Source organism: Andrena cerasifolii, chromosome 12 (assembly GCF_050908995.1).
Source record: "Andrena cerasifolii isolate SP2316 chromosome 12, iyAndCera1_principal, whole genome shotgun sequence".
Lineage (NCBI taxonomy): Eukaryota > Metazoa > Arthropoda > Insecta > Hymenoptera > Andrenidae > Andrena > Andrena cerasifolii.
This window is the reverse complement of record NC_135129.1, coordinates 10333576-10616275: the sequence shown is the minus strand read 5'-3', so window position 1 is coordinate 10616275 and position 282700 is coordinate 10333576. Positions and strand designations below refer to the sequence as shown.

The 282700-nt window shown below is 48.2% G+C and overlaps 18 protein-coding genes and 2 long non-coding RNA genes across 35 annotated transcripts in view; 9 read left to right on the top strand and 11 right to left on the bottom strand.

The window, feature by feature from the left end:
• Positions 1 to 3620, bottom strand: part of LOC143375586 (segmentation protein paired) — a 12119-nt gene extending 8499 nt beyond the window's left edge. The window contains exon 1 of the mRNA XM_076824862.1: positions 2930 to 3620. Coding sequence (XP_076680977.1) covers positions 2930 to 2990 — 61 coding nt within the window. The 5' untranslated portion in view covers positions 2991 to 3620. The remainder of the gene's footprint in view (positions 1 to 2929) is intronic.
• A 39762-nt stretch (positions 3621 to 43382) lies between these two features.
• On the bottom strand, positions 43383 to 44410 carry LOC143375010 (uncharacterized). 2 transcript variants are annotated; one of them, XM_076823694.1, is made up of 4 exons: positions 44301 to 44410; positions 44154 to 44236; positions 43932 to 44079; positions 43383 to 43728 (listed from the first exon to the last, which is right to left on the bottom strand). In XM_076823694.1, the coding sequence occupies exons 1-4, from the start codon at positions 44408 to 44410 to the stop codon at positions 43419 to 43421; spliced, it is 651 nt and encodes a 216-aa protein (XP_076679809.1). In that variant the 3' UTR covers positions 43383 to 43418. The 2 variants fall into 2 exon arrangements, 1 of the variants encoding a protein (XP_076679809.1); XR_013086782.1 differs by lacking the exons at positions 43383 to 43728; positions 44301 to 44410 and adding an exon at positions 43761 to 43851 and having other exon boundaries at positions 43932 to 44212.
• Positions 44411 to 44458: 48 nt separating this feature from the next.
• LOC143375380 (uncharacterized) lies at positions 44459 to 45533 on the bottom strand. The gene is made up of 2 exons (XM_076824387.1): positions 45037 to 45533; positions 44459 to 44750 (listed from the first exon to the last, which is right to left on the bottom strand). Exons 1-2 carry the CDS (start codon positions 45264 to 45266, stop codon positions 44459 to 44461), a joined length of 522 nt encoding a protein of 173 aa, XP_076680502.1. The 5' UTR covers positions 45267 to 45533.
• A 4909-nt stretch (positions 45534 to 50442) lies between these two features.
• Positions 50443 to 104336, bottom strand: LOC143374998 (pyroglutamylated RF-amide peptide receptor). Of its 7 annotated transcripts, none has more exons than XM_076823670.1 (12): positions 104206 to 104336; positions 103481 to 103820; positions 89347 to 89735; positions 88113 to 88243; positions 66881 to 67002; positions 61147 to 61270; positions 58484 to 58689; positions 55755 to 55878; positions 54888 to 55048; positions 54199 to 54360; positions 52084 to 52386; positions 50443 to 51975 (listed from the first exon to the last, which is right to left on the bottom strand). In XM_076823670.1, the coding sequence occupies exons 3-11, from the start codon at positions 89477 to 89479 to the stop codon at positions 52182 to 52184; spliced, it is 1368 nt and encodes a 455-aa protein (XP_076679785.1). In that variant the 5' UTR covers positions 89480 to 89735; positions 103481 to 103820; positions 104206 to 104336; the 3' UTR covers positions 50443 to 51975; positions 52084 to 52181. The 7 variants fall into 7 exon arrangements, with proteins under 7 accessions (XP_076679785.1, XP_076679787.1, XP_076679786.1 ...); XM_076823672.1 differs by lacking the exon at positions 52084 to 52386 and adding an exon at positions 52989 to 53193 and having other exon boundaries at positions 104206 to 104328; XM_076823671.1 differs by having other exon boundaries at positions 50443 to 52386.
• Positions 104337 to 104396: 60 nt separating this feature from the next.
• On the top strand, positions 104397 to 105751 carry LOC143375002 (protein LSM12). The gene is made up of 3 exons (XM_076823677.1): positions 104397 to 104558; positions 105106 to 105482; positions 105549 to 105751. Exons 1-3 carry the CDS (start codon positions 104438 to 104440, stop codon positions 105648 to 105650), a joined length of 600 nt encoding a protein of 199 aa, XP_076679792.1. The 5' UTR covers positions 104397 to 104437; the 3' UTR covers positions 105651 to 105751.
• Positions 105752 to 105954: 203 nt separating this feature from the next.
• Positions 105955 to 115585, bottom strand: LOC143374986 (NACHT and WD repeat domain-containing protein 2). The gene is made up of 26 exons (XM_076823629.1): positions 115389 to 115585; positions 115233 to 115321; positions 114776 to 114892; positions 114491 to 114694; positions 114276 to 114420; positions 113989 to 114214; positions 113717 to 113915; positions 113394 to 113636; positions 113128 to 113325; positions 112924 to 113063; positions 112260 to 112862; positions 112084 to 112189; positions 111850 to 112022; positions 111560 to 111779; positions 111166 to 111378; positions 110888 to 111089; positions 110677 to 110800; positions 110249 to 110602; positions 109573 to 109791; positions 109349 to 109495; positions 109072 to 109277; positions 108803 to 109002; positions 108556 to 108725; positions 108337 to 108495; positions 108083 to 108272; positions 105955 to 106970 (listed from the first exon to the last, which is right to left on the bottom strand). Exons 1-26 carry the CDS (start codon positions 115489 to 115491, stop codon positions 106824 to 106826), a joined length of 5097 nt encoding a protein of 1698 aa, XP_076679744.1. The 5' UTR covers positions 115492 to 115585; the 3' UTR covers positions 105955 to 106823.
• On the top strand, positions 107469 to 128918 carry Nipped-a (Transcription-associated protein Nipped-A). 2 transcript variants are annotated; one of them, XM_076823628.1, is made up of 11 exons: positions 107469 to 107902; positions 115951 to 116213; positions 116289 to 116588; positions 116676 to 116870; positions 116963 to 124732; positions 124808 to 126166; positions 126235 to 126409; positions 126539 to 126716; positions 126797 to 127439; positions 127527 to 127740; positions 128029 to 128918. In XM_076823628.1, the coding sequence occupies exons 2-11, from the start codon at positions 116088 to 116090 to the stop codon at positions 128370 to 128372; spliced, it is 11304 nt and encodes a 3767-aa protein (XP_076679743.1). In that variant the 5' UTR covers positions 107469 to 107902; positions 115951 to 116087; the 3' UTR covers positions 128373 to 128918. The 2 variants fall into 2 exon arrangements, with proteins under 2 accessions (XP_076679743.1, XP_076679742.1); XM_076823627.1 differs by having other exon boundaries at positions 126485 to 126716.
• Positions 128919 to 128995: 77 nt separating this feature from the next.
• Med24 (mediator complex subunit 24) lies at positions 128996 to 133243 on the bottom strand. Of its 3 annotated transcripts, none has more exons than XM_076823652.1 (12): positions 133051 to 133243; positions 132747 to 132929; positions 132538 to 132663; positions 132134 to 132470; positions 131637 to 132059; positions 131377 to 131560; positions 130930 to 131302; positions 130402 to 130850; positions 130248 to 130340; positions 129885 to 130175; positions 129352 to 129799; positions 128996 to 129270 (listed from the first exon to the last, which is right to left on the bottom strand). In XM_076823652.1, exons 2-12 carry the CDS (start codon positions 132921 to 132923, stop codon positions 129124 to 129126), a joined length of 3048 nt encoding a protein of 1015 aa, XP_076679767.1. In that variant the 5' UTR covers positions 132924 to 132929; positions 133051 to 133243; the 3' UTR covers positions 128996 to 129123. The 3 variants fall into 3 exon arrangements, with proteins under 3 accessions (XP_076679767.1, XP_076679768.1, XP_076679769.1); XM_076823653.1 differs by having other exon boundaries at positions 132747 to 132898; XM_076823654.1 differs by lacking the exons at positions 132747 to 132929; positions 133051 to 133243 and having other exon boundaries at positions 132134 to 132364; positions 132433 to 132470; positions 132538 to 132636.
• Positions 133244 to 134946: 1703 nt separating this feature from the next.
• Positions 134947 to 143817, top strand: LOC143374997 (uncharacterized). The gene is made up of 5 exons (XM_076823669.1): positions 134947 to 135560; positions 138371 to 138818; positions 139255 to 139520; positions 139658 to 140195; positions 142588 to 143817. The coding sequence occupies exons 1-5, from the start codon at positions 135441 to 135443 to the stop codon at positions 143001 to 143003; spliced, it is 1788 nt and encodes a 595-aa protein (XP_076679784.1). The 5' UTR covers positions 134947 to 135440; the 3' UTR covers positions 143004 to 143817.
• LOC143375004 (uncharacterized) lies at positions 135930 to 136373 on the bottom strand. Its single transcript, XR_013086781.1, has 3 exons — positions 136319 to 136373; positions 136109 to 136165; positions 135930 to 136011 (listed from the first exon to the last, which is right to left on the bottom strand). It is a non-coding gene; the product is annotated as an uncharacterized LOC143375004 (long non-coding RNA).
• A 1346-nt stretch (positions 143818 to 145163) lies between the features above and the next one.
• Dnapol-alpha50 (DNA primase small subunit) lies at positions 145164 to 147192 on the top strand. 2 transcript variants are annotated; one of them, XM_076824089.1, is made up of 7 exons: positions 145164 to 145245; positions 145319 to 145425; positions 145537 to 145687; positions 145757 to 145932; positions 145999 to 146197; positions 146275 to 146960; positions 147041 to 147192. In XM_076824089.1, the coding sequence occupies exons 2-7, from the start codon at positions 145329 to 145331 to the stop codon at positions 147058 to 147060; spliced, it is 1329 nt and encodes a 442-aa protein (XP_076680204.1). In that variant the 5' UTR covers positions 145164 to 145245; positions 145319 to 145328; the 3' UTR covers positions 147061 to 147192. The 2 variants fall into 2 exon arrangements, with proteins under 2 accessions (XP_076680204.1, XP_076680205.1); XM_076824090.1 differs by lacking the exons at positions 145164 to 145245; positions 145537 to 145687 and having other exon boundaries at positions 145329 to 145425; positions 145734 to 145932.
• A 10857-nt stretch (positions 147193 to 158049) lies between these two features.
• On the top strand, positions 158050 to 174226 carry LOC143375009 (uncharacterized). The gene is made up of 2 exons (XM_076823693.1): positions 158050 to 158441; positions 172262 to 174226. The coding sequence occupies exon 2, from the start codon at positions 172267 to 172269 to the stop codon at positions 173185 to 173187; it is 921 nt and encodes a 306-aa protein (XP_076679808.1). The 5' UTR covers positions 158050 to 158441; positions 172262 to 172266; the 3' UTR covers positions 173188 to 174226.
• Positions 174227 to 175643: 1417 nt separating this feature from the next.
• On the bottom strand, positions 175644 to 201166 carry LOC143375241 (uncharacterized). Its single transcript, XM_076824167.1, has 2 exons — positions 200971 to 201166; positions 175644 to 177572 (listed from the first exon to the last, which is right to left on the bottom strand). Exons 1-2 carry the CDS (start codon positions 200985 to 200987, stop codon positions 176585 to 176587), a joined length of 1005 nt encoding a protein of 334 aa, XP_076680282.1. The 5' UTR covers positions 200988 to 201166; the 3' UTR covers positions 175644 to 176584.
• A 1886-nt stretch (positions 201167 to 203052) lies between these two features.
• On the top strand, positions 203053 to 207122 carry LOC143375106 (uncharacterized). The gene is made up of 4 exons (XM_076823882.1): positions 203053 to 204173; positions 205487 to 205759; positions 205827 to 206003; positions 206233 to 207122. Exons 1-4 carry the CDS (start codon positions 204058 to 204060, stop codon positions 206552 to 206554), a joined length of 888 nt encoding a protein of 295 aa, XP_076679997.1. The 5' UTR covers positions 203053 to 204057; the 3' UTR covers positions 206555 to 207122.
• Positions 207123 to 207671: 549 nt separating this feature from the next.
• Sce (E3 ubiquitin-protein ligase Sce) lies at positions 207672 to 210546 on the bottom strand. Its single transcript, XM_076823831.1, is given in 4 exon segments — positions 207672 to 208493; positions 208570 to 208936; positions 208939 to 209385; positions 209963 to 210546. Coding segments are annotated over 4 exon segments (1275 nt in total). The 5' UTR covers positions 210206 to 210546; the 3' UTR covers positions 207672 to 208275.
• Positions 210547 to 211246: 700 nt separating this feature from the next.
• LOC143375082 (uncharacterized) lies at positions 211247 to 213319 on the top strand. The gene is made up of 3 exons (XR_013086803.1): positions 211247 to 211515; positions 211586 to 211664; positions 211797 to 213319. It is a non-coding gene; the product is annotated as an uncharacterized LOC143375082 (long non-coding RNA).
• Positions 213320 to 215708: 2389 nt separating this feature from the next.
• Mwh (multiple wing hairs) lies at positions 215709 to 262329 on the top strand. 2 transcript variants are annotated; one of them, XM_076823650.1, is made up of 6 exons: positions 215709 to 218326; positions 243518 to 243590; positions 247176 to 247405; positions 257628 to 257919; positions 258991 to 259209; positions 259305 to 262329. In XM_076823650.1, exons 1-6 carry the CDS (start codon positions 218124 to 218126, stop codon positions 261687 to 261689), a joined length of 3402 nt encoding a protein of 1133 aa, XP_076679765.1. In that variant the 5' UTR covers positions 215709 to 218123; the 3' UTR covers positions 261690 to 262329. The 2 variants fall into 2 exon arrangements, with proteins under 2 accessions (XP_076679765.1, XP_076679766.1); XM_076823651.1 differs by lacking the exon at positions 215709 to 218326 and adding an exon at positions 222854 to 223048.
• Positions 262330 to 262395: 66 nt separating this feature from the next.
• Positions 262396 to 266742, bottom strand: LOC143374995 (sodium-independent sulfate anion transporter). Of its 3 annotated transcripts, none has more exons than XM_076823665.1 (9): positions 266473 to 266742; positions 265507 to 265595; positions 265115 to 265338; positions 264765 to 264960; positions 264456 to 264676; positions 263807 to 264371; positions 263497 to 263723; positions 263250 to 263423; positions 262396 to 263165 (listed from the first exon to the last, which is right to left on the bottom strand). In XM_076823665.1, the coding sequence occupies exons 3-9, from the start codon at positions 265322 to 265324 to the stop codon at positions 262782 to 262784; spliced, it is 1977 nt and encodes a 658-aa protein (XP_076679780.1). In that variant the 5' UTR covers positions 265325 to 265338; positions 265507 to 265595; positions 266473 to 266742; the 3' UTR covers positions 262396 to 262781. The 3 variants fall into 3 exon arrangements, with proteins under 3 accessions (XP_076679780.1, XP_076679781.1, XP_076679779.1); XM_076823666.1 differs by lacking the exon at positions 265507 to 265595 and having other exon boundaries at positions 262396 to 262933; positions 263003 to 263165; XM_076823664.1 differs by lacking the exon at positions 265507 to 265595.
• Positions 266743 to 267075: 333 nt separating this feature from the next.
• On the top strand, positions 267076 to 274036 carry LOC143374990 (uncharacterized). Of its 2 annotated transcripts, none has more exons than XM_076823649.1 (5): positions 267076 to 267218; positions 267720 to 267834; positions 268161 to 268601; positions 268688 to 268824; positions 268976 to 274036. In XM_076823649.1, exons 2-5 carry the CDS (start codon positions 267725 to 267727, stop codon positions 271852 to 271854), a joined length of 3567 nt encoding a protein of 1188 aa, XP_076679764.1. In that variant the 5' UTR covers positions 267076 to 267218; positions 267720 to 267724; the 3' UTR covers positions 271855 to 274036. The 2 variants fall into 2 exon arrangements, with proteins under 2 accessions (XP_076679764.1, XP_076679763.1); XM_076823648.1 differs by having other exon boundaries at positions 268688 to 268893.
• Positions 272712 to 278074, bottom strand: LOC143374996 (sodium-independent sulfate anion transporter). The gene is made up of 9 exons (XM_076823668.1): positions 276932 to 278074; positions 276687 to 276841; positions 275175 to 275472; positions 274758 to 275070; positions 274533 to 274694; positions 274311 to 274451; positions 274101 to 274246; positions 273833 to 274024; positions 272712 to 273556 (listed from the first exon to the last, which is right to left on the bottom strand). Exons 1-9 carry the CDS (start codon positions 277064 to 277066, stop codon positions 273293 to 273295), a joined length of 1806 nt encoding a protein of 601 aa, XP_076679783.1. The 5' UTR covers positions 277067 to 278074; the 3' UTR covers positions 272712 to 273292.
• Between the last annotated feature and the right edge of the window lie 4626 nt (positions 278075 to 282700).

Sequence of the window (282700 nt, the reverse complement as noted above, 5' to 3'; positions counted from 1 at the left end):
AACGATCGATCGGAATGAAAAAATATCCGGCCAGCGACTAGCGGGGACTGGGTCGCGAGCAGTCGTAGTCGTTGGCGAGGAACGGAACGCCCCGATTTTCCTCGCTTTCGATTTTTTCCACCGCGCCGCGCGCTAGAAATCTCGCGGGGTTTTTCGGGGTGGGTGGGTCCCGGTGCTCCCAAGCGGAAAAGCCGCGGAGCCTCCGGGCCTCCGCGCGGCCCGTTCGACGATCGATGCTTTCCCACGCCGTGGATCTCGCGAGATCGCGTCACCTTGGCGCGCGGGAGGAACAAACGAACCGGCGAATCGACGATCACGTAACGATTAACGAAGCGAGGACGAAAAAAGCCGGCGAGAGGGACGGATGGAAAAAGCGAAAACGCCGGTTCCACGGATTGCGCAGAATCGGCCGCGGCCTGGCGTTGCGTAAGCGGAGTTATGCACCGGCTTGGGTGCAGCCGACGGCCGAAAAACGGCGAGCCGAGCGCGGCCGCGCCAGCGGATCCTTCTCGCTCCTTTCTTACGAATCCCCGTCCACTCGAGGGCGGCTGAAAAAGCGGCCGATATTGCTAATTGTTTCGCTAATTGGCGCGATCTTTCCGACGCCGCGAGTTTCTCGCGCGGGTTATCCGTGACCCGATTTTGTGTTTTCTTAGGGGGGGGTTGAACGACGACGGAGTTTCACAAGCTAGGAAGCTTAGATTATCAGCTACACTGAATGGGACGAGCGGTTCTTAAAGAAGAGCGGAGACCAGCCTCCTTGCCAAATATAGATACAGAAATTAAAGGTTCCCTAATTGCTTGCTAGCTTCCCGTGTTTCCGTGATCGATGTGTCTGGAGCACAGGGGTTATTACGGTAATGCCAGATAATCCTGAACTGAGAAGTGGAATGGAGGCTCTTTTTTTTTTTTATTAACAGTGAATCGCAGAGCCACGTAATCGCGACATCTGCGAGGAAGGATTAAACCGAAGCCTCGGATGCGTGCGCGGCTGCAATTAATGTGCAACAAAGGAAGCGACCACTCGAGAAATTAATCTTTTGCCCCCGCTTCTCACGCGGCCGCGCCGCGTCGCGTCAGCCCGCTGTAAAATAATTAAACATCGATGGAGCGCGCGTCCCGGCCGCGTAATCACTGAAAACGCGCCCGCCGCATTATTAATCTTGCGGGAATATTTAATTACACGTGCCCCGGCGATCGTTAAACGCTTACATTTTGCATACAACTCGGAGAAACCATTCGCGCCGACTAATTGCCGGGTGCAATTAAATTCTCGCGCCGCCGGTGCGTAATGTCGGACAGTGACAAATGATGATCCGCAGCGCGCGTAAACAACGAATGGAAATGCAGAGTTCGGGGACGAGCTAGCAGCTTGCGTTGCAATTCCATTTAATTCCATTCCCCGATCCGGCCGATTGTTACTGCCTACCGCGAGAGCTGCATCCTACGCTTCAACGTCATTTTTAACGTCAACGTCAAAGTTCTTAGTATTTGTTGCTTCGTTTACCAGCAGGTACAATTCGTGGAAGTCTTTAGAATCTCACTGGGATTCATTGAAATCTCTAGCTTGCAATGACATCGAACGATACCTGTTAACGATTCGAAACAGCCCATCGAATGGAAGCTTCCTGTTAAATAATTATCAAACAGAGGGATGCAAGTAGAAGGCAAAAGATCAGTTGCACGAATATGCCGGGGAAATGGTCCTATTCAAATCGAATCCTAATCAGAGCTTCTCCAAAATAATTCTCAACGATCCTCTTAATTCCCCCTGGAGATTCATCTTGGGAATTGAACAGAAAAGTCGCCGGCACCGGGGAGGACTGAGATTTACGAGACAATAAACGAGGGTCGTCCGGGAGTCCAGTTTGGGGATTTTTCGAGGAGAGCCGCTCATGAAGCCCTGTGACGAGAATTTCCCGGCCTCGGACGTCAACAATGCCGAACAAGCTTGACCGATTACACGGTAGATTTTCGATTTCTCCAGAGCCAACCGAGAGAAAGAAGAATCCTGCGATCATCGCGTTGCCATTGCTTCGCACGCGAATTCGCTCTCGTCGAATTGCATTTGCTTTGATTTTAATCTGGCTGAAAGAGAGTGGGTACCTATTGAAATAACAGGCACCGATGTATCGAGCAATCGGAGCGCTGCTTTTATTGACTATCGCTACTGATACCATCGGCTCCTCGATGCTGACTAATGATTCCAGCAATTTCTTCTACCGTCGACGAGCAAAGCGAAGGATCGAATGCAGGAGTATTGCGCAGGGGATCGTAGGCAATCCCTGTCGTTTTTTTTTTTAGGCAAAGGAAAGAAAAGGAAAATAGTGGTTCGGGGCTTGCAAAGTCGAGCGGCAAGGAGCACGAGGAGAGTACCTACTACAGAGCGACGGCACAGTCCCTCGAAAAATGTATTTCGTTATTTATGACGGTCATTAATGGTAATGTTCCGGTCTTCTCGGGCCAGGTAAGGTTATATATCAACGCCCCGTTTAAAATCCCGCAGGATATCCTGTCGGTGGAAATCTGCAAGATTTCCCTGCCACCGGGCTAGTTGTAAAATCGGAATTCTCCGAACGGTTCCCGACGGAGTATTACGCAATACCACTACGATCTACCATTCTTACAACATTTTCAACCACCCAAGGAACCCTCCCTTTGGAGTACACTTCTTTTCGATGCTCAGAAATATTTCTCAAGCTCGATCAACTGAAACTGCCTCTCCTGGTAATTTAATAGGTATCAAGAATTCTAACATAAGCGTAGCACTATTTTTCCCTCTCCCACCCCCAAATACATCCCTAGCTATTCCTTACCCTGCGCGCTCAGATAAATCTGTGTCTATAAGAAGCTATAAAATATACGTGAACCTGCCAGCCGAAGCGCGCGAGGACTTGCCAGCCAGTTGAAATCACCCAGGTTCTCTTACCTTGGAAAGGGTATCCAGTGAAGCAGGGTCGCATCATCGAGAAGTTCGTGGTCACCGTCATCTCAGCGCGTCCGCGCCACCGGTGTTGCTCTCACAAACCCCGGCCACAAAAGCTGTCACAGCACTGTTCCTCCCTCTCGAGAAGCTTCACCGAACGAGCATCACCAGCCCCCCGACGACACCACTCGGAGCGTGGACCCGCGGCTCGAGATCGAGCGACAGGGCGAACAGAGGATAGAAACACGCGCAGGGGTATCTCACTGATCTCCGTTTACAGGGACCACGCGGCCGAGGAACTGTCAACACTTCCAACCCCCTGTCCAGGATCACTCTCTGCTAGTTCGGCTGCTCCTCCGGTTGGATCGCGGCCAGAACACCTGTATCCCCGTAACCGTGGTAGTCCTTGGACGACTGTGCTGGACCTGGACAGATCGGCTCGCTGATCCTGACTAGCCTCCTCGACCATTCGCCGCCAGGGTAACTAACGTTTGGCCACTCCCATCGCGTGCCCGCCGCGATCCGAGGATGGTGGGGAAGCTGGACTCGGTGCCAGGGAAGCCTGGTCTTCGGTTAGGTAGCGAGGACAACGTGGTCGGGCCGCTTTCGTACCTGTTTCCCTCGGAGTCGCCGACCAATCCATGATGAGAAAGGCTCCCCTTGTCGCGCCCCTACAGGCACGCCCAGCCGCGCATGAGTGGAAGCCTGCGGGGGAGGACTGTGCGGAGACCATGCTGTCTTTCGGCGAGTGCTCCTTTTTCCGGACGCCCAGGGTGGGGGTACCTTCGACACCCAGGTGGATGCGACATTTTTGGGTCCCTTGGCTGGGTTACGTGATTGGGGGTGGTTTTCGGGTTAATTGAATTGGATTTATTGGTAGCTGTTTGGGATTGTTTGGGTGTGGAGGGCTGCTCGTGAGTGGGGGTGATTTGTTGTGGTACTTGGTTACCTGGTAATTGGAGATTCTTTGGGATTGGTGATTGGGTGTGATTTGGGAGTTGGTGATTGACAGGGTTGTGGAGGTACGTGGAGTTCTTTGGTATCGGTTCTTTTCATGTATCTCTTCGTGTATCGTGTCATCTTTGGGCTGAGAAGTTTTGGAGCAGACTTTATAGAGATGCTGGACGTGGTGATTGGGTGTGATTTTGGAGTTAGTGATTGACAGGGTTGTGGAGGTACGTGGAGTTCTTTGGTATCGGTTCTTTTCATGTATCTCTTCGTGTATCGTGTCATCTTTGGGCTGAGAAGTTTTGGAGCAGACTTTATAGAGATGCTGGACGTGGTGATTGGGTGTGATTTGGGAGTTGGTGATTGACAGGGTTGTAGAGGTACGTGGAGTTCTTTGGTATCGGTTCTTTTCATGTATCTCTTCGTGTATCGTGTCATCTTTGGGCTGAGACGTTTTGGAGCAGACTTTATAAAGATGCTGGACGTGGTGATTGGGTGTGATTTGGGAGTTAGTGATTGAAAGGGTTGTAGAGGTACGTGGAGTTCTTTGGTATCGGTTCTTTTCATGCATCTCTTCGTGTATCGTGTCATCTTTGGGCTGAGTTTTGGAGCAGACTTTATAGAGATGCTGGACGTCTATGAAGATGACTTTGAACTATTCACAGGTTGTTCAACGATGCTACAGATGTCGAAATTCTCGTTCGAGAAGTATGAGGTGGGTTCTGGAGCGTCTACTTTCGGGTAGGCTGTATGTTAAAATACTTTTACGAAGCTGGTGTTGTATCTATGGTTTTTGCTACCCTTTCCTGTATTTGTTGCAAGAGGGGAGTAAGAAACTTTCTGGTACCTACGCTGGAAACGCATAATGATTGAACTCCAATTTTTCATCAGCAAGAATTCCCACAGGCCAGCAAAGAAATCTCTGTCAATTCTTATTAATTACGAATTCACAGCTGACGGGATCAGAAGAACATTTTCAGCCCGTCGCGAGAGTTGAACAACGCAGTGGAGCGGCAACGAGTTAAGCAAGAGACGAGCAGAAATAACACGACTCGCTTCAAATCGATTCCCCTAACTGTGGGTGCCGGTTACAAACGCATGATCACAGACCACTGACTCCCAACTTTCGCTTTTTAGGCCCACCATGCTCCTTTTTTTCTACCCTCGCCAAGGAAATGACGATGCTCCGTTGCAAACAGGACGTGACACCCGACGTCCGCATAAAAAGGCTAATTGAGTCAGAAAACCCGATCGGCTCACATTTTCTTCCTTCCATTTCTTATCCCTGGAAAGGTGCGATGAATTGGAAAAAACTTCCTAAATATAATTAATCTCGACGCGACCGGACACAGAGGCGATCCGCAGAAAATACTTTGCTGGAAGAAGCAGTGAAGAATCCCTTATCCCACAGCTGCGCATCGAACGCAACTCACCTCCGTGTTAACTAAAAATACAAATCCGCAGAAACTAGCCCACAACACTCTGCCACCCCCGAACAAAGATATCTTCCCCACAGCAAATCACCCTAGTAGCATTTCTGGTTGGCCCACAGTATCCCCAAGTTGGGAACTAGTTGGCCACCAAAATGCCAACAATAAATGCTGCTAGGGCAGTCTCAGAAAAGAATCAACCCAAACCACTAATCAAAAAAAAATCAATCCACCAAAGCTCCCCAGAAAAACCAGCAACGAGCAATCCAACTGCATTCAATTGCTGTTTAGCCTTCTTAGAAACCCATCCATCCCCGAACGTTCCTCTCTAATCGTGGTTCCGGGGGCGCGTTGCATTTGCAGGAGCGTAGCTCGTCCTGCTCGTCGAGTCGTCGATTCGTTCCGTGAAAGATCGCCGTCGGAGGGGAAAGCCCGGTAGGAAAAAAGCCGAAGCTCGCAGAGACATTGTTGGAGGGGTGTAGGAGCTGCGTGGGTCGCTGATGCCCCATCAATGTTTATTATCGGCCTGTTTGTGCCCGCCGTGCGTTCCGCAGCGCGAGAATGGCCAAACAGAAGGCAAGCCGTGGACGGCGACACGCATTGAGCCGCGGAGGGGGTGCGGAAAAGCGGAAGGAAACTGGCGAAGGACCACCCGCGGGGTTCGCCCTGACGGAGCAATACGGCGTTACTTTTAACGGAGGTGCCCGTTGGACGGTGCCCCGCGGCGCGGACAAAACAAACTTCCTAATGTCTTCATGCTACTCATCCGTGGACCATCTTCGGGCGAGGGAGAGGGAGCGTTCACAGCAGCCCCTGCCCCTCTCGCAGCCAGTTGGTAGCTCCTTCGAGGATTACCGCACCGAGGCTCATCTTCCCCAAGGTCGCGACGAGATCGTCACGGTATCGTCACAATATCTCGCTGATTGTCGAGCGTGGAGGATGGATGAAGACGTAATTGATTTACGGCGACGCCTTTCTGTGGATCCGGAAAAGGGACCACCGTTTCTGCGTTTGTTTTCGGCGTGACGCTGGTGGACGAGGGTGGTAGCCTCAACTAAACAGTTGATGGCCTCCTTCGGGGGGTGAGCTTCGAGGGGGATCAGACCTGAGATGCTCTGCGAGGGTGTGAAAGAGGCCTTTCAGTGGGAATTACCTTTTCGTACTCTGTATTTATTATGTATTAGTAGATCTACCCTGGTAAGTATGTAATGGGGTGAAAATCCGTGGGAGTTGGTACAGTTGCTATAATTCAGAGTCCACAGGTACGCGAACATACGTTAAAGTGCAGACCAATTGCTTCTTTAGGAGCCAAACAGTTGAATGAATGAGCTTATTCTGATGAAATAAATATAATGACAACACACTCCTACGTTTGGAGTAAAGACGAAATTGCGTTTTTCTGCAAAGACGAAAAAGCAACATTTAAAGCCTTTAATTCAGGGGCTACAAATTCTTTACAGGCAGTTATTTCACAGTTCTCTGCCTTGATCGTTTTAACTACCCCTATCCTCTTCTTCTCTCCCGTCCGATAAAGACAGTCATGACACCTATTGAATTCCGTCGACAACGCGGTAAATTCAAAATATGTCACTAAGAAAACGACACACTACTGTACGAGCGTGGTTGCTTACTTTACATAAATAATATCCGTGTTAGTTTCAATAGGCATTTTATGTTAAGCGTACCGACAGACCCGGATTAACCCTAATTGCTTCGCTCGCGAACGCTTCGCTGAACTTTTCCCTCCGATCTCTCGAACCTCTCCGTTCTCCACTGCTATTGACCACGAGCAGCCTCGCATTCGGCGAGACCAGCGCTCGATTGTCCACGGAAGAATCGCCGGCAGAGACGGTGGAACAATGAGCGGCTCGACCGCAAGCACTGAGCGTCCAGAAACCGCAATTTCTCCGATCGTCGCCGGTAGCCGATTCCTGAAAAGCACGGCTACCCACCCGGTGATTTACGGTGCCTGGCATCGAGTCTCCATGTGGATTCATTATACGGCCGCCGCCGGGATATTTACGGCCCTTATTTACACATCGAGGAGGCCCCGCGATGAATGGAAAAACGAGGAGGAACGCGGCCGCGCGAGAGGCGAGGAGAAGGTGGCTGGATGCTCGAAGGGGGTGGATTATTTACGGCGTAACGGTGTTCCGTGGCTGTTGTCTTCGTTGTCAGGTAGGCGGATCGGGAGGGGACCGAGGCAATTTGCATTTATTTGCGGGTTCCCGACGACGCCCCCTTTTCATGGCTCCTCGTGAGACGAGATACGTATCGCCTCCGACGTTTCACACTTTACGTCAGCCGAGGGCTGTTGTTTTTTGCGCTCGATATTATATCGGGATCGGTTACCACGTGTCAGAGTCGGTCATCCCTTTTATCCGGTCGAAATGGCAGTGGTAAACGATGGGGATTGATCGAGTTCGAGCGACTGGTCAAGAGACTCCGACTTTGTTAAACATTAGACACCATTATTTCAGCAAGCTTCGGTGAGAGATAATTAAAGGAACGACAGAGTTGGCGGTGGCTGCGCAAAGAGTAGCGTTCGAAGGATGAAGATAGAAGTCCGAGAAATGTTGCCTCGTCCCTTTGGCCATTGGCTCTGCGCTATCGAGATTTTTCACGGAGGCACAATGAGATCGATCTCGACACGGAGGGCCTTCGAAAGAGTTGATTTTTTGCCAGCAAACAACCCGGCTGCGGGGGATTCTTTGTCGGTCCACAAGGAGGGATTTCAATGCGACTTTGACGAGGATGTTGACAGATTCGCAGCAGCAAGACCGTAGGGGTTCTTGACTGTAGCGTCACGATGTTGTCGGTAGTCGATCTGTGTTAGCTTCCGAGAGAAAAAGGGAACCTCGACGCCAGGCATCCCTTTTGCGAGCAAATTATTTCCTTAAAAGGAGGAAGTAACGAGGAAAAGCACCGCTGGGCAAATCTGTGAATGCGATCTAGTTACTTCGATAGTTAAATTACGAATTTTTGGACAGTGGAGGTTTGATGCGACTGACGTTAATGGAAACTCTAGATCCGTGTTGTTTATATTGTCACTCGCGGTGGACCATTTGATAAAGCTACTACACGTTGCTATTCACTTAGGTACATCGTTTCTACCACTGTTACTTAGGTGGAACACTAATTTCCAGATCAGTGGTTGCCCATTTACCGTAATAACGATATCAACGCGAACAAAGCAGCATCACCCATGTCCAGAGGGGACAGGATCAAGAAGCCGTCTCTTTGCTCGCGACAGCGACAGACAAGAGTCGTGCCAACATCACAGCAGCAGCCCTTCACTTTTTTCCACCTTCCAGCCCTCGCCGGGCAGGCTGAAAGCAACCCCGTCAAGGATGTTGACGGCCTATCAGCGGGATGTCCTGTAAACCAGAAAACTTCCACCGTCCGAGCTGGAGACGCTCCTGGAAGTTCTGCATCCGAGCCAGAAGGTAGTCCCAACCGCGTTAAAGCCTAACTTTTGGCCACTTCTCGTCACGGACCGTCTCAGTTATCGCTGCGAAAATTATTCAGGCCTCCTTTCATCTCGCAGTGGCGTAACCGAATCGCTTTGAAAGCATTGCAGAACGGGAGGAAATAAATCTTGCGGAAGAATAAAAGGTGCTGGAACTGTGGAGCCTCTTCCCCGCGTTTCATTGATACCCTGTCAGAGTTAGAAAGACACTTGCTGCCGTCGTATCCTATTAAACTGATCCCTATTTCCTCCCGCCATCACCCACGCAGCCGTTAAACATAGACGACCAAAAGTAAAGACAATTCTACCAAACGGAGGGCAGTTCTCACCCCTTGCACTTAATTTACGTCCCACCTCACCCTGCAGCTTTCGAATCCACCCCTCCCCGCAACCCAGCGAGATCTCTACACCAGTGGACCCACAGAGGTTGTCCGACCCGTGATCGTGGATGCAGCGAGGAAAAGAGGAAGGAAGGAACTGCTTGGCACTTCATAAACGACCCGTAGGCCGGCTCCAGGCCCGATCGTAAATCTGACGCAGCTCGAATCGGCCATTGTGCGACAATATTTCGCGCGAGGAAGGACGAAGGAAGGCATGATGGCTATACGAGGATGGCCGTAAACTCATCATTCCTGATATACGACTACAGGATCGGCCGATCATGCCAGCTAGAGATCCACGCCAGCTTTTAACGCGTTATTACCGCGCTATTACGAGCAGCTCGCCCTCGCTCAGAATCCAGAGCGCCCGACGATTTATGAAGTTTCTCGTGCCCCGGCCCAGGGAGGCTCTTGCGAAACGTCACTGAGGAGTGGCGAGCTGGAGGAGTCACAACCAACCTGGCAATTTTCCACAAAATCACTCCGAGTGACAATTTTCCATGGCAGCTAGGTATATAAGAAACAACGCGTGACATTGAATTTTTACAGGATTTATGTGGATATTACTGGGCTTAAAGAGGTGTCTTAAATTTTCTTCGATTAGATTTGATTCGTAAAACACTGCGAAAGGGTGGTTGCAGTGGCGCGCTCTCAAAGGGGCCCCCGCATCCCCAAAGAAGAGGCTTCGCGAGAAGAAACGAATACCGAAGTTTATTCGTTAAATAAATTTGTATAATCACCTAACGAACTTTCGGCAATTTGCATTAAAAATATTGTTATCCGCTCAACTCGGCTCCCGTCGAGATTAAACCCTGAGTGCGCCGCTCGGTGGTTGTAACTTTGGAAAATTTGAATAAACACTGGTACCGAAAGCTAAATGTGTGCAATTTCGATGAGCAGGGATCGTGCATTAGGTACCTTCCTCGGTATATATAATTTCGCGGAATCGAGGAGCCGGCAGGACCTGAAGCGAAATCGAGTGCCTAAGCAGGTGCAGAACTTTCGAAATGCATCGATTTAGCGGATTCGATTCGCGCCGGCGATTCGGTGAAATCTTCTCACCGTGGCTGCTACTTGGCCCGAAAAATCGGCACGTTCTTCCGGTTTCTGCAGAGCCGCGGTGTCGCGGAGCTCGTTAATTGCGATTTCCACGACGGGTTTCTTGCCGGTTCGCTGCGCGTTTCCTTTCGCGGGTGCCCGACAACTAGGCTTGCAAATCAAACGATAGTACAGCTCGTCGATTGTTCGTCGATCAACGGGACGTTTTCTTCGTCGCGAAAAACGACTCGGGGACCAGAGAAGGAAAGAAGGGACGCTGGCAGCGCTAGCTGCGATTTCGGAGGGGCGAGCTCTCGGCCGGAGGCAAGGGCATGCTCCGGACGCGACCACGTGACGGTCGTCCCACCAGGACTCTGTTCCCTTAAAATGGGATAACGTCCTTCGCGTGTAGGCGGTAAAATTCCGGGTCGTAAAGTCATCAGATCGTAAACTCATAAATATTCGTCATCATCGCTCATAATCCGCATTGTTAGCGCGAACTGGGCCCGGCAAAAGGGGACCGGCGAAAAAAAAGGGGCAGCCCTTTTCGGGCAGAGCAGAAAAATCGGCCGGAGTCGGTCCCAAGTGCGACTCGAGCGCAAGGAAAAAATCCACGTTACCTGATCTCTGTCTCCCTCTCTTCCCCTCCTCTCCTCTCCCGTCCATACCCCTTTCCAAAATTTACGATTCTGATTTTTTGCTCGTGCGCTTGACTCCCGCCAGCGACGTCGAAGCTGCTCGGTAGCCAGTTCTCGCGATTATCCTCGACTGCTTTTGTACTTTTCACTCAGCAAACCCTTTCAGGACCCACGCGGAGGGGAAGAACGTCCGCGTTGAAATCGTCGCAAGAAATTGACTGTCGACTTAGGCGTCCTTACCGTAGCACGTTATCGCTTGAAAATTTATTCGGCACCCCCCGTTCGATGCCTCTTCAAATCGCTATCGTCGTTCGTTAATCAGCAATCATCCCGTCGCTCGCCGCGAGGATAATCGCGACCGAGAATAGGACGGTCACCGTGAAAGGAAAAAGCAATTTCCGCGGAAGGGCCGCTGGATTACCCCGCGGTGCTGAGGGGATAAAGTTCCGGCTCTCGGCGAGGAAATCTGCTCGCGATCGAGGGGCTTTTTGTCTTCGTTAATATCGCCTGCCGATCGTTAAGTGGAATATCAGGGCTGGATGAATCGGCTGCTTCGCCGGGATAGATTGTAGGCGTTTCCTCGGGAGCGATCTATCGATCTCTGCTTTCCGTGAAATCCACCATCAAGGATCCTCGCGCTGTCGTCGTCCGCCGGTTAATCGGCCGGCAAAACACCGTGAGAACGACCGCGCAGATAACGAATCTGGCCAACTGGCCGCTTTCAATCACGACTTTTTGCAAAGAGGTGTGATAAACAAATAATCACCGCGGCAGTTCTAATGAGCGATCTATTCCCATCTTATTAATTGGCGATTAATAGAGATTCTGGTATCTACAAGAACCCGAGTGCAACAGATTTCCCGTACAGTTTAACGCCGATAGGTAGCCTGCTTTATAATCCCGAGAGGAGGACTCGGATTTAATCCGTAACGTATTACTTTGATCGGCAAAACTTAGCGCAGACCCTCCATTGAATTATTGACTGGCATAATGCCTGGCGAGGAAAATCCTTTTCGCGACGCGCAGAGTGATCTCCGCGGACCATTAATATCCCGACGCCTCCAATTCCTCGGCACTTACATCATCAAACAATCAAGATCAAGGAATCACGCGTCTCCCGCGAGCAGCCATCAGAGAGGAGGCTAATCGAAAATTAATATCACCGCGAGAGGCTCGCGCGACAAAACTAACGTCCACCACGGCCGTCCCTTCCGACGATTAAACATTATTAAAGCGAATAACGTAGCAATTATCGTTTTTGCACCGCTCCCGGACGCTCTGCGACGTATCGCCTGGTCGCGTATCCACGTTTCACGCAATCAAAGGGTTTCTTGCGCCTGCGAAAACAACGAGCGCGTCAAACCGCGCTCGTTTAATCGGGAACCGCTCGGCCCGAGCGATGCACGCTAATTGATTAGCCACCGCGCTCCGCGCAGCTGAAAATCCCCCCTGGATTTCGTTAATTAACTGCGACGAGCAGTTACGTAAATCGGCTAGAATTTCGGAGCGCGGTTGCGTAAACGTTCGTTGAATGCGATTGTTGATGCTCTACGGGTTTTCTGCGGCTTTCTTCCCTGGGAACTGCGGCCGCGGGAAATCGATTGTGGGAATCTTCGTCATTGAGGAATCGGAGAGTGTCCTAATTGCGAAGCGTGTGAAATAGGAGGCTCGAATTTCGTGCCAATCAAAGTGGCAGAATCCAGTCAGAGTTTGGGCAGGTAATTATTTATTTATTCCCGTTTACCACCTGGCCCAGAACTCCAGGCAGTTCAGACCCCTAAACACAATTGACGTTCCGTGCAAAAAGTATCTAATCCGTCGTTGTAATTACTCGGCGAAGTACAAATTCGGAAAATGATCACCGAAAGCGAAGGAACAACGCTTGGCTACCTGAATAATCGAACGCCGATCGAGGCAGACAATGAAACACGCTCCTTCGAGGTTTCTCACGGAGGAGACTGTATGTCTTTTGCTTTCGTTCTAATCTTGACCTCGTTTAGTCACGCGTCTCTTTTTTCCCCGCTCAAGATCGTCGCGTTTCCATCCGGCACTCTGTCGACGTTGTCGACGCTGTCAACACAGCCTCTCAATTTTCTTTTTCTCCAAGCGAATTCCTTGGTACCTCGAACGCGGAGGCAGGAGTGGAGGAAGTTCATGGGCCCTCCGCTAGCGCGGATGACTTTGATCCACATTCTCTGCCGGGAAAACTCGCCGTTGAGCAACTCCCGTTGCGTCACTGCTGCGAAATTACGGATGCGATCGATCTTGCTAATCCCCGATGGCACCTCGATCGTCGCGCGGCTGTATACGAAGTCATTAGTCATTAGCCGCCGAGTACGCGTGATGAAACAGCGAGTCCTTTCGTTTGTGACGTAAGAACTGGCGATCGAAGGAAACGTCCTCGCCATGGAGGAAACGATTCACGAGTCTATCTAACGCACTCAACTTCTAAGAAGGGCTGATTTTAACGGAGGAACTTTGCGATTCTTTAAGTTTCTTCAAATCTTAGAATCCAGGACCAGGGTTAGGCTTTAAATGAATAAAAAGTTATTTAAATTAAGGGTCAAATGAAAGTTGCTTTAACTTTAGATTATTTGACGAATAAGAAGTTAATCTTTTTATTTCCCTAACCCGGGTCAACTTTATTCGATACGTGACGAATAACTTTTTGAACTTTCACTCGTTACTCGAAATTCTTTAATTTGAATAAAAATTTTCGCCGCCTCTGTCTACGACTTGCGGACCTGCCAATGTGGATCAAGGGAACGTCGGGAGGACAAAACTTCCTTCAAAACTTTACTATAGACGACGAGGCAGAAAGAAGACTGCGACTCGAATGCAAAGGCTCGAGCGCAAAGAAGAAAGGGAAATAAAGTAGATTTCGACTGCAGATATTAGTTGTTGGCTCGGGGTGCCACTTGCGCCGTCCCCAATCACTCGAATTACAGGAACACCACGCTCCCGCAGAAACACCTGCCATTTAGAGGGGGCAAGGCCCTCCGATTTCATTTCTTTTTCCCAGTTATATGCTTGCCAGTACCACGGTTTCCTCGTTTTCCCTAGCCGCGGGGGAAAAAACGCAGCCGCGGAGTGGACTGTGTTTGCCTTTTGAGGAGGCCGAGTAGTCGATGACACGATTCATCGGCTATTTCTGAATACCAGCGACGAAGCCGGGGGAAAAAAGTGTTTTGCATATTTTTTCACTTAGGCGACTTCATCAACGACGGTCATTAAGCGATGCAATTTTACCGCCTGCACGAAGACGCGTGGCAACGCGACACACGGGAAATCGCTACGTCTGAATTAATCGACAGTTCGCGCGGTAATGTACCGCCCTGTTTCCCCAATGAGGCGAATCAATGCACTCTCCGAGAATAATTTCCACAGAAATGTGACGAGGGCGGAAGAAAAAAAGCGCACAGGTGAGCGCTTCGCGAGAAACTGTTTCTCAGTCGTTTTACCTTCGATCTTTCGCAGCGAAGAGGCACCCAACTTTCCTTTTCAGAGTTTTAGGTTTCAGGCCTTAAGGGGTTACGCCACCCTGAGGCGCTCGAAACAGCAGTAAGTCTAGTTGACGAATTTTTTTACCGATACTATGAAGTTGAAAATTATTTATTTTCTTCTTATGGGTAGAGCACGTATTAGTGCATATATTGTATAAATACTGTACCGAAATATTAAAAAATCACCGAGTTATTTGTTCTCCCGCGAAGCTCGTCCGCCGTTACACGCGTGACTAACCTAACAAATTATAACGAACATGTTCGTCTGAAATCAAAAACCCGATGATTTTCGCGTTCCTTAATAAAATGCCTACGATGTAGCATAGGGATTTGAGAAAAAAAAAATTATTGCACGAATGAGAGCAAAGTGAAAAAAATTATACGTTTTTCACATGAAAAGACGAATTTAAACCATTAATTATATACGAATGGGGTATAGGATGGAAAAACTGATATGCTACATCGTAGATAATACCATTAAGAATATGCGTGCCAAGTTTGAACTCAATCGGACAAATAGTTTCGGAGATATTTGATAAGTCGAAAAACGCAAAAGAAGAAAAGTAGAATTTCTCGTTGAAAGCCTATAACTCGGCTATTTTGGGTGATTTTTGCGTCTGCAATGACTTAAATTATTCTTAAAACTTTACGTAATAAGAAAGTGCAAAGAAACACAAATCGTGTTTTCAAAACTTTCAGGGTGGCGCAACCCCTTAAGGAGGATACTTTTGTTTCGCGAGTCGGGGATTCTGACGTCGACGAAGGACTTCCTTCGGCTCTCCGCGGCCAGAGGTGCCCACTAATTTGCAAGGAGCTGGAATCCTTGGACGTTCAAGCATTACCGGGACGGTAACATATGACATCCGGATCACAATGACGCCTCCCATCGCGGAATGCCGTTCATCATGTCGGCTCTCACCGCGGGTTATCACGGCAGCCACGACTTCATTCAAGAACGAGATCGAGGAATTCTTCTTAGAATTCGTCGTCGGCCTTAATAAGACCGAGGAACCCTAGAGAACGGAGCGGACTCGAGATGTAATTTTGTACGCGCATTGTCGAGGCACGCCGAAGCCCTTCGTCCCCCATTCGTTCACCCCGTCGACTAAACTAGCTGGATTCTGTTTTCTGGAATCACTCCTGCCGACACCACCGGAGCCCCACAGCTTCCCTATTTCTTCCTGTCCCATTGCAATCGAGCACCCATGCCGAGAACTTACCAAATACCTGAACAGAAAATTTCAATCACATCCGGAGAGTTGAATAGACACCACCCAAGCTCTACCCTACTCCAAAGAACCCACCCTCGACCAGGAACAATTATTATTCCTCCTGAAACCTGTACCCAACCTGCCGCACCCAGTTCGCTCCGTCGAGATTCACGCAAGACTCTCCACGAGTGAGGAGCAAATGCGACAAATCCCCGGATCGATTCTTGGGGTCCAGAGTTGTCGCGGTAAGAGTCGCAAGACGGTAGCAGCGGCGCGATTCAGCGTGACGGACGCCATTGTCCAGGGCGAGTTCCACACGTGAAACCGGCTCGTGTTTTCCTCGCGCGAGCGCACCGTCCCGTCGGCCAGGTGAACGCGAGCGGCGTTTCTCGCCCCCGGGATGGCAGAGGAGGAACACGGTGTGTGCATCGAGGCAGGCGGCCGCATGATAAATGCATCCGAGGCGGCCAACGCCGACGTGCAGCAAATGAGGGGCATATTCGTTGCCGCGCGTGCAACGTTCGTGAGCGCGTTAAAGGACCCGCCGACGGGCACCGGGAATTATAACGCTGCCTGCCTCTCGGCCAGGGATCGATCTTTCTTCCATCGACTGTCATCGGGCTCCTCCATCGACCGGTGCGCGTCTCCTGAGAGGGGCCCGTTGCGCCGACGGAATTACCGGGTGTTGCGCGTTAAACGGCTTGTTCTCCGTCCGCCGTTCAATTCGGGACTGCGCTGCGCTAAAGTCCCTCGAAAGGGAGGTCCTTTCGCTTTAAAAGGGGCCCTTTTTCCTAGTAGAGTGGACGCTCCTTGGGCAATTGCAGTTGCGAGTTACCGTACGGGTGCCGACAGTGTCCACGGAGGTTCGTAGTTCCGAGACTGTAATCTCTGAAGATTACAGTCAAAAGGTACCTGCGTATTATGCAATCTGCCATTCGCAAAGTAGTATAGACGTTGCTGAAAGTGCTGCGAAGGGTTTAGATAGAAGATCCTCGAATTCTTGGAGATGATCGCAAGAAACACCGCGATAGGGAAGAAAGGTGGAGGGGAGCGGAGTGCACAGAGTAGGGGTTGATTTTTTTCATCGGCCGGGGGCGTGGGACGCAGCAGAGTGAGCAGAGCCATGTACGAGCCAAGAGCGAGCCGGCTTCTTCAAGGTTTTACCGACGACCAGAGTGACTCAGCGGCTATTTCTCATTACCAGACCGATATTTTTGTAAAATTGGATTTTCGTGTGAGAAAGCCCGCGACCCTGGCTACCCCCACTCCCCTTCGTCGACCATCTTCGAACGTCGAGCTTCCAAGCAATATTCATTTAACTTCCACTCAGCAATCCTTCGGCTATCCTATTCGCTTCGTTGCTCCGCGTAGCTTCCAACACCGTGGCAATTCCTGCGCAACGGTTGCGGCCCACGAAACAGTGGGGGCTGGTTAAGAATTTGCCTCCAATCATCCCCATGTTTTTACTCAAATCTCATGCCTGTTGCCACTATTGTTTCAGAGCCTGAATTTAGAAACTCCGTGACCTGCCTTAACGAACGAGCTCCCAGGCCCGACTTCTTCGCGCGAAATTTCGTCACTAAACTTCGGCGTTTTTAGCGAAAGAGAAAACGCGTCGTTAGCCGATAAAAAACGATTCACTTCACCGCAACTAAAGAATTGAAACAGCCTGTCCCGTAATCTTAAATGCAACGGAATTAAGCCAAAAGAACGCTCGCAGAGAAACCTGCGGAACTTTCCAACTACTACTAACAATCGTATCGTAATCCTACAGCCGAATTTTCATTCTCCCTTGAAAATCCGTCATTTGCGAAACGAGTTGTCCCAGGTACTCCAGCTTCTGTCATTTTTAATACGATACAATTTTCGAGACCTCTGAATCCAATTTGGGAACTCGGTGTCCAGTTACGACGCGACGAAGTATCCTAATTGAAATTGATAGAGATTTCTCCCCTCGTCCCTTATTATTGGCCATAACTTCGGTGGATCGCGAGCGTGCCGCGAAATGTCGCGATGCAAATGGCTTGTAACTGACCCACCGCAGTGTTGGACCAATTTAAGGGATCATTTCCCGGCTGGGCCATACTTCACATCAGAGCGTTGCGACGAGGAGCCAGCCTCGTGATGAATTGGGGGACCACACACGCTACACGCGCTGCACGCGCATCCTCCGGCTGCAATTTCGTATCCATCGCTTGATTCACTTTCGCGCGGAGCTTCGATCCGCCGCGATGCTCTCTGATCCCCCGTCCACCGGTCGCGCGATCTCCGAATTAATCAAGCTCCCGCACCCGAAAAACAACGATTCCAACATTCCGGGCAGCGCTCTGCCTCGAAAATGCGAGCATCGCTCCCCAGCGAGGCAGCCAGATTTTCTAATGAAAATATACGCTAGCAAGCAACGGAAATCAAGCCTGCCTCCCGGGAGCTTAATCATGCGCGCCAATTAACGTTGGGCACGAGTAATTTTTACGGCAGCGCTGGCTCGTTCGACACCCCGATGGGGCTGGCCCTTGCACGCTCGATTTATGGGATTAGCCGCGGTTCGTACAACCGGGCGTATCCTGCAATTGAAAATTCCACTTTGTCACGAATATGACGAAGCCACGTGGGCGCCTGCCTCCTTAAGCCTGATCAGCGTTAATTCGGGAAACATGTCCCTCGAATGCTGACTGCGGGCAACCGACCGCTCCTTCCTCCATCGTCTGTCAGTAAATTAGCGGTCGCTCCAGCTGGAGATGGCGAACAAATAGAAGGAACAGCGAAGGAAAAATCAAAGCTCCTTTAATTCCTAAAGGCCCGCGAATCGATCCCCGACGACACTTAACTCTGTCCCCGTTGCTATTCCTTTCCAAACGAACCGGAGAGAATCAAATTCCCCCTTCCCGGAACATTCAAATGCGAAAGAAACTGTTGAATCGCGCCAGGACAAAAGTGGGTGCAGCGAGCGGCTGCTCGTTACCAGCTTCTCATCAGAGTGCCCGCGAAGCGGGATCACTGGGAGTTAAACAGAGGATCGCGGTCCACGGTTGGTCTACGACGGTGACCGTGACGAAAAAGCAACGAGAAATTCCGACGATCCAGCATGGTAACCATCCTCCGGTTGATTGTCCGTGCCAGACGATCGTTCCAGCAAGTAGAAACTGTAAATCCACGGCCGCGTACCCCGCCAGTTTCGTAAGAATCGAGCCGGGGGAATTGTCCTCGAGAGGACTTCTTTTTACCAAGCTGCAGAACTCGTGGGAATCGTGTCGATATCCGTTACTAGTTCCACTTTGTCCACTTTCCGCGAGCGGCTGCCGCCGACGACACACCGGCCGAGCCTCTGCCTTTTTCCATTCGCAACAAAAAACACTGTTCAACCCTGCACGGCGTTCGATTGCATAAATTCTGATTGCTGAATTACAGGCTTTAACGCTTGGACACCCTCTCGAAAAGAAGCAGGGAAACGTTTGGAAAATAAATCGGCTGCAAGAACCCACTGCAAAGGAGACCGTTCAATGCTGCGCCGGTGTCCGTTCAAGTTCGCCGGGTAATTGCTCGTCACGTTTCCCTCGTTGCTGCGTGCGATTTCGCTGCGTGACGCACGCCGGTGCTTTCGACAAAGAACGGAGAAGGCACGCGCGAGCATTCCATCGCACCGCAGCAGCGTCTTCGTCTTCGTGATGCAAACCGACACGGGCCATTGAGCTCGCAGCGAGTGCACGCATACGATGCACTCTCGCAGGTGCGCGCACACTGCGCCCAGAAATCGTTAGATTTCTCGCGGGGGAAAAAAAAATGGGAGGAACGCAATATTGTGCGCGTCACGGGTTGCGTTCGGCGATCCATCAAGGTGACGGTGCTTCCGTCTTCTCGAAAGCAGCCTTACGTAATCCCCGAGCATTAGAATTAATCTTATTATCATGCCGCAGCATCCCCCCCCCCCCGCGCCCGCGACCCTCGATATCGTTGCCCGGGGATCGATTTACTCGAGAGACCCGCGAGGATACGTCTCCCGCGCGAGCTATTCAGAATTTTTGCACGGTCCTCTGATGAAAACCCGCAAAAACGCCTGGGAGTGACTCCAGCTGGGTCGGAACGAGTCCCGCTGATTAACTTCGCCGAGGACTATTATCCGAGAACGGTGTTGGCGCGCAGCGTGACTGGAAATCACCGAGATCATGATCTGAAACCTTCGGATACGCGGCCCGAGCATTTCCACGTCGTCATTTTCACCTGTTCCGCGCGCGATGGTCGCTCAACAACCGCTTGCAACTACCCTACAATTTCTTTCGACGGCTTATGTCTCATTCAAGCGACGGCCTGCACGCCCCTGGAGATTGGAGGAGGAATTAAAGATTCGCTTTCGCAGAAGCGGGCGCTTCGATTGTCTGAATTCGGGAATCGAAGCGAGGGACTAAATTCGCAAATTGGTTGCAAGCACGCGTCAGATTTTATTACATAATGATGCCTCCGCAATTAAGACACCGTAATCCACCCCCGTCTGACTCCTTCGCTCACCTCCAAGTCCCGCTCGCAACAAGATCCCCGCGTTCGAGGCTTGTGTAAACAACGAAATCCCATTACACTGCGATCTCGATTTCATACTGGACACGGGACTTTTCGAGTCGCCCCGGACTGCGAGGGTGGAGACCGAGAAGGCGAGAGGGAGGGAAGGTGGCTGTCGCAGGTCTCGCGTTACAAACGAAGCCGACACCCACCTGTGCCCACCACTCTCTCCCCAGTTCCCCTCTCATTTTTTCATACCTGTCCTACGTCTCCTAAAGTTTCTTTTTTTTTTGCCATTCCGTTCCCCCGTGACGCGTTGGACGAAACTGCAGTAAGGTAAATGGCCCAGTGCTTATACGAGGCCCAATAATTAAAAACTGCGAAGAAATTTTGTTAATAATGACAGTTTTACTAATTTGCAACGTTTAAATTGATTGAAATATTAGATGCAATTATAAGCTTACATAACTGAATAGTTATATCATGAGAAATTATTATTGTACAGAACAGCTTCAACATTTTCAATCTCGCTTCTTACCTAATGGGCTCAAGCAAGCGAGAGAGTATTTTTGTTAAGGTTGTAATTACTTATTTTATCATTTTTGAAATAGTACTGTTGTTTGGATTTATTAAATGTTGAAGAACTGCAAATTAATTGGATGTCTTATTAATTTTTTGTTTTTCAATATTGAAATTATTGCGTTTATCTACTAGTACACAAAAACATGACACGGACCAGTTATTAAACGCGTGTTTAATGGTGTTTAAGCACTGGTAGAGACGCCAGTACTCAGTGAAGTTTTGAGATTATTAACATTTATTGTTCTGAAGTATTTTTTGTATCCTATATATTTACGTTAATAATAGCTATACAAAAAATATAATACTGTTTAAGAATTATTAGGATAATTAATCTCAAACACGTCATAATATTAGCATCACCTACAATTTTATAAACGACTAAGGAAACCCAAATTAATTAATTCGGGTAAATAATAAAGAACTTAACACAAATTTATTATAAATAAAATTACCCCAAAATATTACCATATTGATTTCTTATCATTAACTGATAGAAACAGTTAAATTAAATATATATTCAATAACTGGGACACTGATAATTAATGACTGGGGCACGCTATAAATTTCATTTAATTACTGGGCCATATGAGCAGTTTCATGTTTTAGTTAATTTAAAACTTTTCCTTTAGCAAATGTAGATTCTTGTTAATTTATCTGAAACTAGAAATTTTACGCTTTCGAATAATCATATTTAGTTACAATTGCATACCGTTTACATATAAAACAAATTGCAATTATCACAACTGCTTCCTTAACTGTTCCACCACTGGGCCATTTCCCTTAGTTCTCGATTTTATAGTCGAAGTGAGACGTACAGTTTTTACAGTTCCGCGCTTGGAATTCCCAGAAATCTGGAAACGTAGCCAAGGTAAAGAAGACTCGGTGCAGGCTGCGGCGCAGTTGCATCGAGAGCATTAAGGCGAGCACACCGAACGCGCGAGATTACTGATTCTGTACGCCCCGGGGCATTCATTCCTCTCTAATGTCTCGCTTCCTCGTCTGTTTACACTGGGCTTCTGTTGCACCATCGCGGATGAAAGTGGAATAACGGAAGGAAAAAAGGAAACGCAGTATTACACAGGCGTTTGCTCGCCGGCAGAAGAAAACCATCCCATTTCCTCGCCCCTTATTTCCCAGGGAATGCATGACGATTCCCCTCCGTTCTCCGGTCCGCGGTGAAAATCCGGCATCGAGTGTCCTCTGTCGAGCAGCGAAATTAATCGTTATTTATCCCTCGCGTGCCCCGGCCCACCGTACTGCGCGCGTCAATCAAGCTCGCCCCTCGCCTCGCGGCATTATGCACGAAAATGAGAGCGGCTTTCGGCGCGCCGCAGGCGCGAAGCCTCGTTGTACGGTAAAACTAATCAAGCTCCTGGAATTAGCCGGTGGACGGAGGTGCCGGCGGAGGGACGCGTACCGGGGCGGAGGGAAAAAAAATCGGAAGAATATGAAATTTTCCCCGGGGGCGCAGCGGGTCGCCCGAAAAAAAACCGGAGGCCCACAATGCGCCCCAATTTTTATTCGGGACCTCGAGTTGCTCGTTTCGTCGGCCCCCGAGACTCTCTTCGTTTTTGGCCGGGCGCTCGGAATTCTTCAGGGCATGAATGAACCAGGACTCCAACATCATTAATTAAAGTTTCAGGCTACCGGGCTAGCGGTACTCAACTGGTTTTTTCCGCCCGACTCGCTCCACCTACTCGCGCAGGCGACTGTACGTTTCGTCGAGGAACTAAGGAGTCTCTGGAGCCTGCACGCGTAAGTGTGTTACACTCGCGAGGCACTGAACGCGGCGAGTTTCGGGGGATTGCGCGAGGGACGAGCGCGGAATCAACGGGTTGGTCACCCTCGATGCAGATTTCGACACCTGAAACTCGACAGGCAGATGCGTTTCGCGCAGTTTCCTGAGCACCTTCGGCGAGTTTGTACGAATGAAAGTGAAGGAACGGACGGGAGATCGTCGACACTTCAAAGTGGAGGCCCGCCATGAAGATTACCTCGTTCCCTATCGAAACCTGTTGCATCGCTCCGCTGAAAAACCAGCCCATTCCCGCCTCTGGATAGAGATCGTTACCGTTAGAAAGGACACCGTCGACGGTCCAGGAAAAAGGAGCGGCAGGAGAGAGGCCGGCGGAGAAAACGAAGAGCAGGAGCAAGTGGCTGACGAAAGAAGAAGAAGAAGAAGAAGACGAAGGGAAGGAGAGGGTATCCGCGTCGGCTCGATCAAGCGTCGATGACTGGACATGTTTCCGCGGATGGGTATCCTGGCAGGGCCGAGAAATGGCGGCTGAGGCGACAGCCTCACCCGCCCACCCTCTTCGCCACACCGCTGCAAACCATCGGGCAAATTAGGTAAAAACAAAAACACCTCACCCTCCACGAAACAGCGCGGCGCGGCAGCGGCGGATCGAACGAGGCGAGAAGAGAGGTGTTGCAGGGCCCCGAGGCCGCATTGTGCCCGATAATGGGGACCCCAAGTAATTAACCGCGCTCCTCTCTAAGCAATTCGACGTTCCCGGGGCCGATCTAGGCGCGAAAAATTCGTCTGCCCCGCCGATACGCCCCGGCTCGCGCAGAATCATCCAAGGGCGTGAGGCTTCATTTCACGCGCCTCTGAACGGACGATCTTGCTCTTCCTCCCCTGATTCCCGCTTTCCACTCCCTTTTTTGCCCTTTCGACGACTTCTTGCTTCCCCCCGCTCGCGAGCTGTCCCAGCGTTTACGGAGCCTGATGGCTTTCTCGCGGAGCTTTTCGCTTTTTCCGCTTTTTCCGCGTGGAAGCTGCTGCTCCGCAGCATCTCGAGCACTGACGACTCTATTTGGGAATATTATCCGTGGCCACGCTGCTCGACGAATCTCGAGGATTGCTATTAAATTTGTGCGTCGGGAGGGGCGTGGATTTAGGGAGAAATTGCTTCCGCGTTCGACTCGATTTCATTGCAATTCGACGCTCTCGATCCTCGTTAAACGATCGTGTAGACCGTTCACGAATTCGCCCTCCCTTTCCTCCCCTTGACCGTTGGAGATTTCTTCGTATGTTAAATCCGGTAGCTGATTGCGATCCGACACGGCACGATCGTAACGGCCAGATAACCGCTCCGTGCACGATCGCTAAACAAATGATCCCGATCTCTCCGAGCGATCGTTTTAATTAACCACAGACACGATGACGTGGGCCCATTACCGGTCAGCACGGGGACGTCATCGCGTTCGCTGTTAAATCGCCCTTCCTTTCCCTCCTTTTTTTCATCTGGAACAGATTCATCCACGGAGTACAGACTTCTCTCTTCTTCCACCGCTTCGCGTACTCGCTATTAATAACAAAGAGGGAGAAGCACCGATCACCGGTACGTAGCACCAGTAGCGTAAAAATCGAACCTGAACGCGCAAACACCAGAAGATAGAAAAGTGCAGGCTACATCGCAGAGGCCAGCGCCAGGCATCGCGAGTCCAGACAAAGAAAGCACGAGGGATGAAAATGAAACTGGCCGTCGGTCCAAAGCGAAACGATGGAGCCAGTGGAATACATCGAGGACCGAGTCAGACAGCGCTGAACAAACAGCAAACAATACACGGCGATAGTTGGAATTAAGACGAGGCAGCGATCGCTATCTACATAGTTAGATTGTCACGCGCGGGGATACTCCCCCGGTGATGCCCGGGCGCTGATGGACCGTCGAGAAAACAATGAACGCCGGGGCAGCTCGTTCCCGAGTGTCTTGATTAGTCATTATCTGGATAGAGGTGGTGCATCATCATCTGATCCTCGGCTGCCCGTGTTAGAAGCGACGCGGCGGGATCGCGCCGGGACGGCCATTGTTGTGCCAGGAAAAACTCGAATCTACCGAGCAGGAATGAGAGAAAAAAAAGGAAGAAGAAGAAGAAGAAGAGGGAACAGGAGCAGAGGAGGAGGCAGACGGGGAGAGAAAAAGAGGTGGGAAGGAGGGAAGAGAAAAAGGAGAGGCCGGAGAGCTGCTCGTTTGAGGTAGCCGCCGGCTCATTCACGTTTCGAAATGAGATCGTCGTCCTTCCTTCTTTTCTCATCCCTCTTCTCTCTCTCCACCTCGCTCTAGCCCTCTCCTTTTTTTCTCTCTCGCCTTCCATCGCGGGCCCGTGCTTCTCCCGTATCACTATTTCGCCCGTCTCTTTCCGCACTAGAACGTATTCTTCGCCTGTGCTCCGAAAGTCTAAACTAAATTATTGAAAACTGGCCCAGCACCCGGAGCAATCGAAAGCTTCACGGACACCATTCTCTGTCGGAAGAATTTCCACCCTCCATCGAAAATGGACCGTCAACGTGGTGTGTGGATTATATCGAACTAGAGGTACCGTCATCGATAGCCGTCGTTTGCTGGAATTGCCAAAAAATGCCGCGGCTCGAGACTGGCCCCTGCGAAGGGAACAAAAGCGACGGCTAATGCCGGAGGAACAAAGGACGAGGAACCCCGTCGGCTCGCCCGGTAGCATGTAATGGCGTCATTTCCTTGTCAGCCGTTTCCGGTGCAAATTAATTTATCAACGGCGAACCACTCCCGACCGGTACCATTTCGTCGTCGCTGCCACGTCGCCGGTCGTCGCTGCTCGTCGCTGCTCTCTCCCTGGACCAGCCACGAAATTACTACGCTTTTTTGTTCGACGCCATCCTTAAATTAGGAGCCAATTGGTCCGCGCGATCGGTGCCCCCGCTGATCTCGCTGCACCACCGCCCAAGAAAATTGGATTTCGTGGCTGGATGTCCGACTCGGGGACGAAATCGCGGCAAGATTGATGACCGTCGCCGTACGAAACACCCCGAGGAAATCTTCTTCTTCCGAGTAGTTTCACACGGGGTTAACGCGACGCTCCTCCACAGTTTCGCGCGGAGGCTGGCGAGCTTTGTTCTGCTTGCTGATGAACGATGAAAACGGCAGCTTCGCTCCTTTGCGCTGCGCTCCCTCCAGTGGCTGGTTCCTTGGAAGCACGCGGGGCTTTTGGCAGGGACGAAATAAATTCTCCGACTTGATTCTTGAAAAGCGGCGCGCTTTCCTCGGAACGTAAAACCTCGGAGACCCCCAAGAAGCGATCCCGGAGCGCACTTGCACGCATCCGTTTGAAGAAAGCGCGCAAAGAGAAGAGTTCGGGCGGAACGAAGCGTATGCATCAGTCAAGGCTAGATCCAGCAGAAATGTCTCAATCGGCGGTGTTTTCGGCGACTGGACGGATGTTCCGCCGTTTTCACGGATGCCATCAGGTGTGAAGACCGATCCGGCGACTAGGAATAAACAGAGGCACGTGTTGGCGACGCGACGCCGCGGGGTGCGCACCTATTATTAGCGGCAATTAATGAGACACGGTTTCCGCGGCTAGTGTGCCCGTGGTAACGCGCGTTCGCCTCGCCTATCTGGCCGTGGAAACTTCCTACCAGCCTAATTGCGACCGCTTATGCTCGTCAAAGTATTCTCGACTTCGGCGTGGACGTTTCTCGCCTCGGCGGCCGAACACGTCCCCTTCCCACCCTTTGCCAGCTTCCCCCGAACAGCTAGGTGTCCAAGTACATTTGTTTCCTTCCCAGATCTGCCTCGGCCTGCTAGGTTTCCTAGAACCGTCACACGCGGATGGAAATATTAACCGACCATCCTCTAGACCCTGGCCTAAGCAGTCTAGACGCCAAAAAGCACCAGGCAACGTGCACCGGCGATCCATGTCACCGAGCAATCCAGCAGGGGAGACACACCCTCGGCCTCGCCAAAAGAGATGCGACGCGTCGCCCACCCTAATCCTGTTGTTACCACAACATTTGCGCAGGCCGTCCACTGGATCTTTGTGGGCAACGACACCATTAACCAGATTACCTCGAAAGTTTAGCCAATTCGCAGTGCGAACCGAGTGCCAACAGTCCGCCTAATCCTCCGTTAATATGGCCCCGGCTTTTCAGCCAGAGGGTGCCCCGTCCTCGCGGTTAATCCGGTAATCCCCCTTGTCTGTCATGTGACCGCTTGTGGTGGCTGTCCATTAACTGGTCCCACGGGGCCAATACAGGGAGAGAATGGTGTACTATGGGACGAGTGGGCGGCGGTTAGGAGGCAAACCCCCTTTGTTTAGCATCGAACTGTGCGGAGGAGCATCGAGGAGCTGCGGTGGTCATCGACGATACACGCAACGAGCCGCTAATTTACAACGAGCAAGTTCGTTCGAGACACGCTTAGCTGTAAATTCGTCAAAATGTCCCCTTCGCCGAAACGGCCACCACGCCCATCGGACGCTGTTAATCCTCCTTGCCGATTTCCTGGCCCCTGCGAACGGTACGCGGATAATTGTGCGCTGTTTTGTGGTTGCCTCTGCTGCTCGATGATTCCCGTGGCTTTCGCCTCGGCGCTTTATTCTTCGGGAACTGGCCCCTCCTCTTCTCCAGACAACTGATAGGTGCACGGAGAATTTGTAGATTTTTCGTATCCCCTCGTTGCTCCGTGCAGAGTGTCGACTCCCATTTAGGGGTTGCAAATCGGTAAATCGGTTTGAAGTTTTTCTTTCACTGATAACTTAGTAGATGTCGACGGAATTATGCGCTGTATATATGCGCTACATTGCTAGGCATCCAATTTTTACCGGTAAATCGCGAAATTTTCACCGGTAATTTGATAAATTACGTATTTCTCGATATTTACTAGAGACCATGGTATGGTACGTGTAGTAAAAAGACACGTGTACACGGGTACACGTGTATTACATATATCCGTACCTCGATCCGTATAGCTTTTAGTACACGGGTACCCGTGCACTATTTCACGTGTATTTAAATACACGTGTATCAACGTATTCGTGTATTTTCATCAGAATTGGGCATTAACTACGGGAGAATGGGCATTGGCGGTCACTTAAGCAATAAGTGTAATAAAACCGAGTGATGTTTTTCAATTTTAAGGATTATCGTTGCGTCTAAAAAGAAGCTCGCTTGTTACCAGTAATGCCTTAATTTTTTGTATCGAAATAGGTAATCGATTAAATAAATCTTGTTAATTTTATAATTGTGTTATTAGTTACGATCTGAAAATTTGTAAAACCATACTTTCCGCATATTATTCTAGTAAATATATTTAAATACATTAATTCTTTTATGAATTTCGCAATCCCCCAGAGTTCTGGGATATCTATAGATATTAAAAATCAGACGAATCAAAATACGGATACGTTAATATACGTGTATTTATAAATGCACGAGTATCTAAATTCACGTGTATTTAAATACACGAGTATCTAAATTCACGTGTATTTAAATACACGAGTATCTAAATTCACGTGTATTTAAATACACGAGTATCTAAATTCACGTGTATTTAAATACACGAGTATCTAAATTCACGTGTATTTAAATACACGAGTATCTAAATTCACGTGTATTTAAATACACGTGAAATAGTGCACGGGTACCCGTGTACTAAAAGATACGCGGATTCAGGGACAGATACGTTTAATACACGTGTATTTAAATACACGTGAAATAGGGATCTCTAATATTTACCGGTAAATCGATGTTAGAGTCTTTGAATAGCGAGCCACCTACCGCATACTCCCACTAAACTCCCATCGATGCTACTCGAAACCTCCCAGTACCTTCTCAAGTTCGATCCTCGAATTTCTACTCCGAGCCCAGCTCGATGGCTCCAATAACTTCCAAAAGGGCCCTCCAGATTCACTGGTTCCCAGTCACAGAGAGGAGCCGCCGTTCGAAAGGGTTGCGCGAACAGTGAACAGGCATTAAAGGAGGAACCGATACGCACTGTTTCCAACAATTAGTCGTAATTCACGGTGAAATCTCGGGGCCTGGATGCTAATAATCAGCTCCAGTTTCTGGCTCCCTTCGAGTTCCACGGTCGTATAACCATTAAACGGTTTTACGGTGCCCGTCTTTCAATTTTCCAGCGCGAGAGCGGCGCGCACCCTCTCCTCTCAAGGCCTGAGGCGCAGCGCGCGGGGCGCAGAGCTATCGTAAATTTCCGGCCACTTGATTTCCGCTCACCCTTGGAACGGCCGACGCTCACTCATTTACGACGCCAGTTTATGCATTTATTGGGATATTCCCGAGCAGTTGTCCCTGCTTTCACGAATTTACGGTCATCCCGTTAGCGTGCGCACAGTTTCCACGTTTTTACGACGGCACGCGTGCTGGCCCGTCCTAAAGGACGGAAGTGGGGGCGAAGCACGCGGTGGCGCCGGGTCTTTTCCGCGGAAAATGGTCCCTGTGTAATGCAGGGACTTAAAACCGTATTATTTGGATACCGGCATTACGCCAGGGACTTCGTACCGAAATAAATACCGGTATTTTTCGGTTTTCCTCTTGTAAAAATGAATTTAAACTATCGCTGTCATCTTCACCATTGTCGGATTCGAAATCCGTCTGATCAGTTCCTACTGGTTTCACAAGTTTAATCATATTGGAACCATTATCAGTCGTGATCGAATAAATTTCGTTTACAGATATTCCGTAAGTCAGCAGTACGTTCTTTAATATTTCTTTCATATTTTCAGCAGTATGTCTGTTGCATACTTCTTTTACTGCTAATGCATTTAAAACAACTTCTGTACCATCTACATATTGTACATTGATCCCGAGAAATAAGCGGTCCATGCAGGTCGCAGCATCGATTTTTAAAGACAGTAATTTTCCGTTTAACTGTTTATTCAGATTGTCTCTGAACAAATTTGCCTTCATTTTTACTGCATTTCGTACTTCTTGTGGCGAAGTAGATAAAACTGATGGCGACTGTATCATGCAAATAAAGATTTCAGTTCTATATCGGTTTGGATATAATTTTGGTAACGTAATAGCAGTAATAAAATAACACCGGTCTTAAATCTCTGCTTACAAATATCTTGAAAATTGTAATAGAATAAGAAAATCGAAAAAATTACCGCTCAATATAGGTAAATATACCGGTATTTTTGTATTTCGGTTTCTATAAGGGTTGCGATGGTACAACCAAAAAATACCGGTATTTTTCGTACCGGTAGGAGTCCCTGGTATAACGAACCCTCGGAACCTGCCCGCTATTAACACCTGTTGCGGCTCTGCGTACGGAAAACCATCCCTCCTAATAAGAGAGCGAGATCGACAAGATCGGTTCGAGCTGGCACGCCTGGCTTGAAACGGCAGGAAGAAAGGTGGCATCGGGCTCGAAAGCCGAGCAAACAGCGGGCAGATGGAACCGATCGCGAACAATTACAACAACGACGGACAAATCGGCGACGCGTCCGTGGCGGAGCTCCGCTCAAGCGAATCGCGGGGAACTTCGCGCTGGATGCGGACACCTCGGCAGTTTCGTGATTAAGGAGATCACCAACGAACCGTGGCCGAGTTAATTAATTTCAAAACTCATCGCGGCCGGGGCCTGATCGGTTTTATCGCGGCGCGTCACACTTGGTAGCCGCCGCTCCGTTTCGAAACGTCGATAAAACCGCCGAAGGGGGTGGAAACGCGGAGGCGAAGCAGCGCGGCGTTTTTGCATCGAGGGGGAGGGGGAGGATCGATCCCGCGGTTTCTTGCGATCGGAGTAAAGCACGGCTCGGACTCCGGATTAACCCCGGTGCGACTCGAGTCGCTGACATTTATCCCCCACTTTCTGCTTGTAATAAAACCGGAGCCCCACTACACAGAGGCCGCCGCTCGATCGCAACGAGGCGTGGGCGTTACGGAGGCCGGCCGTTCGATCCCACCAACCGACCAGCCCTCGACGTGGGTGTTTCGGTTCCTTGGAAATTCGCCTTTTGTACCGACCTGGAGGTTCCTTGGGGCCCTTTGAAAATTTGCCGCGAAAATGCCCCCGAGTAGCCGGCGCGCGGGTTCGATGATTCGAGCATAGTGATTAAGGGAATTCGATAATTGATTTGGTAACAAGTTTCTCCTCGAAGGACCTTTCGATGGTAATTGATGCTTCTGGAGCTCGACGGTTTAAACTTCGCTCCCTTTTTTCCCTCCGGAGGGACAGAGTTGAACGTCGAAACGATGGACAGAAACAGGGGGCTTGTTTTAGGTGTCGTTTGATTGATCGATTCGATAAACCTGTCGCGCGTAATGCACGGGAAATCTTGAGGTTTATTGCCGCCTCTGTGCACGCGCGATTAGGGACTTTACCGTAGAAGGTTCGCCACGTCGCTGCTTTCTTTCTTCTTGCCCCGGTTCGCCGGTTCGTGAAACCCAGGCAAATAAGACGAAGAAACGAGGAAGTCGTATTTCGTCCCTTTGAGGGTGCCGCGCGATCGCGCGTCGCCGTTTGATCTCTGCTACAGCCACGTCCGCGTCACGCATACCCCCGCGTCTCACCCTCCCGCCCTCGCCGTGGAAAACGAGCGCGTCGGAAAACTGTGACCATTTTTTCGAATTTTCCGCCACGCTAAAGCTCGGAGGGATGCCTGAGGAGTTAACGCGGAGTGATGAAAACATAGTTAATTTAGGGATCTAGGGACCATTGCTTCCGAGTAGAATGGCATTGAATCGCGACGGGGAAAGGGGAGCTGCTTTCGAGTAAAAAGGGACGTGGAGTTCCATTGCAAAAATAATTTCCATCCGGATGGATATCGGCAGATGGCTGGGGAAGAGGAAGAAAGGACGCCGCCTGTTAAAAGTCTGCAGGTTAAGGAGAAGAAAAAACTAGGAAAAACTTGAAGGAAAATTCCGTTAGGAGAGGGGCGAGGGCGTGAGGCCAGGTTAAGGAAAGTCGTGGCCCTCGTGCCCTCGACCCTCCGTCTCTTCGCGTGTATATTATTATGTATTATAATTTACGAGGTCGCCGGCACGGGAATACGAGCGAAAATCAACTTTTACGAGTTGATGAGTTTATGGGGGTGCCCAGTGCCCAATGGTGGCCGGCGTGTGGCCGTCGTCCGACCAGAGGAAATCGTCGTGGATTCCACGATTTCGCTGCCCCGCGTCAAAGGGCTTCAACCTCCAGTTCCTGCTCGAGGCTACGACCTTAAATTTTTTGATTTACTGTCGAGGCTCGAGCTTCCCTGGGGGGAAAAAAATTCTCGATGGACCTCCACGCTTCCCTCCAACGCTACGTAGATTTTTAAGGCACGATGCACCTTGCCCGAATCAAATAAATAGAGGAAATAATTCGGGAAGTTTTGGCGGAGAAATATTTTAGAAAAGCATCCGCAGTCTCGGTGCTCGAATTCTTTTTGGTTGACTTCGGAGGATTAAGGAGCGCTAAGGGGTTTGCTTAGTCGGGCGGTCGAAAAGAGGCGAATATTTGTGAATTTTTTTTGAAGAAGCGGAAGCGTATAATTTTACAAAACTTTTTGCGATTAAAAGAGCAACATTTAAGGAACATTTGGTAATTTTTTCGTGGAAAAATATTTAAGTTTATAATAAAATAACAAGCGACATCCAAGAAACATTTTTAAAAATTTGCTTTCGCGGTGAGCACAGCCATTCGTAACCAGATTATCTAAAATAAAAAAATAAGAAAGATTTCGTTAGTATGTTAATGTATCCTCAGGTTGGCGGAGAGAATTTTCCGAAATATTAAGTTAAAACAACATGACAGCTATTTAAAGTTGAAATCCTGATTTTTTCCTGCAAAAATTACGCGAAAAAATCAGGATTTCAACTTTAAATAGCTGCCATGTTGTTTTAACTTAATATTTCGGAAAATTCTCTCCGTCAACCTGAGGATACATTAATATACTAACGAAATCTTTTTTGTTTGTTCATTTTAGATAATCTGGTTACGAATAGCTGTGCTCACCGCGAAAGCAAATTTTTAAAAACGCTTCTTGGATGTCGCTTGTTATTTTATTATAAACGTAAATATTTTTCTACGAAAAAATTACCAAATGTTCTTTAAATGTTGCTCTTTAAAACGCAAAAAGTTTTGTAAAATTATACGCTTCCGCTGCTTCAAAAAAAATTCACAAATATTCGCCTCTTTTCGACCGCCTGACTAGGCATAACCCCTTACGAAGTGCATTCGATCTGGAATCGATTCGTGTATGAAAGTCTGAAAACTGTTTGCGAGGAAGAGGAGCAGAGCGAGTGGAAGAGACGGAAGGTAGAGAAGTGCAATAGAGAAGTTAAGAGGGCCGAGAACAAGGGTCAGAGGCCCGAGCCGTGTCCCGAAGGACGTGCACTGGGGACTTTACGATCGTATTTATGGCCAATTTTATAGCTAAGTCCCGTGAAATGTCCTTTGTCCATTCTCGTCTTTTCGCCTTCGAGGACAACGGTCCCGAACGCGAGCTTTCGAAAATTCTCTGGCAAATGGACTAGCTGCGACGTTACTTGCCAGGCAACTTGTCGCGCAGTTCCTACTCGAAGCACGCGAAGCGCTCCACACGCTCGACTAATTTGAATCCCACCTGGGCGCTATAAACGTGTGAAGATGAGTCCGAATGGAATGGAAAACGAACGATACGCAAACCCGTGTTCCGCAGGGGATTAAAAAGTTAATGGCACAGATTTACGGCTGTTCGTTGCTCGTCTGGTCGCTTTTAAATTGGCAGTGGCTACTGAGCGAGGAATATGGATACAGGCTGCGCGAAAATAGCTTGGTTCTGTTGAAATTAAGAAATAAATCGCCTTAACGTTCGTTTCAATCTGGAAGCCTGTTATATGCCACGGGGCACCGTAATCAGAGCATCCGTAAATACCGATCACGTCTCGAGCGAAGAAATGGACCGCAATATCACGGCCCTCTCGATGATACTAATTACAGAAAAAAAAGCCTAATAGTCGCTACCGGTGTTTCGGCATCCTTTAAACTCGCATCGGTCGTTTTTTAAACCGTGATACAGCAGGTTTCTCAACACCCATTTCTAACTAGATAGGCGAATAGATCGGTGTCGAACCGATCCAACCATTCAGCATCCACACGGTTGCTCCGACTTTAATATTCGGACGCCATACTGTTTCCAAAATTGGGCGCCACGCGATTTAGGTACTGCAGCAAATTATTCCTTCCAGCGAATAATATAGGGGTCTAATAATTCTATTACTGCCTGAATACGAAAGTGAACAAGAATAGGCAATTCGAAAATGTTTATAGATACCCTCTGGCTACTTGTTAACTGGAAAAGTTACCGTTCCTAGTAAATGGTAAAACGATTTCTAAGAAGGTAGTACATACCTCGTGGAAGACACTCGACGCTTGATTTATGCGGGGGCAATCGAGCTGGTCGAATCTCGATTCTCCGTCCACCTCAGGCGGCAATAAAACGTGAGCATCCGTGTTCTAGGCTGGCCACGAGATGCAGCTACCGTGGGGCCGTTTTCACGAAAAACAGACGGCCACCGTGCGCTAATAAAATTTACGAGACCTTGCGGTGCCGCTGTTCGCCTTTGGCCCTTTGGCCCTTTAGCGTCAAGACGAGCTAGCCTCTGCTGACCTACTGCCGCCCTCATTGTCCCGAACACTCGCAAGGGCTACTCCTACTCCGCCAAGGCGGCTTTTGGAAATTTCTCCGGGGCAATGTGGGTTACCGGGACATCATAATCCCGATGGCCAAGGTCGTCCTTCCTTTCAACGGCTTCGTTTAAAAAAATCCTCCGGGCTACTGGGTCTCGTGCTGGTCCAAAGGAGAGTGCGCAGGGATGCGAATCGATCAACTGCAACGGAAATCGCAGAAACACACTTTATTCTACTTTAAACATTGGGATGAGATTCTGAAGAAGTTGGATTGGGTTTAAGATATTGTCGCACTTGCTGTTCATTTTCTCTAAGTTTCAGAAGGGAGAAGGAGATGGATTCGCGCCCTATTTATCAATTACTCGCGAGATAACGATGTAACGAGCGGCCAGGACTCGCGAGGGAGGCGAGACGCCTCGCTTTCACCGAAAAATAAACAGCCGCGAAGGGGAGAAAAAAAGTGGAGGCGGGAGGGCCGCTTCGATTTCGTACGCGGTTTTCTTGGGGGCTCGTATTGAAATTTGTCGCGGCGTTCACGGCTATCTTTCTCCCGTACAGCTGTTTAACCAGCTGTAACGCATCACACCTCCCCTCGCGCCAGCGTGCCACGCCGCTGTCCACCGTCTACGCGGCGGAATTTTTTCACAAAAGGCACGTGTGCATCGATAATACGCTGGGTGTTGCGTGACCGCCGCTTCCGTCCGCTAACAGACTGGATATTTGCTCGAAACGCCGGAGAAAGTTCGACGCGGGGCTGCGAGGTCCAATCGATCTATGCTTTTCAAAAATTCTCACACTCCCGCCACGCGCCATTCAACTCACTCGAACGTAGCAGCGACAATCCTTCGCACCGTTCTTTTTCGATTCCAACTGCCCAAAGATCCCTGGCAGCCCCAACGAAAAAGCGAAGGCACCCCCAAAACCGAGCGACGAGCCTGCCTCCCTTCCAACTTGCGTCCTTGAAATATTCGGGTCACGAGTTCGATTGTCAGCCCTCCAGCACGTTGGCCGAGCATTCGGGTAGAATTTATGCTTTTATAACCCGTACGAACACCGGTAGCGATCTCAGCTACGTGAATCATTCCAGGCGGCTCCCGTGGCGGAGGCCCCCATTGTATCTACGGTAGCCAGCCGTAAAAGTGAGAAAGTCTCGGAAGAAAGGCTCTCGCGGCTGGCACAGTTTTCGAAAATTTAGGGCCACTGGGTCTTTGGGCCAGATCGAGGGAACCCCCGCGTTCGGGAAGGAGCGAGAGGCGTCGGCCCTACCAGCGAGCAAGGGAATCGTTTCGGGAGACGTGCCAGGGGGAGGATTTTCCACCGAGATCCACGCTTCTCCTGCAGACGCAAGTGGGGAAGGTGAACGCGTTCACCCCCATTGTGGGGCTGATTTACGACCAACCATCGGAGAAAACAGGCGACCGACTTCTGTTTGGCCACGCGACCCTCTGTCCAAGATCGAGAGGGACAGGGAGAGTATCTCTGGCCTACCCACCCCCTTAAGATGCTTGACAAATGGCCCTCGGAGAGAGAGCGACTCGCCCACCCGTGGTCCAGCTCGCGACAAGATTGAGATGTTTTCAAAATGTTTGGAGCTGTTTGACAGGGGGCGCGTGCCGTATCGCGAGCCACCCTCCTTTCGAAAGTCCTGCGACACCTCCGTGGGGCACCTTCCCCAGGTGAAATCTCTCCGGCGAGTATTTTAGTGGCACTTGGGTGTCGCCTGGGAGTGAAACAATGCGACGGCTTCTGCCACTCCCACGAATTCTCGGAACCGCATTGCCGGAGGTATATACTTGGAGGAGTCTCATTGAATTCGGAGGGCAGGCTGGCTGCTCGGAGCCTGACGGGACACCAGGAGCGAGGTGTCGAGAGCGAAGCGCCCGCTGCTCGTAAATTAGAAAGTTATTAGTAGCCAATTGGGCCTCGATTAATTCACCCCGGCCAGCGACGTAGCCTCCGCCTACGGGGATATCTATACGGGTGTCAGTTGCTCCGTGAAATTCTCCATCAATCTACAAAATTATCCGACATATGGCTGCTGGAGAAAGTCCGTTTTTTGTCTATCCCGCGTAGGATGCGTTGCTTCCCGCCTGGCATTTGAATATTCATAGGAAACGATCTGTAATACTTATTCAAAGATCCTGCTGCGAGGCTTCCGAGTCTGGAGTAGCTCCTGGAGCTCGATGTCGATTTCAAATCAATAAAGGCTACTCGCTCTTCTCCAAACAACTGGGGACGAATTTAAAAGCGCTCGGGCGCAGATTCTACTTGTACAGCTACAGCAATGGTTACCTTTCTTGGCAGCAATTGCCAGCGGCGCTTCGAGACGCAGAAAGCAGCTAGGGACGGAAATACCCCACCGGCAGGCTTGTGTGACGTGTGTGGCGGGTGCATGGGATGAAAGGGGCACGCCACGGTGCGGGGAGCATTTAAAAAGCACGCGATTACGAGTCCCCCAACTCGATGGAACCGGGCGGGCCCCGGTTCAGAGTTCGCGGGCATACGTATGAATTATGAATTCGGTGCAGCCGGTGTAATCGGCCGGTGCATCATTATCCCGAGCGTTTCTGTTACGATTCCATCTGGCGCGAGATATCTCGCGGCTTTCGCCGCGTTCACGGAACCGTCCGCCGGAGGGGAAAAAGGATAATGAGTCTGCTGGCGGCGCGAGCTAACTCGCAGGATGAATCATTATGATCCTGGGGGTCCTGGATCGCCTTGATCGCCGGGTGCGCGCGGATTTTTAAGCGGGCATCGTTTCGAAGGAATCATCTCTGTTTGTCGAGGAATTACTTGGAGGTGGGCGACTCGAAACGGGAGGCAATGGGACCAAGAGGAGGGAGGGATGGTAAACTGTAACGCTAGACGAGAAGTTTCGTCGTTAGAATCTGTTAAAGGGTTTTTTCCAGGGGTGGTGAGATTTCGACGCATTTTTGGAATGGCGCTTTAGAACTTGCAACGGAGAACTTCGATTTATCTCCGCTCTTTTTTTTTCTCCGTTCTGACAGTTTCGACGAGAATCTGGGAACGTCGGGAAACTTCAAACACGCGAGAAAAGGCGACCCATTTCTGTTAAATTTTGTCCCTTCGCGGGTGCTCAGAAGTATGTTCGACCAAAAAACCGCGGAGAGGCTCGAAAGAGAAAGGCAACAGACTGTAAGAGGTAAGGTTTCCACTCGCTAAGGACAGCAGGAGGAAGTACTGATTCTCGGTGTTATATCAGGACTACAGGCTTCGAAAGTTTGTGGAAAAGTTCTCGATGAATCCTTAGAGTGCCAGCAGGGAAAGCAATGTGAAGATGGAAAGGTTAGATTGCTAGATGTTGCATTAATAAATAGAATCTCGAACTAATGCACTGGCTTATGCATAGTGGGAAGTTCACGGAAGGGGCAAAGATTCGGCGGAGAAAGCGAAGCGCGTTCAAGTTACAAAGGAAACTGATAAATGTGCAAGTAAAGTCCCCTGTATTATTTAATTCTTGCTTAATGATTAGCAAATTACAGCAAGGTCGCGTTGGAAAGCAGGTTACAGATTAACAAAACTGTCGAAGTTGAAATTTCGTCGCTTAAAGAAAGAGGATGAAAGGAGGGATGCATACTTGAACAAATACAAAAGATGCAAGTTCTTTAGCGCTGTGTTTAAACTAAAGGTAAAACTGTTGGACAGAATACCGATTCTAGGCAATTAATTCGAAGGTGTTTTAGACCAGTTTGTCAAACCAAGAATGGGATCGAACCTGCCACTTAAAGGAGAGGGAAATTATGAAGGAGAACATTCATTTGGAGAATATTATGAGGTTTCTAGTAGACACTTGACAAGCACAAGTGAAGAAACGATAAAAATGCTCCTCTTCTTGCAGAATTCGATGGAAATACAAGATCGACGAAACTCTACCTTCTGATTCCGTTGTTTTCGATAAAGTTAGTTTTCCATCGCATGCCAAAGATCCTCGCAGTTTTTCGAACACAATGATCACGACTCGCCTAAATATTGAAATGAAATGCAGCTCCTAAAGTACAAACGCGACAGGAGAAAGCAGGCACAGCTTCGGAAGGAAAGAATGGTGAAAATCATCCGAAAGATTACTCGAGAGATGACGAACGGTATTCGTTTGCTGGGGAAACCAGAAAGCGTCGGTGCGGAAAAAGAAAAGGGGAAACGCCTAATGAAAACTATACTCGAAGAGATCGGTGAAGAAAGTTCCGTGGAAATGTCCACAGAGGAAACTCGAACCGAAGGACAGGAGTTGCAGACTCAATCAAAGATCGTCGAGGCAGATCTTGCGATCGTTGTAAAGAATGTTTCCACGAAATATCAGTAGTGTACTATATTATGGTTTCAAGTAAATGTAGATCATTTCTAGGAGACTAAAGAAGCGATAAAAATTGAGGAGCACGTCGTACAATCTAGCAAGATGAAAGATAAAATCAAAGACTCTCAACGTAAATCCAAAGAAGCAGCGAAGATTGAAATCAACGATGAACCGAAGGAAGAAGTTCCCTCGGACGATCAAAACGATTTCGATAAATCCCTAATGATTAGAGAATCCATGTCATCGACAGCAGAAGCCTTTCCAAAAGACACTTGTTTCTACGCCAACCCAAGTGTCGTGGTGTTCGATGTAAGGCATTTCATTTCAACTTTCTTCAAGGTCGACGAACCTTCCCATTCTATAATAAAAGGACAAAAAGTGGTCCACTGTAATTCACGTAATCTTATATCAGGACTTTAAACTGGATAAAAAGTATGCACGAAGAGTGGCAATCACAAACAAGACTGCAAAATGGGCGTACCTGCGATTCAACAAAGTGCACACTGAGACCTGGGAACCAGGAGTTGTCGAGGTACATCAATCACTCCCTGCTACGTGTCAGTTGCTGAAGGAAAATTCCCGATGGATGGTTCTCTTAAAATCAGATCGACATTATGGACGCCGTGAGAGTCAAACCTGGGCTGCAGACGACAGTCAACGTGAAATTTTCACCCATCAACGACGAGAAAGTTGCAGCAGAGATTTCTTTTCTCACGTTGAATCCCGATGACCCAAAAACTTTCCACGAATTTCGTGTTCCTGTGCTTTGCACACCCGAGTGTCCTGTACCTGTCCTGGAGCCCAAAGAAATCAGGTGGCAAACAAGTTGCATGTTTGGCTTTCAGGGCTGCAAATTCAACGCCCCACACCTCTGCCCATATCCAATTCGTTAAAAGACAGTATAATAAAAAATTGCTTAAAAATAACAACAAAAATGACAGAAAATTTCCATCAGGTTTCCCACAGCCCCCATCTGGAAATTCGAGGAAGAAAAGTTCAATGAAAGAACTCTTACCATCTCTAACCAAGGTGGAAAGCCATTTTCCATTCTCATCGGGGAAAGAGATCACCGGAAGGACTTCTTTGTGTGGCACTTCGACGAGGCGGAAGCGCAGAGTGCACAATCACTCGCTTCGTGCATCAGTCAGTTCGAGTGTCTTGCATAATTAGAAGAAATTGCTAGAAGATCTGATGAACGTTCTGAGCGATTCGATTTACATTTCAGACGAAGGTGAAAGTGGAGGATACGAGACAGAGAACACTGCCGAGAACAGCTTGGACACAGCAAGGAAAATGTTTCAGATAGAAGTTCCTCCGAGATTCAAGTGTGTCCTCAGGATCACTTTTCGCCCACGATACGTGGGCCTGCACCACGAAGTCGTGGAAATCTGCTTTTGCAGCGGCGAGAGGATGTTTGGCAAACAGGTTCCCAGTGGCTCGCGTTTCATATAAATTAATTATGAGAACGCACCGTACAAAAGGGTTTAATTGATTGCTAAATAGGACTTGCCAATTTGGGCGCAAGCGACGGGCTCCCAGATCTACTTGGATCCAGCCTGCGTTGATCTTGGCGTCGCGATGATCGACTCCGACGTCTGCCAGCAAACTTTTAACATTATTAACAGTGGTGCGATTAAAAACGTACTCGACGGTGATTAGAAGTGCCACAATTGTATCCGACGTCTACTTTAGGGCGTACCAGTGTCAAAGTTCTGATGAAGACGCCGAGACGTCTTGGGGATCGAGTAACAGTTCATCCGAGATCGACGACTGTGCAACCCCAATCACGCTGCGCAGTTAGCGTGCGGCTGACACCTGAATCCGACTTTCTGAAATTATCCGAACGGTAGCAATTCACAGGATTTTTCATAAAATTATTCAGTAACATATATGTCGCACACTTTGTCACTCCATAGAGTTTTCTTCCTACCTAAACTCATTTCCTCGTAATTACACAAGTGCTCAGATACTCCTTCCATGCCAGAAACGCGAAATACTCTGTCACCGAAGCCTAGAAGCCCCTTACAAGTTCTTTCCCCGTTTCTCCCTCCGCTGAAACGTTTCATACAATTATCCCCGGGATGGTTGAAAACACCAAAGTAAAATCCGCGGCTGGAGAATAATTCTTCGCACGCTTCCTGCTTCTTCCATTTCCTCTCGCAGCGGTTCTGTTAGTTTTTCGTAGCCACAGAACCAGGAGCATTGCTCGTAGTTAATAGAAGGCTCTAGTAAAAAGCTAGCAAGAAATTGGCGTAAGAAAGCGATGTGCTTTCAGCTTCTACGACAAAACGTCGAGCACGCTGGAGTTCCCAGTTCACGTGCAAGTGGTGTCCAAGGATGCGGAGAAGCCACCGCCGTTGATTTTGAAAGTCCTCGCGAATTTGACCACGTGCCGCGGTTTGATCCTAGGTACACCGCGGTCATTTACAAGCGAGTGTGTACGTACACTAAAAATGGCCCTCGAGCGGTCACTGTTCGTCTCCTTCCTTTCACAGAACCAGCGTACGTGGATCTTGGCCTGGCTCGCACGCACGAATCGGTGTACACCGAATTAACGCTCGCGAACCACTCCCTGTCGACCCAGGAGTACGCTTTTCTGAATCTGCCGCTATTCATGGAGATACAACCGAATCACGGTTTCGGCACGATTCTGGCTGGAGAAGCTATCAGGCTCCGCCTGATTTACTCCGCGTGCATAACTGATATCCCTGGAAACGAGATCGGGGTGAGCGGTCTGGCAGGTGAACGAAGGTTATTAAATTTCAATTAACAGCGCACTCGTAACTTCTCCCCCTCTGAATATTCTTATTCCACATGGACAAACAGGGCCGCGAAGAAATTGGTGCCCAGACTTTCCCGTGCCTGACGGACATGTGAATATGCGTTTCCCTTTATGCAAGCAGCGCAATTGTTTCGCATTTAATTTGCCTGCTAATCTTTCCCAAGGGTTCACAGGGAGTCTTGCCAGGTTTCAGATAGAAGTAACGAGTTTGGCCGAGCTCGCTGGGAACAAGAAGCAGAGAAGAATCGACGAATTGAGGAGGCTTTGTGATAGACGATCGATGATGGTAGTAAATCGTGGTGTTCCTCCAGCAGTCTCTTTGGACTCGAAGATAACTGAAAGGATACCTGAGGAGATTTACCAAAGCGAGGCGGATCCCAATAATGCCAGCGGTTCGACGAATATTGATGCTTTCATAGAGGAGACAGACGACCCAAGTACGTAATCAGATCTTCTCCAGGGACTCGCATACCCAAGTTCTCTATACTCCGCGTTAGGTGCTGCAGGAATTGCAGATGATTCAGTGAAAAGGCCTCAGCGGCCTGACAGAAGGGAGCAGAAAAACGCGATCGATGTTTTCGTGCACATCGTGGACACGCTTTGCGAAATGAGCGAGCAAATTCTCGAGTTCCCTGCAACGCCTTGCGGTTCCTTCTCCACGGTAAACGAACTAGATTCTAAACGTTTTGTCGCTCAACGGGAAGAGATAAATAGGAATTAAATGTTTGATGGAATGGATCGATGTAGGCCTCCGTGCATCTGAGAGGCTTCAACATGGCGTCTTATCTTCACTGCACTTGCGGAATCGTGAAGAATCAAGAGAAAGACTTCACGGCTCGTTATGAATTCAAGTCCTCGTCTGATGCAGTCAAGGTTGTCCCGCAGTGTGGTGATCTACACAGCAAAGAGTTCGTCAAGATTAGCTTCATCTTTGAGCCAGAGTTGCCGAAACCCGTGCCTGTCGAAGAACCCCGGGAACCAGTGCTGGATACTAAGCAACGAGAGAGGAAGAAGCGGGACAAATCTGAAAGGGATGAAAAATCGCCGAGAAAAGGTGGGGGAGATAGTTTTATGCTTGTGCTTGAATTTGGGGGTAGGTAATGTACAGCGGCCCCATAAAAAGGAAAACTGAAGAAAAGAGCAAATAAAAAAGAAAAAAATGAGAACGAAATTTGTTACTCGATTAAAATTGAGGAAAAGAGAAATTGCAATATAATTTCTAATATAATAATCTAATATTATTACTGATATGGCAATAAAAAAGCCACATATTTAAATATGTTAATGTTTGCTTGTTTATTTCTGTTATTTTTTATCTTATTTGTTTATTTCTGTTATTTTTTTATCTTATTTTCTTTATTACTGGTATTTTTACCCTTTTCTCGTGATTTCGTTCTGCGAAAAGTTGGTATGCATTTTGCGATTGAGAAATTGTTCGGGTCCCCAGAATATATCCTGCACCCGACGATTTCTAGCAATTCAAATTCCAAAAGAATGTAGACTTCATCCGTGAAAATGATTACACTTTTGCAAACAGGAAAGGCACGAAAACTGAAAACGGCGAGAAAGGACAAGGCAGATGATGACGACGAGGCTACCCATCTCAGAAAATTATTGGAAGAAGTCGAGCTGGAGACTTTCGAGCCATATATTTCCACGATCTTCGTCACGTGCACGATTGATCTGGAGACGAAGAACGACTCGAAGCGAAGCGAGCTTCTATTCCTGAAGTTAATCTGTCCTGTGACAAAGCCAGAAATTTTAATCCTCAACCAGAACTGTGAAATAGTTTTCGGACCAACCGCGATTGGTAGCTCTTCCAGGAAGCTGCTGTTCGTCAAGAATATATCCAACAAGTAATTCGAGTCTATATAAAAATCGCTGAAGCGATAATGCTGCTACTCCGAACGGTGATGTTATTAGAAATATTTTAATTAGGAACGTGAAGGTGGACGCGACTGTATTGGATCCTTTTGGGCCATTTTTCGTGCCTCCTGGGAAGACCATAGAAACGGGCTCCCTTTTGAAGCTCCCAGTTACTTATCGGCCGACCGAAGATCGCGAGGAAGAAGTAAGTCCACATTTCGTCATTTTCAATATTCAATTGCAATAATGAAGTTGGAATTTCGACCGTAAAATTTTTTTAAAAAATTAAAACATGATTTCGGCGCACAGTTTCGGTCAATTAAAAGAATAACTGGCAGTCATACTTCTTATATTTGCAAATTATCTTTTATTCTTTTAATTCACCGAAACTGCGCGCCGAAATCATGTTTTAAATTTTTAATTCAATTGCAATTATTACTAATATTTGCCACAAAGCGGAGAGAAGCTAAAAAGCGTTGTGCGTAGGTACGAAGATAAAATTTGTCCGCGGTGTTTTGCTTTTGAAAACGAAGGTCCATCCATTCCCCTTTATACGATCCCACTCCCGAATCTTGTATCTCCCTGGTCCAGGACCAATGTCCGACGAAGGATAAGGTCTCACGTCCTCGACGTTACTGTCGAATGGATAATTCTTCGCGTTCCTCGACTTTCTGGGCTCTCTCGGGTTATAGCGACCTGGCCCTGGATGGCTGGGATCTTTGTAACTCAGCGCGAGATCTTGCAGCATCATCCTATTGCCCGATATCTTTGGGAATCTACCAGAACGCAATAATTCCCGATAGCTACTGGCCTTTACTCGGAACAGTGATATAATTGTCTCGAAATGCGAGGCAGATGTGCTCAGATTGATGCTCTAATTCGAATCCAAGAGGCACATTCTGGATACAATTGTCGAGTGACTTCAACATTGTGCAACACCTTTTGATAACTCCTACGGCCATAAATTTAATGAGAATACCTCGGACAGGTGGTCCAACGTCCTTTAAAATAGTTCGACTTGTGCAACAGCCTGCCGAGCTCGCTTGGCAGCGATTTGGGCCAGTCCCCGCTATCCTCCAATTTCGCAGATGCCTGGTAGCCCGTGAGAGTGCTGTCGTCCCTCGGTCCTGAAAAGAAAATCGGTCGATCAGCGAACAGAAAAATCGCCTCGGATCTTAATTATGTTTCGATGCAGCCACACCTGTGAACAGGTCGTAGGGACCCCTTTTCCCTGTGACTTTCCTCAGGGAAGCTTCGAGAGAGTCGGGATGCTTCGCGTCGTACCTGAAACATTTATTCGTCAACAGCTTCGTATACTCTCAACGGCGAGTCAATTAAAAGCACGTACAAATTACAAGGCAGGGACCAGCTTCTGAAAATCGTTCGAAATCTGGGCTGCAGGCCATCGTACTCAAAAGTGGGCAGGCAAGAGGAGCCCTCGCGTCTCCTCTTGTCCATGTAGTGATAAGGGCCCTTCCGTGTGTGCCCTGAAACAGATTACAGGTGTCAGTGGAAGGTATCGAAGCTTCTACAATAAATACAGTACATTAAAATCCACTCGCCTGGTCCAGGAGTGGTGGACTCAAAAGCAGGCTTGAAAAGCGGGCAGGTTCCAAAGCCAATGTCCCTTCGAATACTTTTGCAAGGTTTGTCTAGGACGTTTTCGGGCCACTGCAGGATCTCGTGCGTCCCCGGCCCTCGTCCAGTTTTTAACAGGTTCATCTGGTACCCGTACGTCCCCGCGAGTCGTCCACCCATCGTTGCTGAGAACTCCGCGGTCTCTAGTTCCCTGTCCCAGCTGAGCTTTCAATAGCAACTATCAATTAGAAATCAGAGGGCCATTGGTTCGTGAAACAGTTTTGCCAGATGAGAAGAAGCCAGACTACCGGCAAGCTAAAATGTCACAGGGGCAAGGGGAATCGCCCGCTCGCTCCACCCAATTCCTTGCAACAAAGTCCGCCGCAGAAGAACCAAAAAGTAAGACTTCTTGGATGGGATAGGGTGGAGCGAGAGGGCGACTACCCTGGCTCCTGTGACAATTCAGCTTGTGGGTAGTCGGTCTTCTTCTCATCTCGCAATAGTACCTCGTGGCAAGGGGCTTGCATTTGGCAGGCGCGGGATCGTACGTCCCCAGAACTGGTGAATCTGGGCTGCCGATGTAAAATTTTGGATGCATCCCAATGATTGTGTCACGCTCTCTTCCGGTATCGAAGGGTGGTGGAGGCTTCTTCTCGCGTGGGATCAGGCACCGGCATCGCCACTTGTACGCGCATTGACAGAGCTTGAAAGACTGCGTTTTGGATTCGCAGGGCATCGTGACTTCTGGGATCTATGCTTCTAGAGGATCGGGAGTTTTAATAGTTAGGACATCGAGTTTAATGGTATTGATACGGTTGTTTCTCTATCATCTACTTACTCTTCTGAAGATGAATGAAAGATCGGTTTAAAGGATGGCCTGAATTTGAAGAGTTGATGGGAGAAAGGTTAGCGAAGGAGCGAAGATTTTTGATATTTCGATGCAAATGTGGCTAGATTCGTTCGATACGAATCGATCAGCGGAGTGCATACAAGTTTCTTTTTGCATCAGTGCCCTGAAGTTATTATTATTTGTTCCACGGTTAAAGACTCTTTAGTTTACAATAAACAATTCATACAGTTAACAAAGAAACAATGTTAAAGAATTAGAATTAACGGACGCGTACAGAGGCGTCACTGCGAGCCAAAAGCCGCGAACAATATTTACCCAAAGGTGGCCAATGTACCAAAAAAAATAAATAAATCTTATAATTCGTTTGAATGACAATTAGAAGAATCGTTAAAAGTTTCTCTCTGTTGATCGAGTGGAATTAATGGGATTTATTTATTCTTCTATGGATACAGGAGACTTTCGAAGTATCTGAATTCAAAACGAAGACAAGGTGGCGCGTGAAAGTCTCAGGGCGCGGAGTGGTGCCATCTTATGTCCTGCAGCCTCGAGTCGGAGTCGCTCGCTTCGAAGTTACCGACGGCAAGCCGGTGGAACTGAAAATGTCTGTAAGTGTACCGTTTATACGAAGATTTCTCGATATTATAGACAGATTATCAGCCGTCCAGCAGGAAATATTCTCATCGATATACTTGCCAAGCCTTCTGGCAAAATATCAACCGCTGGCATTGCTCTGCTGTAGGGAACTGCACCAGAAAATACACCAATTACCTTCTCACACGATAGAACGAACCCTTGCTAACCATACATCGATAATTTTTATTTTACAATTTCAAAAAGTCAGATATGAAGTTACCAAATTTCCAATTCATCTTAATATAAGGTAAACGCAAATAAATCACGAGAGTATTAGTTGAGAATTTTGCGAATGAACGAATCAATTCTCAATTTAGTATTGTCCCCTCTAATTGAACGCAAATATGCATTATTAATAACCCAGCATACCTACAAACTTGTGCTATTCAAGTCCTCGGCACATCCACTGCGCCGCACGTTGGAATCTCGCAAATGAGAGGTGATTAATTACCAGGAAAATTATATCTGTTACACGTTGCAACGACGCCGAATACAGCATCGAACTACGTGTAGCTAATTTAATCGCGGAGGTACAATCGCGATGTAATTAACTGTAATTAGATCATGAAAATCCAGAGAGCCGTTGTAGGAAGATCAATTTCAGAAGCGACGCTAATTGATCGCAGTAATGTCAAATCACTCTCAATTAATTACGCCCCACTACCCTCGATCTTATCAATTACTAATCGCGCGTTTCGCTTACAACCGAAGAGCCGCCAAAGTTCCATTCGAAATCCTTAAAATATTTCCGAGTAAGGTATCTACCCCCAGGGCAGACAGTAATGTACCACCTAACACGGTCCCTTTCGAGGGTGGTGTTCCTGAACGTCTCAATCTCTCCGTGAGAATGGACCCTGCCCCGGGAAAAAAGTGTACGAAGAATGCGAGGCAACAGCTCGAGGGGCCAAGCAGCCAAGCGCGGTATCAAGACCGCAGGAACTGCCGCGAAGAACGGCCGGCGTTCCATCAATGGCAACCTCCGCCCAGCTAGAAAAACATTATTCCAGATCGAGGAGTTGGCTGCGCCGGGATCCATGCATCGAGCGAAAATGGGGCGCTAAGGGACGACAAATGCCGATAACTTTATCTGTGTCCCCCGCGGCAGGGCGCGGAGTTGTCGTACCGCAACGGCAACGTGTCCTGGCTGATGGATGCCGGAGGATCATCGTGTATTCCGGCACGCGGGGCAAACGCGACGCGATACGGGCTTTCATCTTCGTCAACGATATCGGGAGATTACGCTCGCCGAGCCATCAAAGGGGTCCGCCAAGACGCCGCTGGAATCTCGAGAACAGGAACGTCGTTTTCTTTGTCGTTCGACCGAACTCCCTCGCTCAACTCCACGCCCTCGTTCCGTCAGAAAATCCTCCCCCCTCGTTCGAGCGTTCACACCTCCTGCATTTTCGATACACCCTTTTTCTACCACCTTTTTTCTCCACCCTCGATTGGCAGCTGATTCTTCTGGAAGGCGGGGTAGGAAGGAGACGAATCTGTTGGGGGGTCGATATCGGGATCCGTTCTGGTTTCATTTCTCATTAAGGCCGCGTTCTCGCGTGACCTACGCGGAGGGGTTTAACCAGAACCGTGGAAGTAAATGATGTTAATGAAAGTTAAACATCAAAGCATTCCACGAAGCCCATCGATCTCCTGCAGCTCTTCAATTTCCGGAGGCAACCGAGCTCGTCCTCTCTCATTCCAGCCTGCTTATTAAGTAGCACGGCAAGCCTGTCCCCGGAGATACAACTTCGCCGGAATGGAACTGATAACTTCTCCGATGTCTTGAATAAAATAAGGAGGGATGCTCCGGGCCGGACGTTAATTAGAAGTAACTCCGCTCGGCTGGCAAGGCGATTTGAAGATGCTCTTTCGCGGTAACAATTTTGCCATAGTGTCGAGCTAACTCTTAGTATCTGTCCTTGGGCTTTTGTTCCATGGTATGTTGAATATACTACGCAAAAAACATTGCAATAAGATTGATTATTTATCATTCCAAACACGATCTTTAGAAGCTCTGTAATAGGACTTACAGTAGGATTTGTTGGAGGACTCCTAACGTTCGTGCTAAATTAAATAGAGCAGCCATAAAAGGCGAAGGACAATTCCGGCGTCTGCTGAGGCACGTACAGTAAACTTCCCAATTAGAATCTAAAACTTGTACGAAATCTCCATCAGCGTCTCTAAACTGCTACACCAACAAACTTTCGAAACTTGGAATAAATCTTACTCGTGGACCCCTATAAATCCTCCCCCAGCGTGATCCAGCGGCAAAAATCTCGAGCCCCTAACCGGCACCGATTAATAAGTCACCCCCGCGTGGCGTCGTCTCATTGCACCCTGTTTACCCTCCCGATTCGCACCGGCAGCTAATTGAGTAAGGTCGAGCTTAATCGTCCTTAAGCGTTCATCCCTAAACTCCTCGCAAGTACATTTCCTGGCGGCGTCAATCCTCGGGAAATCCCTACTCGATTTGCCTGAGCGACGTCGACTTCCCGCCACTTTGCAACCTCAAAGCGACCAGCTTCCCTGCCATGATCGCGGTCTAGAGATTTAGAAGGCGGAGCGTCCCGGATGTGGCGGCAATTTAATCAATCCACGCTCTGATTCTCCGTGAACAATGAGTAATTGCGAATTGAACGCGGACGCTCTCTTTCAGGGGGTAACAGAATTTTCCGCGGATCATGGCAGAAGGATCGAGCGCGATCAGTGAAGGGATATTCAAGCGGGGCCAGGGAAAATCTCGAGCAGTGCCGCGACGGATAAAAGGGTATTATCTTTCAGGGGGTGACGGCGCTCGACTAAACTCTGATACTTTGAAAAATTAATCGGCAGGCGAAGATGCCTCGAGTGTTCTCCCTTTGTCCCTTATCGCTTTCCCTCTGCCTCTTTGCCCTGTCGGGCAATTTCCCTGCCCCCCCCGTAAGCTGACACGACTTCTGCATCAGTCTTCCGGGACTCGGCTGCTCGGTAATTTAATACTATGCAGCGGATCCGCTGTAACGAGAGTCCTGAGAATTCGAGGAATGCTCATCGCTGCGCCACCCTGACGAATTTCGCGAAAAATATTCGCTCCTCGCGTGCAGCGGGAAATTCTTGCTGCGTCCGGAGGAGCGAACATCCTCCCTTGATTCGAATAAATCATTCGTCGCCGATGGGGTCCGAGAATTTTCCACGCGCAGCTCCGTCGCCCGTGCGTCGACCTAGCAAATTACCATCCGCGGCTGTTGCCAGCGTTCTTCACCCCCCGCGGGGGGGAAACTGTTTCAGGTGCAGAACACTGGAAGCTGCCCGCTGACGTTCCAGCTTCGCGTGATCGACGCGCTCGAGGGTAATATTCCGCGAGACGAGGAGCAATCTCAAGGGAAGTCCGGCAAAAGGGGGAAGAAAGGGAAAACTGATGGCGAGAGTGAGGGGAGGGGGTCGAGGAGACCGGAATTCAGCGACACTCTTCGACGCCACGAGGAGTTAGCGATATTCAGCGGGGAGCTGAAGCAGCTCGTGGATCCCGGCTGTTTCTCGTTCCCGAGGTTCGACGGCAATATGAAGCTATCGGTCCGCGAGAAGGAAAAGGTATTTTCGTCCGTAGAAATCTCACGGGCTCGCGAAAACGGGGGAAGGCGCCTGTAAGAAATGAAATTCCTTTAAAACTCCCCACGCAATGTTTCAACGGTCTGATGTCGTCCTCTGGATGACAAACGAGCTGCGTGATGTTATTCGCGTGGGTAACTGCATTCTTCGGATATGCGCTTGGCGTTTCATATCTGCCTGACGCAATTCTTTCCAGTGGGAGAGGCGGGAGGATCGCAGGGAGTGCGAGTGTCTGATTTTGTGACTCGCAGGGTGGTGTTGGATAGTTTTCTTTCTTCTGTCCTTCGGGGATAGATTCCTTGCTTGTCCACATTCCACAGATTTTTCTTCCTTCTGCAGGTGGAGTTCGGTGTACGCTTTCAACTACCGGGCACGGAAGGAGCATCCCCGCGGAAGGAAACGGGGGAGAAATCTCCGAAAGGAAAAAGGAAGAAGAGAAAGGAGCCGTCGAAAAGGGGCGAGGTCGGTAAATCGAGTTACGTGGCAGTATTGAAATTATTGTTGGGAAGCTCGACGCTGGTTCAGGACATCGTAATGATATGCTCGATAAAGTAGAGCGTTGTTGGAATCCAGCGGACTTAATTGAACTCGCCGCGTAATTTGAAATTTCCCTAAGCGACTGATCCTCGCGAATTTATTCCACGAGCTTTTTTTGTTTCTTTCTTCGAAGCTTCCTTTTCCCTATGGAGCATAAAGGCCCGCGCGCATTTTGGCCAAGCGAAGCGCGACGAATTAATAATAATTTGTCGGCTGCGCTTCGGTCATCAATTCATAAACTTTCCTCTTCGTATCGCTTCGCCGGGCTGGGAAATCATCCCGCTACAATTCACAGGTGCAAAAGGTGTCCAAGTTGCTCGCAATTTATTCAAATATTTACACATGTGAATGTCGACGTAAAAAATTGATACGCTCCGCTGAATCGTCTGTGTCTGGTGTAAAAAATAAATACAAAGAAACGCAGTGGACAATCAATCGTTGTGTTTGCGTCTATTCGCGATGCTGGACAAACAAATGCAGAAACGTAGGAAAGGTAGAACCAATTTGCGATGCCTGTGACATCGTCGCGAATTGGGCGGGAACGCGCAACAGTTGTATCCAGCACGCACGATATAAAGGGCTTACAAAGCAACGCCTCGGTCTCGGCGCCACACTCCTTCACACGCACACATTCGCAATCGCGCGCAAAACGGTAATTAACGCGAACGGGAGCTCGTCGATCGACCAGCGCATCATTAAGCTTCTCCAACGTTCGTCCCCTTAATTAGATAATTGTGTCGCTGCGTTGGGAACAGCTCTATACAAAAATGTTACTCTACGAATGTTTCGCGATAATGAGACTTCCTCTTACAGGCAACGCCCGGAGGAGAGCTATAAACTATTAGTTGAAAAGTTTCTTATGCCTCGATACTATCAGGCGTATCTTACGATCTCCCTCGACCAAGCTAGCACGATTCTGTAAAACAGGCTTACGCTCGGCGGAGTCCTGAAAGTTGACGAGATCTCGACGCACAGGTGGTGTACACGCTCGCGCAGGCATACACGCGATAAAAGCTACGGTACGATTTCTTAAGTAGCCTAGCTTGAATGAAACAGCACGATTAACGAGGTACACAAAGACCCTACGTAGGTATATTTCTCCTGTCAGTCGATTAGCGATTCGTTTCCCCAAGTTTTTTCCTCGAAAGTCAAAGACGACTTATCATCGACAACTATTACACTTAATTACGCTTAACTCGTTTACCAATTACAGACCTAATTAGACGGCTGCGCGTGCCTCGAGCAGGAGCGACCGCTCCGAGTGATATGAAAGAAACGCGACACGTTTCTTCGTTCTTACAAGAACTCTCAAACCGCTGCGTACTTCAATGTTCGCAGAAACGTTTCAAGAAACCTACCCTAAACGGTGAGTGGAAATTTCAAGCGTGGTGTCTCCGCTGCACCGAGATTCTTACGCGTGCAAGTAAACGAATATCGAATATTAAGATCGAGTTACAGCGAGAGGGATGCCAGGGGTACTTAACGCACCTACCTACTCATCCATTCTCTTTCGTTGGAAGGAAATCAGCCTCCTCGAGTATGCTCGGTTTAAATTTAAATCTGGGCTCAGGTGTGGCGCTTAATTAAACCTTCGACTAGATGAATTACGCCGCGTACTCGTTTTAATATCCCAGCATCGGGGTGCTCGTTCGGGAGACGTCCTGAAGGCAATCGACCCAGGGTGCAGTCATCTTCCTCGAGGGACCTCGGGGAACAGTTTCTCCCGTGCTCCGTTCGCTCGCGCCACGCTCCTCCCGCTTTCGTTCGTCTCTCCGTGGTTGTTTACCTGCGAAAAAGCTGCCTCGACGTAGGCCGGGCACCACGAAAGAATCAAGTCCATCTGAAAGCAGACGCAGCGGAAAGGGGCGAATATAGAACGAATACGTTTCAGTCGCGGAATTTGAAATTTCCACCGACCGACGGACGTAAAGCCAGCTCCCAGACTCACCGTTCGTCGAGCTGAAACTCCCCCACGATCCACCGCGAAACTATCGGAATATTGGCATCGCGCGATCGTCGATCAAAAATCGCCCGACTCCCCGTTTATCATGCAAATGCAACTTTTTTCGTGGAATATCGAGGACATCCGTTATAAAGCGACCGACGCAACGAATGTCCCACTTGGAAAGCACTGGGCGAGAAGCTGTCGAATCGAACTGGATTGCATCCGATAGCGTGGCAAGGGAAGGTTAATTTCGCAACGAAAAAAAAAAAGAAGGGGGTGGAAGTGTCCAAGCTCCGTGGCGGTCGCCTGAAAGCAAACGCGAGCTGCAACAGAAATCTGAACGGAATATTAAATGAGAAAGGGGGAAAGGAGGAGGCAGCAAGAAGCATCGCCACTCACAAACTGTGCGATTAATTCAACGAGAACGTGGATGAATTCACTGGCCCGTTAAAGAGTCACGAACTCTGTGTACGCATTCCGAGCTTCTACTCTTCTGGACCCTCGACGGGCTCGTTTGCCAAAAATTCCCGATGTTTCTTTCTCAAACTTGGCTGGTTCGCACGTATCGGGCGATTTCTACTTTCGACTACCCCTGTGCCACGACGGCAAACCATTCCTTCCACTGGCACCTGGAGGATCATAAGAAATATAAAAAGAATTGGCCCATCGAAAGGGTAGTTTCACCCTGGAGGATCTAAAGAGGGTCGAAAGTTGGCCGAATTTTGCCCAACCACCTAAGTTTCAAAAAGCATCAAGGGTCGCCTGGCGAACGAAGCGCCCTTTTGCCACCATTGACACTTTCCGCACCCTTCTCGAAACCCTTCGCGCCTCAATCGTCTTCTTGGAGCCTGAGCAAGCGTGAATTCATGGGAACGTTGTCGATTGAACTGTTGCTTTGTTTTCTTTACCTAAAGAAAAGGAGATCGTGCTCCGTTCCCTAGGCCAAAGTTTCGTGGTATTTATACGGGGTTTCGGGTGCTCGTGGACAACGCTGTTTGCCAGGGTGAGTTTCACGGGCCGCCGACAACCTGCACGAACGCGTCACGGCTAGGCTACGGGGTGGATGTCGCTCGAGGGTCGAGCTTCGACTCCCGGATGGAGTTTCGTATCCACCTGAATCACGGATTCAACAGATTGGTACTTAGCCTTCCACGTAGATCAGAAGTGGCGGGAGAGTCTGGTGATGATTCGCGGAAGGGGGGGGGGGGATGAAAGCGTCGATGAACCCGACAGTTTCAATGAATCTCCCTCGATAAACGATCAGGCCGTCGGTAATTGATACTCCGCGAGATTTTAATCTCGATTACATCTGGAATTTATTTCGACAGAGGCTCGTTGGCTCTTGGATGGTAAACTAATTCATATATTCGCTAAAGCGCGCGAAAATGAGTAGAGAATGGGATTTTCCAAGCTCTCGGGAAGGACCTTCGCCTGTCCAGCACGCGCAATCAATTTCCTTGAAACCGAGCCGCTTAAGACTCCGTCCTCATTTCCCGAATTCGTAAAACACACCCGTAAAAGTCAGCAGCGCGCGAGACGAGCGTAAAATCGTTTTACGGTTCGCGCACACCTCGCCGCTGCCGCGGAATTTACGGTCCGGCTGACTTATCCCCTTCTTCAGCGGATTTTCGAAACCCGTAGCTCGAAACGTATATCGCGCAACCATCGAAGACTCGCGGCCCGTTCCCGTGAACGCGTTGACAATCCTACTTAGGAATAGCATTTCCCATCGAATCGAATCTCGTTCAATTCTGACCGTCGTCGAGAAGTCCACGCGACAGGTGGACTGACAAAAATGCCCGGAATATGAGAAGGGGATTAGAGGCTATGTACGTAAATCGAAAGCTTGTCAAGCGGGGGATCAAACGAGCATCCCCTTTTTATTACAAAGTAAAATAATTTGAAGGAGTAGATGTATATTACTTGAAAGGGTGGAGGATTATAGCGCGCCGAGGCTACCACACGGCTAAATCGCGCATATTTATCCAAACGGATCTGAAATTCAAAAGAGTGACGTGTTGACTGCGCCTGCCGCGCCTCGTTTACGTGAAAGGAGGCAGAAGAAAGGAAAGAAAAAGCGTAAAGGTATCCGTGCAACGCGCGACTTTATCCGCGTACCTGACGCTGGTGGTCCTGGTCTGGCTGAGGCTGGGGTGCCTCTTCACCGGTGTCCTGTAGCCTCTTCTCGGGCAGCAGATCCACCAGCCACCGCAGGCTGCGGACAGGAAGCTCTCCCTGAAGTGCTTCGACATGAATCCGTAAACGATCGGATTTATGCAGCTGGAATGCAACGTGTTCGAGGGGATTGTCATCACTGTGGCCGTGTTATAAGTTACTGAGCGATTATTCCGCGATTCTCGGCTCGACAATCGACGTACATTGCATGCGGGAAATTCGGGAATAAGTGAAGCGAGGGGATCGATAGAGAGCGTCTCGAGGAAGCGTTTGAAGGTGGAAAATGCGTCGATTCGAAGGGAATTAATTAAACACCGTCGCATCTGCGGCACTGTTTGCCTGGGAAGGATCTCGATTCGGTGGAAAATATCTTGTCGAGGGTATCTACTTTGTCATTGCACTCGGCAGTAACTTTGCGATTAAATCTACTGGACACTTACAGGATGAAAATTTACAATCAATACTCGAACCTTCAAGTATTCGACGAAGCGAGATTAAACGATACTCGTATTACAGAGTGCCTACGGTTTGCTAGATGGAACATAAATAAAATCGCGAGTCTGATGATACTCTAGAATTACGTTGTCCACCGTCCAGAGAATCGGCTTAAAGTGGCGCTTTGTTCGACCTACCTGTTAAAATAAGCCATCAGCTGAAAAGCGGTGTTAAGGTGCTTGTACGTTCCCGTTTTGATGCGTGGCAAGAACCCGTACGCGGTGAGCATGTTGTCGACGAGAATTGGACCCCAGCAAATGGCGAACAGCACCACCACAGCCACCAGCATCTTCACCACCTGCCACGCAACACAATTCCCCGTGAAACTGCAGCCTCCGATCGACCTGCTACAGGACTTCTTTAACGCGACCCTCTTGCCCTACGTTGCGCTTGGCTATTGAAATTGAATCTTCTCGACAAATAAACTTGATCCCACGCCGACTGGCTGATTTAATTTCATTCGACGACTACTTGAATCGGGGAACGATCACCGTTACATTGTAAATTGTAAAGGAGGGATAACGTTTCAGTGGAAGAGTAATTCTTTTTCGTTCATTTGATCGATCCTTTCTTCCCCGGTTGTATTAGCTTTGTAACGAAGTCTTACGCAGCCGAGAGGGCTGCTTGAAATGCACAATAATTATCATCCGAATGAGAAACTCGGCGGTTTGTTTAGGCAAATTTGGAAACGGTGCCAGTCGCTCGGAAATTTCAACGATACCTCAAAACTTTGCGAATTAAATCAAGTGGCTTTAATTCGACGACGTCCGTGGAATTCCAATTAAGCCTGGAGAAACTTTTCGCCATTCTTGTACCCTCTTTACTCGAAGACAGACGAGCATTGTAACCTACTCTCGACGAATCGAACCTTCCTTTCACCTACGGCGACGTGAAACTGGGTCTTCGGATCGCTCGGCTAATAATGCAACGATATAGGCATCTGATGCGAAGACAGATCAGCTTAAAAGCTCATCAAACTCCGGAAAATTCAACGTCCAACGAACCTGTTTCATAGTTCGAGATTCTTCCTCCGTTTGCCTGTCTTCTCGATAAGAGCGACGTCCATTTCGCTCGCCAGATCTTTCTGCCATGGGTATCGACTCTGTGTCGAGGTTATTTGGAGACAACCTGCAACAAACGCAAGCTACCGATTAGTAGAAGGAAATCCCTCAAAGCACTTCGACTGTATAATGTAAAATTCAGAAATCCTTTCTCAGGAAAGGCAGATCACCTTCTCGACGATTATAAATAACACTCTTAAAAGCAGCGGCCGAATGAAACTGTTACTTTTTATAAATAATAGTTACTTATCGAACTTTTAACTTTTAAATCATTTCCTTTCAGTTTCAAGTGAACTTAAGTTAAAAATATTAACACTTTAACTCTGTTGTGAGAGTTCAGTTTTAACAGTTATAGTATCATATACTTTTGAACAGATATTTAAGGGTAAAATATAAAAGTTAGGAATATTTTTTTAATTAGTAAATTTAAGGAATTAGAAGCAGTGATTTTGTGATTCTTATATAACTATTTTCTCCGAACGGTTTATGGTTTCAACTTCGAATCTATCTACCCCATTTTCAGGAAATCTGCTTCACACAACTTTAAGTTTTTTCGAGCAGAATAAATCTTCCTGTTTAATTAGAACTTGTTTTCTATTTTCAAGGAAATTAAAGTTTCTTATTTACACAGAAATGCGTGGAATGGAAAACTGTCTGTCATAAAATTAGAGTTATTTCATAATTGATTGAAAATTTTTACAGTTTCATTCGACACCTGCTTAAAAGAGATTCGACAAGGTCTCTATCAAAGTCAACATCGCGATCCTAACTACCTACAGAAATGGAAGCATCGTGAGCTCTGATCGTTCAGGATCTGAAAATTACTAGAGCATTCGCAGGGTGCGCGAACAGCTTTAAACCGTGAATTACGCAGCCAATAAAGCGACGTAAATAAACATCAAATCACCGTCGACGGAACGGTACCAGCGGATTGCGTGCAGCTGCACTTTCCCGGCGATGGTTCAGCTGAAAATCGGCCGACGGTGAAGGGATATCGCTGTTGAAGTCAGCTGCAGATCTCGTTCCCCTACAAGTTTTTAACTAGCATGATGAACGACGATGGATCTCCAAGAGGCGATGTTACTCGCGTCGGGGATCGAAAACGAGGCAGCGTGCATCCGAGCAGGGATCGAGAAGTTTTCACCTCGCCGGAGAAACTTTTCGGTACATCGATAAGTTCGGCGAGCTTGCGGCTCCGAAGAACGCTGAAACAATTACTCCGCTTCGTGGGTAGACTGCGCGATACTTGGAACAGAACGGGTCCTCGATAGTCGCCGTGATATCGACATCGGTAGCATAAACCGGGCTCAGCTGTGTCAAGTTCGCTTCAAGTTCAACGATACTTCTATCAACTTTTGCAAGCCGCGCAATTTCTTTAAATTCTGTGAGAAATGAAGTTGGAACTGTGGTCGGGAAATTGTCAAACGACTGGGAGAAAAAGATCGGGCAAAAATGGAGAGCGCAGCGGAAGTTTTATCATATTCGAAGCTCGCGCGAAACGCTCTGAACCGAGTAAACAAAATTAATAGCGTTAGGGGAGGAATTCTTTTCACTTGCGTAGTGGGATGGGGCGCTTGACGGTCGCGACAATTAAAATGCAAATGGACGGGGGAAGTCTCTGCGAACCTTGTACTCTTATAATAACTTTCATTAATTACCGCGCCGCGACCGCCCCGTTACATACCGAATGCATAATGCATGGGCCAGTGAAAAAATTTGTTTCGGCGACATGGAATGCCAGGGCACCAAGAACTTAAACGTTTCTGCGGACAGAATATCGTTACGGCGTAAAAAGTGCTGGAAAGTAGGAAGGTTAAATGCGAGAGGGTTTGAGGGTCACTTCGGACCCGTTTAAATGATCAAGGGATGACAAAGCGGATGGGTTCCCTTCGGTGGAACGTTTAAACTTATAACGAAAGCACTGCTCTTAGTTATTAAACTGACAGGTGCCAAATACTTTGAAACTTCCAAACTTTCGTAAATGCCTGACTAATATTTAGGTTCGATACCTGCAACTGGAAAACCTCGAGATTTACGCAGAGCCACACTGCAGACGACGTCACATCTCCCATCATGCTTTCTCGTTCACCTCTGTCGAGGGAAGCAAAGCTCGCACAACTGTGAATGAAGCACGGGTTTTCAGCCGCGTTCACTCGATGTGGGAACCCCTCGGGATACGATCTCTGGCAGTGGTAGTGAATGGATAAGTGGAGCGCTCGGTAAGAATTGCAAGAGAAGCGCAGAATGTAAGCTCAGGGTTGAATAATGGGGCAGAAGCACGGTCGATTGATTTCTGCGTGTTTTCGACGGCCCTGTATGTCAGTGGGCTCCCCCTGTTCTTTGTCCAGCTCGATGAGTTCCCATCGACCCGAGGAATGCGATTTTTGCAAGTTAAGATACGAAACTGTCATCCAAGGTGCGTGCGCCTCGAACGTCAAATTAATTTACGAAGTTGAGCTTCGATTACCAAAGCGCGAAGTAGTTTCTAGCCTGGTTATCGGATCAGGCTCGTTGGGGCGCGTTGGGTGCCAAAGTTTGTCGTCCAAGGGCTAGGGACACTAACGTCGATCTAGATTATCGATAGCGTCACTGGCGAGGTATAATTAATCCTTGCTTGAATCAGGAGGAAAGTGGAAAGTACACGGCTCCTAGGACAAAAGATTCGGACTTACGCGTGCCGAGACGTCATGTGGTAGCGGCGCTTCATGACTCGCCAGATTTCCCAGCAAATGGCCGTGTAACAGAACGTCATAACGGTCAGGGGCACCACGAGGACCAGCATCAGCATGTAAACCTCGTGTGCACGCCACAGGAGTCCAGTGTCCGAATCGCGTACGCACCAGTAAGCGATCACCTTCTGCCCGACCACTTTGTGTGTCTGAAACAAACATGATCGTCGGTGTTCGCGGATCTCTCCTCAAATAATTCCGACCACCACATTTTCCAGCGAACTCTCTCGGCCATTCCCAAGTTCCCAATCACGCAGCTCCGCTTCAAGCCACGCGAGAAGAGAACCCCCCGGTCGGCGTGTATTTGATTTATTATTATTATTATTATTATTATTATTATTATTATTAATGGAAAACCCTTTAGTATACAGAGATACAAAATTATTACCATTACTACATAGAAAGATAAAAATAAGAGAGAGAAAGAAAAAATATATATATAAAATAATAATATAAAATAAAATAAAATAAAATAATATAATATAAAATAAAATAAAGATAAATTAAGATGAGATAATAATAGATAACAAAAACATAACATAAACTTTTTAAATACTACTAATAATACATATAAAAGTCCGCCTGTTTATGCCTAATCACGGAGCAACAGAAAATTTTGTTGTTACGATAGAAGATGCCTAAATAAATGCGCAGGGAACCGGTCAAGCGAACCTGTAAACAGATCAATGGCATCACAGCACCGATTCCACTCTTCCATCGCACGGTTTATGGGGTCCACGGTGTAGCGTAAATAGGCAAAGAGAGGTCTCGGACGCAAAGACCTTTGAGGGGCATGATAACAAATCAATGCAACAAGCTCAGGACAATTAACATGACCGTGAATTACCTTATAGAGGAAGAGCAGATCAGAGCAAACTCGACGGTACGTTAGAGAGGTAAGCCTTATCGTCCGTAAGGCAGGACTATAATCATTTAAATTCACAAAGGAAAAAGTTGCTCGTAAATTTTCTTCCGACGCACGTGCGATAGATTTAAGTCGAAGCCTGGCTTGATACCGTTGCAACCGTTGCCAGTAATTGAAAAGGAAACTCGATCTAGTTTCGCAGACCCGTCTACTTAATTGCAATCGTATATAATCCCAATGTTTCGTACGGCATTCGTCCCGCTCCATTCCGCAAAATCACTTCAACGCGGAGCGACGCACGGCACAGTTGTATCATTTCCGCTGACACGGGATCAGGCGCCCGCAGGAGAGAACGTTAACGCGATATTCTGGAACTGAGCTGCGAATGCAACAGCCTAGCGTTCTAGTAAAGCAGGTTTTACGGTTCCATAGAAGGGACGTTTATTAAAATGCTCGGAACACATGCACGTACAGAGATACGATTCCTCCCCTCTCGTATGAGGACGTTTTATCATCATATTCACGCCATTTACTTTACGAGACTCGTGAAAGCCAGGTACCCCGCCGCATGTTTCATTAATTCTTTCGTCCCACTGCCTCCTGCGAACGCTTTCCTATCTATGGGAGAAAGAAAACTTCCATGCTTTCCATTACACTTATCGGACCTCCCCACTTTAATTTGCAACCCACGTACGCGTGGGAGTAATTAAAACAGGGGAACTAGAGGAACGAGGTTGGCTGAGCCGTTGCACCTAGCCGGGGACAGCAAACAATCAGTTCTCGTTGAGCAAGGACACTGAAACGTTCAGAAGCTCGATGGTATCCTACATCACCGAGCTACGACAAACTACCTGGACGCATAAGTGCTTGAAAACGCCCCAGAAAACACGTGGAGCGGGACGGGGCCCGTTTCGACAGAAAGTACTCCGCGATTTCGTTCGATTTTCCGCCTCCTGGCTGCCGCATCTTGCCCGCTGGCAAAGTATCTTCTTAACGCTCCGATAAATAGACGTTCTTTGCCGTGAAACGAACGGCAGACATTCGCGTCGATTCTGCACGTATTACGTATTACTTTGTGTACACAGGCCAGCGATCGCCCTAAAAGGAGTATCGGAAATCGAAATGGCAACAAGGAGAGTGTGTTCCCGATGTCTTCTTCTGCGAAACGCACGCGAGAGAAACGAGCGACATCCAGTCGCAGCGAATGCTTCGACTGGTAATTAGATCGGGCTTCAGCTTCGGGACGTTGAAAAGGGGTGGCTAGTTTCACGGTACAGACCCTTCGGATTCCTCGCGAGATAATATTGCATGGCTGACCCTGATTAATGGTAAATGATAGCAGGGTCAGCTGGTAAAACGTGGGTGTTGTCGCGTAATTGCGATCTCTATTAAAATCTAGATCTTTGTAGGCTATCAAGTATGACGCCTGACTACCAGCTATCGATAGCCATCGATCCTAGCAAATGGAAGGGTTTACAGTTTGTCGAGACTTGGATCTCATCTCCTGTAATACCGCGAGATCCTGCGGATCGCTGAAGCAGCAAAAGCCGACGTGCTATTTTATGAAACGCTCCTCTCTCTCGAGAGAAAAGTTTCAAGGACTCCTGGGTTAAAAGAACGTAATCCGTAAATGGAGTTTCCTAGTCCAGAATTAAAGTGCACCGCGGTGCGGCACCTTGCGCTCGGGCCTACAAGGGCTTGTAAATTGATTTATATGGTTCCGTCCCCGGCGTCGTTTTACCTGCGTGAAAATCATTGGAATACCAAGCAGGAACGACGTCACCCAAGTCGCGATCACGATCCTGCGAGCCTGGCTGATCGTGCACGTGTACTGCGCCCTCATAGGATGAACAATCGCGTAATACCTGCAACACAAGTGGAATTTTCAATTAGTCCGATGTGGATACCAGCTTCGGATTCCTGTCTTGCAAAATCCATCGCCGCTCGACACTCCTTAGTGTTCTCTTAAACGAATACGATGCTGCGTTCAATTTGCCAATTCTCCTCCGCGAATGAAGCGCGACGTTCCAGGGGGATGAAACACGCCGTCGCGGGAGAACTTGCGCGATTCCCGACAGCACGACGTTCGAAAGCTGTGAGATAACGGGGGCATTCGTGTGCCAAACTGAAAGAGGCGATGAAAAGGGAAAAGTGTATTAAAACGAGACGATGAAACAGGGTAATGGCGCGAAAAATCTCCGCGAAGCTTCGTTTTACGGCCACGGTTATTTCCGCAGCTTTTCTCTGTCCAGCCTCCTTTCTTTCTTTTTCGCAATTAAGCGAAAACCGACCGACCGCGATTATCCGCTTCCCTTCCGGTTGAACGCGTCCATGAATATAAAGTGTCACCGGGATCTCTATAATCCCTGTCAATTAGGCCGTGCTACTCGCGAAACGCGAATCAATTAAACGGGTCTGGCTTGTAAAATTACGCCCCGGTTAGCGTCGCGTGAAGACCACCCTCTCCCACCGTCCCAGAAACTGTACAGAATCGATCCTGTTCGGTAATCGAGCTATCACATCGCTGGCCATAAAATTCGGGGTCACGATTCTCGCAGCCACACGAAATGTGATTCGGCTGACTCGGTGGCTGCGAGTTACGATTTCGGGGACAGATGGAGGAGAAACTTTTATTAGGCTGTTTCGCGCGCAACATTCACTTAATTTTGTGGTATCACCGGCGGTATATTACGGTGATAAATTTTCCAGCTTGGAGAGGGAAATAGGGACTGCGGGAAATCGATTACCCCTATTATAGTGGAAGTTCGAACCACCAAAATTGTTGGGGAATAATTGGAATACGTATTGTAGGCGTGCGTAGCAGCGAATTTTCCAGCGGAGTAGAAGGCGACCAGGTAAGGTCATAAAGTTCAAGCGAAGGTTTCGCGACTGTTGGATTTGCCTGGCGACGAAACCTCCCTTGTTCTCAGGGCCTGGGTTTTTTCCAAAAGTTGTGCACGTGGAACGCGACCGTTGGGCATTCGGCTAGAAAGACTGGAGTAGAGCGGTTGTTTTTCGTCCGCTCGATATCTTCTTTAAAGTAGTTTTTTTTTTGGTCTTAAAATAAACCATATTATTTGTTGAGTTTATTAAGTAGTGTACCTTATTACCACCCTCGCGTCCCTCACCTCAGTATTTACATTATTACTGATCGAGGCTCGGTAGATAACAATCGACGTTAGAGCAGGCATATTTTCGTTTCTCTGCGAACGTGGAGCACGGAGTCGACTTTTACCATTGATTAATAATTCCCCCATTTTTTTCGCTTGCCTATCAGTCGCTGCCAACACGGTTGATTATTTAAAAATCGGACGCGAAGCTTATTCCTCGCTGCACGGTTGTATCGCGGAAAGAAATTCCATGGAAAAAACGAAAGCTCTCCCGTAAATCCGCTTTAACAGGTGCCAGGAGATGATTAATAAAAAGCAACAAAATCGTTGCCTGAAATCCTCGCTCGAACAGTTCGGTAGGTATGTAGGTCTCGTTATACTTACAGGAGCATTTCAGAATCCCTGCTCGTCGTCGTCTATGAAATAAAGCTAGCATACCTCGGCATACCTCTTTTTCCTCCGCGGTGATATATTTAGCACGTGCCGGTTAATTTGTCACAGTTATTTATAAAGCCGAACAATAGCCTTGATCCACGAACATTATGCATAGCGCGTGTCACAGAAATAAGCCTGGCGGAACGACACCAGTTTCTCTCCTCGGTTTTACTGCTCCTTTAGCTCCCGCTATCTCCCTTAACATTCTCACCGCATCTGATACGCGGGAGCAACGAGAAACACGGGCAGTTTTGTGAGGATTTATCCGTTTCATTCGGGTTGCGTGCATTGGGCAGCAACAGGGTTAGCGATAAACAATAAAAAAAAAAGGCTGAGCCGAGGGAGCGATGATAAGGCGGTTCAATTTCCCCTTGGAATCAAATAAATTTTAAGCATGGCCGCGCATCGGGCAGGGCAAGGTCGTCGGATCACGCGTCCGAGGCGTCTTGGGGGCCTATTTTATCGGTTCTCTATTAAAGCGAAACGTGAGCGGCAAACACGAGCAACGGCCTCGCGGGAGGAATCATAAATCGGTCGATATTGGCACGCGACTTCCGCTTCGACCGAAATTTTTTTAATTATCCGACGACGGGCGCCTTCGTCGAAGGCGGATTAATGAGACGCAGGGCTAATTTCATCGTGGGAAAGGTGGGGGAAAGGGGGATCGCGAGAAAGGAGAGAAGACTGAGCCAATCTGGAACCCGTTGGAAATTCGAGCCGAAAGACAATTCGCAGTCGTGCTCGCGCTAACGGCCTCAGAAAGGCGACAAAAGAAAGAGGCGAGCGAAATTCGCTGGAGCTGCGCCAAAAAACGCAACCTTTATCTAGGGACGCGATTATCCTTCCGGGAAATTGCGTGGGCGTGCTTGAACGTTGGCCGGATTTTAAAACGATTTCTTTCCTGCCTGCCTTTCGCTGACACTCGCGAACTGACATACAAGGGGAGGACAGGGTGTGGTAAACATCGATTTTATTGCCCACCCTTCAAAAAAAAATTGTGGCAATAAAAAAAAATTTCATCAGCACCCCTATGAAAACATTTTAATGATTTGACGGTGGGAAATGATTGTCCATCGTTTGCCCACGTTTGCCCATAAAAAAAATTTTGTTTGCCCACCCTCCAAAAAAAAGTTATGAACAAAATAAAAAATTTGTCTTCATCACCCACCATGAATGCATTTCAATTTTTTAAAAGAAGGATACGAATGTACCAGACCTGGCCACGTTTGCCCACTCTCAGATTTCATTTGCCCACCCTCCAGAATTTAAATAAAAAATAAAAACCTCGAAAAGAAGGGTACAGGTGAAGCGATCGCGTTAAAGTTCGATTATTCTCAAAAATATTATGAAAATCGTTCTTTCAACGGTGCAGTTCGTTAGTTTAGATGTAGAAGAGATTTGCCCATGCATTAATTTCGTATGCCCACCCTCCAGAATCGAATTATTAATAAAGATAGCCAAGAAGTGCGGTACCCGTTGAAGCGATCGCGTTAAAGTTCGATTTTTCTGGAAAATATTATCAAAATCGTTCTTTCAACGGTGCAGTTCGTTAGTTTAGATGTAGAAGAGATTTGCCCATACATTAATTTCGCATGCCCACCCTCCAGAATCGAATTATTAATAAAGATAGCCAAGAAGTGCGGTACCCGTTGAAGCGAATACTTTCCCGTTTGTTTTTTTTTCGAATGAATTATCAAAATCGATTGTTCTTACCGTAAGGGTTAAAGGTGGTTGGTGACGTGTTATCCAAGAAATGTTGCACACACTTCTTTCTCACTTTATTCGAACGACACTTGAATTTGTATCGCTCATCGAATACTTCACACTTTTCACACACCTGCAGCATGTGCAGAATAACACCAGAGTGGTTTTCTAGTCATTTTTCACTAATTACCGCAATGATATCGCACAACGGAAAATAATATAATCTCACAGTTACTTCACAAACCGTAAATGAATGCACGATCTTGCAAGAGTTGCGTCCGAACTCTGTAGACCGACTGACTTTCGTGCGTCGTTGGAAACAATTCGAGAGTGTCGCAGACATATGTTTACGTTTCGGCACGTTCGATGACGACACGCAGCGCTGACACCCTAAAGGGTGGCAGCGCCGAGTGCCACTGCCGAAACGTAAACAGATGTCTGCGATACTCTCGAATTCTTTCCAACGACGCACTTCTTGGCTATCTTTATTAATAATTCGATTCTGGAGGGTGGGCATACCAAATTAATGCATGAGCAAATCTCTTCTACGTCTAAACTAACGGACTGCATCGTTGAAAGAACGATTTTGATAATATTTTCTAGAAAAATCGAACTTTAACGCGATCGCTCCACCTGTACCCTTCTTTTCGAGGTTTTTATTTTTTATTTAAATTCTGGAGGGTGGGCAAATGAAATCTGAGAGTGGGCAAACGTGGCTAGGTCTGGTACATTCGTATCCTTCTTTTAAAAAATTGAAATGCATTCATGGTGGGTGATGAAGACAATTTTTTTATTTTGTTCATAATATCGTGCCCCAAGTCACGGTAACAACTAGCCCCTACCGACACATGTAGCAATTTCAAAGACTATTCTGCTTATACATGTATTCAAACGATAAACACTATTACACCATGTTCTTAAATGTCAATTGATCCATCAGAACGATTCAATCTATAATATCGACGTTAAATAATCGAAATAGACCAAAAAGTAATGATAGAAAAATTTTTACTTATCTGGTACGCGACTAATAGGTCCTTGCTTACAAATTCGCTGTCGCAGACGCTATTAAAGTGGGCGACAGAGTGGCGTGATCAACTAACACGGAAGAAATAATTTAAAGTACAACGCTCTTTTTATTTTGAAGATAGAGCCGTCGGAGCAACTTACCCCCGGAACTTTTAGCCCCGGTCTCCCCTACAACTTCCTCTCGTTACTGTTTTTCATAATTCCCCATTCCATCGCCTCGTCACCATGTGCTTTAATTAAATCGCGGCAGACTTTTCTATCAAACGATCCTTTGGTATCAGAGACACGCGAGGTGAAGTGCACACAGACACGGTACTAAAAAACAGGGGGACAATAAATTAATTTATCCTGTGCCAATGAATTCCGCTTGTTATTCGGAGCTCCCCTTTCCGCGCGTCCGACGTCGAGGTTAATCGTGAGCAAAAAAGCCCAGAGACATGACGTTTCGTTGGCCATGTAATACTGAATGTTTTACTACACGCGGATCGATGAACCTCGTTCATCAAACCTTGTCATATTGTTGTTGAATGTTCTCGAAGCGGAGATGCTTGGAGCACCGTCTGCGCGGAGCATCGCGCTCGCCGCGAGTTATTGGAAAAGTCACGTAACGCAGCCGCCAAATTTATAATCCCACTGGTCCATTAATCACAAACGAAACGGAGAACGACGAGAATATTACGCCGAGGACTTCGAGGCATTCGTGGGCGATAAAATTGCACCGGGATCTACGAATTAATGGGCGTGAGATCTCTTGATAAAGCGAGCCGTTTCAAGCCGGCTCGTCGAGGAAGCTCTATCGACTACTGGCGCGGTTATAAATAAGCTGAATTTCAGGCAACTCGCTTGAGTGAATCAATTAAATGTAATTACACGTTCCAAATGCACATTGTCGAGTGAATTCTCAATTTCATTAAAGTGATAAAAAAAAACATCCTCTTCAAAAGCACCACCTAGCTCGAAAGCCTTCTATAAAAGGAAGATAGAAGCAGAAGGGAATAACCGATACTAATTTATTCCAGAGATCTAGGGCTTCCGTAACGTTGCTTCTCATCAATGAAATTGGAAATCGATGAATAGGAATCGAGTGGAGTACTCTTTTTAGGAATGTGTTCTGTGTAAATGATCGAGTAACATCTGCGGCATGGATACAGTTGAAAAAATGACCAAGGGTGAAATGGGTAACGAATTCGGGCTTACCTTTCAATCGACATTGCGGTGAGCGTGACGACCGAGCATATGGCAGATACGCTCTGCATGTAATGCACCGACTTGCACAGGAACAGACCCATCGTCCACGTGTAAGAGAACAGCTTGGCAACCTGCGAACAAACACGATTGACATCTCGTTAGACGGACTGATTTCGTTCAATGGACAAAGAGCATCACCGTCTCGCTAGCGAGGTTTAATTCCCATCGTTTGGCGGACCAGTTTCTCGCCATCTCCCCCTTTGACCGCCAGGAATCTCGCCAGGAATAATAATCCTTGGAGAGCGGAATTAAATAGCCAAGACAATAAAATTGTTGAGCCAAGTCCATTTGACCCCAGCGACTCGGAGGGAAGTCTGGAGACAATGCCGGGAAGAACAAAAATCGGACGGCACAATGCGTTTCGAAATGGAAGAAAGAGGGGTCGAGATAAAGGAAGCGCGGGAAAACGTTCCTCGAGCATCCCACGCGTTTCATCAAGCCCATTTGACTAGAGAAAAATAAGGACACGTTATTCCAGCATGCTCTTTGAAGCTGTTAATGAGCAGAAAACGAGGCTCGGCGAAAAGCGTCTCAGGCTGCGATACGTGTGTGCGGAGTGACCACTGGGACCATCGCACGAACAAAGGCCAACATTTAAACTCAAACACTCGAATAATTGGACGTCATGTCCCCAGTCCCGTTTCACACGGCAATTGCTATGTGATGCTGTTAGAACCTCTTTTCTTTAACTTACGACGACGCACTTTGCTGGAGTAATAAAATGTTTCTACCATTCTATTTACCCCGGTCAGCCGAAAGATCAGGGGTAACAGCAGGACGAGTACAAAGCAGTGCAAAGAGTTCTCCTCTTTAAACGGGAAAGCTCCCTCTGTTTGCCCTGATCGAAGATGAGGGCGCAAGCAAAGCAGAAGGAACAGGCAAGAATGTGTCAGGACTGCAAGCTCTATTTTGCACCGTGGAGGATCAAGCAGCAAAGCTGGGGAATTAAGGGCGCGATCCTCGTTTCCAATTCAGTCCAGGGAAAGTCCACGGGATGCTGCAAGCGCGTTAAAGAAATGGAGACGCAACGACAGGCTGATCTGTATTGCTACTGCCAAGGTCGTTCTTAAATAGACACAGTGTAACGCGATGCCCGGCGATCAGCTTAATTAACGTATTTAAAACCGTGAATTTCTTCGGACGCCTGAAAGAGACCCGAGTGTGCTGTGAAGCGAGAAAAAATTGGCATGTTCAGGGGAGATGGAAGAGTAAACGTCGCATCGCTCCGACGTCGGGATCATCCGCCGATGAAGAGTTATCGGAAAAGTCGTTCTATCGCGATGGAATCCCGGCGTGGAAGGGAATACTTTAAGTCTCTGGTGAAAAGAGTCGATGGAGGTGCGAGGATTCAATGAAAGCAATCAACTCGAGCAAATACTAAAGTATTTTCGGTATCAAGTACTGCCCCGATGGAGCCGGAATTCGTCGCTCCAGCTAAATTGCCGTACTATAATATTTAATGTCACTTTACTATCGATCAGAGATGGAGTACTGCAGTTGAATACGTTACTGTGACACTGACAAGGAGAGTATTTTAGGTGCCCGCCTCCGATCATTTTGATTTTTGGATATGTTATAGAGGACCGAAAAATAAGAAACACGTGTTTTTTATTTTTCCCCGTTTTCATATTTTTGGGGGGTGAAAACTGAGTTCAAAGTTAGGGTTGAAAATTCATTTCTGTGGAATATCTCGAGAACTATTAGAGATAGGGGAATAGCGTCAATGGACGAATTTTGTGTCTTTGAATGCGAAATATGACTGACTCGCCAGATTTTCAAAAATCTACAAAAATGATTTTTCAACCCTAACTTTGAACGCAGCTTTCACCCCCCAAATATGTAAACAGGGGAGAATAAAAAAATACGTATTTCTTATTTTTCGGTCCTCTATAACATATCCAAAAATCAAAATCATCGGAGGCGGACACCTAAAATACTCTCCTTGTGAGTGAAAATCCGGAAAAATATTAATAAAAACTGCTGAGTTACCTGACGATAATCACTCTAATGCTTCCTAACTGCGAACGCTAAAATAGCGTCGAGATCTTTCACCTAATACTTCTGCAAAGCTACGAGCAATCGAGATCAGTAGTGCGAGTCGACGATAAGTCAGCCCACCTGCTTCAAGAAACTCGAAGTATCTACAGCAGCAACTAAGACGAGGAACGTTAAATAACAGCTTTGGGGTATTATGCATCACCTGCATTACCCACTCGATAATGTTGTGAACAATTTTATGGAAAAGTGAGTGCATATGCCTCGTGGCAAGGCGAGGATTTCCTCGTCTATAATTTCACAGGTGTATTCAAACATATTTGCCACTTCCATCGTGCCACACGGTTTGCCAAGGTCTCGAGTGTCAATTTATCGAATCGACGCGCTTGCATTTCACCGAGCGCTGCCGCGGGGTTTAATCATATTCGAGGGGTCTCGAACGTTTTAATCAGACGCGAGTCTACAGGTGCATTCAAGTGGAACGCTGCTATTTAAGTGCCATGTAAATGCCGTCGCACTTGTCCGAATAGCTTCGTCGCTGGATGCAGAAGGCAGTTCGCGACGTGTTGTGCACTCCGTGCAGCCAGTTTCCCGCGCAAACTCGATGAAATTTCATTGGGCACGCGGTTGCTCCGCGGGCGCGGTGCAAGGGGGAGAATAAAATCTTCGCGGCTCTGTTATCCGCGCCAGGGATTTCGAGCTACTCGCAAGAACGGAAGCTGCAAGATCGAGGGACGAAAGAAACGGGCCGAGCGGTTGTTAAGCTGATAACATCAGAGGCGTTGGCTACCTCGTGCAAGAGCACTAATTGATATTAACGCGATTAGCGTAAAGTTCAATTTAAGGGAATTGAATACAGGCGAGCTGCGATGTAATACGATTAGCCAGCAGGCTAGAAAATTACAGCTTGATGATCACGAGCTGCAGAGATTGGACTCGAACTCTCATAATAAAAAATAGTCATTAATAGACGCGCTTTAATCGGATACTCCAATCTGGTAGAGAACTTTGTGGATAATAATGGATGCGAGGGGTCGGGGGCGCTTCGACTTCGGGGAAAGTCGATGTTACGCCTTAATTCAGTTTTTACGAAGAAGTTGATGGACGCTGCAATATTTTGCAAAGATTAAAAGTGCAGCAGCAGAGGTGACAATTAATACGGGAAGTCAGTAAAGGAATTGCATATTTAGTATGAGAGAAGCGAGCTGGGTTCACTGCAACGGAATAATTGCATGTTCCGTTACACGGTACACCGTTTCTTTCCAACGTTCGAGCATTGACCCGGTTTCCTGTCAATTCCACGTGCAGCTCGATCTGACGGGGCGACTTGACAGGAAAATCCCTTGTCCAACAGTGACAGCGGAACGCAGTGGTCATGCCGAGGATCGTTGCAAAGGCTTGACGTTCAATTTAAGTCGTTACTCCAGTAATGCCATTAATAATCCAGCGATTAACAAGAAATCGTAACTACAACTATACGGGGAATGGTATTCGACAAAGAATACACAAACGGTCAGCTCTGCAATCTGAGATGCTCGGGTAGTTTTCTGATCGACTTTCCTAATACGAAATTCTGTGTTTGCAGTAAAATATTTGGCTCCCCCTTTTACAAGTCCGTCTGGAAATTTGATGCAAAAGAATAAAAAGAGGGAGGATCAGACGAAGCGAACAAGTGAAAAGGGGGCAAAATAAATATCAAGGCTAACAAGTTAAAACGAAAAGTCAGGAAGGGAACACACCAATCACTATCGACAGATAGGAAAAAAGGGACCAAGAAGCCAGAGAGAAAAGAAGCAGAGGAAGGTGGAAAGGTAGGGTAATCACTTTAGGTCAGCGTTTATTATAATTAAATTAATCGGCCCATTTGCCACCGCGCGTTGTCGCCACCCCTAGTTACCCCAGTGCCGTCGTATTAAAAGACAACAGCTTTCCTCGATACGTCGAGAGATCGATATTTTCTCGCTCGCAAGCACAGCGGCAGTCATTGGTATGCAATTCCCTACTCTGCTTGTGTAATCGGGTTCCACTGTCGAATCAACGGACAATGCGGGTGCGCGAGAAATAAATGTAGCACGAGACCCGGTAATGTTAAGAATACGGATTCTGGTCACGGAACGGAGATACCTTTCCGTTATTATTGCCTAGTCAATTGTGAAAAACTTGTTGATTTGAAATCCCTTGGATTCGCAGACAACCTGCACCAGGAGCAGTTGGTTAATGAAAATGATAAAAGTTCTTGGCGATGCTTCATCTATACGAGCACTGAAATGTGCTCACCTCAAGTAGGGGCAAACAAATGTAAATGAACGTGAAATATGCTAATTCCTTTCTAATGCAACCCTCCACCAAGTCTCATCAATACACTCCCACTTCTATTGTAACGAATTGCATTTGATTATGTGCCACCTGCATTGCAATTCCAATTGTGCCCATCGCCTGCACACATTCCCGACTAATGTTTCTCTGACCTGTTGCATCGATCAACAGAGTGCACCCACTACGCATCAATTAAATGGATGGGAATAATTCCTACCAGTCAATGGTGTTTTGTCAAGACTCTTTCCTGCATAATCGATATTCCATTCCAGCCGTGCATCGAGTACCTTTTCAAGGGAACCACTCTCAACCTATGCTGGCGGATTATCCCCGAAGTGGCTGGTGAAATAGATGGAAATTTCCGTAGCGATTCGCAGAATCTACGATCTACGTCATTGTAATGTTGCAGCACGCTAATTACCATAGCACTTCCGATCCATTCGGTAGATTCAGCGCCACATTCCGGATTAGAAGCGTTTAATTAAGCCCACCTTCACCGAATCTTAAGGATTAACGAGCTATTCGAACTTTCGTTACTTCGTGCCAAGGCACTGCCGCTTCGGACAATCAAGGTCCGATCAGCATTCGAAATAAAGTATCGAGAGCTTTCCTCGTTGATCCAGTAAAGTTTGCAAACTACTCCGCCTGATGAAAAATAAAGTTACAACGGGGGCAGAGTGATAAAGTTCGATGACTAATCGCGGAAACCCGCAGCAATCTGTCTACGAAACTCGTAAGCGTGGTAATTAGTAATCAGCCGTCGGGTCTCTGAAACAATGAGGGCAATAAGAAAGCACAATTCCATGCAGGGGGTTAATGCTGCACGAATATTAACGAAGTAATCGAAGCCAGTAACATTGTTCGTTGGTCAATCACGTGCAACGCTGACCATTGTCCTATTAGTCCGTCAAAGTCCCATGACCCTACTAAATTACCGATAAATCCAAAACTTTGCTGCACTTTGGCCGATTAATTGGCTGGCTAACTACGCGATCAAAATTCCGTTAATGGGAGATAATTGTTTGGACACTCTAGCCTACCAAACAGGAGTGGACTTTCCCCTCGAAAAACGAACCGAATGAATCGCGAAAATTTGGGCATCGTCACCAGCTGCAAACGCTACAAGTCGACGACCAAGCCCGCGCGCGCCTGAGTTTCCCTAAAAGTAGGACGATTGAGCTATTTAAGCGGTAATGCAAGTGCACTTAGCGCACAAATAGAGCGGGAGGAAGTAGCTAAAAGTAGATTACCCTTTCGCGAACAGCTCTCAACTAATAACAGTTTCCCCTCCAAGTCAGCCAATTTTTCTCTCGCATCGTCGTGAACCATCGACTGCTTCGAGACAGTTGCCAGAACGTGGCGAGAGCTGCGCCGCACAGTGGGACGGATCGACGTTTAGGTAGGCATTCAGTTCATTTCTTACATACTTCATCATTTAATGATTATAATCTAAGATTACAGGTAATACATTGTATAATAAATACAATAATCATTTTTTTTTCTCGTCGCTCTTTTTAACAATGGGACTTCAAGAGTCCCTTCATGTTGATTTCCATATATATACATCCATATATATGGATCGGGGCTTATTAATAAATTCACTTCCAACATATATTATTCATTATTATCATATTTGAACATTACTCAATTAGTGTAATTTAAAGTTAAAAAATACGAAAATGGTAACAAAAAATCTTAAGCTGGCAATAGAATATAAGTGTTTATATTTTTCATTACAAGAAAAAGACTAACTAAAATTATTCCAATGTGTAAAAGCTGGTCATTTTCTAAAAATGGAAATCTAAAATTTTGTTTGGAATATTTAACCGAGGAAGCCCAGAACGCCCGAAATAATGATTTTAAAAACTACTGCGAATTATACGCAAAAAGAGCAGCCGAAAAATGACAAATCAAGATGTTCTAAATAATTTATTAATAAGCCCCGATCCATATATATGGAAATCAACATGAAGGGACTCTTCAAGTCCCATTATTAAAAAGAGCGACGAGAAAAAAAATGATTATTGTATTTATTGTACAATACATTACCTGTAATCTTAGATTACATTCATGAAATGATGAAATATGTAAGAAATGAACTGAATGCCTACCTAAACGTCGATTCGTCCCACTGTGCGCCGGTGCCGTGGAAACGCTAAACGACTGCCACAGTTTTTCCCGCGTCGCAATTCGTTTTAACGAAGCAACGAATCTCTTACGGGCCATCCCCCAAACCTCTCGTTCCGCTATCCGTTGGAGCATTCTGGGGACCGCGAATCGTCCTGGCTCGTTGCGCGCGAAACTTCTTTTGGAATGCCCCTCTATTTGAGAACTGGCGAGAGCGCTTCTTTCCAGAGATTAAACTGCGGCCGAAATTTGTCGTCCACCTTCGTTGCTGGCTTGTTTGCATGAAAACCTCCCTATTATCCGCGATGTTCTACGCCCGAGAATCGTTCGAAATCTCTAAAGTCATCTGTGAAAATGTTCTTCAATAAATGAAAGCATCGTCTGCTTGACTTTTTCAGCGTTAAAAAATTCCGCACGGATCCTGCGAAGCTATTATTTCGACGAAATGAAAGCTTCCGCGCTGGATGCTCTGGCAATTTTTCAGGGCAACCACAAATTCGCGAAAACTAACCAAACGTTATTGTCTGCATTTCGAAATCGACAGCAGGAAACACAGGTTCTATGGTTTGGAGATTGTTTAGTAATTACGTTCTACCCCGTCCTCGAAACCCCCGCGGCGTAGATAAAATTTGCCCAAATGTTCTCGAGAGCGATGTGATTCGGCAGGGAGATAAATTGGAAGACGCGTGCCCCAGCGACAACTCTATTTGTAGCGGTTTCGGCGATTGTATAACTAAACCCCTCGCGGGTCCATCAAAAACCCGTAAATGCTTTTAAAAAGCGTTCGGCTCCTCTACTATGTATTCCCTGAGCTCGATACACGTGAGCTCGAGTTTGGGAAACATTCCGCAGTGACTGAATGGAATTAATCTACCTTCTTCCTCGGGGATTTTCCTGGACAACTTCCGAATGAAGGTACGCGTAAATCCGATTATATTTAATTTACCATTCAATAGAGGGGGCGAGTTTAACCGAGTTCCGAGTGCAGGAATATGGTAAATATTCGTCTGTTTAACATAATTGAAATAGTTAAGAAACTTCGGCGACAGAGTTTTCTATTGAAATCAGGTACAACGAAATCGATCGTATGGATCGGAGTATCGTTTCACCTGATAAATCACGAGTGATAAGGGATCAGCTAGCTGCGACAAAGCCGCGCCACTGTCGATACGGAACATAAATTGCGTTCTCGGCTGCTGACGTTTCTATCGAACAAGATAACGCCACACGCGATCATCGCACGTCTATCAGAAAAGTGAAAGATTCTCTTGAAAATTGATGCTCTTACGCCTGAGGTGTTTCGCATCATTCACTTGAAACTGGCGAATAAGAAATCTCTGGGAATTCAAGGGATACAATAGACATCGAAAGGAAAATACACAATGTTAAACTGATCAGAAGGATCTGTATTTTTATACTTAAAACGTAAGAAAGTCCCCTTTACTTCTTCAAGCAGAAAGATGTATAATAATTCTTCTGTATGTGAGTTGAATATAATCCCCTCTGAACAATACACTTATACCATTGTTCCCCAGATAATTACCACGCTACAGGGTTAATCACCCTGTATTATCCGGGGATGGGAAAGCATTACCGAGCAAGCAGACAAATAATAATAATCCTTACCCCGATTCTCTCTTGTGCCCACAGATTTCGGGACTACCTGCACCCTCCAGTGAATTTCCTCACAGCTGGCTTTAAACCAGGTTCCCGTGCAACAAAACCGACCTTCCGCGTAACACTTTAAGTTACTTGGCAACTTAAAACTAACGAACCAACTCCGAGCTAAATATTTCGACGGAATACTTCATTTAAACTCGGTGGATGAAAGTATCTCCCAAGCTGGCGGGAAGTTTTAATTATTTTAAAACACGGGGCGAGGGAAAATTATTCGGTAACGCCTTCGACCGCCTGGAAACTTATTAAGTTCGAAGAATTTCCAAATAATTACCAGATATGGTGCTCCGGGTACATTCGCACCAAATCTATTCGCCAGGACACTTTACCAGCTCGCAAAACGGGATTTTGATAAGCAAGAAAGAGCGAAGGAGACTCGCGTTTCGAGTGTAACCTCCACTCCTCGTCTCTGCAACAGCATGCACACCGCGGGTGCACTTATGTACGCGCTGCCCTTAGTCGATGCCCGTTTACACAGTGACTGAAAAGTTCCCTACCAGCGGCAGCGAACGGGATCAGTGAAAGGTAGACGAGAAATTTGAAAGCTCCTCGAGAAACTCCTCGAGAGACAACTCTGACGTGGCAACAATTAAGTAGATTTCTCTGCACCCCTTGACGCCTCGAAATTTACTTTCCACGGCGGAACTCTCCGTACAAATGGTTCGACCCGTGGCGATCTATCTCCGAGGGACACACGGCGTTCTCGAGGCGCTGGTGGGCTCGCAAAGAGGAATAATTGTTCGGTAAAATTGCGAAGCCCCGATGGTGAAAATTTATAACAGCACGGAGCAAGGTAGAAAAATAATTACAGGGGGAAATTAGCTGGATGAAAAGGCTCCCGAGGTTCTCAGGCTCCCATTGTGCAGGCTGCGGGAAAGTGCGCTGTGTACACAAAGCTGGCATAATTGCTGCGCATTTGTGAGTGGGCGAGAGGGATTTCTGAATGAATTCATTCGGGGTGGGAAACACGTACCGCGGCTGTCGAGAGAAGAACGAAATGATGGAATCATGTTGGGCGAATCGGATTTACGAGCGAACGAGACGACAAGTTATAAGATATCCAGGAATATTGCTCGTACGAGGACAATGGAATGCGGATGGTGGAGGGGGGCCCACTCTGAATAATGGAACGCCAGCCAAAGATATGGAATTTTTTATCGCCTACCGGAATCCTAACTACGGGGTGGCTTCTCAACAGAACGTCAACTTCGATAACGTACTCTGTTAATATTAACTTCCAGGGATATGAAATTCCACTGGGTATATAACGCTCCCGATCCTTTCCCAATATTATCCCGTGTTTCCCACTTGGTGGTTGGCGAATAAAAAAATTCTCTTCGCCTCGCACGTTCGAGTAGAAGTCTCAGACGAAACGTTGCTCCTCGACGGAGGAGGAAGGTGGCTTCGTAATGGAAGAAAGGGGAACGAGTGCCCTGTTATATTAAATCCAGAAGCGGACTGTATCCCCGCCACAGCTGACCGCTTTGCAGGCTTTTGTGCAGCCGCTCGTCACGCCCGCAACAAATCTTCCGCGGCGAGATTAGGCCGCGTGTTTTTATCACGGCGGAGCCCGCGTACAAATGATTATCATCGCAGACGAGTAATTGCGCTCTACGTGCCCTGAAAAGGCAGTCGTTCGTTCCACTTCCCCGCGGAGATAACGTTACCGCGGGAGCGAATTTGAGGTAACCTTGCGCAGATAAATTCCCCGTGTAACAGCCATCCGCCGTTTCCCAGAAATATTGCGATTCGTTGAAAGAATTCCAGCCGTAGGACGAGTCTGCGCGGGACGAGGCAACCGGGCGTTTCGGCTCCTTAGATTTTAAGGTTTCCCTTATGAAACGCTCGTTACCGGTTTGCGCGAGATTTAATAAAAATTCCGTGCAAATGCAGCTGCCGCTCGTTGCGTTCTCATTTCCTCGAGGCTGCGCGCAAGAGGGCCGCGCCACGCAAATTGTTTTTCTTCCGCTACGAACATATTTTCCCAAGGCGCGATGCCATTATCAGCAACAATCTAATAGAAAGTCGCGAAATTACGCGGCTAGGCAGGAACGGAAGAATAACAAACGCGCGTCAGTTCTCTGGGCAATCTATAAACATTGTCCTAACAAAATACTCGGCCACTATTGGTCTAACTTCGCCAATCGATTGGCTGCAGTTCGAGCACGGAACCCTTCGTTCAAGCTTCCCGAAACATACGACGATCTTCTTTCCTTGTGTAATAATTACCGCGACCTCCCCTCGTCGACTTTGGGAGATTAGTTTTATAAGAGATCCTCTGCCTGCGGAGGAACTTGCTTCCAAGAGCGAAGCGGGTTTCTCAAGAGATCGTGAAGGGAACTGATTTCTGCTGCGAATTTACGAAAAATCAAGCCCAACGGCCTGTCCTTGTGCAATTTCGGCAGCCATTTGGCCTCCCAGCGGCCTATTTTTGCTGGGAATTGCCGCGTTGGAGGTCGGTCCTCCGAGAGCCACGAGCTAACGTCCTCTATTTTCCTTCCGACGGAATACGAATGGACGGTCGTCCCGCTCATCAAAGCATCTGCGGCCTTTTTTGCGGAAGCTCCCGTGGGTTCGACCCTCCGGGATCTCGGTCAATATCACGCGTCCGAGGTTCGGCGAGTTCGGACGGTGCAGGAAGGAAAGAAGAAAAACGAGTGAAACGCATGTGTTGCAGCCACGACGCTTTCCATACGCTTGGAAATTGAATTCAGGGACAAACTCCGATGGACGGCGCCCGATGCTTCTTTCGAAAAGGGGGGCGCTTGGAAAATATTCGACTCTAAAAGGAGCGGGACCCGCAGTCAATTGGAGTCCGTCGAATATTGAGGATGAAGTATGACGTTTTTTGGAGGCAGCAAGTTACAAGAGAACTGGTATTTGCAGGGTCCAAAATATTCGGGATAAAAACTCTTTACCTCTATTCAGCCCAATGGAAAATTGAATTCCACGTGATAGTCGCCATTATTGCCAACTTTACACGTGACCGTGTCTGTCAGAGATTCGCAGAACCCGAGGAAGCATCTCCAAGGCCTGTCGTTTCCTTTGCTCTCAAACTTCACGGTGTGATTGTGGAATGGAAAATTGAGGGCGAACTGGGGAGGCGGTCTTACGGTAAGACGACTCGAAGAAGTCAAAGATTGCCTGGCATAAAACAGGAGTACCGAATCCTCTTCTAAATGCATGAATCCGAAATCGGTTGCCCATGTGGCGTCCCAGTGAACGCGAGGAAACGAATTCTAGGGACGGCATTCCGTTTGATCCTTTGAATCGTGGTCAGACACTCGTCACGTCGGTGACTGGGATTCATAATTCAGACACGTTTTCAATTTAAGGGACTTCCTTCAAGCACCGGCCGATTCTGCAGCTGCAACGAAGATCCACTTCGATGTAAAGATCGCAATATATGAGACTGCGAGCTTCCCTCATATCCCTTCCCTTTTGTTACAACCATGTAATATCGTCCCCAGACTTTGCTTCTGGAAAATTGCGTCTGCCGCTGTTCGCAGCAACAAAGAAGCGTCTGGGGAAAAAAGCGTGCATCGCGCGGGTGGCTTTTCGCCGTTCTATTGCAAAAATTTTGAACACCCGAGCGTAAGGCATAGTTTTCGAGGCGACAGTTTTCTGGGTCACGAAATATTGACTGCGCAGAGCGCTGCCACGGTAAAAGCAGTGGTGTTTAATGGGAGAGGCCGCGTGCTAGATCGAATTAACCGGGGAATTTGCCAAGTTTACTAACGACCAATCGTCGATAGCGCAATAACCGTTGAGGCAAGTAACGGTTGCGTTTGCAAACTTTTTCCGGGCTTCCTGGCGTGATTGGCACTTGTTACAGCTGTACAAGAGGTTTAATGGAAGCTGTAACGTTTCGGGATTACCCGATAAAGTCAAAACGATCGAAGCCGAGGGGTAAAGAAGCATACCTGGCGAATGACTGTGAGGGAAACAGAGAATGTTCGATACGACAGTGGGTAGACTCCGATGAGTAACAATTGTATTAATCAGCTTTGGACAGCTTGTACCTCCCAGACGGCTGGGAAATTTCGATGACAACGTTCATAGCCAAGTGACCGTTCAATAAATTCTACTGCAAATAGGATGCATCTAATGGCCACGTACAATTTATGGTTCGCGCAGGACGATAAGGACAGGGGCTGGCTGACCATTGGTCTCCGATTAACTTATCGGTATTCTGATACAGCGGCCTGTTAACACGGTTTTTGGCTGTGAAATACGACATTGGCAGGACTCTAAGCAGTGCGGTTACACACAGCTATCACGATTTCACTGAACCCGGGCGAACGTTGCCTTTAGGAATTTCGTCTTTGCATTGAATTCGAAACCTTCGCCTGTTCCGGACAATTTATAACCCGAGTAAGACCGTATTTCATATCAAGGATTAAAAGGAAGATGTTAGGATTCGCATGTCGCCTCTAATAAAGTCGAGTATTGAACGAACGATAGAGGATATCAATAATTCACGAGACGGCATTAAGCGTCAAGTCTAGCGCCAAACATTCGCCATTAATATGCATTTATGTTTACCAAAATGCCTCGGGAAGCAAGCTACACAGTCGCGGCAGCCATACGCAGAAGCTTTCGCTTAATAAATCGCCGGAGCAAGTTTGAGGAAACAATTTCGCCGCTAACGGCGTGGCGCTCGAAAATTCTTGCCAAATATGCGAGCCACGCAAGTGGTATAGACTGTTCTAGCTCGGCCAAAAGTATTCGAGGAACGCAGCGGTGGTTTTATGACAATGCAGCGCTTTATACACTGTTAAGCCAATTCACCTCAGGTAAAACTCTAAGAACATTCCCCTGTTTTCCATTTCTCTTGAAGCGATCAGATTCGAGCGAAATCTCTTGGTTCGCGATTCAGAGAAATTGAATGATTTGCAGGTGACAAATGAATTTTCATTAGACAGCCGAAGGTGGAAGGTAGGAAAAGCTGCTTCGACGACGTTCTTGGTGAAATTTACATTCTATTTGAACCGATAGTGAGAAGATGCTAATTCCATTTCATTTAAGAGTACTGCCCGCGTTTTCTATTCGAACTTATTCAAAGGGGACTGACGGCGTGCTTTAAACCCGAGGCGCCATAATGGCCGAGCAGAAAGTGGAGCGAACATCCGTGCAAGTTCTTTCAGAACTTGGCGGAGAAGTTCGAGCATCGGTTACCAACGAAACGATCCGTCGACCAACTTGTATTTGCAAAGGGCGAAGGGAAAGTGGCAGACGAAAATGGAGAGGTAGAAAGGAAACATCGAGACTCGTATAGCGTAAAATCGACGACTATCGTAAGGAGAGCTTATCTCCAAATGTGCCTATCGATTCAGGAACGAATGGGAAACGGAATTTGCTTCGATGGAACTTTTCGACACGATTTCCGACGTCATTCGATAAACAATCATTGCGCGAGCTTCTACTCGGGCATTCAGCGAACGCTGATAAGTTTCAGCAATTGTACAATCGAGATGTTATTATTGCCTCCACCTTTGTACGGGGCGTAATTAATAATATTTTAATCGCCGTAGGAATTCCTGCGATTCATTCAAACTTCGATAAGCAAAACTCTGAACATACAATGCTTCTTTCTCATTAGCCAGCTGCTAATTAGCGAGAAACCTGTGTATGCAGTGCATACCTCGCGTAATTTTACAGCGTTGACTGTGAACTGAGCGGTTGGAATATAATTTCACGTCCACGTGTCAAAACTGGAGGCATTAGAAGATTAATTTTCACAGAAAAACTGAAAAGGCAGGAAAGAAATGATCGAAGGCTATATTAGCTACCACTTCGACTGGACTTTATGTCAGAAACTCGAAAATACTCGCTCGCGCAATGGATAGAAGGAAAATTGAATTTCGACAGGCTAGGGTTGAAAACCTACTTAAACCAGTTGCAAAAATACGAGAAGCCTCGCGATACTGTCTAGTACGTGGAAACCTGAAACGAAATATCTTCAATACGAGAGCATGGAAGTGAAATGCCAGTGAAATGTGTATTTCTATGTGTTGCAACCATCTGCTCTGACTCCAAGTGCTCACGTGGTAGCGTTTGAGTACCCTCGACGATAACTCACCACTATTCGTAACGAGCAGGAAAGTTCACGAACGCGAGTACATCGCATTAGCCGTTAACGTTTTCTGTGCGACTATCGCGAACGACTCTACTTCACTGTGGCTGATGTAAATTACTATATTATATTAATGTCACGCTTCGCATACGCCCCTAAAAGTTCGCCGGAGTGGCCCTGGAGCCTGAAACTCCATTGAGGGATCTCGGAACACCTGAGCTTTGTCGCTTTAACGTACCTTTTAAATCACTGAGGGGAATCTACTGCTCTTTTCATCGCGCTGAGCGCAAAAGGGGGAGGGAACTTACAGAACGATGTATTCAGAGACGCATTGCCGCAACACATTCTGAGGTCCTCTTAAAATTGCCAGGATTCTGTCTTCTTCCTGCTTGAAAAGAATTCAGCTGTCGAGCTAAATGATTCGCATTAAATCACACAGCAGACTTAGAGATGTAAGAAAGTCCATAAACTTCAGCCGTAGTTCTTCGAATAATCCTGCAGTAAGTTCCAGGAAGGCTACTGCAGCAAGTTTGACGATAAATTATGCAACAACCTCCATACTGAGAGAAGTAGGAAAAGCGACGTGACGGGTATATCCCTAACGTTTCATTCCAGAATTACGATGTATGTTCGAACCCGTCAAAGTAAATGAATGACAGAATTTCCGGCTATATTCGTAGCTTCCGGTGGCATCGATCGACCCAAGTTTACCGGCTTTTTACGGTCGCCCAATATTGCGAGTGGCCTCCTGCCCGCCGCCACCTTTTAACGGCAAACTTTGCTCTTTCGCCCTAACATTAGGTCGATAACGTCTCACTGACCATTACGTTCTCGCACAGGTATTCCGGGAGCTGTCCAATGGGAACAACAGCGTATGAATTTACGCGCAACTTCGAAAGCTGCTGGATCAAATATGAAACGCACGATCTATTAAAACTGAAATGAAATTTTCTGCGGGCTACGCACGAGAGACTGTCTCAAGATCTATGGCCCCTCGGATGAGAAATATCCAAGGACTGCTTCGTTAACTCCCAGCGCCGCGAAGGCGTCGATTCTCGGGAATAACGATTTTGTCGACGATCACAGGGGGGAACAAAGAGTTCCGCGAGAGGATAGATTTACGGATGTTTGTCACGGTGCCAAGGCTTCCTGCCAAGGGGGCGCCGAAAGCTTTGTCGCGCGAGCAACATTTAGCTTTTTAATCCAACAAGGGCTAGTTTCGACAAAGAACCACCACGGTGCTACGTCTTTCCGAAAGCCACCGCTCGGATTACCAAGGGGCATCCGAAAGGACCCGAAGCCGGAGTGCAGGCGAACTTTTCACGCCAATGGGCGAGGCTGTCCTCGTGACTCTGCTTTAAGGTCCAGCTTGCTATCTGGGACAAGGTTTGAAAGATTCGATTCAAGAATCCCGAGAATCCGCAGCTAGAAACTTTCGTTCCGCTGGCGTTTCTTACGCCGCGTTTGCTCCTCGAAGGACACCAGTGCGCTGGCATAATAATTTCGTGGAATAAGTCTGGCGAAACAGGCAGAGTCCTCGGGTAAGATGCTTTAACTGCATCGCGAGATTCATTCTTCTTCTGCTTTCATTCCCACGTGCACTTAACATCTTCCGTATCCGTTTCACAGCTCAATAAGAAGTTCCCCGCCTCCGAAATGCACCAGTACTTTCCCCAACTTTAGCATCCGCGAACTTTTAATACCCCGCAAAAATAAGGAGGCGCTCGAAGCTCGTACAGCGAGCAGTGCGCCAGAGAAACAGGAGCCCTGCCCTGGAATTGCAGAAAACTTGACGAAAAGGGAGGAACCGCTTGAAAGGAGGGAATCTACATGCGATCTTGGATCGTAAGGTCGACCGTAGAGGCTTGAGTGCACCCGGAAACGACGGAGATAAAAATGGAAACGGATTGCGCGCGTGGGACGTGACACCAGCAAGTAGTAGAGACACGTGTGTAATCAGCCGCTCATTCAGCAGAACACCGGTACGCCGCCATTCACGCTTGTTTGAATAGCTCGATGGTAATTCAACTTTTTCCACTGTCAAGCTACTGTTATACCGTAACTAGTATTCTAATAAAGGCCGAGGGTACTGCTACCTGATAACTTCTTAACGCAACTCTGCACTAAGCTCGTTGAGAACTATCGATCAAAGTAGACTCTTATGAGTATAGTTCTCTTAAATTATTTTAATGATGTGATTAACTAGCAACTAAATATTCAACGACGAGTGTGATACCAGAGGAGATTATCACGTTGATTGCATTAGAATATCACGATGAATCGGGACGTCGAATCGAAATTGGAAGCGCGTGTGCGAGTACGAATCGCGAATTACAGTCCCACCTTGAACCATTGAACGTACACCGAGCATTAATTGCATATTATATAGTGAAAAGTGCATATTATATACAGCAAGGAGGGAGTGTGATCGTACATTTCCCTAATGAATAAGCAGACCGGCGATGAATGTATTCAGTAAATTGGTCCGCGGGAAGGCCGCGCCGCGCGTACCTGTTGCTCGCCGCGAATTCAGAGCATCGTTAAACTAGATAAAGAACCGATAAAACTATGAGGGAAGTGGATAGAAGTCGTGAACAGCTGCGGAAAGCAGGCAGCGTTATCGAACGGAATTTCAAGATCATTTATCACTGTCGCTGTTATTCAATATATCGAGTGGGCTGCGCTCAATGACACTCGTGTTGATAACCGCGGAAAGAGCATTACATTATAACCTCGCGATAACGCTTCCCTTGCGCGAAGAATATTTCTTCGAGCAGTTCATACGATCATTCTTGAGGAAGCCTGAATTTTCTTTTAGAATCTTACTAACCAGCACCTCCTTTCATCTAGTCGACCTAAGAACACTTTGGGAAGAAATTTCTTATGCATACAAAATTTTACGCCACTACTTAGCTACGCCCCCTCTGAGATGTCGTTGCAGTTGAATGGCACTGCTGTTAACACGAATGCAACCCAATTCCATTCATTGAAATTACAGTCAATTTCCTAATTCAAGCAGAACAGTTGCACATAGTAATTTCCATGAAAAGCGTTCGGTCGGAATCAGGTTAAGGGTGGTTGCATGCACCAGCTGAAATTACCTTTCAGGCGGGGCTACACGCGCATAGCTTACAGCTGACGCCAGAGAATCTATGACAAATTGGGAAGCGAGGAGATTCTGTGTGGGATAAATTCGGGGATAGTTCGATTCCCTAATGATCCCACGTCGTAGAAAACGCTGCGACGTTTCCGATAACGGGAGTATTTAATCCCTGATTGCGTAAACTACCCTGTGCTTTAAATGAAACTTCCCCGATTCGAATGCCAGTGTACATGAAAATAATTCCCAGCAGTTGATGCTCCGAGCAAGACACCTTCGGCCAACTTGTTTTTCGATGCCATGGAAATTTATGCGTCGTATTTCTGTACTACCGAGTACGCCGACAACCGTAGCAAACATGTCTGCAGTGGACGCGCGTGGCTAAGAGAAGGTAAACCGATAAAGATGGCTGGAGATTTGTTTTCTCTAAAAGTATCGCGGTATGTCAAAGAACGACGCGGTACCAAACAGGACGATTCCCGGAAAGCAGTGTAATAAATTAATAAATTCCTACCAGGTCCGACAGAAACGCGTTCGCAACCCTTATCGAACTATCCTATAACCATGAAAATTCTCGTTCACGGAGTATAACATCAAAGCTATCGTAGATCGACGTAAAATCTTTCCCCCCTCGCTCAGCGGAAGAGCATGCAAAAAATGATCGTCGATTTGTCGTTTTATTCGCAGGACCGTTTATCTGAAATTTCGCAATTTTCCCGAAGCCATCCCATCGAACACTAAGCAGTGCGTATGCGGGCGTTTCTCATTCGCCCCTTGACTTATCGCGCAGCGAATATCCAGGATGCAATATCCCTTCCGCGCTGAAAACACGAGCGCCGAGAAAGAGGGAAAGATTTTCTTCCTGCGGCATAACAAATAAATCTACCCGCTGGGGCGGTGCTTTTATTCTTCGCGGCGAGTTCGCCTTCTCCAGCGAGTAATACGATATAGTCGGTTATGTATTCGACCAGAGGAATATCGTTATGGTAGATAATAATGGGTACGCGTAACCAATTTCCTGTCTTGAAGAAAGAAATTAACGATTTTAGTACACCGTTGACGACATTCCACCTTCTTCGAGCACTAATTGTCAATTGAGTAGCTATATGAGAAGCTATGCGACACGATCGTTTGCATACCGAAGTATAATTGATTTACCACTGACTACTCAAGGGACTCATGCGGGGAACGCTGAGTATAAGGCGAAGGTAGCTCCCTTCCAATAACTACCTACCTCTGAACGACGCTCGAGACTTTCGCATAAAATATTAAATACAGTTCTCATAGATTGCTTCGTTAGAAAGAGGGAAACCGAGACCCAACTCCTCAGAGAATAAATAACGATTAAAGGGATCCTCTCTAAAATTGAGAACACACCCCGAGGGATTCACGTCACATCCGCCAAAAGTTTAGCGAGAAGCTTCAGAAGTAAGAACATATGTAAATAAGTAAGTACTTCTTTCGTATCCGAGCTCGTGAATCAGCTGCCACGACGTAGTTTACCAGAATGGATTGGACGTTGGTGCTCGAAAATAAATCAGCTCGCTTTTATTTTTCACCTATACTTCGTAAGTATAAACAGCAGGATATCAGTTTCAGAACTACCCCACCATTTAATATATCAAACACAGAACGAATCAGCTAACCTTGGCTTAATTTAAAACTTTAAAATAATCATGCTTTTATCGAACCACGGAGATCGCCAAATTTTTTAAACATCCTAAACGCGTCACGATCGACGCTTTCGAATATGACAAGCGATTGAAGCGAAGTAGCAGTGAATTAAATCACGTCCCCTTGAATTGAAAACTGAGCAATGAAGGATCACCAAGAAGACGACTCTATGAAGCTGTCGGCGAAAACGTCAGTGAGTCGACCGAGTGTCGCTGTCGGATTAAACTGTTGCCGCGTATAAAAGCAATAACGTCTTACAAGGACTCTTCGGCTTCCGTGGCCTCCCTTCGCGCCGGATCCTCCCCTAACCCTGACACACCACCAGGGATGCCTTTATCTCGCGGGAGGAGGCGCAGCGTGAAATTAGTGGGCCGCGTGAAAAACGGCTAATAGCCCCAGCAGGAGGTCGTCGAAAAATTTTTCCCCCATCGAAGGGGCAAGTTTCAAGCGCGTCGCGAGACCCAGAGATTGTCGAGGGCTAAGCTGCCCTCGACCATCGCAGACATCGGGAAAGTTCTCGAGACTATGTCCCCGCCGGAGTCTGCTCTTGGGAACTGCTCTCGGCGAAAGAAAACGATTTCGTCGAGGAGAGCTTTTTAATTCGAAGTAAAACGCCAAGAAGCTTCTGTCCGTCGGGGGACGTTTCGAGTCCTCGAGAGGGAAAAGACGTTTGTAGGAACGATTGGTCGTCGTTCGAATACGATAGAGTGGATTTTAATTAAGCTCCTTGATGGGATGTTGATTCCGGCACACGAGGTTTCCTTAGTTTCCTTAGAGACACGTAAAAGCGTAGCGGCGAGATGCGCGGAATAAAACGAAGCGCGCAAAGCCTGACGGCCCGCCAAGTTTGATCCAGTTTACTGGCAAGGGAATAATGTCACGCGAAACGAGATGTAATTGACCCGCGATGGCGGTAAAATAGAGTCGAAAACTGGCGCGTGGGCACCGAGTCGATTCTCGGATACGTAATTTTAGAACTTGGCACAATTCGATTTTATTTTCATTCAGGCCAGAATGTCGCGGCGCACGCTTCGCAGCGTGATCGCGTGCTGTCGCGACGCGACGCCGCGCCGGGAGGTGCCTCGACTTCTTTCCATCGATTCCCAACAAAGCGCTATTTCAACTCCATCTGTTGCTCTTTACAGCCCCGGCAAACTGTTATCAAAGGATCCTTCGAGGTAAAGAATACGAAGGAAAGTATATCAAACGTCTAAGAGTCTCAGACAGAAATAGAGAAGTCAGATTAAATCTTCAAAGTAGCAAACAAATTATAGAAACCTACGCTCGCGATACTTTCGAAGTAGAAGTCGTTCCTCGTTATAAAAAATAGCTTTTCTTGAAGCTTTGTTCACACTCGAACCGTAGGCTCAACGATACAAACGCGTTTCTTTCTGCAGCCTATTTTAAAATAAAAACACTGTTGCGCGTTGCTAACATTCTCGCCTCCTAATACTTTTCTTCCAGAGACTGAGAACCCCAGCGAAAAAGGGCGCTGCATCGACATATCGTCGATGATAGTGCAAAACCGCGCATTTACAGAGAAATCAGGCGAAGTGACGGCACGTTTGTTGCGTGAAAGTGACTTTACACAGAAATGAAGCATTTTTACGACGAATTGATGTTAGTATTTATTACAAGGAGTGCTAAAACTGTCCCAAAAAAATTCAGTCAAAGAAAACCCCCTTAAAATAGCTGAAATACTGTTTTTTCTTCCTCCTGTAAAATCGGTAAAATGCAGAACCGCGGTATTTACAAACTGCTCGTACGCGGTTTTGCACTATCATCGACGATACGAGGCTCGTCGTTAGAAGGGAATGGATCGCAAAGCAAGGCACATAATCAGCCGAAGAAAGTTTCTTGTAAAAAGAACGAGCAACCGAATAGTCTGGAAATCAAGATACGGAATGGCGAAAACAGCCTCCCCTATGAATTATTGCGCGACCAGCGGCGAGGGAATAAAACCATCGATTATTATTCGACCTGACAATCTATCTCTCCGATATATCACCGGGGATTCTACTATTCCGCGTCGTTAGACGAGCCCATTAAATCACGAGCATCGTACAAACGTGATACGTATTAATTAATATTGATCAGAGTTAGAAATAAATAGCAGGGGTGAAGACAGTGTCCTCGATACTCGAACAATATCTCTTCTATCGCACGCTCGAAGCAAATTTCGTGACATCAGCTAGAAAGCTATTGTGACAACTCACCTTCACGGGAATGCAGAAGATGATGAGAAGTAGATCCGCCGATGCCAATCCTCCCAGGAAAACGTTGGTCGGTGTCGCTGGTAAAGGTCTCAATCTCGGGCACAGCGTGGAGGCGATGATGACGACGTTCCCTAAAACGAAACCGCGAACCACCGGGTTAACCGCGGCCGCCTCGGCCAATTTCTCGTTAAAAGTTGGTAATTAACAGCTCGCGTATTGGCTGTGCGAGTTTCACGCGGACAAGACTCCGAAGAAGTTCGCACTTCGACCGCTCGCGTACAATTGAACGTTAATGAAACTCCATCGAAATACAGCGGCTCCGGGTAGACGGAGCATGCCAGCGTTCTCTAACGATATCGTTGGCGAACTTTACTCTTCCAGGGCACTTCAACTTAGATTGCACAGCGTTGTTAGCGTGTTTCTGGGGAATCACGATTCCGAAAGATAATTTGCATCGCGCAAACGCGCACGTGACTGATAAGGTTTAATTTAATTTGAAGGGAGTTTGAAAGCTCGGCCAGAGAGGGAGGATCCAGGAAGGGAGGAGGTCGATGGGCCATATGGAATTCGATTCGCCTGGATGGCACGGGGAATGAAAGTGCGATGAATAATTGAAGGCTCGCATCGATTCCATCGGTATATTCAGCCCGACGAGTATCGCGCGAGTGACAATGACAGAATAGAGGAAGTCGATGATAAAGCTAATCATAGCGCGACTGCTTTAAATAACAACAATTTTTCCAGCAGGCCGAGGATACCTCGTGTGCGCAGTTGATGGCGATACGAGGGAATCTGTTGCAATAGCAGCGCGCCTAAACATCTATCTCTATCGAGCCGGCGAAACTTCTTCGGGCATGTAAATTAAATAAATCCACCGGGCAAATTTTCCGTCTCGACAATTTTTAGGGGCGATTATCGAAAATTCGCTTAATTATCTGCGCGAGCTACCTCGAGCCAGCGAAAGGATCGGGACCAAAATCGTGACGGAAATACAATAAACGCAACTCGTTTGCCTCGGTGCCTCGTAAATTGCTTTCCATCGATTTCGAATGAGATTGCATTTCCATCGACGTATGAAATTTTATTCGCGGGTACAATTCCTTTGTTCGAGTAAACTGTGCGGTGGTGGAACGGAGAAATTTCACGAGGTGCGCAGAAATTGCTGAATCGCTGGGAGAGGGAATGAGAAAGAAATTGGCCAACGCGTTGCTGCGCGTAAGAACCGAGCACTCACCGATTAATCCGAGGCAAAACGTGAGGGAGTAGACGACGATGACGGGACCCAGTTCTGTCCAGTCGAAGTGGCTGAACGACTCGGTGATGTCGTAGTCGAGAAAATCGTTCGTGGCATTAGTCTTGTTCGACATGGCTGTGATTAGCTTCTTAACAACGACACTTCACGAGCTGGGGCCACTTGTCGACCGTTCGCGAGCACGTTTTCCATCCTGCACTTTTACTCACTCTCCGCCCTAACTACGCCGCAATTTGCAAGCTTACTCTCCGACCACGGAACCGTGGTCCCTTGAGGACCCGTCGGGCCTGCTGCGTCGAGGAACGTTTCTCTGCCCCTCGATCCAGGATCTTCTTCCTCTCATGCTTCCCCGCGACAGTGCTCTCTCAAACCTTGAAAGAAAAGAAGGAAAATTGCAACGGTCGTTTACAAAATATCAGTGAATTAAAAGTCCCCAAGTTTTAACAGTTCGATTCGACAGTAAAAAGTTGAACGAATATTTCCTTTGGAAATAACAGTTGACGGGGTTCCTATTAATGTGCCGGCTTAACGAAGGCGCACGTGTGAATCTTGGTTTCGAACCGCGCTGCATTACGCAAAATTTAACTTATGTCCCGCGCTCCGCATGAAAGCCACGCGTTGCCCGCGGAATATGTAATTCGCCTAGCCCCGGTTAAGCCGGTAAATTCATTAAGAGCCGTGGATTATCGCGACCCTGTAATTCTCTGAAATAATGGAGGCTAGGGAAAGGAAAATTTGACCAGCAATCGAACGGGGGACTCTGTTCTTGTGCGATAACAGACAGGCAGAATGTGGAGAATATAGGAGGCCGTGTTTCGCGAGATGAATAATTCGCCACAAGTTTTTCTCGTTAAATATTAAGCTGGAAACATTATTATTCTTGTCACGTGTCCAATTCGTGAGTTGCGCTTTATCGATAACGCGAAAGCTGCGAACTTCCCCCCAACTTTGCGAACACACATTTCCCCGCACTCTGCCCGCGTTCTACCGTTGCTCTACTTTACATTTTACCATTCACCGCAATTGGGGAGCTTCGACGGAACCGCGAGATATAAACGCTGGGAATTTCCCAGGGCTCATTTTCGTGAAATTTATATTAATAAGGAGACATAATGAAATTTGCTGATCAATCATTTTACGGTGCACTGAATATTTCCCAACCGAATTTTGGGATGCTAAGCAACGGTGATGGGACTCATTCGACTATCATTTCACGGTATTCCCATGCTTGTAGTCGAGTGTACCGCATAATTGTTAATAAATAAACGCTTCTGAATTAAACGTTCGATAAACCATGCGACGTAGAGTGCGGCGCGCCATTAAGCGTCGACGATTCGTAAAAAATCAATACCTCGAAAATAGGAATATTTATCGGACGAGCGAACCCTTTCAAAAACGAGAAGCTGAATATCTGAAACCACCAGCATTCCGCTCAAACTGTACGAAGCCCACAAAACAGTGTCGCGTTAAATGCACCAATCACGCTGCAATTCTAACGGACAATTCTGTTCGCCCAACCTGTACAATTCACTCGCGAAATATTGCATTCAGAAGATTCTCGAAACGAGGGAACGCCCACTTTACAACAGGGATTAAAACGGTTCCGAAAATAACAGTTACATATCGGTTCTGACTGAAACAGTTACGAAGAACCGATATTCTGAATAACTGTTATAAGGAACCGAAATTTCTGAATAACTGTTATAAGGAACCGAAATTTCTGAATAACTGTTATAAGGAACCGAAATATCCGACTATATCGATTTCGGTTACGGTTCCACAGAACCGATATTATATCGGTTATAACGGGTCTAGAACTGTTATTTTTTTCGATTCCATATCGGTTTTAAAAGGGTTCTGGAATTGATTCGCGCATCAATTTTACAGGAATTGAAATAAATAGAGATTACGCTTGCAGATTACTGTATAATAAGAATTTATATCGAAGAAATATTTGTAAAAAATTCAATAATCTACAATTTGAAAGTGACCAGATATTTTCTGCTCCGGATAATTGAACTTCCGGTTATATGAATAATAATTTATTCAATTAAATTAAGCATATTGGAGATTCAACTACTCTGAACTGGACTCCGCGACTGAGACTGGTGGCTTTTGGAATAGTAATGCTCCTGGATAAGGGGATGCGATGGGGTTTTAGAGGTTTCGAAATGTAAGAGAATGGATGGCGGGATAGGGCAGAAATGCAGGATTTTGTGTAGGTGACGCATTAGCTAGGATGGCGAAGGGTAGCAGGGATGACGCAGTATTTAAATTTACGCAGCATTTGGGTAGTTGGTCTGATTCATGTTTGCAGAGATAAAACGATAAGTAAAGGGCCAGTACATTACATAGAACCGAAAAAGTAACGGTTCTAGAACCGCTATAACCGATATAATATCGGTTCTAGAACCGTAACCGAAATCGATACAGTCAGAAATTTCAGAGTAGGTATCGGTTCTTCATAACTGTCTCAAAAACCCAAAACCGATATCATAACTGTTTTAAACCCCTGCTTTACAACGCCACCGATTCCAAAACACGAGACACATTGAATCGAGGCTCTTTGTCGACGCGAGGCAACGAAAAGCCGAGGGTAGATACCGAGCCTTGAGCTCCCCTCGCGGAGCAAGATATATTGAAAGTCGCTCGCCAAGTTCAATAATGTATGGCGGCGTGGCTCGACCCCCTTTGATACGAAATTATCCAGAACTATTTGACGTTCCATGGCGACGTCTGCATCGTCGATGGTTGCTCTTTACGGGAATCGATTTTCGGGGTACGCGCGTCAAAGTTGCGGCGCAATTTTATTATCCGCGACTCGTGGCCAAACTAAAGCTCGCCAAATTGTAATTATATAATCCCGCGGCTATGTCGGCGTGCGGTAAATAACGGCGAAAAAGTTATCTGGCGGTATCGCGAGCGGCGGAACACGCGAGACAGGAACGAAGAGCTATTCAGGAGACGCGAAAAACAGCGCTCGAAAAAGAAGCTCGAGCAAGCTGGAGAGGAGAGATGCCCATGAGTTTATGTTCGCAAGGATCTCGCGCTACACTGAAACGCGCCGAGCTTTTTCTAAGTCAGACCTAATAAAATCATCAGGCCGCGAAACGCACAGCGTTACAACCATGACCTCATTCGCGAGCTTCGTTAAACCTAACAGCCAATCGAGATTCGTTTTATCTGCGTCGGCGGAATTGAATTTCGGGATGCCCCGGACAGGAGCTGGTTTCATCTCCGCGAAGACGGACGCTGGTCAATTCAGAACGAGCTAAACAAATTCGGCTGTCTCGCCGTGCAGGAATTAAAATAAAACAAACGAGGCAACCCCCTCTCGCTATTATTCGCTGGAGATTCGTTAGGGAATAATCGCAATATCAACTTTCGCGCTAACGAACACGGGATCCTTCAATCAAGGATTTCAATCATCAACCAAAAAAATGGCCAGAGCCAAAATTTCCCTGAACCACGATGCCATATCACCGGAGTACCGTGGTTTGATTCTTATCGCCGTTAACGCGTGGCGAAGAAACTTTCTTCATCTGGGAAACTCGGAACAACTACTCTCGGTCGTCACGAGCACCGCGATGGGGTGGCTGGTGTCGTTCTCTGTTTAATAACAGGGGTTGCAGAAGCTCATCCTCACCCTTCGAACGACCATTAAATCCGCGTGCCGTTGTTTACGACAAGCTCGATTTGTCAGTTACGCCGAGCTCGACCCGTGTGCATACGTGCGTTATATTACATCGAACCGCAGGACACGCACAATTAATATGCGCCGGGATGAGCATGACTTCGCGACAGTTACGGGGGTGCTTTCAGGATTCGGTCGACACGTCTATCGATTATTGATCCAGGGGTGAATATCGATGCTCCGCGGGGGGGACGTGACGCATTCGGGGTAAACCTGTCACGACTATGGGACGCTGCGCTCTAAAGCGGAGGTTTCATTAAAGAAAATCGTCTAATAGACGATGTCTGCGTCCTGGAGTAGAGCTCGACTCTGTGACCACGCGACTGGAAGGGAACGCTCGACGTACCGCAGACATCATTTCCATTCCTCCTGTGAGCGAACGAGTTACAGAACGATGGATGGAGGATTCAGAATCGAGGAAGACAACCCTACTACGTGCGGTTTAAAATTACTGGTAGCTCTCTAAGTAGGTTCGAAGAGGTGATCTTTCGATCAAAGAATCTCTTATTAGATGGAGCGAATGAACACCGCTTTCAATTATACGTGCACGATAAAATCCCCTTGTAAAATCAATTTTCTTCTAGACTGAATGTTTAAAAGCATCAAGTCAGCGTCAATCACTTTATACGTAATTCGTGCTCTTTTTATTTAGCGCGAGGGGGGCCGAGGCGAACGATTTGCGATCTCTCGAGAAAACCCTGCAGCGTGCACTTGAGTTGCCGAGGGAGTGAAGGACGCAAATCCTATCGGATTATAGTTCCCCGGAGGATTCGAGTCGACGGAATACATTTTATAAATAAAGAAAAATACCTAAGTGGTGCACCAGTTCCCATCACACAAGCTTCGGTTTCCTACCCCTCCGCTCTCTCCCAGACGATTCTCGAACGTGGAAGTTTCGCCGCATGAAAGGAACGACGCCGTAAATTGCGCGCCCGGTAAAAACACAAGGAGAGCTAGGAACGTTGGAAAAATTCTTCAGCCACCGCGGGGAAAATAAATATCCCTTCGTCGGGCGAGGAACGCAGAAACATTCCGGCGTCTCGTTTATTCGCCAAATTGCAAGCTTCATTAATTCTTGAGTTGCCGTCGGCTCACGATGCTCGCGAGCGTTAAATTAACATCCGTCGAGCTCGCGATCAAATCCGCGAGCAAAAAAGCGCGTTTCACGGATTGCAGCGGCGGTATTGAGAGTTGCAGTCTACGCAATTACGGGCGAGTAGCGATCGAACGCAGGAGCGCTCTTACAATTAGCCAATCACGGTTCAAACGATCTCCGACACACGCACGGGCGACATAATCGTCGGCCGTGTAATTGCATGCAAAAAAGGAGAGCCGAGGTAACGAGATGCCAGTGGTCGCCGGCAGAGAACTTGTTACTAATGCGAAAGTCATCTACCTGGTTTGGCGCGAAGCGTTCACCTTTATTCACCGTATGACGAATGCTCTCCGTCCTAGAACTACACTCCATCCGATTAAGGGGGGAGCCTGGTGTAGCGGATCGAAGAAATCGATTTTTTTTTGCATAAATCAATAGTTAAACATCACGATGATATGCTCCCAAAGCAGCAAAATGAAATTCGAAAAATTAAAGCGGATATAGCCGGTTTTGCTACGGAGCGTCAGGCTACCACAAAACTTTAAATGCGTTTTTCTCGAAACGACAGTTTCACAATTTGCGGGCAATATTACTCCAAAAATATTCAACCAATCGACTTGGCCTTGTGCACGGATATTTCTGAACATTTTCTTCGCAGAGCTAAGTTATTGGTATAATATTATTGTTCAAATAAATAACTTTTTTTACACATTTAAGGGGGGGAGTCTAGTGTAGGGGGTCGAAGAAATCGATTTTTTTTGCATAAATCAATAGTTAAACATCGCGATGATATGCTCCCAAAGCAGCAAAACGAAATTCGAAAAATTAAAGCGGATATAGCCGGTTTTGCTACGGAGCGCCAGGCTACCACAAAACTTGAAATGTGTTTTTCTCGAAACGACAGTTTTATACGTTGCGGGCAATGTAACTCAAAAAATATTCAACCAATCGACTTGGCCTTGTGCACGGATATTTGTGAACATTTTCTTCATAGTACTAAGTGATTAGTATAATGATATTGTTTAAATAAATAACTTTTTTTAGACATTTAAGGCAAAATTTCGTTGGAAACAGTGAACTTTTTATTCAAGAGGCCGCCATTCGTTCATTTTGCATCTTTTAAGTTTCAAATTTCTTCATTCTGTGCGTACTCTCATAAACTAAAAGAGAATTGTTCGATTTTTGGTTTCAGATGAAACCGAAAGACGCTACGTTGCCCGCAGTGCAATAATTGCGTCGCCAACGGACTGGGCATAACTTTGTTATTTGCCGCTCTTTTTTAATAATTTTTTTTTGTTATATACCTTAACCTGTTAATACAATATCCCGAAAGTTTCAGAAAGATCTGTCAAATACTTTCTTTAAAAAAAATTCCCGAAAAATGCCTCGCTTTTCATTTAGTTACACCAGGCTGCCCCCTTAATAACGCGCGCGCTTGGTCTATAGAACAGGAATGTTTTCAAGTGTTTTACGAGACCAGTCCCGGTTTCACGGCGACTTATTTCCCATTGACCACCGGCGCGATTGCGAATCAGAATCCCCGGGCCATAAATTCCGCAATTAGAAACGCGAGTCGTAAATCAGGCGAGCCTGCACGGTAACGGTGGAGATTTGCGCGCGACGCGATAAGAAATAGAATCGTGTCAAGCGCAATCTTCAAATCCGAATCTAAACGCGCGCAATTACCAAAATGACACGTGACGAGGCGCGACAGCAATGCCCTCCCCCGAACCGCTTGCGTCAAGCTTCCTGCCTTTCATTCGGCCTCATCTTCGTGCCTCGAGCCCGGAACACGTCGCGCAGGCAGAGGCATTTGCCGTTCTGCGAACGACGAGTCTCGTTGGCCGTGTTCGCAGCTAATTTTAGGTTGCGTCATCGCTAAGTGCTGGCGAAGAAAAACCGCTGAAACCCCCGCGACTACTAATACTTGCGTTAATCGCCTCTGCGCGCGGGTCGTTTCAACTTTCCCCGAGATAAGAATCAAGATGATCTTTAAAGATCTAAGTTTCCCCTCTTCGCGGCTAACCCTTAAAGAAAGAGTGGGCGTCTATCCAAAGTGAGACTTCGTTGAAGTCGCCCAGATCCACGAAAAATCTAATAAAACTTTTCCCATTTCTTCGGACAATTTACTTCTGTGCGACGTAATCTCTTTAAATAAAATGATCTATACACTCGTTAAGAGTTTTTCATTGTAACGGAGGCTCTATTGGATCGCAGGTTTCTTTGCCAGAGCTGCTGGTCTTTGCCCATAGATCTTCGCCGTGGCGAGAGTCTAATTTCATAAAAGCACAAAAAGTTGAAAGCACCATTAATCCCCGCGTCACTCTGGCGCGGCGGGCACGGTCGCCTGTCACATTCAATTCGCCCGAACAATTGCCGAGCAAGAAGCGACCGGCGGAGCATAGAGCAAGGAGCAAACACTGATTACGGCTTGGGAAGAGCGGAGCCTTCGAGGGCGCGTTATTTTCTTGCGGACGGGTCTCCTTTCAACGGATTCTACTCGCCAGCAGTTCTGTCCCCGGAGATAGCGCGGTGTGCGGCAACGGTCGATCGTTAATCGGAGCGATTAGAAACGGCCGAGGTGGAAATTAAGCGTGGGACCCGATAATTGTAGATTACGGCTGATTGGAGAAAGTTCGAGACGCAATTAAGGCGGTATTAACACGAAAATCCTGCGACCGCGCGGCGTGAGAACTTCCACGCAAGCTCGTCGAGTTTGCCAGCTCGAGCCAGCGACGATTTCTCCGCCCGCGAATCCCGCGAGAAGCTAACAAGCTCCTAAATCGCCGGTCGGAGAAATTTAAACGGAATTCCACGGTTTTTCTCGGTTCTACGCGCGGAAGGCGTTATCAATCTTAAATTGTCGCGCACCTTTTAGCGGCGAAGTCGCAAAGCGGTGGGACTTCTCCGATGCGATGCGTGAAATATACAGCGGCACTCTGCCAGGCATTATATAAGTATAAATAAAATTTCAGGATTAAGTGCCGCGTCGTCAACGAGTCTCTTGTTTAGTTGGAAACTTCCAAGTCGATGAGTCCTCGATCACCTACCTTCGCTGTGCCTCGTTCCAAAGACTACGCGCTACTTAGGTTTCTTCGAAAATAGACTTGCCACTCAGGAAAAGAAAACAGAAGAAACTATCAGCTACGCGGGGAAATACCAAAGGTTTTACACGAGATTGTCGAATACCACGCGAGAAGGAACCAGAGGAAGAAGCGCGCGTGGTGTTTCAGCCCCCAAATTACACCGCTGTCGATCGCAAAAAGCGAACGGAGCGGGCCTCCTGCCAACTGCCCGAACCTCTGGCCGAGAAATGAATTCTGCGACGAGACGAGTGGCCCGGGCGTAACGACGCCTTTTCGGTCAACGATACGCCGACCGACGAGCCGGTGACAAATCGCAGGTGAGCTGCGCTGGCCACTTGCAAGAAATCCGACGCGTTTCGAAGCTCGTCCAAACAATTCCTCTAGCCGCATTAGCTTTCCCCGATCACGCAGTTATGATGGAAACTCCGCTCTGCAGTAACATTTGTCCGTGTCACTGATAAGTAAATCACGCGTTACATAACGCACCATATCGAGGCTCTGCCCATTTATCTTCTTTCCTGCCGCGCCTCTGCGCCTCGTGATAAATGCACTTGTCAAGCTCCTCGCGGGGCGGCAGGAACCATTAAGATATTGTTGAAAAGCTTCCTTCCGATTGCATTCGCACCGTTGCGCGTCGATTGGAGCTTTAATGGCGGGGGGGTCTGAGAAGCAAGTGTGCGCTGAACTTCAAAGGAACATCCAGGAAGCTCGAAGCCGACTACACGGCTGGGTAGGCTTAATTTGCCAGGCCGTTTGATGGCTGGCCCGCGAGACGCAAGCCAGTTTCGATAAAGTAGCAGAATTCATGCCCCCAAACAAGTGCCACGTGTTAGCAATAAACTAGTATTTATAGTGATCAGCCGAATAGGGCACCCCGCTGATCCACTGTGGCCGAATTTTCAGCGAAGCCTCCTCCAACTGCCGGCGGTCACAGTTTTGCGATGGCTTGTCGATCTAGAACCCAGGGGTTCGAGCCAAGCCCTGCAGGATTGTGCAAGCTCTATAGGTACTCTCGAATTACCAGCGACCTTAAGCCAGCTAAACGTTCGATATCCTTGGAATTCAAGGAGCCGCTGCGAATAAAGTATTCGAAGGCTTGAATACCGTAGAAACTAGAGACCATGGTATGGTACGTGTAGTAAAAAGACACGGGTACACGTGTATTACATATATCCGTACCTCGATCCGTGTAGCTTTTAGTACACGGGTACCCGTGCACTATTTCGCGTGTATTTAAATACACGTGTATCAACGTATTCGTGTATTTTCATCAGAATTGGGCATTAACTACGGGAGAATGGGCAATGGCGGTCACTTAAGCAATAAGTGTAATAAAACCGAGTGATGTTTCTCAATTTTAAGGATTATCGTTGCGTCTAAAAAGAAGCTCGCTTATTACCAGTAATGCCTTCATTTTTTGTATCGAAATAGATAATCGATTAAATAAATCTTTTTAATTTTATAATTGTGTTATTAGTTACGATCTGAAAATTTGTAAAACCATACTTTCCGCATATTATTCTAGTAAATATATTTAAATACATTAATTCTTTTATGAATTTCGCAATCCCCCAGAGCTCTGGGATATCTATAGATATTAAAGATCAGACGAATCAAAATACGGATACGTTAATATACGTGTATTTATAAATACACGAGTATCTAAATTCACGTGTATTTAAATACACGAGTATCTAAATTCACGTGTATTTAAATACACGAGTATCTAAATTCACGTGTATTTAAATACACGAGTATCTAAATTCACGTGTATTTAAATACACGAGTATCTAAATTCACGTGTATTTAAATACACGAGTATCTAAATTCACGTGTATTTAAATACACGAGTATCTAAATTCACGTGTATTTAAATACACGAGTATCTAAATTCACGTGTATTTAAATACACGAGTATCTAAATTCACGTGTATTTAAATACACGAGTATCTAAATTCACGCGTATTTAAATACACGAGTATCTAAATTCACGCGTATTTAAATACACGAGTATCTAAATTCACGCGTATTTAAATACACGAGTATCTAAATTCACGCGTATTTAAATACACGAGTATCTAAATTCACGTGTATTTAAATACACGAGTATCTAAATTCACGCGTATTTAAATACACGAGTATCTAAATTCACGTGTATTTAAATACACGAGTATCTAAATTCACGTGTATTTAAATACACGAGTATCTAAATTCACGTGTATTTAAATACACGAGTATCTAAATTCACGTGTATTTAAATACACGAGTATCTAAATTCACGTGTATTTAAATACACGAGTATCTAAATTCACGCGTATTTAAATACACGAGTATCTAAATTCACGCGTATTTAAATACACGAGTATCTAAATTTACGCGTATTTAAATACACGAGTATCTAAATTCACGCGTATTTAAATACACGAGTATCTAAATTCACGAGTATTTAAATACACGAGTATCTAAATTCACGTGTATTTAAATACACGTGAAATAGTGCACGGGTACCCGTGTACTAGAAGATACACGGATTCAGGGACAGATACGTTTAATACACGTGTACACGTGTATTTAAATACACGTGAAATAGGGATCTCTACTAGAAACTCAAGAGTATTCCACCCGCCGAGAGTTAGCACGCGGTGCTATTTAGAACATTCCCTGGGAGGAAAGAATTACTCGGCGCACCGAGAATTCCAGCGAAAACAGCTGCCAAAAAGAAGCGCAACTCGCGCGAGATTCCATCTCTACCGGCTACATGATGAAACCCGGCGGGGGAGGGGAGTGTATTCCCCAGTTTGGCCTAGTTCCCATGTTTTCCTAAAAGACGATCGCACAATGCCGCCCTATACAAGCCACGTTGATTTACGTCCTCCGGATTAGATATCACGGATATCACGGCTCCCGATGCAAACCCACACGGCCCTCTGTTTACGAGCCTCTGGCACGTGCGATCGCCCTAGCCCAAGACGCGTTTACCGACACTTGTGAAAGGAACGAGACGTCTCGGAGATCTACCGCCAACTAAAGGTGATATGCATTTTTCATGAAGCCGATTCATGGTGCTCGAGAATGTTTACGTGTTTCTTTTGTGCCGAAGACGCGACTCCGTGCGTTTCTCGGCTCACAAAGGAGACGTTTTTCTGTGGCGCGTAGGGCGACCAAGATTTGTCGATCAGGTGGGTCCAAAGTAGAGGCCACGGTATGGTACGTGTAGTAAAAAGACACGTGTACGCGTGTACACGTGTACTAAACGTATCCGTACCTCAATCCGTGTATCTTTTAATAAAAAATAACTTAAATAACGGGTCCAATAAAAGTTATTTAACTTTAGATTATTTGACGAATAAAGTTAATTAATTAATAGACGTACAAAAACGAACTAAACGTGTCTAAAAAGAAACTCGCTTATTATCAGTAATGCCTAAATTTTTTGTATCAAAATAGGTAATCGATTAAATGAATCTTGTTAATTTTGTAATTGTATTATTAGTTACAATCTGAAAATTCGTAAAACCATATTTCCCGCATATTACTCTAGTAAATATACTCAAATACATTAATTTTTTTATTAATTTCACAATCCCTCAGAGTTCTGGGATATCCATAGATATTAAAAATCTGACGAATCAAAAGTCAAAACACGTGTATCTAAATTCACGTGTATCTAAATTCACGCGTATTTAAATACACGTGAAATTGTGTACGGGTACCCGTATACTAAAAGATACACGGATCGAGGTACGGATACGTTCAGTACACGTGTACACGTGTATTTAAATACACGTGAAATAAGGACCTCTAGTCCAAAGGCCTCTCTTTTGTGCCTCTTAAACACTTTCGCAGAGTAATTCCCTTCGTTTCGGGGCGAATTAGAGGAATTTGCTAGCAATGAAAAAGAGTACTATCCTCTGCGCTCTTCACTAAGGATAAGTATGGATGCCTCGATTCAAGTAGCAATACTCTAGTGCTCTCAGGAGACATGCTTCCAAATGAGATTGCAGGAGCTTATTCCAAGGAAAGAATGCCAGGAAAACAACAGTTTTCAGAAAGTACTTATCAGATAAGGTTCTATTGTGCCTGCACAGATAAAGGCCGCTATTCTTTCTCCGCGAGATCCGAATGATAAGCTTGCATGCTGGAGCACGTGTAGTAAAAGAGAACACTCCAACAAAGGAGTGCTATCGGCCACCAGGTTATATGATTGCTATCATGAACTAGACAGGGGCCAGACGCAATAAAATATTGGTCATTTATGGAGTGACCGAGGGAGACGCCGAAATTTATTATGCCATTCCCCAACAGAATTCCGTCCGGCGATGAAAACGGGCTCGCGGCTGATTTACACCCCTGCAGAGAGGCTATTCCTCGACGTCCTCGCGCGATATGTATATTATTTTCCCATTTATCGCCCATCCACGTGGCCGTTCGCGATACGATGCTGTCTATCGACGTTTAGTGAATCCTCGCAGGACAGAATCTGATCGAACAGAAAAATTCCGACGTCCGATGGATGGCTCGATAGATTGGCCATTCACACGTAGCGCGAACCGCGTGATATTTAGTTAGCCAAACATTGACGAAGATAAAGAACACAAGCAGTCGGAACTACGGCCCAACAATTTTCAACGGCGCGAACAAATATTCTACGGTGGATAGACGGCCGAGTCGACAAAGCCACGAATTTCGTACGGGAAAGCGAGGCGGCTTCGGAACAATTTCAATCAAAGCTGCGCAGGGTCGTGAAACAAATACAAACGCGTCGAAATTTTAGGGGCAGGAAGGATTTATAAATACAATCGGTATAGAAACGCTACGATACTCTTGAGCTTAAATAAATAAACTCCTAGGTTCGATTAAGCTGCAACTACAACCCTTGACGCTGTTTCGCATGCATAGCAAAGGTGCGATAGATTTGGGATGGTGGTAAAATTGACAAAGGGGAGAAAACGAAGAAGAGACACGAATGGAATGAAGAAACGAATGGAAGAGATGAAAGAGCTGAGACGCGATGCAATGCCAAGGAGACTTGGCGCGTCGTGTTTCTAAATTGCACTCGAGTGCCTTCTCGGATTTGGAATACATGATTCATATGTACGTTTCGCATGCTCGCGAAACAGACACGGAGCAGGCCTACTTCGACCCGAACCGTTGCGCAGCGTTTACAATCGTGCCCTTCGCTCGCGACCACCGCCACCAACAACAATCTCCGTCACAAGATTTCAATGGAAAGTACGCGAGGGGTGTTCCATTGAAATATTCTTAATTACGTTCCGCGTAGCGTTTTGTTTCCTTCGGAAATACTATTCGTGACCTCGAGCCTCTGAATGCCCGAGCAGCTCGCCTGCGATTTATAACGCTGGGGACAAAACACATAGAAGCAATGTTAAGCCCCAGTGTAAATGCAAAGTTAACTGGTGAATCTAATCTGTAGCTACCGTGGACAGTTTATTAACAGCATTCTAACGGCCTTATTAGCACGGAGAAATGCTTTCCTCTGGAGGGTTTAGGTTTGCAAAAATTAGCAGAAAAATTGTTCAATCGTTATCACTGACGAAGATTGATTGCATTTCAATTTTGAGAGACTCAGTGGTGATTAGAATAGAGGATCTAATAAAGACCTCTGGATCTTTTCACCCTCGCGTCTTCTCTGCAATTGACCTACAACCTTTAACCCCGTTGAAAGAAAGGACTAGAAGACAATAGTTCCTGAAGTGGAATTTTTAAAGACCTTTTCCGTCCTGAAGGCGACGAGAAAGCGCCCTATTCTTCTCTTAATTAGGGGAACTTTCCTAGACTGTTAAAATGGGATATTACCGATAACGTGTCCCCTGAAATACCGCGTTAAAGGACAATTATTGCACGCCACGTTCGTTCGTCGTGACACAGGGCAATATCACGCCCCCAATTTCACACATTAACATCTGCTGTGCCCATTAACTCCCATGTGACAGCGTAACAGCAGTGGCTTTGCCGACAAGCTTTTTACCGATAAACGTCGACTAACTGACAGTCTATTATATACCAATGGTAAGCTTTGTGAAAGGTCACCCTAGCTTTAACAAACGGAAAAAGGGTGTCGACAAACCCTGAGTGATATAGCAGAGCAGTGAAGTCTCGCGAATGTATTGAAATAAAAAACTATGCAGATAATGCCACCCTTAATATCTACGAGATTCTTTAAAACTAGAATTTCTATTAACTCAGTGTGCACTCAAAGATTACAGTTACTTGACTCACCACGAGGGAGATGTCGAAGGGACCAGCCGTAAGAAGGGCCAGGAGGATTCACCGTACCATTCAATGTGTCCAGTTGGAAGTGTGGTGGGTGGTTCACTCACTTGTCACAGATTTAATTAACAGGCGCGACGAACTTGCAAAGATCCGATTAAAGTCGCGCCGCGACGCGACGTTTCACCACGGAGCAGCCTCTATAGACTGAAGATCCGCCGAAGCCACGCGCCGTGGAACTACCCGCCAAGCCGAGCCGACTCGACTCACCCCGACCGACCACGAAATCCCTCGAGCGACGAGCGAAGATGGCCGACACCGGGTCCCGCGGGCTAGCGCTGCATCGTACCTAAATATGAAAATACGAATAAAGAAAAAGTAAAATCAACTCGTGTCTATGATTAATGACTTATTCCTAACCGCTTCTCTCTGTCGATTTAGCTGTAAATCGAATGATTATGAGGCTCTATGCCCGTTTGTTTTCGACTGCCTGCTATTGTGGTTAGAATTTTCTAGACTCGCGTGTAGCATTATCAGTATAACGTCTGAATTAAGATGACATACGAGTAAAACATATTCTATGCCTGAGAAAACGTTTGATTTGGAGAATGAAGTCTATCGGAGGGCGCTGCATCGCGTCTAACGTTCATAACTCTATGACGCTTCTAATTTTAGCGATTTACATATGTATATAGAACAATAATTGCTATGTAAATAATTGGAAAACTTCTTACCTCATCTCCCAGTACTACGATGAATAATATTCCACGTGAATTTGAGACGTGTTCGACAGAGAAGTGTCGTTATATTATTCGATAAATTAAAACGCAGCACGTCCATCGAACAATTCCCAATCGGAAGTGGCGCAAATGGCGCAAATGGCGCAAATGGTGCGAATTTCGAGGGACATTTGAAATGAGACCAGATGGCGGCAGGGAGCCCGCGGTACTTGGTTCGTAGTGAAAAATGGCCGGCGCCAACGATTGTTTCAGCATTGGGAGTACGGTGGCCTGTAAAACCTGTTACAAGGAGGAGATCGAAGGCGAGGTGTTGGCATTCGATCCACAAACTAAAATGCTGATCCTAAGTATCCTTTTCTTGTAAATTCCCACGTGATATCGTCGATCCCAACGTATACATGTAACCAGCGATCATCCGTCGCTCGTTTAACATTGCCACAGTGTAAATAGCTTTAGAGTTATCCGCGACAGGTTTCGTGACTTTAAATTGACGACAATTATGCCACGTCCGGCGATTTTTCACGGGGAACCCGCGATACCGCTTGTCAATTATTTGCTGATTTCCTAACCAGCTACGCGAAGTCAGGTTAAGTTTCGTCATTCAATCAACCATGCTGGATTTCTCGTTGCTCTTATTTCTTCTCCGATCCATCCTCGAGCGTGTTTTCGCTGTTTACGGGGATACTTTCACCTTGCTTCCCCCGCAGAAATCCTAAACAGAAACCTCCTCCATCTGATACGAAACGTTAGAATAGAATGCGTCGCTTCTAACCTTAGCGGTTACTCTAAAGTGTAATGCCCAGTGTGACAGGAATATTTATAAAACGAAAGTACGTCCTAACTTTCGCACGCACGCTACGGTAACGATAATTCTCCTTAACTGGCGTCAATCAGAATGTCCGTCATCGAGCGGCTCGCCCACTTTAAATGACGTACATATAGTAAATTTATCCTTGGTATCCGAGGTACAAGTAAAGCGGGAAGTTAGCCCCACCACCACCGAACCACCACAAAGCCTTAATTTGCAAAAGCTGAACAGAAGAGTACGTAACCAAATCGAAGAGAAAAAGAAACTGGTAATGGCTCTGCAGGCCGGAGTATCTCCAGAGGGACAGAAACTCTTCAGCACTATATCAAAGACTATCCCGGAAATCACGTGGAACGGAGTGAATATTGTTGTGTTCGATAATGTCACGATTAGACCACCGTACAAAGTCGATAATGTTCATGGGAACACAGAGTCTGGGGCATACAAGCATGTAAAGAAAGTGGTACGTGTTTTCAAGGAGCAGAATATCATCAATATTTAGGTCGCTGTAACTCGTACAATTTTATAGGTTGAGAAACATATTAAAGATACAGAGGCATCTGCACAAGCGCAACAACAGAGGGAACAACAGCAACAGCAACAAAAGCAAAAAGGAGGCACGATGCAATAAAAGTTCAAACGGGCACTATTACCACGAATCAAGCTACCATGCTTTCACAGAAGTTCCAATGTTTGAAGGAAAGTAGGAAACGATGATAACAGGATATTAAACACAAAAAAAAAAACAAAAACCATTGCAGAACTACTAGACGTAAAGAAAATTCGACCCACTTGGATGAAAGATCACTATATGGAAACCGGACGCAGACCCAACAACGGAATTCTAAACACGTTTCAAATACATTGATTGCATCGTATGAGCAGCATTTTGTATAGCAATGGAGCGCGCACGTACTCAATTTTTAACAAAGAGCATAATCTTCGTCGAAGAGTGCTGTTTATTTTATCTGAGAAGCTGCCATATGCTTTACGTTCTGCTGGAACTATTGTTCATACATGTGCTCCGATGCAGGTGTGTTTTAGTTTAGTTTTACATTGTTACAAATACGTTTAATAGTTGTTTACAGATCACTGATATGCACGATGATACCATGATTCGATCGCCGTACAAGTACCAATTTTTTAAAACACAAATCCATCATCGCGGTATGACTTAAGCCCGTATGAAACGGTTCGACTTTTTTTTTTAAATTAGCGCCGTAATCGAAAGGCAAACAGTCAACGAGAATCTTTCCTATGTATATCATCCGAAATCGATAACCGACTGAAATCTCAGATCCATTCGCGAATCACGACCCAACCTGTTTTCAAATCGCTCACTGTATGCTGTCGATCTCTCGAAATTTGTAAACGACAAACAAACGCGAACGTTACATTTCATCACGCCTGCGTCGGCACGAGACGTTTTCAGTCGCAACATGACATTGCGAGGTGAAAAAAAAAACATTCCCTTGCATGGCACGAGCTACGATATTGTTATTTAAAGGAACAACAGCTCGGTTTGTGCAAGGGTATCCGCCTTCTGACTTACACCTAGGAGTAACTTCGTCTGCAGTGATAACGGAATTCGTCTCGTGCCCTTTACATTTCGAACGCGGAGAAAATGTAAGACAGAAAAGAAAGAAAGATTATAAGATTAATTACATGAAAAGACACAAATAAATGTAATATAAATTCTACGACTCTTGTTTTATTTTTATTTCTCCTACATCAATAATTCTATTAGGATTTTACATTACCATCCTATGTTACGTTCTCTAACGGCAAAGTGAGGAGCAAATCTTTATTCTACATTTTCATCTAATTCCTCAATTATATCCGTAACGTTTGTACTTCGCACAGTTGTATTTAACTCGTGCGTTACCCTAGCGATTCGAGCTGCAGCTTTGAACTTAATAACTGCACGCTGCTTTTCAGTTTTCTTTTTCCACTGAAACAGCGTTAAATCGATCATTAAAACTTTACGGAACAGTATAATATATCCTACTTTATCTATTAAATAAAATAGCATATAACATTGCTTGCTTTACTATCCTAGAATGAATAAAATGTACAACAAACGCATCCCTTTGATAGCGTGAAGAAATTAATTTTACCCTAAATTTAGTACCAACCGTAGCTCTATAATTCCCTATTTAGCCCGTAATACTTTTTATTCTGCAGCGTGTTTGAATTCAATATTAATATATGCAACCATTAAACGTATGTGCAAATAACGAGTTTCACAAATTTCATCATTTATCAAAATAGAAACAGCGGAACCGAAAAGGAATTATCCGTCGCGATAAAAGTTTCAGTACCTATCATCGCCCTATCAAATGAATGCATTAGTAGTGAAAACACGGGGATTAAAATTAATCAGTATTTTTTTTAAACACAGTTGGCAGAGCAATCAACCAGGTTTAGTGTTCTCTCACCATCCGTGTTAGATAGTAGGAGAAAAGGGATATCGTGTTTGAGTGTTTTGAGAGAACGTTTTGAGTTTGTTACGCCGTGTCCGCGTTGTATGTATAGTTTTATATTTTTGGTAGTCAAATGAAACAAGGTAATTCTCGTTAATTTTGCCGGGAATCATATAAGCCTCGAATTCTGTTAAACGAGATAGTAATCGGTATAGAGAGATTGGGATTAATTTTATTTTTGAGCGGGCTGGATTGTGATGACCAGAATTTTGACAAAACCGATCGCGGGGAAGTGTTGTACAGTGTTTTCAGTTCTGTTAAACGAATTACACGTAACCGGCTCACTCTGTATGGTTTCCTAATCATTTGAAAATGTTATTATTCGGCAATGCGTCAAGTGTTTATCCTAACCTGTTTCGGTAGTTGACAAATGTGTGCTTGGGTTGGAAACGAAAGAAATGTAATTTGAATCGTAATATTACTTAGAAATACTGATAAGAATAGTAGTACGAACGAAAATCAATGAGGGACGCAAAAAAAAATATTTGCCCACATGTGCGCTTCGTACAGCAGCATTGGTAATACATATTGTTTGTTTAGCGACGTGATATATCGATAATGTCAGACATTATTTACTCACATCTTCGTCACGCGAGGGTAAGTTTCCAACATATTCTTTCATTTCTGCCTTCTTGGGATCCGCTATAGCTAAAACAGACACGCATCCATCGACCGTACCTAAGACTATACTTTTACCGTCGTACGTGCTGTCAATTGCGCTTAACTCCGCTTGAACCCTGTAATTCGCTATCAGTTCGCATTCCGATGATCTATAAATTATACAAACAATAGAACTTTATACCCTTTGCGAAATTCCATTCCGTACACATTTACCTAAACACGCGTATGGTTTTTCGTCCGCTGTGGTAATAAAGAACGTATTCGTCCGTGCGGTTGAACATAGATATCACAGTGAACACTCCTTCCGCAACCTTCGGGATGTAAGTCTTTATGCTAGTGCCTTTCTTCAGTTCTAAAAGTTCCAAACCCCCCCTGTAACAACAGAACCGTTTAAATTATACATTGAGAATCGTTTTGTTCCACGAAAACTACCTGCTGGGTGCGTATAACGTGTATTTCCCATCTTTACTAATATTTCCGCTCCATTTGGGGATCGTGCGCACAATCTTCTTCTTGTTTATGTCCAAGATAGTACCTTTATCGGATCCTATAATCCCCACCCATTGTGGTTTGTTTGGCATAGGAGTGATGCTTACGATATCCTATCGAATATGTACAAAAGCATTAGTGCGTAATATACGAGAAACGAAATTATGCACTATTTAAGCGATATCCTTACTTTGAAGCCTGGTAATTTTACAGGAATCTTACTGATCAGTGTGCCCGACTTTGCATTGTAAATTATAACGCAATCTCTATTACCCTTATCAGCTGCTGGCGCAACCAGAAATGAATTGTCGGATGTTATTACAACGTTTCTAAAGGGTGTGCCTGTGTGGCTCCTGACTAGGTACTCCAGTGAAAATATTATCTGTCCGTCTATTAATTAGAACCAGTAATTACGATCGTATAATCCATTTCCATGTATCTTATTAACTAATAGCGTACCAGGAATTGACCTCATGTAAAGAGTGGCGATCGTTTTCATATTCTCTACACCAGTTGGATTCTTTGGCCTGGAAATGGCCATGAACTTGGACGAGTTTTCAATCAGTGTCAACTGCTTCACGTGCTGTTGTTCCTCTTTAAACAACACCTGCTCCGTAATTCTGTTCCATATTAATATATTACCCGATTCCGACGAGACAACATATCTGAAACATACCCCCCATTCAGCGCATTGCTCCCGCAAATGTTTGCAATTAATTACTGTAAAATTACTAACTTTCCATCGTGCGTCATACAGGCGTGCGTAACAATTGCCCCCAAGGGAGTATCGGCTAACTTCGAGATCAACTTTCCCGTTTGCAAATCCCAAATCCCCACGCAATCTCTGGTCACGGTTGCTGCTAAATTACAATCTTCTGCTAGGCTATTTAAACAGGTAAAGAAAATCACCGATAAAAATGAATTACTATCGCTGTTTACCATCGAGACGCAACGAAATACCTTATCATGTCTATCTGCAATTCGTGCCTGTCGATTACGTGAACCTGCTCGAAGATATTGTTTATATTCCATACTTTAACGCTTCTGTCTATACTCGACGTTACCACGCTGTTCCAATTCGCAACAGTCAGTGCCTCCAATTGAATGATTCTAGCGAAGTGAGCGTCCAATATCTTCACTAATTCACTAGTCTCGAGGCTCCAGACGTACAGATTCTTTCTGTGAAAGGAGCAGATCTCACCTTATTCGATACTAGCAAAATACCCCCGCGCTTCGCTTCGGGCCTGAGAGATATTAAGGTCTCCACGAGAACACATTTCACCCCTTTTCGCCACCCCCCATAGGTGTTTATTAGGGCAAAATCCTGAAAGTGGTTATTAGGTATTTGTGTGGACAATCTTTGCGAGTAAGAACCAAGTTGATATCTAATCGGGCTTAAGAGATTTTGCGGAATCCGTGAAAACACATTTCACGCCTTTCCACCCCCTTGGGGACGGAATTTCCAAAAATCCTTCCTTGCTGGATGCCTACGCCATGAAAATAATGTACCTTCCAAATTTTACGTTCCCAGGTTAAACGGTTTGAGCTGGACGTTGATGAGTCAGTCAGTCAGTCAGGACTTCGTCTTTCACGTACATAGAAGAAGATAACTCCCTTGATCGGTTAAGAATCATACCTTACACCAGCGACAGCATAGTTCTTCGTACCACTGACCATAATCGAGTTCGAGCACAGCATTTTCGTGCTGATATTCCGAACTCCGTTCGGCAGCATCAGAACGTGGGCATCGCTTTTGCTCTCCAAGAACCAAACGACGAAGCCGTTGGCGCTCGTAGCCAGCAGCATTTCCTCCTCTCTGTCCAGCTTCAATTGCAACAAGTACTCAACGTCGTCGTTGAAAGCTCTGGGTATATCGGAAACCTTCTCCCATTCCGAGGACGTCTCGTCGCACGAATATTTCGTCACTCGATGATCATTCTTGGTCGTACAAGTGTACAGAACCTTTTTGTCGTTGGTCATCACTAGGACGCTGAAAAGTATGTATTCTCAAAAGCCTCTACCACCGATGCAGCAGCTTCAGCCGCGTCTAGTTTGATATTCGACCTGTGGAAATGCAGGGGATCCAGAGACGCTTTCTTCCTGTAGGTATGCAGAAGCATACGAGTGTCCTCCATGCTCCCCGACCAAAAGATTATTCTATAATCGTCCAGATTCAAATGCTCCACGTCTGCGAAGAAGGCCCACGTTTAAGCGAATGAATACGCGTCCCTGGAAATTGAAACGACACCGGCCGGCAACGGGCCCTCTTACTCACGCAAAATTGGCCATTTGTTCGAATCTTCTGGATTCGTGCGAGTCTCCAGCAAGTTGCCTCGCAAGTCAAACCTGCACCAGGCCAGCCTCCCGTAAACGAAGAAGAACTGATTCATCAAGTGAACGCCGTACACAGGGTCTTCGTTAGGAAGTGGATTATCGAGGATGACAAACTCGCTCGTCAAAGTATTCAGCACGACGCTCTATTGGAAAAGACGAAGGACCGTGTGCCTAACTACTCGAAACGAATAATTGCTAGGTGTCTTTCGATTTAGGCACCTGATAGTTGGTCGTGGACGCGGCGGCGTATCTGTTATCGGGGCTCAGAACTAGGTTCTGCATGATACCCTCCACGCCAGGATTTACGTCCCTAGCCATGTCGCTGGTGCTCAGATCCCAGGTGATGAACCGATTGGATATCGACACCACGTACCTGTAGTCGGACGTCAGACAGAAGCCGAACACGGCGAACTGATGGCCCTCCAGTGAATACTGAAAGATTCAGGAATCAGGGGCGTCGCCTTTAACCCTTCGACAGTTTGTCCCGTGCCAGGCACGGGCAGAAGGGACGGGAATATTTTAGAAAATAGAAGAAGCTACACTTCTCAAACCGGAATCTGAAATTTCATTAGACCGTCGAAGGGTTAATCGGACCAGCCTGTTGTTCGATTACTTTCAGAGGCCCTCCAGGGGTGTGCAGACAGTGGTAAACGGGGAGGAGGGAGCAATCCTTGGCACCGTCGTTATCGCACGCTCGTAGCAGCATTTTCACGTTCGCGTTTCCACCTATCTCTGGTAGTAAGCGACCTATCAATTGCGGGGCCAGCATGTCTGGGTGAGAGCCCAGAATGGCACCCCCTAATCTGAGCGCGTCCGCGACCAGCATCAGTTCTCTGGAAATGATACTACCCGTTGCTACCACGTCCGAAGCTTCTCGCTCCAGAAGCATCTATCGCGCGATACCTAACAACGTTCTGATCGTCGACGAAGGTGCAGGCGTCTTCGAAGTCAGAGAGCACGGCTTGGAGTGGACAGGAGCTGAGCTTGGCATGCAGCCACTCGTAGTTGAACAGCACGTTCTCGAAGAGATCGTTGAAGCGACGAGATCGCACCAAGTGAAAGGGCAGCTCTCCAAACTGGGCATTGGAAATGGATCAACGATTTGTAGCTAGGGTAGATAGAGAGAGTCTCATTTACCTTTCTTAAATTGTACCTAGTAATCGTCCCCTCTTTGGAGTAGAAGGCCAGGGGTTGCTCGGGCACCTTCCTGTCCGCCACGCCTTCCTTGTCTGCCAAGTTAAATCTGCGAATGCAATCGGTTCTATCGCGAGCAACTCTTTTAAAGGCACTAACGGAGGATGGGGCGTGTATACCGGTGTCTCTGTATCTCGGTGAACTTGAAGGGCTTGGGGCGCCCACCCCCCCAGATGCCGAGGCAGTAATCAGCGATCATCGAGTGAAAGTACATGGCCATGTTCATGTTCTTGAAATACCTCTCCCTGGCCGCGTCCCTGAACTGCCTGTGATACCAGTTCAGGACACTCACCCCGTCGGCCTCCCTCTCGCTCAAGTAATTCGGCAAGTCGCTTCGTATCCTGGTCCAGAGCAGGGGCGGGATTCTTCTGACCGGCGGCAAGTGATACTGGTACACGTCGTCGAGCACCTTGTCGTCCAGAGAGATCAGGTCCTCCAGCTCCGACTCGGACAGGCCCGACTTAGCGGCGGTGATGTAGGCCAGCGCGTGGAACACCAGGATCTTGCCGTGTTGCTTCTCGATCCTCTCGAACAGCATCATTATGCTGTCCATCACGGTGCAGGTCAAATGGGTGTCCGCTGGCTTCGTGTAGCTCCTCCACCTGCAGATCTCGGCGAACACCAGCTTCACGAAGATCGGCAGAGAGCACTTGGATATGGCGTTCGCCACGAGGCGCCATTGGTAGTTGTTCAGGTCTCTGTGGGCTGTCTTCATCCACATTCTGCGAATATTGCCTGTTCTAGAATCCCTCGAGCACTCTGGGAACCCTGCGTTTCGTTTACCTGATCACCTCCATGGCTAGGTCTTCCCCAAGGGCGACCACTTCGATGAAGTTCTCCTCTGTGTCTATCATTCTACGTAGCAGATGATAGTCGCGGGAAATCACGGGGTTCGATTCCTCCGCGGCGCAGGATAGGATCATCTGGGAAAAGCCCCGTAGACGTTGAAGATAATTTCAGGGTACTCGAGAGGCAAGTGTATCGTACCTTGCAGTTCGACGGAAGCCTAGTAGGTAGCCATGACAATTTGTTACCCTGCACCCCTGTTAATTGATCCACGCTGTCGAGAAACAAGAGAATCGGCTGCTCGATTGTAGCGAGGGTAAGCAAATATTTGAAGTAAGCCGTCAGCGGCACGAGATCGTCGGGGATCTCTTCAAAGGGCAGCATGAAGTTGTAAGAGATCTAGGAGTCAGACAATAACTCTATATCGCACTCTGTCCAAAGGCAGTGAAATCCATTCGCGCACTCACTTGTTGACAAATGGAGATCAACGTGGGTGTCAGAGCGCTGCTGTCCGGTGTTGTGCCAAGGAATCGGATTATGTTGATGGGCTTTTTACCAGTGAGCCACGCTGTGCTCGCAAGTCCCGCGCTTTTCGCCAGCAAGGATGTCTTTCCACACCCCCCTTCTCCGTACAGAACCAAAGGTTTATCGCTGTCCTCCAGCATGTACTCCTTGATGCTCTCCAGAGTGTCCTCTCGCCCATAAAACACCTGAATCAGCAGGATTAGATTCGAGGGGACGTGCCGAGGTAATTGGACACGCTGGAACGATTCTGAGGGGGAACTTGTACCTTTACAGAATTATTGCAAGCATGCAGATGCTGCAACATTTCTGTTATAATCTGTCCCTGCGCGGAGCTATCTTCTTTTCTCATAGCGCGATCCACCAGCTTTATTATGTTCCGATAAAAGTGCGTGATGAAATGCTGAAGATACTCGCCATGGGTTTCTGGGTCTAGGCCGTCTCGACCAATCCATTCCACCGTGTATCTGAGTAAAGTGTAATTTAAGTCGACACATTCCGTAGAATTCTGTCTTCCCTTCTTCGCAATAAACCAACTACCTCTCTAGATTTGTACTTTCGATCTTATTCGGGAGCCTGTCGTCCCTCAAATTCGCCAACAACTTGCAGGCTTCATTGTCCAGGCTTCTGTTAAGTATGTCGATGAATAAGCTGGCCTTCCTCAGATTTTGCAGATTAATGTTATTTATATATCGCACGTAAGCCAGACAATGATTCTTCGTGTTTTTAACGTTCAAGACGCCGTTGATCACCTCCCGCTCGGTGACTGTGTAAAGAGAACGATTAACAACCGCGATTGCGCGGTTAATTTAGTCGACGTTCATTACCGGACATAAAGTAATTATGCATGGTGTCCTTGTCGAACTTCCCCGCGTTGTACAAAGACTGTGCCCCCTTTCTGAACAGCTTCTGCATCTTTACCATGGTGTCCCACCAAATGGCCTGATCCTCCTGCTGCAGCTTCGGTATCCTCTGAATGGTAAACGAACTCTGAGTAGAAGGCACGTATTCCACTTTACGTAGAGAGAAGAAACTTGGTTACCTTGTTGTTAAAGTTCTTCAGTATCGAGGATATTGGCTGCAGAATACTCATCGGTGGCACTGCATTACTATCCTTCTTGTACCATCTATCAAGGAGGCTGACATCCATCCCCTGGCCGTCTAACTCATTCCGCAACATTTCCAACTCGGCACTGAGCACGTACGTTGGAATAGGGCGATAGCCGTACTTCTGACCGAGGAAAACCTAAGGGGAGCAAAGAAAGCAAGTCTCTCATCCTGCGTTCCTAAAACGGACGCTTCAAGGATCGATTTATTCGTTCTGTACCACAAAATTGGGCCCCATCGAGAGTCTCTGGCAATTCTCTATTTCCCTCATACAGAGCTCTGTGGTCATGTGATCGTCCGTGGCCTCGTCCCTCACGCCCCATCTCATATCGACTACCTGTAATTACGTTCTTTTATCATCATGCCTATTTAGTTGAAGTGTAAAGGAAAGGCAGAAGATCGGCAAGTGGACGGGCTTGAAACTCGAGTGTGGAAAGTTTGGGAATCTTCTCGTGTGGCACCAGTCGGTACCTGGCACGATGGAAATCAATTTCTTCTCCAAGGGCACCTGGCAATGCTTACGCGATACAGATTTTGGTAATCTTGATACGTGTGCACGCGATACGTTTCAAGTATATGTATCGTGGATCAATATCTTTAGTATATGCAAATTTAACACGCGGTTCCATTGCGTCTTATATGTGGGATATTTTGCAGATAGCGATGCTGCGATTTACCTGGAACTCCAATCCGTGCTTCTCCCTGCAGTAGTCCTTGATCTTGGGATAGCATTGAGCCATCAGCGTGTTCCGCTCCATCGCGGTGTCTGAATGCAAGCGTTTCTTATTTCGGGGAAATTGTAGCTGGAAATTCTATCCACGTTAGTGACTCACCTGTGAAAGTCGAGCTCGTAAATATCCTCACGATTTTGGAGCTGACAGGTGGCAGGGATTTCAAAGATCCCGCGAAGATCGAATCGATAATCGTTTCGTCCATCTTTTGTCGAATTATCCCCTTATCTTCTTATCTTTACCTCGTCCAAAGCCTCTACTAACCGTTTGCCAATAAACTCCGATAGCTTCGATCTGCCCGCAACATCGCGGGTGTACTGAGATCGTTTCCAGAATTTCGTGGGCATTTATAGGGTGTGGATATATATCCATGTGCTTCCAACATCTCCACACACGCCCCCCCCCCACTGTAACAACACAGACGAATCAGAAAATCTAACTGCGGCTTTTTGAATAAATTCAAGTGACTCAATTTGCACGAGCACTTGAGGAATGGCACTTATCGGGGAAATGTATCGAGAAGTTTAATTAAAGCGAATGATAGACGGGAACCAGGACTGGTTGCCAGGGGTTGTTTATAGTAGCCCAAAGCGTGCCTCATTGATTTTAAAGGAGCTATGTATTTTCCCTTTTGCGACTCCGAATTAAACAATGCTCTGCGTAGAATCAACTGTACAAATCGCGAGCGACCGGTACCCACCGATTTCCACGGGATAAACAATCGTCTCGGACGGGATCTGTGCAGGTCTTCTGATGGACCAGATGTAGCGAAGACCAAAAGCGCTTGATCAAACGACGAAAATGGCACCGCCGGACCCAGTGACGCAGATGAACACGTACAGGTCGTACGTGACCATGCTGGCCGATCCAGTTTCGAAGGATGAATTGAAACTGAAGGCCGCCCAGGAATTGTCGGAGAACTTTGAGGTACTCGCTCGGTCGACGCGTCGCCGAGAGATTTCCTTGTCGCGAAGATAAATCTGACGCGCTGGCTTTCCACAGGTCATCATGTGCTCCTCGCAGTACCCGGCGTTTCTCGATCACATGATGAAGATCTTTTTGAAGATACTCCAAGAGGGCGAGCCCCACTTCATCTCGGAATACAACATCCAGCAAGTGAGGAAGCTGATTCTCGAGATGATACACCGATTGCCGAGTAACGATTACCTACGACCGTACGTCAAACAGATACTGAGCCTCATGTCGAAGCTGCTGGAGACCGACAACGAGGAGAACGTGTTGGTCTGTCTGAGGATCATCATCGAGCTGCACAAACAGTACAAACCGACGTTCAATCCAGAAGTGAGCGACACGTTTATTCGAAGGGTGCCGGGCGAAGTCTCTTTGACTTGGAGTTAATCCTATCATTCTTGTTCCCTCTGATCGCAGATACAGTATTTCCTGCAATTCGTTAAATCCGTGTACAGTGAGTTACCAAAGAATCTGCCAAAAATATTCGAGCCTCGACCGCCGTTGAAGGTGAAAGATTTGTCGGAGATAAATATCGAGGCACTTCTGAAGGAAACGTTCACGATCACGGCTATCCAAAGCGAGAAGAAGGCAGCTGACGGCACTGTCGTCACGGTAAGCATCGAGCGGAACTGTTCGCTACACGTTATGGTAGAATATAAAGAAGATAATAATCGGTAACGGTAACGTTTATGTTTACGTTTCAGTACAATCTCATTCCCAAGGCGGTTCTGTCTCTCAAAGTACTCCAGGAGCTACCCATCATCGTCGTCCTAATGAATCAATTATACAAGCAGAACGTCCACCAGGACGTGTCAGATTTTATTCCCCTCGTGATAACGACGATAACGCTGCAGCCGAGCCCCCAGCACCGAGCATCTCCGGGATTCAATAAAGAGGTGTTCGTTGACTTCATGGGCGCCCAGATCAAGACGCTGTCCTTCCTGGCGTACGTGATCAGGGTGTACCAGGACGTGGTGTCTCAACACAGCTCGGTCCTGGTGAAAGGTATCCTAGGTCTGTTCACCTTGTGCCCCATGGAAGTGGCGCATTTACGCAAGGAGCTGGTGATCGCCTCCAGGCACATCCTGGCCACGGACCTGCGGAACAAGTTCATACCCCACATGGAATGCTTCTTCGACGAAGACATATTCATTGGTCGAGGCTGGACGACCCACGAGTCGCTGAGGCCTCTCGCCTACTCGACTCTCGCGGACCTGGTGCACCACGTGAGGCTGTTGCTACCTTTGAGCGACGTTTCCAGGGCGGTTCACCTGTACAGTAAAAACCTGCTCGACCAAAGTCTTCCAACGGCCGTGCAAATGGTCTCCTGTAAATTGCTGATGAACCTGGTCGACACCGTCAGGCAGAGATCGGACGCGGAGAACAGCACCCAGGGGAGAGAGCTGCTGATGAGGATCCTCCTGGTGTTCGTCTTGAAGTTCAAGACCATCGCGAAGATCTACATACCGATTTTGCGGAACAAAGCGAAACAGATGACGCCGCCTGGCCTGGACATCAAGACGGAGGACGTGAAACCTGTGATCCCAGATCTGAACGACGACAAGGAGGCTGGCAAGTCCAAGTTCGGCTTCCCCTCCTCTCAGGCAATGAGCTACAACGTGGCCGATTACAGGAACCTGGTGAAGAGCCTGGTGCACGGGGCCAAGGCTATCACTTCCAACTGCATAAACAGCAAGACCGGCGAAGCCACGCAGTCCAACCAGTTCCAATCCAAGGAGATACTGGTGTACATCAAGCTGGTGAAGTGGGCGCTGCCAGCGTTGGACATCTATACGATAGGCCCTCCCACGATCGGCGCGATCGCCCAACCCGGCAGACCGCCCCAATCGCAAACGATACGGACGCGTGAAGAGAAGGAAGTACTGGAGCTCTTCGGGAACGTGTTCACGCAAATGAACCCACAAACATTCCAAGAGATATTCTCGACTTCCATCGACTACATGGTCGAGAGGATATTCAAAAATTGCGCGCTGCAGATCATAGGCAGCGCCTTTTTGTCCAGCCCCACGATATCGTCCACCTTCGCCACGATATTGGTGGAGTATCTGCTAGAAAGGATGGGCGACATGGGCTCCAACGTTGAGAGGAGCAATTTATACTTGAGGCTGTTCAAGCTGGTGTTCGGCAGCGTGTCCCTATTCCCCGCTGAGAACGAGCACATGCTGAGGCCACATTTGAACCAGATCGTGAATCGGGCGATAGAGCTTGCCATGTCGGCGAAAGAGCCGTACAATTATTTTCTGCTGCTTCGTGCGCTGTTCAGGTCCATAGGAGGCGGTTCGCACGATCTCCTCTATCAGGAATTTTTACCCCTACTTCCGAACATGCTAGAGGGACTGAACAGGCTGCAATCTGGCCTGCACAGGCAACACATGAAGGACCTTTTCGTCGAATTGTGCTTGACAGTCCCTGTTAGACTCAGCTCTCTTCTGCCTTATCTCCCCATGCTGATGGACCCTCTTGTCTCCGCTCTGAATGGAAGCTACTGCTTGGTCAGCCAGGGGCTGCGAACCCTCGAGCTGTGCGTGGACAATCTTCAACCGGACTTCCTCTACGAGCACATACAGCCTGTTCGAGCCGACCTGATGCAGGCGCTATGGAGAACCCTGCACAATCCCACGGACCAAGCTCACGTGGCGTTTCGAGTCCTCGGGAAATTCGGCGGTGGCAATCGGAAGATGATGATCGAGCCCCAGAAATTGGAATACAATGATCGCGAGACGAATTCCCCCGCCGTGGTCGTGTACTTCCAGGAACCCACGAAACCGATCGATTTCGCGGTGGAGAGGGTGATCGAAACTGGGTTCAACGCCCTGAAGTCGAACAACACCGATTCGTTCTATCGGAAACAGTGCTGGGAAGTAATCAGCTGCTACCTAGCAGCTTCCCTCCGACTGGACGACAACAACGCCGTCCTCTACAAGCTCTTCATGCACCCTAGCTTCAAGGATGGCAAGATTCCTCATCAGCAGGGCCCGCATTACAAGTGCCCAGACGCTGTGGCGAGGAACGTCCAGCAGACAGCGTTGACTGGGCTGTTCCTCGCTGCTGAGATCAAAGAGTTGCGGCATTCGGTGCTGGGCACTGTTGTGTCGATCGTCAGGCACTACACGATGGTCGCGATTGCTCAGCAAGCTGGTCCGTTCTGTCTTACTGGGAGGCAAGTCCGAATGCAGGGTCAGGATCCTTTGGTGTTAATCGATGCTCTGGCGGTCATCATGGGCCACGAGGAGAAAGAATTGTACAAATCTGGCAACCTGGCGCTGGTCTTAATCCTGGAGACTGCCACCAACATTCTGGGTTCGAAGGAACGAGCCTGCCAATTACCTCTGATGGAGTACCTAGCTGAGAAGATGTGCTCCCTCTGCTACGAGCGCGCTTGGTACGCGAAATTGGGTGGCTGCATAGCCATCAAGTTCCTTTTCGAGAGGATGGCGACGAAATGGGTGCTGAATCACCTGTTCGTGTTTCTCAAGGCTCTGATGTTCGTGATGATGGACCTAACGGAGGAAGTATCCAACGGCGCGATAGACATGGCCAAGGCGAACCTGGAGAAGATGCTGAGGGTCTGCGTGAACCCTGGCATACAGGATGGGAACACAGAGCTGATCGAGGCGCAGAACAAGAGCTTGTACGAAGTTACCCACGAGCTGGTGAGGCAAGTCACGTCGCCACACACTTTGGTGCGCGAGCAGGCGATGGCGTCGTTGCGATTGCTCGCTGAGATACAGAACAAGACAGTCACGGAAGTGATGGAGCCTCACAAGGAAGTTCTGGCGGACATGATCCCACCTAAGAAGCATTTACTCAGGCATCAACCTGCAAACGCTCAGATCGGTCTGATGGACGGGAACACCTTTTGCACCACGTTGAATCCACGCCTCTTTACCATCGACTTGACGGTCACGGAGCACAAAGTGTTCTTCCAGGAGCTGCTGGCCCTCAGCGAGGCGGAGGACGCGAATCTTAACAAGCTTCCCTGCTACAAATCCGTCTCGAACCTGATCCCCCTGAGAAAGTCGGCTTTAAGAGCCCTCGCTGCTTGCCACTACATCGTCGCCTGTCGAGAAAAGATCTTCGGGGTGCTGTACAAGGCTCTGGAGAAACCGAACGCGGAGCTGCAAGAAGCAGCTTTCGAGTGCATGCAGAAGTTTATAGCTGGATTTCAAATTGACATGGAGTCCGTCCATGCGATCATGCGACCGATGCTGCTGACATTGGGCGACCACAGGAACCTCAGCCTCAACTGCGTGAAGCGACTGTCTTATTTGACGCAGCTCTTCCCCAGCACGTTCAGTATCACTCTGTGCGAGCAGCTGCTGCAACACCTGAGGAAGCTTCTGGAGAACTTGATACAGGCGCACAAGGGGATATCCAAGTCGGGGGAAAACGAGCAGAAGATAGCCACCATCATAGGGATCTTTCACGAAATCCCTGCAGCTACTCCCAAGTTCATCGACGTCCTCTGCAGGCTCGTCTTGCAGACGGAGAAGTCGCTGATGGTCGAAGTGTCCAGCCCATTTCGCATTCCATTGATGAAATTTTTATTACGCTACCCGACGGAGACCCTTAACCTGTTCTTGCAGGACAACAACATCAAGGACCAGCAGTGGAGTAGATACCTGGAGTTCCTTGTCAAGCAGAAAGATGGGAAACCTTTTCGCGACGTGTTGCACAGCAGCACGGCTAGGCTGATAACGATGTTGCTGGCGCATTCCCAAACCAACTCGAACCTGACACACAACGAGAAGAGCGAGCTGCAGCATCAAGCGATTAAAATCATCGCGATTCTGATCAAGTTCGATGACCAATGGCTCTCAACGCAGGGGCAGCTGATTGGCGCGCTGAAGCAAATCTGGTGTAACGACGAATACCAAGCCCTGCACAAGAAGGTCGAAAGCGTGGACTACTGCCACTGGAAGGAGCCCAAGCTGATCGTGAAGATCCTGCTGCACTATTTCCGCCACCATCCAAACGACATCGATCTGCTGTTCCAGCTGCTGAGGGCCACCTGCGACAGATTCATCCCTGATTTTCAATTCCTCAGGGATTTCTTGGAGCACACTGTCGCGCAGGAGTACACGGTCGAGTGGAAACGAAGCGCCTTCTTCAGGTTCGTCGATCACTTCCCTACGACCAACTTGTCCCAGGAGCTGAAAGCGAATGTGCTGCAGCTGATCGTTATCCCCTGCTTCGCTGTGAGCTTCGAGAGAGGAGAGGGCACGAAACTAGTGGGCGGTGCGCCGATGCCCTACCAAGATAATCCGGAGAACGTTGTCTCCGTGTTCATCAGCAAGATCATCGACCCGGACAATCCATTCGGTTCCGCCGACTGTGTTCGCATATCCCTGCTGCAGTTCTCCTGCCTGCTCGTGGAGCAAGCTTCTCAGCACATCCACGACGTCACGAACAAAAGACAGGGCAATAAGCTACGCAGGCTGATGACATTCGCGTGGCCCTGCCTTCTGGGCAAGAACTGCGTCGATCCCACGACGAGGTACCACGGCCATCTGCTTCTCAGCCACATAATCGCCAAGTTCGCCATACATAAAAGGATAGTCCTGCAAGTGTTCCACAGTCTACTGAAGGCCCACGCGCTGGACGCGCGAAACGTCGTCAGACAGGCGTTGGAAATCCTGACGCCGGCGATGCCAGTCAGAATGGAAGACGGCAACACGATGCTAACGCACTGGACCAAGAAGATCATCGTGGAAGAGGGGCATTCCATGCAACAGCTGTTCCACATTCTCCAGCTTGTCGTCCGACATTACAAAGTATACTACCCCGTGAGGCACCACCTGGTACAGCACATAGTGAACTCTATCCAGAGACTAGGATTCAGTCCTACCGCCACGATAGAGCACAGGCGACTGGCCGTCGAATTAGCGGAGGTGATCATTAAGTGGGAGCTGCACAGAATCAAAGACGAAGCTGAGAGTGCGGATTCTGGTGGCACCAAGGCCATGATGGGATCCATGAAACGACCGATAAACGATGATCCTACTGGGACCAAGCGTATGGCCACTCAAGCAGCCACAGGCAGTGGAATGGTCCCTGTGATCCTGCCCAGGATCGAGCCTGGGTCCACAAAGCCCATCGAGAGGGCCCACGCTGACGCAATTCTCAACTTCCTGCTTCGCCTGGCCTGCCAGGTGAACGATGTTACGACTATCCACGGGAATCCAGGCGAACAACTGTCCAGACGTTGCGTGGCTTTGCTGAAGATGGCTCTGAAGCCTGACGTCTGGCCACAGTCGTGCGACCTGAAGCTCGCTTGGCTGGACAAAGTGCTGGCTAGCGTGGATAGTGCTCAGCCTAATTACGGTAACATCTGCACAGCCCTGGAAGTGCTCACGTTCCTGTTGGGCGTCATGAAGAGGGAGCAGATACTGGCCAGCTTCAAGCCTCTGCAGCGTGGCATAGGCGCTTGCATCGCGAGCAGCAATACTAAAGTTATTCGACTGGTGCACGGCCTGCTGTCTCGACTGATGACCATTTTTCCAGCGGAACCGACCTCGTCCACGGTTGCGTCGAAATATGAAGAGCTAGACACTCTGTACACCACTATTGGTAAATTTGTGGTGGACGGTCTGGCGACGTACGAGAAGAACACCACAGCTACTCCTAGTACATTATTCGGCACGCTAATGATGCTGAAGGCTGCTTGCACCAACAATCAAAGCTACATCGACCGACTGATAACACCCTTCATGAGGGTTCTCCACAGAATGGCCAAGGACCATCTGCACTCTACTCAGACGGAGACCAATCCAGTCGGCAGCGAGCTACTGATCCTGAGTCTAGACCTGGTGAAGAATCGCGTGGTGGTGATGGGCGTGGAGATGCGAAAGTCGTTCATAGGCTCGATTCTTGTCGGCCTGATCGAGAAGACGCAGGACATAAAGGTGATGAAGGCGATCACGAAGATGCTCGAGGAGTGGATGAAGAACAAGAACCCTATCGCCATGAATCAAGCGCCTAGCTTGAGGGAGAAGTCGATCCTCTTGGTGAAGATGATGCAATACGTGGAGAAGCGTTTCCCGGACGACTTGGAGCTGAACAGGCAGTTCCTCGAGCTCGTCAATTTCATTTACAGGGACGAGACTCTGAAATCGTCGGAATTAACGTCGAAATTGGAGCCAGCCTTCTTGTCGGGCTTGCGATGCGTGCAGCCTCAGATACGGACAAAATTCTTCGAGGTGTTCGATGGATCTATGAGGAGGCGACTCCACGACAGGCTTCTATACATCATATGCAGCCAGAGCTGGGACGCGATAGGCCCTCATTATTGGATCAAGCAGTGCATCGAACTGCTCCTTGTCACGGCGAATTCCACCACCCAGATCCAGATGTCCAATCAGGATACTCTGTTGCCCAGCGTGACGTCCGTGATCAACATGGCAGACAGCGAGGAGCACAAGAACTTCATGATCTACAGCTCCATCAAGGAGGAACCTCAGGACACCTCCGAGGCGGCTGACATGAAAGACGACATCCTAGATATGGACTTATCTAACACGGACTCGCCGACCGTCGCTGACGAAATAGCGGCCACTGGGAAGGCGACGTTGACACAGCTGATAGCCAAGCAAGGCGAGTTCATAGAGTACGCGAAGAAGATAAGGACCGAGCAGTTGCTGCTTGCCACAGCGCAGCTCTGTCACATGGACACGACCTTGGCCGAACGCGTTTGGCTGGACACCTTCCCAAGGATCTGGGGCATCTTGGACGAGCATCAGCACAATACTTTAATCGCTGAAGTGGTCCCGTTCATTTGCAGCGGCACCCACGTCGTTCAAAAGGACTGCCACCCAAGCGCAATCGCCACGTTCGTCGAGGCGATTTCGCACTGCAATCCGGCAGTACCCATGCGTCCAGCCTTGATGAAGTACCTGGGCAGGTCGCACAATCTGTGGCACAGGATGACGCTCAGTCTCGAGCAGATGGCGTTCGACAATGGGAACAATCAGTTTAAGATCAAGAGGGAGTCCGACTGCTACGATTTCGAGCCTGATAACAGCCCCCATGCTGAGATCCTCGACTCGCTGTCAGACATGTACTCGCTGCTGTGCGAGGAGGACATGTGGTCGGGTCTTTGGCAGAAGCACGCTCATTACAAGGAAACCGTTCAGGCGACCGCCCTAGAGCAGCAAGGGTTCTTCGAGCAGGCTCAGGGGGCGTACGATGTGGCGATGACGAAATTTAAGCAGGACTATGTGTCCACCCCGGCGCCGTTCAAGATACAACGGGAGGCGATGCTCTGGGAGCAGCACTGGATCAGGTGCGCGAAGGAGTTGAATCAGTGGGACCTGTTACTGGATTACGGCAGCAAAAAGGCAGAGAAGAATCCGTTCTTGATCTTGGAGAGCTCCTGGCGCATTCCGAACTGGACGATGATGAAGGAGGCTCTTGCTCAGGTGGAGCACAACTGCCCGAAGGAGATGGCGTGGAAGGTAAGGCGCGCAGTTGATAGATCGTATGTTCCCTCCTTTTGCTCCATTCGTTGACGAAATTGTAATTGATTGCAGGTAAACTTGTACCGTGGCTTCCTGGCGATATGCAACAGCGAGGACCAGCACTTGAATGCAGTAGAACGATACGTGGAACTTGCGTCAGGCCTGTGCATGCGTGAATGGCGCCGATTGCCACGTATCGTCAGCCACGTTCACTTGCCGTTGCTCCAGGCGGCCCAACAGATAATGGAGCTGCAAGAGGCGATGCAGATCCACCAGGGTCTGTTGCACGGAAGGAGCACGTCGTTGCACGACATGAAGGCCATCGTCAAGACCTGGAGGAACAGACTGCCCGTGATCGCTGACGATTTGAGCCACTGGTCGGACATCTTCACCTGGCGACAGCATCACTACACGTTTATCTCGAACCACTACGATTCCCAACAGGACCAAACGACCAACCACTCGATGCTAGGGGTACATGCGTCCGTACAAGCGATCATTCACTTCGGCAAGATCGCCAGGAAGCACAATCTCTGCGGCGTGTGCTTGGACTCGTTGTCGAGGATCTACACCATACCTAGTGTCCCCATCGTGGACTGCTTTCAGAAGATCAGGCAGCAGGTCAAATGTTACCTGCAGATGGCTTCCGTGAGCGGCAAGAACGAGCTGCAGGAGGGCCTGGAAGTGATCGAATCAACGAACCTTCGGTACTTCACGAAGGAGATGACGGCCGAGTTCTACGCGCTGAAGGGTATGTTGCTGTCGCAAATCGGTCGGTCGGACGACGCGAACAAAGCCTTCTCCGCGGCTGTTCAGCTGCACGATACGTTAGTGAAGGCCTGGGCCTTGTGGGGCGACTACTTGGAGCACATCTTCACGCGCGATGCACGACAGATATCCATTGGCATCTCGGCCATCACGTGTTTCCTTCACGCCTGTAGACATCAAAACGAGTCCAAGTCGAGGAAGTACCTGGCCAAGGTTCTGTGGCTGCTCACGTACGACGACGACAAGTCCTCTCTGATGGAGGCTGTGGATAAGTACGCGGTAGGGGTCCCTCCTATTCAGTGGCTGCCTTGGATACCTCAGCTGCTGATGTGTCTGGTGCGACACGAGGGTAACGTTATCCTCAACCTGCTGAGCCAAGTTGGAAGGATGTTCCCGCAGGCCGTATACTTCTCCATTCGAACGCTGTACCTGACGTTGAAGATCGAGCAACGCGAGAGGTACAAGAGCGCGGAGTTGGCTGCTGGAAAGAATCAGGAGGGCGCGGAAGGACGCGGGGCCGCTGGAAATGTGCAGCAGCAGGGTGTACCTGAGACGGGACCAATTCGAGCTACGCCACCCATGTGGAGGTGCTCGAAGATCATGCACATGCAGAGGGATATTCACCCTACTATTTTGTCCAGCTTGGAAGGCATCGTGGACCAGGTTCGTGGAAGCATGGCTTGGTTACGAACGGTAGAATGAACGGGTAGAGTAATTATTCGATGTTCCAGATGGTGTGGTTCCGAGAAACATGGTACGAGGAAGTCCTGAGGCAGCTGAGGCAGGGTCTGGCTAAATGTTACGCGATAGCTTTTGAAAACCGGGGTGCAGTGAGCGAGGCGACCATAACTCCGCACACGTTGAACTTCGTGAAGAAGCTAGTGTCTACTTTCGGCATCGGAATCGGTAAGCCGGAACCTCCGAGTTCCTTTCACTTTCTCGGCCAACTAAATCGTTAAAGACGATTCTCGTAAATCGTAGAAAACATATCCTCATCTCAAAACGTCAACAACACGTTTGGCTCGGCGGCTTCAGAATCCTTGGCCCGCAGAGCACAAGCGACCGTCCAGGACCCCGTTTTCCAGAAGATGAAAGGTCAGTTCACCAGCGACTTCGACTTCACCGTTCCTGGCGCCAGGCTACTCCACAATCTCATCAACAAGCTGAAGAAGTGGATCAAGATCCTCGAAGGGAAGACGAAGCAGCTGCCGAAGTGAGTATCATTCGATGGCGACCGATAATTTTCGAGCTTCGCTTCGCAGAGGCATTAACCAATGGTAACATTCTCGACAGGTCCTTCCTGATCGAGGAGAAGTGCCGATTCCTCAGCAACTTCAGCCTGAAGACCGCCGAGGTCGAGCTCCCTGGGGAATTCCTATTACCCAAGCACTCCCACTACTACGTCAGGATAGCCAGGTTCATGCCAAGGGTCGAGGTCGTGCAACGACACAACACTGCAGCCAGGCGATTACGCATTCGTGGTCACAACGGCCGTTTGTATCCCTACTTGGTGGTGAATGATGCTGGCCTAGGTGATGCGAGACGCGAGGAACGGGTCCTTCAGTTATTACGGATGTTGAATCACTACCTGGGCAAGCAGAAGGAGACTTCCAGGAGGTTCCTGCACTTCACTGTGCCACGAGTTGTCGCTGTTTCGCCGCAGATGCGACTCGTCGAGGACAATCCTGCGTCAGTCTCGTTGCTGGACATTTACAAACAAGGCTGTGCGAAGTTGGGGATAGAACACGACGCGCCTATAGCGAGGTACTACGACAGATTAGCCACGGTGCAAGCTAGAGGCGCGCAGGCGAGTCATCAAGTTCTCAGGGACATATTGAAAGAAGTGCAGACCACCATGGTTGCCAGGACTATGCTGAAAGACTGGGCCCTGAAAACCTTCCCTGGAGCGACTGACTATTGGACCTTCAGAAAAATGGTAAGCACCGTACGTGACGGCAAACTGTACCATAACTTCACCCCTAGATCTCTATATGTTCTAATTTGTTGTGTACTTGGTTTACAGTTTACTTTACAACTGTCTTTGGCCTGTTTCGCGGAGTACGTGCTTCACCTGACGAGACTGAACCCAGACATGATGTACGTGCATCAGGACTCGGGTCTGATCAATATCGCTTACTTCAAGTTCGATGTGGACGACACGTCGGGTGAATTGGATGCCAACAGGCCAGTTCCGTTCCGCCTGACGCCGAATATTCTTGAATTCCTCACGAGTACAGGTTCGTATGGTTTCTATTAAATGTCAATAGCGTAGCTTGCAGCAGAATTGGGCAAAATCTAATTACAAATTACGATTAAAATTCGTTAATTTATATGGTTGACCACAATGTGAACATTTTTGTCAACTACCTAAATTAACGATTACAGAAAATAATGTGTAATCAACTATACAATTACATTTTAATCGTAATTTGTAATTAGATTACATTCTGCCCAACTCTAGCTTGCAGCTACTTTCTAATAATCAGCTTTGAAGAGATATAAATTTTGAGTATCGCTGCGCGCAGGTGTCTCTGGCCCGTTGACAGCAAGTGCAATCGCCACAGCGCGCTGCTTGGTGCAACCGTCTTTCAAAGTGCACACGATCCTGCGTGCAATCTTACGCGACGAGGTGATCGCCGATCATAATAAGAAGCAGGAGGACGCAGAGAATGCGTCTCAGGCACCGACGGACATGAAGGGCGAGCTCCTGATAACGATGGTGACGCGCGCGGTCACGGCGATCGTCGCGAGGCTGAACTCATTGGCCAACTTCGACGGGACGGACAGCAAAGTGAGCACGCTGGTTGCTGCGGCGAACAGCCACGACAATTTGTGCAGAATGGACCCGTCTTGGCATCCGTGGCTGTAAAAGTACTCTCCGATGGGCCTAATTGTGCTTCCACTATGAACGATCACGGGGAACGTCAATGGGCGTGGACGATTCTCTCGCTTTCTGTGCAGAATATGTATTATTATTTTTATTAATTTGGAGTTCACGCGGGAAACACCCGCGGCCATTGATGCTCCCCGCCCTCTGGATCTCTCTCGATCCGCATGGTTTCCTTGAAGACTCCACTGCTTCGTTTCTGTGTGACTTCAACCTCGAGAAATGCTATATTTCGTGTACATATTACGTAGGATCGCAAGGAATTATTCGCAGAAGGTGATTTTCTTTTTTCTTTTTCTTTTTTAAACTGAAACGAACGGTGTGCACGCTTGACTGCACGTTTTTTCCGATCGACTTATATCATTTATTCGTGTAAGACATGTTTATATCATGTAAAAATTCTCGCCGCGAGAGTACTCCGTGTATCATTTACTGTACATAATTTAAAACGTAAGAGTTATTTATAGCGATTTGTGAAAAAGTGTTTATAAATCCGAAGAAAAAAAAAGAATAAACTATCTAAAACGATTACCTTTTTCCAATCCACCCGCGAGTTTTTCTGCCACCCTTGGGAGGGGGGGAGGGGGCATTCAAAACGATCGAAATAAATTGTATTAAACTCGTGTATTTTAAAATAATTATGTAACCGACGTTTCATTATTATTCATACTTATCATTAGTTTCTATAAATTAGCATGCTCGTCCAAAAGAGCGTCCGATGCGTTATCAGTGCTTACTTCGTGGGTTTCAAAGTGATATTCCTCAGCATGCATAAATCTCGCGCCGTTGCTTTTCGACCAGCTGTTGTCTGAATATCGTAAAATCTTAGGAGAATATCAGTCGTGAAAAATTCGGGCAGTGCTTTCAGAAGACAAGGGACCTAAAAGCACAGAAGCAACGATGCACCCTCGATCCTTCAATCTCTGGTGTTGCGGCGCTATACAGAACGATCGTGACTCACCAATGTCTGTGGCATTCCTTGCAACACAACGCGAGTTCTGTCTTTTCCACATTGCACCATTAGACGCAGAAACTGAAGTATAAAATGAGTCTGCTGGGATACCTCGCCGTCTCTGCCAGCCAGAAACGTGAACATCATGAACAGTCCGTTTACCGACGACAGAAGAGGATCCCTCAAGACAATGGTCTTCTGCCCGTTGTTTGGTCCTTGGGCTTGTGGACTTTGCGAGCCAAAAATGGCATTGGAATCGCCTGCCTCGTTTAGTCTAAGAATCTTATTTGCTGGCACACCCAGGGCGTCCAGCTCGTCAGCATCTAAATCTCGTCGCACCCGTTTCCTGCTGTTCCCACGATACGGATTCGAATTGTTATATTCTAACGTAGAAAATATACAATACACGCATAATTTCGCTAGGATCGAGGACTGTGGCTCTACGAGGTCTTCGCTCCTGTAAAAAGTACGAAAAGTATGTCAGGCAATGAAGATTCGAAGGAATAGCGACTAATTATCAGCCAAGAACAAACGAAACTTACTGTACTGGGTTATATAAATATTGTGGAATGACATGATTTATGAGGTCTAAGGTACAGTTCTCGATGTCGAGGTGAAAAATGGCAAATGCTAAGTCCACAGCCTGATCTAGCTCCTCCTGGTAACGATACTTCAATACCTCCTTCACTATGTTCGAAACGAACCACAGTGATCCGCCAGTGTTCAGCAAAGATTCCAAGGACTGTGTCGCTTGGATATTTATCCACCCCCGATAATTGATATTCCTCCAGACGGTTTCCAGCTGCTCCAGTACCGGTTGCTTCGATATAATACTGACGGAAACAGGCACCCTCAGTCGCGACAATGCAGACTCGATGTCGATCAACTAAAATTCGGCTACATACCTGTGTGACATCGAGAGCACCTTGGTCTTCGACTGAGTGGGAGGGTGGACGTCATACTGCATTTTACGAATGATTTGGGACATCAAACTGGACCTAAAACAGAATCGCTCTGCTTTAATTAAACAGCTCTAGCAGCGTTTTCCAGGGTACTGACCTTTCTTTAAGATTGTCCTGCATGTCGTCCCCTGGAAGAGGCGTTAGAAAATGCTGAACCATGTTCATGGGTTTCAGCAGCGCGTCCTGGTGAGTGATGCTCATGTACGCGCAAAGCCAGGCTGCTGCACAAACCGGCAAGCAGCAAGCAGTCGCGCGTAAGCCGTCCAAAGCTCTCTTCACGTCGCCAGCACCGAGAACATCGCTCTCCCACGCACAGAGGAGCTCCTTCACAGCACCCATGGCCGACTGGCACGCGATGTGCCACTTTATGTTGCTAGACTTGAAGTCGGGGTCTGGAGAATTGATTTGCGCCAGCAACGCATCCACCCTCGCGGGATCGATGTTCAGCAACATCTTCTGGGGTGACTTTGGTTGGTTCCGTTCGGGCATGCACTCTCGTACCCACTGCTCGAAGAAGGAATCTCCTCCTCCCTCCTCTAGAACGGCCTGGAAGACACAATCTTGTAAGTTACCTTACTTACTTATAAGGTAACGCATTCGTCCAGTCACGATTCTTCTAACTTACATCAGATCCATACGTTTGCACTATCGAGCACAGCATCAGGAACGACACGTCGAATAACATCGCTCTGGTAGCTGCGGTCTTTGGTGGTACAGGTTCGTTAATCTGCTTGCTGCACTCGTTGAATTTGATCAGTTTGGTGACGAAAGTTTTCAGTTTCCCTTCCACGGTAGCTACAGCCAGCATCAGCTCGAAACTCTTTCCAGTTAGGACCTGGTACAACATGCTCAGCAACGCCTCGTGTATTTTCGTGTAGTCGGCGTTGAGCGTTTTCAAGATCCCAGACAACGTGGGCTCTGCTCGCACGATTACCTTTGGAATCGAAGGTGTCGACGTGGAAGACTCTAGCTTCTGCAAAGTCGCGGTGACACCCTCTCTGTAACGGAATTAAAGGGGTTGTTAACTGGATGATTATTAATGGTAAGGTTTCACGAAAACGTCGATGGTTACCTTCTACTGCTCAGCTGTTTCGCCTGCTTCTCCGTGACCAGGTTTACTTTCTGCAATGCGTTCAGTAAGCACTCGATACTGTTGCAGGAACACGCAGTGTCCATTATATCTAGGAGGGGCGTAAATTGCAGTACAATTTCGAATGCATCGAGGATATCTTGGGAATATTCCGATTTATCGTCACCTAGAAAGACGTGTATTACAGAAATTTAATGTACGGCGTACGTACGATGGCAGGAGGCATGCAATTCATTACCAACCATTCGCATGAGCCACATGGAGCTCCTTTAAGATAAGGGGAACTTTTAGAAACGTGAAAGCACCCCACTGTGATTCCTTGAACGTCCCAGTTACGTTGTGCAGGCACATTAGACACGCGCGTATTATTTCGCAATACAACCTCGCGTTTGAGTAACTTTTCAGCCTTTGTACCATTAACAACTGATTAACGAATACAGCAGTCTCCGTGCTAGGGTTCAATAACACTTGAACCGCGAATAATGGTTGCAAGCAGTGCGTTATGGACTCCATTTGAGTCATCTCGGCGGACAGGGCGAGACATTCCACCTCCAAATTGCACAGTTTTTTAAGAGAGTCTTCTATGGGCACAGAAGACTTCAAACTGCTGGTTTTCAGCAGCCCCTCGATTTCTTGGCATTTCTTCACGACGTCTATGTACAAGTCTAAACCCACAATGCCAGTGTTAAACACACGGTAAAAGAGAATGCTAATAAAGCGCCATCTCGTTCGCGATTACCTTTGTCGTCATATTTGGCTAAGTACATCATCGCGCAAAGAAAATCTGAGCTGAGCATCTGTTTCAATATACTGGCTGGCTTATCCATCAGCTCTGTTGGCTGTGGAGTCAGCGGGCTGCTCTGAGGCATTTTAGTTAGCGTGTGCAAGTAACACTGTAGCAGCCAATGTACGATAGACAGAACTGCGGCTGCTAAGAGATCCTCCTCGGGTTTACCACGACAAGTTATACCTACTTGGATAGATTCTAAGAATTCTAGTAAACTTAAGATACAGTGAGGCTTGTGAAAGGCATCGTACTTGCTTATTCGTTGCAGCACAGCAGCATAAGAGACCAACTGAAAATGCATCCACCCTTAACAAAACGCTGCGTTGGTAGTATAGTAACGCGCGAGTAACACATACCTGAGAGCTTAAAGAATGTTTCAAGTAAGATAGCACTAACTGATTCGGGCCTAGTCCTACTAATGCTTGCTGCAATATACAATCAGCTAAATTATATACATCTCCGCTGACTCCTCTTGGTAAAATCTGCAAGGTAAAGCGCAGGTGTACGAACGACTGTCTTCGATCACAAACACCATTGATATTCTGTAGCCAGGAATAGTACTTACTGTTTTAATATTAATACCCCATTGCAAATCACTCCAACGCTCTCTCCATGCCCGCAGCAACAGAGCCTTTAAACTACTGGTCTTACTAGTTACCTTAGTCTCCATAGCTGATGTTAGAAGGTTACACATAATTTCTCCTACGTAAGTAACGTCTGTAACATCGTTAACCACCAACATAAACAACTGTAACAATTAATTCTGTACAAATGATACAGTGAGGAAACTACGTTAATTTACATTTTACGCGACATCACGGCAGAAAATGAATTTCTAGGATTCCTAATTACAGTACTGTTCTGCCTACCTCATTTCATAAAGTTTAATTATTTAATAAATTACTATAACTGGCATATTTTCAATCGGTTTTCGGAGCGTAACCTTTCCACAGCGGCCATGATCAGCGCCATGGTATATCTGTCGATTGACGGGCAGCTACATAGTTAGGCGAGATGCGATTCCGGGAACATCAAACGAATAATCGATACGAAATTGCGATATAAGTTTCAATGATTTTTCAAACGTCAACGACCAGCGTTTCAGTCTAGACACCGCACCAAACTTCTGGCCCCTCATGCTCTTTTGAAAACGTTAGAAAAATGTCCCTTTCTCAGTATGCTCCATAACGCACGCATTTCTCCGCCTTTGAATAATTCAAAATTTAAAAGTTCGTAGCACCACCGACTCATCATGATTTACCAAGCTGTGTAAATCTATTTCCATCGCTTGAAGGTTAGGTAAGAAATGTATGCTGGCAATTTTCATCGCATTCTATTGCAATCCAACGTTGTTTATCGTGTCGGCAGTTCTTTCTATGAAAAAATGGGCGTTTGTACAAGAAGGGCACACGCGCTTGGCACCGCCTTTTACGCGTGGCATGGATGGAGCTTCTTAGTCCTCGTTGGAATCCTCATTGCAATCGGGCTATTTTATTACAACTACATACACGTATGTGTATACTTTATTAGGATAATCGTAAAATATTTTTCTATGCAATATTAAATACGTTAAGGGGCTGTTCCGATCTAGAGCCCATAAAAATAGGTGATCTTTAAGAATTAATTCAAAGAGAACTACTACATATAATATAATGGGACTTTTTGCATTGAATTAAGGATGTCTTAACCTATAGTCGTTAAAATCGAGGCGTCAAAAATGGCATCCAAATCGGTGGAACTTGTAGCATCTAAACCATCGGTGAAATAAAAAACAATGACAGATTTAATAATCTGGGCATTAAACTCGCTCGTGGACTGACCAGAAAAAATTAAAAAAAAATTCCTTTTTATGAGAAAATAACGACACGAAGTTTCAAATCACTTTGTCCCTATCTTTTCGAAAATTGTAAATTTTCACTTTTTTTAAATTCCTTTTCAAATTCCTTAATTTGTCCAATATCTTACAGAAAACCTGAACCCAACAACGACCCGGATTCCAGGATACACCTACCTGACCCTTTTTCAAGTCGAAATATACGAAGAAAGGTCTACGACCTAATGTATTTCATGGTGGGGGGCGTGGAAGGGGGTGCATTCCATCTGAAATTCCACGTTTCATAATCGCCTTGCTGGATGCTACCGAGCCACACCAAGTGCAACATCGTTTCTTCAGGAGCAAGCAGGAACACCTACCAATTCAATTCTTTTCTTACGCAATGCTGAAATTCTATAACATAAGAGCCTCGTATCTACCGAATAAGAGCAACGCGGAACGTGTAAACACAAACTGACAGCGAAAATGCAACAGTGTTCGCGAAACATGGAGAAAACTCGGCGTATGAATCGTATCTGAACGTTTTGTTCCGTTAGACCCGGGGTTAGAAGGTATCCCAGTGACTCACTAATATGTACAGAATGCGTCGTGCGTTTCGACCAAAATCGATCGCACAGTTATGTAACGTCAGACCCTAAATCCGTGTTTACCGTAGCCAGTCATCAGCGCATATCAATTATCAGCTGCCATTGCAGTGAGCCGTCAATCGTCATCGTGAATCGATAAGCCTGACCCCCGGCACCTGACCGCCGACTTAAATTCCCAAAAGGAGAATGGACATTTCTCCGTCAACGGGGGGCCGAGGTTTCGTCAGATTCAAAACCGCGGATTGATCCACGACGACGCGACGCGGCTCCCGAGGCGAGTCGACCTATCGTTGCACAGCGCTCCCTCGGCCAATCGTTCCTCATCAAAGTGGTGCGCCTGTGTGACGCACTTAGTGCCACGCTGGCAGTTGAATTGACAATAAGCGTTCGTGCGTCTCGCGCTCCCCGCGGAAAGCAGAGCACGGCCCCTGTTCGCGGTGGTGTTGAACGAGGAGAGCGAGTTTGTTCGAAGGGCGAGTGCTGGAATCGCAGGGCGGTCGGTGTTCGAGAGGGCCGTGTCCCAAGCGGAGGCCCGAGAGATGCCCTGGTGAGCAAAGCAGGCATCAAGAGCCCGAGAACCGGTCTCTGGCTGGCGCTGGCTCTTCGTCTATTGCGCGAGAGGCTTCAGGGTGGGGCGAGGAGGAGAAACGGAACGTCCGCTCTGTCTGGCCGTGAAGGGGTTCTTTTCCTGCCGTTAGTCGACTGGCGTGCCGTATCGTGGCCGAGAGCTGCACCGCGTCTGTGCAGTGGAGTGTGTGTTTTTCATGGAAGCGTAGAGTAGCGTGGCTTTCACGGTGCGTGTAAGAGAAGTGTCGCTCACACGGCTATCAGCGTCGGGATGACGTCGTCGGATATGAACCTGATGGACCTGCTCTTCCCGCGGGAGGACTCGTTCCTGAAAGGCGACGTTAAGGACGAGCCCTTCATAGATCAAAGCTACGGCGACGACGCCATCGCGGTGAGTAAGCCGCCCATTAGCTTCCCATTTCACCTGTTCCTTCTTTCGCTGCAAACTCCATGTCCCTTCTGAATGAATTCCTTCCTCAGGCCAGAATACATAGGTACGCGCTCTTCTGTCGCGCACAGCGGAGATACCAAGATCGTTTTCGTGAACTAGCTTTTTTCCTCGGCACGTCGCGGGAGTAATCGCCGATCGGGGAAAACCGAGAACGCCAGCAACGCCTTCCCGAATATATACTATCTTCGAAGATCCCAGAACTTGGAAGTGGAATGGAGAATGGAGACTACTGAGTGTATCCAAGATTATTACGCCGTGGAGCGTCAATGCCCGTATTCGTTCTTTCAATATTTCGTTAACGATGCCTGGTTTTCAGCGAGATACCCGGGCCATCGGTGATCGACGATACGCAAAAGAAACTCAGCCCCTATCGGGCTTGTTATCTGGAATGCTAATGCAGGGGATAATTTCCAAGGCTGTAGAAACCTTTTTAAACATCGACTCATGCTTTACGCAACACTTTTGGTACGGAGGAGCATCGTAAATACCAGGGAACTGGCGCTACGATATCGTTCGCCCCGGTATTAACGTCCAAGGCGAAACCACTGTAATCCAAACAGTCGATTAAAGAGGCGAAGATTCGTTTTCCTTCGAAACGGCGATTGCGAGCCACGAAATGAAAATAAATGCCCGCAATACCGTTCAGTGACGGGAGAACGCTCGACTCTCGAAACGCGAAAAGTAATGGTGCATTTCACCGTAGCCTGTGTGCCACTTTCCTCGTGTCTTTAACTCCCCTGTTTAACTATCGAGTCGGAGCGGAGCGTCTGTTGCTTTCGTTGCTAACGATTGTATTCAATTATTCCCACTGGCCGCCAGGCGTTCCATATTAATCGCTCAGGGGAAACGTGTGACGCATGTTTTCTATCCTAGATCTCGGGCAGACCGAGTGTTTACCGTAGCTGTTTCAATATCCGCGACGATTAACCAAAACTTACCGTCGCACGTGCATTTCCTGCTAAATCCACTGAAACATATGGTGCTTGAGCGCAGCCCACGTGCGTAGCGCCGCGGCCACATTCTCGCTCCCGCTAATCGGACGTCAGGTTTCTGTCGATCATCGCAGCTTATCGTGGCAGGTTTTTTTCAGAAATAAATTATCGTCTGTCAGCAATGCGAGAAATATTGCGTCGTTGCCAAGTGTCGAAGGAATTTATAAATGCGCGTTACGTTTTAACAAGTATTTCACTGGTTCCGGAAAGCTACTAAATGCGAGAAGCAGAATATTTCTACGCCTACAGAGTCGTAAAAAGCGATCTATCCATGGTCTATTTTTCTTTTATCTATCTGTTGATAGGGGGATTCACCAGAATACCATCGTTACGTAATCACGTCGGGCTTTTTGTAACATATGGAACGGCCTGCTGCACGTGCCGGTACCGCGAGCACCGCCATATTGGAGCGCCTGTTACCTGTTCGGTGAACGTCTAACTCCACATGCTGGCTGAGAGTCCGCTACGATGTTGGAACTTCTTTGAACGAAAAGTGTTTAAAATCGATCGCGACAACGTGACGTTCCATGGCACAGTCGTTGTTGCGGCTCTTCCTTTGGCTATTGATAGCTGCCCGTGAATAGTTTATAGCGTACCCTTGGTCAATTTATTATGTTACGCGTGGTGGAGGTAGATGCCTTTAGGTATGGAACCGGGACGAGAATGCGAACTTACTCATCATGGCCGGTGACCTTCGAAATACCGTTACCTTGCGGGACTTCTTGTGCGCAATCTAAAAAATCGTGCCTCACTTTTGCCAGGAACAATCGAATACGAACGCCAGCGCTTTGCTCCGAGTTCCAGTTAACACTTCGCACGGCAATTTTGAAAGCGAATTTGGGGGAAAGTATTTCGGCACTGGCACGTTCCGCGTTAAAAATTCGAGGAACAGAGACGCGTTGCCCGACGGTTCTTTACATTCCCGACGGAAAAAGAAATAGACAGGTTGCCTGGAACTTGTTCCGCAGAAGGCGGACTTGGATCGGTCATGTAAATACAGGAGCATCTTGCGTTAGCTCAGATTTATTTTTAGCCCTTTTAAAGACGTATGGAGAAAACGCGTTTTAGATCCGACAGAGATATCGGTAAGTTGTAAACGATTTCTCTGAATCTACACGCTTCTCACTTCCAATACCATTCGTCTTTGAACCGTGAGTAATTCCAAGTCCCGCCGTATAATGGTAATTAATTTCCGACCGTTCTTTGCCTGTGGTTCAAGGAGCTGTCGCAGAATTCTGAAAACCGAGCGAGCCTATCTCGCGCACGCCACTTGACTATATTTACCATTCCTCGAAAACTAGGTTACCCGACACTGGCCAAACGCTCGGTTCACGCGAGTCTGCCGACAAGCCGCCACACGAACGGCCATTTCTTAAGCTTCGCTAAGTTGATTAGCCCAACTTTCCGCCAGGGATGCCGAACTGGAGCATGCGATCATTAACAGAAACTGTAACGTCTGAGCGCCACGGGAGCTTGAATTCCCTGCAGCCGCATCATGGTCCCAAGCCTAAGCGCGGATCCGCGGATCGGTCGGGTCAACAATCTGATCTAAATGAGAAACCGTGCGCGAAACGCGAGCCAAAGAAATCAGTAAATCTCCGTTGCAACATCGCCGGATCCCAGCTATTGTAGTCCCGAGTAAAAGTCTCGCTGTTAGTCGAGGCGGACTCTGGCTATTCCCCACTATTCGCGTTGCAACGGACCCGCGAATATCTGCTCGCTTCTAAAGTAATCTTACAATCATGCTTGCTCTTCAAGGCGGAGGAATGGCCGACGAACACGGACGACTTCCTCGACTCGATCTTCAAGCTGGAGGACAATCAGTTCAACCTGATGCAGGATGACCTGGAGACGATCCCGTCCTCGTCCTCGGACAGCGGTCTCTCCAGCGCGCTCAGCCTCTCCTGCGAGCAGCAGCTCAGCCCTCTTCTGCCCATCGAGGAGGATCAGGTGGAGATCAGCAACTCAGAGATCAGCAGCCCGCAGAACTTCATGGACTTTGACCCGCTGGGCAGCCCGAACCAGTCGATGGGCAGCGTGGACAGCCCAGTGAGGTCGGTGATCAGCTCGAGCATGGGGTCGCCTGCTACGGACGTTGCCGAGGAGATGGACGTTGAGCAGACTTTCGTGGCTGTCGTGAACCCCAGCAACACCCTCGCGGACGTGAACGCGACCATCGTGGCCGAGCAACCGATGGTTGATTTAGGTAATCATTGGTGCCCTTTGGCCCCCTTTCAGGAACGTTATTAGGTAAGCAGAGGGAAGTTTGCAGGGATAGTAGAAGCTTCTGATATCGAGGAAGATACTTCGAGTGCTTTTAACAATTGTTAGGAATATTCATGGCTAGTCGGGAACAGCAGATGTTCTCCGAGGAATGCGTGTCGCAATAAAACGCGACGCAGTTACTATTCGAGCTGGTGTGATGAAACGATCAATCTTTTGGACAATGTTCTGCAACTCGTCAGATGAATGCGGTTTGAACAGCTGCCGTGTGTTTGGCCGGTTATTAGAACCGAAGGCACTTAAATTGAGCACTGCCAATGAGACAATAGATTCGAGAAAGAAATAGCCCGTGATCCACTGTAAGAGATGGAAAAATTGATACAGAAAATAAGAGACGTTCCTTTCTTGTAATATTCCAGGGAAAACACCGAAGCAAATACAAGTCGCGCCCCAAGAGAATAGCACAATAAATGTCCGTAACATCGCCTACAACGGCAAACGTAATATCAGGCAATTGATACGAGTTACACCAATGGGTTCCGGGAACCCCAGATCAATTCTACTGCCAGTCAGCCTGAAAGACATGAAGGAGGTGCGAACGATCAAGATCATCAACGCGTCGCAGGCGAGGAATCTGAAAGGGTTCAAAATCAACCAGGCCAACATCATCAACAAACCCGTCCAGGTATACACACGCGACAAATTTGCCCCGTTCGTTACTTCCACCTTACAATCATTTCCACGTTCCCGTCGCCGCCCTCGGCTCTCGCCAGAGTGGAATAACTAATCGTGCTATCTGTCCTTTCTTTTCCCGCGAAATAGATGACCATCAAGCAAGAGGACTCGAGCAGCGAGAAGGGCTGCAACTCGAGCGACGAGGTCTCCGAAACTGACTCCCCTTATCCAAGGCTGAAGCTGAACGCGGAGGAGAAGCGCCTGCTGCAGAAGGAAGGGATCACGCTGCCCACGCACTATCCGCTGACCAAGCACGAGGAGCGCGAGCTGAAGAGGATCCGGCGCAAGATCCGCAACAAAATATCCGCCCAGGACTCGCGCAAGAGGAAAAAGGAGTACGTAGACGGGCTGGAGGATCGCGTGAAGCAGTGCACCGAGGAGAACATGACGCTGCTGAAACGCATCAAGGCTCTCCAGTCGCAGAACCAGAGCCTGGCTGGCCAGCTAAAGAGGCTGCAGGCGCTCCTGCAAAAAGGCAACAAGAGCGCCCAGCCTGCTACTTGCCTGATGGTTCTGCTGCTCTCGCTGGCACTGGTCGCTGTGCCAAATTTCAGACCGCACTCCGGCTCTAACAGCGAGCTGGCGCAGGAACAGGAGCAGCCAGAAAAAATGCCACCATTAGCAGGTGAGTGTTTACAGTTCGCAATCTCTTCCGCTCCAAATACAGCATCCATACGAAGCAAAAATGCCTCTTCTTTCTCTTCGAGCGAAATGTAACAGTTCTCCCATCCCATCGTGCCGAGCCTCGCACTGCAAGGGAACGTCAAGCGTCGAGAACGAACGGTTGAATTCAGTTGAATCGTCACGTTCGAAAGAAATGAAAACGTGCCCGAAGCTGACCCAAGAGCGTGCCCGCCGTGCCTTTTTGAACCGTTATATTAGCGGTTACGCGAGCTGGATGAGTTTGATGGCACCGCAGCCCGGGGCCCGGAACGTTGAACCCCCATGGAATTGTGAAAGGCAGACAGCCCTGCTGAAATATTTTTTCCCCTCCCTCGAGCGCTTTCCTTTCGCGTGTCGTGGTTTGCTGCATCTCTCGGCCTCGCTCGTCGCAAGCACGGCCGAGCGAGTTTTTACCGGCACGAGAAATTAAACGGCCAGGCCACTTCTTCTCTTCCTTTTTGCGCCCCCCCCAGCACCTGACCGTGACGTCGCTTCTGCCGGATAAATACGAAAACAAGCGATGGGAAAATTGGTAATAACAACGCGAGGAGGGCAGAGAGGCGGTGGAAGTAACTCGTCGATTAGGAATAGTTAGATGCCCAGATTTCTTTTCTCCAAGGACGCGCAGTCTGGTATTTCTGTTTTCTCGATCCGCTATCGCCACTTACACACGGCTAGAGGAAAAAAAGGTCGTCGATGATTGCCAGACGCTGGGATTGATAATCACATCATTTTTTATTAGCGCAACGTAATTGCGCTGTTGGTTTTATCGAAGCGTTCCGATTGTACCCTTCAAGCCTTTAAGCAACGCTGCTTGAACAATATGCACGAAGATGTAACGAAGGAGGCGGCAGAGGCGATATTGACACGTATCCATTATCTTCAATCGCGATTAGGTAACGGCAGATAATTAAACGGAGTGAATGTTCCACGCCAACCATTGGCTTCTAATCCCGGCATTGTATTCCAAGATGCAGCACAGTGCTTACGGGTTTATAGAATTTCTTCGACTATTTTAATTTCCCTGGAATACGAAATATCGCGTTCAAGTTACTCGTTCCAATGATTCGCCTTTCCATTTACACACGTTTTGAACGGCGCATTCTTTTGTCACGCGGAATGCTCGTAGGGCGAATTCTACAGCTCGCGTTGCGCCATTAGAGAAATATCGAGATACGATACGGTATCAGCAGTATTTCAAATTGCGAAACTGACTCGCTGTGTACGAGCGATTCCGCGACGTAGCAGACTGAAAAGTAGTGTCAACAAGTTTGTACACACTCTGTATTGCATACGCTTGTTTCATTCCTCCCCGCTGAATTCGATCAGTCTAATGATCCATCGAAATATATATTTCCTCTTACCCTCTGTCCGCTTGAGAAAATATTTACCAAGTCGTTTTATCCGGCGATATTTCTAAAGCAATAGCTATGGGATCGAATATAAACAAGTGTACGGTGAAACCGGAGCAGGCTATGAGATCGAGCGGAGAAGTTGCCCAGCTACTTTCTAAACGAGGACCAGAAACCTCAGTTCCTTTCTCTACGCCTCGACCGGCCGATTCTTTTCATCGGTTTTTTCTTCCACTGCTTTCTCAAAGAACGCGAACAAACGAGCCGATCGACGAGTCAGTGACCACCTCCTGCGAATGCACTGCGAAACAAAAATATCCAAGTCGTCTGCGGATTCTTCATAGTTCCCTCTCAACCGCCCCTCGACTTTAGAACGCGCGATCCTTGGGGTGTCATTGAACTTGATTGAAATTCAAACGCCGCTACGTTAGGACCCGGCCGTCCTACGTGGAAAGCTTCGTAACCAGTTCCTCGCTTTGGTTACGAAACAAGCTGCCTGGCACCCACTTAACCAAATAGCCGATGCAGTCGACTAACGTAACGCCATCCACGACACCATGCCTCTTATCTTAGATAATTGCTTTCAATAAACGACAGCAACTATGTAAACGCGATAACTCGGATCGTCAGACGCTACTGTAAAATCCCGGTATTGGGATCAGGTAGTTAACTTCGATGATTATAGAACTTTCAATCTGCTCATAAATCTTTGGAACGGGGGCAGACTTGGAGATTTGCCGCCCCCAGGCTAACAAGTGTCTGCCGCCCTTTCCGTGAAATATCATCAAATCATTTAATATTAAAAGGATTGAGAGAATTTTAAAATTTTTTCGATATTTTAAAAGAAAGACAAGTGAACTGTTTTTAAACTTGCCTCAAGCCTCTGTGTTTCAACTTTTTCAATTTCTTTTCTCTAAAATTTCCCACTCCCCGAACCCGCCACTGATGACTAATCCTGAAGCCTGTTAATGTCAAGAACTATAGTATACGCTTTCGTTGCAGGCCGTTCTCGAACACTTCTGTACACGAAGCAGCTGATGGACGAAGAGCTGCAGCAATACAGCGAGGAATTGCTGCAGGAAGTGGAGGGCCTGCTGGACCACGATTACAGCCCAGCGATCCAGCCACCCCTCTACAAACGTCCTCGCATGGACATCGAACCGCCGTCGAAATCCGTCTCGTCTTCTGATCACGTTGGAGGGACGCTATGGGGCAGGCAGGAGATGGCCGTTTCAAAGCCGAGCAGGAAGTACATCGATCCACCACTGGACGACGTCTGGCCACCGCCGAATCCTGGCGGGCAGAGCGGCGCCAAAGTGGTCGACAAGCTGCAGGCGTTGACGAACGAGTTGAAAATTAACATCTCTGACTCCGAGGGCACCAGAACGGTCCTCCTCAAGGTTCCTCAAGAGCAGTAGATCGCGGGCGGGCGCGTCGCCGCGATAGAAGTCGCCACTGACACGATCGTACTTTTCTATGGCCCCTTTCGACCCCTCGCAACGTGCGTTCACGCTCGTCCAAGATTCACGGCTCGTCACGTCTTCGTTTTCTTTAAAGAGATCTCGGAAACGAATCGCCGAATACGTTTTAATCATAGTTCTCATGCGTTAGATAATTGTAGCAATCCCCATTGAACGAAAAGTCGCGACGGGGTTGGGGCATGGGCGTAAAGCGCGTGTCGATCGTATTTTTTAATCGATTTCGTAGGAATCACTGAGAAGCTGTTCGACTAACACGTTCTTTCCCAATCACTCGATTGAATTTTCATGGAAATGGGGCGCGGATAATTTCGCAGGTCCGTAGTTTTAAGGGTACACGTCCAGCTTTCGGTGGTTTCGCGGCACGCGAGGTCCCTGTGCACCGCGGATCCTGCGTCTCGCGTGTCCGCGTTAAGAGATCGATGTTATCGTACTCATCCGTCATTAATCACGCTCTTATTCGTCGATCGCCCCGCGGTAATTAACGATACCGCCACGATCGTCTCGCGTATTTGATTTTCACCGTCTCGCCTGTTAGTCAGGGGCATCGCATACACAGGTCGATCGTTTTTAGGTGACTTTTCCAAGAGTTTTTATCGATTGAACAATGTTTAAGATTTATCTATTTATAAGGAGAATTTATTACGAGAGTTTTACATTATTGCTGTTGCCGATGGTAAGAGATATTTGTATATAGTTACTATATAGAAGCGTATAAGTGACACGGGGAGAAAGGAAGAGAGAAAGAGCTATTGTATCTTATCGTAGCTTTAACTTCACGAGATACGTTTCATTATTTCATCTGTATTCTACTGTACGCCAGAGGATCTGTATAGTAGATCGCGAGCAAGATCGTTCACGAGAATCGTATGCGCGTTTCCATCCTTTAAGACGCGGTAGATTCCGACCGCTCCGAGGAAGAGTCTCGCGCTGTACACTTTTTAGGAGGCTGGCACGTATCGCAGAGTATATTTCATTGTTATAACCACAGGAGGGGTTCGCAACCGGGCGAACCTTGCGCCACGTTCTCGCCGTGGAACGTACTTTTAAAACGAATACTGCGTGTTATCGACACCAGGCTTTTGAAGACTGTATCATACGTTAGTCGCACTCTCGACATTTTTCTCAAACCTCGAGACGTTTCCCTCGCCTCATCTTCGATTCCCTTGCGTTTAGGTAAGTTAGAGAGATCGTCGAATTTATTTCTACTTTATATACGGCTAGCACGTGGTGCGCGTATAACACACATGCACACACGCAATTATATTCACCGAATTGTAAATAAACACACACACACACATACACACGCAACGTGGAGAATGTTCATTCGTTGTTTAAATAGCTCGTACTTATGTTAATTTCCCTTTCGACGAATGACGAATGGTTCGAGGAAGAAGGCAAAATAAACTAGCATTGCCGACGCAAACGATTCGCGCCCTCGTTTTCATTTTTCCTGCCGACGGCCGCGAGAATCCACGAGGTTCAGGATTTTGTCGCTCTTCCAGAGAATCGTAATCGTGTACACGTATATGTAAAGCGCCGTCGATGTCCGAGGAGCCGCGTGTCGGCGTGCGCCTTTATTTAAATAAGTTCAACGATACATTCCTACCAGTAACGTTTATTCAAAAATAGAACCGTTCTATTTTTGCACTATGTAAAAGGGTTGAAGGTACTACACTCTAAATTTCATTCAGTATACGTGTAACGACATTAAGGAATAAAAAAATGTTACTTGTCGAGAATCGTTTTCACGTTTATTTCGTCCTGTGGCGGATTTAACGGCCGGCCGATGAGCAGTTGCCGCTTGAGGCCCATCTTAAAAAAAAAAACTACCTTTTTCTGTACTACTACACTTAGCCTAATTTTAATAAACTACCTATTCATTTTCCCGAAAAAATTGGCCCCCCCGAAAGTTTGCCACCTGGGCCTTTTCCCTTAAATCTGCCACTGATTTCATTACCCTATTCTGCCCTTCCAAGAAATGAATTTCGAGTGCCAATGACTCTAGAATAGATTTGAAAATCAAACTTGGTGCCATTTCACGTGGCATTCTTGCCGCTCCATCTACAGTCGAGCCAGAAATCATAGTGATATCGACGAAGCACGATTTGCGTGGATCTGCGAACCGTTTGCTTCGTGGTAAATTACCGGGAATAGCGTTTTCCCGCCATAACGTGCCAAGGTAAGCTGTTTCAAACGATGGCAGTGGAATTTACGTTTTTAAATTATTGACACGTAATATATTTTTAATAAAGAACCAACAGCATGGGGGACCTGGCAAATTTGGCTGATTTAATGCCGATCTATTACGCCAGATTATTTCCTTACCACGATTACTACCGTTGGCTCAGTTACGGAAATGGTACGTAAATCGTGCAGCTACTTGCGGCACGCAGCAACTTGTCGGCTTTTACGATCGAAAGCCTAAAACATCCTCATCTCTAATGTGCCTTTTCGATAAATACCGTTCTAGTGAACACGTTCACTCGCAGAGAATTCTCATTCACCCTCCAGGACGATATCTACCTTCGTTTCCAATCCTTCAAGGGTATGAAGGACTTGGAGAATGAGATCAAGAGGCTTCTTCCCTTTAAGATAGATATCGGGGCAGTGTACAATTGCTGGTAAATATAATCTAGAATTACCGAAGCTTCTATTTCCACCGAACAGATTTGTAACTCTGTCACGCTCAGCCCCAAGGATCAACACAAGGGCACAAACTTCCAGCCTGTGGAGAAAGAGCTGGTGTTTGATATAGACATGACCGATTACGACGAAGTTAGGACATGCTGCAGCGGTGCAGATATCTGCTGCAAATGCTGGAAGTTCATGGCGATAGCTTGTAAAGTCGTAGACGCCGCTCTCAGATGTAAGTGCGGATAATAGATTTTCAAGTGTCCTCGAGAATTTTTCAACAGCGTTGAATTTTCATTAGTGGATTTTGGCTACAAGCATATTCTGTGGGTCTTCTCTGGCAGAAGAGGCATACATTGCTGGGTATGCGACCCCGGTGCCCGCAGCCTAGGTGCGTACGAGCGTGGTGCAGTGGCAGAGTATTTGCAGATCATAGATGGCGGAGAATACATGAAGAAGAAAGTAAATCTGGCCGGAGAAAAGATACACCACTCCATCAAGTGTGTGCAAATTTCATCCGTCCAATATTATATTCGTCTACTAATCTTTCACCAGGTACAATATTATCTGATTCCAGGCGCGCACTGGAGATAATCGAGCCTGTGTTCGTTCCACTTTGCGTGGAAGAGCAGAACATCTTAGGGACTGACGAGGGGATAGAGAAATTTGTAAACGTTCTATCCGACGAAGAAGACCGGCGAGAATTGAAGGCACTCTTTGGTCAATGTAAATTCAGCAAGGACAGATGGAGCGTGTTTGTGAAATACATTAAGAGCAAGAAGTTTAAAAAGGTACAGCATTGTATATTCTATCGAAATTCTAATGGTTACGAGAAACGGCTTTCTATGTTTAACGCCGATTTTCAGGGGGACAAGAAGTGGTACCAATACCGTTACCTGATAGAGGAAATAATGATACAGTACGCGTATCCACGGCTGGACATAAACGTGAGTAAGGGAATGAACCATCTGCTCAAGTCCCCTTTCTGCATTCATCCGAAAACTGGCAAGGTTTGCATACCGCTCACCGCGAACACGGTGGATAAATTTCAACCGGAGAAGGTACCGACAATTAAAACGCTGGTCGAGGAAATAAACGAGTTCGACGCGAAAAATAAGGCCAAGGAAGAAGAGGCGTACGAACAGACCGCCAAGAGAATAAAGGACTACCGAAAGACTAGCCTGAGTAAATCGCTCCGCGTATTTCAGGAATTTCTGTGGAACATGGAAATAGAGCGAAAGGGGCAAAGGATTAAAGAAAGTGGTATGTATATTCTGTTGTTTCGTTGCATTGGCATCGAGAGTGGAACTGTTTATGTATGTGCTTTCTCTATTTTTTTTCAGACGAGAAGATGGAGTTCTAATTGCTATTATTTATCGTAATTTTATGATGTTTCAATATGTATTAATGTTTTTATGTTTATTAAAGTCTGTGCGCGATAGCATTGTAAGTGTACAGTTTCCATACGTTTATAAATAAAATTGATGAAAAGCGATGTAACGCGTTTTGTATTACCCTCTACCTTTTCCAGATAACACTGAGACCAATAATTTCGTATCGACAAATACATACGATCTCGATGGAGTCTGTGCTATAAAAAGTTGATTGGAATCAGCAATGCTTGCAATTTAATAAATTAAAAAGTTCCCCAAGATTCGAAGAATGAACGTTGCATGCCAGAAAGACAACTAACGTAGCCAGTGATCCAAGTATTTAAATAGCGAATATTTCAGCGAAGGTACATCGAGACGAAGAGAAGTCCACGATTCGATAACGAATAAGAAGAATTCCCAGCGTAGTTGGAAACGGCTTGATAGATTTATTGACCAGGGCTGTATCAACTCGCAGAATCTGCAACACGCAGCATCCACTTTAAATAACTCTCCACGCAAGAAAGCTACAAAAGCATCCTCCCGACTCCTCTTTACACTCCTAACATCATCCTGATGTGACAATATTAAATAATTTTTACGTATCCCTACTACAGGACATCTACCAAGATCTCGCACACTCCGACTGCACATCCGGTTGGTTTGCGCAAGTTTTACTCGGAGCAAGCGCCTGTCGGCCAGAGAAAAATATTCCTCGAAGCAATATTTGGCTCCGTTAAACAATTTCCACGGGGAGGTTTCGAAACAGAGACTACATCACTGATTTCTGCCGAGGCCTCGGTGGAGGCGGCGAGTCTAAAGGGCATCTAACCGCCGTCGAAGCAGCCGTAATGAAACTACATCGCGATCCCCTTCTAACTGGCTTTATCCATATTTGACTGTTTACTTATTCAGCGGTTTCCCGCGACAAGATAAACCGTCCTCCACGGCCAGACAATCGGCTTGACATTTTGCCATCGGCGAGATCGATTGCCAAGATTTCTAAAAAAAAATCACTTTCTCCCCACGTACGATTCTACCTGGCCAGTGCCCCGTTACTTTTTCCTGTTTTTACGTGAAATACTGCGCTCACGTGAGACGACTCTTTCATCGAGCGCCGGTATTTTATCGTCCCCCGATTAATTCAATCTCGATGGGGCTGCGAAGCGATCTGTAACGCGCGCTGCTTTCCATCAACGTTTCTCTTTTGGCGCAGGTAGACTGGCTGGGAAATGTCGCCAGGGAATTTATAATTTTTAAGAAATTATGACGGGCTAGGGGCCCTGCAAACCCTCGGGTGGAATAAGTCGAATATCGTTGGTCGTTTCGCGAGTCCTTGGCGCAGAGTGTACCCAAAGCCGGGGTATATAAGAGATCGTCTCTGCTTCGACGAAAGTAAATATCCTATGGAAATATCCACGAGTGGTCCCACCCGTGCCGGCAGAACAAACTTTCAGCTACCGATGAAACTGAATAGCCTCTCGAGTAAAGGACATCAAACACCGCTCGGCGTAAAGACGCGACGGTGTCGCTAAACGCGCGAACCAACGATTCCTAAATAGACAACTAATTCGCGCCTACTATTTCGTACGTGATCCCGCTGGCGAGATAAGCTTTCTCGTTACGATTTCTGACCGGCAGCGATACCAATTACGACACCTTGCTCTCGCGGAACGATCTTGGCCATCCAGCAGAAGGAGATTGGACGAGAAATGGGTTAATTGTGTACAAAACGCTGCTTGCTTCCCGGCGCGAGCAGTTATTACCGTTCCCCTCGATAACCAAATAAATTGGGCGTTGCCGCGATCCAAGCTCTTTCCGCGTTTCCGAGGTAAACGTTCATTACGCCGTCTGATTACAGTTTCTCCAATTCGAGTGCGAATTCGCAAACATGAGCAACACGTGCCCCATTCTTTTCTCTTCTCATTAAGAACTAGGTCCATTGTCTTCAGACCGCGAGAGATCGTAAAGCACAGTTACGCGGATCTGCATATTTTTGATTGTTCCGTAACCGTTGCTTATTTGGCAAATTATTCTTAAATGGCCACTAAATTTAGCGCCGTCACGCGAAAGCTTAATTCTCTGCTAGCTCCGAGTTTTTTTATCATCGAGGAGGAAGAATCTTCGGCCAGCAAGCCTCAGCGATGCGAAAACTGGACGTAGATTGGTCTCGCTTCATCTCAAACAGTTACTCTCCACCCGAGCGCTAATTGGACTATTTCGCGCGTTGCTAAAGACGGCACGGTATTGTGGACAGCCTGCTGAAAGAAGCAAAAAAGAATCATTCCCCCCACCTGTAGATGGTGTAGTCTGGAAAATTTAAATCATCCCTCACTTTCCACCGGCACGCGACTTTCAAAATTCCTCGGAATGACTTCATCCCGCTGCACTCGGATAATTTCTACAGAGAGCCTGACGAAAGTATTCGAAAGTTCATAGAATCCTGAGGCAGAAAAGTTAACCTAAAAATCGTGAAAGTTTTCACGCGAGAGGACGATGATTTGTCAGCTCTGGAAATGAGATCCACGTTACCGAAACGGTCGTTTCTGCGTCAGAGTTATCGGCGGCGATGGGATCTAGGGATCATAAATCATACGATAGTTTTCTCTCTTCGAGATTAATAGAGAGAGAAGCAGATCAGTTACCACGAATTTCAAGAGGATGTGCTCGTGGAAGCAACAGAGCTATTTTTCAAATATTTCAACACCTCTAGAGAAATGCTTTTAACGCTTTCAGGATTCATCAGAAGGTTCGAGACCTACCGCTTTGAAAGAACGGTCCGAGGCGATTAAGAGCCTTAATAGTACATAATTATTGGAATAAATGTGCCCATTTTTCTTTTTTACCGCCTCGAAACGTCAGCTCATCAGCTGTGACAATTGGGATGAAGGAGCGTCCCGTGCACATTGTCGCAAGAAAGTCGACATCGATCTTCGCCACGTCGTATCCATTACACTCGCGATAATGTGGGTGGATCTCGATGGAAAGCGAGTCGAACGATCCGTGACTTTTTGTCCAACGATCCTCCGTGTATCCTCATATTAGCAAAGTCTGTTCGCCCGAGGCCTCGCGCGAAAAAAGTAATCCCAGCGACGAGTTGGCCGTAATTACGGTCCTAATCGACTGTGTCCAAGTGTCGGGATCGTTATGGAACTTGGCAAGTAGATTGAACTGCCTTTTCGATGTTAATTATTATCCGTGTTTTCTACACACTTTCGTCCAATCACGCGACTTTTCAGAAGCGCCGGTTCCGAGACGTCGCAAGCACTCATTGCCGAGCCTGTCCTTTCCGCGCAATTTCGAGGCGAGATTCCTGGCTTCTCTTTGTCGTGCCTCCGTTTCAGGAAAGGCTCGTTTCTTGCAGCGCGGCTAGATGGCGATTCATCAGCCGCTGAGTCACTTCCCGATCGTCGGAATCGATCGCGGCTCGTTTCTTCGCGACCGTCGACCGAATACCATAAACGCCATAAACGATATCCTCGTAGATCTCGCAGCGTTACGCATTTGAAACGTCGATCCACGAATGTGGGTCAGCCGTTGGCACGGAATCGTTATTTCTGACGTTGACGATATAATCGATCCTCGTTTCGCAACAAACAGAAACAGCGTCGCGTACTTTCTCTTAAATATTACTAATTTCATGCCCGTGATCTTGCCGTCGACCGTGTAATAACGAAAAACAACCGAAGCACGAGTGAATTCCGCGGAATCGATTTCGATCGGGGCACGAGGCTCGGGAGCAGTGAAAGTAATGGAGGACAAACGAACGATAGGTCAGAAAAGAATCGTTTACATCTACATAAGTACCTAAGAAACAACAAGGACCCTCCATCTTGGACGCATCGTTATCCACAGGATTCTCTGGTTGAAAACGGCGGATAAGAGACCATTGTTTCGTGCGATCGCGTAAGAAAGACGTGTGCAGCCACCGTTTACAGTTAGACGTGCAGGCAGACAAGCCAGTTGGCTCCTCTTCGCCAGCTTCTCGAGCGTCCCGTAGATTACAAACAGATTAAGGCCGTGGCGAACGTGACGCGTGTTCGGAATCCTCTCGATTTTATCTGACCGGCAGCGTAGCAGAGCAGCCGAAGGAACGAGATGTAGATAAACGGTGAAAAATCGTGGCGAAGGGGCGGCGCGCGGGAAGCCTCGCGAAATCTGGGTCTGCGCGTGCGCGGAAATTCACCGGCGAAACACTTTCCACGGAGCTGGTACATACGATCATCTTCGACTAGGTAATCGCTCGAGACAACGACTTGCTCGACGCCCTGTCTTTAATCAAATAATTGAAGAGAAACGCCACGCTTTCGAGAGGAAAGCAAACGGTGGCTTAAAACGGATCGTCTGTCACGAGCTGCTTGCTTGCCGCGTAATTACTTGGAAGTTAGACGGGCAGCCAGTGCCATTACATCTGCCCGAGTCGTCTCAACCGTCCTAGCCAGCGCTATTACACGGACCAGTTAAAGTGTTGTTCTGATTAGCGGCAACGATGCCGGGAATCGTAGCGATGCGCTCCATTATACACGCATATAGAAATTAATGGCCTACGATCCGAGCACGTCCCGCGCTCCCCCCCCCCCCCTGTTTCGTTTCATTCTCATAGTCATAACACGCCCCGTAATCCGCGCGCGAATGCAACCGCCTAATTATTATCGTTTCTAACGAGAATAAACGGTCCCGCGCGTTTCCAATCTGTTCTGGTCAGCCTCGCACCGACTCTTACTTTTCTCCGTAACTAGTTTTCCAAAGCCATCAGGCTCGGCGTGGACCAGCGCGCCGCGCGTGACCCGGCGGATAATTGCAGCCGGTTCCTCGACGAAACTAAAGAACAATCGCTACTCGAGGTTAATTAGAGTCTCCGTGGTTAATCGCGGCGCGCCGGGTAAAAGTGCCACTGGCTTCTCCGAACGGGGTCCGCGAATTCGGCCTTTTTTTTTCCACGCTCGGTTCCTCGTTCCCGTTAAGTCAGATGCACGGGGCTCGCATTAACGACGGCCGCGTTAATTAGGCGGAGAAGCCCAGTTCTCACGAGTTTCATCGTCCTGTTTATTGCTGCCGAAAAGGGGAAGCAATTCGGCGTGATCCAGTGCCGCCCGCGGCACAGTCCGGTGGATTTTGGTGTTGGTTCGTCGAGTCGTCGCGAGGAAATGAAAGTAAACAACGATTTACGCGATACGGAGAGTACCGTTCCGAGGAGGAGCGAGGGAGCCACGCGCGTTCGTATATTCTCACGAAAGCAAAATCCTAGGAGAGAGAGAGAGAGAGAGAGCCGTCCAATTAACGAGTCGTTGGGATGAATCGACTAGTTTTTCAGAGATCGATTCCAGCAGCGGGTTTCTCACAGGCGAGGCTTGGAAGCCACCGCGTCACGGCATTTGCAATTCAACCGAGCCCGGCTGCGAGGTGGAAATACCCGCGACTTCCCCACGTCAAACACTCTTCCTGAAATATCTTAGCTTGCCGCGGCTACGCAGGCGAGTCCTGCGAGCCTCGGAAATAGAATTCCTTGGACGCGGAAGTATCGCGCGAGCAAGTGTCGCGGAAATGTTTCTGTTTGAGGTTAGGGATCGAAAAGAATATTGCGACTTGCGCAACGAAAACACAAAAGAGGTTTAATGCGACTGTGTTGGAACTGGATTTCGAAAGGAAAAATAAACTTTTACCAATTTCACGAGAGAATCGCGCGTGCAGGTTTCACAAAGACCGTTTTCGAGAATTGACCTGACCTCAGTCGCGGTGTCGATCTGAAATATTAACCAGCGTCCAGTAGTTTTGGAAAAAAAATGATAACAGACCGCCGTGGGTAAAAACAGTCTAGAATGTGATGCGCGACGAATAATAATCTAGATAATTTGGAAATTCATCTGAGCAATGCGCAGTAATGTCTATGTTCCTCGGTATCATTAAAAGGCGACTGAACTGTGTCTTTCAGCTAGTGATAGCTTAATCCCTGAATTTTAAGCCCTTTAGTCACCCATCCAAGCACAGATCGTGCTCCTAGTGATTACAGAGCTTTGAAGCAGTCTCAGCGAATACAAAGGAGTGGCATAACCCCTAATTCCCAATTCTTTCGCACAGAGATCGCTAAAAGGACCATCCTCGAATATTCACCAGCCCTCGCCGGTTACCCGCGAGAGGAAGATCGCTTCCTGGGGCCGAAAAATTCAGCAAGAGCTTAATTACGGAATCCCGTCTCGTTTTCTGTGACTGGCCGGTCAGTGGTCGCACGACGATGACGGACGGTGGAACCGTGGAAGAAACGGCAAGGAGAGAGGAGAAGGTGCAGCGGGACTCGCACAGGTGGCATACACGGAGCATGGCCCGAGCGGTAAAGTACACGGGCCAGCAGCGGCTACCTGTCGGCGAGAAGGAACGTGATTAACAAACGTGATCGATCCCCGCGATGCCCGAGATAATTCGACGGGGCAGAGCTGCCACGCACGATCAATATTTATAACGCGTGCTGGCCGGTGCTCCTGTTTCTTCGACGCGCGGAATCCGCCGCGCGGTCGCGCGTGCACGCGCGTCTCGCGTGCGAACTCGACGCTATCATTTCCTCGGCACGGCATTTCCAGCCGTCGGACTGGGCGCTCGCTGTCGCTCCGCAGAAGCAAAATAATAAATGCAGTTAAATGCACACCGTGACATTTCTGGAGCGACACACTTTGGGCTTGCCAGGAGATGCTTGTAGGTCGAAGGTTGTAGCTTGATACACTTTTTTTGGGAGAAAGCGAAAGAAGAAGTTTATGAAGCTTTACTTGGGAGTAAATAAATTTGAATAGACTTGAATTTTATTGTTGTAGGAACGGTCAGTGGATACCGCGCAGTAATTTCTCCTCCCAAGAAGAATTCCACGTCCTTTGGCTCGAGTATTTACAAAAATCTGCACGGCTACTCCACAATGGAGAAGCGCAGTCGGACTTCGGAGGCACGGACACGCGGAGACTTGTTCGCGGTGTAATCACGGTACTTACACCGTACTAAATCAATGCAGATTCGCTGATGCTGATAGAGTTCCAGCGCACGTACGCTCGGCTACATGCGCATTTTCTGTTTCAGGAAGGTAGCAATTTTCGAAATTATATTTCTACATTTATGTATAACACACGGAAGGCGCTCGTTCGCAGGGAGCATCGTGCAGCTTTTTTGACTATCCGGTAGCAGCCGCGAGTCCTTCGCTTTCCATGCAAGCGGGATTCTAGCTTCTCTAACGATCCTGCCACCGCAGAAATTTCTATCCGCTAACGGAAGCGTTCTAATCCAGAGACGGTCTTATCACTTAGACGGCCGCGTTTTTCACTCGAAACGTTGACAAATTACGACTTCCAGTTCGCACGTTAATCCGACCGCCTAATTGTTCAGAACCGGAAGAGCATGGTTTTTCGTTTGAACGGGAATTCCCACAAAAGCCTAAACCCGGCGGAGGAGCCTGTTCGCCGAGCAGGAAGTAGAACGCCACCGGGACTGGTCTAATTAACATTTTACTCCTAACCGCCGTCCCTATCTTATTTGTCGTAAAGACTAATTCTAATGTTCCGCGTGCTCATCCTATGATTATCCCCGGGAATATATTGCGGCGTTTTGGTCCGTAAACAGTAATTTATCGATCCTATCTTAAACGTCCTCCCTTATCCTCGTAGAATTTGAATGAAACGCCAGCCAGTGTCGTATTCTCACCCTAAAACTTTCAGCACTTCCGTTCTACCTTCCAGGATAGAATAAATTTATCCTAGGCAGAGCCACGGTGTGCAGTCGTAAACAGATGTTTCAATTTCTGTTTCATGTTGTTTCAGGGTCCGAGATCGAGCAGGGAATAGCGCAGTTCGCTTTATAATACTACACAGCGATACTAGGATGCTCGGGATGACCGTCATTAAATAATTCGTCAGTTGCCTCTCGTCTACAGAAGCCAAGGCCCGTCTGTCGCAATTAAAACACTCCTCGCGAAAAGCTCTCGCGCCCGTGCCGCTGTCACTCATCCCTGAAACGTATAATTAAAGACTTTCGTTGTCAGTCCCTTGCCGTTGTCAATTTGCACGGTCGATGGAAAGATCGGCTCGAGGAAAGCGCGAACAAAACGATGATACGCGTGCTCGAAACGTCAGTCGCGCGTTAAATGCATTCCATGCACACTTGCTGCGCCCCTTCACCGAAGAGGACGAGATCCGCTCGAGAAGAAAAGGCGCGGAAGCTCGAGAATGCAGTTAAATGAGAATGAAAGCTTCGAACGAAAGTTTGCCGCGACGGGAAACGTTCCTCGTTCCCTTCCCTCGTTCCGTCTTCGATTATTATGCACTCTCGATACCAATGGGTTATTTGCGATTGGAAAATTCAGTCCCAGGAAGATCGCGGATATGGAGCGGAATGTTGTCGCGGTGTAACGATCGGCATCTGTCGCTCGACGTTCTGGAGGATCGTGGCACTGGTGCATTCCCTTCTAAGTGTCCGGCGAAAGAAATGAAGCTGCGACCGCTAAGAAAATCGAAGTCATAGATCTTCGCTAAACGACTCGCGGAATTAAAGAGTCTTTCAATAAGGGCGCTGGACCTTTAAAATTGAATAAACACAGGTGTGGGTGAGGTATGACGGAAATCTTTATTTCGGATTGAAGTACATTCAATGCCATTATGTTTTAAAAATAATATCGTTCGAATGACCACAAACTTTGATTACAGGAGGCGATCCGAGAGACCCAATTTTGAATGATTTCAGCAATGGCTTGAACGTCATTGTTCTCCAGGTCCTGAATTGTTGCTGGATGATTGGCGCAGGCCCGAGACTTAACGTAGCCCCAAAGAAAATAGTCGTAAGGGCGTTAAATCATGTGAAGAAATCGGTTATCATTTCTCGACATCTTTCGCCGTTGACATTTATTACCGCCTCGCCTCTGTCATTTTGAGAGGTTTCGGTCCTCGCGCACACTTCCAGCAACTGCAGCAATGTTCTCCTTCGACCGAGCGTTGCGGAGACGCACAGGCACTGCTCGATTAGCAACCGAAACGGTTCCCTCGAATTTCGCGATAATTCGTTGAATTGACCTGCTGGCATAATTTCCACGTAGCTGACAGAACGTTTCGCGAACAGAGCATAAATTAATAAATTCTCCATTATTGAATGGCAGCTACGGCGGAACGCAAAAGTCACAGAATGACAGCGCCGTCGTTTGAAACGCAACCTGAATCGACTGTCGAAGTTCAGTCGCGGCTACTGAAAGATCCGTTAAATGTTTTGGATAGCAGGCCTGCAACTGAAAAGGAAAGCCTCGGAATATGTATGTGCGATCTCTCGCGGCAAATGAAATGCGAGGTCGTAAAAATTTCTCGAACAGTTCCCCCCTTTCCAGCGATGGAAACGAGCGCAGAAATCGTGTCCACGTACACGGCCGCGGTGGTGCCGATTTGCAACAGATTCATCATCATTATCATTAGGTGCGTGTTTTATAGATCAATCACGCGATATGCCCCTGCTTGCCACCCTCATGAAAGTTTAACGAACCGTGGTGATTCTCATTTGGCAGAAACGTTCGGTCGGGATCGAGGGCGAACGGTGGTTATTGCTCGCGTAGGTACTTTCCTCGATGAACCGCGATAATCGGCTTCCACGGAAAACACTTTGCATCGAAATCACGCGCAGCTGAATATTCGAATGCCTATCAGAATTGCAGTCGCCGTCCGACTGACGTCTCCAAAGAACGCCAAGCGTCGAGCAGAAGCATCGCGCGAGGCCAGCAACAATCGAAAGCCGGAGTCACCCATCGATATTCTCGAAAGGAAGAACAGGCTGATTTAGAAAGCGTTACAGCCCCGATATTGTTCCATTTCGCTGAAACTCGGCTGGTCGTTTTGCCGCGATGCAGCGGCTCCCCGCAAATAGCCGTCTCGCGCAGGTGGTTGCCCGATCTGACGTGACACACATGTTTCTTGCCGCTGGAAGATTGCACGGTCGCAGAGGCGTGCTGGGATAATGCACGGACCCGCGGAGAAAGTCCGCGGGGCGGGTCGAGGGCGCGGATAATTCGCCGATCGGGGGGATTCGTGCGTAACGCGAGCCCTGCAGTCGCAGCGAGACGGGAGGAGCCGAGGATAGACAAGAGCCGTTCGCTTATCGTCGCGCCTAATCGCTGGCAAATCGAAAGGGAACGCGGCTGACGCGCGTGGAACAAGGCGGATGGTAGCGGGTCGGGGCTAAGTAAAACAATGATTAACTGGAACAACCGTGGCACAACGAAGTAATCAAAGGTAAAGTGGCTTTTTGATGGAAGGATCGACCGTGAAGAATACGAGTCAAGGATGTCAGGCACGTCTCGCCGCTGCGCGTCTCCTGCCGCGGTGAAAGACCGTAGGCCTTTGGTCTCTGCCCAGGAACAGGACCGATCCATTTCGCCGTGGTTATAACCGCGGAAGCGATCTACGAGGAATCGCAGCGATCTGGCATTGCCGGAGGATCGGGCGAGTTTCACGCGGCGCGGATTCAACGATCTGATTGTCGGCCGTATTAACAGTTAACAGCTCGAGATGGACCGTGAATCTTCGCGCCGCGGTCGGACAGGAATTCTTTCGCCGGTCATACGGAGGGGGAGAAGAAAGAGGAAGCCGTCTCTGGTTGCTATATTTCGGGACGCGTACCGGTAGAATACGTTGGGGCCAAAGAATGGCTGATTGAATGGGCTGATTCCATCGAGCACGTATCGGTCGCTCGATTCGGCCTGACAAAAAGTAGTCATTTGCGCGTGCGGGGGGGCATCGCGAATACTCTTCAGTCACGCTCCAGCGGGGAACGTAGGAGTCGCGAGGATGGGAGTCGTCTCGGTGGGCAGCTAGCCCGTGTGCACCGTGCAGGAGCGCGAGGGTCCTCGCGGGGATGAGGTACACGGTTCAAACGGCCCAACACCGAAACACCGGCCAACACCGACGAAAGAGCGAACGAAAGTGTGTCGTCTGTCCTGGCACGTATTCCCTTTTCTATCTCCAGAGGGGGGCATAGTTGTTCGGGGCCCCAACGCTCGAGAACTTGAGGAGAGCTCGGTGCGCGCTGCCCCCATAGTGGGGGCAGCGACATAAGTACGAGACGGCCTTAAGAAAAGCCTTCATTCTGATAGCAGATCGCGATTCACGGAGTCGGTGAACTCGTTAAACGCGGCCGCGTGTCCGAGCAGAAACGGAAAATCCACTTGGGGGGCGATCCTCTCGCACTGGCCAGCAATTCGTCGGGCCCCCGTCGCTCCAGAGGGCAGCATTAAAAAGTGAACACGCTGCCGGCGTCGGTGATCGTGCCACGGGTGCCATCCTGTCGTTCCGAGGGAAGCCTTCAGCGGTCCTCTGCACGGAGACGTGTCAACTGCGTGGAAGCTGCGCTTCGAAATCACCACAGAGAGGTGGGTAGTGCGAGCAAACTTCGCGCGGCTATAATTACACCGTGCGACACCGTAAATATGTGCAAGGACTCGCTGGAACCATGAGTGGCCGTTTACGTAAGTCGAAGGCCGAGCCTCCTCTGAGAAGCATTTCTTTCGATTCCTTATTGCGGGAGCCAGCGCGAGTATCGAAATCACGGATCGCGGCTAGGAACCTCGTCAGTTACAACGACGGGTTCAACGAATATCGAGAGTGACGCTTCGATTTGCTAGCAGGGTCTTGGATGGAAATTGTGCTTACCAGCTCCGCAATGATACTGCACTCGAATGTCTTCCATCGCAGGGGAATCGTCAGAAATTCACCCGACGCGGTCGGGGCTAAAGGGGGGATTCTCGTCCAACAGCCCCAAGAGTAACTGATGTTTAAGATTTTTTAAAACAAACTCTGTTTTGAGATATAAGGAGGCATCTTTAAACTTGCAGAAAATATTTATTTTATGTCGATCTTCTCTATTATTTATTAATTATTGTGGAACCTTGTCCACCTCTTCGACGACGTAACTCCTGTTAGCGGGGTGTGTAGATTGTGTAGCACCTATCACAGTCATCTGATTGCAAAAAAAATTAGAAGTTTCTTAAAGTTAGATAGCTTACGCTGGGGTTGGTCCACTTTAAAGAGAGAAAAATGAAAAATTGAAAGGGTTATAGCGTTTGAAAGAGAAAGTTAGTTTTTTCCTTCGACAAATGTTTCCTATTATTATTTATACCGACGAAAAAAGTATTATAAATGAAAACTAAAATTAAAATTGTAGGCGCAGTACCAGCGTAAATTATTTAGCTTTAAAAAAATTTTCTTGCAATCTGTGACCGATGTTACACCAACATCGTCAAAGAGGTTTACAATATTTAATAAATAATAAGAAGGATCGACGTAAAAGAAAATATTTTTCGCAAGTTTAAAGATGCCTCCTTATATCCCAAAAGAGTTTAATGCAATATTAACAGCAGGTATTTAAAAAAAAGCCCTCCTTAATCGCGATGGCTGTTGCAACAGACACAGAAGTTCGCGAACGCACGGCGCGGAATAATAGCAGGAAATAATTTAGAATCGGAGGAAGCAGCCTCAAGGAATCCTCGCGAAATCTACAGGGAATTATTTACATGCCCCCGCGATATTCTTTCACGGCACTAATTATTAACAGAACCGGCGTCAGCTACAGAGCTCGCTTTGTAATGTTCGGATCGTTTTGTAAGCCGCTTCGTTAAGGTTTCCGCGATTATCGGGAATTAATGCCCCGCTGGCGCAGCTCGAGCTGCAATGCCTCTTGGACGACGCGCGGCGTTGTTCCTCGTCGAGAGGACGTTATCCCGAAACGGTAGTTCCCAGGGACTTCAACGGCCACTTCCTTGTTACCACAATGTTGCGCAGTTATGCGAGTAGCCGCGACACGTTTCAGAACAAGAAGAGGGAAAAGAAGATGACACGGGGCTGAGGCTTTCGAGTGGTCCGCTCGAGCTTTGCTTCCTTACACGAGCCACCTCTTCAGGAAGCGACGGGAGAAAAGACCTCGTTTTCCTTTTTGTATAAACCCCCCGACTGGATAGTCGCATTAAGGGCCAGAACTGGATTACCATAATCACGCATTGATAATCTGAAGCAGACATTGCGAGCATCGTTCACGATTCTACCCAGGGAGCCACCAGGTAGAAAGAACGATCCTCTTGGTCGTTAAAACGAATCCGTAACATAGTGATTCGGCGAGCATAGAGATCAGAATAATTTCCACGCGGAGGAATACTCCGATGGGCGTATTTTCACCAGGCGCTGCTGGACGCTTTTGTCCTGGAAACCCAGTGATCTCTACTCCCTTAGATTAAATCTCGCACTCGTTTACGGGACGTGGCATTTCGTGGGCGATGTCAAGCCGCAGATAAGGCTCGAGTAACAGTTCTAAAATCGTGCGCGAGACCTGTCCATCTCTCCCGTACTTTCCCTGGGAAATCCCTAGCGGGATCGGATGAACGAACTGTAAAGATCGTCTCCTCCGTCAAAGATACGCCGAGCATCGAATATTGCACTCGAGCGTGAGTGCGAAACGAAGGTGGCGTTGCATTTGGACGGCGACTCGTCGGCGTCGCGTCGACTGGATTAGAAGAGGTCATTGGCATATTCCTGGAGCGTTCCATCGAAGGAGCTTTCGCGGCAAGGACGTTCGTACGCGGCAACGCCACCCTGCTGCTCGTTTTGCACTACTTGTGCGTCACGGAAAGTGCTTTCCACTCGTACGTTAAATGACGTCGTTGTCCCAAGTTATCCGCGGGTTAGCGAAACCAGTTCGCCGCCTGGAAACCGACTGAATCGGACGAATCTATCGAGCAACGATAATGGGACAGGAACACCATTACGAGAATGAAGGAAGTCTTCCATAATTAACATCGCGAAATTGCTAGAAACCGCGCAACACTTTGTGCGCAGCCAGTCGATTCCGCGGAGCGTCGATTACGTTGAAAACAAAACTAGAAGCCATCGAACCGCGCCGCCCCGCCGCACCCGTTCTACACGCGAAACAAGCTGCCATAAACAAAACCATAATTTTCGCAACTATAGAATATCGGGAGCGCCCGATCGAGGCTGCCATCCCCTGCGGAACAGGTCGCGCAAATATCGAGCCCCGGACTCCGTCTCTGCGCAATTTTACTGAAGTATGTGGCAGCTGCCCGAGCCATCCGTATGCAAATGCGGTGCTCCGAGCGCGGAAACATTAAAACCAATATTTTTCCAACAACCCTCGCGCGACGGGCAAACAGTTCCTTATCAAGTATGGATCCAGAGTATGTACTCACCTTCCCCGATGGTTTCTAAAGCGATCGACGAATCGCCGCTCGATCTAGGGGAGTGCAATAATTCCGCCGATATTTGCCGAGCCTGAAATTCGCCCGAGCTACGTACCCGGTGCGATGTAATTGCTGGAAACTTGATATACCGGTAGCTCGGATGCACGCGGGGTGTCGGAGCGTGCTGCGGCGCACGTAACGCGGTGGGTCTGTTCATCGAGACGTGTCGATTATCTTACACGCCGGTGGCGATGGCGCTTATAATAATCCATAAGCTAATTGAGATGTAAGAGGCGACCGTCGGGGTTACCGCTCGCTTGGCCGGGGTCCAACCCGCGGTTCGGGGCCCACCCTTCTCAAACGCGCCGCTGAATCGGAGCGCAATAAATCTGCCCGGGACTTGCGGGCGAAACGATCGGAACAGGGGGAAAGGCGAAAGCCGTTGGAAATTGTACGGGGCTCGACGCGAACACACCATTTATCTGTTCCACGGCAAGCCACTTGGACCGCATTCAAGACGACAGCATAACGGTCCCATTTGCATCGAACCGCGCGGGGGATTAATGACTAATTGAAAAGTCGTGTAAGACGTCTATTAGTCGCCCGCGGTTTTCCTGGTGCGCGTTGGACGAAAACGCTCGGTATTTTTGGAGATTCGTTTGCTACCGTGGAATGCAGGAAACCAAAGGATTCGACGCGGGGATCGAAAGCATGTTTATCGAGTCGGATCGAAAACACTGACCGTGACTAAAAGGAACATCGCCCAGTTGCTGGGAGGACAATACAGTCGGTCCATCGAATGCTCCTGAAAGGATCCTGCGATCCATCGGTAGGAAGGCCTGCAGGAGCCTCGGTTCGGTGATTCCGTCATCCGACATCTGAATTTTTATCTCCGCGGGGGCAGTCGCAAGGAAAAAGTGACGACGAGGAAGAAGCAGAAACTGGTAAATGCCGGAGACTCGCCGCCTGGCCAGAATAAGATGATCGAGATAATTACACGCGGCGAGAAGCCGATGGGGCAGGAAATCGCGGAGAGAGCTAGGTGCCACGATTACGTAAGATTATTCTATGCGATTTGACCAGCTCCTGCGCGACGATCACGATCTTTATCACCGCTACTAGTAATTGGTATTCCGATGCCGGCCGCGAGCGGGAACGTTATTCGAGCAGCGAGTATGGCATGGGAAAATCGCGAAGAATTTGTCTGGTTGACTAGGCAATCGACACCTTCCGAGCATACCATATTTCTGAGCAGCTGGACTGTTATTTTTACTTTGCGATACTGGTATACGGCAGCGCTGCTGGCACCGGTACGTTTCAGAAATTTCTAATGAGCCTCGCGCTTCAGACACGCTATCGCTGCTCGGTCCCCAACGTGCTATGCAAATCACGTTTGATAGCGCGGTTCATAAGCGTTCATAAGCTCGAATGATTTAAGGGGTCTCCCTGCCTTGACGGACGAAAAATGATGCGAACTTTGGGATTTTTTTCAAACAAAACCATTATATATATTTACCTCCAGCTCTGTGGCTTTATTCGTCAATCTTTCGAGAATATGAAGAAAAAATTGTACGCAAATCACAAATTACACATTCACAAGGTTTCAGAATTTTTTGAATTTTCGGATTCGGGATCTTCCCTTGTTAGTTTTACTACCGGCGAGAAGATGTATACCAAGTTTGAAGTAAATCAGGTGATTGGTTTTTGAGATATCGTGCCAATCAATTCGAAGGACGTCGTTTTGAGAAAAACGCGTTTAAAGTTTTAGGTACCGTTTTTTTTTTAAATTAATTTTCTCTCAAAATGTTGCCTAAATGTGTAAAAATATAATAGGAACATCTTATCCAGTGAAAACTGCACGTCAGCTACTCGGCCATTGAGAACTGTGTCACGATTGGAGCAAGGCAGAGAGTTTCGCTCTTGCCGCGCCCCACGGAAACTACCAAAAATTCGAAAGCGTCTCGCCTGAATGAAAAGCTCATTTCTATTTGCGGAGTCGATCGTCCGTGACGTGGCTGGCAATCGACGGCCGTGGGGAAGAATTTTCGCACGCTCGTGGCTTAACAGCGTATCCGACCGGTTTAAGGAGATTTCACTTCCGCGGCGATTCGGAATACAAATCGCAGCACCCTCCCCAGGAAGGAAGGAGGAAAAGCTTGGCGATTAGGGAATTATCCCGCGCAACCTCTGGAAAAGGAGTACTGGCCGCGAACAACCGAGATGGTTAAAGGGAAGAAAAACCTGCGCGAAGCACGTGTACGCGCGTACCGATCGCCCAACGATCCGACACGTTCGATCGGAGCTGGAAAAGAAGCGGGTATAGGAAAAGGGAGGATTCTGTGAAAAATATATCGAACGGTCGAGGGGACTTTTAAAATGGCACTGTTGCGTAAACACACGAAACAGTAACTGGGTTAATCGTTCCCCTTGCAGTGCGATTCGCAGATATACCGTTGCTCCGCGACAGTGGTGCAAGTTTTTAAAGAAATCCGTCCATTTTTACGCGAAGCGTAACGGTATGCGGTCCCGACGGTGCCTGGCGTCCACGCGGCCTGGAAATCCAAGGAACCGAGGCCCAGCAGCTTTGACAAGAGCCACTGTAATCGATTCGAATTTGCGTATCTAATCGTGGCGCGCGTTAGGAGTGTTCTCGCCGTTCCCGATCCAGCCCGGCGGATTGTTTCTTACTGGAAACCACTTATTCCCATGAAATCGGCTTAGACGCTTCGTTAGACACGACAGTTTTTCTCCGACGGTCCACGGCTACCGATCCGCGGGGAAGTTCTTCTGGAACTTTGTAAACGCCATTAGAAATCGACCCTGTTCACTGATCTACCGACGCGTCTCTCGGCGGCGACCGCTTTTTCACGGCGTCATTTCCACGCCAGTTTACGCGCGACTCCGAATTTCACAGCGATGCGAGCCGAGGGGGCCCTCTACTTTCACCGTGAATTCTAATTGCAACGGGTATTCGGAGCGCAGTCAGTAGAGAAGCATCCTACAGAGCTGAGATCGTCGATCGAGCACGTCTCGACTCGGATCCCACGTGTCAAGGCCGCTAATGTGCCCCAGAAGATCATCCAGATTCTAGAAACGAGTCGGACCAGCGATTACGGAAGGACTTTCTAACGTCGATCCCCTGGATTCCACTTAAAAGCCACTTACAGCTGCTTTCCGGCGAGCTGAACTTTCGATCGGCGAGCTTTCGGTCACGGACACCATCGGGGTCACTGACCCCGTTACCCGAGCGACGGATTTCTGTTGCGCCAGACCAGTGATTTCGGAAAATCGAATTAGCCGGCACAATGGCGGCGTGATCGGCCCAGACAGGCGGCTCTAATTACCTTTTCGTCTGCTCGTCTCTTCGCGAGCGATTCGCTTCACCATTCTGTCCCATTCGGAGTGCAATTTACGGCATAAATGTCTATATAAAAAGGAGGGGGGCAGGGGAGACAAGAATCCGGCAGCCGCTAGGGTCTCGAAAGAGGTCGATTCGATTTTCGTAACGCGTGATCGGGCCCGTGCTCTTATTGTGCTTTGAGATTGCTGTATTATTACAGCCTCGAAACGGAGGATCTTGTTACAGTCGGATTTTTCGAACGGGGATTCCTTACGGTACTCTTATCTACGGTGTAAAGGGAGACAATGGTCTGAATTTCGCTTAATAACACGCTGCTCAGAATCATCGGCGCGGTGTCGCTGCTATACGCGAACAGCTCTATCATTCGGCTGTAGGGTAAAGGAGCCAATTATTGACACCTAACCAATTACTGTCACCTTAAGCTATTTTACTTAAAATAACGAATAAATAAACTATAGTATATAATCTGTAGTATAGATTGTAGGTTGAATTACATCATTCTTTTTGTGCGTGACTTTACAACGTTTATTTATTCGTTATTTTAAGTAAAACAGCTTAAGGTGACAGTAATTGGGTCCTTTACCCTATAGGCTAAGGAAGTATCTCCGGCGCGGAGCGCTCGCGCCGTCTCTCGGATTTTTTCTCAATTTTGGGAGTATACGAGCGGCAACTGTTTAAGATTCAAACGTGAAATATGCGTTTTGTAATTTATTGTTTAACGGGTTGTACGTGGTTACAATAACATTAAAATACAGTAAAATAATGGTCCCAATAATAGAAGCTGGATTTCAAGCAGTAAATACCAGTGTATTTCGACAAAAAAGTTTGACAAAAGGCCTAAAATTATTACAAAGTTTTCATGTAAGTGAAGTTCGAGAGGAAATTGATGAAAATAAGAATCATCGTATAATTGGCCACGTTTTAAGAGAAACACCCGGGGCGATTAGTACAAAAAATAATGTAAATATATATAAAGTTAAAGTTGAGCAATCCATTTTTTTGTTCCTTCTTCTTCCCAAGACCGAGAAGGAAATCTATAAAATTGGAGCTCTGGATTTGTATGCTCCATATTTGTACAACCAACCACGCAACATATACGACGTGCACGATTAGTATTTTTCACAAATAACGCAATGCGTTCTGCAGAATTCATGTTTGAATGTTACGCAGGCTATGCGTGTTGCCTGGCCGTCCAGTGAATTTGGTACAGAGTGTGTCCTTTAACTAATTTCAAACATTTAAAACTTCCGCTAATTTCACCCTCATTTCTTTCCCTACTATATTCAACCACTTTCGATTAATCATCCCACTTTTCACAAAAGTGACCGCGAGGCAGCGCTGTCCGCGGTACTTACCTAGCCTACGCTTTGTAAGTTCCACGCGTCGCGGGAATTAGACGTTCAGCGGATGATACCTACGACTGTATTAGCCGCAGAGGGATCGAACGGTCGTCGGATGTATTCTGTTCGTTCTCCGGCTACGGCCAGAACGGTGACCCAATTGGAGAGGCATATCCCACGGACGGAGGTGTGGGGATTGTCTAACGCGGCAACGTTGATAGGGGAATTAAATCCCCGCGGCGGCTGCTAACACTTTCCTTCACGGAAAGAGGCTAAATCGATCCTCCTAACGGACACACTTTTTACGCGCGATTCGGCAGCGAAAAGAACAATCGCGTACGGTTAGAAAATTGGAGCAGACCCCGGGACTGCGGACACCTAGCGCATGCGGCAATGGCGGGAATGGGCCATTGTGCGACGTCGGGATACACCTTGACTCACATGATTAGGATCTCGCGAGAACCACCTGCGGACAGTCCCGACCTTCGTGACTGAGGCTGCAATTATGAGAAAGTCTAGCAAACGGGTTGGTTGGAACAGCCACGCGCGACCTTCGCTGGCGCTCAAATTGCCGATAGATTAGTGCTTCCGCGCCTGGGACGCCGCTGAACCTGCTAACGCGCTCCCTCTAATTCCTCCCGATTTTTTTCTTCTCCGCCGAGTTCAGACCACCGTTGTTCCCATTTTTCGAAGGATAAGTCGGTCGATTTGGTGCTCCCACGAAGTTGCAGGGTATGACGTGGCGTTCTCGCAACAATTGAATTGCCTACTTGCGATTAGTCATTCTGATCCCGGATAAATATGCATGCGGACGGAATGAACCTATCTAGAATGATCTCTGCACAGCGATTGAGTGGACCGTCTAATTACTAAGTAGGAGCGATGTTTCACAGGAGTGATGCCACTCTGCAACATGTGTTCGTGTTTGCGCGAGCGATGAATGAATCAGACTATGAAAATCCTAGCCCCGGGGTAAATCCGTCTACGCGCGCGCGAATATTTACGCTGTACCGTACAGAAGCCAGCAGCGTGAAATTGGCTAATTAGAGATACACGAGCGAGCAGAGACGAGAATGATGGACCACGACCGCCTCTCTTTTTTTATCTATCCTCTCGACTGGATCTCGGGACGATCAGGCAGCAGCTCGGCAGCCGAAACTCGACGCTAACGCGGAGACGAGCGTGCGTTGTACTCTAAAAAAAAACGATAATCGAAACGGAGGAGGCCTGAATTCTGTAATCACGCGCACCGTTGGGGTTTATTAAAAATTATCTACCGCAATTGCGTACCGTTACGCGTCGAACTTTAATTAACAGCCGAGGTTCGCGGAGCCCGCGAAAATCCATATTAGGTGGAAAATCGAGCCGACGCGGCCGCGTAACGGCCCCCGGCGGGCATTTGGGCGACGGGGAGGAAGGAATATTGCGCCGGAGTGGCGCGCGATGGAATTTTATGGACTCCGTCGAAGGACCGTCCAGGCTCGAAGCACAGCGGCTTCCGCGTCCATTTCATTCGGTAATGATGCTCCGGTCACGTAGCAAGTGTCAGGAACGAGCGAGACCCACCCCGCTGCCGTGTGATTTTTACCGGACAAGTGTACCTTCCCCGGTCAGGTGAAATCAAGTAAAAGAAATGGCCTGCTTTCCGTTCCGCGATTAGCATGCAATTATTCGAATCAACAATTGCGGTGGGATGCTCGCTGGCCCATTACTCTGCTATTACCCTGTCTTTCTTATTATTCTCGAAAATTCAGGGTTACAGCTCTGTGGAGAGCAACGGCGAAAAACGACGACTTTGTAGAAAGCACGGCCAGTTATCGGGAACACCGCGATCGCTCCGGGTAGTGGAAGCATTCGTCTCTGCCCATTTTCATTCGGCGACTCTAAAAGCGTAACCTCGTCAATTCCGCGGCCAGCTTCTTCCTTCTCGATCGCTGTTGCCTTCCCCTCGAAAGTCCACTCGCTGAATCCGAACCCCGAGCACGTGCACGCCTGAAAACGTATAGGCGGAACGGTGCCGTTTCAGGGAGACAGACGGCACGCTACTTTCCACCGCGCTCGACTTTCGGTGATGCAATTTTTACCGAAGGCAATCTAATATCCCTCGGTTTCTAATGTCACTTAAACTCGAACATTTCAAGGAATTTACCGAATCGGATATCGATCGGTAGCATCACGATCGAGCATTCAGGAAATTGTTGAACGAAATGCTGTTTAATTGAGGGTAACCGCGCGGCATCAGCTAACGGGCGAGGATCTTAACGACACGTGACGAAATTACGGTCCAAACCGCCTCATTGAACAATCCTTGTACCACGAGTGTTCTCTTCGTGCCGCGACTCTCGATTCCCGTACCCACAGAGCGACACGGTCTACCCTTCCCGGCCAACCTGTCGGCTGAAAAAGATGCGCGTATGGATACACCTCCGTTTCATTTCGGTAAAGTAACGGTGTTGCTTCTTGTTTCGCAGTGACGCGACAAAACTACCAAAGGAACGGCGACGGGCGCTGAAGAGACGTACTAAAAGGATGACGAAGAGCAAAGCAAGGGGGTAGACACGGGTAATCTGGCCCGAAACATGGGTTCGGGATTTTTCGTTTTTCGTCCTTATATGAGCAGATTTGGGGCTGGGCGAGGTCTCATTCGAAAGAGGAAGGTTCAATGCGGAGCGCTCTGCTCATGGTTCAACGAGATTGCGTTGATATGTAATAATATCAGTGTCCAAAGTAAAGCAAAAGTCGACAAAATATACCCGCAGAATCCAAGCATTTTTAGGTCACTAAAAGAGTTTTGTGACTCAAACGATGAGCAGAGCGCTCCGCATTGCATCTTCTTCTTTCGAATGACACCTCTTCCAGGCCAAAATCTGCTCATATAAGAACGAAAAACGAAAAATCGTGACTACGTTCCCAAATCAGAGTTCTGCCATATTGGCGATAATACATAGCAAGTCACGTGACAAATTTAGTTGAGTTAGTAGATACGAGATGGCGCCTAATCGGGAGGACTGCCAACGTGGATTCATAGCAAAACTGAAGCGATAGCTGTCGATAGCTTCACCGTCGAAAGAGATGGCACAAAGTAACGTCTCCGGAGAGCAAATCAAAGAGCGAGAAGTGGCGCAGATGTTTCGAGACAGTGACTGTTTAACGAAGAGACGCAGAATTTTCGAACGCCTCTTGAAAGGCCTGCGCCTCTTATTTGCAACTTTAAGGCGATGCCTTTGAAGCTGAAATTCAGAATACCTCTTTTCGCTTCATGTTCTCCTGATATATTGGCCAAAATCTGGCAAAAATTTTCAGAATGCACAAAATTGGTCTTTGTAACAGGAGAACATGATGTCGAAAGAGGTGGCACTAAGCAACGTCTTCGGAGAGAGAATCGAGGATGCCTTCGAAGCTGAAATTTAGAATACCTCTTTTCGCTTCATGTTCTCCTGATACCTGAGCCAAAATCTGGCAAAAATTTTCAGAATGCACAAAATTGGGCTTTGTAACAGGAGAACATGCCGTCGAAAGAGGTGGCACTAAGTAACGTCTTCGGAGAGAGAATCGGAGATGCCTTCGAAGCTGAAATTCAGAATACCTCTCTCCGCTTCATGTTCTCCTGATACCTGGGCCAAAATCTGGCAAAAATTTTCAGAATGCACAAAATTGGTCTTTGTAACAGGAGAACATGATGTCGAAAGAGGTGGCACTAAGCAACGTCTTCGGAGAGAGAATCGAGGATGCCTTCGAAGCTGAAATTTAGAATACCTCTTTTCGCTTCATGTTCTCCTGATACCTGAGCCAAAATCTGGCAAAAATTTTCAGAATGCACAAAATTGGGCTTTGTAACAGGAGAACATGCCGTCGAAAGAGGTGGCACTAAGTAACGTCTTCGGAGAGAGAATCGAGGATGCCTTCGAAGCTGAAATTCAGAATACCTGTTTTCACTTCATGTTCTCCTGATACCTGGGCCAAAATCTGGCAAAAATTTTCAGAATGCACAAAATTGGGCTTTGTAACAGGAGAACATGATGTCGAAAGAGGTGGCACTAAGTAACGTCTTCGGAGAGAGAATCGGGGATGCCTTCGAAGCTGAAATTCAGAATACCTGTTTTCACTTCATGTTCTCCTGATACCTGGGCCAAAATCTGGCGAAAATTTTCAGAATGCACAAAATTGGGTTTTGTAACAGGAGAACATGCCGTCGAAAGAGATGGCACAAAGTAATGTCTCCGGAGAGCAAATTAAAGAGCGAGAAGTGGCGCAGAATTTTCGAACGCCTCTTGAAAGGCCTGCGCCTCTTATTTGCAACTTTAAGGCGATGCCTTTGAAGCATACTGGCTTAACGAGCCTTCTTTCACTGGCTACATACTAGAATTTAAAGAAGACATGAATGTTCCAACGCTAAGAGCTCGATAATTGCCGATATTACGCGCGACGGCTACACGGAAAAATGGAAACGATTAAGGGAAGCTTGTTGGGTAAAAAAAGGTCGCGGGTAGAGTTTTTGCAAGCTCTGCGATCTGCGAGCACAGCGTGGCAAGGGGAATTGAACTCCTCCTTGGAGGACGCAGCTTGTCAACGTCTGCGGAGGAAAGACAGGGTAAAACGAAACCAGTGGCTGATAACGCAGGTACCTGTACCTGGCCTGTCTCATCGTCAGGTGAGAAGGCAGTCGGTTTACCTTACTGACAGGCGCGCGGCTTTGAAAAAGGAACGCCAGGCTGCTAATAACGCGGTATCATCGAGTGTTCAATCGCATTGTTGATGCACCACAATTACCCCTTAAATCGCGTGTACGCGCTGCAATTAACGCGGAGGAGATCGTGCGGTAGCCGGACCTTTTAATTCGCGTGGCGCAAATTGGCGCGCGGCTTAAACGACTCAACGATCCGCACGTTCGAGATCAACGTCAATCGCCCCTGGATCAATTGCACCGCGAAGAAAAGGAAGCAAGAGCTAAATTTCAATTAAACGATCGTCCACCTAACTACTTGCTACACATTGTACCGAGCTCGGTTACTATCAGCGGTTACTCGGCCGACAATAAAAGGTCGTAATCTGACATTATCCCTCGATTATGAGATCGTTATCTATCGAGAGGCTGCAGGTTTTTGTGGCGTCGTGAAGAGGCCGGCCGCGGTGCACGCGATGCAGTCCCATGCTGCGTCTGCGATAATTTGCATAGAGAAAAGGAGGGACGGAGGAGAGGGCGTAGCTCGCGAGCAGCCAGCGATCAACAATTAAGCGTGACTATCAACGGCCCCCGGTGATAAAAGACGAGCCACGTCTAGATGCTCGGGGTGGTATTACGAAATCCTCCTCCGTCCTCGTCCGGCCGGCGTTGATTCCCCGCGAGCTTTCTTTCCAACCCGTAGCCGACCTTCTGCAAGGTCTCCGGGTAGAAGTTCCCTCTCCGGGTAGGAATGCGTGACTCGACGATTTTATAACCCGCTTTCAATTACCATTCCTCGTGCTCTTGTTTCCCCCCTCGGCTTCGCGCCGTGGTCGCGAGAGCAGAAGAAAACTTGACGCGCGGAATGCACGCGCGCAACCGTCTAAATGCCGCCTGAGTTTGTCCCCTGTCCCTTTTCTTCCCTCCCGCGTCCCCGCCCGCCCCCGCGAGCCCCGCCAGCCCGGGACACGTCCGGCGTTTTCCTCCTTTTTCGCTTATGCTGCCACGAGGAGGACGTGATTTATTCGACGTCGGCCACGGGGAGAATAGCCGCTGGACGCGGACACGTAGCAGGAGAGGTTCCCTCCGCCAGATAGTGGCATCCCGAGGAAACGAGTTATCCGCGAGGACTTGAAGCGCGCCCTCACCCCCTTCCGATCAGCCAACAATTTGTTTTGGCTCGTTTGCCGATGATACACTCGCGTCGCGACTATCTCCCGGTGCCAGTCTGACGTTTACACGCTCCGTCCAGCCGCGAGCTATTTATCCGGGCTTAATTAGGAAATAATGGCCCGCCGCAGGGGCCTTGAAAAATCCAGCGAGCACTCTCGACGTGGCGAAGGATCGCGATACGTTCGCGCCATTAGTTCCCTTCCCGCCGCTAATAAGGGAAAGGGATCGCGAGCCGTAAATACTCGCGTCGCGTCTTGGCTGGCCGCGAACAGCAAGCCAGCCGTTCCAATAATTCGAATAACTCGGCCGATAGAGCGTGTCCCGCCGGAGTAAATCACGAAGACGGCTCGGGCCACGCATCCCGCGCATATTTCATCCGATAAAAGGCGCGGCGGGGGAGGTTTTCGCGAGCGACAGGGCCGCGGTGCGCGAATGAAAGGATTCATAGAGGATTTTGTTCTATTTACAGTCGCCATGAGGACGTCGCTGGTTCTACTGGTGTTCAGCGTGGCGTCCGCCGCGGCAGCGCCGCCGCAGCACACCCTCAGCCCTCGATCGCTGCTGCGGGACAAGGGCGCGGTGTCCGCGGGAACCGAGATTGACGCTGCCAAGGTCGCGACGAATCAGCTGGCAAAAAAGGAATCGGAGGAAGCCGACGGTGAAGCGAATGAGTTGGGAAGCCCGCTGCTAACCTCGGTTCTGGATGACGTACAGAAGCAGTCGGACGAGAGCAAGGATAAAGCGAAGCAGAAGGGTCGGAAGCACAAGGCCCTCTTTGTTAACTACCCCATCGTTCCTCAGCTTCCGTTCGCCAGCGTGCCCTACGATCTCGATTACAGCAATAACTTCGACACGGAGGAGAGAAGCAGAGACCCCAGCAGGTACCAGGAGAGCGACATCTTCTACATTCGACTGCCGCCTACCCCATACATGTTCGTCCCCGGTTTGGGCTACATCTCGCAGCCACCTACCTACTCCACCTCGAACCTGAGGCCGCAGGTCTCCTACGCCAGGCCCGCCAGACCGAAACCCACTTACCAATCCACCAACCCGTTCATCAAGCTGCCGATCGACTTCGTGAGCAACGGCAAGCCGACGTCCGTCTATCAGTGGCAGAAGAAGCCCGCCAAGAAACCGACCGACAGCCCTATCACGAACCTCGACAGCTTATCGCCCGAGTTCGTGAGCAACGGCAAGCCGACGTCCATTTACCAGTGGCAGACCAATCTGAAACCCATCAAACCCGCCGACGATTTGGCCAACAAGTTGGACAAAGGCCCGTACACGTTCAACGGGAAGCCGACTAGCTTCTTCCTGCTCAAGTCGGACGGCACGTCTTCCGCGCGCCAGCAGCTCCGGTACTCCGGCTACCAGGAGGGCAACGCCTATTACTGAAGCTACGGTTGCTGCCGAAACGGTGAGAACGGCTTGCTCGAATCCTAGGAACCGGCGGGTCGATTCGAGAGGCGACGCGCTGGGATGACGGGCCTGGGCTCCGGCTGGACGAGGACGCCTGGCAGCCGAGGAACGTGGTCGATTCGCGTGCTCCGACTTTGTAGATGTGTACGGATGGGCGAGTGTACGAGGTGGACTCGACGAGTCGAGTATGGCCGGACGGAACGTGGAAGAGCTTGTATAATTCGTCCGCTGAAATGCGTCGTTATTTATGGCCTTGGCGTAAAGGCCGAGCAGTGATTTATATCGCGATTATTACCGTGCAAGAGTATAGCTTATTATACTTCGATGATCGCTGCGGGACCATCGAAAGGGCGGACTGTTAAGTTACGACGCACCGTCGGGAATCGTCGTTAGCATAAGTGACGCGATTTTATACAGTACTGTTGAGCGATCGCCGATACACATTAGCGGCTGGGGATGCCTGCCGTGCAATCACCGCGTTGCAAAAGGTGCAGCTGGAACGTCGAAGCAACGACCGTGGAGAAGTTCGTCGTTTTCGAAGTCGGTGGATCCCTGATGGCCGCTTCAATTTAACTCGATCGACTCGAACCCGTCGGCATGGATCTACCAGCGTCTAATTGGAGCGTGTCGCTCGTATCAAGTCCCATTGAGGCTGAATGTCGGGCAGACCTGTGTAATTATCTCAGAGTGTATAGCTATTGTCGATAAGGTATTGGTATTTATACGCTAATTAATTAACGAGTAAGTGAACGTAGGTTTGCATAGGTAATTAGGCTGGTGGACTCCGTACGGAACGAGCACGAATTATGGAAAGCGATGCGACGACTGTTTGCTCAATCGTTAGGGTAATGTAATATTTAATTGCTAATCTTATATTTATTTGCAAATCCAAGTCCTGTTTATAGTTTACGAACTTCTCCGCCAGCGGGGCGGCGACGGAGGAGCTCTCCATTCGGTGCCTTGTAAATATGTGAGAAATACACGAAAACTTGGGTCGAGAGCCAAGGAAAGGAGAGCCTCGTATTTTTCTGGAATCCCTGCCGCCTCTATCTGGCTGCGTCGACGAGGAAACGTGTTTCATATGTTCCCCCTCTCACGTACCACAAATATTGACTCGGGACGCCAGTCTGCTCAGGATTATATCCTGTCTGGTTACGGGAACACCCCGCGATATCTATATTACTTGCTCAAAGAGATTGAACTCGGGGATCCCGATAATACATCTCCCGTACGCGTCCCTGTGAAACCGACTCGGAGCAGAATCTCGCCTCGAGCTCGCGATAAGATCCTCCATCGCGCGGCTTGCGCTCGACGCTGCAAAGGGACGGCAAACAAATTCTCCGTTCTTCTGGAGCGAAGGATAACGATAACGGTATCACCTGCGTAACGTGGAGCGTCTTACCTCTTTGGATCCGGGTGGATTGAATTGTTCAATTGGATTCGTTGGAAGTCGTTGCGTTTTGGATCGTGCACATAGGTATAGTGCCTCTACGAGCTATAGTGACTTAGGTGTGAGGCCACTCCGCGGGGTGTTAACCGATATCCTGCTGGGTTTGGGCCGCTAAACGTGACCTCTCGCGGGACTGTGTTTAGGGAAGACCAGGACAAAACCGGGGCCCTAAAGATTAAGCGTTACAATTTCGATTTTAATAAAATAAAAAAGAAATTGATTATCATTGTTAAAAGACGTCAATTAAGCTTTGCTACTGGCTATTAAAAATTCTCTCATTGTCAGCACATATTAAATACAAATCCATTGTAGTAAGGTATATGCACGGCATTAGAACAGTTGTAATATAAATTATTTTATATTAACAACTTATTTTAAATTAAAATCACTGCATGCTTCAGGTAATTTTGGAGATTTTACCCTTTAGGACCCCGGTTTTGTCCTGGTCTTCCCTAAACACAGTCCTGCAAGAGGGACCAGGGGGCACGTTTGGGTATCGATTAAGACCCCGCTGAGTGACCTCACACCTAAGTCACTATAGCTCGTAGAGGCACTGTATTCGGGCCGACTTGAGAGTCGTTTCCAGTGAGAGGCACCCGAACGGGGCTGCGGATGCCAAGTGTTTACAGAGAGATTCGAGAGCCTGACAAGGGAAGATCCCGAACCCGAAAATTCAACAGACTCTGCCATTATAGTCTCGCGAAAGAGGTCTGCTTGACACGCGTCGAGCGATGTGCCGAGCGAAGCAGGCAGCGTTCCTTGTCATTTGGAGCTTCCACGGTCAATTACTAAAAAATGTGGCCCTCGAGGCAGGCCGCTGCTCGATATTATCGTGGAGGCGCAGTAACGGGTTACGAGCGGTTCTCATTCGAATCCAAGATGCCGAGTTGGAACATAAATGTCAGATCCTACCAACTGCTACGAGCGGAAGGAGACGCGAGTTCTCTGATCAGTGCCTCGGGTCATACATACGTGTACAAACTACTATAAATACTTTTATTCGCTACACTGAATGCCATGGTTCGATACAATTGAGCTTCTTCCTATAACACATGTATATATATATATACATATATATGTATAAGAATATAAAAAATCGTTTGCTGCTCTGGCGCTCCGCAATTTAGCAGTGAAAAAATCAGTAGAAATCCTTGCGCGGCTGTACGTAGAGAAGGCATGTACATCCTGTGGAGAAGTGATATTGTCCAGTCTTTGTTTAAGGGTTCGCTCGCCAACGATCGCGTCGCATCGTCCCTGGCGATCGCCGAGCGACGCGGTTTTGAAACGGCGCGTCGATGCGCGGTAGAAAAAGTGTCCGTTAAACTTATAAAAATATATTATACAAGGTTAAACGTCGCAGTTAGGCGAGGCGCGATCGTCGACGTACCGAGGATCGCCACCTTTCCTCGATCTGGCTTGGACCGCCTCGAAACTCAGCCCGAGCGTCGCGGAGTGACTTCTTAAGCTATCCTAAGTGTTAAGTTCACCTTTGCAAAGAAAGTTCCGACAACCTAGACTAATCTCCCAACAACTGTAACAGAAGTGGAACGGCTTGCAGGACACGCGTGACCTCGAGTAAGGACGACTCACCGAATGATCGTAGTCTCTGTCTTTCTCTCTCCCACGGTATCCGCTCTTTCTTTCTCTGACGCACACATGCACACACGCTCCCTTTCGCTCTCCCCCTCTCGTTCCATCTCACCCCCTTTACACCCAGGTTCCATCGTTCATCGAATTCTGAAATGGTTTTTTTTTTTTTTTTTGATCGTCGTCGTCGTCGTTACGAAACGACGGCCCCTGTTCTTGTTGGCCCTGTCGCCGTGTCGCCGACTAGCGACCGCATACGCTTTGGCTAACAAGCCCACGGGCCGCGAGCACGTCGCGTGGCTGCCACACATGTTCTCGCGACGGCCACGTCGGGGATTAAGGTAACAGGGGATGATAGTAGACGGGCTTGCGGCTCTTCTCCATCACGTAGAACGCTTTCGGCTTGCCGTTCCCGGGGAAGTTCTTGTGGATGCTCGTCGAGCCGGACTTGCCGCTGATTGGCGCGTAGTAGGACATGGCCGCCTTCTTCCGGTGCTTCTTCACCTTCGCCGTGTTCCTCGAGCCGTGAAGCTCGTTCGCCAGGCGGATCCTGTGCACGCCTGAATCGTCCAGCCTGTACGTCTTGTTGCTGGCGTTCCCGTTACCCTTCTTGGCCGACTCGCTCTTCTTCTCCAGCCGGTCGGGGTAGCTCAGCCTCTTGTCGTTGTTCCTGACGTGCTTCGCGGGTCCCGCCTTCTCGCGGACGAGTATCTTATTGTTGTCAGAGCTGTAATACTTCTTCGTCTCGTGAGCCCCGCTCGGGCCGAGCTTGGAGATCCCCGGCGCCTGAGCGTTCACCGCTGGATCCTTGGACGCGGAGCCGTGGTGCCTCTTCGCGTCCTCCAGCTTCTTCTTCGCCTGGTCAATCTTCAGCTGCGTCTGCAGCCTCTTCTTCTCGGTGATCTTCTTCACCACGGGCAGGTTCCAGTGGTAGATCTTCGCTGGCTTGCCGTTCCCCTGGAACCCTACGGGGAAGTTCGGCCCAGTCTTCGTTACCTTCTCGTCCTTGACGGATTTGTGCGGCTTCGTGATCGTGTAGTAAGGCGGGCTGGCCGGCAGCTTCACGATGTACACGTGGCTGTCCCTGTGCCCGTGTCGACGGCTGTACGGCTGGTGGATCCGCGTCTGAGAGCCCAATCCAGGAGGTTCTGGACCGGCCAGCCGTTTCTTGTGGTGGCCATCGGGGATCTGAAGGGGCGCGAGGCCAAGGCGGTTCAATATCGCCGCGTTGCTCGTGTGAACGGTCTCGAAACCGGGCGCGGCCTCCTCGGACGCGGTCCCAATGGCGGTGCCCGACAGCAGCAGCAACGCGCAGCTGAGCAATCTGAAACAAGAAGCGGCGTTAGGAGCAAACACCTGCCGTCTACTCTTCATCGTCGTTTACAATATTTGCATCAACCGCCGTGCGATTCCGTGACCAGCTCAAACCAAGCACCTTCATCAGCCACGAATACTAATCCGGTAACGAACCGGGCCCCCGTTTGCATTCAGGCTCCGTCGAGACGGATGCTAGCTCCCGGAGAGCCACGTAAAAGACGGTCTATCGGTATTGCCTGGCACATCTCAATTGGAAGGAACAAGTGGCCTTTAACCATGACCTCGTCTAGGCCTCCTCGAGGCGACAGAGTCGGAGGAATCATCCCCTGGAGCCAGCCGGCAGATCGTAAACCAACCCAGCCAGGCTCGTCGAAAGAAACGAGGCAGAGAAACCTCTCATTGACCGTAAAGGTGACGACTCTGCCAACGAGATCCGCAAGAAACGTCCGACCTTGCTACCGCCTCGGACCGCTCGAAAACCACGGCCGTTTATCGCGTTAGGTCGACGCGATAAATCACCTTTCTCTCTTAATTAGTCGCTACACACGCGGAGTAACCCTCGCTAATTATTCCCCAGTCGTTTTCGCCTCTTTCCACGGTGACGCTCGCCGCATAATACCGAGAAACGTGCGTTCCATTCCATTAACACGGGGCGTTTGGCCGGCTGCTTGTTAATTCGCCGGTTTCGCCGAACCCGGCCGCAGCAGCCGAGCGGTTTTACATTTACTCCGCGGCTTCTCGCGGGGGAAGCCGCGAATCTAGCCGGGCACCGTTACGTCGTTCCGTCAGGGGATACGCGAGACGCGATATTTATAGTGATTCGCGAGTAACGGCCCGTAATTCGCCCTGTTATTATCTCCATAGCGCCTCGTGCCTCGCTCGACAGGTAAGTGTCGGCTAATGAATCCGAGCCTGCTTAACAGCCTCGTTCCGCCGGTCGATCGGCAACGAGAGGAGGTAACAGGCAGCTCGGATCAATATGAAATCGCAACGGTGCCGATGGAGGGATGGAGGCAGCGTACCTATACGAATAATTGAATGCTCGTTTTTGCGCGGAGAGATAAGGAGAAAGGAGACCGAGTGGATGACCAACGATCCTCGGACGTCCGTCACGCAACGCACGTAAATTAATGCGCCGGCCAGGCGTCTCCCTCGTCGCGAAATTATTCCTCCGTCCATTCCAGTCGGTTCGTGCGGCCCGGCCGTCGCGCTGACCGACGTGCGTGCTGAACTCCAAGTAAGAGGGAGGGAAACCCTCTGGGCGTCCAGCGAAAACGACTGTCAAGAGTTAAGTAATATTGCTCGGCGGGCATTCGTCCTGCACACGCTTCAGCCGTTTAGTGCGAAACTGAAACGTCCTGATAAAGCCGTGCTCGAGGAGCGTAATTGAAGAAAGCGCGCCGATGCGGACACGTCGATTTAACAAACTCATTAACCGGGCTTAATTAAAGAGGAATTCTTTATCTCGGGACAGAGGGGCCCGATCTCTTTCGCAACAATTATCCCGTTCACGTCGCTCCCTCGTGTTTCGAGATACTCGTAGGGGTATTAGCCCTGTCCCGGGATAAAACCACGGCAACTAGAAACAAGGAGTACAACGCAGGCGGATAACCCGTTTCCTGAATGGACTCCTTGTTCTGGGAAGACTTTAATGGCCGTTTAGGCGACCTAAAAGTCCAGGCACTGGAGTCGCGCGGCTCCGATAAAACCGCGAGCAGTTCTATTTGAAATTGAAACGACCGCTGCTCGTCCGATGCCATACGAAGATGGTGCGTCCTGCTGTCGAGCAGGTAACTAACAGTAAGTGGATATAAACGTCCCAGCGTACAGCCGTGCTCGACGCGCTTCGAGGGGGGAAAAAAGGCCACGATTACAATTCCGGTTGGCCGGGGGAAGAATAAGATGGCCGTGTGCCGATCGCTTGTCCATTACCGCTGGACGTATTCGTCGAAAGCACACGATCGGCAGGTTAGAAGAACGCGGAAGAGGACTCGAGCAGCGATGGAAGAGAGCGCGACCCGGAGGGGCGAGGCGAGCGTGGATGAAAAAGAAGAAAAGGCGCGAGAAAGGAAGAAGAGCAGCTGGGCGCAGGGGGTGAAGAAGGAGAGGAGAAGGTGGAATGGACAGAATTGCCCGGAGTCCGCGAGTACCGAGGCACGTGCGTGTGCATACAGGAGGATGCGTGAGAAAGACTGACGCTTGAAAACGCATCGGCCAGCGGAGAGGCATGGCGCAACGTTCGTCGCACCGATCCAATGAAACGTTAAAAGGAATACCAAACGACGGCGTCTCGCGGCGAGCCAAGATTAATCTTCGCGGCCTGTCCGCTTTCGGCTGGCGATTTAACCCCGTCTAATGGTTTGACGCGTCGGACAGCTGAGCGAGACCTCGGTACGCCAGCGTTTCGATCCTAGAACGGTGATACCCTCTACCCTTCGTAGGAGCGTTGCGAGTTCCCAAGCTGAGGACGGAATGAAATTTGAAATTGACGAGCCCACGCGCTCTCACCCCGCGGAACCGTAACGTTTCCATCAAGGGAGGACGAAGCCTGGAGTCGTTAGCGGGCACTCGACCAAGTGCCTCTAACGCTCATCGTTTCGGTTGTACTTGTTATGCACCGTGGTAATTCACCAGGTAATTACAGGTCCATCGACGTGCTCGGCAAGCTATCCTCATCAGTAGCTCTCATCTGGCCAGCGAATTGTTCGCCCGCTCTGCACCGAATACAAATTCCACGCCGCGATCTGGGGAACGATTCGATAACGCGTCGCCCGGGTAAGCGGCCCGCGTGCTCGCCCCGCGGTCGCGTTCCTCGCTTGCCTCTCGCAACAAATTGGTTACGATCACGTGACAGCTTAAACGAGAGAGCAACACGCCAGTTCCGTGGGCTCGTCTGCACCGCGAGCGAAATGCCTGGCCGCGGTGGAAGAGACGGGAGAGCAGCCGGGTCGGGACGAGACGTCGGTGGTTGCCGTGGGGTTGTAATGGCCCGCGAAGCCTGTAATTTGCGTCTTGGTCGAGTTAACATTCGACCGGCGGTGAGGGCAACTCGCCACCCAGGGCTCGCGCACCTCTGACTCGTGGCCTGACTCATAGTACGAGACGATTTAACGGATCGACGCGATCGTTCCAGCTGGATCGGCGCGGCCGATCCGGGCAGATCCAGCCCCGAGTGATAAGGCAGAATTCGCCGCGATGCGTCACGCGATCCCGCTAATTGGGATGCAAATGCGCGGGCAACGTTCTCCTCCGTGGTCCCGGCTAATTGCGATCGGTAACGAGCATCCTCTGGCCACGCGAAAAGCTGCTGCTCCGTTCCAAGCGTTACCTCTACCCGCCACCTATTAATCCGCCGAGGCAATTCGACCTCGCGACTTCAATTCGGCGCCGCGGCAGGGTAAAGGGCCCAAATTTCGTCCCCCTGCATTCCCCGATTCCAGTGGTTGCGTTTTCAGCGTCATCCGGTGGTAAATGTTGCAGTGGTACACGTCAGTATTCTGTTGGGTGTTTGCGTGCTTGCGAAGGAGAAGAAGATTTTCGAGCACGGTGAGTTTCTTACGTTACTCGTAGAAGTTGCAGCACCTTTTCGGGCGTATCTCGTAGTTCCTCATACGCTGCAACTTTGATGTCTCTAAGAACTCTAAAGAAAACTCAGATCGACTTTCTAAAAATTTGTTATTTGAAATGAAAAGGGCTGGAACGTGAACAGTTGAAGGAGTGTATTATCTCTTATCGGTTTTCAAGCAAATTTAGTAGAAACGTTTAATGCTTCGCACCTAGACGCCGAAAAGAAAACAGTGGAATAAGGAGTCGATGCGAAAAGAAGACGTTAGGGGAGGACCCGGTGAAACGTGCGCCAGAAGTTTTCCCAGCGATTTCTTGGCGCCGCGGAGACGCGAAACGAGAACGAATTGGCCCCCGAAGAGATCGACTTTTTAGACGAGTAGGTAGCTGAATACCTGAGATTCCGCGAGACTTTGGCGAGGAATTCCAGGGAGGCTGGCGTCCCATTCCAGGGATACCGAGCCCGTGAAAAGGACATTTTTCTTGATAAGATCGCGACTTTTCTTCCCAGCTAGAGGGAACTGGCTATACATTCCTGAATATTTCATCGGGTGCCTGCCGGTCTGCAACATTAATGGGTTCGGGGTGACCGTGAAGCGGCGGGGAAGGGAGGAGGATAGGCTTCACCTCGTCGAAATGGAGCGGCAACGATAAGCTTCCACGCGCGAAGGCTATGTCGAATTCTAGCCAGGCTAATCCCGCGGAGGAGGATCGCCGGATGGATACGAGGGAGGATTAAATCGCGGCGTGGAGCGAGGGAGTTTGTTCACCTTGATGATCACGGCAGAGCTGGCTATAGTCAACGCCAAGACTGTAGCTGGTGTCCGCGGTGGAATCGAGTGTGTACCGTGCACCCTTGTCGCTGGGTTCATGCGAACGCCACACGTGCTGGCGCGAGAGTCACGGCGCATACGATCGCACGTATCGGGGAGGGGACTCGGGCTTCACGTGTGTATTATCGCAGCAGGAAACGCGGAGGGCCACTGCAACCAGCTAAAGGCGCGCCAAGATCCCGGGAGCCGAGATTAGGGCGACCCGAGATTCACCGCGCAGCTTTCGAGCCGCGATCCGAATTAATGGGGGACTCGAGAGTAATGAAAGAACCGATCGCTTCGAGACACCGCGCTCGAACGGAAGCCTGTGCGTGATTTACGCGTCGGAATTAATCTCGGCGCGCGGCTCGGAATGAAGTCGTCGGGAACACGAGGCGCGGGTATAAATCGCGGGCGGAACGCGTGCATCTTGTTTCACACTTAGCGGCGATCGTTACAAATTGCTCCGAGGCCCCCGGTCGGTCGATCGGTTCTTATCGAAACCGCGGCATCTCTCCATCCCCATGGGAAACCAGTTACGATTTCGTCCATCACGGTAGCGAAGTGATTTTCTGCCATCTCATCTGGAAACAATTTGCCCGCGCGGCCAGATCGATGGCGTCGACGCGCGAATAAAAACCAGCGCCACGTAGGGAACGAGTGGGCGCGAGGTGCGCGCCACTTCGGCGAGGATGGGGCTCGATTTAAAGTTCCGCGTAACCGAGGAACTGGCTGCATCCCGAAGGCGCGCACGCTCGGAGCGAGCCCCTTTCCTGTGACTCGCGCAATCGCGGGCAACCTGCTATCACCGCGGCCCGTAATCACCGATCGGGACGTAAAAAACTAATTGCAATCGAGGCTGGATAGATGTCCAAGAGTGGGCGCGGGGCGAACCGGCGGTGATCAGGTATCGCGCACCGAGGAGTTCACCTGCTCGACGTGGCTGGAATAATTGATTCGCTTCCGTCGCGGATGCTTTCGAGGCTCTGCGTCATAAGTTGACATCGCTCGGCGCGACGCGACGGCCCGGCTAGAGAAACCGGCGGACGTGCTGTCCATAAATCTCAATGCACCGAAATCGCTTGGCCCGCGCCAGACAAACGTTTATTGCAATTAACTCCCTGCGTCCGAGCGCCAGGAATATCTGCCGCGTAGCCTCCGTCCGAAACGCCTCCAGGCAGCGAGCAAGACTCCATGGGAACGCGAGGCGAGCTCTTCTCCTAAACTCCGATCGGAACCGCGGAGAATCGACGATCCTCCAACCCCGGCGGCGGACGTGAAAATCACTCCTGCAACTCCGCTCCGACCACCAGTAATTTCCCGCCGTGGAAACCGCCCACGCAACCGTGCCGGTCTAAACGCCGCTCATAAATCAGAGGGGAAGCGAATTATCATGCAAATTCTTCGCCGTCGTTTCATCACTTTTCAATTACAGCCCGCGAAAACGGGCGAGGGGGCTTGACGCGAAACAATTCTCCCGATAATCTGCGGACCCACGCGATGGTGGCTGTACTTACACCCGGCTGCGATGACGCGCCTCGCATCGTCGATCAGCGGAGCTCGCTGGCTTAAGGGGTCATGCTCAGTGAGGAGACGAAAAAAGGGTGGTGTTTAGAAATTTTTTACTCAAAAACTATAACACATTTCTCAGAAAATCTTTTTTCATTTTAAGCATTGCATCTGGTACCGTGCATCGTAATTTTTTTGTTTGGAAATATTTATCAATAATTAAGTTATTGTCCATCACTCGAAGGTTCTCTAAAAAAAGGGCTTCTGCGGTGATCACTGCTGCTCGGAAGTCGATCATCTAAAATAAAAAATTCAAAGGAATTTACTTATTATGTTATATTATCTAGTATTGGAACGAAGGATTTTTTTATCCGATGCTTAGTTTTCCTTTGATTGATGAAAATCAGGCACGATTTATGTTAAAAATTGAAACATTTACTTTAAACATCAGCCATTTTTTCCCAAATCGAGATTTCAAAAAATCCTTTGTTCAAATACTAGGTAATATAATATAATAAGTAAATTCCTTTGAATTTTCACTCGGCACTCACGTAAAACTTTAAACGCGTTTTTCTCGAAACAGTGTTCTCAAAACGTTGGAACCTGTATCTCCAAAAGTTATTATCCGATTCGACTGAAACTTTTTTTACTTTGAAGAATATGCTTCTGGCTAGGAGGGAAACCAGAAAAAATACAAAAATTTGAAAATTCATAATTTTCAAAGGCGTTGAAAGGACGAAAATATAGGGGAAAAGTGATTTCAAACTTCAAGTGTCGTTATTTTCTTAAAAAATGTCATTTTCGCACTTTTCTTTCTAGTCTCCCCCTAGCCAGAACTATATTCTTCAAAATAAAAAAAGTTTCAGTCGAATCGGATAATAACTTTTGGGGATACAGGTCCCACCGACTTGGACCGATTTTTTGACGCCTTGACTTTAACGACTCCCCAGTGCCGTCTGTACGGATTAATTATAAAACAAAAAATATATTTCTATAACTTAAGACATCCTTAATACAATGCAAAACGTCGCATTAAATTATACACGGTAGTTTTCCTTTAATTAATTCCTAAAGATCAGCTATTTTTGGGGGCTCTAGACCGGAACCTCCCCTTAAGTAAACTGCGCGCTTCCTGCGGACGCTGGCGCGTTTTCGTGCCGCCTGTGAAAATAATAAAGCCCCCGAAGCAGTCTACGTAACCGTAACCGTGACCATGGCCGAAGTATGTCACGAGTTCACTGTACGTTCTTCGTCACCTGCCGAACCTGGCCGTGAACGATCGCCTCCGCTCGCGCCCGCGCGCGGGCCGAGCGGTTTAAACGGCAAACCGGTCGGCGACCGGTTCGATCTTCTCTAGCGACAATCCGAGAGGATTTCCACGTATCTGGTCGCGACAGCAGCGCCGTCAAAGGCTGCCTCGCTATCGATAGGGAAACGGCGGCCCTTTACTAGGAAATACATTAACGAGCGAAGCGAATAGGGAAGCCGGGGGCTGGCCGCTAATGCCGCGACAATTGACAGCCAGTCGAAGCACGAGGAGCGCGCTCCAGGCTGATTGGAATTGTTCGGGGAGAGACGCGATTCCTGAGCGTTCGCGAAATAACGATCGGCCGGCTCCGATACAGGCACATAAATTTCGCCGGGAACGACCGGTGTGTCTAGCCTGCGTACCGCGAACTCGATAACCCTGCGGTTCTTGCGCCGAAGCGCCGTCCGCACATCACGAAAGAATGGGTAACCGAGAAAGGCATCCGCCGGCGGTGATTATCGTCGTGGAAAGGCGTCCCCGTGGCCAGGAAACTCGTTAGGGTATCTTCTGCGACGCAGTCCCGTGTATCCCTAATCAGGTGACGATCTGCTGATCGATCGTACGCGCGCGTTACCATTGCCAAGGTCGTGATCAGAGGAGACGGGCAATTTTACGCCGGCGTTGATTAATGGGGCCGGGGTAGAAGAGAAAAGGAAAGTACGGGGGTAAAAAAGGAACAGCCACCGTGGGAGAGCATCATCGATTCCGCGTAGGCACGGACCTAGCCTTATACAGCGTCAACCCTTCCTCACGGGCCATTAAGTCCACACGCGCTGCCAAGAAATCGCAGAAAGATCGGGGCAAAAAGAGGTGGAAATAGTCGCCGGGATAGGAAGAGACGCGATGGAGTACAGAGGATCGAGCCTTTCCGCAGAAGTAGGCTCTAACGACGGTCCCGTTCCTCGACGAAGCGACCGGCCAGGTGATTCACGGATCAGGAAGTAGTTTACCACCCTTCTAATGTACCAACGCTCGAGTATTTAATATCCCGACGACTCGACGCGAACGCTTCCATTTTCCGGCCCGTTAACCATTCCGCGGCTGTTCGGTGGTTCATTAGCTTCTTTCTGCCCCGAGACACGGCGAAATTGATCGTCGCGCAATTACCGTGAATGCGGCGAGTTTGCCAGCTACTCTGTTAGATCAAACGCGACGGAGATTTACCGCGGGGGCGCGCGCGTAATTTACCAGCGAGCGGGCCTCGCTCGATATGCAAAATTGTTCAGTACGTGGAAAACCGTCTGAAAGCATCCGGCGGTCACGGATTTCTGCTTCCAGGTACGTGCCACGAATACCGCAGCGCGCGCTCGGTTCCACGGAAAAATGTCCACCGAATCCGTCCGCGGCGACTCGTTCTTTGAATACGACGGATCCGATCGATCAACTCATCCGCATTAAAGTGCGGATTTATGGGAAGTTATGAGGGCTACTCGTTCAGTCGGGAAAATATTTTCCAGTTTTGCTTTATCGTGGTAATCTCGAGGGCGGTACACGTTGGTTTTGTTAATTTTTCATTCTGTAAATAATGGGATGTTCCCGTGAAAGGTGATAAATAAAATAAGTAGCAGTAAGTAAAATAAGTGGAAAATTAATCTTCTCTTCACACGTCTCACCCGCTTCTGCCAAAGCATCGTTATTGTTATCTTTACCTTTGCGATTACTATTATTTTTCCCTTCTCTTTTTCTGAATCTGTGTATATACGTTTCTTGTCCAGTATACAGGCTAACTATAGCTAACTGTCTCTTACTTAGTTATATGATCCTTTGTATCTAAAGGGTACGTCCCGTTAAATTAATAAATAAATAAACAAATTAATAAGTAAACAAATAGCGATAAACGAGAGCAGGCTGACGGAATATCTGCCGAGAAGGTTAGGCGGTTTCGCAAGCACGCGAGAGAGACTTATCGAACAGATCAGGCTGGCGCTCGATTAGATCGCAGTCCGATAGATCCTAATTTGATTAATACAGTCAGGAGATTGTACGGGCGATGTCTGGGACGATAGCATCAACGACGGGGTATCTAAGGTAGATCCGAGGCGATAAAGGAGCCTTCTCGGTCCCCTCCGCCGTGGAAGTGACGTGCGGCGAATTGCAAACAACGATCCTGCGGAAGAAGGAACTCGAGAGGGACAGAGGGCCTCCCCTCGCATTTACATCGATCGTAAATTCACCAGCCATGAACGTATATCTCGCCATTAGATTCCGTGCCACCCGCGTCGCATGCTCCTCGAGAGCATCGCAGCCACGCACGTACAGCCGCGTACGTACGTACATACGTCGTCGTCCAGAAGGGTTTCACCGACATCAATTACCGCTGCTTGACACCTGCACACTCCTGCCTCCCGGCCGGCGCACAGGATTTGCGATCGGCCAGCGAGATTTTATCGCCGCGCACGATCCGGCCGAGAAAACTCGCTCGCTCCCACTCGCCTCGGCAGCTTCCACGAAATGTGCGAAACGTAATATAGAACGCGACCTACCCTCCGATCGCTTCCACCCCGAGGGAGAAAGGACGCGCCCCAAACAAAACGGAATTAAGCTACCATTAAGAAACACGAGTTCCTCGAAGAGAAACCCCTCGAGGTAATTTAGCCGGAGCACGCGCACCCCAAACGGGCACAATAGAGCCGTTCAAGGGTCTCGGAACGTCGCACCGAGAATTCGGTCGGGAATCTACGGCTTCCGAGACTTCAAGCGGGGGTGGAGGCCGAGGGCAAACGGTCGTGGAGAATCCGAGGCGCTGATATCCTTGCAATCGCTAGACTGCGCTGCCGAGGAGCGAGAATCGAAGAGAGGCACACGGGGAATATCTGAGCAGGAGGAACCGAAAGAGGAAAGCCGGCGTGGCCTGCCGGACGTCAAACAATGCGTCGCTCCCCACGAAAGGGCCAAGCCGCCGGAGCCATTGTTTTGGTCGCGCAGCCCTTCCCCGCTCGACCCTACAACAGGCTCGAGTATCTTCTGGCCGTATATCTGACGCGTTTCATACGGCGCGCAACATCTTGAACGTTCCACGGGAGGGAACCTGTTACTCGGCTAGATCCGAGATACCGGGGGGGCCTTTTTTTCATCCGGCATGTTCGGCCGCTCTCACTGCACCGATGGCCACGCTAATTGCCGCGGTTAGGTATTTATAGGGCCGCAAACCGCTAATTAGCTAATTGGATTAGTGCGTCTGGATGATAAACGAAAGTCTCCGGCTCGCGGGCAATTAACGGGCGGGTAATGACAGTCGGCCGCCGCGTTGCGCGGGCTGAGCTATTAATTCAGCCGGCGACGTTTTTAAAACTCGGGCATGATCAATCGGTTCGCTCCTGGGACAAGATAATCCTGTCGCCGAGCGAATTTGTCAAAGCGTGCGCGCTTCCAATCGGCATGAATGATCGTCGAAGAGAGAGCTCCTCGCGCGGATCTTGTAATTGCCTCCGCTTCGATCCTGCAACTGTCGAGGAAGCGTCTCCTTGCGCGAGTAGGGTGAACAGTGGCCAAGGGCGGATCCAGAGGGGGGCGACAGGGGCGACAGAGTAATAAAAGAAAAATATTACGACACTGTGCACTATTCTGTATAAATAATTAACGCGAATGTAATTAGTTGGGTTATAGTATCAGATAGAGATATTAAAATATAAATGTAAAGAGAAAATATCCTCTCTAATTGAATCTGAGCGCGCTTCGGATACTCGGCGCACGCTTCGGAGTATGATTGACAGGTGGCGCATAGATTACGACGGAGTAGAGAGAATTGGAGAGAGATAGGGAAGCAGAGCACATGTGCAATTATCCGTAAATAGATAAAAGACTACAAAATTATTAAATAGATAAACTGACAGGGAAGAGGAGAAAATTAACCTTTATTGCCGTTTCTCTGTTTTTCAGTGAAACAATTATTGGTTAATTTCATAACCTGCTCGAGAAAAGAAGAAAGAAATAGTGATTAACATTATATAAATTACAAGGAAATTTTAAATCTTGCAAAGGAAGATTAAAAAATGTACTCATGTACTTTTACGTATTTCGCCCCCTCCAAGAAGGGCTTCTGAATCCACCACTGACAGTGGCTCTCGGAATCCTTCCTGAGCGCCTGTACCCCGTTCGGTAGTGTCAACAAAGTGCCACGTTTCTGCTGAAACACTCCGGCGAACTCTTCCAGCTTTGGTAAACGGGAGGGATAGCCGAGTGCAGATTTTAAGACCCGTGGGCCACGGGTGCTGGGGCCTTGAACGCGGCAAGACTCGAGGTCTGTTTTAACGGAACCTCGCGTGGCCAGGCAGCTCGGGTACCTAGAACGAGGAAGTGTAAACGATCCGAGGAATCTCGTTCTCGCGTCACTTCTATTTTTCGTTCTCGCGGCAGCTTCCGTTTCCACAGCCGACCGCCGCAGCTACGGGGATCGACTTGTTCGGGGCCGGAGGTGTCGGAGGCTGGACGCTATTCGGAAACCGACGATTCCTTCTCGCGACGGCTGACAGAGCGCGCACACTTGGACAGGAATGCTGAAAGCGAACAACCGGCACGGAGGGGAATGCACTTTCGTTCTACGAACCAGAGAATTTCAATAAGCCCGCCCAGCAGGCCAGCCGGTCACTTTCTCCAGTGTCGAGTCAATGAAATACTCGGGATTTTGAAGAGCCGCGCGTGTAATTAATACAAGCGTGCCCCTCGCGCGGCGATAGGCGCGCATGCTTGTGGTATTACGCCAGCGGAATCGAAATTACGGCTCTCCGGGAGCCAGACGGATTGCTTGGCTAGTTTCGAGCTGATTCCAGGTATCCTGCCTGCAACCGAGTACCTCCAACTTCGGAGGTTTAATCGAAAGAAACCGGGGGGAGAGCATCGGCGATCCTTCCCGAGAAGCCCGTGGAGAAAAAAGGCAATCTAGGGAAAGGAAGAGCAGGAAGCGGAGCGAGTTGCACCCGGGAGATCAGAGTGCGGCGTAGACTCGGTAACAGTCGGCAGCGGACCTGGGAGGGACCGACGGATCGTTGGATAAAAAGTATCGCGAGAGACGGAGAGGGTGATGCTACCGTGTTATGTACCATCAACGGCCACCTTCCAGCTAATGTGTAATGCGGTTCTTACGAGCTGCCGCCAGACATTTCCTTTTCACGAAGCATCACCAGGAAACTTAACGAGATCGTTATGCTCCCATCCGTGTGATTTGCCCCCCGATGCTCCTCGCTCGATTAAATCGCAGCAGACAGTCGGGCAGGAAGAAACGTCTGCGCCGAACCATCAAGAGACTGAGCATCCTCGGGAGATTTTCGCTACTTCGAAGTGTTCAGTGACCGTTCTTACCGCTTGTAAGAGGCGCGTAGGTAGCGAAGTTATTAGCCAAGTGTGAATCTGCAGGCTGACCCGAGTCTGGCACGAAATCTCGAAGATTACAGCCTTGGAGCGTATTATGGTTGCCGAATAGCACGCGCTGCTACCTGACCCTCTTCGTGCCAGGACGAGCTTCCGCTGGGAATCATTCTCCCCGCGGACAATTTAGATAGACGGGAACGGGATCGTAGACGGTAGAGCTACTCGAGTGCTCGGAAAAAGCGAGCCGAGCCGAGTACTCGAAAAAACCGAGCGGCTCGAAAGAACCGAGTAGCTCGAAGAAAAGCGAGAACTCGAATTTTTTCGAGCGGCTCGAATAATAATAATTATTATAATAATTATTATAATAATTATTATTATTATTATTATTATTATTCGATTATTTACGTATTTACCTGTATATTATGTACTCTAAAGGGTTTTTCCCCGTATAAAATAATAATAATAATATTCGTACTATAAATAATATTTAGTACTCTAAAGGGTTTTTCCCGTATATAATAATAATAAAATTATTATTAATATTATTATAGTATATAATAATATTATTATTATTATATGTAGTACGAATATTAAATAATAATAATATTCGTACTATAAGTAATATTTAGTACTCTAAAGGGTTTTTCCCGTATATAATAATAATAATAATATTATTATTATTATTATTATTATTATTATTATATTAATAATATTAATATTAATAATATTATTATTATTATTATAATATTAATAATATTAATATTAATAATAATATCATTACTATTATAATATTAATAATATTAATATTAATAATAATATTATTATTATTATACACTAATATTATTATATATAATATTATTATTATTATATACGGGAAAAACCCTTCAGAGTACATAATATACAGGTAAATACGTAAATAATCGAATAATAATAATAATAATAATATTATTATTATTATTCGAGCCGCTCAAAAGAATTCGAGTTCTCGGTTCTATTCAAGCTACTCGCTTCTATTCGAGCCGCTCGCTTTTTTCGAGTACTCGGCTCAGCTCGGAAACCGAGTCTCGGCTCGGTCCGAATTTCAGGCTGCTCGAATATTCGAGTGCTCGAGCAGCCCTAGTAGACGGCCGACAATGGGCGCACCTGTTAACCGAGCCGGAGATGCTGGTAGATTGCACCGGGGAATCCAATTCTCCTCTCGATAATCCGCCCTATTCTGTTACGGTGATACTTCCTCGTTGAACATTAGACACGTGCGACGCCTCCTTCACGGACTTCGCCGCGATTAGAGAACCGTTCTGGCGGCACCTGAGGCCGAAACTCAACACCTCGCGCATCCACTAGCAAGAACATCGCGGCGAGAAATTCTATCTACGCGCATCCACCGGACGGTCCCCTGTCGCCGCTGCCGCGGCTGTAACGATGAATCGATCGCTCGCTGAAACGTAGAAACAGTACAAAGAGGCGAGGAACAAGGGTGGAGCGAAGGGCCAGGGCCAAGTAAAACGAAGGCGAAAAGAACGGGGAGAGGGGAAGCTGGAGCAGGCCAGACGCGTCCGAAACATCCGTTGGACGTTCTTCTTTATTTCTTCCTCTTTCCTCCCCTTCGCTTCCTTTCCCCGCCCCCTCCATTTCTCTCAAAGATCCCTTTTGCCTTCTCTCCCCGCCCCTGCCTTCCTGCCGCAGGACCTAACGCGAGCCCCATTCAAGCGGCACGCCGAGAAGGGAAAAAATAAACCAGGACGAAGGACTCGGCCGGGGAGTCTAACTCGCCTCGACCAGCTGAACCAGCTCCATTCTGCCCGATCGCGATTAACAAAAGCCATTATCCGGCGGGATCGTCGGACGTACCGAATCGGCGGATGCTTCCCGCGCGATCCCTCCAATCGGATTATTGCCCGATTAAACGCAAATCGCCACTCGTTATCGCTCCGCGACAGGGTCGGGCAACGTCGCCGATTCCACGAGACAGGCGTTATCGTTAGAGCGTCAGAGCCAGGAACCGACCGGTCCGTCTGTTACCGTTCAATTGCCGGGGGATAAAGATCGCCGGAATGATGATCGACAGCGGCGATTACGGGCCAAAGGACGAAAAGTAAGGAGCCGTCGGATTCACGTGGCTCGGTGCAGGCTTCGCGGCGGAAGGGCACGTGAAGCGTAATTGGAAGGGCGCGGGATTTGCGCGCTGCCCGAACCTCCATTCCCAGATCGTTAATTCCGCGCTAGCCCTAACCCTGTCATTACGCATCTTCGGCAGTAAACTTTGATTACACGGTTCGTGCGAACGGCGGTAAGGAATTCGGAGGGGGGAAAGACCCGGCGAGGGGCGAGGGAACCCCGAAACGGCGTTATCGACGATAATTACGCGCGTAAATCGCCGTGTTTTCCAACCCCTGGCAAATTTTCGGAGCATTAAAGGCGCGTTTACGTAACGCGCGTTACGTGCCCGCGCGGAACTGCCACCCAAAAGGCTCTGAGAATCTGCAGAATCTACCCAGCGGCAACTGTGCGAGCCCTCTTTACGAATCGCAAATGGTCCCGCGGTGTCGCGTAGAGTGTCGGTCAATCAGCTTTATCGAAGGAGAGCAATCGAGAACTCGTTGCTCCAAGCCGTACAACTTCATCCAAGCGGATGCCGCGTAGCTGTAATGGATGTTAACGATCAGCGCGTAACTTCAGCATTCTGCGAATATTATCGGAGACGCGTACGTACGCGCGCGAGGCGTTCCATAATCGATAGGATCGTCGGAGCAAGGTGGAGCGCACACGCGTCAACGTCGAAACCGCGAACATCCGACGCGAAGGAGACGTACTTCGCTGGCTTTTTGTTGGATCGAGAGGATGCGGCAGGAAGGGCGTAGAACGGGTCTGGTTAATTTTCGCGTCGGCTAATGCAACGCGGCCAGTTTCTTTTTGCGCCCATTTCCGCGTCAAACGGTTCCCGTTAAGCATCGCTCGTCAATCTCGCTTAATGGGCTTCGGCATCATTAATCCAGTCGTGACGACGCAGGCGACGCGCCAGCGGACCTCTTCTTTCCCAGGACAATCAGCGTCGTCTTTGGCTAATCACTTTGGTCGATTAATTAACGGTGCCGCAGCTGGGGACCGAGAGCGAGTAACCGTTAGCCACATTCGATTCGATGGATTCACCGTCGCGATTGATACGCAATTGACGTTTTCGCTCGCGAGGCTGGCATCCCTCAGGTTTCCTCTCGAATCCGCGCCACCTCACTTCGTAGCTAGAGATTATTGCGAACGATCTTGATTATCGTGAAGGTTAAAGTCCACGATGAGACGACAATAGCGTGTCTCACGCGAGACTTTAATCTCAAGAGGCAATTGTTAGTTATTATTTCGCAAATATTTAGTTTCGTGAATCTAGACCAGTGGCGCACTCGGAGGCAGGGGCCAAAGGGTCCTGGCACCCCTCAAGGAAAAAGGAGGTTAATATAACCACGACTGAAGTAACTCGAGAGCTTTCTAAAGAGAAAGGAAAGTGGATGTTGTTGTTTAAATAAATTTCTATCGTCACCGAACGAATTCTATTGAATTTTCGTTAAAAATATTTAAATCCGTTCGTTAAATCCTGAGGACGCCGCTGAACTACTTAAGGTGCTAATCCACAGTGAGATTTTACACGAGACTTCTCTATCACCAGACAATAAATCTCAGCGACGACAAACTGGAATTAAAGGAACGATAATTAATGGAGATTAAAGTCTCGCGTGAGACACGATATTTTTATCAGAGCGTGGATTTGCACCTTTAGACTCCAATCAGAGAAGTTTCGTGATATATTTTAAAAAATCTCACCTCTCGCGACTATTTCCATTCAGCTGTTGCTGAGATTTTTGTCTCGCGTAAAGTCGCATCGTGGATTCGCACCTCAACGGGTATCGTTTCAATTCATTTGCAGGCGATGTTCTCGTAAATACCGCCAGCAAAAGTACACCAGAGGGGCCATTCAATCCAGTAACCACAAATGTTTGAAGAGACTGCCTTCAAGCGACAATCAATTATTTTGCAACCCCCGCGTGGCTCCCTACCTCCCATTGTTTCCCCGCAGAGGGTCTCTCTACCCTCTCGCACGAAACGTCCCAATTACAAGTGGCTCTCGCGGCGTACGGGAAAACAGACGCGGGTGGAGGACGCGAGAAAAACTTGATCGCCTGGCGTCGATCACCTAATCGCGGATTGATCCAGTGGCATATAACCCGCGCGAATAATCCCCTCCGGATTAATCGAACCAGTCGAACAATGCATTAGATTTTACGAGGCACGCAGAGCCGGGCGCGACTCTCCCGCAAGATGTTATTTCCCCGGGACTGGGCGTGTTGAGCGCGGCAGCATCGTCGCGTTTATCCCTTTTTAGAATAATGAAAAGGATGCCGTGCTGGCTGTTTACGCGCAGAAGTAACTGCATAGCTGTAAGTGAAAAAGAAGAAGCCGATTGGCAGCCAGCGACGCCAGTTGAATTTATAATTCCCATCTCCGCAGCGGACGTAGCGCGCCGCGGTGGAACACGTCGGCGTGGGTCCCGTAGGAATGTAATTTACACGGTTGGACCCGTGCAACTTACTGTCCCGCCGTCTATCGTTACGCAGGAATCCTTAGAATGCAAATGCTGCGCGCACGCCGGAGACACGATAAAGCGAAAGCTGCGTTTTATCGGTCAGTTAAACACGTGTCGGCGACAGATATTTATCGAGCGATCAATTTAGAAGGATACGCCGACGTACAGTTTCCATCTACCGGGGATACATTAAACGCCCCCCCCGAACGATCTAACGCCGAGCGGCCAGATGCGAGCGCGATCTAAATGCGTGCATACGCTGCAAACACCCCAATGGAGACGCGTGCTGCGCGTTCAATGGACATTCAGGAACAATCCATTTAACCCTTATTAGGTCAGTGTCAATGGCCACGACATTGAAACGCGGGCGATACGAGTCTCGCCGTCGGCAAGCGGCATTAGAAATGCGCATTATTTAACGCCGACCCGTAATTGCGCAACACCAACGTTGCGGAGTGAACGATCCAGCCGGGAGGAATCAGCGCAGCGTTTTACAGGCCGATAAATTACGCGCGCGGCGAGCGGCGGCAACTTTCCTAATTGAATTCAGTGGTCAGCCGCGAAAGCGAAATTTAGAAAGCACCGAGCAGCCGGATTAAAAGCCGAGTGTTCTGCTGCAGCGATAATTGATTTCGGAGCATCTGGAAGTATTCTAAACCCTGATTTTTCGAGTAACAGAAGAAATCCGTAATAACTTTCTTGGCCTCGGAAGCGCAGAGGAGCCGGCTTTGGGAATCGAATCTGGCACGAGTTCCACGAGCGAATGGCTAACTCGTTGTCCCGCGGCGCGAAACTTCACACCCGTCCGTATTTTCGAGTCGCGCAATCTGGCGATCGCTTGGGCTCTTCAAATATTCATGAGCGAGGCGGACGAACGAGCATATCCGATGCGCTCCGAACGCATGCATCCCAGACTCCGCTTCTTCCCTCCCAACCGAGCCGGCTCTTTGACCTCAGCACCATTCTGCATAACGGTGCATCGGCCTGGACGTTTGCCTATTATGTCACTATATTCGCGAAAGGATGCTGTGTACCGTAACCGCAGCCCGGACGGCGGCTTTCCCGAATCCGCGCACGATCGTCCGGCTTGCGGTACACGGCATCGCCGAGAAAAATTCGGATCGTGCCCGGTTTGGTAAGCCCCGGCGATGATCGCATATGCAACAGCCAGCGGGACCGCGGCTGCAGCGTGTTCATGCAGGATGCAACTGTGAATCCGACTGCTGCTACCCCATTTCCCGCTCGATCCTCCGCTCGGACGCAAGAGTTTTCGTTCTCATGCCACTTGCAATTGCGATTAGACTCGTACAGATGTTTAGCCACGAGTGGCATCTACGTGGATCACTTCGAAGCGCAGGGTGTTAAAGATTCCTCGATTTACGAGGGTACTGATTTCTTTGCCGGTACTCTTTCTAGCCTCGGGACTAGTACTCGGAGAGTCCTTATTGCGGAAGGCATTCCTTGAATTCGTAGTTTATTCCCCGTGTACCTACCTGGAAATCTATGTTCATGACTGGCGCTTCTTTTCTCATTTTTTATTTTATTATTCTGTAAGTTACTGTGATTATCTTTTACTATAAGTTTTCTTGTTCTTACTGGGCTTGTCCCGTGAATAAATAAATAGATTCGAGGTGCATCTATTTCAGCAGCGGCGTAATGTAACGGTGCACGAGGGAGAACGAAAAGGTTGCTTTGAGATTACAGTTAGCCGCGATTGATCTGGCAAACATGTTGATTCAAGGCGAGTGCTAATTAATTATTTTGCGTGCGTGCACCGGGTGGTATGTAAGATTGATTACGGGGCTGCAATGATTCCTCCGACGCGGCGTATGCGAGCCGCTTTTTTTCACCGATTGTTCCGAGGCAGCAGGAATCCCCGGCTCTGTTATTTGCGATTCGTTTCGTACCGAGGGGGATTTCTCTATTTGCATCGTCGCGCTGCCCCGAACGCTCGCGCTCCGTGCTTTATTTTACCGTGGACTAATTGGCACTAATTACGAGTCGACACGATTCCGCGGGAAAGGGCGGAGCGTCTAAGAAATCCCACAGAATGTAATTCCTCGAGGGGAGCCCGGTCTACTTACGTTCCGCGAAACGCGTCGGCTTTGCACGGATCTTTAAGAACATCCTCGGGGTCGTATGCCGAATAAACTGTGACCAATACTAACTACCAGCCGCTCCTAAACCTTTTGGTATGTGTACACTTAGGGAATACAATCCCGGGCTTTATTTACTAGCCCGGGATTGGGTAATTGAAGATTTCAGTGATTAAAATGATTTATTATGTGATCAAATTCTAAGTTCTTAATTAAAGTGAAGAAACTTACTTTCTACCATTAGTCTGAAACATAAGCTAACAGATTTTTGGAAATGCGACCAAAGACACAGCAAAGTTGCGATTTCGAAATAGCGGAAAGTGAGAATATCATTGTAAAAATAAATATAGTTTAGTTAGTTATATGCGACTTAATATTATTATTTAAATACATCATTATTATTATCGTCCTTATTATTATGAAATTTCTATGTTTATTTATTCTGTTTATTTTCATGTTTTTCAGGTGTTCATAAAGTATTACACATTTTTACGAAATCACGAAATCCTCGGAATTAGTTATATCAAATCCCGGGATATTTGGAATCCAAAAACACAGCCGGGATCGCTGGATTCCGGAAATGTATTTCCTAAGTACACTCCGACGCACATATGATTCTAAAGAATACTCGAGCCTCGACGAAAAGGATTCCTCCCACATTTTCTCACGACAGGGTGAGACCCATTTTATGACAGAAGAAGGTGAGAAAGACGCAGAATAGAAGAACACTGTTACCGCAAAACAAAAATAACAGAATAAAATGGGAAGTAACAATAATGATTTAAGGTGTCTTCCTACCTTGACGGCCCGAAAAGAATGCCTTACTTGAATTTTTTTTAAGAGAAACCCCAAAATTACATTAATTAAAGACTTCATGCCTATATTTGTATAATTATATTTGTGTTTTAGACGCTGCCATTTTTTTAAATTTTCAGTACTTCTCATTTAACCCAGTTCAGGCGGTAGTCACACTCGTATGGATTATACAAATTTTTAAATTTTTTATTTCAGACAACTACAACTATAAATATGATTTTTGTAAGGCGCTATATTTGAAGCACTATAACTCCGGATATAACCACAACTTTTGCATACAATATTTTCCCCACATTCTCTAAAGATTGACAAACGAAGCCACAAAGCTGGAAGTAAATATACTTAATGATTTTGTTTTAAAAAATTCCCCAATTTCGCATCACTTTTCGTCCGTCAAGGTAGGGGGACCCCTGAAGTCCTATTAACAGTCGACATCCCTCTGTACACGCTGGCGTTAAATGGGGGAACAGATGTCTGGAAGACGATGTTGCGGATCCTACGAAAATAATACCTAACGAAGCAGCCAGCGTTTTTGCCTGGCATTTGCCTACCGATCGATCGTACGAAAGCAGTGGCCGCGGTTACATCACTTGCTGGAAGAGCAGACGCGTTTCCTCGTGCTGGTCGACCTCGGCGAAAGGCGCTCGACAGTCAGCGACTACCGGGGAAAAGAATTGGCGATGGGGAGAGGTTCCTGGAACGAGAGGGTAGGATCGCCGGCTGTTAAAGGCCGTTTATAGCCTCTCGAGAGGAACACTCATCGGTCTTTTGACTCCTCTGAACCAGGAAGACGTGGCAAGAGAAGAAACAGAGGAATCAGATGCGTCAAGAAATGGTTAAAACGTGCCTGCTCGCGTTACTCACGTGCCGATCCCTCTCGCTCTCTCCCGCCACTCTCGCACCCTTGCTATGCACACCACCGTTTACACACGCATCCTCGCAGCTATTTATGCCTGTGTCTACTTATGTACGAAGCAGTCAGCACGTACGTGCCGAGCACGTAATATATCGCGTGTCCCAATCGAACTGCCACCCCTCGTTCTTCTCTCCACGATTCTCCTTTCCTACGGGAGGGTCTCTCAACAAATAGACCTGCCGCCTGGAAATGCTTGTAGCCAGCGCCAGCGAACACGTACCAGCGATTCGAAGACCGTGCTACTCCAGCGCGCAGCCCGGCCGCTTCTTTTCACGAGCCTCTGGCCAAATAAATCGGAGGACAGTGCTCCGCCGGGGTGGTCGAAGCTGAACGAACACCACTCGATATAAGGAATTACTAATGGAGCTCGGGGTGGAGCTTCAGGTGCCTTTGACTCGTTAATTTAAAAGCAGGGACAAGGAAGTAATTAACGAACTCATCGACCTGAACCGTACGCAACTCTCTCTCTCTCTCTGCGCTGCAGTTCTCTGAAAGATTTACGACCGAACGAGACAAAACCATTACAATCCAATCATTCACAGCAGCGCGCACTCGATCAGCCGTAATCCGAAATAATTCCACGTTCGACTGGAGATCCGCCCGACGACGCTCGAGGAAATGGAATGATTGCCTCCGGACCGTGGACAAATAACGTTTCCACAGATTAAATCTGTGTAATAGAGGACGGCTCGCGGATCCCCGGCGTTTAACCGCAGCCTCCTCCGCTTCTTTCGCCGATCGATTACCAAAGCAGCGGCGATTCCTCTCAGAATGATATCCTTGAAATCGATTCAGGCCGGCTAAGGGGGCTGGTTAAGCGCAATTAAGAAAATCGTCGCGCGGGGGAGCGAGGGAGGGAAAGAGAGGAAATGCACGCGAGAGCCGACCAACCCCTCTCTCTCTCTATTCCCGGTGTAATAATCCACGACAGGAATGGTTATGCTCTTAACACGCAGGCGGCGTGTATGCAAAAGTAAACACGTCGAGCCTGTTTAACACAAGAGCACGATCGTGGAACGTGTGCGTGCCACCTTTTCTTTCTCTCGTTTCCTTTTTTTTCTCTCTCTCTCTCTCTCCGCTTCCACTCCCCAACGGAGTCCTGCCAGTCTCTTTCACCCCCTACGGTCGGTGACTAACACACAAAGCAGACGGTGCCCTTACCGTAAATCGCTGCCACGCACACGCGAGGAGAAACGAGGAGCTACGGTACGCGCTCGTGCACATGTGCGCGTTCCTGCGTGGGCGACCCCTCCCCGGTGCCGTGTCGAGTGCCGACGAGCCAGCAGAGAAGTGCACAGTGCACTTACACTCCTAAAGCTCGCGTCAGATCGCGATACAATTGCGGAAACTTAGTTTGCGTCGGTGCGAACGGCTTATCCCTTTCGAGGACGAAACGCTGGCTGCGGCAGAGCGAGGAAATTTTCGATCGGATGATAAACGGAGTTAACTACACCATTAAGCCTCGAATTGTGCTTGAAACCCGCGGGCGATTATGCCTCGCGCGCGCCAGAGGAAAGCGTCGTATCAGTCGTTTTAGTCGAGTCGAAGCTGCTATCAATATCCCGGCGACTCGGCTGACAACGATAATCCCGGCACGAAGGTGATTTATGTGACGGGTAATTTCAGAGCCTTATGGCAAATAGTGTCGGCGCACGGGAGGATACGGTTAATGCAGATCACTGCAGGACTCTCCTGCTCTCGTCTCGGTTCCGTGAAGTCAATAATTTATTACGATGGGCTTTGGCTCCGGCCGGAGTCAATATTGACCGTGGCCGGATAGAGGCTGCGGCGCCGATCGCCGCGGACTGCAACAAATTCAATCGGCCAAGCCTCTGTCGCTCAAATATTTGCGGATGCTTCCTCCAAATCTCTGCCGGTGGATGGAATTATAGAAAGCGGTGAGACCGCCAGCGGGAGCGGTCGATAGCCGGCCGAATGGAGCAGGGATCCACCGTTATTGCGCTATTAAAATTTAATGGCAGCCGCGCCGAGGCTGTGCGATTAATCGTGCGACTCGTGCGTTATAGATTTTCGATACTCCCCAATCCACACCGCGCTTCCTCCACGGCGATGAATGGACGGAAAGTTTAAATGAAACGCTCGTCGACGCCGCGTCAAAGTTTCAACGTTCGAGCTCTGGAGGATATTTCTATCCACGGAGATACTTGAAACGGTGGAGGAAAGTGGAACGTATCTTATCTCCACTTAACCGCTGACGGAACTGAATTTTCGAGACCCACTGGAAGCGCTCCGGTTCGCTCTTCCCTTGACAATCCTCCGCGAGGATAGCTGTTTATAGATTCCAGAGGCACGAGAATGTTCTACGGTGTTCTGGAACGCTTTAGCCGAGGGATTCAAAGCGAAGGCGCAGCCTTCCATGAGAATTCGATCGGAGAATCAAAGGAAGCGTTTGTTAGAAACTGCTGCGCAAAGGAAACCTTTATTAGGTCCCGGTGCTCGAGACGGGAATTCGCTTTTTGTTAAGAAAAATAGGCTTACTTACCCCGCGATCGTGCACATGCTGCAGTGCTATTGTCCTGAGGGATATGGAGATGAAGCACAGCTCCTTCAGAGTCGAACTGCGATGTTCCCTTGTGGATGTTGAAGCACCATTGATACCCGATGCAAACGAAACGAGCGCGCGTCAACGACTGAGTGGAGGCAGTGCGAGCACGAGTTAAGAGTAGCACGAAGAGTGTCGGTAACCACCGAAGACGCCCGAAGTAGCATTCGAAAAGCCGATTCTTGTCACTCGCGACCCCTGCCGCTTTCATCCCTTTCGTTTTCTCCCTAATTAAGATCGGTAAATACTGGGCGTCCAGCGATGTTTGCTGACGCGCCTCTTCAAAGAGCCCCGCTGCCTTGCACGCATACGCCAAAAATGCCACTTGGGCGCGATCCATCGTAAAGTAGCTTCCCAAAAAGGACCAAAGTGTTCGTTTTCTAGGAACACGTCAGCATTCGGGTTTTCTGCAAAGTATACAGCAAACGGATAGAACAGGATGTTGCAACGCGGGCATAAATATCGAGGCTGGTTCTTACCCAGTGTAAAGTTGAAGAAACTAGATGCTTCATCTGTTATGACCGATGTGGTACAGCTTGTTAGGTATAGAAACACAACCGAGTGTTTCCCACAGTGCACACTCGGGCGTAGGTATATCCGCGAGCATCTGTAACCCAGAATGCAGTTCATAGAACGTGAATTATATGTTTCTGTAGTTCCTCCTGCAATCTGCAGCAAACTGATCTCGAAATTGATTCGATGGAAATCTGCGAGGTGTATCGAACTTTATACGAAACTTCAAAGTCCCTCGCGTTTTCGCGTGGAAATCTAGCCGCAGGATAAGAATGACCAGCTTAATTTCCAACGAATCCTCTATTCCTCGAAACGGTGTCTGCGGACAGGCGTCATTTTCACCACAGCGAGAGATGGTATCGGGCACCACCCACTCTGTCCCGGGGGCGCTGAAGAAACCTCGGCTGGGTGATTCACGTGACAGTTGCTTCGTAACGACGTGGATACAAGCTAGACGATACATCGAAGGCTACCCTGGACCAAGTTTAATTAATGTCGGGAAGAGGAGGGGTCGCGGAAAAAAGAGCGGCGAGTTTTTTTGCAGTTTTTTTTCCAGAAGAACTCGGGCGAAGCCAGCCAATCACGAATCCAATCAGCTCGCATTGGGCATCGCTGGTTTTTCAGGGCATTACCTACAAAAGTGCTCGGCCGAGGAATTCCAAGCCGGATCAAAGGACCTCCCTTGGCGCGCCTCTGAAACTCGCCCAGTTCTGCAGAAGCCTCCGAGAAAACCTGCCGATTGCTTTAATCACTTTCCGGAGCCCCGTGGACTTTTATCGCCGGGCGGCTGCAGCCTGGGCCCAGCTGCGATGCGCGGGGGTAATTAAAATCTATCGGCAGCAGGAAGCGGCGTCTTACGCGACGCCTTTCGCGCAGACGGGCCGCTCTTTATGTGTAAATTCTGCGTCTTCCTTGCAGCGTGCGGCGCGGCTTGCGTAACGGGGAATCAGATGGACGAGGAACGGGGCCAGAGCGACGCGGAGAGGAGCCCGGCTCCGCTCTGAGATTCTTTATCACGGGGGAAACTGTTTTCGCGGTGGAAGTAATTATTCATCGCGCTCCGCGGAACCGTAATTACCTATTACAAGGATACCAGGATACACCGGGCTCGATTCCTCCCTCGGATCCGATCGTGCGCGGCGCGCGAGCGGGGAATAATAAAAATTGCACGCTCGGCCGAGCCCAGTTTCGACCCTCTGAAATATTCACCGTCTCTCGATGCACCGGGCAATAAATAATTTTCTGCCCGAGCCAGGACCAACGGGGGTGGGTCGCCTCTTCTTTCCTGCTTCTCGTTTTCTCGGGGCACGTGCATAAGATATGCATCGCGCGGCGGCCGACGCGGTTTTGCTCCCTTTTCTCGCGCCGCTCACGAATTCGAGCCCCAGCCTTCGCTCTTTCCGATCGTATATAAGCGCGCTTCTATTCCCCTTTTTTTATCCGCGATACACTCGCCTCCATTCCTGTCCACCGTATCCACCCTCCCCCCCTGACACCCTCTCTCCCGGCTGCCCACGCTTTCTTCCTTCCCGCCTACCTGCCCGCGCGCTCCTGATATATCATAAAAACGAGGCAACATGTATCACGGTCCTGCTTCTCTTTGCCACGGGTATATGGCCGACACGCAGCACGTGCTCACGGCCAGGTATACGCAACGGTAAAGGAACGTTTATTAACATTCACCGCTTCATTCTTCGCGCGTTTCAGGGACTCGCATGCCGGCATCAAAAGCAGTCGGAACAGCCCCTAGAAAAAGGGATGGAAAAACTTTCAGCAGATATAATTCTCAATAAAACCTCCGCTATCGGAAATGCCCGTTACTCCGCTGCTCTGCTGTATAGCAGGCAACGTTTTATTGAAACTTTAGAAGCACAGACGACGCAAGAAGTGCGGTAAAGTTACCGAGAATTTGTTACGAGTCACCGTGTGCTGTTTCGTATGAAATAAACAATGATCGGCGGTGGAAAAACCAGTGGTTCGTTATTCGAAAAATTCCCTATTAGCTCGGATAATGGGGAATCTATTGTATCCGTTCACAAAAGAATCTCCGTTCCTTGGGAATCGCAATTCCTCCCGTTTTATGGCGCATTCCTTGCCGAGATTAAATTCCTTTAAGCTCCCGGTGCTCCTGTAATCCCGCGCGAGCCATCGAAACGCGGCTGTTGCGGTTAATTCTGGACAGCGGCACGACCACGCGACACGGGGGAAAAATCTATCCCCTATCGATGTAGCTCCATTAAAACGATTGCGAAGCGTACCCACCTACCAATCTAATTCCGTTGAAACGTTCGCGGTACAGCGCGCCAGGCTTTAATCCCGCAATCATCGACTCCTGCTTCCCCTAATTCGGCTACAATTTCTCCCAGATGAACATTAATTCTCCATACGGATCAGCGACGCGACACTGTTCGAAACCCAGAAAGGGGGACGTGCCAGCGGTCAGGAATTCTCCGCGAACCATGATCTAAACGAAGGAATAAATTTGCCGAGAGTAAGCCTCGATAGCCGAGGAAAATGCTTAGAAGGACGAAGGTGAAATCGACTACTAGGATCTCCCAGGATCGCCGAGGGAAATCCGCGACGTCTGATAACCTATACGTATCGCCGTCTCTCGTTGGGAAATTCCAAAAGTGAGTATTATCATACGATCCCAACAAGGTGTATATAACCCGACGCGAGGGGAATGCAGGGAACTAGAAATCGTAGGGAAAGATGAGAGGGGAATCCTATTTTTTCGGCTAAACACATAGCAAAATTTGAGAATTTTTTTCGAAGAAACTAGCGTTCCGATTCATCTGAAATTTGGACCACGTTCTTATGCATCTTTGACGAAATTACAGTATTTTTTATTCTGACGACGAATTTTGCGCGGCGTGAAAATTAATATAAAAAAAACTGCAACTTCTTCAAAGATGCATAAAAACCTGGTCCAAATTTCGGATGAATCGAATCGCTGGTTTCTTCGAAAAAAATTCTCAAATTTTACTGTGCTTTTAGCCGAAAAAATAGGATTCCCCCTAAAAGCTTAGATCACTCGATTTCAATCCCACGAATCTTCGGTGGCTTTTCACCGTCCTTTCAAAGTCTCTGGTGACTGTTTGCTGGATGACGTTGCCTTTACTGTTCCCAACTGGTCGTTCATGGACCTGCACACGCGTGTACAGGAAATTGTAAACTTTTGCATAATTCGTTGTGTCCCCGGCACCCCGGCAGTCAACATCCGCGACCTGTAATTCGTTTGAATGAATAATTCATGGGATGTGATTGTCGTCGACAGCAGATACGGAACAGGCGACTTTTGCGAAGTCCTGCGTGCATCCGATGCGCCGTGATTTCTATCGAATTACCTGTGACGATGAATTAGGCTGCGCAGTGTGACAGCGTTGCGCGGTTTTCCAGGAACCTAACGGGAATAAATGTTCCGTGACGACACGCGTGTCAATCGTGGACGATGAAACGATATCGTTTCGTGTCGCAGCGTTAGCAACCCGTTCATGAATGCTGCCCAGGCCATCATTCTGTAGATTACAGTGGAATCGGGGAACGGTGAACTCGGTGTGCATTGAAAATTGCTTCTGCGGCATTCTCCGTAGACCTCCCTAATGAAAAGTCCAGTCAAGTGATAATTATTGGCACGTTTTTGCAAGCAGAAAACTACCAGGTATCGTTTGATCTCGGAATCCTTCTGTTCCTTCGCACAAACTAGTAAGAATTATAATAAAGTATCCACGTCCAGTGGAGGTTCATTACATCCCCAAGAAATATGGGTTAGAGTATCGCGTAAACAGCTCAGGGGAAGCAGCAGGCCCTGAATGAACGTAACAGAGAGCAAGCGAGTCTTCAGAGGGAATATCGACCAGCAAGCTATAGGCCTGCTTCTGGTCTAACAACCGCCACGTATCGAGCCATCATTACTTTAATGTCCGATTATTATCGTCCGAAGGTTCGCTACAAGGAAGCAAAAATCTGACTTCTCGAAAAGCTGCCCCAGCGCCTCAGTGGCCGAGGAGTGGACGCCTGGCGAGGTTGCTAAAGAAGCCCAGAAGCTGGCCACGAGCCTGCCGAAAGACGCTGCAGTGCACTTTGGGAATTTCTACGGTGTTCATGGGTCCTCGAAGAAGCTGCAACCCGGTAAAGTTACGAGCTCCGCGGCTGGCACTGCGCCGTCTTTCAGAGTGACGCCGAGATTAGAGTTCACCAGGCAGATGGTTCAAAAGTAAACGAGCAAGCCCTCGCGGAGAGCTTGAATTAGGGGGCTGGATAGTGATTTGCCAAGGTTCCAGGTTGGAGAGAACGGCGGGCACGGAGGAGTACGCGCGACAAGTGTCCGCTTTATTGGACGAGACGGTGGAACCGCCGCATTTCAAGCCGCATTCACTGCCAGCGGAGAATTCGATCCCCGATGGGAGGCACAACCCCTCGGGATATCCACTGTGGTACAAGGATCCTTATAAGATGCCGTTAGTATTCTCCAGTCAGTTACGTCGTCGCTCGATCTATCCCGCCAGCAACGGGGATTGATCGCGTTACCAGAAAATGGGACAGAGCCCCGCTAATGGCCCTTTTCCCCCCGGGTAACAAAGAATAACGCGGACACCCCCGTCGACGTCCCGATAACGGCGTAACGGGATTAAAAAGGAAGTCCGATGGGATCGTTAGCAGGGGGCGATGAATTTCTGTTGCATGTAGCTTCACCTCGGACGAGGTTCGCAAGCTTTTCAAGGAGGAATGCGACGACGAGTCGAAAATGGGCACGGACGTTTTCGAGGAGGGATCGGAGGGAGAGTATTCCTACGAGGGATTCAGCGACGACGAGCAAGCGGGAGAGAACGAGAGCCCGTGGGATGCTCGTGCGAACGATGGGGCGAAGGGAGAGCTGTCGCTGCTGAACATCAGCAGCCGCAGCTCCGCTACCGAGGCGAAAGACACGGACTCGAAGGAGAGCGATGATGGCAGTGCTTCTGACAGTAAAAACGACAGGATCTCGCCTGGTGCGCAGCAGAAGATCTAATAACGGTGGTGCGATGCAAAGTGTCTTACGGTGAACGCGAAAAATGTAGCGTTGAATGTAGACGAGGCTAACGCGTACTTCCTGTCTATTAATGAACGTAATTATGGAATAAAAGAAACCCTCCCTGCGGCGATATTGCAACCCAATTCCTAACAATGTTGCTCGTTACCACTGTCCGTTTTTAGAGAGGAATAGGGCAATTAGTACCCAGCTATTAATAGATGAAGCAGCAGGTCTGCGCCACGTATGCAGGATTCATCGCGGGACTGTATTTCCAGCGCTAATTAGGAGCGATGTTTAATAGTTGCGTACCCTGTAATTACGCGCTCCCAGATTGCTGCGAATCTAACGCTACCTCTGAATTCGTTAATTAATGAAGATGGGGCTTGCGAAAGGACGAGAGAATCAGGGACTAGGTGACGGGACGAGCGGAAATTCGGCGTGCTCGACTTCCGTCTCTGTTTCTGACAACTTTTCTTTCGCGGAACGAAGTTACGTATTCGGGGCTAGCTCTGGGCAAAATTTTTACTTAAATCAAATTTATAATGACGAACAAAAGCTAAGACTTTATGCGACGCATGGTGGATAGTTCTTTTAACTTTTATTTAAATAAAAAGATTTCCCGTCCCTGTTCCAAAGGGGAGCAATATAAATTAATATAAAAAATCGGAGTCTTTCCGTCTGTATAAAGAATGGAAACGCTAACTGCAACGTCACCTGCGCATCGATTTATCAAAATCCCGAGGAGAAAATAAGGGAACATTAAACAGATGTACGAATTCACGAGCCCGAACCACGACAGCCTGCGTTGAAGATTTAATGCGGTTTCCCGTTTGCTACAAGAGGGTGGCATTAACCAAGGTGGAGTGTCCGCATTGTTTTCGGTTCAGTGGAAATGCAAGAGGGCGCGGGATAGGGTCGGCTCTTATCGATTATTCTGCCTGCTACGCCAAAGATGCTTCTCGTGTATCTTCGGCGTAATGGAAAATTAGATTTCTGTATCAAAGAGCACTTGGAGGAAGCCCGGGGAGCGGAGCCAATGAATCGTCGAATGAGTGACAATGGAAACGGCGGTGGAGATAGACAGCTGGAATATTTGGACGAGAAGCGAGCCGAGTATATGTACATTGGTTTTATTTGATCGTGAAACTATACAGAATGGTCCACAGCGATTCGGGGCTTATTTAAATAAGTTAGTTAACGATCAAGGCCACCGGCTCGCCGGCATACATGCGTATGATCGGGCGCACCGATTCGAACTTATACCTGCGAAAAAGGGAGAACAGTTTGATAAATACTACACGCGAGTCACAATACAGCGACGTATCCTCCTCAATGATATTCAATGACCCGCACGTAATGCAACCTGGTGAATGGCAGTTTAACTTGCACGGGGAACGTAAATCTGTGCTCTTTGATTAAATATCTATCCGTTTCTATGGTCCCTCTAGAGAGGGAGCGCCAGTAACCAGACTCCCAGAAAGATAATAATTGCACCACTGTCGATAATTACGAAGGACTCGTCCCTCGTACTCTCTCCCTCCTTGAACATAATCAAGGCTATTGAAGTACAGTAAAATATATCGGCCTTTTGTTTCTTTTCTATATAACAGTGCACTCTCTCCTCTGTCTCTGTGCTCCGCCATAGTACGGATGCTCGTTTTGATTTTCGGAGCCTGTCGTAACTAGCTCCCGTCAGACTGATACTTGCGAGGCCTTCCCTAGGTCTTCTTCCACGAGTAATACATCTCCAGGGGTCGATTGACGCGCCAGAATTTGTCGTTCACCTGCCGCAACGTCTGGGACCCGCTCAGCACTACGAGCTGCCCGGGGGACGGCGCTATGTAGATGCAGAAGTTCAGTAGCCTGTCAGACTCTGACAATTCTGTGTCCAGGTCCAGCGTCAGTCGCATGGCCAGGTACTTGCTGAGATGATCCACTGCAGAAACAAGCACGAGAATCGTTACTATGGATCTTCCGTTACCTGTTCCTGCGTCGCCCTACCAGATAATTACCCGTCGCGTTCGCCGTAGTTTTAATGTAACGAATGCTATTCTCCTTCAACGCTTTTATTAGTGAATTGTCGCCAGCCATTTCTGTGGGGTGCGGTTTAAATACGAGCTCGATTTCGTTAAGCATCAGCGGCTCGCTCGGTCCTTCGCCCTCCGTGTCCACCATGGAGTCACCACCGCCTGTCTCAGCTTCTGCGCTCGAGGAGTCGTTCTCCGAGTTCTGCAAACTTTTCTGCCGTTTGGGCGGCTTGGGAATCTGATTCGCTGGGTTCGGCGACGGTGTGGTGGAGTTCCTGGACGTCGTGCCTGAAGCATAGAAATTATTTGCATCACTTACGGTCCGATGCGTTTGGTACCCTATCTCCCTTGCCTAATAATGTTACCAGAAACAGCAGGGCTACTGGCTGGCTGCGAGACGCTGTTGGAATTCTGTGAATTACCCCCGCTGCTATTGTTCAGGGGCCCCGTAGCGCTCTGAGACGAATCGCTTTGATTCGCAGAGTTCGCTGGGTTCGGGGTGGCCGGCGCACTGGCATTCTGCGAGTTATTGTAAGAAGTCGCGTTGCTGGCGTTCTCGGACTCATTGGCGTTCTTTCTAGACCGCTGTGGCCGATTCTGACTCTGCAGCTTGATACCCTCCGTGATAGAGTTCACCAGCGCGGCCTGCGAGTGAGATTTATTCAGCTTTGCCAGCACTCTCTCCTGATGAGCCTCGTACTCGTCACGGCTTGGGTATATCTTAGATATCAGTAAGTCGAAATTCGGGTCCGGTCTGAGAGATCGCTTGGACACCAGCTTCTTTCTGCACGTTGGGCATTCCTGTAACGAATCAAGCATGAGCTGTCGCGTACTTTCGGAACCACGTTAACCTCCAACGATATTTAAAGTCACGCGCTGCAACCACGAACTGATAAAATTCACTCGAATTGTCCATCCAAACACCTTTCGCAACATTCACGGAATGACAAAGGCAATTTCCAAAAACATTTCCAGCTGACAATACTACGAAATTAACATTCCTACGATCCACGCTAAGAGAACAAATGATAGAAACACAACAATGCAATATACCACTGAATTTACGACGTTTCAAAAAGCGCGGTAAAATTATGGCAGCCAAGAGAAAGATGCACGAACTACGGCTTTAACAACGCATTATTTCGACAGACGTTCTGGTGTTTTATCCAAATTACTGCTGTCCTCATTTACATATTCTAAACGGAGCGATGTATGCAAACGTAACAAAAGCGAAACAGTGTCGAAGCATTCAGCACTTTCAGCACGCGGCAGTATTTATATCGAGCGAAGCAGGGGATCTTTAAAGAGAAGCACACGACGAAGGCGAGCGTGGAACTGTAAATTACGATGCTGTGGCAATCCTAGGGCGACAACGTACCTTGTTACCGCTCCGAAGTGCGGTAATGATACAATCGGAACAGAAACGATGCAGACACTCCTTCGTGGTCATGGTCTTTTTAAGCATATCCAAGCAAATCGGACACATGAGCTCGCTGTGCAAGCTGCGCGGGCTAACCGCGATCTCGGTGTTGTCAGTGATCGCATCCTGGGGCGTTCGATGGAGTTCGTAAAGCGACAATTCCCAAGTTTTGTTCAGGCCGACCTGCTCCGCGGAAGCCATCTTTCACCACACGCAAGCCGTCAGCTGAATATCCTGTGCAACAAAACAGACCTCGGAACGAGACTGCAGTCATCTCGCGGCGCTAGTAAAAACTCCTGGCTCCGAGTACAGCCAGTAACACGGATAACGCGCCATTGAAGGACACCTCACGGCCATTGCATTGTTGAGAAGAATCGGCAGGAATATTCAGGAATACGGGAACTACGCGAAGTGTGCACTCACGGGAACGAAGAAGAAACACAAGGTTAAAAAAAAAATGGACGTCACATGACACCATCCGCAGTGAGGCGCTTCAGAAACTAATTCAATAACAGAAAACGCATGATTTTGAGGATATTTTTTGAAGGATCTAAATCATGCATTCTGAAGGTAGAACTTTCTAGCTGAAGTTATTGATCGAAGTAGGATGACGAGGTTGGGTGCGTGGCGTCGATAAAAGAGGCCGCTGCAATTGGGCGGCGGGAACTTTGAAGCTTCCTAATGAATCGCCATTTAACGAACCAGCTAATGTAGCCATCTTTCTTTTTCAATTTCTGGTACAAGGAAGCCTAGCTCGATTTGATGGACGTAGCTACTACGTCTGTATAATCAGCGATCGAAAAATAACCATTGAGTAGCCCTAATAAGTGCAAGAGGAAAAATAGGCAATCAATACGGAGGAAATCAGCATAAGCGTGGGCAAAATGTTTCTTCATACGCGGATATGTATATGTATGTACATATATATATAATATAACGGTATATAATAGGATCTGAGATGGGCGTGGGCTCGGCCATTGCCGCGTATACCAGATACGTCTATCCAGCGAACAAGTTGAGACGCGTTCGTGCGCCGATCTAACATGGCGAACTAGACCGACGGGAGACCCGAGCCTTTTTTAGTGACCCTAACTGTAGATAACCGTAATTGCAACGCGTCTGTCGGTACTTATCCGGAAAACGTGTTTTATCACCTCTCACTGAGGGATACCTCCAGTACTTTCAATCGCGTCATGAAACGTTGCCCGACTCTCTGAACTCATACCTACACCCTGCCAGCTTTGTACAGCTCACGCGGGCTGGCAGTATTAGCTTCCTTTATGGAACTCAGGCTCCCTGGGTCCCGATTGAAATTAATACTTCGTACGCCTTTGCGCCCGTGTAGGTGGATGTTACTCGAGAAGGAGAGTGAGCGAAATGCACGCTAATCGAATGCGCGTTGCACCTTTGTATAGCCAAGCACAGCTAGTCAATGGATTCCGTTTCATTGACTACAATGCACCCTTCGTTTGTAATAATTACGACGATTAAGGAACGCCCACTTGAACGAGGTAACAAGTATTTCGTAAGCTACTAGTATTATAGCAAGTCTGTGTTTTAAAATTAATCAAATTAATGCAGTGGCGCACTCAGGATTTTCGGGGGAGCCGAGTTGAAGGGATACAAATACTTTTAATGCAAATTCAACGAGATTCATTAGGTGATTATAAAAATTTATTTAAACAATAAATTCGAGTATTCTTTTCTTTTTACGAAGCTCTTGAATCACTTCAGTCGCGTTTACGTTAATCTCCTTTTTTTGCCACTGAATTAATTCATTAATTATTTTCAGAATAATCAAGATCATTTACGCGAAGGTCGAGGGATGATCCACTTTTGTCAGAGCGATAGTTCAACGACCGCTCGTTCGGCTATAGCTATCCGAAGATTCGGGGCATTGGCATTTCGAGGATGGTTGTCGCTGGTGGTCAGCTATGTATTACCGTTGGGCAGCATGATTTTCGAAAAATTTGGATAAGCGTATGCGGGATTTATGGGTCAGTGGGCGAACGAATACGGGGCGACAGTGGTTTGTTCCACTTAACGGTGGATCCTGCTCCGTCAACTTTTTAACTCTGTTTAATTAGCCGCCTTCGGCGAAGGACGACGCATTAACCGTTTACTTTCTGCCTCTCGCGTTATTCCGGCGAAAAGTTTCGGGCGAGCGATAAAATAGAAACGGCACCAGGACGCCAGTGTGTGTTCCCCAAATAATTTCAACCGCGCAACGACTCCGCCATAGAAAAATTCCGGCTCCACTGGACGCGCAGCGCGGCAAATCGAGCGCAACTGGAAAGAATTGCCAGTTACAAGGCGATATTAGAAAACTCCGGTAAAAACACGCCGATTGCCACATTGACATGCTTTCTAGCAAGACAATCTTTCTCTCAGGGAACTTACGTAATTCCCAGGCCGCGATATCTCCCGTGCATGGCTACGCGCACAGCCATCGCGATGCAAAACCACGGTCACACGAGTATTATAGGTATTATCCGTGCTTAACGCGCCTTTTTTCGAGCATCTGCCTTTCTCACAGAATCGTCTGTTCGTTTCAGCGAAGGCTGCACGTACGGAGACAGCATACGCCGAGCACCGCCTATCAAGCCCAACTTCCAGCAGCTACGCTGTAATTTTAGAACAATATCTTTTTACGCGACCGACTACGCCGCGCTTCCGCTACGGGGCGCTTGTAATCTTCGAATTCTTCTGTTCCCTTAATATCCCGGTAGTGGAGCGATCACGCCGGTAAAAATCCTCGGATCGGCTTCGATACTGGTCGTAAGAGTCCGAGGCAGCGCGCGAAACGCTTAATGGATCGACTCGGGAGAGCGATCGACGTGAAAGGCTGATGGATGGTGGCTAGCGCGGTGTCGTGGAAGAGGCAATAACGATCCGGGGAATTAACAGAAGCGACGGGCTAACGGATTCGAAAGCAAAATCCGTCGCTGTTAGATCAGAGCACGGTCCAGCGGTTTCCTCGCGCGGCGACGAACCGGCGTTCCTGTATACACTCCAATAATTATCATTTCTTTCGGCGCTTCCTTGTTCCCGACGTTGCGCAAGCATCCGGAAGAGGGAGCGGTATTCTTGCCGGTTGATGCATGGTTACAAGTATCCGTTCGGCCCAGGTCAAGCGTGAATCTGACCCAGTGGAATTACCGCGGCCAGATCCATCCTAACCCGCGGATTAACCGGCAGCCGGCGGTTTTCCGCTCGGCTGTAAAACGATGCGCGATATCGCGATACCTTAGGAAAGGTCAGTGCCTCGCGCGAAAGGATTGCGCTTTCATTCACCGCGCTATTACGCCAAGGGTACGCGGCTCCTTTCTCGCCGGCGATCAGCGTGAGATTATTATCGATCATTAGCTGGCGATTTATGCATCCACAGTGGCCACGGAACGGGTTAAGTCGGTCAGAGGCAGTCATTAGTCGATCAGTCGGTGAAAACTGTCCGGCTGGGAACAGTATCGCGAAGTCGTTAACGTTTCCCTTTGGATATTCTTATCGCCTGTCCATCCTCCATCCGCGGAGGCATGGTTAATGGAGTCACTGTAGGATGCGATGGTTATTAGCTGGGTACACGTTGATTAGGTGGTCGAGCAAGTTCTTTGTCCACGGAGCCAATATCAGCATGTGCACTGTAACGTTTCCTTGTTCCTAGCGTTGCGCAAGAAGCCGGAAGCGACCTTGGTTTCTTTTTACAGGATGATACACGAGTGCAATCACTTATCTCGCGCTCCGCACGCCTAATCCGTCTCGAGCGAGGAGATTCGCGAAGTTACGCCAGCTAGATCTGGCCGAGAGATACAATGCGTCCCGTAGAACGACCCTTAAGGGGGGAGGGGGGTAACTTCTCGCGTAACAGCCCCCGAAATTTATGAATGTTTTTTAAAAAACTATTACCAATATCGCATTGAACTCTTTTGGGAATTATGTTAACCTCTTCGATTAAAATTTTAATATTAGTTTTTATTTGCAATACTTTTTTTCGTCGATGTAAAGAATAATATGAAAAATTTGTCTAAGGAAAAAACTTAATTTTTCTTTCAAACGCTATAACTCTCAATTTTTCATCTCTTTTCTTTAAATTAAACTATCTAACTTTAAGAAACTTCTATTTGTGATAGGTGTTACATATCCCGCCAACAGGAGTTACATCGTCGAAGAGGTGGACAAGATTCCACGATTATTAATAAATAATAAGAAGGGTCGACATAAAAAAAATATTTTCTGCAAGTTTAAAGATGTCTCCTTATATCCTGCAAGAGTTTACTCCAATATGGCCAACAGATTTTTAAAAAAAATCTTAAATATCAGTTAGTTTTGGGGCTGTTAGACGAGAATCCCTCCTTAATTTGTCGGCGCCGGGATGGGAGTTTTCCTGCGGCGGCGGGCACGATGTTGAACGCCGAAACCTGTTGGTCCCGGCGGAAGATTTACATTGACCATTAGTACTCGTTTATGTCCTAGGTCAGACGCGAGACGTGACCCAACCGTGGTCCGTTGTACGTACACTCTCAGCGGCACGATATCAGCGACCGCGCTGACCTTATAATTTCCAATTACCCCGCACAATGGCAATGTTTCACGCGAGGAATTCCCCGTCCACGATTACCATGAGTTATTATCCAGCCGGAATGCCAAGCGAAGAGAGACATCCCTGGAAACCAAAAGTGACCACTGGGAAACTGATTGGATCGGCAGATGTCTGGGAAGCGAGGTACTCGAAGACGTCGAAGGATAATTGATAATACCTACATGCCTCGGGATTAAAGTGTACAATAAAACGGAAGGCCTTCCCCTCGGATTAAACGGTATATTGTCGTCGGATCGTGTTTCGAGGCGAGAAGCCGAGCGACGATGATCGATGGCTGCCCTCCCCGAGGCCAGCGATAAATCGTCAAGTGAAAAGAGCGTTTTTCTTCAGTTTTCCCTGGTTCGCTGATTAAACGGGTCTTCTCGTGCGCCCGTTCTAGTACGGAGCCCCATTTTCAGGCATGAAAAGCACACTTCTTGCGAATCCTATCCGCGCACCGGTACTTGATTACCTTTCATTATGGAATCACAGTGAAACGAGGGAACTGGCCTAACGGACTTCATCTGCAACGAAATGTTGCGATGGATCCAGAGAAGAGGTCCTCCGCCACGGGCGCCGAGAGACGCTCGCGAGGATAATCGCGCCGCGTATTAAAACGATCCGAATATAGCGACTATCGCGCAGGATGCGGATTGCAGCCGTGGCAAGTGTCTGTTTTGCGAGCCGTCTCATTTAATGCTCGTACAAGGTTCTACGGAGGAGGCTTGTCTGGAATTTCACCTTTTACCTCGATCACCGAGCCGATCCGAGCGCGGTCTGTAAATCAAGAGGGGAACAGAATGATCCAACCCTCGCCACGCTCGTAAACCGACAATGATTCCCCGTTTATATAAATATCCCACGACAAGCTGCATAATAAAACCAAATCGAAATCGCGCGAGGGAGATACAAACATCGCCTTCTCACCCAAACGAGATTACTAACTTTCCTGGCGATTCATCTTAGGCGGATGAATAAATTAAATAGCGACATGGATGCTTGCAATGGCTACAAAGAGGTTCGATCAATCCTCTCGCGTTGGCCGGCGCGGCGATCCGGACACTCGAGTCGGAGGACAGTGGCATGTGCGCCCTCTTCCTCGACTCGATCGACTTGCTCGGGTATTTAGTGCGACCCACGGGGCATCGGTGCGACGCGTAGGTCGCGGCTTGACCCACAGTCTGAGAATCCTTCTGTCGGACGTCGATGGCGGGACGCAGAAGAGAAGAGGCGAGATGTAGAGGAGAAGAGCCAACGTCGGAGAGAGGCGATGCTCACACGTGCACCTCGAGGCATTCACGAGTTGGCAGTCGGCTCTTGAAACCCGCCCGGTGAATGCCTCTCGAGGCTCTCGCACACGCGCGTTTTTACCAACCCTCCGATGCACCCATAGGCATCCCGTGCGCGCAGCAATTTCGCGTCCCGGCTCCGAGTCCTTCGGGAATGCGATCCGCCGATCGAAAGTGATCCTTCGCTGAGAGATTAATCGGGGATCATTGGATGGAGCACGCCTCGCCGAGCGTTCACGCGTGACAGTGACTTTGAAGAAAGTGAAACGCGATCTCCCACGAACGAGGAAATTGATGGGCTATGAAGTTTCACCACGGTTTAACAGCGGTAGGGAGGGGCTCGTAGAGTTCGCGACGGAGCTGATACCGATTGAAAGGAAACATTCGATGGCTCGAAGGACGGTCACCCCTGGCTTTCACGACTCGCGGACGCTAATTTCCTGTTAGTAAATACGAAGAGCCGAGCGTGCCACGGGGTCAGTCGCGTTTACGACCCGGCCGAGCATTGTGGAATTCATGCCGCTCCGAATTGCAGAATCATCGCGGCGCGCGGCTGTTGAAGTGAAAATCTGCAAACACGCGTTACGGAGTAACAGTTCCACGAAAGAAAGGCGCAAGAAACCGACTGCCTTAAACGGAGGAAAAATACTCTCCAAGTAGACGAGCCCGTAACGCAGCGTGCTAACGGTTTCAGGAATTTTTCACGTGTTAGTGGATCACTGGGTTTTCTAGCCGTTACCGTCTGCCTCAGTTTTTTTTTTTCACAACTCCGCACGCGAGTGTTCCAATATCAACTCCGTTGCTCGATTCGTCTCGTCGCATCTTTCACGCTAGCGTGGCTCCGTTTGTCGTCTCATCGACAAATTACAGGGTATCGGCTGCGCAGAAGGAAAAAATCAATCGGTCGTTTGGGATTCCAGCCTTCAGCCAGCTCGCAAGAAATTTCCGCCGATGAAAGATGTAATTGACCCTTCCTGGGACTGTGGACAAGCGTGAGCGGATGCGCAGCGTTTCGAAGGTGCCCATTTCTTTCCATCCGAGTGCGCAAACAGTGGCGTTACGCGAGGAGCAAGTGTGGGAATTCTCAGGGCACCGAGGACAGCGATGCTAACGACGTGAACGACAACGTACACAATGAAGAACGACGCCGACGAGCGGATAGCATCGCTGGAAACAAAAAGCCAGGGCGAATACTGTTATCAGTGAAGCTCCTCTAACGAGAGTTTAATTGTGAAAGGGCGCCGACCGGCTCCAGTTAATTAACGAAAGTGCAACCGAATGGGTATCGAGAATTTCTAAGCGAGATGGGAAACGTGTTTTCGATAACGCGCCAGTGTATCGGAGATATCGGGCGATAAAGGTGCCGTTCCCATCTCGACCCGATGTTAGAAATAGACGAGCCTGTTGCGCGCCGCAGAGAGGCACGTAGGGCATAAAACGGCCCCGCGTAAAAGTCCGAAGGACAATTTATGAATCTGCATGCCGCGATATCTTAATAAAGCCGCGGCCGTAAAGGCGCGCTTTAATCCTTTCGCCGCTCGAGGAAGTGCCGAGCGCAGCCGTGCTTTATAAACGTCCCTTCCGCAGAGACGTCGCCGTGGCGCCGTAATTACGCAAGCCTAAGCACAATCGCGGCGGTAAAGACAATGCTGGAGATAGGGCGATATCGGTGAGGCATCGCGCGAGAAAAATACCCTCATTGTCCGCGGAATGTGGGCGTATCGCGCGAGATATCTGGCCGATAATGAGACAGATCTTGCGTAGAGAAAGGAGAAGCATTCCACGCGCAATACGAACTATCACCGTCTTTTTTCAACGGTCCGAATGAACTAGACCGAAGGAACGGCGTGAAATATATCCGAGCAACGATCGCGGCGAGCCACTTCTCCAGGGTACCGAGGCTCCCGCGCCTCGATTGACACGGAACGAAAAACGGGCAGCCACTGCCCGGGCTTCCTGGTGTCTAAAGCGTTTCCTCGCGCGCATCATTTGCTACTGCTAACTGACTTTGACGAAGGGATAGCAGCACGCGAGGGGATCCTGCAGTTCAGAATCCCACGGTCTTGTTGTGGTTCAGCGGGTCCGAAGACGATGGTGGGGTGGCCCTGGGTTCTTTAATTTCATCCCTTGGAGAAGTGTCCATGGATGGATTAGCGAGTTGATTGGTGAACTAATTAGAGAACAGTGCTCTTCTGGATACAAGCGACACTCGGTGGGAGATCTGTGGAACTGGAAAGACTAACAGCAGCGCAGAATGGGGAACGCAAGATCGCAGCCTTGCCGACGAGGGAAACAACTCTACCTCTTCTACCTTATCCATAGAACATGGAGCATCGTGGCGGAGCATCGGAAGGATCATGATCGTTCGTACGATACCGATCGCGAGACTGACATATCATCGGGGTGCAGCGGGTGCAATGGCTGCGACTATCGGCAAGACAGCCTTATTTTCGACAGGTAAAGTGTTTTTATACTTTGCGATATGTGGAGTCGAAGGCTGTGGTGGAACCAAGTTCAATGACCCGATGCAATTTCATGCCACCGGTTTATGGGGTCACAGACGAGGTATAGGATAGACCTATCAACCAATGCATTTTTCTGTCACCGGTTTGGGGTCCTAGGGCTCCCTTACCATTTTAGTGTCGCATGCAACGTTACCGACGAAGTCTCGAAACAGACTGTAACGCTACGCGTGGTAGGAATTAGACTTCAATACGCGTGAAACGAGGTCATTCGAAACCCGCGATTTATAAATGATTCTGTTAGAGTAACAATTTAGAGATAGTTTTATAAACATATTCCGTGCAACGACAGAGAAAGAAGGATCGCAACAAAACAAGAACACATACGCCATTTAATCTTGATATGCTATTCGGGTTTATTTAACGCAAACCAAATTTATTTAACATAGAAATTTATATAAACAACAACATTATTTGTGGAAGACATGCTTTCATGATGCAACCTGGAATACCTCGCCAAGGAATTGTAGCTTGGTACATTTCAATAAGCTGCTGAAGCAGAGAAGACTTTACAAAATTGTGAAAAACCCATCAGTTCCAGTATCTCGCTGAAATATAGCAACTTGCACTTATCCTTCTATCTTAACACTATACTCGTGTTCTGGGGTCCGGTCGGAACAATCGAACAACTTTTCAAGTTACATATTTTATTTTTACATTTTACCATAGTATTGCAAGTTACAGAAATTCTTATATTCGACTAGAATATTTGACAATCGCAGCTATCGGCTCGGTTCTCACCGATTACCAGGTCTCACCGCGAGGAGGTTGCTGCGTTTCGAGACCCGTAGAGAGATAGATGGAATCAAAGTTCCATCGATCTCCCTGTACATTAAGCCAACTAAACCAAAAAGATCGATGGAAACAAAGTTCCATCGGTCTCTTTGGTTTAGATGTAGAATCTAGGGAACTGCCAAGCGATCACGCGATTAAAAGAAATTCAGGAAAGAAGGAAAGACTACCGGTGAGCATGAAAGGAGTATAAGGTGGCGCAGTTCCTACCACCCTGCTCTCCGAGTCGAAAGGGAAAAGCGCTCGGCGCCTCCCAGACGATTCCTGTTGCTCCGATGCGACTCGTCAGGAGCAAACACTTGACCTGACTCAAGCCGTCCAACACGGAGATTGGGTAATCGAACCGGGTGACTTACGCAGGCAGTGTACCAACAAGATGCACCCCCTACGCCCGAAACTTTTCCCTTTCGACAAGAACACCAGGGGATGAAACCGATCCATCCATACCGATTCCATGCTCAGTCGCTTGCTTCCGGAAACGGAACCAGCGGCGACCTCCTCATCGGAGATGAGGAGCCAATGAAAAAGCAACGAAGCTAATGGTTTAGTGACTACTTCGCAATTTTACATGGGACCTTAAATACTTCATGTTATAATAAATTAATCTAGGCTTACTTGGATATCTTCTTCCACTATCACTTTGCACCAACACTTTTCACTACCAGTTTTCTTCTTAAATATATCTTCCCCGCGAACGAATGAACCTGGATCTGAAACAATCAAGTACGTTCAATGGTGTGTTCAGCCTGGAAGGAAACTAAGAAAAAACTTAATTAGTTGGTGCCAATCGAGATAATTTCGACTAATAGCAGAGCACGCACGAGCATGCAAAACCATCGTAGACATACACGAAGAAGAGCATGGAATGACGACACATCGACGAGACGCGCGATAGAGTGACAAAAGTCATACAAAGCCATCGAAGAAATCCATGAAAAGAAATAAATCATGAAAACCCATCGAAGTAATCCATGAAATAGAATAAATCATGTAAACCCATCGTAGAGATACGTACATCAAAGAGAGCAGGGAAAGGAAACACATCAGTGATATGCGTGCCAGGGAAGAAGTCTTGCAAAATCACCGAAGAGATCCATGAAATGAAATAAATCATGCCAAACCATCGAAGAAATGCATGAAGTAGAATAAACCATGCAAAACCATCGTTGAGATACATGAAGGAGAGCAGGAAATGTAGACCCCCGAAGAGATGCATGAAAGAGTAACAGAAATCATGAAAATCCATCGAAGAAATGCATGAAATAAAATAAATCATGTAAATCCATCGAAGAAATGCATGAAATAGGACAGATCATGCAAACCCATCGAAGAAATACACGAAATAGAACGACTCGTTCAAAAATCCTGGAAGGAATGCATGAAATCGGACAGATGATGAAAATCAATCGAAGAAAGCAATTAGATAGAGAGGGAAATCAGTTTTGACTTTGGCAGAATAATAAAATTTTAAATGGCTTAACGAACCCCAAAATTTCACCGGCACCAACCGAATAAGGTAACCCAGGCCAGGGGGGCGAGGGGCTGCAGGAAGAACCAAGGTTGAATCCCTGACCAGGTCTCCAGCATGTCCAGCAAGTCCAGTAGGTCCCAATGGTCCAGGGGGCTCGGGAGCTCCGGGGGTGGAGGAAGGACCAAGGTTGAATCCTTGACCAGGTCTCCAGCATGTCCAGCAAGTCCAGTAGGTCCCAATGGTCCAGGGGGCTCGGGAGCTCCGGGGGTGGAGGAAGGACCAGGTCCCCAGCCAGTCCAGGAAGTCCAGGAAGTTGAGAAGGTCCAGGTGGCTCGGCAGCTCCAGGGTCCCCCGAGGTCCTCCAGGGTTGGAGGACCGACGCGCGACTGAGTACATGGAGCTCTGTGAGCTCCTTATCTAGCCTTTGAGAAACGATGTCTCCCGATCAAAACAAGGTCGACGGTTAATTACAATTGCGAAATCCACCGAATTCTTTGGCAAAAATGGATTTTCTGCTAAAATATCCATTCCAGTGGCTATTGCAGTGACAAATAATGTTAACAACATTTACACTAACCGCCCAGTATAAATTATTATTAATTATGATGGATAGAACTCGAGATATCGAGCAATTAGTAACATTTGCTCTTAGATTTGCAAATGATTTTCTACGCCGAATGATTTCTCTTTTATTCTCATTGTCAGTGTTTAATCATTCGATATATTAATGTTAATGCTTATGCATATTACATAGTATTATATATAATGTATAAATACATTTTAGTTGAACTTGATTTCACTAAGTATGAATTATTTATATTCAGTAAATAATTTACCTTTACTATTGCATCTCAAAATCTAATGCTTTATCAAGCTTCAACGAAGATTTTTGTACAGAGTTTGCACGTAATTGAGCACCTAATTATTATTAAACATTCATCGGATACTCTAATTCTCTGAAATCGATTGAAATATTGAAAACTACCTATTTATTAGTCGATGAGTGCCAAAAATATGCTCCGAACAAAGATATACAAGAAATACAAGGAATCACAGGATATAAACATATAATTAATGCCCGATTTATGGATACAATTATTTATTTTCCATTGTCCTCATCAGCTCCAGTACATGCGATACTTGATACATAATGATTCAATAATGTTCATTAAATACGAAGTACGAAACCCATCTAAGCTAAACTCGTTCTCTACGATTTCGATACTTTTTTGATTATATCGTCATACAAATGAAACGTTTGGTAATAAATTATCATAAGGTAGGTAAGCGTTTCGTTTCGCTTCTCTCCCGATCATCGGAGATCACGATTGCGCCGAGCGTGTCGAACCTACCTCGGATAAACGAACGTTCTGAAAAAGTTCTCGATAGAAATCTCGCCATTGCTTGATCTGTGCCTATACCTCGTCTGTGATACGACAGCGTTTGATTAAAATTTATCAACTACGATAATTAACCGACTGTCGTAAAGAAGAAATCCCAAAGTGCTACAGCTTCATTCACCGTTTACTGCAGATGTCGCAACAGGTGCCGTTGCATAAAGCGCCCCAGCGGCTGCGTACGGTATTAAAAGTAGTTAATTGCATCGGACGTGGATCGAATCGAAGAAACTTTATTTAACACTTATTCCTTCCCTCGCTATTTCATGGTTCAACCTGAATTATCGAATCTCGTAAGTAAAACAGTCACAGAACACCTTCCTTCAATAAAACCCTTCATAAAAGTACTCATTCGCCTGAGTAGTGACGCGACTGCATTAGTAGACAGTTGAAATCTTTCCCTGGGCGAAATTGCACAATGCCCAATCGATTTTCTTCGAGGCAATATTACCCGAACGCGAATGGGGCACAATGGAACTGTTTCTAATGACTGAAACGTTCTCGATGGCCTGTAGGTATCATCTTAAAGCGTGCTCGAATAACTGTTGCAGTCGTCTCGCGTCACTGGCGAGGATCGGATACATATTCCGAAAGCTAGTTCTACCACTCGATGCCCGTTCCGTGCTCATTCCGCATGCACACGGCAAGAAAACGGCTGATTAGCGGCTAGAACTACTCGCGTTTGTCCTTTCCGCCCCTCTACGTGACGCATCGAAGGATCAACCGAGGCCTGGCTTACATTACGAGCAGGTAAAGGCGCCGGTGTCAGTAAACCTCCGGTCGTCCCGAGGAGCGGACCTCCTCGACCAATGTTCGCCATCCTTTCTCTCTCCCGCGCGGCCTCGGTCCTACAAAAAGTCGTGACAGTTCGGTACGATCAGGGAAATGAGCATCGTTCCCTACTCTCGTGCTAGTTCGTGAGGAATGAATCGAATTTCTTGTGACCCCCCACCGGAACAGTTGAGTGTGGACCACGCGTCACTTATACGAAATCCAGGTAACACTCTTCGTTGCTCTCTTTGCCTTTTTCTTTCGTCATGGAAATTTCCTAAAATTCGAATTTGTGGCGACTCTATTCTCGAGCTGTATGGGATCCACGTTGAAGCCTCCATTGGCAGTGATTTCTATCTTTCTTTGATTCCCGAGAATTTTCTTGACAATAGAGTTATCATATTTGAAAATCACGATGCCGAGGGAGGATAACAGATACTAGCAGCGAACGCTGTCGCGAAAATTACGTAGCTTTTATCAATATTCCGCGAGTTTATAAACCGGTGGGTATAGAATAAGATGAGAGTCCAAGATACTTGTGCTACTTTTCGAATACTTTACGCATCTCAGGAAATATTACACGCCACGCTTTTTATTTAAATTCGTATTGAACGATAGCTGAAGTTCATTTCGCTGGACTGGTTACGCTAACTAGATAAGGTTCAACAGCGAATTAAGAGAAACCCAATGAATTCTTCCCTTGAAACAACCGCAATCCGTTGCTCATTGTCAGTTCAGAATCGAAGTGACTTAAACGTCGGCCCCCAAGTTTTTCTGGCCCCGGCGATCCTCGTGACTCATTTTCGATTGACGAAAAGAGGAGCCTCTCCCATTCATCCCATTCATACCATTCACCGTTGCCCGCGAGAAGGTTGACGGGGAATTTGCGACGAATCAGGGCGCGCAGGGTTGCGCAGGCATTTGCACGCGTGGCGCACCGTCTCCCTCTAATAAGCCCGCGCGCGCGCGTCGGGCAACACAGCCGGCCATCGTTACTTTCGTGCCAATTACATCCAATTACAGAATGGCATTGCTTTTTAATGCAAAGTCCTCGCGGCACGTTTTCTCGCGTACGTTCGCTGGTATTATTATTCCCGCGTTCGTTGCGTACACGCGGCCGTGGAGCACGCCGACGAAGATCCATTGTTCCTCGAATGAAATCCGCCCCGCCGCCCGTCTGGCATCAGCTCGAAAAACAAGCCGTGGAATCGGGACTATTATTCTTCCACGACCCGTCCGCGGCGAATAATAATTATGAAACGCTCCGTGAGACGAAGAAACCACGGCGGTATGACGCGGAGCGTTTCCAACGGCGAGGTTCATTAAAAGATCGGACTTTTTCCGCCACGGACGAACGGCTGACAATTAACCGTTCCTCGCGACACCTTTCCGGCAAATCGATATATCCCTACCCCGTCGAAACGTGCCAGCAACGATTTATGGACGAGCCAGGACTAGGTTGCGTAACCAGCAACCGTGGGCGCGCATATGCAGAAGTCGTGCGAACAGGTAACGCGAGACCGCGCCGCAATTATTTAGGCCCGGTGAAATTAATGATACGCGATCGGCCGAGCGTAATAAATTAGGCGTCTCTCCGAGCGATCACGATTCGAAGTCCTCGTGACTTCGCATAGAGAGCGGTCCGTTTTCGGCGGTGGACAATTAATCAGCCGGTGAAATTTACGAACGCGCGCTCGCGTCGATCCGTGTCAGGGACATCTCGCGCGCTCGACTATGCGTGTAATAGCGTCGGGCCGACACGCGTTGCGTCCTGCTCTCTCGAGCGGTGATACGTTCCCGGGGGAAGATAAATCGTCGTATGGCCAAGGATGAGAAACGAGATCTGCGGTGTTCGGATCGGCGGCAGGGACGCTAGAATGGGGGATCGAATCCCCGAGATGTTGGAATAGAAGAGGACGAAAGAGATTCCTTCCTGCGCGCTTCCTGCGGTTACGTCTCCAGTTAATTCTCCGCGATTCTTGTACACCAGCCTCGAAAACGGTACTAGGTTTCTTCGATAATCGATCAAAGTCCGGCGGCCTCGACGTGGATAAATAAAACAGCCGGTGTTTAACCACCGTGTGCTTAAACGCTCGTCTCTCGGATCCACCGGGATAAGCACAGAAGTAACGAGGCCACGGTTGCTGTGCTCCAAAGGGGTTAAGTAAATCGGTTCGATTGGTAGTCCCGGGTGTGTAACGGTGCCGGTGGTTCCGTGCCCATAGATTCTCGGCTTCTGCGGCGGTAATGATTTTATTACCCGGCGTACGCGCCAATTTACGTAAATACGCGTGACCACTTTTTCCGCCGATCGCGGCCGACGCGATCCGTTTCTCGGGACGCGACTCTCGGGGACTCGCTTCGACGGAGACTCGTTAAACGCAACTTGTAACTCGCTACCAATATACGTGGCGGCCGATGTTCCGAACGATTTAATGCCCCCCCCCCCCCCCCCCCGATGCTAATAAACCGTTTCCGCGACCGCTACACCGTTCCGCGGTAATCGAGAGACGTATTTCGTTCTGCTGCTAGATCGATTAAAAGGGCGAAGCCCGCGGGAGCGGCGCAAAGGGTGGAATAACAGGCAGGAAAAGGGGCTTCCCCTGCGAGACGATCCCGCTAAACCCGATGGGATTAGCCTGATCGGGTCTATCCTTTATGAAAACGCCATTAAATACGCAACCGGGTTGCTGCGTTAGGTCGGGAATGCGAGCAGCCGCAGTCCAGCTAACGAAGGGATATTAATTGCTCCCCCTTACATCGCTTATAATTAAAGATAAGCAAACTGCGGATAGAGATCCTGTCGATTAACGGCGATCCTAGAAAGTGGCGACGGTCCTGTTTTATTAGAGAAAATAAATGCACCGCGATCGAGATCGCCTCTGAGATCTAGATCCCTCTCTCGGCCTGGAACGAATGGATTTTGAAACGTATAAATCTCTGTGCCATCTCTGAACGCGCTGGTGCGTCTCGATTTTCGAGAAAACTCGCCTCGCGGGATACGCCGCTCCGGCGGCGGGGAAACTGGCATTCTTTTCTCATAGCATTCGAAGGTAACGAGTAATATTTCGAGAAGGTCGAATTGTTTTCCTGAGAACTTCCGCTATGCGCCGGTCTAGCTTATTAACGAAGATAAGTCCGAAGGAACGCGATTCCTTTCCTACATCGCAGAGAACGATATTACAGCGTTGCTCGTTAATTCGTACCGGCATTACATTTAGCCGTAAAACACTTGAATTTTCAAGCGAAAGAGCGCGGCTCGTTTTCGATTTTAATTGGCCGCGAGCCGTGCTCGAAACGCGTTTCACTTTTGATCGCACGCAATCCCATCGATTAAGTTTCCGCGATCCACGGGCGTCGACGCTGTACCTAGACGCCGAGTTCGGCTGGAAAAAGGAGCAGGCAGAGGCGATTCGGATCGGAGGTTGAACGACAAACCTTAATCACACCGGACTAAACGGGTCCCATTAAACGCGATCACAAAAACAACAGGCAGACTGTTCGCTCTATTAAAGGCGTCGCGTTGAGTCACGTTGAGTCCCGTCGCGCTACGCAATCGTGATCTAGGAATGTAAATTAACGCTCGCCAGTTAATGAACACGCATCAATTACGTTTATAATAATCCGGATATGAAATAACGGTTGTAACCGTGATAAATTATCCGCGTAAGTTTCTCAGCTAGATCACAATCGGTTAGCCGGGTTAGCGAGTCGGCGGTAGAATCGTGCCCGTGAATTTCTGCAATTAAAAGCCGAGGAGTGATTGCTCGAAGACGGATGTCGACTTTCCTTTATTCCGAATTGCCAGCGGAATCTCGTGTCGCGCGTCTGCATCACTGGCGAACTATTGCTCTAATTGCATGCCACGTTAGAAAGTAGTTCAGGGACACATCGAATAGCCAAGCGTTCCTGCTCGCCGGGCTCCTGGAGTTTAACGATCCGGGACGATATCGTTGAACGGGCTATCCACTTCGCCGTGACACCGCTAATCGAATCATCGGGACGGCGTAATGTCGCGACGCGTCCATCAATCATCGGATCGAACGAGCGCGGCTATCATTTAACCGGCCGCTCTTTCTGAAACGAAAATAAAACTCGAGGTATACAGACCGTGACGATTGGAGAGGCAGCCTCGGCACGCGACAATTTCTTTCTCTATCTCTCGCGCCAGCGTGTAAAAGTTTCACCGGGCCGTTCTTCTTCGAGGAAAGTTAGCTGCACGAAAGTCCTTTCCTTTAATTGCCGCGACAAAGCTGCGCGGATCCGAAGCGTGGTGCTTTTTAACAGGGATCCGTCGAGTTCCGTTTACGTCTGGGCGTAGCGGCGGATGAATTATCGCCGGGGCAACTGACTGAAATCGTAAATCGATCCGTCGGGGATGACTGAAAGTGGTAATGGGTCTGGGTTCGAACGTCCGCGCGGTAAATTGACGCGATAAATGACGAGATATTCGTTACTGTGAAAGAGCGCGTAAGCGCTGCGCACCCATTGATTCCAGGCGGTACACTTCTCTTCCTCTTATTCTTCGCCATCTATTTCATCTTCTTCTTCTTCTTCTTCCTCCTCCTCCTCCTCCTCTGCTTCCCTTCGTGCCGTCCGCGCGATATTTGTTCCTGTAGACGGCGCTGCTGGGACAGGAACAGGTTCCCAGATGATCTAAACGTTGGAGAAATAAAAGATGCGGTAACCATATATTAGTTGATTGACTGAAAGAAATGTGAGAAACGCGGCGATTTACGCGTAAACTTTCCTGGGCGCAGGCATAATACGCGATACCACTATTATCGTCGTCATCGCCGTAATCATTACGGTCATTATCATTCGTTAATTACCGGCGTCCAATTACGGGCCGGGGCTTTACCATTTTTTCTCTCTCACCCGAGCACGCTTATTTTCGATTCCGTACACCGTTACCGCTTCAGCCAACAGGGATCGCGACCGTGCCGCGGAATCCATTATTAAAAAGCGCGCACGGACGCGCGCGCACACAGAGCGGACCATTTATTTCCGCGTTTCCGACCTCGCCGCGAAAAATTGTCAAGAAACAGGGACAGTCGAATGGATTAATTAGAAGAAAGTCCCAGCCGCTCCGCGCCGCCAGCTTTCTACGGTGAAGCCTGTCCGTCAACCCAAGTCATTCAATTAAACCGGATTATTTCAGCAACGTGTGATTACTCTGCATGCAAATCTCGTTGCACCGAGCGGTGTAAGGCGACGAACGTTTAATCCGGGGGATCTACCTGGAAGTTAAGCTAAGCTATACTATGCTGTGCTAACAAGGGGAGGACGCCATGCGGTAGATACCGATTTTGATGAGCCTTGGAACGATGGATCTATGTCGAAAATAAGTAAATAGATTATTAAATATTAAAGGAAATTATTAAAAATTTCATATGGGGGGTTTTAGTGGGTAAAAATCCCACACTACCCTGGCGTCCGCGGGAAATTCCCTTCTGGAGGCGTTGGGGTGCCTTTTGAAGATGTCTCCGAGTTAAAAAAAACTTTATAAATTTTTTTATGAATTATTTTTATTTATAATTTTTTTTAACTTGGGGAAATCTTCAAAAGGCACTTCGACTCCTTCAGAGGCGAATCCCCTGGGGGCGCCAGGGTAGTGTGGGATTTTTACCCACTAAAACCCCCAATATGAAATTTTTAATAATTTCCTTTAATATTTAATAATCTATTTACTTATTTTCGACATAGATCCATCGTGCCAAGGCTCATTAAAATCGGTGTCTACCACATGGTGTCCTCCCCTTGTAAGTTTTAAGAAATTGGCTTCGATAGATCCGTTTCTTCCAAAAGCTAAGCTGGGCTGTGTTTTTTTTTTTAAACTTAGCCCAGCATAACACAGCTTAGCTTAGCTTCCAGGTGGATTCCCGGCTTTGCGATCGGTGCAATGCTCCGATCTCGAGGTCATGTAGGGAGGAAACTCTATACTGAAAGGAACCGAAGCAAAACGCTGACACAAGATGTTTGCTGGAACTGCATCGCGAAGGGTATGATCGAGCGAGCAGCAGGATCAGTAGTGAACGATTTTTCCGACTTCAGTTTCTATCTGTCACGCGAAACTGAGCACAAACGAGCGTGGAAATTGGCCGTGAAATTGCCGCGAATGCGAGAAAAAGGCAGCACGACGAATATTGTTGCCACTCGTACAGATCGAGAACAGTGTATCGTTCCAGAGCGGACGTAAAACGAAAGGCAGTGGATGATGGTAGCGGCGTTTTTACGAGACTTTACTGCTCCGCCCGGCTTCCGGAAACGTGGACGAGGATCGCCAGGTCGAGACGCAAGAACCGGCGGATGATCGTTTTGCAGTAAGGGAGCAAACGGCCTGCGAACGGCCCATTAAATCGAACCGTGAACGATCGGGAAACGGCGATGAGCCAACGATTCGTTCACGCTAACCCGCCGCTACCGCACAAACCGATTCATTGTGCTCGATTCATTCTGTTGCGCAACAATGGCCCCGGAGTACCGTTCTCGTTTGTCATCGGCCTACACGCCAAATTTGGCACTCCTCTCCCTTTGCAAAATCACGATCGCGTTTCACGTCCCGGCTTACCTCGAGCCACACCACTGCCGAGATAATTGGCTGACCCAGTAACGCCTCTGACTACTTACTTTCTGACATATATATAGATATATTTATGGCTGGCGATTATTGACTCCTTCAAGTCCTTACGTGGATAAAGAAAAGAAAACTGAAATTTATTCTCTAAATAAATTTCAACTCTGCTCCTCCAAGATTAAATCCTGACTACGCCACTGTACTTGGTGTTGTCGTCGAGGTAACTCCGATTTAATAACTACTGATTCTTTATTACTATAACTGGTACAATTTATAAGTTTTTACAGTGTTTTGTTTGAAAACGGCGTTGTGACTTGACTGGTCTTAGGTTTGCGACTGTCCTGTCCCTTGGTTTGGGACCGGTATTTAACTTAGTTACGAAAAGGGGTGGGAGGTGAGCTAGGCGAGCAGCCTAAGGAATTTGGGAAAAAAGGGGGTGTTTGGAAAAGGCGATATCAGGAGGAGCCATCCTGGCGACTCTCGGAATTTGGGAAAAGGGGCGTTTGGGAAATCTGATATCAGAAGGAGCCATCTTGGCGACACTCGGAATTTGGGAAAAAGGGACTGCTCTGGAAATCAGGATATTGCTAAAAGGGATCTGTTGTCCGGATGGGTAATTATCTTGGCGACACTTGGAATGTGTCGCCCCTTACTGAATGGTCGAATTTCCAACCGGACCCAATCTCGTTGGGTCCGTACAAGGGAAACCCATTCGTCTAATGGAGGAAAAAGGGGGTGGTCGGTTGGCGACTATCGCGATAGTGTATACTACGCGAAGTCACCATGGAAATAATTTAAGCAAGAATAGCTTGCACTTTCAGCGCTTCCTCTAATTCCACTAAATAAAACGTTCGTCATTCTTTTCCATACCGTTCTCCGGCGCTGCGCCAGCGATAAATCACGCGGGACCAGCTCCAGGGGACCGGCGTGGCCGCGTGTCGCCGCCCGGCGGTGTAAACCGCGTCACGTGGGTGTGAGCACGTGTAGCAATGCCCCGCGGTGGCCGTGCCGCATGGGAAATGAGGCTGCGGCGGCAGAATTTCAGCCGATCGAACGTGAATTTCATCGAGCGTGCACGACTTCCTCTGGCGCATTCCGTGCCCGTTACACACGGCGACTCAGCATTCCAGCTCGCGGAGTTCCTAAAGGCCCGTCCACAGCGCACGGCCGGCCCAGGTGCAGGCCCGCGGTATTCTCTCCTCGCTCCTTTGTCTCCCCGGCGGAACAAAGATCAGCCGGTTGCCGGCGGAAGTGTCGATTTTGTACGCAAAATAGCAGCCTGTTGCCGCGAGGAAACGTTCCCACGAGTCCCTCGTAATTCCCTGCGCGACGACAGCCACGACTCCTCGCTCGGATCCGGCGAACGTCCGTATTTTTCCCTCGAGGGAAGAATTGCGCGGAGGACTGGGGCAAAAAGACAGCGGAGGATGACTTATCATTACGCGCGAACAGCAGCGCGACAGAACGATGCGCGGATTCGACGGAGAAACAGGACACGGTAGCGCAGGCCAGGGCCTAATAACTCTAGCAGCTGTCGCGCCTCCCGTGGTCGTCGAACGAAGTCGAAGTTACTGGGACTCCTACTCCGGCGAAGATTCTCCGGACTATTCAGGCGAGTCTAATCGCGCAAGAAGCACGTACCTCGCGCGGACAGGTCGCCGCGGAAGCTGCACGATCGAAGGGGCCCGTAACGGTGCCTACAGTCGTACGCAACTCAGGGACGTTTTATAGGAAGCTGTAAATTAGATCTGCCCGAGCTTCCATCGCGGCGAACGCCACTGCGGATTCGCTCTCATCCTCGCGCTTTTTTGGACGGCCATCTTCTTCCGCCCGTCTGCCCCGACCGACGACATCGCTGGGTGCACGTGTGCGCCCGCGATGAGGGTACAGTTACGCGCGGCTCCGCGGAGAGAGATGGGACGGCCGGCAGACGGAGGATCCGTTTTATAACTAGAGATTCATAACGGCATACGATCTCACAATGGACACTGGCTGCCAAGCCCGGGACAGAGCGAATAGGCCTCGCGGCGTGGAATCGATGTCTCTCGCGAGTCGCTGGCACCGTTGCGCCAACCGAGGCGATAGCACGTGACGGAACAAGCGACTTCCTGCGCGGAGACCGATTCCCATCGTTTTCTGCGCGGCTCGACCGCGGGACATCTGCTGCTCTCGTTTTATCGCTAGCGGGTTGCGGGACAGTTAAGGATAAGGGGACCTACGGTCGCACACTTGCCACGGAGGGTAAATTACTTGCGCGACGCTCGGGACGGCGGCAACAGGTTTGTTAGTCATCTGGAAACTGTTCGGAATGGAACGCCAAACGAGCTCGGATTAATAACGCGTTCCCGGGGGGGGGGGGGAGAACGCGATCCGCTGGGACTCACGGGGTCAGCATACCTCGGCGTAACGTGAAACGCGTGTTTTGCGGACCGGTTTTCTGGAAACCGACCACGAAACCTGCGCGAGGATATTCAATAAATATTGGAAGGCAATCCGGGCAATCAGAAGAACCGATACGAGGAGGCGATCAATTGCGAAAGGCGGGGCGCGCGGTAAGTGGCGGGTATTAGCAACATTATTCGTTCGGTTGCGTAACGGAAACACGATAATCCGACAGATAATGGCAATTAATAGAGTTTCGGTATCGCCGGGCGAACACCTCGGGAAAGTTAGATGTCGCTGGGCCCGGACGAGACCGTGAAGCACACGGCTGCCGGGAGCGCGTCTGCGATATCGACTGACAGTAAAAATCGTGCTATTAACCTCTTCGCTGCGTGCGCCGGATATATCCGGCATCCGTCTGATGACCTGTGCGTACGTGCGCCGTATATATTCGGCGTCACGAGCTGTCGATCTTAGCGTGGACTTTAGTCAGCATCTCTGGTAAAAAATAATAAATTTTATAGAAAAATCACTTTCGCGGAAATGTGCGCCGCAACGAAAGGGTTAATTACGGAAAAGGAACGCGACGGAGGAGCCGTGCGGCGAAGAGGTGTACTACTCCCTCGGCGATTTACGATATCAATAACAGGGATCGTGTTGCGGCAGATAGACGCTAATTAGTGTTAACGACTAACGCGCGGAAAGAGTCGGGAGCGCAGCAGAGTCCGAGGGTTCCGCGAGTTTATTAGTTCCTTCGAAGACGAGGAACGCGCAACGGGTACCGTTGACCTCGTCACAAAAGTAACAAGACCACTTCCCTTTCGAAGCCGCAGCTTGTCTCACAAATCGTCCCCGCCGCCGTCCCGCTCTGGCCAGAAAAGATACTTATCCAGCGAGCGGTCTCTTTTTGTGGAAAACGAAGGGAGACGCCTTCCGTTAGAGGCTGCCATGAGACGCGATCGGAGACACACGACAGGGGCAGAAGGCAGTAGTTTCGCGCATCTTAATGGGTTAATAACGATAATCCTAGCGACCGGGCCATCCTCCTTGATCGACGATACCGCGGGGGAAAAATGGTAACGCCTTCCGCCAGCGATCCAAAGCGAAATGCATTTCGGCCCCTCGGGTAGAAAGTGGCGTGTGCGTGTGGAAAGAACCGGCGACCAATGGGCGTACCTCGTCTCTTGGTCGAGCATTAATGACTTCAATTTCCTGTGGATACAACGGCCTGGCATCCACGCACGAATCGCCCTCCCCTCGGGAAAGGATCGCGGAGCGGCGGGCGCGTCGCTTCTAGGAAACCGAGGGAAAAGCATTTTCGCTGACCGGCCACGGAGCTTCTGGCAGCTCTCGCGTGCCTCCGCCTGGCCGACCACTCCGAAGTCGCGTAGCTTCCCTTCCACTGGGAGTTACGTAAAGCTCTGTCAAAGATCGTAGCCGGAGGTTGACTTAATTGGCGCGAAATAGCGGCCAGTCACGCCACGTACACGATTCATTCGCACGTCCCTCTGTACGTTTTTCAGCGTGACCGAGGCTGGAACGCTGACAGCCCATTTCGCCAGCATTCAATAATATTTAAACGGTCCAGGATCTTGCCTCGTGACTGGATCACAATTGTAAATCAAGCGGCGGACAGTCGTAGCTCTGCAGCATTCAATGAGAGACTTTTCGCTCCCCCCTGCGGGACACTCTAATAAGTTTCGTTCTAACAAGCCCCGCATTCAGAAGAATTCCTCGGCTCGCAACGCGGAGGGAACTGTTAACGGCCCGCCGATATTATTCATATCCACGGTGCTGCTGACTTACAGCGCGCTCTGCTTCTATGTCGCAAATGAACCACACCCTCGATCACCTCGCTTGCATCACGAATACGCGCATTGTTTCCGCGCCGGAGATCGCGCGCGAGATGCTCGCCACTTGGCCCGTGCAAATGAGCGCGGCGACGGGTAAGGATTACGGTACAGGTTCTTATTAATCCTTTAACGCGTGTCCCGTCCAGCCGTGGTTTATCAGCTTGTATCAAGGATACGGAGGATCGTTGACTCCGCGGCCGGTGATGTTTAGCGTTAATACCTACGCGCCGACGGTGCATCAGCCCCGCGAACAAAATCGATCCCATTCGTACGTGCGTTGCACGTGGTCCGGGGTTAACGGACCAGGGATTATTCAGAAGGAGGAGCGAGACCGGGCTGCTCTCCGACGCATAATTTATCGCGGATGAGGGCAGTGTTTACGCGGGTTCACCCGTTCACCAGGGTCGGCATTACCGCGGCAAAAATCCAGTTAGCGTCTCTGCTCTCTGTGTTTAGATGGGCCACGCTCTAGCCACGGTCCACTCGTAATTCTTCTCGCGTCTCTGCCGCGCGGCCGTCGGCAACGTATCATTTCGCCTTGCGCAATCCGCGCCGCGTCGTGTTTACCGCGATAACAACTAACAATCAGTCGCGTCTACGCACGCGCGTATGAAAATCACCGGCGAAGAAGAGTGTTGCCCTCGCCGCGCCGCCTGGCTGCGATTCCGCCCCGAGTGTCACAACCCCTTTCGGAGTAAACGGAGCAGCACCTCGCGCAAAAAAAAAATTAACCGACACTTAAACAACACAGTTTTCACGCGAGAGAAATTTTTGGAAAGCTAGACGCCGACCCGAGTTTCACGCGTCGCGATAATAAATCCTCCGGAGCTAGCTTGCCGGGCTCGAGGCTGTTTTTAGGGAGAAGCAACGCTGCAGACGACTCGATCAGGTTCGCCTGAACACTGTGAATTCCTCACGCGCGGGATTGTCGGTCCGTCGAAGCTTTTCCTCGGAGAAGAGGTGTCCGGCGCTCGATTCGCGGATGCACTACTTTCCTCCGCGGAGAAGCCCCCTCGCGTTATCGCCGAGGAGGCCTGCCCCGGTTGTTTATAATCGTCAACTATGTGTTTACGACCGTCATTTTCAGTTGGCCGAGCGAGCATTTACGGGACGATATTCAAATAATCTCGATCGTTGCTCGCTCGAGCGAGTCGGAGGCAACATGATGACCGGCGAGATCCAATCTCACATTTATTATCCCGCACCGCGGCGGCAGCGGCCGCTCCCCCTGTCCTCTTCCTCCCGTACTTTTTTTCCCCTCCATTTTTACCTGTGTCCCAACCACGGTAGCGATTCGCGGAATACTGTAATCAATACACGCATAACCGAACGCCCCGGAGCATCCTGGAGTGCGTGCTCATCCTAGATCGAGGTCATCCTTACTTTTTCACCTGGTACCGTCATGCGTGACGGCCTCGTGAAAACCAGCCGCGTCGAGATATCGCTGGCATTAAGCGTTTTATGAGCGCGTTAAATCATCGCCTGGAATTTTCCGATACTTTCCACCGATCCCTCCCTCGAGCGTCCGTCTCCGCTTTTCCAGATCCAGCGAGGTAATAACGCGCTTCGGCTTTGACAGTAAGCTCGACGATGCTATTGTTAAAGCCTCGAATCGGAGCTCGGCCCTCGGGAAGATTCACCGTCGACCCAGGCCGCTTCGTTGCTCCTTCAGCCAGTGGAGAGAGATACGCGGGGATTTTTAGAAAGCGGAAATTACGGCGGCAGGGATGCAGAGTCGGCGAACGTGGCCGCGGAGATCTAAATTCGCAGATAATGGCGCGCAAAAATGGCAACAATTACCGCGGCCGCAGCGCGGGCATTATACCGCGGGCGGAGAAAAAAAAAGCGCTGGGTTAATCGTAGATTAGCCTTTTACGCCGAAGGGAGTTGTTGCTGGGCTAATTATCATCCGGGAAGGATCTGCTCGTTCTTTTCTTGCTGCGCGGTGAGCGCTTGTGCGCGCCATTTTCGTGTACGAGGAGAATGCTGCTCCGAGGCACCCGCGCGCGCTTGTGTTTACAGTTTACTTAATCCCACCAATTATCGCGTTTCGCCGGAACCAGCGTTTCGTCCATTCTTCGCGGGGAAGTCTCACGATCGTTGGTACACGCGTAGACGTCAATGCTTCAGCTTCCATTGTCGCGTCTTTCCAGCAGCCTGACCCGTATAACTGTTTCTGAATGGCGCCGCAGTTTTTCACTGCAAAAGCACAGGCGACGATCCAGAATCCAGTGACGCGGTGATGTTTGACGCTGCTTTCGAAACGATCCCCCGGGGGTTTCGTCGGACTCTGCTGGCCGATTAGCGGCCGCTTAGCATCGAATGGGTTCGGCGCGGAAATTCCGGGCGCGGAGGGTGCAAGGGCGGCAGAGGTGGCGCGAGACGTTCGGCGGGCGCGCAACGGGTCCACGCGCCTCGGCAAATATCCGAGGAGGTTTTTTCCGCCGGGGAACGGGGGAATGCGAATCGACTTCTTTCTCGGATCGCTGGCAGATCAGGTATGGAGGATCAACTGCACTTCCGGGCGTCGGTTAGCATTCCAGGGAGCTGAGAGCCCCGCTGCCGCGGCGGAAAAATCTGCCTCGGACTCTCGTGTAGTCCGCTAATGGTCGTCAAGATCGACGATCCCGAGGTCTCGATCGACGGGATTTTTCAGGCGGATTCAAAGCGGGATTGGTAACCGCGGCGAGCCATGGCGCCTCTTTGCAGCACGGCGCGCTCTCTCCTCGTCCCTTTCAGCCGAGATAACCGATACTACCGCGAGCAAACAGCCGACGGGAAGCATTACGAGCACCGTGATGCTTACAATGTGCTCGCCTCTATGGATCCAACCGTACGCTTCCCCAGTTCGTGCGACCTTCGCTGTAATAGCCCCCGAAGGGAAGCAAATGCGCCGTGCATGTCCAATTCGCTTCATTCCGCGGTGTAATTGCTCGAAACAGCTTCGCGATTCTCGCCTCGGCCGAGCGACTTTGCTTCTCGACGAACTCCCCGCGGGATCGAGCGGAGATTTAAGGGGTCGTGCTCAGTCGGCAGGCCGAAAACACGGTGGTCTTTGGAAATTTTTTACTCGAAAACTATAACAGATTTCTCGAAAAATCTTTTTTCCTTTTAAGCATTGCATCTACTACTGTGCATCGTAATTTTTTTATTTAAAAATAGTTGTCAATAACTAAGTTATTGTCCATCACTCGAAGGTTCTCTTGAAAAAAAGGCTTCTGCGGTGACCACTGCTGCTCGAAAGTCGATCATCTGAAATAAAAGATTCAAAAGAATTTACTTATTATATTATATTATCTAGTATTTGAGCGACAATATTTTTTTAAATATTGATTTGGGAAAAATGGCTGATGTTTAAAGTAAAAGTTTCAATTTTCATCATAAATCGTGCCTGATTTTCGTCGATTAAAAGAAAACTAAGCATCGGATAAAAAATCCTTCGTTCAAATACTAGATAATATAATAAGTAAACTCCTTTGAATTTTTTATTTTAGATGCTCGACTTTCGAGCAGCAGTGGTCACCGCAGAAGCCTTTATTTTTAGAGAACCTTCGAATGATAGACAATAACTCAGTTATTGATAAATATTTTTAGATAAAAAAATTACGATGCACAGTAGTAGATGCAGTCCTTAAAAGGAAAAAAGATTTTTTCAGAAATGTGTTTTAGCTTTGGAGTAAAAAATTTCCAAAGACCACCCTTTTTCGGCCTCCTGACCGAGCATGACCCCTTAAAAAAACCGCTCCCCAATTAACGAAGGGCGAAGAATCAGAGAGGCAGGGGCCCTCGCGAGTGTTTTTCGGGCGGCAGCGTAATCGCAGCGGAATCACTTGATGGTATTCAGCCGCAAATTGCGTTAATTATCTTTTCTACTGCCCCGCGAGCTTGCAGTGTCACGGTTCGGAGCTGTTTCGCGGCTGTGGAGAGCAACGAGTGTGCGGCTGAGTGGGAGAAAGAAGGTCTTGGGTAATGGCGTAATTGGCAAGATTTCGGACGGAGCAGCCCCGTCGGCGGGATCGGAGCGCAATTGATTCGAAGCGGAGCGTGCGCTATCATAAAGACGCGGCCCGCTATGTAGCCCGCGGAACGGCAGAAATTCCATGCCCTCGCATATCCCACTAATGGCCTGCTCGAAGATCAACGGCGCAGCATCGACGATCGCTGGATTTTTCGCGGCGCAAAGCTCGCGGCAAAGCAGGAGGACACCGGCTGCAAGCGAGTCATGGCGCCTCCTCGCGCATTGCATTACCTATTCACGGGCGGAGCGTGCGTTCCCGCATCCTGCACGCGACAATCCTCCGCAGCACACTCGGAGGCAGCCATGGGTGTCCCAGCGACCACTTGCCGCAATAACGGGGCGAGCTATGGCACATGGGATTTTTCCCTTCCGACTTCCGAGCGCCGAACGCAAAACCACGCGCGAAGGGACGTACTCGAAATGGGTCCGTGCAGCTGCTCCGCGCCTCGACCCGATTTCCAGCAACGTTACGCAGAAGCAGCGGCTCGCCTGGCGAGAGGGCCCCGAGCGGCATTGGCACACTGAGGGGCATCGCTCAATATCGCCAAGTTGAACCTGTTCAGGACGAATGTCGTTGAACCTGACGGCGGGACTCGTCCCGCAGCCGTGCTGCTGCGTAACGAATTGTCCGTAGGGGCTGGCCGATTTTCCGCGGCAGGGGGAAAAGCTGGGATTCCGATTCCGTAAAGGACGCGATAGCTGGGAGAGCAATGTCGAGAGGCTGGTACGCACGCGGGCGGTGGAAAAGTGCGTGTGTACGCGCGAGTAACCGCTCGCGCGCGGGTCAATGCCTCGGCTGTCCTCCTCGAGTAAGTATCTACCTACTCCGCGGCTACCTTCGCTACTACGTTATGCCCGTGCTCGGCTCAAGATCGCCGATCTGACGGGCACGCGTTTCCACGGCTGACGTTTCCGCGATGCGGCCCTCCTTTGACACGCCAGGCTTCCCCGTCACCGGATCGAGCAACGTTTTCCCCGAGATCCATCATCTCGGATAGTTGATGAACCAAATCTCTGATACGCGTTTGGGTATATTCTAACTCTACTCTAATGGACGTAAATTGTAATAAATAACCGAAGAGTGTTTTTAAGGCTCCTGTACGTGCTTTAAGGTTTCCTGGGAGTGTATCGCACTGCTCCAGGAAATTGGATTCGCGACGGCGTGAAAAATCGCAAATGATATACTGTAATTAAAGCCTGACGCTGTTTCAAGTCCCACGTGCCTGCCGGTATTGCGGGCAGACCGATCATTTTCATCGAAACGCGCACCGCCGTTTTGCGAAGGGGAAACCATCCTCGCGCAATAAATGGCGAAATGGCGCGCCTTAATGACACCGTCGCTCCTCGGAGCTCTGGAAATACCTTAAACTCGCGGCTGCGATCTTTACGCTTATGGTGCTTCCATATAGCAGGTCAGTCGGCTTCATAAACAGTCCTCCGCCGTGATATTCAAACGTGCGATAATAATTATTACTAAGCGGCGATTAAACGGCATTTAACTGCGTCTGGCACGCACGCTCCACATTTCTGCGAGACGATCGCTAACCGCACGCGTTAATCCGCCAATGAAGTGCCTGTAACCCTGCTTCAAACAAATTGCATAACACCTATTCGTCGCTATATGCCGGTATAAGTTTTGAGATTCACGGAACGAAGGAATAGGTTGAGGAAACTGAAGCACAAGTGTTTGACTCCGCCATCAATCGTTCACGGTCCGATGCCCTCTTCCTATTACGCGTTAAACGGCCCGGAGTAATTGTTTTCGCAATTAATTGAAACGAAGGAAACTCCTCTTAAACTAACCACCGCGATCAGTATCCATTACCAAAGCTAATTGTAGATTCCGCGTTCAAGTACGATGAACTACAATTAGAGCCATTGCTATCTGTAATCTCGTTCTTGTCGCGAGTTCTCTTTACCCGCCGCGAGTGTTCCTCCCTTAAAGGATCATTCTACTTTGATCGGTCGAAAATTAAGCTATTTTTAAAGATTTTTTTTCTCCTTAAATACAGCATGTAATGCAATAAATCTTTTTGGCATTTACTAAGTTATTCTTATATTATACAGAAAAAGTTTTTAAAAAAATTTAATTTGTTTTTTAAATCTTTAAACGCGGTTATCTGAAAACGACATTTTTTTAAATTGTCCAGGTGATTGCAAAAAAACTATTTGACCAATCAGTCTGAAATTTGCACACATTATTCAGCGCATCAGGGGGTATCGCAGGGACCTCGGAAACAATTTCAGCTTTTTACCAGGCAGAGTGATTGACAAATTAACCGTACTTCGACATTTAAATTTCAAACCTCCGCCATGTTGTTATTTTCTTATCAGTCAAAATAATTCTGTCCCCAACGATAACCACACTCATAATGACTACAACACACTTCGAATTTTTGGCTTTACATGCGTCGTTCTCCCGGAATCACCTGCACCAGCAGTATATACATTGCTTTATCAAGGCGCTCAGTTCAATGTGATATATATTTAACAAAAAGCTGTTAAAAATTTAAAACACATTTTTTTGTATACTGTCATTGAGTGAATTAATAAGTAGACAAAATGTTATTTACGTTGAACATTTCGTTTACTAAAAAATAAATCCTAAAGTAATGACAATCTTTCGCGTCTTCACAGCGGAATGATCCCTTAAAACTCACTCGGCTCGAGATCGTTTGTCCGTCTCGCTGAAAATCGTCCCCGATCAGCCTGTTGCCGTAAATCTGTCCTATTTACCCATTCCGCAAAGTGCAGGCTACGCGATCCCTCTGTTAGCGGTGTTTTAAGGGCGATCCCTCTGTTGATGCTCGCAAGAAAGTGAGAAAACGCGGAATAATTTCTGATAACGCGACGCGTCACGGTATCGATTACCCCGACAGGGCAGGTCCCCCGCGGAAAACCAATTTCTACCTGCTGGATTATAATACTTTCCAGTCATTATCACTGATAGCCGTACTTAGGGGCGGGATTACCTGAATCGGCCGCGATTCGAGGCAGCCGGGCCCTAGTAAGGTCAGAGCCGAGGCTGGGCGAGCATTACCGTCATAATTTTCATCGTTCTTTTCCGAGGGAGATCGCGAAGAAGGAGTAGTGGCCCTCTTTCGATCAGTCGGTACTGGGTCCGTACCCACCGGTTCGTGACCGCGGCGATCGTGACTCCTATTATTATCGTGGCTTGCCCCGCGAAATGAAGCGCCCGATCGGTGTGTCCTCTCGCGATCCACGTCCTTCGCGAAGCGGAATCGGCTGCATTACGTCGCGTCCGAAGCCCCCTTCGCGTCGGGAAACATGTTTCGTTAGGGGCGAGATTATCGAAATAACAGGCCGCGCCTGTTAGATCCTATCTTCCACTCGGGCCAGCCTAAATACTTCAATTTATTAAATTCCATCCCTCGACCAATCGTTAGTCGAGTTTCACTTTTGGAGGAGATTCCAGAGTAGGTACCTCGATACCCTTGCCTCGCTCTAAACCGCTGGGGCGGAGACGTTTACCTCGAAAGAGTTTACCTCGAGTTAGAGTAGAACTGGAGAGTAGAGTAGATTGAGGTAAGAGTGCGCGCTTAAAGTTGTTATTATTATTGAAAATTAAACGGGCATTGCCCGATACAAAGCACAGTTACAACGACGCGATAGGATTTTCCTGACACAATAGTCTGAAGAGCTTACAACTGAAAGAGGAACTAATACCGGAAAAGAAGTCGACATAGTCTACATAGGAGCTAGCACTGAACATTAAGCGATTCATTGGATCAAGTGACCCATATTTAGATTTGAATTTGTGGTATATGAAAGGTGGCCTTTTTTTTACACATCTAGGGGTGCAAAACAATTAATTTCACTCTTTATGATCTTAAAAAGAAAAGTCATGTCCGGTACAGTAAAGTTTAGACTTTCCTAAAATCCTTGGTATTACACTAAAGTTTAATTACGTTACAGTAAAGTTTAAACTTTCCTAAAATCCTTGGTATTACACTAAAGTTTATTACGTTACAGTAAAGTTTAGACTTTCCTAAAATCCTTGGTATTACACTAAAGTTTATTACGTTACAGTAAAGTTTAGACTTTTCTAAAATCCTTGGTATTACACTAAAGTTTATTACGTTACAGTAAAGTTTAGACTTTCCTAAAATCCTTGGTATTACACTAAAGTTTATTACGTTACACTAAAGTTTAAACTTTCCTAAAACCCTTGGTATTACACTGATAGCAAATATCATTGCGTAAAAATAACTACTATCCTCGATATTCGTAATATACTTTTACCCAACGTGTGGGGCAGAAGTTCGCATGTTATGGGATAAAAGAACGCAACGAGAAATTTTCACAGAAGTCTTTTATTTTCCTACATACAATAGTTGCGGTAATATAGCAAAACGACTAATAGTTTACAATTAATTTTTTTTCCACCCTCACCTTCGTAGTTTGTAAATTATTTTTTCCATAGACGTTGATGGTGGGGCTATTTTCTTTTCGGAAGCAATTTGTTTCGTTTCTTTCAAAATTTTTCACAAGTAGATGTTATTTTTTAATTTTCTTCCGCTTTTCTAATTATTTCTTCGCACGTTCGCATTCAGATTTTCTTTTCGTTGCTTCACCTACTTCGAGCTAATTTTTTAATGGGGAGCTTGCATTGTTTAACCGCTCGTGTTATCCGCGAGGAGAGGTGAAAACTTCTATCAGTACTTTTGAATAGCACAATTTCAGCTCTTTCAGGCGACATACTAATTAAACTATTTACTGATCAATTTCTAGGAATAATATCGATTCCTAGAAACGAGAATATTACATCAGCACTAACGAATTCAGTACTCACCGCATTGTACGATAACGATACGAAGCACAGCCACACAATTCGACACTGGTGACTCCACCTTGATTGACAATTGACTGCCAATCACCATTGGCAGCTGCCACAACTCAAGCCATGAAACTCGCATGGTGCGAACTTCTACTTCACTCTACTCTACCCGGGGGGTGGGGACGAGAGAATTATCCCTTCTGCCTCGCCTCCTCTTTTTCCAACTTCAAAGAGTCCTGATGCGAGGACTGATAGGTTGCTTCGTAAGAGTTACTCAGCTTCTTTCGATGGTATTCAAACTACCGATCACAGCTGGCTGCCGCGAGCTTCCCCCGTCCCCTTCCAGGGGGCTCGTAGTTTTCCAGCCGGACAGCCGTTAATTACAAAGTTGCAACGCCGCATGCTCGCACCCCGGCCTGACCCGGGCGAATATTTTCTGCTCGGCCGTCAGCGCCCCGCATCCATTTGCATCCCATCGGCCGGGAGCGGCATGAATATTCGATCGCAACATTGTACGAGCGAACGAGCGGCGCCTAATCAACGGGCGAGTCCCTAATGAGGTGTGAAAGTCGTTAATTAATGAAATTGTTATTGTAAACTCGTTAGGCTAATTAGCCCGGGGCCTTTAAGCGTAGCGGCGTGATCGGGGTGGCTGTGGCAGAAGCTCGTTGCGCGCGTCAGGTAGGAATGGCGTTGTCTGCGCTATCGCGCGACGCTTCCCATAACGAATTGCATCACCGGCAGCCGTGAACCGTGCAATCCGCTCGGGATCTAGCGGAACCGAATTTTAGGCCACCGCAGCAGATAGAAACGCGATCGGGACGGAGCGGCCGGAGGCTGCCGAGCTTCAACTCCGTTGTGGCAGAACGGAGCGAGCGAGCGAGCGAGGTACCGTTTGAGAATTCCACCGTGGAAATTCTTCGCGGACGGTTCCGTCGACATGTGCAGCGCTCGCAATTACCCGCTTTGCTGCGCGATCGTTCTCGACGTCCGCCGAGTGCGAAACACCAGCTAAGCGCGTCCTTTATCAAGCGCGGAGTAAAGACGATTGTCTCTGATTTTTCCAGCGAGTCGGACATGGCGCCGAACGTGGAGGAGGAGCTGCTGGTGGTGAAGCCTTGGGGGCCCCAACCGGAAAAGGTGAGTGCTCCTCGAGGAAGCTGCGTGCACCTTTATCGGAAGGATCGCGTCAACGACACCGGGGGACTCTGGACGGGCGAAAAGAAGAAGAAGGAATGCGCCAGTCGTGCGCGCTGGACGACGCTAAAGCAACCGTCGCGCGTATCCAGGCGCAGCCAGGATGCTTTCGATTAGCATATCTTTGGACATTAAGTCAATATAGAGGGTACAGGTAGGCGCGCGCTGCCCTGCTGCTCGTTTTCTCCGTGGAACGTCGCGAGAATCGCATCACGTCCCAGAGGCTCGATAAACGGCCCAGAAATGTGTTAAAGGAAGAAGATTACGGGCAGTTGAGCTCGTGGAATCGGCTTGTTTCCTATCATAATCGTGGCAGTTCTAATCTATTTGTCGTAATCGCCGCATTATGCATGCATCCAGGCCCGGCGCGCGTCGTTTTTCATTGCAATTATCGGGCCGACGCTGCAAGGAATTCCGAACGATAATTGATAGGAACGAGACTTTTTCATCCAATTATTCAATACGCCCCTGCGCCCGGCGTTAATTCCTGACTGAGACGCGCGAATCCAGCAGCCAGTTTCTCGGAGCATCGAGCACCGCGAATCTCCTCCAAAGAATTTGCAAATTTATGGCGCGAATAGAAGCCCCGTCCAGAACAGATGAAACGATCCGGCAGATTAACAGTTGGAAGAGCGCGCGCTCCGCTGAGTAATTAATGCGCACGCGCACCGACGGCCCGGTTAATTTATAAAGCGCGAGCCTCCGCGGTGTAGGCACTGTCAACCGTCCGATTATTAGCCCTCCCGCGTGAATCATCGAAACAATCATTCATTTCGCACTTAACCGAGCCGCGGTTTTAATAACCCGACGTGCATTAGCGTGCGCCAAGTCGGATGCATCGAATTCTGCGGCTCGCAATCGCTCGGCCGGCATTTGTACGCGTCGCGGGCCTGCGAGGGAGGTAATTTGTCAGGGGTAATGTGATTGATACCGCGGAGAAGCCACGGTGGAGCGTAAAGCCTCTAATCCTCTGCGCTTACGCTCCACCTAAATTGCAATTATTCAATAACGGCGAGCAACTTCGTTCCGAAGCGTCCGCGCCGTCGGGCAAGAGAAAACTGAGAAATTCCGGTGATTACAAGGGGAAGGTTAATGGAACGAAACGATACATTGGCATTCCCACTCGAATGCGCGTGAAAGTTTGAAAAGCTACTTTTACCCGGGACTCGAACCTAATCGGGGAAAACTCGAGACCACCGCCGCTGGAAATTAGATCAGGCAGTACTCGTAGAATCCCGTCTCTAGATTAGCCTGCGCGATCCTATCGCCCAGAATTATTCAGCCTCTATCGCGGCGCTCCGCTTGATTATTGTCAAACGAACGGCGCGAGCAATGACAAAATGCCGGGCAGTTACGCGAGGCAAGAAAGCGTGACGTTCCCGTATGTAGGTTGCACGTGAGTTTGTTTTGTTTCGCATGAATCCTCGCGCGCGATGCGCATGCGGCCCTCGGCTGGTCGCAGCATCATTTTCGTCGACCGGCTGCCTAATTACCTGCATAATTGCAACGGTTACGACTTAAACCCTCCCCGCTAACGATTTCCTGCCCCGACGGATCCCGTTTCGCGCAATCCCCCTCGAAAAAAAAAAGGAACGACGAGCGATGATTGATCTATGCACACCTCTACTCTACCACGATCGCCATTAGACAATTTACGTACACGATATCGCGCGCGCATCCTGGAAGGGAGCTCTAATTACTTTATACCTTCCGCAACAACGAAAAAAAAACGGCCCGTTACAGGCCTAGGTCCCGTCGTATTCATCAAACGAATGATGGCCCATCAGCGTCCGCCGTTACCGATGAATTAGTCAATGATCGATCGCCGACTGTCAACGACCCCGGGTGCCTCCTGCTACGAGCACCGTCCAGCTTCTTTATCCAGCTCGAGGCTACCGAGCACGGCGCTAGAAACGCGGACCATTTCCCTCGGAAGAACAGGCGCGGGGAAAAAACGCGGAGGTCTTGCGGTCCCGTCTGCTTTTCGCGCGCCGAGCGCAGTGGCGACCACGAAATAGAAACTCGACTTCTCCCCCGGCCCGGGCTAGCCGCCGGTCGACCGCGCTGAGCGAACCGCAATTGACCAGGCGATTTTATTCAGAACCACCCGCGGTATCCTTGATCCAGCGGCTTAGAAAGCTGCCGCGCAACCTTGCGAGTAAACCGATCGCTAAATGATCCCTGGGTTCACTTGGGAGGCGCTCGTGGTCGGGCTGATTAATCGCCGACTGTTGGCGCGAGCGATTTCTTTTCAAACTCTTCGAAACGTAGGAGAGAAGGCTGACGAAACTGCGATCGGCGAAGAGGAAGGTTGTTCCTGGGTTTCGCACCAGGTATTCTTCTAATTACTTACGAGGCGTGACCGCTCCGGTTGCTGCGTTCCCGTAAATACGAGCCGGAGTCGACGAGGTTCAGCGGCGGCGAATTAATTTCCACGATCGATCCGGATTTCAACGGGGAGAGTCAATCCCCGGCGTTACCTGTACGTATCGGCAACCTATGCACCGCCAGGCGATAATCACTGTAATCCTATCGATTTATGCTGGCAAGCGCCGTGAAATTAACTCGGGACCATCCTCCCACTACCAGGCCATGAATATCTCATAGTCCAGCGGCGGCGTAATCGCGCGATTTCGCGACTCGTTCGATGCGGGGCATCCAGGGAATAGTTACTGTTGGAAATTACTCCGGAGAGGTTGGAAATAAATGTCACACTATAAACACAACTATGGTTTATTGTACAGGGTGTCCCACTAAGGAGTGGACAGCGCGATATCTCTTAAAGTATTGTCGATAAAAATATAAAAAAAATAGGCAATTGCATGGTTCGAGGGGGCCCATTTATTAGCGCGAACGAATTTTGTTTTCGATTATTATTTTAAAAGATACGATGGTCAAGTTCGGTTTTTCAGAGAGATGAAATTTAAGAGATATCGCGCTGTCCACTCCTTAGTGGGACACCCTGTATAGATAGACAATACACAGTGTGTCCACGTATTAATGTTAGTTGGTTATATATAAAAGTATACAAGAAAAAAGAGACTTTAAGAGACGGAACGCGATCTGCACGGTTTGGTCACAATTTTCAGACTGGCTACGGTCGTCACCTTATGCCCCGGTCAAGACCCTTCGCCCCTCTTCTCCAGAAAAAGAGAAAGAAACGCAGCCCCTTAGTCCTAACACTGAGACTCGTTGAACTCCAACAGTTACGATATCGCTGAATCAATTTTCGATCTTTCATGCCGCGCGCAAAGCATCCCCGCACCGGGGAGCGCGCGCTCGCTGCGTCCAGTGATCTCGTTTTAATTGGAGACGCCATTGCGTGCGAGCTGCATTATTCATTTCTGTCGACTTCACTTCCCGATGCAGATGTCCTTGTTCGAGAGAGGCTGCGTACACTTTCCTCGAAGCCAGGCGAGGATAAATTGAACGCCGGCGCGTAGCTTCCGGCGAGCCGCAACCGCTCCGCAACGATGCCCAGCGAGACCGGCGAACAATTACGCTACAGCCTCCCGATTCTCTTTGCAGGAGCGACTCAGACCGCCTACGTACAACGCGGAGGACTACGCGATCGCCCTGAGACGATGGGGGAGACGGCCATTAGGCAGCGCTCAGGACTCGCAGGGCACCCTGCCGTCCACCACCAGCTCGAGTTCCGGCTACGCTTCCGGAAGCGGCGAGATGACCTTGAGACAATTCACGTCGGTCAGCGAGCTGCTGAACAAGCTCAGGGCAGACCTCAGGCTGGCCTTCCCAAGGTTCGTACCCTGCACCGTCCGACTTCCTTTCAACAGACTCCGCTGCGACTTCTCCCGTCGCGTTTCGTTTCAATCGAATTCCTCGTTCGCGTTGCGAAATCGGGACCAAACTCGATTGTCCCACTTGGCATATCTCCGACTCGCATCTGCGCTCGGGGAAGTACGAACACGTTCGCGATTAACATCGGTATTCTTAATCGTGTAACTGTAAACGGTGATAATGGCGGCTGCGGAGTTTTCATATGTTCGAAAGGGGGGCCGATTCGGTTTCAAGCGCGCGCACTCTCGATCGGCAACAAGCTTCACTTTCGAACGAAACTCCTCAACGATGCCGAAGACACCCGGAAGAACCTGTACTTGATTATCCGTGAACAATTAGAACAGCCGATAGCTGGACGAGCGCTCTCCCGCTGGAACTAACGACACCTCGAAAGTCCCCGATACTAATCGAACAGGAAGAAGAGGAGGCCCAACTCGCCGGGATGTACAGTTACTTTTTACGCGGGTTTTTACGAGAGAAGGGCCACGCGTGTGGATCTCGTACCGGCTCGTAAAAATTCCTTCTCGATTCGACTCCGGATTAGTCGAGAGCCGTTAAACCTGTCCACGTTCAATGAAAACATTTTGTCCCGTGCGCCCAAAGGATCCTCGAAATGTCAAGCGAATATCGATCCTCTTGCTTTTTCAATATTCGCTGGATTCAAGGAACGCGATCAGCCAGGAAGATGTTATCCTCGACCCCAGCTCGTTTGCCTTTATTAGTTCCTGTCATTGAATTGAACATTTCGGCTGTTCGGTATTCGATTGGATATTAAAACCTTCCTTGCGCCTGACTTTCCGTGTCACAGTAGTTTAAAATGCGATTCCAGCTGAGCAAAATTATTTTTGTCGTTACTTCTTCTAGTATTTTACAATAGCTGCGCGTGTACTTGAATAGTATTCACTCGTTTATTACTGTGAATATTTTTTTCTAGGTATTTATGATTTGTTTTGGCGCGTAAGTAAAAATACAGGTGTTATTATTAAAATTAAAAATATATCGCACAAGTTTGTACATATTTATACCATATGTTTTCAATATATTATCTTTTATCGAGGGAACCTGTATTTCTACTTACCCCAAAAGAATCATAAATAAGTTGAGAAGAAGAGCATTAAAAATAATAAAAGAGTAACTACTATTCAAGTGTACAGGTATATTAAAGGCAAAAGTAGCGACGAAAATAATTTTGCTCAGCTAGAATCGCATTTTCAAGCACTCGTCTGGCTCGATCCCCGCGGTTCCACGATATTTCACTCGACGCGAAGATTAAATTAACTCCTTGACGGCGATAAGGCCCGAGGGACCATCAATCTCCACCTTCGTCGCCGGCAAAAACCATTCTACGTTTCCTGTAATAAGCCCGCTTTTTGCGATATCACTCGTCGCTGTTAGGAGCAACAAAGAAGCCAGCTCCCTCCGCGATCCCGATGCAACGCGAGGATCGTAACGAGATCGGCGCGAGTCGAGCTGCTTCGGGTATCGCGGTCCGGCAAAGGGCAAAATGATAGTCTCGTCCCCGTTAGGCGCCGGAATGATTAAGGATCGGACATAAACGGGAGGATTTGTTCGCGAACGTCGGTGGCTCGCGAGCCTCTCGCAAGATCGACGATGTTTGTCCCGAACTGCCCGAAGCCTGTTCATTCGTATTCATTCATAACGCGCGTAATCACCGCCGTTAGACGCGCGCCTAATTGACCGGACCGATAGAGTTACGATTCCTATGCTCGTCTTGGTCTGGGTCGGTACACCAGCTCGATGATCGAACCGCAAAATTGAATCGCGCAAGCTGCAGCCACTTTGCGAGCCGAAGGATATGTTGTATACCAACGTCGTTTAAATCTATATAAAGTATTAGTCAGCGCGTTAGTTTTCCAGATAGCAATAGTAAGCATCCTGAAGTCCTTCTTTTATCACCTTATCCGTACCCTATTACTCATCCTTGAACCTCGATCTCTATGCCTCATCCCTTAAGGGGGTATACCCGTTTGAACCCTCGGAAAATGTATACATTTTGTGGATTTTTTTACAAGTCAACGGTTTGATGCAGATTTCCCGTTTTTTAACTATGTTTACATAGTATTATGAACTACTTATAAAAAAAGTTTCAGTTAAAAAACTATTGTTTTTCGGAAGTTACGGATACATGTCCGAAAGTCTCTCGATTTTAGACGGCTAAACGGTGGCCCTAAAAACTCGCGCTACGTTCAACCAATTTACTTCAAATTTTGCATGCAGAATCATAATAAGATTCCATATCGTCCAACAAAGGCGATTTTGAAAATTTTGAAAAATAAAGAAATGGTGAGAGATCAAAGGTAAAGTTAAATTTTTCTAAGAGAAAAATCCACCTTTTTCCTTTATAAATAATAAACGGGGAATCGAAATAAAAAAAGCCTTCGTTGGACGATGTGGAATCTTATTATGATTCTGCATGCAAAATTTGAAGTAAATTGGTTGAACGTAGAGCGAGTTTTTAGGGCCACCGTTTAGCCGTCTAAAATCGAGAGACTTTCGGACATGTATCCGTAACTTCCGAAAAACAATAGTTTTTTAACTGAAACTTTTTTTATAAGTAGTTCATAATACTATGTAAACATAGTTAAAAAACGGGAAATCTGCATCAAACCGTTGACTTGTAAAAAAATCCACAAAATGTATACATTTTCCGAGGGTTCAAACGGGTATACCCCCTTAACGACCGTTAAACTCAGGACAACCCCCACTTTTCAGCTTACCGAAAACCGTACATATATATATATATATTACACGCAATTCTTCCAGTCAGAAGCACTTGAGCACTTCAGTCCGAATAGTCTGGACACGAGAATCTAGTTCTGAATCTATAATCTAGTATTTATCTGTAATCGTCTTAGTTTCCGTTATTTGTACAAAGTTATTTAATAAAATAAAAGTAATACGAAAAATACGGAATACAACAGACACACCGAACTAAATTAATCGCCACGGAGGGCGCAATGAGAATCCCTCTTCAATCCGCGTTCTAAGCTACCGAGTAGAATGCCCGACGTTCCCGCCCATCAAACGCGCGCTTATTAAGAGATCGAGCGTATCCCGCGGGACCACCTAGCAGCAACTTTTCCCTCAGATATCGCGTGCACCAAGATTCCTGGTGCACAAGGGGACCTGGACAAAATTCCACCCGCGAACCGCCTCGAATTAATTCCCCTCGTTTACCCTTACTTGATCATAATTTCTCCGGCGCGCATCGCCAGACAATTTCCACCGAACGGCTGCACCGGTGGCGGCGAACGCATAGATGAAAACGATCCTAATCGCGGCGGCAAACGGGGCAGGAGGAAGGGGCGGGAGATGGCGAGGGAACAGCCCCTCGGTGGCGTCCGCGTAGGAAAAGTTCCCCGGCAAAAAGGGCGCATGTGCGCGCCAGCTAGACGGATAACATCTCGCGTTCAACTCCGCTTCCTCGCGCGTTTAACCACCTGACCACGCGACCAGCCGTAATTTGCCATCTCGGGCCTGCGGCCGTTTCTAAAATTAAAGTCCCCGCCTGCCCCGTGGCCGTTTCACCGGGTTACACGCCGCGGAGAGCAGGGGCTCTGAATTAGAAGTCGATCCTCGAGGATGCTAGGCCCCGTTACGCGGTCGGATGATTAAGGACGATGCTTTCTGTCGGGGCTTTTTCCACTGTCCGTGCGTCATGGATTTTCTACCATCGGCGGGATCCTCGAACGGTCGTGCGGACGATTGTCCCACATACGCGGACGAGCCAGCTGGATAAAACCCGTAAGCAACGGCCACGGATAAACGAATACCGATATTACGGATAACTGTACAAGCCTGCCTCTCGACGTGCTCAATCCGCAAATCGATCTGGACGAGGCGCATCCTCGATTCCGAACGATCCAGCCACGTATCACTTCGCCGGCTCTTATTAGAGCGTTTAGATAGGCGCGCTTTTTCCCCGCCTGTGTCCAGCCAGGTGTCGATTTATATCCCAGCTAATAATCGCCTGTCGAGATCGATTACGCGCCCTGCCTCTTGTTCCTTCATCGAAGCCGATCGCGCGTGCTATGTGGAGCACGAAGGATTCTGCGGCGGTTTTGTGTTTATTACTCGGGAATGCTTAGGTGGTGGAAATAATTCGATGGAACTGTAGTTAATAGCGCGATTGGCGGTGTCGATGAGCGCAGCTTTCCAGCAACGAGATTCGAGGAGAGCGAAAGGTACTTTCATCCGGATAAATCGCAGGATTTCATTATCATTTAACTATCGCTAAGATTGGAGGATTGAGGGTAGGCCGTCATTGGAAACTGACGCGTTATTGCAGTGCATTGTACGTTTGCTCACCGACGCAAGAGAGAAAGGGAAGAACTGTAGGTGCGCGGCGAGTCATTAACTTACTTTAATATCACTACTCTTGAGGACCGTAGACGTAGCGCTGACATGATCTTCCTACAAGGCTATAAATGATCGTATAAATTGCTCTGATCTGCTGGCCTTGATTACTTTCAATGCTCCGCAGAGACTTATGCGTTCTAGGCCCTGTTGTATTCCGTATTTTTCGTATTACTTTTATTTCATTAAATAACTTTATACAAATAACGGAAACTAAGACGATTACAGATAAATACTAGATTATAGATTCAGAACTAGATTCTCGTGTCCAGACTATTCGGACTGAAGTGCTCAAGTGCTTCTGACTGGAAGAATTGCGTGTAATATATATATATATGTACGGTTTTCGGTAAGCTGAAAAGTGGGGGTTGTCCTGAGTTTAACGGTCGTTAAGGGATGAGGCATAGAGATCGAGGTTCAAGGATGAGTAATAGGGTACGGATAAGGTCATAAAAGAAGGACTTCAGGATGCTTACTATTGCTATCTGGAAAACTAACGCGCTGACTAATACTTTATGTAGATTTAAATGACGTTGGTATACAACAGCCCCTTATTGTTTCGAGGGTCCCCCAGTACCAGTATTACTCGGTGAACCCGCTTGATCGAGCTATGCATGCGGCGAACCAATACTTTAGCGGCATTGACCAGTTTACTGGCTCCCTGAGTTCGTTTTTGACGTTGCTAAATAGGCATGTTACTCACTTTTGGCAAGACAATTAGTGTATAGTTTATAGTATTTACTCAGTTACGTGTTACCTCCAGAATCTTAACTGATCAGACTCTGTCATTCCTACTGATTACGTATAGTTCGTATGCTATGGGTATTCCCGTTTATTAATAAATAATAATAATAATTAACGCCTGTTAACTCGGCGTTTAATTAGGCATTCGCGTATCGTTCTAATTAAACGAGGACTCGCGGGGAGACGAGTCCTTCCGAGAATTGAAAACGAGTGACGGAAAGCTCGTGAAAGGAGCGTGTGATTTGCACCGACACCTCGGCCTCAAAGGACTCGCGTGCCCTGGCTATTGTCATGCGAATCAGGCGCCGTTTTCATTGATATTCCCTGCCGCTGGTGTCTTCGCGTCGATCCTTTAAAACTCTTTTCCCCGCATGAATGGCTGGCTGAAAGGATTTCTCTGCCCATTCATGAAAGCCCGACGTTTCTGCGCGCACCGGACGACCGGCGACGCTGCGAATGAAAGCTCGTGCCCCGAGTCGGACACCGGGAATCGCAAGTGGAAACGAGGATACGGAACGGTGAACGCTCGCGGTGCGATCGAAGTTAAAGCGAACCTTGAACCACGCGATTGCTCGGCCGACGGTGGAAAAACGCGCTCGTGAAATCCGCGCGATGCGCTTTATACGGAGCCCCGAGCCGCTTCCCCCTTTTTCTTTTTCCACGCGGAGGAATATCAACCGCGCCGAAGAAACCTCGACCGGCCACCGAACCCGCGATACCCCGCGATGCTTCCGCTTCGCGTAACAGCGAATGCGTAACTGCTTCCTACTTAATGGAAACCAAGGAAGTCTATTTTTTTTTTTTCACGCGATATCAGATCCCGTTTCTGCCGCTTACGCGGCCCGGGTAATGCATCGGTTCCACGGGCATGCACGCGTTCCTGGTCCTTGCAGCGATGGAGATCGCGCATCCCCGAGTGCCCTGCTCCACGATTTACCTGTTCCAGCGAGCTTCGATTCGCTATTAGCAGCGTCTATTAGAAAGCGAGATAGAGCTCCTTGATGACAGATAATCGCGGAGTAGTCGTCGATTGTTTTTGCAGCCCTCAGGATGCGGAACGTTGTCCGCGAGATAAATTAATGGTGCTTGCGTAATTATCTTTGGGACAGATGAGGTTCAGTGGTTTCGTTTAAGGGTACCTTCGCATTCCAATTTCCAAAAATCTATTTTTTATATATATTGGTGGTACAGCGTCTGAAGAATGCTGGGTTTAAATTTCGCGTCAAAATTCGTAAAGATGTAGAGTCTATAGGTGTAAAAGTGACCCGTTCGTGTCTCTAGAGCAGTTAAACTTTAAACGCATTTTTTTTAAAACTGTGCAAGTCCTTACAGAATAAATAATGAATCAATTTCAAACATTCTTGCAGGCTTTCGTTCGTTACTAAATTCTCCGTGGAATCATCTAACAAGGGAAGATCCCGAAGCCGAAAGTTCCAAAAAATCTGAAACTTTGTGAAAATGTAGGGGATTTCCTCCTGATTACAACGTAATTTTTCTTTGCTTCCTAAATTCACTAGAAGAGGGTTAAATTAACCCCTGAAAATTCGGCTATTTCTCGATTTTGTGTTATAACTCCCGAACTGTAAGAGATGGAAAAAAAGTTTCACGAGAAAAGTTACTTCTTTTAATTAGATCTATCATTTGGTAAAAAATTATTTTACACTTCGCGACTTACAGCACAAATTCGGGAAGTAACCGGATTTTCAGGGGTCAATTACACCCCCTTAGAGTGAATTTGGGGAGCAAACAAAAATTGCGTTTTGTAATCAGGAGGAAATTCCCTGCGTATCCACAAAGTTTCAGAATTGTTTGAATTTTCAAGCTCGGAATATTCCCCAATCGTTTTCTTTTTATAAACATTCTCGTGCGTAAAATTCCCCATTTCTTCGATGCTTGTGGTTGAAGCGTCCGCCGATACACGAAATTAAAATATTTTACTACGACCGTTATGAGGCGTTAAAAATTCCGCAGACGAGGAACTTTTCTTGCATCACCCGGAGAGTCACAGCCACCAACAGTCAGCAGTATTAGATAAAATAATTTTTTTTCATCACCTTTAAAGATGCACAAACACAGCACAAAAGGTTTGTTGACCCTACGACGTTTAGAAGAGTGCTGAATATTTCACGGATCCCCGGTGTGCACGACCTTTATGCGGCATATGGAAATAACGACGATCTATCGCGGCAGGAACACGACGTCTTTTTACACTCCAGCGGATGCCCCGTCATCTATCCCCTCTGTGAGTTCGTCCATCCTTGAAACAGATTCCCGTGGAACATTCGCGCGCCGTTTTACATTGCTTCCAACGGATCGATTGTCGCTGGATGAAAACTCGCGTGCCTAATCCTTGCTCCCTGAAAATGTTTGGAAACGCGGGTTGCGTAACGCGCGTTTTAAAAGGCGCAGGGGCGAGAGCGTCGCAGGAAAAGAGAAACGTCCGCGGCCCCCGCCTCGGAGTCCTTTCGTTTTCTTCTGTTTCGGTGTCGTTCGTCTTGTTGAAATTTTAGGGTGCGCCCCTCGTAAGGAGCGGTTGATATTCAAGCCGCGTCTGCCGAAGGCATTCTTACGTGCACGCCGTCGCGTCGTCTGCATAATGCGGGGTGTAATATAATGCACCCATTGCCGGTCGAAGGCTCGCATGACGTCTCCAGGAAAGCATGTTTTCGATAGCGGAGCCGTTCTCCTTGGAACGAATTCCTCTTTGTCCCCTTTCAGGCCGGAGCACGCGAGGACTTCTTCATCGCGAATACATTACCCGCAGGGCTGCCCGGCGAAATCCTCGGGGGCCCTTGGATAGGAGAGATAGTCCTTTAAGGGCAGGCGCGGGTTTCGTTGAATTTTATTGGGAACGAAGGAGAGGCGTACTCGGCTGCGACGGTTTAAGTGCGTCCGCAGGGTGGTCCATGGTGGCGCGTCTCGCTCTTTACGCCTGTTATTCGCCATCATTCTCTCGTCCACGCACGGGGCTTTCGTTTTCTCCGGGTGTCCGAGAGGGGAGGCCAGTATTTTTAAGGCCCGCTCCAACAAAGGCGATCTACCGTGTTCGCGGCGTGAATCGTAATACCCCGGTGTATCTTGCCCACGTACTCGTACACGCGTGCGAGTATCGCGATACCTCGCACGGTATGCATAATACGCCCGGTAACATAATGCATCTATTGTTAGAAGGGAACTCTCTCTTTCTCTCTCCCGTTCGGCAGCGGGTATATAGGCGACGGGCATGCGGCCGCAGTACATAGAGAACGTTTTAATACTCATTTGCATGCATTGAAACCGCGTGCACGGCGCTTATACACGGTGTTTATAGAGTCACCGTCCAGGGCCCTGGAGAGTGTAGAGTCTAGACGGACGTCTCTGTGAATGGCAGTCCTTCCTTTTCATTCTTCCTCCTTTCCCGCCGTGTTTTTCCAAAGCCCCGGCTAGCGTGCTGCAAATGATTTACGGTTGTTTGTTAATCTGTATTCAAGCCTCGGAATTTCCACCGCGGTAATTACACCTCCGTCGACTCTCGAATGAAAGGCAACGTCTTTTTCTAGCGTCTCTATCATCGCCTCTGAGAGCCGGGAACGAATAGAGGAATTTTAGGGGGATCTTCGGAGGGCTGATAAAATAATAACGAAGTTGCTTGAAAGGCACGTGGGCGGACGGTGTCGAATTATCGTCCGCTCGTGTCCTCACTGTTTCCCGTATCGCGCGCGATATTTCATTCGTCGCGACAGTGTCATCCGTCGCTCTGGGTTAGAGTTTCACTTTATCTTCGCTGTTGCGCGCGGGACTTGATAGCGCGGTGGGTACATTGATAAACCGAGCTGGCCTTCCAGAAGGCGAATTCTCGAACGGTTTTACAAGCGTCCCGGGGGACGTGACACGGTTACATAAGAAAACGGGAGCCGCTAGAAAGCGACAAAAGCCTTGGTTGCGAGAGGATTTCTCACGGCTCCGGGCAGAGTCTGCTGCAAGGTGCGCGGAGCTGGGTGCATCATGCTACACGTGTTTCAGCCGTATAATTAAGGGAACTAACGTGACACGGCCAAAGATAGATCTCGCCCATTACGACAGAATTATTCCGCGGGAGACGCAGCCCCTGCAGCTTCGAAACAAACTGCTCCGTGGATCTGTCACTGTTTGACAGTCATAACATCTATTTCCTCGTGGCTGCAGCTGTCTACCTTAAGGCCGTCACACGCGTACCCGACGGCACGGAACCGTTCCCAGGGGAAACTATGCTGCTCCTCTCTTGGCAGATCGATCGGCGGGCATATCTGATAAGGTGATATCTGATAAAGCGATATCTGAACGAGCCACCTGAAAGGACAATGAGGCGTGAGATATCGACAACGACACCGGCTGACATTCGAAACTTACGATAAATGAAAATCGATCGTCGGCGTCGCGTAACGCGCTGGACGGTGGGATTCTTTCCGCGCTAATGTCGAGGAATATGATCCCACCGAGCTTGTATTGACACAGGCTGTCGCTGCTCCCGGGATTTATGCTTTAATAATGATGTTTCAGTAACTGGACAAGTGTGTAATTTAATTGAAGTGTACTTTCTTGCCCCCGCCCCCCTCTACCTCCTCTTCCTCCACCCCCCCCCCCTCATCGCGGTAACTTCATTAATAGTTATCGGGTTCTTGTACCGTCACTCTTATAATCACTCCGTTGACAAGCTCAAAGGAGCTTGCTTGCTGGTTTTATAGGCGCGCCTATAGAACCGGATTGCTTTTTCTCTTAATCCCAAGGTCCCATAATTATGTAATTACACTTTTTACTCTCTGTCAGCGGTTCAATGTCTGCTACGGTCTCGCTCGCCTTCGAAGGCTACGCTACGCCCGTACCTTCAGCAGGTACTTCCGGTCCACCTGTCCGCAATTATGCAAACCGAGTCAACGACACGACACTTTACGAACAACAAGCCTCTGCCCTCCAAAGTCTCGGCAAAGGAACTCATTAAGGCATTTGCGAGGAAGCTATCGTAGAGCTCGAGCCCGTCTCTGTGAATGGAGAAGCTCAGAGCGCCCAGATTTCTTCAAGTGGATAATTAAAATTATTTTGCAGCTTCGTTCAGGAGTTCGCCTCGCCGCCGGCCGACGGGATCACCCTGCTTTTGGAGACCCTTCGCGGCGTTCAGCTGGCCCAAAGCTCACCACCCTCGTCTGGCCACACCGGGCCGAGAGTTGGCACTAGAAGAGCGGCTCTGGACGAGCTGGGATGCGTCGAGTGTCTGGCCGCCTGCGCCGAGCGATGCACCGACGCGCCGAGGCTCCTGGTGCAAGCTCAACCCGGTCTTCTCGCGCTGGCAGTATGCCTGACCAGTAGCTTGAACCGGTCCCGGGTTCTAGCTCTCCAGGTAACAATCGTCGCTTCCGTTCCGAGTGCCACGGTACTGTTAATCAAAAAAGAAGCTCGACCGAGAATGGTACGATCGGGTCCGTCGCGTGTCCCTCGCCCAGCGAAAGCTCCGCGCTGTTTCCGTTGTCGCCTTATCGCAATTTTATCGCTCGCTTATTAATATTAATGGTCCTGGAGATGGGTGCCCGCGTCCAACCAGAAACCCGCTCCAGTGCGTATTTTATTTTAGTCCTACGAGCAGAAACACTGTACACAAGTGCACAGGTGGTCGCATCTGCTTACGCTGCGAGCGTCTTATCGCGTCGCTGTCGTTTCCTTATTACTCGTAATAATATCGACATCCCTACAAGTGGGCGTCCCGTGCTCAATCAGACATCCGCGCGGACGCGTGTTCCGCGCGTAGCGTAAGAATCGCGGCTGGATCGGGCGTGTTCGCAAAGCTCCAGCAGAGACGGGTAATTGGAACGTATGGGCGGGAATAATTGGCCAAGTCGAGGAGGATAGTGGGTCAGGCTGGATGCATTTCGCGAGCCGCCTGCTGCTTACGCCTCTGACCCATTCGGATAGTCGTAAACCCGCGTTTTCAGCAAACACGTCCAGCGCCACGGGCCCGGGGCCCCGTTATTTCGAGAGTGGCCGTCCTCGGAACCAGTTTTTATCCTCTATCCGAACGTTACTCGGCTTCATTTGCAAGCTAGCCCCACCTGGCCCGCCTTTTGTTTCCTGCGGCCGAGGAAGTGCAGCTTGGCAAGCATCGCGGCTACGATCAGATGTTGACTAACCGAACTGGATAATTACTTGCACGGCGCGTGATCACAGAGAAGCAGCGCTGCAAGAATATAATGAGAATAAAACAGATTATCTTGCCTCGCCAGCGAAAGAACTGTCGACGGCCCTTAGTTGCCAGCGAGGCTGCCGTGAAAAAGCCCCATTCCCATTTTCGTAACGCGTACCGATTAATTACGCGCCGTTTCCAGCCGATGCGCACACAGAAACGTGGCACGCGAGAGGAATCCATTCTAAATCCAGCAATTTCCTTGGAACTCTCGCTTCTTTCTCTGCTTTCCAGCTGCTGACCAAGGTCTGCCAAGCCCCAGGTGGCCACGCGGCCGTGTCGGAGGCGGTTTCCACTTTGAGACTCAAGTACGGCGAAGGTGGACGGTTCCGGTTCCTGGCTGGCGCGCTTCTGGCTCCCCGAGCGGCGATCGCGCTCAGAGTCGCGGGAGTCTCGTTCCTGAACGCCTTCCTGAAATCCGCCCCGCGGACGCAGACTAGACTGTACATTCAGGTAAGCTGTCCGTTTGGGGGAGTGCGACGGTTTGGTTGAACCAAGAGCGCTGTCCGACGCTGGTAACACGGAGCCGCCGGTTGTCTGTTCCGCAGGCCGAAGCCTGCGAAGCTGGACTAGAGCCGCAGGTCCTTCAAGAATGGCTGAAAGAGTTGGACGGCAGGGAGGAGGACGCCCTGCACGATCTTCTGCACAAGGAGGTTCAGAAATGGATGCACAACTGCGTCGACGTGGACGCCCTGCAGCGAAGGGTCGTGCGTGCCGAGGATACCTGTAGAATCCTCAGCAAAAAGGTATCGTCGCTGCAGGCACAGCTCCAACAGCTTCAAGTGGAGAAGCTGAACAATTACAACCTGGAGGATCGCGAGAAGGTGACGGTGCTCGGCGCCAAGCAGTCGCCGAAGGTCTCCTCGAACGCCGAGGACGAGGGGATCAGCTCGTCGGAGAGGTCGAGCAGCCCGGAGAACACCAAGCACCAGATGCGGACCAGCCACGGGAAGATGAACGCGTCGCCGGACAACGATCAGGAGACGACGATAGACGACGTGATCGAGGAGCTAAGGATCATCGTGAAGGACGCTGAAGAGGAGTTCGACGACAAGAATCACGAACAGAGTCGGATGGATCGCACGGTGAAGCAGGATCTCTCCTGTGACGATCATCCCTCGAAATCCAAGGTGTACAGAAGCAATTCAAACATCTCCTTAAACAATTCCGACACCTATTTGCTGGACAAAGTGCTGAAGAGAGACCATCAACCCGACGGCAAGGTTACAAAGTCGAACCCAGGCTCGAATGTGTCTCAGAGCATGATAAAAGGTGAACAGGTGACCTACTTCGGCAACGATCGAGATTTCGGTACGGGCTCCAGTGGCGCCAGGCGCGTGAACTCTGAAACGCGGAGGATCTCGAAATCCTCGGTGGAGGGCAGCGTGAAGATCGTCATAAAGGGGCCCGACGTAGAAGACGCGATAGTACCAACCATTCTGCACCCTCAACCACCCAGGAGGTCGCCTCCGTGTTTGTCGGCGATCATGGCGGTGAGGCACGGCGATTTCGTCGACCACGAGGAGACCTACAACTCCCACGACGAAGAGATCGAGGAGGAAACCCTGGGCGACGGCAGCGATTCTCTTTTGAGCGCCTCTCGGCTGAAGTACAACGGGAAGAATCCCGCGTTCGAGGTGCAGATGAGGAGTACCGGCCCGGTGAATCACTTTCAGAAGCAGTCGAGGGAGGGAATGGAGAACGAGAGCGAGGGTAAGCTGAAGAAGAGCTTCGACGATCTTCGACACTTCAGTGAAAGCGAGGTGAAGGACAAGAAGACGATTAGAAGTTTCGAGAGCTCGTGCGGGCTGAAGAGCAGAGCCGCGAGCAGGCAGGCGGACGGGTTCGTTCAAAGGCACGGCTCCAAGTACAGGAGCGAAGTGGAGAAAAGGAAGCTCCTTCGCAGGTCCACGAGTCACGATTACCTCGAGTCGAGCGCTTCGAGTCCGCGATCCAGAAGATCCGCGAGAAGCAGGGTGGAGAGCCACATCCGGAAGTTCGAGAGCTTGAACTCCTTCGACGAGCATCGAAGTCTTCAGAGTTACGGGAGGCCGGGCAGCTCCGAGAACCTGAACAAACAGGAGCAAGAATTCTTCAGCGATGAGAACCCCAGGGCCAGAATGCGCAGGTCAGAGTCCTTCCACCATGTCTCTCACGTCGCCAAGAAGGACCAGTGCTCCTCCAGAGGGGGCAGCGACAGCGGGCTGTTTTACGTGACGGATTTCAACCTGGAACCGCTGGTAACCCGGGAGCCAAGGTCCATCGAGGCCCCGAAGTCGCCCAGTCTGCTGACCAAGTCTCTGGACAGGATCGACGAGGGTCTGGACTCGATGATCGACATTGTCATCACGGAAGAGAAGAGCCAGTGGAGCTCGACCAAGTACCAGTCGAAGACAAAGAAGTCGCGGGAAGACAGGCAGCTGATCAGGTCGAAATCCAGCAGAATAGAAGACACCAAGAGTTGCTACGAGTTGGAGACGAATGGGAGGGCAGAGGAGTCAATGAACAAACATTTGAAGAACGATGAATTCTACTCCGGGCACGTGAACAACAAGCAATTGAGGAGCGACGAGCTGTACGAGGAGCAGAGGAACCGCGAATGGAATTGCCAAAACGAATTGAATACGGCTAAGAAGAACGACGACTTCGAGTTCGATTGCACGCCCATGATACTGACGAAGAACGGCGTTAGGCACAACTCGTTCTGCCAGAACGAGAATGTCGGTGGTAGGTTCTCGAATAGGTCGAAGGACTCCGGGATCTTCGCTGGGCGAACTTACGACACGTTCGGTCTTGGGAAGCACCGATTCAACGCTGGCAAGTATACGGGGAATCAGCCAGTCAAAGAGAGCCCGATTGGTAGGAGGAACACGACCTCGTCCGCGAATGGAAATCGCGGGAAAGTCACCGATATCGTTTCAGGGCTGTATTAAATGTAATCGTGTGTTTTTATAGATTTCTGTAATTCCGGAGTGCGTATCGCGGATTATTGTATTATGGAGTATTTTTGTGCACGCTTTAATTACGGAATAGTTGGTAAGCAACGTTCGTACTATTCTTTGTAGGTGTTTGTGCGCAGATATTCGGTGCAAGAAAACATCGGAATTAAAGTTCGTAGTACGTATTGGAAATTAAGCGGACGCATTGTTCCAGTGCGATACTTATAAGTATTACCGGGAATGTTGAAGATCTAATTTATATTGTAATTAATACTGTTGATAATTGGGGTAAACACGTACCCGTTACGAAGATAGGTATTCTGGTGATGGAGCGTTACACGTTTTTCATTGATCGTGCAATATATTCTTCACTACAAGTATTTACATATCTGTAATTATAAAACTTTAAAGACAAGACTGTAATTTATAAATGTTTAAATAAGAGTGTATATATCGTCGGAAGAATAAGAGTAAAAATAATCGAAACCATTAAGATCGCGATAACGTAAAAGTTTCGTGTGTGTGTGCGTGCGTGTGGTTCGCTACCATTGTACATGAGAGCTTTCTTTTAACTTATTATCTTTGGTTTACTTATGCTAGCACGAAACTGTAATAAAACTTTTGCCTTTCAGAACACGAGTGCCTTTTCCCTCGGGGTTGAAACTGGAAAGTGACGTTCGTAAATAATAGCGCGAGGTGATTTTAAAGTACATCATATCGTTTATTTCTGATTGGTACAACAAACATAAAAAAAAAAAACAAGAGATACAACAATATGCTTCATTTATGTACACGAAGATATATGTATTTACATATTTATTATTATAAAATCTGTCATATATACTTAACTTTTTTTTCATCGCGTTATACGGTTTGTGATTTTACTAACAACTCGCACTTAATAAATAGTTGTCATTTTAACGTTGCGAACATTAAGTTACTTAATACTGAGACTCAAAGGATAATGTTCTACAAAGTTGCGCAAACGAAGTGCACGAGTGCAGTTCAGTTTCAGGAAACCAGAGCAAGAGAAACTAAGAACCTCGCGGTGAAACGGAAAATCAGGCGTAATTACCTTTAATCTCTCTAACTAGCTGTGGCGTGTAACAAAGTGGTCGTAACTTCGCTAAGTTCGTGGCAGGAGCGTCCATTTCGATGAATCACTTCAGGGCTACTTAACATCAACGGATCGTGCGATTTGTCGCGTGCTATTTCCAACAACTGTTGCGATGTTTTGTCTGAAAATGTAAAGCAGAAGTATGCGCTTAATAATTTGCATATGCCAAGTAATCTGTTTGTATTACAACCTTGATGCGTTGATAATAAGTACGACAGCTCTTCTTGCGTTGAGATGTATTGGAGCTCTTCCCCGCAAGCACCTTTCAGCACAGCCACCACGTCCGATCGCGGATTATAAAAATATAAACCTTGTTTTCGATTGTTAAATTCATTTATCAACGTTGCTATCCCCTATAACGAGAAGACACGGTGCGATTATCGTATAATCTTTGCCGACAAAATGCAAGCATATGTACTTAGTACCCAAGTATTTACTTTTGCAGCGGTGAAATCTGCCCCCAGGATATATCTACAATCGACTACAACCGGAACTTGACTAGAACCCTGCTTTATTCCGGCATTGCCCACGGACTTTTTAATGAAATCTATAGCAGGGAAGTAGAGACTGTTCCCTGGCGTGACTAATAGATAGTCAGCCCCAGAAGTGGTCTAAAATGTTCAAGATGCACGTTTATCGAAAGTTACAAGATTAGACAGAGAATCACTTTAACTTGCTACTCACTGTACATTTATCGACGTGTATCGTAGGACGTGCAGACGGATATAACAAGAACACGAGATTCGTTCCTACGCCTAACAAGATTCCATACTCCACTCCAGTGATAAGGCAAAACGAGAATGTGACAAACATTGGAATCAAATCTTTCTTACTAGTTTTCCATATGAGCTTCACAACTTGATATTCGATCATATATATGACTGCGCAGATGATCACCGCTGATAGGGAAGCTAAAAGAACAAGAAAGGAGGAAGCTTAGACACGTTACTTTGATACGCTAGACACGAGCGAAGAGAAGGCGAGTGAGCATTACCCTTTGGTATAAAGTAGAAGTACGGCGTCAGCAGGCTCAGCGCCAGTAATATTAATATTCCCGTGTACAAACCACCCATTTGTGTTTTTACACCGCTGGCATGATTCACGGCGGACCTACTGAAGGAGCCAGTAACAGGCATTGCACTTGCGCAAGACCCAAGAACATTGCAAATTCCTAAAGTAATTAGTTCCTGAGTGGCGTCTATTTTCTCTCCGTTTGCAAATGCCTTAGCAATCGCTACATTCCCAAGAACTCCAATTATGGGTACTAATGCTATAGATGCTCCCATCTCTGAACACATTTCAGCAAAACTAAGCGTCTCGTTCTTGATTCGAGTGTGGAACGGAGGTAAACCAAAAGGTGGAAGACCGGATCTCACTGGGCCAGTAAGAACGAACGGGGAACCAAATTCGACGGAGTTAAGCTTATAGGCAATAGCCGAGCACACGATGACAATGATAGCGTTACGAGCTGTTGACACTAGCCATATCACCTTTGTTAGTACTCTCTGACATGTGTTCGGCTTCTCATTGTTGGCATCGAACTTAATATCTTTCATTTTCTACATAATCAAAAGAACATACTTCAATTTCACAATCGACCAATTGTAGCCGCAAAATAATTTTAATTTTCCACTGTTTATTACCCTGAACATTAACAAAATAGCAATGCAAGAAAAGCTCATCGCAGTATCCCACAGGCTAGTCTTATGAATGTTTTTCACCACCTTAGTCAATGTATCTAAGAATCCTTGAGAGGAAATCTTTAAACCTAACAGACCCTTCAGCTGAGAAACGACAATTATAACAGACGTTGCAGAGGTAAAGCCAACTGTAACTGGGATAGATATAAAGTCTATAAGTACTCCTGCAAAATAATTTTAGAGCTGAGACAAGTGGCAGTTGGGAAGGGTGTGTGCTGTAGTTCAAAATTTCAACTGATATGCTATCGTTACCCAAACGCAAGAAAGCCATCAACAATTGCATGCAACCACAAAGAAATGCAAGTAGTATTGCAAAGTCTGCATTTCTACCCTGTACATATTCATGAGTCATCAGTGCCATAAGTGCAGTTGGTCCAATTGTGATATCTTTACACGAACCAAATATTATGTATACCATAGCTCCCATAAATGCAGAATAGAGACCATACTGTAGAACACATTTCGGTGTTTTAAATATCTCAAGTGTGTTTACACAGTTCTGAATTAGATAAGTGTGCAGAGATTGCAAAGAATACTATCATATCAAATGTGATTTGATAATCACGGAATTACGTAGAACTTTTAATAGAATATCTTTCCACCTGCGGTTCCAGCCCTGCCAGCGTCGCATAAGCGAGTCCTTGCGGCATTACAGTCAGCCCAACAGTAATACCAGCGATAGCATCGCTTAACAACTTTTCCGAGTTGTATTTCGGTAACCAGTTAATGATCGGTACTCGTCTCCGAAAGAATTTATTTAGCTGGCTACCTTTCGGTTGCCATTTCCGCCGGTCGATCATCTCGAAGGCCATCGTAAGTTACGTACCTTCGGCAAAAAAAGTATAACACCTGATACGGTAACACTTTGCGTTTCCAATTCCTTGTCAGTTTAAAAAATAATTATTTACTATCTATATAGTTGAGTTCGTTTATTTACTTTATCACGAAGCAATGAGTAGGGTAACTGTCTGTTAAAAGCGCGAAATATTTTTACCTGTGAAAGTTGAAACTTTCACCGATGGGCGCCGCAGCTTCCCTCCCGAGCGCAAGTATTCTTCAATTACGTCTCCGTTACGGTATCATCTATCGCGATATTATGAATAAAAGGCGAGAAATAAGACGATTGTCTAAATTCTAAATCAACGGTATACACGTTTCACGAAATAGTAACGAACTGAAAGAGATCGAAGGCTTTCCGGCTGCTTATATACCCCGGCGGAACGCGAAATTTGTCTTACGTTACGGTGTAGGAAAAGTCGCCGGCCAGCCTTCACAGTTTTTACACGAATCGCGAACAATACGAATTCGTCGCGAACGTGAATTAAGAACGTATGTACTAGTTGATGCACGCACGTATGTATTAATAGTTGATAATGTGAATCGTCGGCGAAAACAAGTTTATCGTTCTCGATACGGAGGCGAAATAATCGCTCAAAATACTACGCACGGAAGCGATACGAATTTTCGACACTAATTAACTATTGCTACACTCTAATCCTAATCTTCGACAGTGGCAGAGTTTCAATCGTAACTCGCTCGTCAGCACAGTATAATTAAGGCACAAAATTCAAGATAAATTTCACCCGGCGTTTAAGGCTACGGCGATCGAAGGCGAATCTTTTTTGTCTCTTTACGAGTCACTGAACACTCGGCCTGTCCACGAGTATATACTATGTTTCACAACATCCTTCGATCGCCGTTTATCTCGATCAACTTTATTTAAAGGGCCATAGCTACTTGACCCTTTTCATAGGCAATTATCGCGCGTGCACTAAAAAAACCGTTACGAGGCCAGATGCACAAGAATTTTACAGCTACTTATGCAGCGGCAAAGCGCCAGCCTCTGTCACTAAGTAGCAAACTTGTTGATAGGGAATTAAGTACGGGACCATTTTATAGTGGACCATGATATAGTCGAGATAAGATGCACGTTCTACGTGTACATTATCAGTGAACATACCGTCAATTGTCTTTACGAGTTTCACTCGTACGTGTCATTTTCTTTACGCAGATATCGATCGCATACACGAGCTGGCCATAACCAAACGTTGCGAGCGCCGACATACTAATCGTACTCCCCTCCAGCGAATCAGCTAAAAAATCCGGACTTGAACTCGATCGCACGAACGACTTTAATATCCGCAAAAGAGTACGAATAGAAGAAATACACGCGCCGTCCACGATCTCGCCATAAACTGAACTTAGGAACCGACATTTCGTTTCGGCTGGTTTTCCGGAGAAAGTGCAGTTCCCGCGTCTCTCCATAGAGGGGCTGCATTTGCGGTGCAGTCGGTAATTTAGAACGAGCAAATCTGGTTTGTCGTTTAGTCGGGCAACAGCCAATAGATTCGCGGCGTTTCAAAATGTCCTTTAAAAGGTGCGCTATTTGAATTTCGAAAACGTACCGTGGCTTTAAAACGACGATCCCTCCTGTCCTGCGATCGATATCAAGATGATTCAGGCAGATCGTGCCCGCAAGTAACGCGTAACGTACGAATGGACCGTGTTGAAGTTAATCTCTCTGATCGGATCTGCAGGTTATTCCACCGTTTGCATTTGCGCATCCTCCTCTCTATCAGTATTATGGCGTCCTTTATGGTGGTCGGGTGTTCTTCGTAATCTTCTTATACCGAATGAAAGGAAAACTGTTTCTACAAAAGAATCCGGGGTTAACGTTTCGATCGTCATCGGGCAATTAGATATACGGTAATTAACTAACTCACTATTCTCAGAACTGATCATTTAATTACTATTCAACTAAACATACACACTAATGTCGTATTCGTCCAGTATCAACTAATACGTCGTAAATGTATATTATTGTAATTGCATCCGGTCTGTGCGTTAATTAAACTCGATGTATGCTTAAGACAAATTAATTGGCCAGGGTGATTGTTATTTTCGTTGACTTTCTGTTCATATGTTTTGTTGAGTAACCAGAGGATACTCGCGTAAAATAATACATTATTTCCGGCGATTGTTGAAATCGTCTCCTTCCTAATACGTAGTATTGCTTCGTTGGTTCGCGTCTGGGCGATCGATCCTAACTAAATGCGATCAGCATCCAAATATGTACTAAATATCTTTGTGTTGTTGGGTATTTCACAAGCACGTTATTCTCTGATCCGGAGCTTCCGCCGGATAACACCGTGTAGCTGTGTTCTGTTGCGCAATACATTTAGCGTTTTCTGACTGCATCTGCGATAGGTAAAATGGGGTCCACTGTTAAAGATTTAAAGGCATACGATGTAGAGCAGATGGCTATAATTGGCAAGATGCATGGTATGCAGTGGCTGAAAAGTAATTCCCTGTCCTCAGGCCAGTACGTTTCATTTTCATTTATATACTTTAGTTTATTTAGTTTCTCTTGTCCCTATATTATTTCGTGTGATTACTTTAATTAGCATTCCTTTTTGTCACGAATACTTTGATAGAGTATGTGCGACTAAGTCAGAAGTACATTTCCTTGGCATTAAATATCGTTACGATGACTGTTTGTCCATTGTCTTAGTAGAAGGAGAGTCATAATGATAGAAACAAAGTATCTTAATTCGCGACAGAATTCTCTGCGTTCAAAGAGAGTATAAAATATTAGAAAACGATTTAGCACGTGTTTCCTAATGTTTTGTATTTACCTTTGTATTATAGCACAAAGAAAACCCATCCAGATGTGAAAGAGGTAATAATAGATTGCTCGCTGAAAAGTCAAATAAATGAAGGAACAGCGGAAAGTACTAAAGTTGCGTCAACCAGCAGTATTTCAAACAGTCCGCAGTTACGAGACAATGATCCCGACGCAAACAAAGATATAGATAACGGCGGTAGTATTACAAAGCCGATTCACTCTGGTTTAACCATTGTTGACTCTTCTCGAAAAGGCATGGAGACTGTTTGGAATAAAGACGTTAATGTAACTAGTGCGTTGTTCCCGAATTCTCAGTCGTTGGTCGTCCAGAGACTGGACGAGCAAACTTCGGCGAGCATGAATCTGGCAGAGAATATCGTTACTGCTCAATTAGAACAATTTAGAATTAATGAAGGGGGAAAAGATAAAATTGACGAATCGCATAACGAAGGTGTTGATGAATGGTACGTAATAAATTAACTTAAGCGATAAGAAATACGCGTATGTCATATTGCTGTATATATTACACAAGAATTATTCGTGTAATTAGGAGTACTATTCATAATGCCCCCGGCTCGCCAAAGTCAGACACTGATGTAGGCGATCAATTAAGCTCGAAGCAATGCCACGATAACAATAATAATAACGCAAAATCTAAAGCGCAGCCTACATCAGAATTAAAGAGAAGTATGCAAAAAATAGCTACAAAGATTAGTACTAGAAAAGTGAGCGATCAGAGCCTGAAAAAGCAAGCAGGTGAGAATTAAATCTTTTCTAGATTTAATTCTAACGTTGCTGGGACAAAAATTGCATAAAAAACATATTTCTTTACTTGCAGGGAGTTCTTTAAAAGAGCCTTGCACCATTTTGAAACAGGGTTCCAAAGATAAAGATGAGTTGTCGGATTCAAGTATTATTGATAATAAGACATCAACGCCTGCTGCAGATTCTAAAAGAATATCTGTGGGTATAACTCCTAAGGTTAGCGATAAGTGTGGTAAATTTAATGGCCATAATAGACAATTAATTACGGGAAGGGGCTTGCAAACGAAGGAGCAGCAGATTTTTAAGCAGCATTTTTCTATGCTTAACGATAGTGGTAATAGAAACAAATTGTCTGCGGAAGGATTGGATGACAAAAGTAAATCTTCCGCTACAAAATTGAGATCATCTAGGTGCGAGTCAGATAAAAAGAGTAACGAAATAGGCGAGACTAAGTGTCACAAGGTTCAAGTAACACGTACTCAATCATACAATGTTCAGTACAACCCGAGCAAGGCGTTGATAAAGCCGCAACAGCGTTATTTAAGAAACACGACCAGGGTGGAGGAAGAAAATTCCGTTAAGCATACATCTGGGTTTAATAATAACATTAACGTGTCGAATTCAGCCGATACCGTGTCAAAAAAGAAATGCGAAAATCAGCAGACTGCGATGAATAAACAAATTAGCGATACACGATTCAGTCAGAGTGGTTCGGGGATCGGTTCCAAAGATTTCAATGTTCCAGAATGCGGCACGAACGAGAGAAATTTAATGAAAACATCGAATTCTATGCAATGCAAAAAAAGTTATCAGAATCTGTCCAGTGGGAAGACTAACGCTGATAAAAACGTGAAAGATGACCAAGGATGCGCGCAAAAGTTCAAGAAAAACTTTAGCACTTATAGAAGTTCTACAGGTGCTCCTCAGACCTTCTCCAAAGATTTGCACGGGAAAGTGAGAACAGAGGATCATAAAAAGACCATTGCTGATAATAATCCAGTGAAGGAATTCAAAGTGACTCGTCCGTGCTCGGTAGACGCGAAGGCGCGTGCTCCGCCCGAAGACTCAAGAATAACTGTATACCCACATAAGACAGTGAATGGTGCTAGTAATACAAACAAGACTGATACATCGGGCTCATCTAGTGTAAATAATGTACAGTCTGCAAAGTCATTGAATTCTTGTTCACACAGTACCAAAGATTCCACAGCTGTAGATACATCTACTCGTACGTCGCAAGAGCCAGAGATTTTAGAAGCCGCCTGCAATGGAACAGAAGTACAACTTGTAAAGACTGAACAAGAAGACACTTGTAATAATAATAGCAATAATAAGGCAGCTTCTATTAACACGGAAACGAGGTCGGTTACATTTTCCGAGAACGTTCAAGAAGTGAACATGGTGGATCATTCCGCGATGTCGTATATCGACAATTCCGTGCAGCAGGCTAAACTTACGTCAGACCAGTTTTACTCCGATTTACAAGGTGCGTCTCACATAGCCAATGCACAGCAGATAGAGAGTCACCAGGGCGTACAAAATAAGAGTTACTTCAATCAGACCAATGCTCAATATAGTAATATGTCTGCGAACATTCCGAATCCTGAAAGAGATCTGTACCTACTAGACGTAGCGCAACAAAAACCAGAGCAGGCGTCGCACGTGTCTCCTCAAAGCGTACAGCCGCACAGCAATTGTAACCCAGCCATTTCAATGGGGAACGGCGTACCGTACCAAAATATGTCTGCGGTGTACTTAAACCAATACACCAACGCGCAGACCGTACCAAGGAAAACGGCCGACACCACGATCGTCTCCCACAGTCCAATGGTTCCGAATACATCCTCCTACACCATGGAGAGCCAAAACATGATGCAAAGCGAGCCCGCCAGCATTCTGATGCACAACACCCAAACGTCCGTCTTACCACCGCCCGGTTTCCATAATCATCCCGTGTCCAGTCAGCACAACCAATGGAACTTACCACTCCCGGACATGTACCTCTACGGGAACCTAATGAATCCTACTTCTCCTCTGAACATGCAGATCCCGAACTCCAGACAATTGTGCAACGCGGATTACAGCAACATTCAGCAAACGGGCTACCTGCAGCACCCGCTGTTCTACGTGCCACAGATGTGCATGCAAAGCTGGAACCCGTTGCTGCAGTATCCGGCGGCATTGTTCCAGAATCCTCCTTACTCCAACTGCGGCACGTATCCTAATCAAGTGTTGCCGCAGAACAGCCTGGCGGACACCATGAACTGCACCGTACCTGCGTCCGTGCAGAGCAACCCCTTCAAGCAGTTCCTGCAGCTGCAGCAATTGGAGAGCAGCCAGGGCTTCTCTGTGCCCTCGGCGAAGCTCGAGAGCTACCCAGGTAACGTGCACGGGGGCAAGGCGAGCAGCGCTAGGATGAAAGGCAGCTGCATGAACGCGAGGTCCAGCCAGTACCGAGGCCCAATGTCCAGCGAGTATCAGAACTATTCCCATGACGCCCAGCTGACGTCGCCGTACTCGTACGCTGCCGCGATGGACTCCATCGCGAGGAACAGCCCCTCGAGCGTGCACATGCAAGCGAGCCAGAAGTACCCGTCGCGAGCTCTCACCGCTGCCAATTACCAGAGGATGCCGGACGCCTGTTCAGCGTACCAGAGCCACCAGGACAGCGGCAGGAAGGACGACGTCCCGAAGGTCGACTCCGAGTGCATGCCGCCGATGGTCTCGCCAAGGGATTGCATGTACTACGGCGTGAACTACTCCCGAAACACCGACACCGTTCAGAGTCTGCCTCTGCGAGCAGCGGCGAAGCCCGTGGCTTATACGCACCCCGTCAATTCCCAGCATTACAACCCTCACTACCAGAGACACGCGACCTACCAGACGACACCGAAGGAGCTGACGTCCAGGGCGCCTATCGGCCGCGGCATACGTAAATCTACGGAGCAGTAAGGCGACAAAGTAACAGTAGCGAGCTGACAGTACCATAAACGCACTTCTTGTTCTCGGTATTTAGATCATCGCGATTTAAGCGGTGCAGAATCGTCGCACGTCTCACCTTACCATTCTTCATCCGTTTGTCTCATAGTTATCTTTCTGCGCGTACATGTGTCTGTGTGTATATCGTAATGTCGGTCGTTCCTTTTCTTCGATACGGATATATGCATTCCACGTACATCGTGTTAGACGTTTCGCATTAATAGAGGGATAGACTGCTCGAGCCGAGAGGCTCCGAGAGGAGACCCATAGAAATGCCAGTACTGCCATTCCTTCGGTAAAATACAATTACGCGGTAGCGATTCTATTTTCTAGACTCTCGTCAGATGTTCTGTAATACGCAGTCGCTGCAGATTCGGTGTTGCTCGTTACTTGGACTTTACGTACTTTTTTAATAATAATCGAGCGATTGTTTCGAGGCGTCCCGCGAGGAACGGGCACGCGCCGGCTAAGTTAAGCGCGACTCCTTCGGTGTACATGCTTTTAAGTTCCTACGATTGAAAGTACCAAGCCGATTAATCAACGTTTGGTTTCGCGTTACAGGGATGTTTCGTTATTTTTTGCAAAGAACAAGGAATGCTCGCGCGATGTCGATGGCGCGTCGCCGGGATCGCGATCTGGTACTGGATACGGCGATGCGCATCGTAGTATTTCATTTCCATGACTCGATATCGGCAACACGACTTTTCTTTAATCCTTTTTCTTTTCTTCCATTTCCTTTGTTTGGCCCCGCTCAGTTTCGGGGGCCGCGGTATTTTATGCAACGGTGTGTGCACCGAGTGTAACGATTTATTTTTGTTTGATAGTATTACTTATATTGTTAAGAAATACCATATAGTTTATTTTTCGAGGACTTACAAGTTTTTACAAAATAAAACGTAAACTTGCCGTACATGGTAGGCGTTACGTATTACATATATTATATACCCCTCGACATATTCTGATATGCATTTATAGCAGCAGTATTATTCCTTCATTCGTATTAAGAAATGCACGTGTCAATAGAGTCTCTTTGAAATAGAAGATAAATCAAGTAATTTCTTATGAACTATAGTACTATTGGTCGTTTCGTAATATCTTTATAAAAAGTTACAAAAAAAAAGGAGAAAAAAAAACAACCTACGAATTATCATACGATTCTTATATGTATACACCGTAAATACGTGTTAATGTTCGCCACGATTTTATACGATGTCGTTGATGGTTCTATAACTCAATTTTCGATATGTATTTAAAACAACAAAAAAAATAGAGAGGAAGACAAACACGAAGGAACAAGGACAAAAAAGAGCGGAGGAACTTCTCGTAGGAATTCGTGTTTCTCGATATTTTTCGAACGTTCAGTCATTGATTTCGTTTTCAATGTTTCGTTCCGCTAGACTCGCGGGCAGTTTCAGAGTTTCGTGCTCGTGAGCTCGTCCATCGCGCCACCCGCAGCTTTTCCGTTCGACATGTCTATCATTTCCGTGCCGATCTCCTGAATGCGTTTGATCGTAGTTAACTCCTTTAGAACGGCCACGAGCTCGACGTCAGTATTAACCACGCGAATCGTTTCCTCGGAAAGCGATTGCACGCTCTGCAATACTTCTTTGGACGGCCGTAGCATTAACAGACGATGATTCTTTTCCTTGAAATCTCTCATTACCATGTTCAGTCCCTGCAAGACGTTAGAAACTGATGAACTCGAGCGAGACAGCAGAATGTGCTCTAATTTGTCCTGGATCTTACGGCTCCGAGCGATCTCTCGGCAATCGCGTTGTATTTCCTGCGACATTAATCACGCGATACGAGGGAATAACGATATCCCACTTTTTCCTCGAGGCGAGACCGACGATGTTTCTTTCAGATAGAAGATGTGAAAGCGTAGAAAGAGTCGGGACGAGTAAAATCCAGGGCAAATTGGAAGTGCTGCGTTTGCGATAGTTGTACGCACGTGCGCCGCAGTGAAATCAATTTTATCGATGTGCTCGCAGTCCAAGACGACGATCTTCGAGTTCTTGAAGGTTTTCATTAGCTTCTGACGGTCGTTGGCCAAGTTCTCGATCAGGTATATCCTCAGGTAGTCCACCGCTGGGAAAAGCAGCCCGGCACTGGGTCGCACGAGGATGTAGCTGAGCGTAGGAGTCTGTGGTGAAAAGAGAGGGGATATTTTTAAAGTAGATATTTCCAGCAGTCTTCGTCGATCATTGTTATGTATTTACATTTCTGTATTCGATATATATTGTCGGCCTGGCGTTGAAATAAATTAATATAGCCAGATCAATCGTCACCCCTATTAAGATCCCCAGCTCGACGCCAGCGAACAGGCAGGCGAAGAATGTTGCAAGCGTCGGGATCAGATCTCGTTCTGGAACGGCAGTTGTAAGGGCAGTTAAATATCAATTAATCCTCCGTTAATCTTCCCTACTCACTGCTGCATCTCCAGATCGGCCGTATCGTTTTCACCTCGATCATGAATATCACCGCGCTGATTATCACCGAGCTTAGCGTCGCTCTTGGGATGTAGTAGAAGTATGGCGTGAGTAAGCTCAGAGCGAGAATGACTAGAATACCTGCGACCAATGTTAACTTTTCGTTCAGCCTCTGCCCCTGTATTCTTTCATCGTAAAAGATAAAAGCGCAGAATTGTTTACCCGTGTATATGCCACCGAAAGGTGTCCTGACGCCGGACGCGTTGTTCACGGCGCTTCTGGAGAAGGAGCCAGTGACTGGCATCGAGTGGAAGAACGCACCGACCGTGTTGCACAGACCCAGGGTCAGCATCTCCTGGGTGGCATCCAGGGATTGGCCACGGGCTTAACAGAAGCAGCCGATTGTTATCTCGAGGAAGCCGTGGTACGTCGAGGCGCGGAACTTACAGAAGGACTTGGCGATGGCAACGTTCCCGATTATCGATATCAGAGGAACGATCAGGATCCCGGTTCCCAAGTTGCTGCACATGTCTAGGAACGTCTCCGTCTGGTTACCAACGGACCTGGAGAACGGCGGAGGCTCGACGGACGGCAATCCTGCGTCGATGTGCCCCGTGAGGACGAAGGGCGCTCCGCCGCGGCTCTCGTAGACGTACGAAACCACGGCGCAGAGGATCACGACCAGGGCGTTCCTACCGGTTCCCAGGAACCAGATGGACTTCTGGAGCACTCGATTCGAGACCTTCCAGTCCTTCAGCAACTGAAACAATAAGGCGGCGTTAAAAAAGCGCCGGCGAGGGTTTTTATGCATTCGCAGCGTGTAAGAACTAGTTTCGCTTGCGTCAACGTCCACGCGGCATTTACCTTCAGGGTCAGTAGAATTAGAATGCAGCAGCAAGACAAGATTAGGTCAGGGATCCTGGTACGACCTATGTTGCCGGCCAACTCCCTCCAAATCTCGATGAAACTTTCCCCGTGTATGTTGAGGCCCAGCAGGCTTTTGATCTGGCTGCAAGCGATGATCAGACTCGCAGCCGACGTGAACCCGGAGACGACTGGTATGGAGACGAACTCCACCAGGAACCCTAGCCGAAGTATTCCCAGGACAATGGTGACGCATCCTGACAGGAAGCACAGGAGGACGGCGTACTCTGGGATGCCCCTGGACGGGTTGAAAAAATCGCTTTTTATTTTTAAACATTTTTCGAGAGTACATACATATCCTGAAGAATGTGCTGTCAAATTTTCATGGAAAAATTCCGATTATTTTAGCTTCTACAGAGGCATTTTGTAGGGACCGCAGTGGGCCTGTATTGGGAAATACTGTGGGAGCGCCATCTACTAAAGTAAGCTCTGTAATCGGGTCAATCGCGTTACAGGACTGGTGTCACACAAGTATTGGAACAGTGCAATAATGTTTTTGTCATTAAATAATCTGTTAAATTTTACAGAATCGATCATCAAACAGTCGAAATACCCAATACTGCCAATTAATTCTCGCCACCAGATTGCGTAGCGGAGATAAGAAAATGCCAATAGGAACGTCATTTTTTCACATCGTGAAGATAAAATCTGAAAATTTATCGAATCGACTGCTTTATAAATTTCACTGCTTATTCTGCACACCTGTGACTCTCGCAGGGATTACAACCAAGTATTTTCATTGAGTCTGACCTACTTTTAAAATCGAACATAGGTTCTAGAAGAAAGACTGAAAAACATTTTTCTTGCATTTTGCCCGCCACTTTGCTAATTTTGAAGATGAAAATCACTAATTACAGTCCAAGCGATAACGACAGTCATAGTGATCAAGAATCTGTTTGGATTTTTGGGTTCAGATAAGTCTAACAGCTGAAATCGCCTTCATGAACGAGGTATGAATTTTTAAACGTGTCATCAAGACCGCTTTCAAACGCATTTTAAAAGCGATAATTTTACAAATTTTATATTTTTTATTTACTGCAGAAACGTAGTTTAATAAATAGAAAAAAGTTTTATTCCATTACTGTAATTAGTTTCGTCGCAATAAGTCCCTGAAAATCGCTGAATCGTGCTAACCGGAATGGCCCCTTAAAATGCAAGGACCTCGAAGGGAAGCAGTCGCCTAGAGTTCTAAAGGCCCCAGTGTGGGTAAATTGGCTACCGCCTAGATTCATGGAGCGCGACTCTCGCGCTAATTGCGGCCAGGGGGCAACGGTATCCTTTCATCCATTCGCCGCCTCAATTGCTCGCGATTACATGCACGACCGAATTCAACTGCCGCATTGTGCGATTAAAACGTCCACGGCTGAGATTGCTCGAGCCCCGTTCGGTACTCAACATCCCGTCCCGGTGAATTCTGCCTCTGTTCCAGAGACCAGCTGGGGGTGTCCTTACCTCGCGTACGTGTACGTCAGCAGCGAGATCAACGCGGTCGGGCCAATATTGACTTCCCGGCAGGTACCAAAGACAATGTAAACGAAGCTGCCCGCGAAAGCGCTGTAGAGCCCGTACTGCGGCGTCAGGCCTGCCAGTCCAGCGTACGCGATCGCCTGGAATTAAAGCGGCGGTAGAAACAGCACCGGTCCTGAAACAGCGCCCACGATCAATTAACCACGGTACGAGCACTTTTCTTTCCCCACCTGCGGTATCAAGGTCAGGCCCACTGTCAGGCCCGCAACCAGGTCACCCAGCGCGTCGTTAGTTCTATACAGGGGTAGCCACTTCAGGACGGGAACTCTATTCTGCAGCAGCCTCCTCAAGTTGAACCCGGTCATGTTTCCTCCTCGGCTTCTCCTCCGCTCCGATCGTCTCGTTGCCGAATTCTCTTCCCTAGCGCATCGCGATCATCCCCGGTCCTGCGATCAGGAGGCTCGAGCGCGACATAGGAAGCAGGAGGACTGATATTTCCTAGAGCAACAGCTCGCTCCTCCGTTCGATCGGCTCTGTCCGATCTCTTTATTGCGCAACCAGCATTGTCTCGTTAAACGAGCACGTCTCGTTTCACTGTCCGTCCAGCGAGCCGGTAATTAGTAGATCCTCCGTGACACAATTAGCCGGCGCCGCGAGTGATCCTCGACGGGGCAGAAGCTGTTTAGCGTCACCTGATCGCCGGCCCACGTGAGACCGATTAGAGCACGCGATTGTCCTCCTTCCTACACGTGCGCAGCCTCGCCAAACCTGATTCTTACACCTGGCCGCGCCAGTTTCCCACGGAGTTTTCTCGAGCTTCGGATGATGGTGCTCGTGCGATTGTCAGGTCGAGGATTGACACACGATGACACAATGATTCGCGATGTCACGCTGCACCGCGGTCACTGCAGGATCCTGTCCGCTTGCTTTCTCTTTTATTCCTGTTTGTTTCTCGGAATCTCACGTGCCACCGTGACGACGACTGGGGGTGTTCCTCGCGGTTTTACGCGCGATTGTGTCGAGTGACTTCGACAAGGATAAACGTCCGCGATTGAGAAGCCTCCTGGCAAGGAGAGCCCGAACCGATTGATGCGTCGCCTCGTACCTGCTCCACTCGCCGATTAAATCCACAGCTGTTTCACACGTGCCCCGACTCTCCCTCCACTTCGCCGAGCCCGCCGATACGTCGTCCAGGATGCGAACGCATGCGTCGCTCCTCTTCTAAATGCTCGCTGGGTTCGGCAAACGCACATTATCGCCAATTCACCGAACAAATTGACCTTTTTTACAGCGGGCCCCGTGTCCGGCTTTCGAGTGTCCTCCAGCTTCCTGCTAGGCGTTTCAATCCTAGGCACCTGTTACGTTTCGCTTCTATAAGGGGACTATGTTCTCCTGGTGCTCCTCTTCGCCCGCACCCACCGTCGAGGGGTGAACGCGTTTTTTTTCTGCATAAATCCTGCTTATTGGTTCTTTTGTTGACGATGAGGTAAGGACTTTGTTGGTTCCGACCACAAGGTGTTTCCAGATATCGAACTGTTAGAACTGTGCTTGGCTAGTAAACAGAGCATTCGTGGAAGCGTGATAGGTCTCCGGGAATCTGCTCCGATGAAGTGTACCTAGAAGATTGATTCTAAAAAAGAACTAGGAGACACGAGGCTCTTGATGCAGAGATCTTAATTGATCTTCAAGATCTTCAACAGATTACGAAGTGCCTAGTGGTCATGGGACCAGTGCAGCACACGCGAAAAGTGTCCAGAGAGGAGTACGAATCGATACTGTCAACTACATACTTTGAACAGATTTCTTTTTTAACACGTCGTTATAATTATTTCGGCAAACATTTGCCAATGTGATTCGGAGCACGGAGCTTCTGCCATCGCCTCCTACCTGGCACACGAGTGTGTGCAGCGAGTTTTCTAATCGGCGTGTCTCTTCGTTTAGAAGTCACCTGAGTTTAATTCTACTCCATTCGCCAATTCCCACCGCAGCGGTGAACTCACTCAAATTTTCAACGTTTCATTGAAACGTGCAAGATGCATGGCGCGATTCGTGCGCTGAGTGTAAAGTTATGTAACGACGATAAAACGCGTGAGGTCGTTGAAGAAACCTTGCGGACGGAAAAGGGGAATCCCTGCGTCGTGTTGTTCACGGTTATATCCTCCGTGCAAAAGCGTCAGCACGCTGGCCGGAAACAAGCAACGCGCTTTACTCGCGAGAAACAAACAAGCTTGCACGACACTTCGGATCGTTGTTTCTTCGCCGGATTCTATAAGCGAGCGCCGAGCGATTCCATCGATCGCGTTACATTCTCTTCTGGTGCACTCCGGCCACGGCTCTTTTTCGTTCGGATCCTTTTTTGCCAACGTTTCCTTACTGCCAGCGTGCCGTTGAAAATTCTCGGCATGTGCCGGCGTGCATGCCTGTAAATTACAAGGACGCTTCGTGCTCTTGGATGACGAAACATTTTGCATATTACCGTCGCCGTAGATGCGTAATAATACGTTCACTCGACAAGGGAAACGAAAATTTCGTTCGTCTCGTAACACAGCGCAGTAAACTTATCCTTTAGAGGGCCGGGATTTTTTCACTGTAATTGTAAATTTTATTTACTTAAAATTTATGCATATATACCACCAACATTTTCGGCAAAGTATCCAAATTCTTAGGTGGCCCTCTAAATGTTAAGGTACATCTCGTTTTCAAAAGGATTTTGAGGCAGCCTTCGGAACTCCGTGGTCCTTGGGTGAATAGAATTATCTCACTATAGAATCGACTGTTTCCTCATAAATCGCAAGGAAATCATCATAAAGGAAACTTGATGTTTCGAATTTCCTCGAGGTTCGATTTAACTTCGGCACGATTGCGCGAAGGTTACTCCTATCGTGGCACGATAACGAAAGTTTCTAGCGGGACTCGCTAACAACGGGAAAGCAAAGTTCTATGCTAAAGGTATGCGCTATGTGCGTAAACATTGCTGGCGGTCGATTAATATTGATACAGTTTGAACGCTATCATTTTTACACGGGTACCATAAATCGATTACCGTTTGACAGTTCCTGGAAACCTATTATTCGTTGGGGAAGAAGGAAATGAATCGTAATTGCGACGTGTTATTCCATCGAAGGCAATTATAGCGTTTAAACTGGAGGTATTAGAATCGAAAACTCGAATTACGTAACGTTTACTTAATCCTACTGTGAACGCAGCCTGACGGGTCCGATCATTAATTCCTCATCCGCATCTTCATCTTCGCAATAGCTCGCGACAGTTTCTACCCAGAGCGCATGGGACGTGGTGGGCTTAATCCGACGACCTTCGGTCATCTTAATTTCCTTCTATAGGCTCGCTAATTCCCTGCCAGTGTCTCGCTCGATTTAGGCTTTTCTACTTGCTCGCGCGTTTGTCCACCACTTGCAGTCCTATTCGTACGCTCCTTCTTTGTTTGCGAATGTAATCACGAGCCTTGAAAATGTCCACAGCCAACCATTATCCACGAGGATTGCAGGCACAAGAAGCTGGCAAGTTCATGGCCCGTGGAGTCATCTGATTTTGGTAGATTTCTCCAATAATCCTCCTTGCTCGTGCAAACAGGCAGCGAAGAGGATAGATTGTATTACAAGCTACGCTCCGCCGCCGCAGACACGGTGGGAAATTAAAGCGTCGCGTTTCGACGAAGCGCCGCTTTAAGTTCGATCGACGACTTTCTTAGAAGCAATCAGAGCAACCGATTGCCAGCTTCTGCTCGTCGGCGACGAAGAAGCAGCGCGCGGCTTTGAATCAATCAAGATTACAGACACCCCTCGCCCCTGAAATCATAATCTACGCCTTTCGTTTCGTCCCCTCGTATTATGGGAATTCAGTGATTATCCACTGCTTTTTCAATTTGCAGCAGTAATCTCTAGAGTAATTAAAACGCCGCATTGCAAAGTGCTTGGCGAAGATAGTATTTAGCATTTTATATCGACGCGTTATCAGCCAGTGCTGCATTTATCGATGCCCCAGAAGCGATTCGGAGAAGAAGAGTAGAATGTTCCGCGAAAGATGGCGAGGAGTGCTCGAATCGAGTTCCAAGCGGCCTTCCTTTCGATCGTACCAGCAGAGGATAACCGCAGACCTAACCGGAGACCTAACTCAGGCCACGTAGCGAGAGGTTCAGAGTCTTCGCCGTCAGAGCAAGCCGATCTACTAATCGTGAGTCCTCAAAATTGTCCTGCGCTCGTTTCATTAATCTCGATGGCAAACTAAGTCCATGATCCTGGATCTTTATCGCTAAAAATCCCACCCACACTCCACTATACTCCCGTTGTTCTCCGCTGCGATCATCCACAGGTCTACTCAGAGATTTCCCAACCCGCCTCGCATTAAACGTTCCACGATATCGCTCCGACACATCCGATTACCGTATAATTACTCTGCCATTAAGATTCGCTGTTCCTTTCGAAGGTTATTTATAGCCCCTCCGTTGTAACGGACAGTTGGACACGAAAGGTGTTTCTGCTGTCCGTTTTAATGCGGGGATAATCGGCGGCGCGGATGGTGCCGGAAGTTTGACGAATTACGTAAAATAGAATATAAGGAAAAACAGGAATCGGCGAGCAGAGAGGCGAATAAAGCGAAGAAGAAAAAAAAAACAATCTCCTTGTGACCCCTTCGCGATGAATCGTTTTTGCGTTTTTCTCCGATCCGTTGCATCACGATCTTTCCGGATGGGCGATTAGCTTTATTGGCGAACGCTGGACGTGCACGAGTAAGGTCCAGAATTGAATCGAAGCCACGCTCGAGCGTTGTTAGGTGACTGGGAAGATCGAATCCTGCTGTTGAGTAAATCTGTGGCACTTGGAACTTACTTTGATGTATTCATTAGGGGCGGCAGAGGAGATATGTACTTCTCTTTAACAAGGATACGATGACTAGTATCGCTAATAAAAGAACCGAATGGTTCGAATTCTTCCCCGTCGCATTTTTCCCGGGATTCCCCGAGTGCAAGGTCGCCGTTGGCCGAAGAATTGCACGCTCCTCGCCGCGTCTCGGAATTCTCCAGGTTAATATTCGTAACGGAACCGCGTGGCTGTTAAGAAAAAAAAAAGAAAATGACCAAGGCAGCGTGTCGCGCCTCCTCGGGGCCAGGGAATGCCCAGAAACGCCGAGGGAAAAGGAAGGGGAGCGGTCTGAAATCCTTTTATCAGCTCCAGATGATCGTTCGCGGAACGATCGTCGACTTCCTGCTCGCCTCCCCTGAAAAGTAAACCCGTTGCCCGAATCCTCGGCCCTTTCGGCCCTCCTCCTCGGCCGCCACTTTTAACGAGCGCCTTTCGCGTCCCGTATTTACATTCCGCCTCGCAACCATCCCCGTTCAGGAAGTTCTCAAAGTTCCTCGTGTTACGGTACTTGATCTTGCCTCGCGTGCCCTATCGCCCAGCGAAATCACGGAATCGTGGACGACACGGGCCGAAGGAGCGCGCTGGAACGAGGAGGTTTGGAGACCGCACGGTGACCGTGCCGCGAGCTGCGGATACGCTGATAGGGGAAGAATTTCGACGCGTCGCGGAACGGTACACGGGGGGGTACTCCTCTCGAGGGAAGCTGCTTCCAGAGGCACAGCATCCTCGAGCGATATTACACCGGGATTCTTTCGGTTACGTCAGGTAGAGAGGCATTGGGAGAATGTTAGGCGGGCAGGCGTTCCGAACGGATCTTTTTCGTTCAGACTAGCAGGCGTATTTGATCACCAATCTGCTAAGAATTCTACAGAACAAGTTCATGCATTCTTTACACGCTACTCCGCTCTGCAATCTATCCGAGGCTACATTCGTTCATTAAGGGGTCACGTTCGCAGGCGAGAAAGAACGTGATTTTCGGGAATTTTTTGTGGAAAATCTAATGCATATTTTTTGCTACTATTTGCTTATTGTAAAGGTATATATATTTAGCAACTCTCGGTGATTTTGTTATGGAAAAATATTAAAAAGTGAACGAATAACAGCTACTCATCTGACGTC

Bases quoted from the DNA above. Each gene is read 5' to 3' on its own strand.
- LOC143375010 (XM_076823694.1), bottom strand. From the start codon at position 44,410: ATGGACAAGAGGAGACGCGAGGGCTCCTCTTGCCTGCCCACTTTTGAG. The intron at 44,237-44,300 runs GTACGTGCTTTT...TAAATGTTTCAG, and splicing joins TGGTCCCTGCCTTGTAATTT to GTACGACGCGAAGCATCCCG. The intron at 43,729-43,931 runs GTATTCTCATTA...GCGTTCTGGTAG, and splicing joins CGTTGGACCACCTGTCCGAG to ATTCCCAAAGATATCGGGCA.
- LOC143375380 (XM_076824387.1), bottom strand. From the start codon at position 45,266: ATGCCCTGCGAATCCAAAACGCAGTCTTTCAAGCTCTGTCAATGCGCG. The intron at 44,751-45,036 runs GTACTATTGCGA...TTGAAAGCTCAG, and splicing joins TGCAAGCCCCTTGCCACGAG to CTGGGACAGGGAACTAGAGA.
- LOC143374998 (XM_076823671.1), bottom strand. From the start codon at position 89,479: ATGTCGAACAAGACTAATGCCACGAACGATTTTCTCGACTACGACATC. The intron at 58,690-61,146 runs GTAAAACGACGC...TGTTTGTTTCAG, and splicing joins TTCCAATGATTTTCACGCAG to ACACACAAAGTGGTCGGGCA. The intron at 52,387-54,198 runs GTACGCGGATAA...GTTTGCTTTCAG, and splicing joins ACCAGGACCACCAGCGTCAG to GCGACCGCCACGGAGCTTGG.
- LOC143375002 (XM_076823677.1), top strand. From the start codon at position 104,438: ATGGCCGGCGCCAACGATTGTTTCAGCATTGGGAGTACGGTGGCCTGT. The intron at 104,559-105,105 runs GTATCCTTTTCT...GGCGTCAATCAG, and splicing joins AACTAAAATGCTGATCCTAA to AATGTCCGTCATCGAGCGGC. The intron at 105,483-105,548 runs GTACGTGTTTTC...ACAATTTTATAG, and splicing joins ACAAGCATGTAAAGAAAGTG to GTTGAGAAACATATTAAAGA.
- LOC143374986 (XM_076823629.1), bottom strand. From the start codon at position 115,491: ATGGACGAAACGATTATCGATTCGATCTTCGCGGGATCTTTGAAATCC. The intron at 112,863-112,923 runs GTAAACGAAACG...CAATATTCGCAG, and splicing joins CTAGCCATGGAGGTGATCAG to AATGTGGATGAAGACAGCCC. The intron at 106,971-108,082 runs GTGAGTAAATAA...ACGCTGTTTCAG, and splicing joins TACCCTCGCGTGACGAAGAT to TGGAAAAAGAAAACTGAAAA.
- Nipped-a (XM_076823627.1), top strand. From the start codon at position 116,088: ATGGCACCGCCGGACCCAGTGACGCAGATGAACACGTACAGGTCGTAC. The intron at 116,871-116,962 runs GTAAGCATCGAG...TTTACGTTTCAG, and splicing joins CTGACGGCACTGTCGTCACG to TACAATCTCATTCCCAAGGC. The intron at 124,733-124,807 runs GTAAGGCGCGCA...AATTGATTGCAG, and splicing joins CGAAGGAGATGGCGTGGAAG to GTAAACTTGTACCGTGGCTT.
- Med24 (XM_076823652.1), bottom strand. From the start codon at position 132,923: ATGTTGGTGGTTAACGATGTTACAGACGTTACTTACGTAGGAGAAATT. The intron at 132,471-132,537 runs GTATGTGTTACT...ATGCATTTTCAG, and splicing joins AACATTCTTTAAGCTCTCAG to TTGGTCTCTTATGCTGCTGT. The intron at 131,303-131,376 runs GTAACCATCGAC...ATTCCGTTACAG, and splicing joins AAACAGCTGAGCAGTAGAAG to AGAGGGTGTCACCGCGACTT.
- LOC143374997 (XM_076823669.1), top strand. From the start codon at position 135,441: ATGACGTCGTCGGATATGAACCTGATGGACCTGCTCTTCCCGCGGGAG. The intron at 135,561-138,370 runs GTGAGTAAGCCG...TTGCTCTTCAAG, and splicing joins ACGGCGACGACGCCATCGCG to GCGGAGGAATGGCCGACGAA. The intron at 138,819-139,254 runs GTAATCATTGGT...GTAATATTCCAG, and splicing joins GCAACCGATGGTTGATTTAG to GGAAAACACCGAAGCAAATA.
- Dnapol-alpha50 (XM_076824089.1), top strand. From the start codon at position 145,329: ATGGGGGACCTGGCAAATTTGGCTGATTTAATGCCGATCTATTACGCC. The intron at 145,688-145,756 runs GTAAATATAATC...TGTCACGCTCAG, and splicing joins GGGGCAGTGTACAATTGCTG to CCCCAAGGATCAACACAAGG. The intron at 146,961-147,040 runs GTATGTATATTC...ATTTTTTTTCAG, and splicing joins GCAAAGGATTAAAGAAAGTG to ACGAGAAGATGGAGTTCTAA.
- LOC143375009 (XM_076823693.1), top strand. From the start codon at position 172,267: ATGAGGACGTCGCTGGTTCTACTGGTGTTCAGCGTGGCGTCCGCCGCG.
- LOC143375106 (XM_076823882.1), top strand. From the start codon at position 204,058: ATGCTTAGAAGGACGAAGGTGAAATCGACTACTAGGATCTCCCAGGAT. The intron at 204,174-205,486 runs GTGAGTATTATC...TATCGTCCGAAG, and splicing joins CTCGTTGGGAAATTCCAAAA to GTTCGCTACAAGGAAGCAAA. The intron at 206,004-206,232 runs GTTAGTATTCTC...TGTTGCATGTAG, and splicing joins AAGGATCCTTATAAGATGCC to CTTCACCTCGGACGAGGTTC.
- Mwh (XM_076823650.1), top strand. From the start codon at position 218,124: ATGGGGAACGCAAGATCGCAGCCTTGCCGACGAGGGAAACAACTCTAC. The intron at 247,406-257,627 runs GTTCGTACCCTG...ATTATTTTGCAG, and splicing joins CTCAGGCTGGCCTTCCCAAG to CTTCGTTCAGGAGTTCGCCT. The intron at 259,210-259,304 runs GTAAGCTGTCCG...TCTGTTCCGCAG, and splicing joins AGACTAGACTGTACATTCAG to GCCGAAGCCTGCGAAGCTGG.
- LOC143374995 (XM_076823665.1), bottom strand. From the start codon at position 265,324: ATGGCCTTCGAGATGATCGACCGGCGGAAATGGCAACCGAAAGGTAGC. The intron at 264,961-265,114 runs GTGGAAAGATAT...TGTGTTCTACAG, and splicing joins TGGCAGGGCTGGAACCGCAG to TATGGTCTCTATTCTGCATT. The intron at 263,724-263,806 runs GTAATGCTCACT...TTGTTCTTTTAG, and splicing joins CTTCTACTTTATACCAAAGG to CTTCCCTATCAGCGGTGATC.
- LOC143374990 (XM_076823648.1), top strand. From the start codon at position 267,725: ATGGGGTCCACTGTTAAAGATTTAAAGGCATACGATGTAGAGCAGATG. The intron at 267,835-268,160 runs GTACGTTTCATT...TTTGTATTATAG, and splicing joins AATTCCCTGTCCTCAGGCCA to CACAAAGAAAACCCATCCAG. The intron at 268,894-268,975 runs GTGAGAATTAAA...CTTTACTTGCAG, and splicing joins GAGCCTGAAAAAGCAAGCAG to GGAGTTCTTTAAAAGAGCCT.
- LOC143374996 (XM_076823668.1), bottom strand. From the start codon at position 277,066: ATGACCGGGTTCAACTTGAGGAGGCTGCTGCAGAATAGAGTTCCCGTC. The intron at 274,247-274,310 runs GTGAGTAGGGAA...CTGCCGTTCCAG, and splicing joins GCCGATCTGGAGATGCAGCA to AACGAGATCTGATCCCGACG. The intron at 274,025-274,100 runs GTAAATACATAA...TTTTCACCACAG, and splicing joins TATATATCGAATACAGAAAT to ACTCCTACGCTCAGCTACAT.